This window comes from Tauraco erythrolophus, chromosome 4 (assembly GCF_009769465.1).
Source record: "Tauraco erythrolophus isolate bTauEry1 chromosome 4, bTauEry1.pri, whole genome shotgun sequence".
Taxonomy (NCBI): Eukaryota; Metazoa; Chordata; class Aves; order Musophagiformes; family Musophagidae; genus Tauraco; species Tauraco erythrolophus.
This window is the reverse complement of record NC_141468.1, coordinates 64322701-64611058: the sequence shown is the minus strand read 5'-3', so window position 1 is coordinate 64611058 and position 288358 is coordinate 64322701. Positions and strand designations below refer to the sequence as shown.

Here is a 288358-nt window from a genome sequence, read left to right as displayed (position 1 = left end):
GAACCAGCAACCTACATATAAATTTAACTCAGTGAAACAAAGAGAAATAAATAATTGCTCCTTTATTGATTTTCTATATCATGTTCAAGTCTGAGAAACCTGAAAAGAAAAACATATAGGAAAAGTGATAGGAAGCATCTAGTATACTTCTAACCTAAAATATGTTATGTTGATATTTCCCATGGAATAAGAATTACAAAATTGAGTTGCAGAGATTCATATAATAATAGATTTTGTTTTGACATTATCAAAGGTTTCACAGCACTATTTCATCCTGCCAATTTTTCTATCTTGTATCATAATATTAATTATAAAATAATGATGAATAAGAAAAACTGGAACAAATTAATTTGAACTTATAAGAAAAAATCACTTTGTAATCTTTGGTTAAAATAGTAATAAAATCAGTATGATTCTGGGATAAATACTGTTTTTCAAAAATCAATATTTTACAAAAAGAAAATATATGAAAAAAGGAAATTTTCAATCATCCTAAATAAAAAGTGCAAAGTCATTCAGAATAATTTTAGAAATCATCTAACTCCTACATAAAATATTTCTGTAGGATTCAGAGTAGTGAGGAGACTTTACTTGGCCTCTGCGCATCATTTCTTTCAGTTCATCCTTAAATTCTTATATGAGGAAAACCATCACAAATGAAAAATCTTAATGATTGATCATCATCATTGTGATGGAGAGAAGAGATCGGAGGCAATCAATTCTCAGCATTTTCTTCCCTACATTGGCATTATAAGTCAATGCGTAGATGAACTTTTTTATAGCTATGGAACATAAGATTGTAGTTATTTATTGTAGCTGTTAATCTATACATTCAATTTGATTAAATATTTCAAATACAAGAAATAAAAACTGCAGAGTACAATATCTGAGACTAACCTTACCTAGAAAAAGGATTACATTTTGACTAGCATGTTTGTATGCAAGGCTAGAATGACATCTGAACAGTTTCACCGTATCTGAGCAGCATCAAATCAGTACTGAACTGAGATGATTGATAAGAGAATTTTATGCTGACCTACATAATAATGAAGATGAAAAATTATAGGTCCATTGTTTTGTTTGAATCTAGTGACATAGAAGTGTACTTTGTTGGTAAAAAGCTCTACAAAATCTAGTGGGTTTAGATTCATAATTTTTTGTGCCTTTTAACAGAGATTTTATTATCACTAGTAATTTTGTAGCATGGCAATATACTTTGAAACATAGTAGAAACTTGAATATGTAAATGTGGACTTAGAAACTTAATTTTAAGGTTTTGTTGCTTGACTGTAAATCTTGGTGAAGAATGCACTCATAAAGTGTTATAGCCTCTGGTTGTGAGTAGGAGTCAGCAGGAAAACATACCTAAAAGTTATGACTCTGTCTTGTCAGATGAGTCATTTTGTGTCGGGACAAAGAGGAACCTGTGTGTGGATGACATTCTCCAGGTTCATTAAAGGCCTTTTATGACTCACTAAATTTGGATGTTCAAGCTGCCATCTCAGTAATAGGAACTAAGAACGCAAAAATATATGAAACAGTCACATTAGGTTAAAGTTTGTATTCGAACAAAAATACATTCAAGTAATGGTATTCAAAGTTTCATAAAGCAAAAAACACCAAAGGTTTTGGCCAGAAAGTAGTTGTCAGTAACCACACTGATGCTGCTGCCTCTTGCTTAACTCAGTGCTCTAGACCTGGTCTGACAAATTGCTCCTATACATAGAAAGATTCAGCAGTAGTACGTTTCCTGCCCTATGGGCCTGGGATGGTTCCTGAACACCAACCAGGGAAAAAGGCAAATTTTCTTATGTTCTTTGTCTCTAAGAAACCCTGCACCAATCTAGTATTATTTTGCCAGGCAGGTAAAACAGCTCCTGTGAGAAAGGATGTGCCCAGTATGACTTTCTGGTTAATGGTGTGACCTAAATTTTGCCAAATAGGTGGAAAGATTCTCAGTTGATTTTAATCGGCTTTTCATCAGTGGATTCCTTACAGATTGTTCCACACTCACTACTATGGCAAAAGGAAATGCTATCAGGTGGCAGGAGCACTCGGGAGTCCGACTGATTACCTGAGAGCAGGCACAGCTCTTCTCAACAGTGGGAACACACGGCTTGGCCTCAACCAGCCTTGGAGTGAGACTTGTTCGTACCGCATTTGCTCACAGGATTAACATGGGAATTAGTCAGCTCCCATATGAGCAGCATTACGTTATCCAATTTGCATAGTCTCTCCATGCTCGCAACACGATACCAGTCCTGACAGTAGGAGCTATGTGTTTGGAGCAGAAGGTACAGCGCTCTATCTCCAGTGACAACCATGACGTCTATATGGCAAGGGCAAGCAGAACACTTGACAACCATGAAGTTTGTATAGCCTGTGAATTGTTACAGTGGGTATATTTTGAGACATCAGCAGCCTGTGAGAACTCTTTGCATATTTTCCTACTGGACCTGATCAAAAGAGCAACCAACTTCATTTTGTTGATGAGAACCCTATAGAAATTTCAGATACCGATCAGGTAATAAATAACCATCTCACTGATGACTATAACAAGGACTCTGCCGTGCTTACACTGGACTCCTGTGAAAAAGGCGTGGGTTCCCCTTCAACCTATTCAGCTATGCAACGTCCTCAAATAGTGAAAAGGAAACCATAAAACTGGATGTGATGCACATCATCCCAAGAAATTCTTGCTTTGTGAGTCCCTTGGAAAAATTCTCCCAGCTTCAGAAATACTCCACTTTGCAAAAGAGCCTAAAGCAATCAAACATCGGTTCCATTCAGTTCTTCCCTGAACAATGTCAGGCCTTAAGATGGGAACTTTCCGTGACACATACCAATTAGAGATGGTATCAGAAAATACGCCTCTTATTAAGACCATCTAACAATCTTCATAAGAACTTGTTCTCAGCTGCCTACAACACATAACTACAAAAATCTGTTTTGAAATTTCCAGTGTTGCAAATATATTTTCTACTGTTGTGACATATAGTTTCAACCAGTTGTCAGTCAATACATGAATAAATCTGCAGCCAGAGACTAGTGGTTACAGGTGAGCATAGAACATAGATGGCAAAAATACTGTGTTTTCAGCTCAGAAGAATAGCTACTAAAATGGAGAAATTATTGTCTTGTTTGCATGACTGACTGACAAAAGCAAGAGTTACAATAGAAACAGGAATTATTTGAAAAAGAGTAACTGAAGAGACAGAAAATTCCAGTGATTCCAAAGAAGCAGTTTTACAACCAAGTACAACAATTATTGGGACCCTTCTATGGCAGCAGACTGCATTTCAAACAATGCTTTATCCATGTATTTCAGATCCATTGATCTCACATACTGAAGTACTCCTGTAGAACACTTTGCAGCACCGAGACATCTACTAGTAAAGAAACAAAAATAGCCATTTTTGTATCCATTTTGGATACTCTGAAGTATCATAAACACCAGATAAAAGCTTTTCATAAATGTTATCATTTTAGAAGTCTTTTTTTTTTTTTGATGCAAGATTACTCACTATACCCTGATAATACATACAATATTTAAATTGCGTTGTAGGTTAAAAGGCTAGAGTAAGATATTCTAAAGCATTCCTCAGAGTGGAACAGATGTCTATGAAAAACATAGAAGTTGATGGGTTCTTTCCATTTTTGGAAATCAGGCAATCAGGTCGCCCAACTACGGTTTACAGTGACTTAGCTGCTAGCCCCTGATTTTTAAAAATCTTGGGACAAATATTTTAAACATCTATGCCATAAGCTATTAAATCAAACTCTCAGATGTTCTGGAAAGATTCACAAAGCAAAGCTTTCAAAGTCACCTCTCTCTGTTACAGTAAATTACGTTGTCCATTCCCCTGTTTGATTGGCAGCCTTTAAATCTCTCTTTCCCATTGAGTTTATGCCATGTGAAGCAACTGCGAAAGAAGATCTTGTTTTCAATTTTTCAGGGTCAGGTTGTCTTTCAGTAACACAAATGTCATTCATGACACAATGAATTCGAGACATACCCAGGCAACCAAAAGCAGGGATGTTAACTAAAAGAAAATAAAAAGAAAACATCAAAGGTAGTAGTAGGAAAGTCTACTTAAGCCCAAAACAGGGAGAAGCAGGGTCTGACATAGAAAGACAATATCAGGCACAGATCCCAACATCTTCTCTGCATGATCAGTTTAACAGTGCTACTATTTACAATACAATAATTCATGGCAGGACTGAAAACCCACAGCACTGACACTGCAAAAACATTGACCGTGAACGTAGAACACACTGCACACACTCTGAATATATGAAGCTACCTGACTGAGAAACACTTCCTGTATTTAAGAGTGTTCAGAAAGAAATAAAACACCCTTACTAGGAGTAAGTTAAAATTAAGTTTTAAAACTTTCACTTGGAGTTCTTCTTTTCCTCTCAAACAAGTTTTGATTAAGTAATGGGACTGCAGTTTGTTTTCACCTAGGCCGATCTGTAGGTCAGTAAAGCTAAATCTTTCCTGCGCTGAAGTAACGGCCCTGAAACTTATCTTTTTTATACAAGCATAGTTGATTGCAGCAGAGATGAGATTATAATATGATTTTATTTGAGGTCATGCTTTTGTGTGTCTTTGCCAGCTCTTTCTCTGTTACCATTATAATTTCCTGAGTTATAACCGTCAGTTATCACGATCAAAAGGTTGAGGAGAGAGGTTTAAGTCATGGTCACTCCGCCTTCCCATCTGGGTTAGCTACATATATGCAAAGAGCTATTAAGAAAGTGAGAGAGGGAGAGAGAAAAGGAGGATGGAAGGCTTCACCACACTAAATGAAAAGCAAACAATATGCATATCAGCATCCTAAGGAGACGTACCACTCTGCTGGGAAAAACCAAGACAAAAGAATTATCTGACACAACAGTTCAAAGCATATTGCACCTGTCAAAACGTCTGTCATCTTCTATAGAAATGTGCCATTCTAAAAGAAAAAAGGGAAACTCTAGCAAAGTCACTCAGAAACAACAGACCACTTTGTTTCCTTCCTTCCAGCCAACTCCTCCATCTGAAAGCCATTTAACTCAATGCTAAAGATTGCCTGGAAGGACCAGACAATAGGAAGGTCTCTTTCATTGTCAAGGACAGTTACACTTTGAAGATGATGCTCAAAAGGGGTTAAAATGGGTCAACAAGCAATTGTTGGGTCTATCCAAGGAAACGTGAACAGAACATTGTTAAAGTCACACAAAAAAATCTAAAAGACCACATCTTTAAGCTGGGGAAGTATGGGGGGAGCAACAGAAAATACTGATGTAATCTCACGGTGAAATGGAGATAAAAAACCTAGCAGCATAAGAGGACAAATGGCGAATTTCAGTCTAGATATGGCAGTTCATAGCAACATACATCCAAAGCACAGAAAAGACAAGAGAGATACTAGATGACTAACGGAAAAACAACAGCGGCCCTGACAAAAATAGATGTAATTGGCCCATAACTTTTTCATTTGTCTGCTTCCAACTTTCACAACATTCCCCGGGAATGACTGTGTGTTGCACAGCTAGATAGAATGGCTATATCTTGGGTACTGAAATGGATTTACTCATTTGTTAGTACCAACTGCATTAAAGGAAATAAATGGGAAACTGCAAAAATATTTTTGCTTACGTGCAAATTGTCTAAGTCAATACTTACACAGCCTACTGAAACCTCTTTGTGTGTGCACATTCTCTTCATGCTTACGTGAAAGGTAGATTTACCTTTTAAAAAAGTTTCTAGACTTAATTTACATAAATTTAATTCCTAAAGTAAATCTTCTGTGAAATAAAAATTTATCTAAAGCCATTTATTTATCTAAAACCAATTCTTATTTTTGTTATTGGAAGTCTAATTTCACTATTCATCAAATTTTGGCTTGGTTTTGATTCTTAAACAGAGCATTGGATAGGAATATAGGCACCAAGCCTGAAAAAGCCTCAGTTCAGCAGAACTAGTCATGAAGTGTATTCATTTGCATCTGTATTTGCAGCAAAGAGACATTCCATTACAAGTGACTTCAGACAGGAAAAATGCCTTTGAGAAAAATTTCCACTCTGCTGAAGTCAATGGCAAAACTTCCAGTAACATCACTGGGGGCAAGAAGTCAACTCTGTTATCACACACTTGTACTTCTGAACTAGGTCAGTGATAGTCTTGCATATTTGTTTATCAGACAATTTCTCCCTTTTCATTGTTTCAAACAGGCAGGACAACAATAAGAACAGCAAATTGTCTTTGAAAATGTATAACCAAACTGAATGGGTCCTCGAATTTTGGAAAATTCTTGAATCTGGGGCTGAAATTTCTTACATCTTCCTATATCTGTTAAGATGCAGAACTGGCCTCTGATATAGTGTAACTCTATCTCCCCAAAGTCAATGGACCAATGTTCAGCTACTAAGAATATGGTCCAGGGTGTTCTTTTAGTCACCAATGGTGTTGGACACCAAATGCACAAAGGCCATGAAAAATGAAATTATTTGAGACTTGAGGAAGTTCAAATTCAGGTCTAATTTCAAAATCAAGTTTGGTATTGGTAATCTCTTTTCTACAGGAGTAAGAAATAATGAATGTAACAAACACTATTTACCATTATCTTCTCTCCCATTAAAAAAGGAACTTCAGTCACTGAAAACTGCTATAAAGTTTCCTTTTTTCCCTCTTTGTGTATTTTTCAAATTAAAGAGAGTTATTCCTAAAGTATTAATCGAAACTCAACATTTTCAAGAGTTTGCAAAGACATTTTTCAGATATAAAATATTTTTCAACCATCTTTTTGGCAAACTATTTCATCTCAGTGCCAGAAAATTGTCTTGTAGCAAGCCCTCATCAGTTATTATAGATATGAAAAAATTCTTCTTTCATCTGCTCGGTTTCTTTACTTCACACTTGCACATTAAATTCCAACAAAAAATTAAACACTCAAAAATGTTGAGTCTCGGAGTTTATCTGGCACCAAATATTTCTATGGATGTAAGTTGAATTGAAAGCCCTGTAGACTAATCCTTGCTACTGCACATCCTTTGCCTCTGGATTCAGAAACAGGTTTTTCATGAGCTTTTCACAACCGTATGTGAGTGATTACCCAGTACTAAAAAGTAATGGGAGCAACAGTAGTATTATCAGTGCCTCTTTCAGAATTCACTTTTTTACAATAGGCATTTGTGATTTTTAGGCTTGCTGCAAAGGCAGTCCCTAGACCATTCAGAACAGTGATCAAAATGATCATTACACAATTGCTGGCCTCCTGTGCAATGGAATCATATGTGACTAACCTAGCTTCACAAGAAATGCCTTGACAGAGGTCAAAATACAAAAGTCACCCCCCACTCCCCCCAGCAGTGTGAGGCTCTCAGCCGATGTCATTACTGTGTTTTTTCTCCTCCATCCTCCATTCCCTCTCACATTCTTTCCCCATCACCCACAACACCGTGTTCCACACCCTCTACATTTCCTTCAGGCAACTTTTTCCCCTCCATGGCTCATGAGTTTCAGCAGACGGGAGTCCAGAGAATAAGGGAACCATTGTCCCCTTGTTGGGTTCTGATGTTGAGGATGAGAGCAGACTGCTGCAGCCAGAGGCAAAAGAGGACAAAAGCTACGTTTGGCCTCAGAGATGATGAAATAGGGATACTACACATCTAGTTGTCTTCTGAGGTTACATGAAACCTGTGCATGCTCAGGGCCAGTGGCATCTCAGGAGAACAGAGATGCCAAACTTGTAACACAGCTACAGTGAACATGTGCAAATCCCTGTTTTCAGGATCTAAGAATGAATCTAAATTCACGTTCTGTATAAGATGCCATGTCTTCCTCCTCACTATATTCTGGCTAGAAAATACAGACACAAATATTTTTCTTTTGTTCTGTTTGCTATCATGGTCATGTACTTTTTCTTTTCACTGTAAGAAAAACAGTATCTTGTCTACATCTATTTCTATGGTCCAAAATTGATAAATAATATCTGCTGAAATTTTCACAAAAGAAATTTATCCTAGCATTGACAACTGGTAGAATAATTTCAGCTTTCATATTACTTTGGCAAAGTAGCATGCATGAGAAAAGTGTTTGTGATGATAAATGTGTGTAGACATCACTAACAGCATCATAAACTGAATAAACTGAAAATGTAGTATCAAGTACGAAGACTTTCCATGACCAATGCAGGTTTGATTTTGTTGGAGTTTTTTCTAACTAGAGTATAATTAGGATTTAAATTTCCCTGTGATTGATAGGGCTCTGCAGATAACACAAAAATGCTGGGTCAAATTTTCTGCTCGTATGTCTCCGTGAAAGGCGGAGTTGCACAAGCAGCGATTTTTTCCATTTTTTTCCTTTTTTTTTTTTTTTAAACTTGGCCACAGTCATGTGCTTTTCATATAGGTCTATACACTGTTAAGGCAGAGAAATTCTCCAGAATCCTCTGTTCTCCTATATTCATGTATGAACATGTGCCCAAGAACAATCTTTAATCACAGCTCATTACTCTTCTTTTTAGAAAGACTCAGTCCTCAAGTCAGAGGAAGGAGACAATCACACGTGACTTAAAAAGGCAATTATACTCCATGAATATCAACTAGTTGTGGATCAGAAGGAACAGTTCACATAAAACATAGGTGGAAGTTTTCTGAAACAAACTTAGAATTGTTTCAGGTAGTAAATAACTTCAAAAATTCAGTGCCTTTTAATCAATGACTAAAGGACAAAAGTGCTAAATCCACCTAATTGATAATATATTTGCAATGAAACATTTAGCAAGCTAGTACATTTATGCATTTCAGATACACTTCTGAGGATAACAAGTGGGGAAAAAAAAATAATTAAAATATCACCTTCCGATAGCTGTTTCCAGTGCTTTCATAAGATATCAGGGGTTTTCCTCATAAAAAAGCCTTTTTCCTCTGATCTCAGGAGTGTACACCTGACTGGCACAACACAGTTCACTTCTGTCATTAGTAGAACAAATATAGCTTTGTCCTCTTTCATGTGTCACCATCAAATTGATTAGCTACATTTGTATCTCGAGATTTTTTAGGAGAAGATGAAATTCTAACAGCAAAAAGACTGTGCCTTGATTTCCAAATTTCCATTGAATGCAATACTGGTGGTGATTAGGAAAACATTTTTTTTTTTTTAAATATTTGAACTATGCTGTGAGGATCCCAACTCCTGTAACATTTCATGGGTAAGCTTTGTCCTGTATAGGATTGGTTGCCCTTTATGAGAAATGTGAGTCCAAGAAAACTAGATTTGAAGGTTCTCACTTATCTTTGCCTCTATTATAAAAGTTGTGGTTGAGGGTGCTCTGAGGTATTCACTTAAACATGAAACAGCTGAGTGAACACCATCTCAAGGAGTAGAAAGAAACTCCTGCTCTTTTTTAAGGCTCCAAGAAGCCCGTAATCTTTGATATTTGACCTGAAGCTGGATTCCTTCTTGGAAAAGCCTGGTGACGGACAGGAGGAGGCTCCAGGTGGAAAGGCTCTGTGGCTAAAACACATCCTTTTGGAGAATCCCGGTTATTTTATTCAATCTTCTACCAAAACCTTCAATTTACTAGAGAATTTCCCCCACTATCCTCACGAGAAATTAATTTCTGTCCAATAATAAGAACAAGGAATCACAGACAGTCTCCGCCTGGTCTCTCCAAATAAATCCCCTCACAAGCAAGGTCCAAAAGGCAGGAGGGCCAGTTACACACTGCAAAGTTTTGCCAGTCGAGCCACAGCAGCAGGGGTATGAAAAGCGCGCAGCCAAGAGCTGACGCATAACACCAGCCGAACTCCTGGCTGAGTTTCATGCGGCTCCCATCCCGCTGTCAGAGAAGACCTCTGGCCGCCTGCCCGGCCGACCCAAGACGAGTGAGCCACGTCACGGGAGCCTCAGCCACATCGGCTGTGCCTCCTCGGGGCTCTGCTGGCAAGGGATGCTAACAGCCGTCACAGCACGGCAAAGGCTCTCGGAAACAGAACAACTGACGAGGTCACTGGTAAGGCAGCACGAGCAGGGAAGACAGCAGCTGTAAACAACAGATGACTGTCACGTTGCTTAACACCACATTCGAAGGTCTCCCTTCACTCATTCACAAGAGTGAAGGGAGAAGCAAGGCAAGGTGAGACAAGAAAAGCTGAATTCTTGATTTCTTCTGAGAAGTTCCGCAGCCTCCAGGAAAAAAAATACAAACTGCAGGAATAGGCATAGCAAAAGAAACGGCAAAGCGAAAGAAATGGCAAATGTTGATCACAAAGAACTCCCATCTCCAAAAATCTTTATCTTTAGATTGTCTCTCACATTCAATTTAATATTAAGGTTTTCATCTTCCTTTCATCGTCAAAAATTGCAATTTTTTTTTTTTCCTCTGGATTTTATGCACTAATTAAATATAGTCTGAAAGAAAATATATCTCACCAGAACCAATGAAGATTCCTCACAGGAATTATATGTCATATAAAGGAAATCTATTGTGAAATGTATGATCTTGCCCTTGGAAACAGAGTATCATGTTTGCATCTGAAAGACAGTGTGTCTCAGTTCGAATCGAATTTCTATAGTTTCAAACTGTGCACACACAGAGACATATCGATATGGTCCTCATGGGGGGACTTCAACCACCCTGGCGTCTGTTGGAGAGACAATACGGCAGGGCACAGGCAGTCTAGAAGGTTCCCGGAATGCATGGATGACAACTTCCTCCTGCAGGTGATAGAGGAGCCAACAAGGAGGGGTGCCATGCTCGACCTTGTGCTCACCAACAGGGAGGGACTGGTGGGCAATGCGAAACTTAAGGATAGCCTTGGCTGCAGTGACCACGACACGGTGGAGTTCAAGATCCACGGGGCAGTAAGGCAACTATACAGCAAGCTCTGTGCCCTAGACTTCAAGAAGGCGGACTTCGGCCTCTTCAAGGACCTGATGGGCAAAGTGCCGTGGGAGGCAGCCCTGGAGGGACGAGGGGCCCAAGAAAGTTGGTCCACATTCAAGGAGCACCTCCTTCAAGCTCAGCAGAGGTGCATCCTGATGAAGAACAAGTCGGGCAAAAAGACCAGGAAGCCCGCGTGGATGAGCAAGGAGCTCCTGGACCAACTGAAAATGAAGAGGATAACCTATAGAGGGTGGAAGCGGAGACAGATAGCCTGGGAGGAATACAGAGAAGCTGTACGAGTGACCAGGGATCAGGTGAGGAAGGCTAAAGCCCTGAAGGAATTGAATTTGGCAAGGGATATAAAAAGCAATAAGAAATGCTTCTATAGGTATGTAGGGGACAAAAGGAAGTCCAAGGAGAACGTAGGCCCCCTCCGGAAGGATACTGGTGCTCTGGTTACCCGGGACATAGAGAAGGCTGAGTTACTCAATGACTTTTTTGCCTCTGTTTTCACTGATAAAGCCTCTTGTCTTACCGCCCAAGCTGTGGAAAGAACTAGCAGGGACTGTGAGGATGAACCACCGCCCACTGTACTTGAAGAGCAGGTTCGAGAACATCTGAGGAACTTGAAGGTGCACAAGTCCATGGGACCTTATGAGATCCATCCGCGGGTCCTGAAGGAACTGGCGGATGAAGTTGCCAAGCCACTGGCCATTGTATTCGAGAAGTCGTGGTGGTCTGGCAAGGTCCCCGATGACTGGAAGAGAGGGAACATGACCCCCATATTTAAAAAGGGGAACAAGGAGGACCCAGGCAACTAGAGGCTGGTCAGCCTCACCTCTGTGCCTGGCAAGGTCATGGAGCAGATTCTCCTGGGAACCATGCTAAGGCACATGGAGAGCAAGGAGGTGGTGGGTGACAGCCAACATGGCTTCACCAAAGGCAGATCATGCCTGACCAACTTGGTGGCCTTTTATGATGGGGTGACAGCATCGGTGGACAAGGGTCGACCAACGGATGTCATCTACCTGGACTTGTGCAAAGCTTTTGACACTGTCCCGCATGACATTCTTCTCTCTAAACTAGAGAGGCATGGGTTTGATGGATGGACCACTCGGTGGACAAGGAATTGGCTCAATGGCCGCACTCAGAGAGTAGTGGTCAACGGCTCGATGTCCAAGTGGAGACCGGTCATGAGTGGCGTCCCTCAGGGGTCCGTGTTGGGCCCAGCCCTCTTCAACATCTTTGTCGGTGACGTGGACAGTGGCATGGAGTGCACCCTCAGCAAGTTCGCCGATGACACCAAGCTGTGTGGTGCCGTCGACACGCTGGAAGGGAGGGATGCCATCCAGAGGGACCTCGACAGGCTGGAGAGGTGGGCCTGTGTCAGCCTCATGAAGTTTAACCAGGCCAAATGCAAGGTCCTACATCTGGGTCGTGGCAATCCCAGGCACAAATACAGACTGGGTGGTGAATGGATCGAGAGTAGCCCTGAGGAGAAGGACTTGGGAGTACTGGTGGACGAGAAGCTCAATATGAGCCGGCAATGTGCTCTTGCGGCCCAGAAGGCCAACCGCGTCCTGGGCTGCATCAAGAGGAGCGTGGCCAGCAGGTCGAGGGAGGTGTTTCTCCCCCTCTACTCTGCCCTCGTGAGACCTCACTTGGAGTATTGCGTCCAGTTCTGGAGCCCCCAACATAAGAAGGACATGGACCAGTTGGAGAGGGTCCAGAGGAGGGCCACGAAGATGATAAGAGGGCTGGAGCACCTTTCCTATGAGGACAGGCTGAAAGAGTTGGGGCTGTTCAGCCTGGAGAAGAGGAGGCTCCGGGGTGACCTTATAGCGGTCTTCCAGTACCTCAAGGGGGCCTACAAGAAAGATGGGGAGAGGCTGCTCAGGAGGGCCTGTTGTGATAGGACAAGGGGTAATGGTTTTAAAATAGAGGGAGGTAGATTCAGGTTGGATATTAGGAAAAAATTTTTTACCATGAGAGTTGTAGAACACTGGAACAGGTTGCCCAGAGAGGTGGTGGATGCTCCATCCCTGGAGACGTTCAAGGCCAGGTTGGACGAGGCCCTGAGCAACCTGATCTAGTTGGAGATATCCCTGTTCCTTGCAGGGGGGTTGGACTAGATGACCTTTGAAAGTCCCTTCCAGCCCTAACCATTCTATGATTCTATGATAGTCACAGCTGGATTTTTGGCATATGACATTCAGGGCACTCACAGAACTGTCACTAGCCCAGCAATGCTCACGGCTACCATGTGAGCACACCTGATACTGCCACACTCATCGTGCTGGAAGTTAACCAGGTTGCTCAGATCTGTTGCGCTTTTCCACTTGTTTCCAAAGCCTGACAGCAATGAACGGATTTTTTTCCCTGCCCTCTGTGTATCCTCTCGCTTTTCCAGCTCCCCAGGTAATGTTCAAGTTTCTAATTACCGAGCTAAACCCAACTCGTAGGTCCAATCTAGGCCTCTGCCCATTGCAGAAGGACTGTTCTGCATTTTCTACCTGTGTTACAGAGGCTCTGAACATGAACAATAAAGTTAGGCATCCTGTCTGCGGTATAGAGAAGTAGAAATCTACAGATCTCTCAAGTCAAAGGAAAGATGTTTCATGGATAAGATATATACTTTGGATTTCTTCCAGCAATACGACGATTCCGTCAACCATTTGTGAAAGGAAAAAAAAAAGCTCCTATGTATTCTAGTTATCTAGGATGTCCAAGAGATCATTTTATTTCTTTAGACCATCTAAATCAAACTATTATACGGACAACTGCCCTGTATATTAAAGTACTAGAGATGCATCAGACGATCCACACCATTAAGGTCTTTGAAACCTTTCTAGGATTCTTAGATTACTTTCTCAGAAGATCACACACATTTTATTAGAGACAGTCTCAGTACAGACTATATCAACCTTCCTTTTTTTCCCCTCCAGCTGTTCCACAAAAAATCTAGATGAAACCTTGTAAAAATACCATACTGTAGAAAAAAAAAGACTGAGATTTTCTAAGAAAAAAAAAAATCCACTCAAGCTTTGAACTTCTTGGCTACCTCTTACAGTAACTAAATATGAACTTAGAAAACAATAGTTGTTACCAATGTAACTGAGCAAATAGGCAGCAGAGACTTAAGATACCTTAGGGATTAATGACTGTGCATATAGACGCACTCACGTTAGAGTCAAGCTAGCCACTTCGGATACCAGTGAAACACCAGCTTCAGCATAGACTATCTGCCCAAAACACTTACTAGGGCCCATTTTGCGTCAGTGATGGTGCATTTCTGAAGCTAACTACATTAAAGCAAGCTCATACTCACCATTCTCTTCACCTCCAGGTGAATTGCAGTTAAATGTCTTCCTCTCCTTGACAGCAGAGACCGCAGCAGGCCGCAGCTCCTGCGTGCCATGCAGGAAGGCAGAGATGCTGGGTCAGGTCAGTTTGACATTCAGATGCTGGGGTCACCCCTTTCCTCTTGCCCAAGGCACTGGGAAGAGCAATGGCCAGAAAGTGTCTCAGCCTTGCATGGCTACAAGTAGTCTGTTTGAGGAAAAAAAAGACAAGGTCGTTAGATGATTATTATCATTATTATTCAATTTTTCAATAACTGGAGCACACCTCGGCACTAGGTAGGACAAGAGCCCCACTGCCTTAGTACTATTTAAATAGTGTAGAGTCTTGCATTTGGATAAGAACAACCCCATGTACCAGTACAAGTTGGGGACTGAACTCTTGGGGAGCAGCACAGGGGAAAGGGACCTGGGGGTCCTGGTGGACAGCAGGATGACCATGAGCCAGCAATGTGCCCTTGTGGCCAAGAAGGCCAATGGCATCCTGGGGTGTATTAGAAGGGGTGTGGTTAGTAGGTCGAGAGAGGTTCTCCTCCCCTTCTACTCTGCCCTGGTGAGGCCGCATCTGGAATATTGTGTCCAGTTCTGGGCCTCTCAGTTCAAGAAGGACAAGGAACTGCTTGAGAGAGTCCAGCTCAGGGCCACAACGATGATTAAGGGAGTGGAGCATCTCTCTTATGAGGAAAGGCTGAGGGAGCTGGGTCTCTTTAGCTTGGAGAAGAGGAGACTGAGGGGGGACCTCATTAATCTTTATAAATATGTAAAGGGTAACTGTCATGAGGATGGAGCCAGGCTCTTCTCACTGGCATCCAATGATAGCACAAGGGGAAATGGATATAAGCTGTAACATAGGAGGTTCCGCTTAAACATGAGGAAGAACTTCTTCCCAGTAAGGGTAACAGAACACTGGAACAGGCTGCCCAGAGAGGTTGTGGAGTCTCCTTCTCTGGAGATGTTCAAAACCTGCCTGGACACGTTCTTGTGTGATCTAATCTAGGTGGTCCTGCTCCGGCAGGGGGATTGGACTAGATGATCCTTTGAGGTCCCTTCCAATCTCTAACATTCTGTGATTCTGTGAAATGATAGGAGTTTTCTGGTCTACTCCAGAGCACCATCACCAGCACCACCAGCAGGAGGATGGGGAAGACCTCCCAAAGCAACTTCGAACATCACCATCCAGGTCCGTGCCAGCCTGCTCCTTGGAGACACAGCTGGCCATCCCCATGCCCAGCCAGCAACTGACTCACTGCATCACCCGCTTTCGGTGACAGAGAAGCCACCACCCTCCAATGCCTCTAAAATGGCTACTTTCCCAGGGCTGTCCTGGGGAAGGACAAGAAATGAAGTCCTTAAGAAAAAAAAAAGACAAGATGAGCAGAAAATTTCACTCTCAGAAGACAGAAGTCTTCTGTATTTTAAAGAACAGTGGCTTTGTGCTCTGCTTCAGTGGTTAATAACTGATGTATTTTAAGAAGTTGACTGTTCCATTATTTTTGTGTTATTGATAGGTCTATCTGATTGCAGACAGATAGACCTATCTAGTATATAGAAGTGTTGAGAATGGTGGTGTTGATGGCCTCTTTTATTTGGCTGTAGTGTTTTTTTCCCACTCATTTATAACAAAGTTTTTTTTCCACTTTATTACAGTACACCCATGGCAGCATTTGTACTGTGGTTCTGGGGACTTGGTCGGTCATGCCTTGCAGCCGTTTCAGTGTTGTTCAACCTAATATACAACGAAAACTTGAAGGTATTAGAATTATTGTTTTAGTGAAACACAGATTAGTTCTAAGCTAATCCTAACCCCACTCTAAAACTTGTATTCACCTAAGCTTACAAGAAAAGTAGAACATCTCTCAAGAAAGAGAGATTTCTGCTATTTAAAATTCAATTGACTTTTCAAATATTAGGAAAAAGTTCAACATAATTTTTTCTTGTGCTGTAACATAAAAGAAAAACATAACTGTAGTAAAAAACTATTATTGTACCTATCCTATCCAATAGGTCTGTTTTATTCAGTATTCCTTTTCATAATTTCAATAGTAAAACTAAATTCTTAATAATTCTTTTTCAACTTTCACACAGCTTTTAAGGTGTGGGTTTTTTTCTTTTCCTGCAGACACTTTGATAATACTGTTATTCAAATTCTGACAGCAGACCATTATTACTGGCTAAAACCTTCTCCAGAAAGATCTTTTATTTTGATGTGAGATTATAAGTTAATTTTGGAAGACAGTAGTTAAAAAAAAAAATGTACAGAAATTCTATTACTAAGATTTCTGTTAAAATTGATTGTTTCCTGCCTAGGTAACATGTATCTCTCTTTTCAGAGGGGCTTCTTCAGGTGTTTTTTCCGCACTTCAAATTCACTCCCTTTTCCTACATCAACAGATTAAGTGAAGATATTTCAGGATTTATTGGCACTTTAAAAATTCACTGATAGTGCTCATTTTTATCCCACTCAGCAGGGATATCATGTGCTGTCCTGCACCCAGTGTTCCATCATCTGGGGCCAGTGGCATACCCTGTCTCCTGGGGAAGGCATGACAGCCGACAGTCCCATCTCCTAACTCCTGCTGCCGCACCATGCACCATTGCCATGGCTGGAGGGCCAAGAATGCTACATCTTATGCAAGGACATTTCTTTTTTGTTTTTTTTTTTAAAGTATCAACTGTGAAAGAAACCAAACACAGATGTAAGTCCACTGAACTATCATCAAAAGTATAAAGAAAGATTTATCAAGCCCCAAATAGAGTTTCATTCTTCACTACAATTGCAGTGAGCCGAAATTTGTTTTAGACTCCCCCATGTAACACCACAATAAGCAGTTCCTACTGTAGGTCTTCTAATATTTATTTCTACTGTAGTCAGAAAACAAGCTAGAATGTCTCTTTTAGCACTAAGCTGAGATGAGATGGCTAAAACAAAAAAACCCCACAGTATAAACAGTTGTTTAATCCAGATAGCATCCAACGGCTTTGGTGCCACAGAGAATATGAATGCACAGAAATGTGATGTTTGACATTTTTCCCCAGAGACCAATTAAAATAAGCAAAGTAAAATGTGCAGAAATAAAATATGTCTAGCAAATATGTTTCATCCTAGCTTGATTTGCCTCACACTATTACACAACAGAAATGGGAATATTATCCACAAATTAAACTACAGATTAAGGACAGCTCAAGTTTATCATTAATAGGTACTACATAAGATATAATGAATTGCAGTGAGTCTCCAATTAGAGTTTTTTCCAGAATAAATAGTCATTAAGGCCTAGACAAATACATATTACAGCCAGAGGGGCTACTGTCATCGTCTTCGACCATTGTTATCATTGTCTTTCAGTGCATAAAGCAATTGCTAAAACCTTACTTTAGACTTAATTTAATTATGAGTTACGCAACAAAACACAAAGGAGGTTCACTGAAATAGCATATAATTAAGTTCAGCGATTTGTTTTCCTTCCCTTCATTCCATCATTATTAAGATTTGATTCTCCTGTAGTTTGTGAAATTTAGTAGCATTTACAACACCAAAGTTCCGAGTGATATGGTTATTCCAGAACAACTAACATTTATGTAAAGACATGGGAATGCCTGCCCCGAAAAGAAGGGTCCGCATCTCAAAATAAATAAATAATTAAATGGAATGGCGAAGCGGCACGCGATATACCAGATTCCTATTGTGAGGCACAAATTCTTCACAACACTGGGAGACATCACAGAACAAAAATACTATTAGAACTGTTTCAAAAGGAACATTTTTGGCTAGGATAGAGACTTTTGACATTATTTATTAGGTTCAAAAATGCTTAACAAAGGCCTAACAATAGTCCTGTGGAAACCACTACATCTGAGGCACTTTCTGTTGTTATGTGCAGGCATTGATTTGAAGATGGCCAGCATTAGTAGAACAATTCCCTCACAGCAGTCAATGCAAGTGAGCATTCATACACACACAAGCAAAAGCCTGTGAACAAACCATATGGAAACAGGAAAAAAAGTAAACATTTATTAACCTCTTTGTGGGGAGATGGGTGGAAGAACAGGCCAGTGGCGAAGGAGACGGTCATGCCAAATTTCTGCAAAAGAAGGTGTTTGCCCTGAGCATTTTTTTCATGGAATATGAAGAAGTCTGGAGAATGTCTCCAGTGCCATGGTAACTGGGGCTGCTGGGGCTGCCAGCACTGTCGCCACCCTCCGTCACCCAGAAACAGTCTGTATGCGGCACAGGTTGCAGGTTTGGATGCTGTTCCTGCCCGCTTCCGTGCCCGTGGCTGAGGGGACCCTGGCAGACGCAGAAAAGAGTGAGTGAATTTCTGGGAAAAAAACTGTGAGGATTTTGCTCAGCAACTGAGCTGACATATAGACGTACACACAAAAAAACCCAGAAAGACCCATACATTATTCTCACTGCATGCATACAGAGATACATAAAACCTGTGTAACGGGTGGAGACAGAAAGTTTGTGAATGATAGAGGAGGATGAAGCGGTGCCTGCAGATCACTTGACACATGGGCTGATTGTCTTCCTACCATAGCAGGGCCAGAGAGTTATCTCCGTCCTCATCAGAGGATGGCTGAGACAGTGACCAAACATCATTTGACTCATAAGGTCAAGGTCTCAAACATGTTACATCGTTGAACAGTCAGGGTAACATCTCACAACTAGATTGCTCAGGTTTACAGCTCAGTTTCTCTTCTTTTGCGTTAACCTCAACATAAGCTTTCTTATGATAGAGATTTCCATTTTCCAGTGCAATCAGTGTAAAAGTTGGTCTTGGAAGAAAGGGAAAGAAACTCCAACCTATGGAAAATACACTTGAAAGATAGGTTTTTCATTTGTGTTTAAAACGTGGTGAATCAGGTAACTGGTTTCTGAAATATGCTACAGAATATTGGCTGATATAAAGTAATCTCAGAAGGGCTTGGTTTGGTGCTGCTGAAGACGAGACTGAAAGTAAAACAGAGCAAGTGAGTCCATAGAGGGAAGGAGGAGGTAGAATGGTGGTAATACCTACCTGGCTGTCACGTTTTGAGGTCAAAACGACCAGTCTATCAGCTCCCAAGTCAGGCGAGACCCTTGGGTCCGACTCCCCCTGCCCTCTCTTGGCAGCTCAGCAGGTCAGAGGGTGATTCGTCTGACTTATTGTGGGATCCGTCACTAATAGACAAACAGGAGGTGATTTGGCCAGTACACCAGCTCCCAAGTTAGACGAGACCCTTGGGCCCGACTCCCCCTGCCCTCTCTTGGCAGCTCAGTGAGTCGGAGGGTGATTCGTCCACTTATTAAGGGATCGTCACTAGTAATACTATGGGCCAGCTCCTTATAATAATTCAAAAGTTTCCGGAAACATGCATATATATTTTATTTGTGACAGAATACAGGTTCGAGGATAGCCGGTGATAGTGACTGACTACAAAAACAACTTTAATTGAAATACTGCAGTGATAATATAAAACGATTACTGATCAGTGATAATATTAAATAGCTAGCAAGATGTTAGTAAGTAATTAAGTAAGTGCACATAACACAGAGTTCTTACCCAATAGGCGTCCCTATGGGGGGGGAGAAGAGAGGTTCAGCCCGTCGACTGATCCCAGGCGTTCCGATGGGGGGGCTTCTCCCTAACATCCCCTTTGTTTGCCGCTATTTTATACTTTTTTCGTATCTTTTAGGTGGAGCTCGAGTGACTCTAGTCATACATAACTTTTATTAGGATTGGTGTAAATTTCTCTCGTGAGGGGTGTTCACGAATTAGGATTGGTGTAAATTGCTCGTTTGAGGGGTGGTCGCAGCACGGAGGCGGGTGGAGGTGTGACTTAGTAGCTGAAGGACACAATTTCGCCATCACTGCTGAGGCAGCGGTTGTGATTCACTTCCCTCAATGGCATTTTTATGGTTATCTTTACCAGGCGCCTCTCATCCCTGATAACAGGGATGAGCCGTGATACCTCCGTACCACTCTACTCCCCATTTCAAGGATATTGAGGCCTTGTTTGTTCCTGAGAGCAGCAGCTGTGCTTCATGTCAGAGCTGCTCTAATATTAGCTGAATGTTCTCCCATTCCCCTCCAATTTCAGTCATTTTCCCACACTGGCCCATCCACTGCTGTCTCACAGCTGAATGGTGCCTGATTAACTTGAGCATTGCCCTTCCGCAGCACCAGAGAGGATCTCACCTCTGCTCCCCTCAACGAGCTGCAGCCTCCTGAAGCTTTGCTAGCACACCCAATACAGCAGTGTCTTTATCCGACGCCTGTGTTGGCCCGCAGGATCTGTGGAGGTTTGGGTCCTTTCTTGACCTCAGCCTGGTAGGGAAACCCCCCTGGGTGGGGGTGACTTGGAAACACTGTGATGGCACAACTCGTTTGTCCTCTCCTCTAAAACGAACTGAAACAGATGGAGAAAAAAGTTAAAACACTATACGGCAGAGCAGCAACCACCAAGCTAAAGTTATTATCATCACCTCTCTTTCTCTTTTACATGAAAACACCGCCTTTCCGGTCTTTGTAAAACAAAATCAAAGATCCTGAGTTTCTACATGCCAAGTGAAGAGGTGGTTCAGTTCATGATTTCTGAGTGCTGGGAGACAGAAATGCTGTCTGCTTAGATCTAGCAGCTCAGCGCCTTCAACATTAGCCCGTAGATCCACAGAGCTACCCTTGAGTCATAATCAGGTTGCGCACACAAAACCCTGAAGATCTACATACCTTGGATTGCTTTTAACTTGACATGAGTTCAACGTTTCTAGCCTAATCAAAACAGCATTTTGTATGGCTTATTTCCATTCATTTCTGCAAACTGGAAGATTTCTAGCACTGGACACTCCTGTTTCCTGTGCAACAGACCTTGACAAGCAACGGCTGAACATTTTCCCACACAACTTCAAGCCTGGTTGGGAGGGACATGCTTCTATAGGGACTGTTCCTTGTATTAAATATGCATACATGAGGTTACTAGGGGGGTAGGCTAAAATCAGTGCTTTAAAAAAAAAGAGTATCAAATATGCAGTTCATATTAATTAGTATGTGCACTTAGAACTGCAAAAAAGTTCCTAGGTGCATTCAACAGTTCTGTATTTTATGGGCATATCTCACTGCATTGCCTTCAAATACAACAAAGCATGTGCTTAAGGATGCCCATTCCTATAGTAAGCTCTAAATTGGGAAAGCCTTGCCTCTGAGGGCAGTTCACGCACACGCTTTTAACCCTGACTGTTCATTTAAAGTCTCAGAAGTGATTTGAAATACAGTTTCTTCTGAATGATAGCTTACTTTAGAAGACCACTTCAACGTATTAGAGTGACTATGATACATATATACATATAGAAATAATAATTGGTATTAAAATATTATAAGTCATTGGTATAAAACTATTAAAACGTGTTTCAGTGATTTTAATTATAAAAAGAGACAATATTTTACAGCTTTCGCTGTACATTATAGCTTGAGGTGAATTTTAAAGTTTTTAACATTTTCATAAATTGTTTACTGCCTGTGCAAATCAGTTTCACGCCTTAAAAAACATGATGATAGCTTCTAAAAGTAATTTTAAAAGTCAAGTTGTTTACTTTCAGTAGTCCAGAAGGTTTTGACCACAAGGTGCACATCAAAAATTTTGAAACCAGTAAACGTGTATTGTAATAACAGAAATCTAAATGAAGAGAAAAAAGAATTTGGAAAGTAGGATGTGGATTTAAACAATCTAAGTTTTGGAAAGAGATTGAAGTCCTCGGTTTATGTGCAATTCAAGAGGAACTAATGACATGAGTATGTCCCAAGAGCTTCTATAGATAAGATTGTAGTAGAAGTGGTAGGGAAAAAAAAATAGTAATAACAGGTCTTATACTGAACTTTTTGTCTGCACATCTCGAGACGTACATATACAATCGATTTGACATTAAAATTATGCCATTAGCTGCTCCATCACTCATTAAGTTCATGTCAGGTTTAAAATACCATTCTGGAGGAGCTGTCAAATTTCTTCCTAGCAATACTTAAATATAAAAAGAACTAAACCAAAAAGAAAATGAAGTGTCATAGCCCAAGACATGCACAAACAGAAAGATGGAAACACACAGGAAGTTTTGAAGCACATTAAGGGTTAGGAGAAGGCCAGGAGCCCTCTTAAAGCTGTTATTTGAGGATTGCCATGGAAATGTACGTTCAAATCCTGTTTTTGCCAGCAAGCACCTGGGAAGTGGTCAGCAAAATAAATGTGACAGCCCTATTCTTGTCCCAAAATGATGCAGTATGTAAAGAGTGAAAATAACCATCTATGCTTGATTAATTAGGTTTGTAAGTATTGTTCAAGAACTAAACAATATTTCTAAGGATTTCAATAGTTCAAAGATTGCCCTATGGCCGCCTGGCCAATACATCTTCCAGCACACACAGTTTACAAGCATTTTTCTTCCCAATATGTTGTCTTCGTTTGGTGCGACATTGTTTGAGCGCAGGTCTATTTGGGTCAGCGTGGTTTTCTTCCCGTCACAGCGGTGGTGCTGAAGACGGCACTCGGACCATACATCTTCCATGTCATTTCAGTCAAAGGCACATGATGCTTCCCAGTGCCCAATCAGGAAGAGTCCGGCGCTGAAACAGGGGGGCATATTGGCAACCTCAGCTTTCTTAATGACAGCCATTGTTCCAGACAAACAAAAGCACGGTTCTGAATATTAGCATGCGGCCTTGTGTAAAGGTCATCTTTATGGCACATTCATCATCGCCCCAAAACAGGGGGGGCAAAACGCTTTAAAAATTCTGTCAAAACCTGTTATTGTCAGAATACGTCTGGAAAGTTGGCAACTGCTGCAAACACAGCGACCGCTTTGAACGGTCCTCCTCCTCCTCAGCGGCGATTCTGCGAGAGGCTGAATGCACAGTGGCAGTGGAGAAAGAGAATGCAAGATAATAGATATATTCTTCCTAACTGCTAGTAGGGGGGCTACTTTAATTAGGCGACTCAATTAAAAAATTAATCTAATAATCTGTAATAATTAGGCTGAACAGCAGTTCTTCCCATAAGGTAGAGCTCCCACAATGGCTCTTGCATTGGCTAACTAGTAATGGGCAGTCAGCAATGATGCTCTGGTTTTGAAGCTCGATAATACACTGTTCACTTGTAAGAGCATTTGAAAATTGAAATAAAAAGGATATAGTACAGGGGGCTAAAATTTTTGACCAACCCTTCAGTAGTCATGAAAATAATGCCATCGAGGTTACACCAATTAAATGACAGTTGTATTACTTATATCAGCAACTGCTTCTCAATATATGACATTCACAGTCTGGCCCTTAGATGGCATGGAAGGGACGAAACCGTTACAATCCTTCTAGAGGTCTCTTTAGTAAAATTAATAGATGACAGGAAAATTCCATTATCAGTGTTCATTCATTTAGTTAAATTAAATAGTTTGACTCCTTTGTTCACTGAACAAATACTGGCTTCCCAATCATTTTCTGCCCCACTAAAGAGAGGCCAGAAAGATAATATTATTTATTGGTCACTTTGGTTCTAACAGCTGTTCAAGGTACAGCAGAATTGTACAGATGCGTATTTAAAATGAAAACCTGAATACAACACATTTCTGTAAAATTTCCTTTTTTTTTTTTTTCTTAAATTTGGGAAAACTGATTACTTGACAGCTGAGCTGTGAAGAGGAAGAACATTCTGCTTCTAGATCAGTTTTACAGCCTTACACCAAGCAGCCCAGGAGGGATTCCTGGGCAGGCACCGAGAACAACACGGACAGGTTTCCACCAGCCTCAAACCTAGCAAAGCACACGGCTGTGCTACTCATTGCTCAACGGAGAGGCTGAAGGCTGGGTGGAAACTGCTTCTCTCCTCACCATGGTGAAGATTCAGCCTGAGCTTGTGGCTTCCCAGGCACCAGAGGACCCACACTTTTGATCAAAGCTCCTTCCTAGCGGCTCCCCTCTGCTCTAATAAATACTTTAACACGTGCTCTGTGGGAGGTGTGCTCCCAAAAAAGGCAAACTGCAGCCCTAAGGAAAATGTGACAAACATGAGATTCAAATTCACTGGAAGCCAAGCTGAATTAATCCTTATGTTCAGAGATCAATACTTTATTAAGGCTGTTATACCTCTATCCTTCCAACTGAAATATAGTCTATTCTATTCTAATTTTGCATTTCAGCACTGAAGAGCAATATATCCAATCCAGTCTTAATCACCATTTAAAAAGAAACAAACCATAACTGGTCAATACAAACTTACTTAAAAGTTCTGCTATGATGCCTGTTTCGCATAGATAACTTTGGGGCAAAACCAGGAACCTCCAGAAGCAGTAGTTCAAAGCAAAGCAGGAGGTGAGGTTAGCAGACCCTGTGCTTTGCTCTCCAGGCAGGTTCTGCTCCCGACCTCACAAGGATTTCGTCGGAGCGTAGCTGAAGCCTGTTCACACCCTGAGCCCCTCCAACAAGAAGACTGCTGCAGGGTACGTGGGCCCAGCCAGCATACCCCTCCCAGAGTGCTCCCCCAGTAGCCTTAGCACAGTCCTGCTGTGCAGAAGTGCCTACCACCTTATGTCAAAGTGCCTGGATGCACAGCTGAGCTCCCTGCACCCAGAAATGCTTCCCAGGGCCTTTTCTTATGGCTTCCTGCTCCCAAGAGCTCTCTCCCAAGCCTAAAACCTTTCAGAAGACATGATGTTCTTGATTGTTGCTGTTCTTGTCTCCCTGGGTGCCTGCCAGGAGCAAAGGACAAGTTTGGTCACTAAACTCTCTATTCACTATTGGCAATAGCTTGTCCCATGCTCCGAGGCTGTGAGCAGCTGTCAGCAGGCACCAGCATTGTCCTGCTGGAGGGGGTCAGAAGAAGGGCTGGTGCATGGGAAGCAATCCCGTTGCCACGGCTGTGCCAACATGTGTCACTGATACCGCCACGGAGTGGGAAGGGACCCTTGCTGTGGACCTCCCACTAACCCGCAAGCATTTCAGCCCTGAAGACCAATGTCACCTTACAAGCAGGTGGCCCCTGAGAGGTGCTCCCTGCTCTGGACATGCATCCCTGCATCCAGGGGACATCAGGTGGGGACAACCTGCCGGCAAGTGGTCAGTCCCCGCCACCCCTACCAAGGCTGCACACACCACCCACTTGCATTCCAGGCGGACACCCGCCTGCCAGTCAAAGTACACCCACACAGCCGCGTACGCAAGGATTTGGCTTTCACTCAGGTCATACTAATGAAAACCCAGACGCAAAATTAAACATCCCACGCAACAAATATTTTTGTTATTATTAGAATGACGAGGTCAGCTTCTGCATTGACTGCAAAACTGCACTTGTTCAAAGACCAAGGGAGCAGCCAAATAGACAAATGTGCATGGACATTACATTGAGGCATAGGGTACTTTCCTATTTGAACCACAGAACCAACTGTGTGTTCACAGCTGGAATTTGCTTTGGCAGTAGGTGCTTATTTGCTGAATTAGTGAATGCCTGAGTTTGAGTAACTATCTCAGAACAAAAATTAGATAGCTACAGAAAAGAGCGACCACATCAACACAGCCCAGCTGTCAATACCCATATCTCCTTTTTATAATTTTTTCGGAGACATCAATTTCTTCCTGTCCCCAAAAGTCCTGTCTTTCAAAAAAAAAAAAAAACCAAAACCAATCAAAAACATGGGCTTAGTAAAGTTTTCATTATTAGAATGGGGAAAAAACATTTCCTCCCTCCAAACTCATTGTTTGTCTTTAAGCCTCTGCGTTTTTTCCCCACGATACAGTTCATGAGGATTTCCTTAGCAGATGGTAGGTGCCAGAAACAACTTTTGAGTTATGGAAAACTGTCATCTGCACTAAGCAACCAGAGAAAATAAGAGTCCTGTCTTGCAGCTACAGCCATATCACACAGCTATATCAATAAGCTCAGACTTTACTGAGTCTAATAGCATCTATATGCTTACTTGTGACCATACATACATGTTCACAGGACTGTTACAAAATTGCATGAGACCAAAGCTACATGGAGAAACAAATACACTTTTTGGCTAAACTGTGACGGTCCGAAACTGAGTCTTTTTATACGCAAAATTAGCAGACCACAAATACCTGTGTTCTCATTCTTCTGTGCCATAAGGGTATCACTATCACTTAAGCTGCTAGGAAACCATCACCCCTTCATACACCCCTGGTTTTGTCATCGCTGTCACTTTGGTCATTTCTGTCAATCACAGTGTCTCCCACGTCATGTGTTTGGCAGCTTTACCAACACAATAAATAAAATCAACCTAGTACAAACATTTATTCTATTTAATTGTGGGGATATGTATAGACTTAGACTCCCACAGTATGTGCAAGTGTTTGACATCTTTTCTGACATCCCTTATTCTTATCATAAAGCAATCTGCTCACCAGTCACTTTGCTTGTGTTTTTGCCAACTTTCAGCAGCATTGAAGCACATCGCCAAAAAGAGTCATACAGCGTAAGCTGGTCTCATATCCATAGATAATTCATCGTAAATTCTTTGTAAAATGCAGAGAACATTATAAATGGAACAACATTACATGCTCTCTGGCAAATAGAAGAAAACCACAAGACCTGTTTACCATCGGTCTTTTTCAGGTACACTTGACAGGCGATACAAAAAGCTGACACTGACAAGACATCAAATGGAATACGTTTAAAGGTGGCCAGATCAAATAACAAGCAAGGCATTTTATGGCATTAGGATAAGCACAGGTTTATGAGGCCACAGAAGTATTGACAGCACAGTAACGGGATTAACCTTATTTGTGTCAAAAATCCCATCCCTACATGCCAAGCCATTTGCAGCTAATTGGAAGCAACCTGCTTTAAACTCCAACCACCAGACACAACCCAAAAGCCTTCCAGGGCTCCCAGTTAAATTGTTTTCGAGTGCTGCAGCAAATGCATGAAACCTAGACCCGTGTAAGAAAAGTAAGTGCATCTGAGATGTTGCCTGAGGAGGTTGCAGAGACCCCCGCCTTTGGAGGCCTTCACAAGCCCATGAGACGAATTAGTCAGGAGCAGTACAACTATGGCTGATCTTTTCTTCATTTGGGGCTTCCAGACATCCGGAGGTTCCCTTCAAAAAACAAGCTCAGTGGCTAATGCTGATTTTGTGATAAATTTTCTTTGGAGAAAAATTATAACTCACAGCATAGAGGTTTGCTCTCCACCCTAACCTAATTAAAATCAAATTCAGGTTGAATAGCTTCCTGGGAAATGGACACTAAAGCTTTGGCTGAGATTCCCCCAGAAAAGGGGTTGTACAGTCCCTGCTTAATCTCCCATTTAAACCATCTGCTTGAACTCAACTGCTTGAGAATGAAAACATAAAGTGTAAATAAAACACAGGGCAATACAGAAAAAAATATCCAAATTCTCTTTCTCTGTTTCCTTTTTTCATTGTTTATGGCCCTGAAACTGCTAATGTGTAACAGTAGAATGATGGTGGAGTATTTCCCAAACTATATTGAGTTAATGGCCCATTTCAGCATAGTGAAGATGGTAGCAAAACCAAAACATCCATTTGTGATGATTCAGCAAATAAAGCTGACAAAGATGAAAAAAAGCTAATTCAAGAAGTATTTAAGATGTTCTTCTTGGAAAAATCCCTATACTCTGATTGGAGATTTTTTATTACTCTCTATGTGAATGGACTTAGAAAAAAATAAACACAGTAATGTTTTGAATACCCAACCTAACACTTAGAGGCACATATAATCACCACACATCTCCCACTTAATCTCTCATTTAAACCAATTTGGTTCATATAATCTACATAAGACGTGTATTAAACAAGGATGAGAGCAACACAATTCAGCTGTTCCTAAAGTAAGACGCATTTTAGCCTAGCAACAAAATAAACAGCATAACCTATCCAAATGGATGAGTCCATCAGCTCAGCAAAGGACTGTGCTATGATTTAAGAGGATTGGATAAAGTAACCAGCTCAGGTCTTAGCCAGAAATGGCTGCATATCTCTGTACCCATAATTTATGGCAATTTATAGAGATTTTTTGCTAGGCAAGCATTCATCGGTTCCCTAGATGAAGGTCATGGCAGATCTTGTGCCTCAACACAAAAAGAAAGCTTTTTGTTATATCTAGGCTTCAAAGCTCTTCTCTTGCTGGTGGTATCAAGGAGGGGTTAAGCTAAACTTAAAACCTACGCTTCAATGTCTGAATGTCTGGAGTTCAGTTCAATGAAAAAACCCACCCTTTTCCTACAACATAACTTCTTTCCTAAAAAAAATGTTATGCTCGTCTATAGTCTCTTTTAAAAGTCTGGACACTTTGATAAGGTTCTTGTGAAGCAAATTTTAAAAATAAAACTCTTCAGTGAGCAGCAGAAGTACCAAAGCACAGCAACAGATTAATTTTCAAATAAGGAATCGTTGTACAACCCATCCCTATCTCCAGTTCAAGAAACAGTAAATTCTGATTCGAAGAACATTTCTGCCAAATTTCAGTCTTCCAGAGCACTTCAGGCAAAACAGTCAATATAGTAAATCCTATGTTTCCCACGATGTATGGTGTTCCAGCTGATTACAAAAGAAAAACTGTATCATTTGAAGATTCATTAGCTATTAACACAGAGATGAAATAATTTATGTTTTATGCAGCTGGAACAAAAGATGGGATATTGACCCCGACATAGATTCTTGGACTGTTCACCTCCTTCATACCGAACTGTTTTTCAGATTTTAAAGTCTAAAGATCACCCTGTATGTTTAATGTATTCCACACACACAGTAGGAACAGAAATTACAATTGCCTAATTGCACTGTAAAAAAAAGAACACACATACTTTTAGTAAAATACTCAAATAAGAGTCAAAGAGATGAGCAGTTGTGTATGGTGAAATCACTACAAAAATCATCTTTTGGATTAGAAGTACTTTATGAAGAAACTGATTTGCAATGTTTTTCCATCACTGTCTTAGGGTAACATCTGGTGTTCTAAAAAAAAGGACTGCTCTTAACGTTCAGGTATTTTTGGCTTTGTTCTTTGTGACCTAGTATTGTTAATATGCCTCTTTTATTTTTAAAATAAATTATTTTGCTATTAAGCATATGCTTTTATACATATATGTGCACGTCTGGAAAATGGCATAGAAGTGTGTGTGTATGTATGTATGTATATTGCATGTTTATGTGTCCTGGTTTTAGCTGGGACAGGGTTAGCTCTTCTTTTTAGCAGCTAGAAGAGCTCCGTGTTTTGGTTTTACTCAGAGGCTCGCTCTGAGAAGAACGCTGATAGCAAGTTGATGTTTGTGGTTGGACGTGAGACTCCAAGGACATTTCAGTGTGCCGGAGTGCAGAAACACGGCGGGATAAGGGGGGAGCATAGCTGGGACAAGGGGGCCACGATTCCCCTTGTGATTTGTGGTGGAACTTAAGATGGAGGGCCAAACTGGCCAATTAGTATTCCATATCATGCAGCGTCATGCCCAGTATAAAAGTGAGGGTCAGTCAGACAGAAGGGCTTTTGCGCTTTGGCTCTTTCGCCGCTTTTGCTCTTTTGCCATTGCTGCGCTTTTGCTCTATGGCCTTTTTTTTTTCTTTCTCTCTCTCCCAGCACTCCCACTCTCGGAGTACTCTCTCTCTCTCTCTCTCTGCCCCTCTCTATTTCGGGGCCTCGCGTTCGTCCAGGATTGCAGTTTCGGGACGAGACGGGCTTCGCATACGAGGGGGTGGTGAGCATCTACACTGTGTATTTAATCATCTGTATTAAATTGTTCTTATCTCAACCCACAGGTTTCCCATTTTCTCCTTTAATTCTCTCCCTCATTCCTGGGGGCGGGGGAGGGTGAGTGACCGGCTGTGTGTGGGATTTGGCCTAACCCACGACAATGTGTAAATGTGAAAATGGACATACTTTCATGCCATCTTCTCCTCCCTTCAAATTTGCAAAATGCCTTTACACCTCACCTAAGGCTTTAGGAATTCTGTTGAGTTTTCCTAATAAATATTTATCCTCTTCTGGATTTTTCTGATGAGAAAAGAGACTATTACCCATCACATTTGGCAAGCACTCAATTTTATAAATTGCAACAATAAAAATTCCTTGCAAATCCTTATGAAATATCTGAGGGACTTTTTCCAGTCAGATGAGCAGAGAGTTCTGCAGGTTCAGGTGAGCAGGTGGAGCACACTCAGACAAATATCCGATTAGGTGCTGGTGGTTTGGAGTTACCTCCAGAAGCTAAAGAGATGCAGTGATCTGAAAATCCAGCCCTCTAGCAGTCTAACCCTAGCAGCGCACTGAGACATGGACAATTTCTCCAGCAACCGCCAGAGGATAACGGTCCTAATTATCTGCTGGACCCATATCTTTCTGAAAACAGGAATATCTCTCCCTTTAACATGGATCGGGAAATCACTGAGGGAAGATAGGGCAAGCACTGGCTGAGCAAAAGAGCCATCAAAGACCGAGGAGATCACAAGAGCCCAGAAATGCAGGTGATGCACGGCAGGGCTAAGGGGAATATAGCATATCCCCCCCATTGCACTTAATCAGATCAATGCAAGGAGAAATAAGCAGATAAGGAAGATCACCAAATAAAATGTGCTGGTTTACTCCTTCCTCAAAAGAAATACTCAGTGCCAGCGGCACTGAGGGTTAGTGAACTTCTTTCTCATAGAAGAGATAGAGCCGGTAAAAATGTGTTCCCCTGATCACCTATGGGAAAGTATCATGCTCTAATGAAAACTAGTGCTATTTACCCCTGGCCTATCATAAATAGCGACAGGAGAAAAATGGAACATGGGATTTGCATGAGGGCTGACGTGAGGACCCCGAAAGCCACGTGGCATTCACCTAGCAGCTTCATCGGTGTTGCTGTGCCGTCTCGGTGGCCCTCAGCTACAGAAATTACAGTGTTGCTTGTGAACAGCCAACAGTGTAAAGCCACAAGGATAAGCCACACGTGCCCGTTTGCTTATAAAGAGGAATCTCAAAAACAATGAATTGTAAAGTATTGCTTGAAGTTCACTATGTAAGAGGTTTTCATTTCTTTTTGCTTTTTTTTTAGTGGAGGGAGGAGGTCCTGTACATGTTCAGATAAAATCCAACAGTAAGAGACATCTACACAATGAGAATCCTGAATCAAGACCTCACATACCACATTTTGCATAAGAAACTTGGTCTTTTCTTCCTGACAAGACAGACCCAAATCCCAAATGACTGTGATTGATTCACCTGCAAATTTTCCCTCATGCGGGTCAACTCTGCATGCAGTCCTGCTTTCACCTTGCCTTTCCTCTCCAACCCCACGTCTGCTGCAATCAGTCTGACCACCACCTATCTGGGCAGACTGCACAGCTTCAGAAGGGACCTGGCAATACCTTTGCTGCTCATCAACTTTTTCTCCCAACTCTTGTTAAAGGACACGTGAGAAAATTCTCAACTGCCACAATTTGCCATAATCAATTAAATTTTAATTTGCAGATAGTTCAAACTCACCCAACTTAATTTTGAATGGCACTAAAGCTCAGCAAACCTCTGCTTGGAAACTTTCAGTGCCTTTGCCATTCAGGCACTGTTGGGACAATATGAAATCCAGAAAGCATACAAGTTGCAAAGGCAGCATTGCTCAAATTAATCTTACCCTCCCTTACTAAGCTCCTCTGGAAAAAACACTAACTCATTTCAGGTTTGAGTATTCTGAATCTAAAACAGCTCTTATCTTAACTTGCCTATGTGAGATTTACAAATGAGAAAAGAACAAATAAGAAGTAATTTAAATTTTAATTTAAAACCCCTCCATTTTCTTATCCCTTATCAAACTGCCAGCATTTTTCCTGCTAACAATGAGCCGAGTGTCATGGGCACAGCACAGCCCCCTACCACAAACCAAGTAATCTCTTTCATCTAAAACCCTGATCCCTTTAATAAACAAAATACGAAAAGGCAGTCAAAATTACGCTCTGGCTTTATGAAAGAAGCAGGGAAATCCTCAGAGCACAATCCCCTACTTGTTATTTTCACAGCCCACATGACCCAAAGTCATTCTGAAGGATAAAAAGAGAGAGGCTGCCACCAGATCTCTGCCATGATTTTTCCACAGTTCCCAGCCTTAGCCCATCTGTTATGCAGCGGCCACATGAATGGCATGTGTCAAGAGAGTCATCACTGTGCAAACTGCCCAAAGAAATCAACCAGCCAACTTCCTTTTGCTTCCATGGCTTCAGCAATTGTTGCTGAGTCGGCCACCATATGGTGAATAATTAGTTTTTCGACCCCACTCTAGAAAAATGTTCGCTCCATTGCCAGGCATTAGCAATATGTGTGTTAATGAACAGCAGATGATGAATGCCTATACATTAACAAAAGTTAAGATTTTCCGGCAGCAAGCTGCGCTCACCGCAAGAATCCCGACGACTCTTAAGGCACCGAGTGATGGACAGCGGCAAGTCGTGGCTGAAAAGTACAGTACAACCAAATTTCTCCATTTCTCAAACACAAAGAAACTTTGCCACAAACCATCCTGCTCCTCTCATCTTGCCGCTCCCTTTCTTAAAATGATGAATTCAATCCATGTAAAGGACTGGCAATGTAGAGCTCTCAAACAGACATCTTCTGTTCTCGGGCAATCGAGGTACATTGTGTAAATAGCCAGGACTCAGGTTCCTCCACATTTCTCTTTGTCTGAGTGCTTGATGCATACGAATTTATACTGAATACCTGCAGTGTGCAAGCCCCTTGAAGAGTCAGTCCCAGACCTCTGAGTAAACACTCACCTCCAAGGACTGAGGCTGGTAAATATGTCTGATGGTTCCATCAAATGGACTTAAAAGCTCAGCTAAGACCACTAAGCACATTTCACTCCCTGAAGTGACTTTTTTTTCTAGCCCTCTAATTAAAAAGAGATCTTGCCTACATTCCTGTATAGGATGAAATAGCCTCATATTGTGCAGACATCATGAACTGATGATCACATTCAGGAGAGCTCATGATTCTGGCTATTGTCTGTCATTAATAAAGTCCCAAATGCACCCCAAAGCCATTTTAAAACAAAAGCAACTATTTACAAACAGACCTGTAAGTAATTAACTACTGCTGTTTGGAACGACTGCAACTCTGGCATATACATTGTGTGTAGTACAAAAATGCACGTTTTAAGATGAGTCACAATTATAACATATTAGTTAAAAGCTACTCCTCAGAACACAGGGGATAGTACAGGCAGTTGACACCTCAGTTTCCTTCACGTAGGTTCAGTGGTGGAAGGCACAGAGTAAACCCAGGTGTGCAGCTTGGTGTCAGTTGAGATCCTGTCACTGTCAAACCTTGGGCAAGTCATTCAACCTTTCCACATCACAGGGTCAAGCTGTGCCATGGTACAGATGGTGCCCAACTCCCTCCCCAAAACATCTTCTTGGCCATACAACTAAAGCAAACAGAAGTCAATTGGACCACAAAGGCTAGCTGTGCGCAGGTCTGAACTCACTTTCTGGGTCTGAATATCAGGCAGGTCTTGAAATCTGTATCTGGACTTGTTATTTCATCATGTGTTAAGCCTCTCCATTAGGCAGGCAGCTTTTTCCCCAAGACTATCCCTGATTTTGGACACAGCTGACATGCGTGGGCAGTGCCGATGGTTTTGGTTTCTCTTACATCTTTATGAACAGAAAGCAGTTGCAGATTTAGCTCCTTTTCATGCAGTCCCAGGCACTGATTGCTCTATTTAATTTGTGTGTGAGTATCAAATGGAGAAATTATCATTTGACAGCTGAATGCTCCACTAAATCTTGTTGATAACCATTGTTAGCACAAGCAAGAGTTCATTCATCCTGTTTAGTTCAAACAGTGGTATTGCCTATGGAAAAGTGGATTTCATCTGTACCTGTTCCTTTCCTATTATTCTTTTTATTCTCTTTTTTCACTACCTGCAGGAATTTAAAGCTTGCAAGAGAGCAGGACCACAGAATTATAAAGGTGATTTAACTGATGGCAGAAGTTCCTTGGTAGCACCTCCCTATAGCAAACACTCACATATTTTGGATGCAACCAGCTTCTTTCAGTGGACTTTTCTGAGTGGTTTGGACCTTCTAAGGACAGTATTTTAATTTTGATTAACAGGTAGCAATGACATACAAAGAACACAGAGTAGAATTATCTCCAAGCAGCAAGAGGTGGAGTGTCAGTTCTCAGGTATGAAAGCTCTGGTCCAGTTTCCAGGCCAAGTTTGACATCAAGGTTGGCAACTCCAAGATACAGTTCCGTAACTCACAAACTTGCAGACAAAGCTGCTTTAAGACATTCCTGTCGTCTATGCTTATCTGTGCTACTGCCTTCAAACTGCTTCCACCATACTATCAGCTGTCCGTGATTAGGGAAATGTTCTGTGTTAAAAAAATAAATCATTAAAAACACAAAAAATACCTTGGAACTCCACCTCAATTGGTAACTAGCTGAGGCATGAGTTGCATTATGGAAATTGCCAGCATTCAGAATAACAGTGAGCTGTGCCAATAGGTATGCCTAACAACATATTTGGTCAAAGCATTAGGCAGTTATTCAAGTCTTTACATTAGTAAGATTTTTATGTATGCAAAATACATAGAGAAAATACATCAACTGTTGTCTTTCAGTTTTCCAAGGTCTGAGAACATTTGCATTTTATTTAAATGACATTCTGATCCTTTGTGATCAAATTGATACCATTTCTACCCAAGCCACTGCCTAATTCCCTGTAAAATTACTTGCCTGGTAAACAAATATCTATTTTAAAATATAGATTATGATTAATAGAAAGTGAATCTTCAAGAAGTTTATGATCCATCAGCTTTGATTGTGTTTGAGACAGTATTTCAAATCAAATTCCTCCCTTCTTCAGGCAAAAGTATGCTCCCCAAGTTACAAGATTTTAAATAACACAGGGAAAGTTTTTAGCCTTTTTTAAACCATTTAAGGAGAGATATCCAACGCCTTGTGGATGTCACATCCCCTGGTCATGACTGGTCACAATGGATATTTCAGTGTCCCTAACAAGGTGGTATGTTTATCTCTTCACTTTGTGACATAGCCAATTTTCCAGCACCAACAAAACAGTAGTCTATATTATCTGCCTACTGTCATAGAAATGTTTCTAAAAACCTAATCATCTAAAGTATCCGGCCAGGAGACCAGCTACAGCAGCTACAAAAGCTAACCATATTTTACTGAACAATATAGCATGTTTTCCTGTATTACTCTCAAATCTCCAATCCATTCCTGAAGAATGAATATGTATATAATTTTTTTATCACCCTGGAAAATCACGAGGCAGACCAGGTTCCTTCAACCCTCCGTGCAGAGAGGACTCTCCATGGCTGACCAGGTACTGTGTGAAATTACAGGCCACAGAAAAGCTCTTAAATAGGAACTGAAATGATTGGCATGGCTTATCTTAGAGAGGAGATAACAGTATATATGATATAAGTGCACACAACAATAGACCGCCTAAAAACTGGGAGCTTTTATGAACATCGGCTCAATAGCTACAGAAACAAGGGGACAGTCTGTTGCAAAGTGCCTCCAGTTGCTATAGTGCAAATACAGTGACATTTTTCTAAATACCAGCCTTGGAAAACACTTTAGATGCAACATCAGCCTGGGATCTTATCATCTTACGTGTCAACAGTAATCAGAAAGAGAAAAGTCAGTCATTTCAATGGCAAGCAGTGTCTTGAGATGGTGGTTTTACTAACACTCGTGGAATTCTGTTGGGCTTTAGAGAGTTTGTAGACATGAAGATATCAGGTAAAAACAACATGTTTGCACAAATAGAACTACAGTTCAAAGGTTCTCCTGCAGGATTTTTACTTCTATTGATCATAAGCCATACAGGACAAACACATATTGGTTCTAAGATGCCAAGAAACTATATGGCAGCGAAATCTGGAAAAGATAAATCTTGTTTGCTAACTAATTAAATTCAAAATCAGTGTGACACCTTGAACATGGAATCTTTCACGCTATTTTATCATCACTGTTCAGGTAGAATTAGAATTTAAACAATGGGTGCATGAGAAATCTATGAATGTGATCCTTGTGAAGAGAGTAGAAGAAGGAAGAATTAAGTACCTTTATTATCTTTACAGGAAAAAAAAAATAAATTGGACTTTTAAAAAGAGTGACATATCCCCAGAATAAAGTGAAAAACAGCTAGAGTTTGTATAATGATGTAAAAGTAAAAAATATTCTCAGAATAATTGTATGGACCACAAAATCATTGTGCAGTTTAGAAAGTTTAACTGTTTTCCGAAAATTAGAGAAATGGAATTAAGATATCTTTAAAACCTGCTATGAAAATCTGTGGCATATCTTTTTCACATGGGCTGTGAAAAAAAAGTCCTTCAATTTCAAAAATAATATCTTTCAAAGTCATTATGTAGTTGAGTGATCTTAAAAGGCCATATAGAGGCAGCCAAAGAAAATTCCTGACATGCATTTTAATGGCACTGGTGTAGTGGCATTTATAGTAATGTTCGAGATAAGCAAGAAGAAGGTATAGCTTTATTTTAATTATCTTTGGTTTCTTTATCTATTTTTAGGACTATTCTAGTAGTTAAAGAATACATCCATCTAAAAGATACAAATTTTCCCAAGCATTTAAAATGCTGAAATATTTGCCTAAATAAAGGCCTTTGAAGCAAAAGGGCTAATACCTTCGTCCAGATGAATCCAAATTTTGCCAAAGAGGGCTATGCTGGCAACCTGCCAGGAGCTTTAAGGCTGAAGCTAATTTGCATGAAATGGAGGAAATTGCAGCTGCCCTCAGAATTAATATGGAGACACAGACAGCTCCAATTGAGATAGAGCATTGCATAACGGGATTTGTGAATACAAACATGCCACACTTCCTTATTTAAGATGAAAGTAGCTATAGGCAACAAAGTCTCAATGAAAGCTACTTAAATACCTTTACCTCCACCTTTCGGGTCCAATGACCTCATTTCAAAGCCAGGTGGAGGCTGTCACTAGACCACAAATGGAAATGAAAGTTGATTCCAGAAGACAACTACTTTCAGAAAAAGTGCTTGAGCATAGGATTAAATCCCATTCAAATACTCTCCTGGAAAAGAATACAACTCAACACGTCCTTAAAAGCACTTTAAAATTCCTTAATCAGGGCCTCAAAAAACTCCTCCTACTCAGCCCTTGTTTTCACCACCAACACGTGGTGATATGGCTCAGGACCATGTGAATCACTGAAGCTGGATACAAGATGCTCACACGTCTGCTCTGAACAGCTCTTGAAAAATTGCATCAGGTTATTATTATTTTCATCATACTGACAGTATTTCATGGTCTTCATATAAAGTCTCTTAATGTTATTTTTACGTTTTCTGCAAGATGTCTAACTGCTGTGTTTGCTTAATTTCTCAATTTAATAACTTAAGTACTATTGCTATGACTTGCAATGGAGAAAAGACATACTGCATTAGGTTTCCCTCATACTCCTCATCCTATACAATGTTGGGTTGACTCTCAGAAATATGAAAACCTGTTTACTGACTGATGTGCACAGACAAGTACATCACAAGAGGTTAAATGCACAAAGACAGTCTCAAATGCTGAACAGAAGGACACTGGCTGCAATTCTCAGTAACCAGAACTGCCGTTATCAGTCAATTACTACTTATTGTCAGTTTGATCTTGCTACATCCCTTCAAGAGGATGGGTTGGTTCCTCACTCCTGTAATGCATATTGTCTCAGAACAAGGTCCCAATGAAATTGCACTCTTCCCTTTCTTTCCTGGCTCTAGCAATTAGCTTCTCCAATATTCAGTATTTCACTGAATACAATCATTGCTCCAGCAAGAAAGGCCATTTACAGTACGGTCAATTGTTCACTTTTTGGCACTTACTACAGAGGGTGCGAGGTCTCTCCTTTATTAAAGGAACACTCGTCTTACCTGTGTCTTAGATTAAGGCTCTTCCCTCCCCTCTCCCTTCTCTTTTTCCCTATTCCAGTCTGCAATAGCTTTAATCCAGCCCTAACCAGATACCCAAATTTTGCTTTACTTTGCAAGAGATTCATTGCTATCTTTCTGTAATTTTGGGCAGCCACATAGGGTCACTGGTCAGTGACAAGTACTCCTGTTTCTAAGGTAGATATCTAAAGCAGAGAGCAGGGAACACCTGAGAAGGTGCTTATATTTCTCGCCAGTCTACAGAAAGATAGCCAAAGTCCGGTAGAAAAAGTAACACATCAATCTAGAAAAATTAATGGAACAAGACTGAGCAACTACTGATTTCTGCTATCCTATTTTCTTGTGGGACTCCTCTCTCTCCACAAGTCCACATATTTTTCTGATAAACCTGCAGCCTCAGTTGATGAAATGAGGAGGGCTACCATGTTCGTGTGCTTTACACAGAATACAGGATTCCCATGTTCTCAGACAAAGAGGATATATCTGGGCAAGGGACATACACTAGCACTTCTAGGAACAGGCACGTACTCACACAGGTATCCTGCAGCTGTTGGATGTATCTCTACAGATATGCAGTTTCTAGGTTTTTTATCCCCTTGCTGGACTGGCATTTCTGGTGTCTCTTCTGCTGAGTGTAGCTGCATAGCAGGACTGCTGCAGCATACATGGGGGCTCTTCCTCTGCTGGCACACCAAGTTTCTCGTGGTCTGGTGCAACTCCCTCTCCTGTGAAATGCTGCACAAATCCTCTACAGACCATCACTCTAACCAGATTTTTCTCTATCCTTTCCTTACTTACCTTTCCTGTCGCTTTGGCATTCTTTATTCCACCATGAAGATCTCCTTAGGGGGGGTTTGCTGAAGCCTTTGTTTCATAATGAGGACACCTGGGATATCTCCAGAACCACAACATGGTCAGTGGTCTACCTGTCACCCTATTCTCTCCTTCCTGCTTGTAGAATAGAGATTTATGCTTCACCCCAAATCTTACCTGATTAGCTGAAGACGTGGGACCCATAAGTCCTTCCAGAAACTTCAGTTGGCAGATTCAAAATAATCACGTATCAGACCTTTGGTTGGATGATGGGAACAGCCTTGTAAGTTGCATCTGCTCCTCTCCTCCTCCCATCTCAGCTCTTTTTCCTGAGTCCAGCAGGTATGCAGCCTTTAAATCATGATTTTATCCATCCCATATACTGGAAACCATGTGTTATGCCCCCAAGGATTTATGAGGAAGGCTAAAAGCAACTGACATGAAACAAATAGTCCTAATAAGAAGTTGGGGGCTGTTTTCCTTTTTGAGCTTTCGATTTGCATTTGGACTGCATATTCAAATTTAGTTCTGCTAGGAAAACATTTCTGCTAGGAAAACATTTCCTAGCAGAAGTTTTCTAAAGGTTAATTATTTTTAAAACTTGCATTTATAAAACGAAAGCTGTGTTTCTTCTATCACGTGCTTCCAAATATCGTCAGAAATTTGTCCATAGTTCTTTCAAACACAGTGAAAAACATGTATTATTTTATCCTTTCATTTACAAGCAATCAGCATAGCCAGAGCAAACGTTGATTCTGTTACCTACAAAAATCTGTGGACTGTACAGCATATGCACACTAAAACCACACAAATAACCCTTGGGTTAAATGCCCTGAACCAGTAGAAAAAAGCCTTGCAGTACAGAAAAAAAGCAAATCTAAAATTCAGAAGGTAATAAGTCTGAGATCAAGGAAATAATTTGGAAGTCTGTGGAACCAGCTTAAATTAACTGTCCTTTCAATTCTGGGAGATGTCACTGACCTAATACCAGCTTATGTTGTTCCTTCTGTGCTAGAGCACATCAACATTCAATTTCAGGCAACAAGAATAAAGAAAAACACTATAAGAATGCACGAGGGCAATGATTTTGCTATTGTCCCTTTCAGCTACAGTGATACATCAAATTAGATTGAAAAAATTTTTCTCACCACTCCTCTGCCAGTCCACCTAGAAATGTCTTTGACATGTTAGAATAAAACCTTTATGGCTTCTCTATATGAACTGACTCACTAACTGGTAAACACTTGGCAGTTGTGAAACATGTCTCTAGTGAGATGCTGAAATATGGATTTAGAACTTAACCCCAGGCAGTCAGTTAAGAAAATAACTTTATTTAGACCCTAAGTCCTAAAAGAAGCCCTAGTTATCCAAAATATTAAACCTTGGGTTTATGAGGCTTTGCCTGATGAGAGGCAGAATGCCTACTCTGTTACTAGTGGGAAACGTGACGACAGTATTGAGAGAAACACTTTTAAATGCATCTGTACAGGATCAACGGAGGTCAGATGTCCTTTATTTCATTCCCTGCTCCAAGGCAGGATCAGCTTTACCTGTCCTAGTCCTGACAGGTGCAATGATGAGTACTCAAAGTATATATCCTTGCTGTTAAAAAAAAAAAAAATCTCCCTCCTTCTTTGCAACAGCCTTCCATATCCTTGAAGACTCTTCTCTGGTTTGCCAAGACTCTTATAATTCCTTCTGCTCCAAAGTGAATACCACATCTTTCCTGCAGTCTACTTCCCAAGTCAACAAAACACTCCATTGACCAGGGCTGAGAATAAACAGGCTCTGTCCTGTGTCTGCCGGGGTACATCACATTTCTTAAGTCATCATCTCAGCTACTGTAAATTGTAGCTGTTCCCCTGGCTGAATAGCTATGTAGTCAGTTTTGCACCGCATCTGTTCTAGAGTAACCTAGAGTATAATTCTCTAGTTGCTTAGGAGAGTGTCATATCAGATGCTGTGTAAAGCCTTAGTAAGCTCAAAACACATGAAGTCCAGCACTTCTCATCCAGCTACAGAAAGGGATATACACATTTGGTTTATCATGTAAACACTTGTAAAAGGAAGTGTTTTCTTTCATCTTTGGATGAAGGAAACACCTTTGGACAAGAAAACATTACAGGAAAATGGATAAGTGTTTGCAGCGCCTTGCAGTCATTGCTCCCACTTCAGTCAACAGTAATTCTAAAGTTGTTGCTCTTGTTGGCAGTAATAGAATCATAGAATCATAGAATGGTTAGGGTTGGAAGGGACCTCAAAGATCATCTAGTTCCAATAGTAATACACATTCAGACATCATCTGTGATTCCCTTGCAAAATACCACATATGTCAGTAGCCTTACCATATTAGCAGAGACATTGCTTCTACTTTCCACCACAGGACTTTGGTCAGCACCTAAGAGATGAAAGGAAGGTGTAAGAAGATTTATCGTGGAAACTTATATGACACCAGTTGCAGGGGAAAATGTTTCTACACTCACATTAATGAATGGCACTTACCACAGGGTGAAAAAGCTTAAAAAAACCTTATGTTTAAAATTCTGTTTATTGAGCAACTCTTCCCAATAGTAGTAGTAGCTATTCTTGTTTTGGAATTACTATGGAAAATTATGCTGCACAATCCTGGATTCACTTATTGCCAATAGGTAATAATCCCAAACAATATTTTAACAACATTGGCTACAAAATACAATAGCAGAAGGTGGTGCTTGTCACAACTAAACTGCAGAACAAAGCATTACAATGTCTGCAATACGTGGTGGAAAAATGAATAATATGTAGTAAGAAACAATTGTACAACATGATTTATAAGAGAATTTCTGAAACTCAAAGAATAAAGCAGGCTACAGAAAAGAGAATCCTAGGCAAGGCAGATAGGCTATGAAAGTAAAGGAGGAGCTCACTGAAGGACATCCTGGTGCTTGATCTCATCCCGGATGAGTGAGAGGCCCAAAAAGAGCCAGAGGTAGAACTCTGAGTCTGAGAAAGTCCCCCCAGAAGAGAGAATCATTCCAACTTCCTGGTAAACCCTCATCTACATATTGGGCATGACATTGCATGATATAGAATATTCCATTGGCCAATTTGGCCCTAGATCCTAAGTCTAAGTTCAAATTATAAGGGCACTTGTGGGCCCTTTGTCTCAGCTGTGTTCCTCCCTAGCCTGTTGTGCTCCTGTACACTGGCAAAACATGGGAAGCTGAAAGGTCCTTGAGGTCTCAGCACCAACTATAAATGTTAGTGCACTATCAGCATTCTTCTAATAACAAATCCCAGACTAAATCCAAAACACACAGCTCTTGGAGCTGCTAAAAAGACAAGCTAACTCTGCCCCAGCAGAAACCAGGACACAGATGATGTAAAAAATACAGAGAGCTGGAATCAGTGAACAGAAAGGGAGTTGAACAGTCAGGTGCTGGACACTGGCAGCTTATCACATGGCTTCACAAAGGCTAACATTAGCACATTTACTTTCATGTGTGAGTATATATTAATGAAAAGTACAAGTCTGTATGTCCCGAGTCGCTGGTGCGTAGGAAAGTTGCTCGAGCTCAGGGTTTCTCTGAAGCTGGCCCCTTCGCACCCGCTCCGCTCTCCAGGCAGTGATTGCAGCGACACACAAAAGTGTTTGCTCCACAAAGGCAGCGAGATGAGAGTGTTCCACATGCGCTGCCTGCCACACTCTTTGCAGAACTAAATAAAAACAAGTCCAAAGGAAAAAGCACAGATTTGCGCAGGTTTTAAACTCAGTGTATTTCAGGCAGATAGGAACACCAGCACAGGGCTCAGTGTGCACAGACAAATCCGCAGTGCATGATCCATGGGGAAAAATTCAAGAAGCATACCTTACAGAGGGAGAGGTTTATAGAATTCCCAGTGCCCATGGTACTCTTATAAATGCTCCGTCTTTTGTTCCTGCAGGGCTCCAAAGAATAATAAAAGAAAATACAAAGCGGAGGAGGCACCACTGAGTGAGTGCAACAGTGTTTTATTAATCCGTGTGATTAATCCAGCATGCTGAGGAAGATTCTTTACAGAATCAAAACGTTTGTGTTTTTGATCCACATGGATTAAGGGAACACTGTGGCATTCGCTCAGTGGTGCCGCCTCTGCTTTGTGTTTTGGTTTTATTCTTTGGAGTCCAGCAGCAACAAAAGAGGGAGCATTTATATGAGTACAGGAGCATGGGGACTTGGACAACCTCCCCTCCCTTCCTGAAGGATGCTGCGTGAATGTTTCTGAGGGCTACCTCTCTTGTTTGTGTCTACAGTCTGCCCTCCAAAAACCAAACCACTACCAAATAATAGAAGGCTGTTTCTGCCAAATCCTGAATGACAGTCACGCTGCTGACCGAGCTTTCTTTAAATCAGGCACACACCTGTGTAAAGCAACCAGACAATAATTAGAAGCACTGGCTACTTTCAAATCTCATGTTAGAAGGGAGTTGAAAAAAACACAATTCAGCAGGTTTCTTTTTGGCAAAGGACTCGGACATCATACACGGGACCTGACAAAATACTTAAGTCTACCCTTAGAGTTAAAGCAAACCCAGACTTAACTGTTTTGCATTTAACTTTTTAAGTGCTCAAATGCTTTCTGTACAGAGCCTGAATTTCCCTTTGTCTGAACTGAGAGTGATCGCAACAGCAAGTTTCCCTGTAACTAAACCAGACTTAAAAGTCAGAGGAAAACCTTTCAGACTGTCTGACAAAAAATTCAGGATCTGATTTCCAGTGAGCAGTCCCACTCGTAGGACCACTAATTTGCTAAGCATTGCAGCAGGAGCATGCAAGAGTTCATAAACTCTATCCAGTACTGTGACAGATTATTTCCTATGCCAGTGTCTAAATTTTGCCTTACCATGCTCAAAAGCCATCAGTAGTCTCTACCTCTATGTTTGAATTTTGCCTACAGGCTTCCTTATACCCTCTTCTCTCTTTTGTGACTTGCTTCTTTCAAACCTCTTGGGTCTAGCTTCTCCCTACTACTCCCTAATCTTACTGGTTTTATTCAAGACAAACTTTTTCTTGGGAAATTAGCTGACTTTCACCCTTCCTATGCTCAGAACAAGAAAACAAACACATGCTATCAAATACAAAGGCTAACTTCACCAGTCCAAACAGAGAGGAGCCATTCTGTTAATTGAGCTCTAAATAACAATAATGCATAAATGTCAGGCACTTGTGATGTCAAGAACTGCTGTGCCTTTGGGTGATTTGTAACAAAAGGGAGGAAGACAGCTTAGACAGGGAGTGACCAGGTCTCAGCTGGTGGAGTGGAGCAGCAACTGATCTGAAGCTCTGTAACTTCCAATGTTCCCTCTGTGGTTGTGCAGCATCTTCAGCCTCCTCTGAGCTTCACAGCTTTACTGAGAGACTGCCTGAACACTTCCCCGGTCTCTGGGCTGCCAGCCCCACACCACTGCAGCTCTTCCCAGGCAGGCAGCCCCAGGGAAGGAGGTTCAGAGGGATGCAAGGGCACAGCACAGACAACGGGAAAGGAGGGAGCTCTGAGGGTCTGTGGACTTTTCCAAGACTTTAGTTGCCTAATCGTTCTCTAAGCACACAATTTTTATTTTTTTTTATTATTATTATACACTTGGCAAAGTTCAGCGCTCTGTAAAAAGGCAAATCCTGGATAGAGGCATAAATCTTGCTTGAGATCAAGTCCCTGCTCCCAGGGAGCATCACAGTTTCTCAAGGAAACAGCCTAAATCTTTCCACATCAGCGAAGTAAAGTTGTTTTCCTTGACACTCTTCTCAGAAGCAGCATCATTGTTGCAGCTGAAACTGCCAAAAAGAAAAGATTCTGCTTGAGCCTGACAGCGAATTCAGAAAAATGAAACCTGAACTGTTAGAATTTGGCAATATGTCCTCATTGTCATCAGTCACTGATAACAGCATCAAGAACATGATGTCCATACTATATAATAATAAATAAAGATTCAAAATTGCAGCAGCAATATCTGATAATCAATATATTAATAAAATATTTTCCTCTTATTCTAGGAACTACAACTTATTTACACACTCACACAGGGTGAAGTTAGTTCATGTAAAAATTTGAAAAACACTTAGAATGCCCCAACTTGTCTGTTTTCCCAATATTCTTTTTGATGCCCATGAATCAACAATTTTTCATACCTATTTATATCAGTCTTCTCTATGTCAAACATTTCACTTGCAACCTACACACAGATACAGTCTGAGAACACTTAAAAACACTATGAATTAATGCCAAACAATCTTGCAACCTAACATAAAGAACATATTTTGATTTTGCCCCATACATTGCTGGAAATTATATGCCTAGGTCACGCTTGCTCTGTCAATTTCAAAATACATGTCAGAAAATTGTCACATCTTTAAGTTTAGAAGAGAAAAATCCAGATAAATTCCCCCCTTTCTATTCTCAATATATCTTTCCAAACACCTATTTCTAAGGATTTGAGGCAGTTCCTAAATCTGAGCTTCTTATCAAGACTCCCCATAAAGAATCTCTGCCCTCTCGGTGCAATAATTTGGGATAAACTGTAGCCCTTAGTCTATTGGGAGAAATTTCCAAAGCACTTGGCATTTGGCCTCACACCCGTTCTCCTTTGAAGCTGGAGACTATACAGAAAATGTCTTGCTCCCCACTGAGCAAACATTTGACCCTAGACTACTGGGAAGGAACAAACTGGACCTTCTGCTTTTCAGGGTAAGCTAAAAGGTTACACAGTCCCTCCTGCTGAGTCCTAACAACTCAAGGCAATATTCTTAAGTAGGTTCTGCATGCCAAGGTCTCGTCATGGCTCTTTCCAAGACATAGAATATGGTATTCATGAAAATCAGTATGACATGTTTCTGGTGCACTTCCAGTCCATCCTGAAAAAAAGTGGAATTTTGTGTCAGAGTCATACAGAAACACAGAAAAGAGAAACCACATTGAAAACTTTCTCATCTACAGACTGCAACGTGGCAGGAGAGAAAGGCCAAAATCCCTACCTGCAAATATTATCTCGAAGGTGGATCAACAAAGGCACAGTATTATCCAAAAATGCAAAGGCAGATGTAAAAAAGTATAAGGTGCTGACAATGACATAGCTGTTGGGACAGATGGCCTGGGGGGAATAGAGCAGTCTCCTCACTCTTGAGAACTCTTTAAAGAGAGATTGGATGGTCATGCAGCAAGTGATCTGTTCTGGACTATGGGCAAGATTAAATGAGATAATTGAAATATTTCTTCTTAGCAGGAAAAAATGCATTGGTATGCTTTGGCAAATTACAACCATCATTGTTGAAAAGGAGAAAGGTAGCAAGAAAATGATGCTATAAGCAATGCATGATGCCTTTACGCTGCTGATAATAAGCAAGAAAGAGGAATTTTGTCGTGGGTTAGGCCGCTCTGGCAACCAAACCCCACACAGTCTCTCACTCCCCCACCTCCAGGGATGAGGGAGAGAATCAAAGAAGAAAAAGAAAGGAGACCTGTGGATTGAGATAAGAACAACTAACGCTACCAGTATATATATATATATGTACAGATATGTACAAGGATAAATACATACAAACGAGTGACATATGGCGTAGTTGCTCACCACCCCTTGATCGAGGCCCATCTCGTCCCGAAGCTGCAATCCCAAAACAGATAAAACCCAATACTGCAATCCCAGATAAACGGGAGGCCTCGAGGCAGAGAGCGAGAAAGAGAGAAAGCACTCAGAGAGTCCAAAAGTGAGAGTCCCAGAAGAGCAAAAGCCCTTCTTTCCGACTGACCCTCACTTTTTTATTGGGCATGACGCTGCACGATATGGAATACTAATTTGTTGCGGACTACTGGTGTCTCAATCTTCGGGGATCACAACCCAGAAGGTTGTTGTGATCTTCCTCGTATATCAGAAGGCTTTGTCACACTCACTCCAAAGGTCCTTGTCACAACTAAAGGCTTCCAACAGAGAGCTTCAAGATGCTGCTCTCCAGGGGCTCCTATCACTCCAGTCTCCAGGAGGGAACTGCCCCCCTCCCTCTTGGGAGTGCCCCACCTTTATTCATCCATGAGTCACGTGGTTTCCGGCTGACCAACGTGACTCACAGCACCTGTCCTAACGAGGCACAGGTGCTTTCTATTGTAGTAGCCAGGAACTCCCCCAACAATTCCCCCTTTCTTTTTTTGAAAAAATACCTAATAGCATTTAGGGCTTTCTAATGTTCCAGTTCCATTTTTCATTGCCATTTGTCAGGTGCCTTGGAACAAAACCGTGGGGGAGTCGTTCTTATGTTTTCCTGTCATACCACGTCGGTGGTGGATATATCCACTGTTCTGATGAGGTTGAATACATCCACCCTGGTTGTTCTGGCTGCTTAATCTGCGGCTGCCGCAACATTCCTTCAGGGGTCTTTTCCGGATTAGTTTGCGGTTGTTGCAGTGTTCCCGCAAAGGGCTTGCCTGGAGTATAAGACATCTGTGCATACTTTCTCTTTCTGCTGCTCCTCGGCCGGCCATTGGATTTGCAGTTTTTTGCGAGATGACCTATTCTCCCGCACTTATAACACTTCAGTTTCTTATTATCTGAGGCCATCAAGGTGGTGGCTAGCGCGGTCATTTCATGTTCCACGGACCCGACCTTAGCACATGCAATGACCATCTCCTCTAGGGAGGGGTCCCCTGGGAGTACTTCAATAGCTCTTCGGCAGTCAGCGTTGGCGTTATCCCTTGCGAGTTGTTTTGTCAACAGGGCCCGTAGATTGCCGTCATAAACTTGTTTTTCTATAGCCCCTTGCAATCTTTCTACAAATTGTAAGAAAGGCTCCTTGATTCCTTGTTTAATTGTGGAATACCTCGCTTGGGGTTTCGCCATTTCTGTGGTCCGCATGAGGGCCTGCATTCCTATTTGTTTGATCTGCCCAAGAATTTGGGGATGCCATTGGGCCTGTACCACCGGATTACTAAATACCTGACCCGTTCCCATCAGGACATCTGCACCTACAGCATAACATGGGTCACCTTGGGGTAACTGTATATTTTGTAGTGCCTGACGGTCAGCCAACTGCCTCCATGTGCTCATAAAAATGGAGCGTTGTACCGGTTGGAACATAATCTGAGCTAGATGTTGAAAGTCATACGGCACCAATATTTCCAAGTTTAGTAATCGTAATAATTGTGTTACTGCTGGGGAGTTTGGCCCATACTGTGCTACCGCTTTTTGTATGTCTCGTACGACTTTCCATGACCAGCCCAGGTATTGATTGGGCTGGTTAGAACCCGGGAGGGTCAATTCCACAGGGAATACATTTGGCCTTTCCCCTATTTCCATCATGGATAATTTTTCATTATTGACTGGCAGCCCCAAGACTTGAGCCAAGTCCCAATCCCCAGCCTCTATTGCTTTCATTTTTATTTCGTTCCAAAAACGGACCGGGTCACGGCGTTGAACTGTCACTGTAGGGGTTCCCAAGGGGTTTGGATTTAATAAACAGACAGATTCTAGTGACTTTTCCCTCGGTGGTAACTCCTCAGCTGGGCTGTCACTTGTTTTGGAGATTTCTTTTGCTACAAGGGGGGTCATAGCCTGATGCAGTATCTCCACTACAGCTGCTAGCTGCTGAGATACTCCTTGGAGCATTGTCACGGCCTGGCGCACTAGTGCTGGCTGCGCCAAATGTACCTGGGCCGGATAACCAGATACCGCGGGATATGAAGTTGCCAAGGGTGGGGCCAATTGCTCAAATGGCGGAGCCGTAGGCATAACGCATCCTGAGGAGGAAGGGGGGGTTGCTGGGGCAAAGGGTGGGGGACGCTCCACTATTTCCTGCAGGGTGGGGTAGAGTCCCTGCATAGTCCCCGCAACTTTATTGATCTCTGTGAACAGCGAGGATACGTCTAACTCGCTGTCCACGCTGTCTGGGGTTAGTCTTCCTTCAGATAGTTCGTTGTTCCCTTCATACCCCTCGCTTGCAGATACATAATCTGTTGATTCCTCTTCCTCCTCTTCTGCTGACCCCTTTTGAATTATATTATCTAGGGCCTCCCATGTACGCAGCAGGTCGGTCCGGCCCTTTTGCTTAACCACAGCTTCATAGAGTAACTTATCCCCCAACCTTTTCCAAAGTTCTAGGTTAAAGGTAAAGGTGAGGTTGACTAGATCTTCATGTCCCGCTGCCCAGTTGAGTAGGTAATATAAATCCTCATTACTTATACTGAGCCCCGCAGCCATTTCTGCAGATGTGAGAAAGGTGAAGGTCTGGCTTTCCTTTACAAAATTCTGACCCATGTTCACTCCCAGTGGCTCACCTTGTTCCAGGTGTCTAAGTCAGAACTGGTCAGTCCGCAGCTCCTGCCGCTCTCAAGCTTCGTTCTGCAGTCCCAGTGGTTCCTGTTCCGACGAATCACGTCGGGGTCACCAATTGTTGCGGACTACTGGTGTCTCAATCTTCGGGGATCACAACCCAGAAGGTTGTTGTGATCTTCCTCGTATATCAGAAGGCTTTGTCACACTCACTCCAAAGGTCCTTGTCACAACTAAAGGCTTCCAACAGAGAGCTTCAAGATGCTACTCTCCAGGGGCTCCTATCACTCCAGTCTCCAGGAGGGAACTGCCCCCCTCCCTCTTGGGAGTGCCCCACCTTTATTCATCCATGAGTCACGTGGTTTCCGGCTGACCAACGTGACTCACAGCACCTGTCCTAACGAGGCACAGGTGCTTTCTATTGTAGTAGCCAGGAACTCCCCCAACACTAATTGGCCAGTTTGGCCCTCAATCCTAAATTCAAGTACAAATCGTAAGGAGAGTCGTGGACCCCTTGTCCTGGCCATGCTCCCCCTTTATCCCGTTGTGCTTCTGCACACTGGCAAGAACACGGCAGCTGGAAAGTCCTTGAGACCTCAGTGCCAGCTACAAACATCAGTGTGCTATCAACATTCTTCTCAGAGCGAGCCTCTGAGTGAAACCAAAACACGGAGCTCTTCTAGCTGCTTAAAATGAAGAGCTAACTCTGTCCCAGCTAAAACCAGAACAAATTTATTGCCTTATGATACTTTTATCCATTCACAATTGTTGAAATTTTTTAATTTACCATGAAGAGGGCATGGGGTCTGATTCTACTGGAGGTTTATGTCACAAGACGATGCGACCACACACAATGCAAGAGTAAATTTATTGTACAAGTTTAGTGATAGCAAATAACTCCTCTCCACTTTGAGTCCTATTAGACACTAAACACTAAACGCTTTTGTGCACAATATGCATTTTGTCCCCACATTACCAGCATACATCTGAACTTCTCTTTGAACTTCAAACAGCAAAGTTCCACAATTATAACACTGACAAATCCAATATCCTAAGCCTCCCTTGCTTGAAAACACAAATTTATTACCTGGATTTTCACATAAGGAGGCTCTCCCCCAGGTCTGATTCCCCTGTTTAGCTGGAAGGCCCTGGATCTTGATGCTGAGCCCAGGACCACACAACATCCTAAAGCTCCCACAAGTCTGGGGCCAGGCAGTGAAGGTTCCTTTTCCATGATCACTGTGTCAAGTGAAACACGAGAGAGATTTAATGCATCTATGTGCATGTTGCATGAGACACCATCCTGCTACCCTAGAGCAACAGCACTGAAGTGGAGCTGTAGGAAGTGTTTTCCAGCATAGTCTGTCTCTTTTAAATTCCAGGCATATGAAGATGAAGAGTTTATAAACAGAAGGAAGAAATATATACATTGCTTTGATGCAGTTTGAAATTTAGACAGCTTCTTCCGTTCATCTTCACTTCTTGGTTTCTCACATTCGTTTTCAAACAGTGACTTCATTTTCATTTTTAAGGTGGGCTTTTTAAGGTTAAGCAGCAGAAGCTGGGCAAGATAAGGTCCACAGACTTGCAGTAACTATGCAGAGAGCCATTAAACACCACAGCATGATGACTACTGGAGAATCTGTTTTGGTTTATGCAGAACTAATGTTTATCAGATGCACAGTAACTGCACATTTAACTCAGCATGTCAGCCTTCCTGTGTCTGCCACAGCTCTCACCGAGTCCTTCCCCCACAGCTTTGGGACCTGGGTGAGCACTGGTGAGGTCCGCCAGTCCCCCATGCACACCACCCTGACCCTCCATCTCCCCTCGCATCCCTCAGTGCTGCTCAACCCACCAGCTGTCAAAAGAGGCGTCAATGACTGAGATAAATTTCTTGCCTGTATTACACATGGCAGCTCTACAGTATTCACCCTGGGCGTTTAATCCCAGTGTCCTGGATAAGTCAGCAAACCCTGTGAAAAGTCAAGGGAGGAGGTTTTGACAGCATCAGAGGGAAAGGCTCACAGGCAGTTGGTAGAAAGAAGTAGCTCAGTGGGAAACAGCCCTCCACCAGCCCCCAAAGCCAAGCCCCGGGATTGGCTCAGGACTTGGGATAACGCAACTCCTGAGCTCCTGGGAGACTGAACACGCTCCTTTAGCACCCTTCTCCACAGGCTCTCATCCTCTGTACATAACATGTTCAAAAATATCTCCACTTTTTCTTTGCATACTGACTCTCTCTTCCCCTCTGGATTCCCAAATCCTTCGATCCTGGCAAAGATGACAGAAGAAAAGTGAGTGCAGTGAAAAGCAGCAAGAGGGTTTGACAGGAACTCTTACTACTCTCCACCACTCCATTTTTTCATTGAACTATAAGCAGTGCTTATAGTTTCTGACACATTTGAGAGCCTTCCACAGGATCGAGAGTTTTACTAAGTAGAGGTTTATGCTCCTGCATAACCGAAGCCCATAAACAGAAGCTAAAGTGTGGCAACATAAACAGCATCTGCTTAATAAACCATGGAAGAAGAGAGAGAAAAGCTAAGCTGAGCATTGAAATGAACATTAATTTCCATTCCATGAGTAAGTACCTTTCTATTTCACCAAATTGGCCCACAAACTTCATAGATTCCCTATAGCCATCTCTAGCATCTCTTTTCCTTGTCTATACTCCTCCACTATGAATTAAAAAATTACGGATGAAAGGCTCAGTGCAGAAAAAGGTAGCATGAGAATTTATCACAACAGATTAAACTCACTTTTCATAATGTAGAATGAAAAGAGGGAGAGGAAAAAAAAAATCAATGCAAAACAGAGATCTGAGTCTTTCCAGTAAAAAGTAATCTCGAAAAGTAAACCATTATTACTGGGAAACTGTTTCTGATATTTCTTAATTGTATTATTCATTACAAATGTTTCCTTGAGGGCAAAAGGTTATTTCCCCAAGCAGTGCATAGATCTGTGTTTCAGCACTTCTCCATACAGTGGTTTCGATGCAGCATCTGCTGGCCCTTGCTGCAATCACTGCCAGAAGAACTGCGCTCTCGCAAACCATGACAAGGCAGCGGTCCGGGGGTCTCCACTGGTGGTTTGGGACTCACCTTTCCTACTGGTGAACAAGTACCATTTTTACCACTGTTGTTACACATATTTATTATGTCTTAACGAATACTTTTAAAGAAGAGAATGACTGCAAGCATCTCTCGGATTGAACCATTCAGCTGGTTTCAGTTTGATATTTTTTGCATAATAAACGAACAGACCAGGACTATAGGACATGGAGGGTTAAGTGTGACTCATTGTAGAGAACGTGCCCTTTTCAATAATATCCCTCTTTTGATTAACTAAAAGCAAGGCCTTATATATTATACACAGTCCTCTTTTTAAACAAGGCAAACTCCCACATCACAAAGATACTAGAACAGTAAATATTTATTTTCTTGGCTGATGGTACACCTCATGCCACACAGCCCACTCAAGCATCTGCTTGTTACCACAAGCTATTCCCTTTGTCAAGAAAGAAAGAAAAGTGGCGTTATGTGCTATCGGTTGTGGATTGCAAATATTTAAAAGAAATAAATTTCTCAGAATGAAAGGTACCTTCTTTTGATTAAAAAAACCCCACAACATAACTATTTACTTTAGGCCTATACGCAGTCCTAGCACCTGTACTTTTCAATTGTTGGCTTGCCAAGAACACTGTGGTTTTCTTCCCGGCTTTTCTCTTAAATATCTATTTATTATGCACAAAATATCTACTGAAGATGTACAGCATTTTACTAGGAAAGGAAGATAGCTTGAAAACACTGCAGAAAACTCCAGCTACTGATACAAGGTTTTTATGCTTGCTCGTACATTAAGAAGTGCTGTGTATATATGCTATGAAACAAAAAGCATGCACTAAGAAAAAGCCAGATTTAACTTTTATCTCTTGCTATTGTTGACATACTGTTACTCTTCCGGTTTTGTGGTAGATTTAAAGTTACGTTTTGCTAAAGTCAGTTTTACTACAGTCTTGTTTTACTACAACAGTAACTATGGAAGCAGATTTGCAATTATATTGGAGTGGAGGAAGAGAGATCAGGTAGCATAAAATATCCCTCTTAGTGTTTTACAAAGAATAAAAGTTATCACTACAAATGAAAAGGTTGTAGTGTAAAGAGAAAGGGGGTTCCAGTCCTCTAGAAAAGAAAAAGAACAGAATGCAATGATATCCCCAGCTGTATATATTGAAAAAAAAAAAATGTTGATACTGTGTCAAGTGTTCAGAAATAAGGAGCCAACAAATATAAAGGATTAGGAAAAAAGACAAATCAAAATCTCAAACGTGTGGAAAGACAGAAACAAGCATTCGCCAAATGCATCTTAAGAAGAAGTCTTACATACAAAGAGCAATGCTAGAGAACAATGTGTCATTGCTCTCCTAAACTATGGTATAGGGCTTCCTATGGGTCTCCTTTTCTGCTTTATTAATTGGATAAAAGAATCATAATTCAATTACTTAAAGATTTATTACAAAATACTTTGCCCACGCAAGATTTTTCAGCATGTAAACACCACACTATTAGACTATCTACCATTACAGGCCTAGCATTTCAGATTTCATTAGTAAATAAAGCCAGGTTTATTTGTAATAAAGTTAAGCCCTTCCAACCATTGACCATGGAAACCAGATTTTGAAATAATTCAGATTTGTGTTTCTGTTCTTTCTAATTAAGGGTAATATCGGGAAGGACAGACAGTGGGTAGCATTGTTCAAGCACCATAGATTTAAGCAAGAAAATCTGATTATCAGCTCATGTCAGAAGCCAAGCGATAATGCAGCTTAGCATTCGTTTGGGCTTTTTCTTTAGCCAAAAGATAATTACTGTTCGTTAAGTCTTACGTAAGTGTATCTAATATCTATGGTCCTAAAAATTATGAATAGTAAACGCACACAACAGGCAAAGAAGAGTTATTGTATTTGTCATTTACTTGGGCTGTTCCATCATGATAATTTCATTAGCCAGGAAAGTTAATGTCAAACTATAATTCCTTAAAGGCCAAAAAGTTAAACATCAACTCTCATGCAACTGACACCAGAAGTTACATTTTTTTCCAAAGACACAAAAGCCATATTAACACGACATTGAGCCCACCGCTGCAGGATCTGCTCTTCGGGCTGAGTGTTCACACAGGGTGCCCAAAGCCCTTCCCTCCTCCTGAAGTCCGTCCCGTCAACTTTGAAGTGTCAGAGTCCTCTGAGAAAACAGTACTATTTCATCACAAAAGCCGGTTCCTTTCTGGATATCGCATCACTGACACAATATTTTTTCAAACGAGCTCTGCGCCCCGATGACTTCTAATTGTACAAAGTAGCTGATGCTGTCTAAAGGAAGGAGCTGAACTCCTCTGGCAGAGGATTTGGAGCAGGGTCCAGATTTTTGCAATCAAAATTGCAGCAGCTGCTCCCTCGAAACACCACTCTGCTGAAGCAGCTCCTGGGCACGAGCCCTGCAAGCTTCAGAGGTGATCTCTGCACCCGCGTGGCAGCAAGGCCCTACCTACCCTGCTGGGAAATAACAGGTCAGCTACCAATGCTGAGGTCTGCAGGCATACGCTTTTAAGTTTTCAAATTGCCACAAGAAATAGAAAGTAATTCAGCAAAACGTTAGCATAGATCTTCCAAGCCCCACACACCAGCCACCTGGCAAGCCAGGGGGTAGGTCCCTTTGACAAAGTCGTTGCTGACCGCCTGTATTTATCCCCAAACCCCTTCCTTAACACAAATACAGCCTTTAAAGGAGTTGGCATTTACACAGCCACCTCTGTATGCAAATTCTGCATAGTGCTTTAGGGTAACTGAAAGGCATGGTTAGGCACGATGCACGCTAGAGGTGAAAAGTGAGCCAACCGCGTGCACAGAACAAAGAAGCTGGCTGATCAAAACATTTGACACCCTTGTTGAGCAGGGAAAGTCCTTAGCAGCTAGAGAACATTTATAAAACACAGATAGCCTACACTGTTAAATTTGCTTCCTCTTACTTTCACAGTGGCGGACCAAGGGGAGACCCTATCCCAAAGGAAAATACAGCCTCCTGGCCTCATCCTTAGGAGATTTGCGGTGAACTCATCAAAAGCAGAAAGGACTGATTGCCGAGCAGAATAACACCTTGCTCAGGTTGTCTCTCATGCTAAATGGTAGAAGAGATGCGTCTCCAAGACAAACGACAAGAGCTGACACAGGGTCTCTGAACTGGCTCTGCCCAGGGCCTGATTCCATATATACAGTTGCACCTGCTCAAAGTTGAATTTTGACTCACCGTAAGCATTACGCTTCAAATAATAAATAAATTTGTCTAATGAAAGCAAAGCACAAGCAGGATGAAAGATTTCTATACCTATCAAGCATGCTGAGAACTAATTTGAACAAGGTGATCAATGAGAAAGGAAAGAAAAAAAGTCAGCTTATTTGGCCCAGCAGGTGCAATAATTCTAGCCTCCCTGTTAATGGCATGTAACAGCAATTAGGAGACAAAGTAAATAGAGGAAAAGAAGTACTAAGACTGCCCATAAAGTAAGTCACTTTATAAAGACACCATTTTCATGAACAACAGAATGTTGCGCAGGGAGAACAAAATTATCAGGCAAAGAGAAATACAGGTGTAATCATGAAATACCATCTTATGTTTATTTTTTATGCATGCATTTTATGGCTGACAGGGATCATTAGGATTGCTTACAATGACTTTCACCATAAGGCAGGGCATAGATTTGGCACTTTTAAAGCAAGTCACGATGGCAGTGGCACAACTGCTAATGCAAAAATCCTTTTGCCTCTCAGAAGAGCAATTATAGGGTTTGTAACCATCGGTTTCTTTCACACAGAGCATGGTTCTTTGGAGACAGAGCAAGTGAAGCACCATAGGACCAGCTGAATATTAGTTGGAGAGTGATCAAAACTAGATATGAAGTCATCAGAGTAGCAACAGGACTGGGAGACATGGCTGAACAGCCCTCTCTCTGGAGGTACGTACCTGCCTCTCCTCCATCAACAGGTGGGAAAGTCTCCCCTAGAAGAACTGTCAGGCTGCAGCATCAACACCATACCCACCGACCCTGACTCAGACTGTTGAAATTGGTCTTCCACAACAAAACAGAGCAAAAATCTAAATCTAGGTGAACTGAATCACCTCGTAAGACTTCAGCCTGTCAGCCACAGACAAAGAAGAAACAGCCAGGTGTGCTACGTTGCTGTTCAAAGGAAGCTCAGAGCTGGCATTGCTGCATTACAGAACTGTTTCCAACAGCCTACTTTGGCTATGCAGTCCCTGCTAGACCTCTATCCAAAATCTGCTGCTTCAGAAGACAAAATAGTTCATTTTGGCTTATTTTGGACACTAGAGAAAAATCTGTGGAGAAAGAAAAAAAGCACATCTTTTCAACCCAAATAAAGACTATTTTTAAAGGCTCTATTAACCTATCTTACACAAAACTTGGTAGCTAAATAATAATAATTATGAAAAGGCAAACTGCGATAACCAAGGAGACCACTGCTACTGGTAAGCATAGCCATGCAGGTTGTCAAGCACCACTTCCCAGAAAGCATTATCTGGAGGTAAGTGGGAGTTTTTTCATCCAAGGAGACGGTTGTGTAGAAGTTCACAGTACTCTTTGGTCCTAAACATCCCAACTTCTGACACATAAAGCTCTGGAGAGGTGGATCTTTCTCCCTGAAGTTCTCCAGAAGGGGTGCTTACCCCCTTGGAGGTAATGGACATAGCTAAGCCCAGCGTGGGGTAGGCAGGGTGGGCATCACCCGTGGGGCCACACTAGCTCTGCTCATAGCCTTGGTAGCCACCTCCTGGAAGTGGCACCCTCCTGTGTGTGGACTTCAAAAATTATACTTGGCTTTCAAGACCAAGCTGTGCTTTTCTTTACCCTAATACCCAGAAAGATTTTATGAGTCTAAAGCCCATCTGAGGATATCAATTTCTCACTATCTAAAATTGTAACACACCTCATTACCTTCACCATCTTCATATAATGTTATATTACCATTAAAAAGCTCACTTGTATTAATTAAAAAATACTTTCTCCAAAAATTGACTAAACATCTTTTTCTTTCTCTTGCAAACACTCATGACTATATAGTGCCTTATTGTTTTCCCTCCTTGAATAGATATCTTTAAAAAGTGCAAATAAAGAGAATTAAATGCTGTGTCAAACTACTGGTACCGCATGTTTAAACACCTGCTTCCCTTCATCAGTCCTTCATAACATTGTTAAATGATAATTATACATACTGATGAGTAACGAATCAAAATACTGTAATCTATCTTGAAAGGGATTTTGCTAATATTACACGTAAGGCGTTAATGGGATATTTAGACTGTTCTCATGAGAGAAAACATACCTTTGTATACAGAGAAAGAAAAACACCAGGAGAACTTACTGCATTTTTCTCTCTACAGCTGGCATCATACAAAACATGGTTCACTACTTTAGGATTTTATATACAAAAGGGGAAATTTGGGGCTATTTTTGTGCCTTGGTCTGAATCATATATTGCAGTTAGTTTCCCAACTTTTGCTACAGTGACTGTCGTGTGATAAGCTCTGCTTTCCCTGTGTCTTTGCCTCCTGGCACTGCCCTCCCACACTTGGTCCTGCACCGTGAGCTCCCCGAGGCAGTGGCCATGGTCCAGCCCCAGTATCTTTCCAGAGCAAGGTGGGGAGACTGGAGTGATATGTGGCCCGCAGGAGAGGGACACTCTCACATTTCCACTCATCCGTTTAGCTCATAGCCACAACTGCTCTGTCCAAAGACAAAGAGATTCAGGGCAAACAACATAGTTGCTCCAGTAAAAGTTGAATTGCCCTTCCTCTTCTGCTCACCATTGCATTTTCTAGCAGCTTTTTTTAAAAAAAAAACGTCACTGCATGTTAATTTTTTCATGCTTTGTCTGAGCTTGACAAGTTGTATAGTTCTGGGGGAAAAAGGAGTCCCTTTCAAAATAGTAAAGGAAAAATAGGCAAATGTTTTACTGTCATTTGCCAATGTCATTTCATTTCAAGAATCTGGGCTTTGTTCTATAGTTCTTTAAAAATAACAGTGCAAAGCCAAACTCCAGAAATCTGCGATGAAAATGTGTGAACTGTTAGCAGGCTGGCACCTTGCAGGCTGGCTGTCTTTCAGATCACAGCCAAAGTAATTACCTCCAGAGCACAAACTGCGAGTAGGAGTGCCTCAGAGGACCTGCCTGGTAGGTGAAGTTGCTTATACCTGGAGGGAAGATTACGCAGTTCTGCCGCTGCGCATCTTCTTCCCCACCGTCTGTCCTCATGCCGTATAATATATAATAGCCTCACACAATCTTAAACTGCAATTTCATATCATTTTATCTTTAGAGGTGTGACTTCCCTTCAAGAGAAGCTTTCCACGGAGAGTAAAGAAGCCATCCATGAGCTCGTCACTCCAGCGCTGCTCCGACAACGTGCTGTTGTGTCATACAGCAGCGTGTCTTAATCAATACGTCTTAACCCAACATAGCTGCTTTGCTGTTCAGAAAATAACCTTGGCTCCTGGCTTTGCGTTGCATTCACACAAATTTAAGATACCGTACCTAGTGTGCCAACACACTTATGCATTAGTCATGTTGGTTTCAGCAATGACACACCGCTGATGGGATTTTCAAAACTTCCACTTAATTTCAAAGGAAGCAGCGTTAAGCCAACACCAAGTATTTTTTTTTTTACACATCACTCACCCAATCTTGATTAAAAGGAAGCAATTTAAAAAGGAATTTAAGCAGGCAACACCACAGGCCTAATTAAGGTTGCCATTTACAGAACTGTAAATCTAGAGTCATTCCTCAGAGGTCAGCAAAACTATACCAGGTCCCAGCTGAATCCTGCATACTTTCACCCTGGAAAGCAAACTTCTGGACCACTGAACTATCTTAGGGTGTGGACAACCAGGTTGTATTTTATATCCTTTCCAGTTGTGAGCAAAACAAAATGGTACAAGCAGAAGTAAAGGTTGGTCTTGGCATACAAAAACCCATCCAAAATCCAAAGTCATGGAAGCTTTTCTCACTTAACTGGGTAATCAAATCAAAAGGCTAATTACAGTAGAAGTATTGATACATCAACTATTGATACTAAAGGATCAGCATTGGTCTTTTCCTACTATTTTTGATTCATCAATTCCTATAGCAGTTTGATTTCTGTTTTTAAAAGAAATAACATTATTGATGAGATATTTTATATTAAAATTCTTCCTTATCTGCAATACCGATAAAAATATTGTAAAATAATATTGAAATTATGTCTATGGTATTACTAAATAAACAATTTCTCACATAGCTTTTGTGAGTGAAAGGTAACTTGTAAAATTGCTCAAGAAGCAAATTAGCATAAATCTCCAACATATTTTCTTCCTCCAACATAACATATTCCAATTTGAAGTGAAAACCTTTACTTATGGGATAAATTATTCAGGGCAGAGACTAGAGATTTTTTTGTTCTTTACTGGGGCTCCTCCACAGCATCGATACTATCTCATAACAAGAGAGAGACATTACAGAAAAGCAACACGTCTTAGTTCAGTTCCTACAAAAATCAATGTGGTTTATAACAGAAGTAGAAGACATGCCAGACTAATAATTACTGACAAATATCCAATCATCCCAGTATAACATTTATATAAATCTTGACAAAACACCATGTAACTTTCCACACAGTGGTGTTCACTTATTTACTTATTTATTCATCTGAATTCCCATATTTCTCTTTCTGTTTCACCAGCAGAAATTTCAGTGTTCCCATGGAGTTTGCAGAGAAGCGGAGGAGTAATAGCAGTGAGAAATAGCACACAACAAATTCTCACCTCTGCTACCTGCAGTCATCAGGAAAATACAAGTGAAAAAAAAAAAAAAGTGCTAAGTCTCTCTCTTGTATAGTTATGCAATACAGAATGTAAATTACCTGATTAGAAATACAGTGCTTTAGCCCCAAGTAAACGTGTAATGCTAAGAACGATGGAACAAAAGCTCGGTCTGCACCGCCCAGCTCTGCCTAACAGGGGCTAGGGGTCTCAGAGATAAATCGCGTTCTCTAACTAAGTGCAAATGTAAAATATTTCCTATACACGCACCTACAGCAGCCAGACAGCTATTTGATATAGCTGTCCTGAAGCTGCTCAAGCTGGCGTTTAAATTTGCTGGCACACTCCCTTATTTTGAGGGCAGACCTCCGCGTCTCCACTAGAGGGTATTGCCGGTATATCGGGATTGCCATCGGCACGCCAGCACCGCCTGCCTCCCCTCTTCCCCTTGCAGGGTCAGAATTTGCACCAAAAACTGCAGGTCTTGCCCATCGGGGACCAGCAGCCTCCCTGCAGCTCTGCAGTCAGTCAGAGCAGCGTTAGGAGCTGCGTTACGGAGAAACACACTGAGAGCCTGCAAGCTCCAGCATACCTTGGCCAGCGAGAAATTATTTTGTTCCAGGTGCTGCTAAGACAGCCAGGACTTAAATTTTCAGGGTAGCCCTGCAGACTTCTGCACACATCTGCTGCTGACTCTTCTAGCAGCATCTTGCACACCTCAAGGCTGTAAGACTTTACTTTTGCATGCCCTCACAGCTGGAAGAGGAGAGGAAAACGACGTGTCTTCCTTTAAGAAGCATTTGTAGTAGAGGAAAATGGAACATGAAGAAGCTGCTGCAAACACTTGGATTATTTGTACTGCAAAAGAAAGACAAACACAGTGACAGACAGGCAGATGGAGAATCTTCCATATGTTGGCCAAATAAAAGTATGAGCCCACTGGAAGGGTGATTTAGATTCATATGGGCAAATGTTGACTAGATAATTCCTCTAGGCTAACGTTCATCAGTCCGTCTCCTTTCCTCTCCCTTCCAGACAGATTGCCATCTTTGTGGCTATGATTTTTACAAGCACACAGATTGAGGGACAAGAAGACCAAGATCTACCATGCGCAACGCTGCATGGAAAACAAGTGACAGATCCTGCCCCAAAACCCTCACAGCCTAAACAGACAGTACAGGCAAGGATAAAACTCTGTGGCCGAGCTGAAGGAACACCAAAGCCAAGAGGCCAGGAACAACTACTGCCTCAGTATCATCACAAGTAACATTAACAGTGACATTTGCAAAAGATAGTGGAACAGCATCTTATGTGATGTTTCATCAGCTGCTCCATCAGCTTTATTTCTTGACTGCCTCTGCCCTAAAAACCTCATGGTTGAAGAAATACAGAAGGCAACTAGAGTTTGAGACTGTCCTGAGAAAAGAGGAAGGACATGGTGTAAGTGTAGCCTTAATCCTGCCTCTTCCTTCTACAGTGTTGGGACACTTCATTGGACCACTTTCTGTGGACGACCTGAGTCTTTTGGGTTACATGCAACCTTAAAAAGGTTGGATGTTGCCACTGAGTGAGCTGCATCTTACCACTAGAAAAAAGAAAGGAGAAAGAGATTGGGTCCCACTTTCCAGTTCACATAGACTTGAATAAATAAAAGCTCACCAACAAATTGGCTTTTATTATTAGGACTGTTATTAATTATATCATTATGTATAATCAGTGGATAAGAATTATCAACCTTATCTTGGCACCATTACTAAATATTGCTTCCAAGCGTAACAACCTTAAACATCTCCAGCTAGAATAAAGTCGCATTACTCATCCTCAGGGTAAAATACTGTTCTCAAATTTAGAAACAAACTGGATTCATCTACATTAAAGTAAACACACCCTCTTGATGAGTAAAAAAGTATTTTAAAGTAACAGCAAACTGGATGTACCTCACTCAAAGTCACCTTAAATTTTCTTCATTTAGTAGGGTAAAAGGGACTTTGTAGGGTGAAAAGTACTTCAGCTGCAATGAGAACAAGGGTCCAGCAGCTCTTCTGGTGCACAATAATTCTCTGTTCACGCAGGAGAAGGTCTGTAGAAGGAGACAGGAAGCACTTCTGCACAAGTATAGCTGACATGAGAGAAAACATGCAGAGATAACACAGATCCTCTGGTGCAGGTGGAGTTCAGACCAGCAGCGATGTACCACAAACCTGATTCCCCAGACCTTTGCAGAATTTCACGCATTTTAAAGTCTTTCACCGTGGACCCCACAGGAAGGCCATACTCAGGGACACGTTCAGACACAGAAAATTTATTACTGTCTGTACAAGGCCAGACACCCACTGACGTTTTGCCACCACAACTGTCCCACACAGGCATGACAGCAGCGGCTGCAGCAGAGGCTGGTACCCACCGCTGTGCTCAGAGCAGGTCGCTGGCCTTCACACACTGCAACCTGTGCTCAGCATAAGCCTCATCTCAACACAAACAGCAATGGAAAATATTAAAGAGTGTATTTCTCTACTTAAAACCTCTGGTGAATTCAAGCAAGTGCTACAGCGACCAAATCAGATAGCATGGAGGAATCAAGCCCTATTTTCTAAAACTAATGCTCAAAACGCTGAGCAATATTCTATAAGTGATGTAAGTATCTAAGGCACAGCACAGGCAGACTGAGACAGGTTAAATCCTTTCCATGCCAGAGTAGCACAGGGAAAGAAAGATGGACAGAGTGTGCAGCCTGAGTTTGAAGAGTGTAGTGGTCACCACTGAAGGCTTACTCCCCTAATCATTCATTGTAAATAGGAAAGAAATTAGGACAATTACAACAGTTAAAATGTAAATGACAAATAGCTGAAACCCCTTTTTTTTTCCCCAGTTCCTACTTGTTTAAACAAAGCCCTAACAAGCTACAATCAGAGAGGTCTGCAATGGATCCATGGCAACGAAAAGCCCTGGCCTATGGCTACCATCTTCCCCAGAACACTGACATTAATTTACCAGATATACATGTACACATTGCAGGAAAAATCACCAGGCTCAAGCTTCATTCACTGAAAAAGGGGATCATTAGCAAATGAAAGAAAAAATGTAACAGGTCAGCAATTTCCTTGATGAACTCATCTATTTATTTTTATTTGAAAGAGAAAGATGAAATTATTCTTGCAATTTTTGTGCTTTGTATCTCCAGTGAAGAGAAAATTGCACCTATAAAGCTGATTTCGATTCTTACACAGCAGATGAATAATAAAATCAATGCTTCAATATCTATGTATTCCTAAAATACTCTTCACAGAGTCGTCTGAATAACACATTAAATGCAGAAGGTGATCATACTAGAAATAGTACTAAAGATTACGCCAAGCGAGGTTTTATTTGTTGTTGTTTTGTGTTGCTTTATAATCCTTGTGTGTGGAAAAGGGGTTATTTAATCAGTCAGAAGATCAAGAGCTATCCAACAGCATGAGGATACTAGCTCCAAGCCTCATCAAAACAGGAATTCCTAAAAACTGCATGAGAAATGAAGTATACACAAAAAATAAGCCAAAACATCTCCCACAGTTATGATGGGAATTTTGGATATGCTGTATACTACTGATGTGGCAATAGAACTTATTAAAAAGAGTTAAAAATTGGTTAACTTTGTGGGTGGAAAAGGTGTTTCCTGTTGGATGTTTGCTTGCTGTCAGCTTGTTGATCTGGCCCATCTGACAGAGATGAGCTGTGCTATGCCTTGAGTTCCCCATGCTACGTACCAAGCTCTGTCCTTCAGTCCAGGACTTCTAGGTGCCTGGTATCTCACCCTTACCTGCCCTCATCAACCCTTTCTCAGCTGCCAGAAGTGATATCGAGTTACCAAACATGTCCAATGTCTATGGTCTACAGGTTACACTTTTTTGCTACTGGAGCATTTTCTCTCGCTTGCAGGAGAATGACAGGGTCAAAATCACGTCACCCCTATTCACATGCAAGACGGTCATCAGTGAAGAACACTGATGAGCCAAACAACCCTCCATGAACGAAGGACTGGTGCCAGGAGAACAGAGCACACAAAACACCACCAAATGCAGCACAGAAGTAAACATCTCCAACCTGTGATACTCCACTCACACAGGATGTGTAATGAGGGATAGCCTGTAATGTACTTAAAAAGTAGTTGAGGTTTTATTTATTCAGTTTTTGCAGGCTGAGTACATTGCTTCTAGAAGAGATTTCAAAAAGAGACTTCAAAGGAAGGAAAAAAAAAGGAGAAAAGGAGACTCTCAGGTGGCGCAATAGAAATTTTAGCTCATATTTGAGTCTTGCCTCATGCAGGTTTTTAGTATGTCAGGGTGATCAGTCATAATCAGATTTCCTCAGTCAGCTTCTCAGCTCTGTACATGTCACACTAGTAAACATTTTCTGAAATCAAATACTCAGTTGATAATTTACTAGAAATTAAATCATCTAGGGCTAGACACCATTAGCAACCAGGCTGCTTGAACAGCAATTTCCACTCTCTAAGTCCAACGGAAAATCAAAGCATGAGGTATCTCCATCATATATTGGTTGACACTCGTGACTTGCTCAAAATAACCATAAAGAAGTAAACTCAGATACCTGGAACTTAACTCACTATTATTCTCATGATAGGTTAAAGCCTTCTATCAACATTAATTGGTCACCTTTCCAGGCCAGACCCAAGAACCCATCATATGCATGTTCTAGAGCTATCCACAAAAGACTTGCCCTTAGCTACCACAACGGTCTTCTGTATTGCATCTAGCATCCATTTCAGTCATCTTTGCCTAATGAGCAACTCCAGCACATGGCTATGTTTTGGGACATTCATTAAAGTTCAGTCGTGCAAAGTGTTGAGCAGACAGAGAGGACGCGATCAAACCTGAGATGTCTGTTTAAATGATTCAGAAAAACCCCAGAGCACATATTTGACTTCCAACATATGAGATATACCCTTGGGAATCGTTCTGACCATAAGAACTGTTTAGTGCTGCTGCCAGAGACCAAACAACATACGTAACACACACCTAGCTGTTACACCGATATAGGACCCTGATCCTGACCGTGGTAACTACCAAACTATCAACATTAACTGGGAGCAGATAATGTCCTCTGAACCAGCACTGCCACTTAAACACTTTCATTAAGTAATTAATACAATTTACAGTGTTCCATTGCATAAATTCTCTCATCTTATTTCACATTGTAATTTGTTTGACAAGAACGTTATAAAGAGTCAATTACATTTTAACTGTACTGTGTTTCTTTTTTTCAAAAATTATCTGCAATGTCTGACAAGCAGTAGTCTGCACAGTCACTCTGGGGACTCTTTTTTTACATCATTTATAATTAGGGCAAACGTGTTCTTTCAAGGTTTAGTTACCAATAAGGAGTAATTTCTTTATAACTGTAGAGAGCCATTGTGCTTCAGGTGTCCAGCAGGACCATGTTCATCACCATTATTGTTCAATATGTCTGTGAAGTCCCTTAAAGGTCTAATAAGGCAAAACAGGAAGGCTGTTGATGGATATCAACGCAAACAACACAAGGTATTTTGTTTCCTGAGCCCTCAGAAGAGCTATAGCTCCAGCTGAAATGTTCTTAGGATCTCCAGGCCTTCATGTTACCATGGCAGAAGTGATAGCAAACAAAGATGAGCCAATGCTTTATAAAACAAAATATGAAATATAGCCTAGTTATTACAGACTTATAACTTCAAATAGCCAAATCTTTTTGGCAAGCAGAGCCTTATAAAGCAAGAAGAGATATATTATTCAATGTTACTTATCTCTAAATGTCTGTGAAAAGACTCTATGCATGCATGCATATACACAAATTTGTATTTAAATAATCTGACATGATCAGGATTACTGACCTCTTCTGAGTCAAAACATGACATTTTAAAAATATTTCACCATAGTTGACATCTAAGAATTGCAGCCACAAATGGGGCAGGAGATACCAACCATGCTAATGAATTAACATAACATACAACAGTTATAGAGATCAGAAGTTAAAATGCGCTACCTCTGGTAGAGGTAAAAAGATGTAGTTAGCTGGAAAGCAATTTGGTCAGGGCAGAATCTCATATCTGCTCTGGAGTAAGTTCAAGTGAAATTTGAACTACAGAAAAAGTCAGGGCCCAGTTTTGCCTGTGATTCAAAGAAGGTTTTTCCCAAAACATACTTTCTGAAGGTCTCAGGTTCTATCCAACATGCATTGAGGAACTGTATCTCCATGCCAAAACTACCCTAAAGCAGATCGCTTCCTAGAAAACCTCTACATAGCATCAGCTGTCGGAGCAGTGGTTTTAGCCATACAGATATATTCTTCCAATGCTGCTTTAGAAGCTCATAGGGACAGATCATTCTTATGGGATGAAACAATATACAGCAGGTGGAGATCTAAATTATGTATGACCAGCTCATTCTCATCAATCTGTAACAGCACATGGATATATAGAAGCATGTGAAATAGTACTATCTTGTCAAAGTTTAGATAGTATAAAACATCACTGCTTTCAGTTTGAGTGCTCACCTATCCTGAAACTTAGTGGCTTGCAAAACTGGATGGCAAGCATTAGAGTTTGCACCACACACTCCCACAATGAGAAATATGCTATTCATTAGAATTACTGTGTGTCTCAGTATGTAACAGCTACAGATATTAATCCTGCATAACCAAATCTCTTACAGCTGTAGAAAGTCATCTAGAAATTATCTTCTTCACCTTGACTAACCTAAAATGGTTTTAAGAACATGAGTAGTCCCTCTAAGTAGATTAATCACAAACTGAGGATAAACTAGCGGTTACAGGTTGTCTGTCTTTGTCAAATATCTTTAGCATTCCACCTAAAGAGAAAGCACCTGCAATATGGGAATGGTTGTGGGCTTTTGCAAAGGTTTGACCTCATCATGTTTCAGTTGGTCTAACACACAGGTATGATTTCTTCGTAGATTAAAGAAGTATTGTAATCAACAAGGAAAAAAAAAACATACTTGAAAGTAACAAGTAGCTCAGATATTCATTACTAGCCATTAACCTGATTTTCTAATGAATACGACATTAGGCATTCATTAACAATCATTTGTGTTTATGTGGAACAGTGGCTGTATAATGAAGGTTGATAAATGAATAGAAATGAAATGAGGGAATTTTGGACACTTGTAAAGCAATTAACTTGTTTGGCATTAATTACATATTGAAAAGCTAAATCAAGTACATTTGGAAAGCCACTAGGACAGAGACACAGACCAAGGGTAGATATAAAGACTAGGTATAAAAGAAAACCTTTATTTCTTTAAATAAAGAAATGCAGCCACAAGTATGGTATTAATGACAAACAAAGTCCATTTCTAGCAAAAAGAAATGGGATTGCAGCCTGCATGTTAAAGAAAAAAGTTAATGAAAAGTGAAACAATGAAGCCAATAAAATAACCCCTCACAGTTGACAATGAAGTGCAAACAGGTGGTGTACTAGAGGGTTAATGTTTTTGTTTCTTAAAGAAAGAGCCATACAAGTGCCCACACACTTCAATGTATGCTAATAAACGAAACCACCTAGCAAATTAGAAGCTAGAAATGAGGGAATATGGAAGCTCATTTTACAGTTACCAGGATGCATTCCCTCTAATGAGTTGGTAACTTGATCTTTCCAGGCAGTTTTGACTGCATCGCTGCTGCTCGCTGTAGCCCCAGCCCCGAAAACAGATGCTTTCCATTCCCTTTGCCTGCATTGACTCCGAGGAAGGCAATGCCACCTCAGCAAAAGTTGTCCACAGGTCTCTTTTGCAAGATTAAGACATCCAGTATCAAAGATCAGGGGCAAAAGGAGGAAAGAAAAGACTGAACAGCACATAATGGGAAAATTCTTGCTTAGCTGGGATTTGCTAAGGTGGGTCAGTCTTTAGCAAAGGAGAAGGGATATCCCATGGTATATTTTAATCCTTTCTCCAGTTTCTTCCCACATCCCATCCCACCACTCTCAATGAAGCAGGACCACTTCACCTCCCATGGCAACACCCAGGACATCCAGGTGCAGGAGCTGCTCCTCTGCTCCTGTCTGCCCTGAGAGCTCACAGGGAGCTCCTGTCCTTCCAAGAAAGCACCTCCAGCAGAGCAGGACCTCAGCAGAGCAGAGAGGCTGCATGGTCCGACCTGGAAAAAAAGTGAGACATTGTAAACTGAGAACTCCATATGCTATGGCAGCAGGTAGCAGCTGATGATAGCTGCCCCTTCGTTGGGATATCACTCTTCCTGTCAGAGAGCTGGACCTTTTTCCCTGCCCAAACCAGGGATCTAGGTGCTGACAACTCCCAGCCCGTGCCACTGCGAGGAGGAAAGGGCTTTCCTCTGCCTGTTGCTAGTGCAGTAAATTTTAGTTTTGTCTCCTTCAAAGACTCATACAGATGCCCACACATCCTCAATTATACCGAGACCTGTCAGTAATGCTTCCTGTCTCAAAGATTCAGCAAACACCAAGTACAGAACCCAGCTCCAATTCCAAGAGTCATTAACAGCCTTTCTCTCTAGTCACATCTGCCACTCATTCCACACAGAAAATGTCCATATGATTGAACCAAAAAGAGCACACAGAAGATGAATTATATCCAGATATTTCTGCAATTAAAAGAGCTTTACTCAAGACAGCACACACTTCGCCTGGCAGATGCTGTCAAAATTCACTGTGTTCTGGATTTACATCCTATACCATAAAAGCTACATATTCTCTTCTGCACGTTTCCACCACAGAACTACTAAATAAATCTTATTTTGCTGCAATTAATCTTGTTGGGACTCAGAGTCAAGCTTTGGTGGATCCATGTTCCCTACTGAATGGTTCATATCAAAGACATGGACTGCCACAGATATATCACCAATTCTATAGGGAGAATATAGTTTTATTTACCTTAGACCAAACTACACATAGCCTTCAGTAAGTTAGAGAAGCCTCATTTAAAATGTGTTTTAAACTTGCTTGATGCGCTTTTCCTCCGCTGCTGTGGTGCTCCAGTGCTAGCTGAGAACCCCGGTGAATCTTTAGAAAGACCCAGCACCACTATAGGAAACCACAAATCCTTAACTAACATATGCTAACTTTTCTCCTCGGAACAAAAGCAGCATCTCTGTTGTCCCCTCAGCAGAAAACACCAATCAAAGAGGACTCTTTTCAGGAACAAATGTTAGCCGGGAACTTCAGTTGTGTTTAATTAAGTTCTTCCGAAAGAAACTGCATGCTGTGGCACTGAAAAGGTTATCAGAGGTCAGCTGCCTGCCATGACTTTGTGACCCCCAAAAGGCAAAATAAAAGATAGTGGTATCCCTGCTGGTAAGATTGGCTTCCGCATTTGTTTCCCTCCCTTTCTGCTTTAATTTAATAGCAATCAGCACAATATGGCTGCTTTTCTTTGAACAATAGGATGGGCAGAAGTTAGATTTACAGCACTGCAAGGGGGAAAGAAGGATAGAGGAAGCACACTGTGGCTCTTGATCTACAATAGGAACATCACTTTGATACCCATAAATAACTTGCAAACCTACTTAAGATTCATTGCTGTCAAGAGCTGACAGATGTGCGCTTTTTTAAAATTTAGTATTACCTTATGGAGCCTCTCAAACACACCACTATGAAGTCAAACAACTGTCTTTAAAAACGGGTAACAGATCAGGGTACAGATCCATGTTGAATATATAACATATTCTCAATATTTCTCTGAACCATTATAGAAGAGCTATCATCATAGATGTACAAATCCACATTTAAACCACCAACACAGCAAGCAAAACTACTGAGGAGGCTGAAGACAACAGTGTCAGGATCCTCCTTCAGGTGACTTTGGTCACAGCAAGCATGTGCTACAGTCACTGTGATTATCAAAATACACAGAATAGAAAGGATTTGACCTGAAGCATCCAAGGGAAAAGTCTGCGTACCTCTAAAGATTTCAGAACTTCTATTATTACACTGCCACACTCATAATGTGTTTAAAGAACTCCCACTGATATTAATGGGATTGCCTCCCAAATTCAGTTATTCTTTTAGTGATGATAAGGTAAAATGGAGTTCTTCAACCTTCAGATTTTGTTTAATTGTTTTACACTGCAAGAACTTTAGATATTAGGAGCCAACTTTTCTGTTATTGTCTGAGAAGATGCAAGCTGAGTGGTGGGTTGGGTTGTTTTTAAACTATTTCCAACCTCTTCAGCTGTGGTCCCTCTTGACTTTGAGAATTCCTGCCCAGCAAATTGCCTTCTGTGGACATTTCCATCATAGGAAACTTGTCAGCGTCTTTCTTTAGATCCAGCATGGGATGGCACCCATGGCCTTGCTGACAGATTCCCCTCATCACACAAAATCCTCGCCCTATCTGAGTCCATGGCAAAACTCTCATTGACTTTGGTGGAGTCAGGACTGCTCCCAGCTCTTTGCACAAAATCAAGCTCATTGTCCCTCCTTCTTCAATCCCACCAGTCTAGTTTCTAAAGTGTGAAAGACTCGAGTCTGCTACCAAAGCCAGGGCAGAGGTGGAGAGGCTTGGAGCAGGGGCATTCTCAGCCCAGAGAGGGAGCCTGAGACCACAGTCACCATAAACACTGTCCTAACTGCTAAATCCTGTCTGTTCTCAGCAGCTGAGCCATTCATCAAAATAAAGAGAGATGATTCTACTGCCTTTTAGGTCACGTTCATTTCAGCTTGAGGAGAGGTCAGGCGATGGGAGGATAATACACTGTGATACTGCAAAATCTCCCACTGAAATCAGTACGATTCTAGGTACATTAAAAATACAATGTATTCATACTGTGAATATTATCTTCATTTCTAACCTCATTAAATACAGAAAATACTTTTCATATTTTCTAAATGTCTGTAGTATTGAATCTCAGGTTGTTATTATGCTAAACAGCACAGAGCAGAAAGTTAGACACGTTATGGCAGGGCCCTGTTTTTTTTTCTCAGTGGTGCCTTTAGCAGCAAAATATCGGTGCTTTTGTTTGCCAGGGTGATTTACTCTCTAGAAAATGCAGCTGGTCTTCCAAGAAGGCATATCTCTGTATTATACTGATAAACTAAATTATTGTCAATAACTGTATAAATTCCAGCAGCAAACAGAGCTTTTCAGTTCACAAGTATACATTTCAAAGTGAATCACAATTAGAAAATCAGTTCCAAGATTAAAGTTATCAGAGACAAAAAGACACAAACTACTCCTAGTTTTCTGTAGCAGGAATCAATTCTGTTCTTCCTCCTGCTTGTGTTTTCACCTCTGTTGAAAGACTGTAGCCATGAGGCTTTAATCAATACACAAAGCAATTACTTTCTAAAGTAAAACAATCTTAGGTCAACTAAAGATAATGGAAATCATACAGGCAGTTATTCATGTCTAAATGCCAAGCTTCTGATTTCACTTCCAGACAAATCCAAATGACAAGGAGTACAATATTTGTTTTCCCTAGTAACGTGCTGGGATACCACAGCATATACTTTAACTGAGTACAGTCTCCTATGTTTGTCCTCAGCTTGTTCTACATAGTTCAGTAAAATATACAAACGAGTGCCACATCTGGATTTGTTACCTAGGCAGCAAATAAACCTCATCTGAAATCTCATAGCAAAACACGCAGTTTGAAATTTCAACTGGTGTGGTGAGCGCCTCATTTATCAAACCTGCAAGGAGAAAAACAAAATACAAGTGATCAACAGTATCTCAGTTAAAATGAAGTTGCACTGGGAATTTTCAACTTTAATTACTTTAATTTTCTAGGTCGTACTTTTATAAAACAACTGAATGTTGAAGAGAGCACTGATATCTATAACACACCAACGTGACAACAGACTCCTGGCCCTATTTGCAGAACAAGCTAAAACCATCCTCACGACAGCAATTACATTACGTTAACAGCACAAAATGCAAATGGAAGTACTTGTGGTTCTACCTACTGGATCAGGTGGTTTTCATAAACAACACATTTTGGAAAAAATAAGTAAACAAACACAGTTCATCTAAGTCAGAAAAAGATACCTAAGAGAAAGACTGATCTGTCCTCCACAACTCTGTGCAGTTCAGTGCAGAGGTCAAGAAAACACTTCTCATGTTTTCATGACACTGGATTCGAGGCTATTTTAAAGAGGTTTACAAACATCTTGGCCTTCGGGGATTTAGAGTCAGTAAGTGACTAACATCTCAAGCTCACATTCTCCTTGTTTAAAGTAGAGTTCTTCAATACAAATTGCTTCAACGTATTTTTCCGAAACAAGTGACCGAGCTGCCATATTGAGCCTCTGGTCAGCTTAAGATTCGTCTTGTCCCTCTGAAAATAATGCGTCTTTCATCTTCCCTGTAATAGGAAGTCATTTATACCTCCTGTAGGCAGATTACTTGGTCTGATTTCTTTGAGAAAGCAAAACAGGTGTCTTTGCTGGTACTTCAAAGGATTTCCTAAGTGTACCTTAGCCTTCTGCACTGCAACTCAAGACGTAATGTTCAAAATCTTCAGAGAGAGGCATAGTACAGTGGGAAAAATAAATAAATACTTTCACGAATATTATCCACACAGTACCAATGGCAGCCAAGTGGTTTTTCTCAGGTATTTTCATCAAGGGTATGAGCTCGTCTTGTAAATGATAAACTAAAAGAGGAACGTACACTCTTGAGGTCTGATGAAAGCCAATAAATGTGATTACAGGCATAAAGGCTGGTTGTTTAAAGGATAAATAACAACAAGAAGGAACTAACATTTTGTGGAAGAACAGATCAACATCGTCCAGTATATGAAAGTTCAAGATATCACTACTGGCTTTGGTTAATAAAGAAAGAGCAACACTTGGAAAATAGATTGTGTACTGGCATTAGTCAGAGGTGCCGGCAGTAAATCGTATTTTCTTACCACTCTCAGGCCTTTACACTATCTTTCCAAGAAGAGTAAATCAACCAGATCTCATTGCTGAGATTATCTAGGATAAACTCAGTCGTCCTCGCAGCAGAATTCCAGAGGGTAGGGGGGGAAAGAAAGGATTGTGTCTTATTAGTAAAGCAGCTTGCATCATCTCAGGTTGTTTTGCCAAGTGGCAAACTTGACTGTGTAAGGAAGAGTTGCAATTATAGACCCATCAGCTTTGGTTCTGAACCTGCAAAGGATATGTGCACCCCATCTGTAACAAGAGTGGTCCCATTGTCCAACCAAGCCCAGGTTAAGCCCATGCATAAAATCTGGGTATATGCGGGACTCCAACCATTGCAGCCAGGTTTACTGCAGAAAATAATATTGATGAGGGCACCAGCTGTATTGATATATTGATATATCCTCAGAGGCCAGGAGAAGACACAGCAGGAGGAATTTTCCTTCCTTTCCCACCTCAGCCACACCTTCCCTTTCCTGTTTTTATCCCAACATCTTCCCTGCAGGCTCAAAGCCAAATCCAGAGCCCTCCATAAGGGCATGGGTGAGACAGATCAGTATCGCATAGATCCCAAAATGCCATTTCCCCGTGTGGAAGGAGAAGGCAGAAGAACCAGTGTCTGCCTTTGGAGAGCTGGCAGGTTTGCAATGCTGCCTTCTGCCAGGTAAACTGAGTGTGAGGGAAAGACCAGGAACTCAAACATCCAAATTCCTCAACTCCATAAGTCACCAAAACGATGCAAGTCCAGGCAACCTCACACCTTATCAGCTACACTGCTTGTCACCCACAACAACAGCATTCACAATCTAGCACCCACCAAGGTATTTTTTCACTGAGTTTTACCCAAATGGCAGGCTCTTTTTTCAAACTCTGTTGCTTCAGTGTGCTCAACCCTGAAAACCCTGCCTCAGCAGAAGTCTTCCCCCTCCACCAAGCCCAGGGTTAGACAAAACTGACTACATTACCTACAACGGCATTTAAAAGTCAAGTGCACTGGAGCTATATATTTCAGAATAAAATATTTGAAAAAAATACCTGAATAATATAAAAATAAGTCAAAATTTATGTCTCAGTGTGTCATGAAAAGAAGATTATAAGATCCCACAAAGTATTTATCTCTCATAATTACAATATAGTGATACTTTATGTTCAGTACCTAATAAACAAATACACAACTTTTTGATTATCAACCCTTGAAACATATATTTTGAAGTCCTGGGATGTGAGACCATTGTTACCTGCAGAAGAAGAAACAATAATGACTGATTTAAATCAGCACATCTCGATCAACCTCAGCAGGGCCATGCTTCTGTGAGAATCTGGTAGAAAGCTTTCATTTGAATACTAACATAAGCGAATCTTGGGGAGAGTGCAGCCCCTGGGCTGTTGCAACAATGCCGTACAATTTGCTAGCTGCGGTCTGTACTGTGGGCTTCAAATCCCTCCTCCATCAAAGAGGAGCTTCAACTGCACTGCCCCAGTTCCCTGCACGAGAGTCTCTTCTTCCTGAAGGAAGAAAGGTGAGTTTTGTATGCTTTTTACTTACTGTATTTCAAAATGTAATCACATTTAATTATGATATTAAATAATGTGAAGTTAAAGTATTGTCTACTAAAAAGAAAATCTTACAAACACCATATCTACATTCTTTTCCAGCATGCTCGTATAACAATTTTCATTCAAACTAGGGCTTTCTTTTGTCATCTTTTGTCATAAGCTTTTAATCAGAAATCACTAAAATTTTGGAACTGCTATTCTTACACCAAATAAAACTCACAAGGTTTGTTCAAGATGACTCACGCAGAACAAAACAAAATATGAGCACCAACTGAGCAAGATGGCATGGAAACTACAAGTGGACACTTACAACAACTCAACTACACTTGCAATTGCTGATCACAGGCCATTGCAGGTGGAGTTTTCTGAAATGCTCTTCGTTGGCCCAATTCCAGTAAGACTAGCTGGGATCAGTCCAGACCTGCCATGGATGGTTAATTAGAAGAAAGATGCCCCTCTTGTCATTCCTTCTTACAACTCCCTCTGTCCCATTTGCCATGATGGTTTGGGATAAGTTTAAGATCAGTTTTGCTATTGAGGATTCTGATCTTCTCATCCTAGCCATAAACGGCGGCAAAAATCTTGAATTTTCTTTTACTGAAATATTTTTATCTGGTTTTCTCTTGATTATTGATCAGCTTTTTGAACCACCAGGCCCTCCCTGATAACCTGTAGCTGCCTTCCTTGCCTTTCCTCAGAGTTTCTGTAGGGGTTGGACACTGGGAGCAGGACAAGAGGACTCTAACCCAAAAAGATGGGCGAGAACTGCGCACCCTGCATAGAGGCCATGAAGCGCTGGCTGTGCCTTGCCCTCCCAGGTAGGACTGCAGTCTGTCGATGGGAACAAGGAGCCTCCCTGCGGAAACACGTGTTTCACTGAAACCTACAGCCACAAGGCTTATCAAGTCTCAGGTGATATCTGTGCTAAAAAACAAGGGAGTCTAAAGCTAAAATAGGTTTTAAGCCTGAAGCTAAAATACACCTCATGGTGGGAGCAATAGCCGAGTATAAATCACATTCAAATTCTATCTCTGAAGCCAACTGAGCAGGATTCAACCTTGTATTACACAGATTCCAACATGGCTATCCTAATTAGGGGCACCCACTCTTCCAGGGTTGTTCTCAATTTATTTTTTTTTTAGGAACTTCTGAATTTTAACCTGATAAGGGATTAAAAATTGATCCTCTTTATAGCATCAGTTGTTCAGTCCTCCTTTTGTCTTTCTCTTCCAAATAGTTTTATATAGCAGCCATTCCTGGGCAGTATTTGTGCAGCTTTTATTCACTGCCTGAAAGTGGAGAGGATGCTTTGGGCTTCTGGTTTTGCTCATAATTTCACATTGGCAAAGTTTGTTCGAATCCCTTTAAAACCTCTAAACCTATCTGCAAGCCAAAAAGGTACGGCTTCAGAAGGCAAAAGAAATAAATCTCTTTGAAATGCTAATGGAGTGGAACATTTTCTGCTATTTCAAGAAATAATCTAGCCTTTTGGAAAATTTGTAAAGGATTTGCTCTAATGAAGATGTTTTAATTTATGACATGCAATTATAGCTCAGTGAAAACAATACGGCACTGTCACAGCCTCGTTTCTTGTGCTGTGAAAATAGAAACACCATTATGAGAGAGAAACTGCTGCTTTTAGGAACGCACAATGTTTCACTAGCTTTGTTGAAGATGAACAAAGCACTGAGCTCTGCGTAGATATCTGAAAGGTACAGTTTTCTTTTTACAGTGACACTTCAGTTACTTTTCTTTAAGTGTTGTTAAGGGGAAAAAAAGTGTCTAGCATAAGCTTGTCGGGAGCCTCAAGGAACTCGAATAAAAAAACATACAGACAGTACAACGCTGAGTATTGTACCAGCCGCCACGCGTGTGATGAAAAGCCTACCTAGGGCACCAGGCTAGGTCCAGTAACAGAGAAAAGACACGACACCCAAATATTGCTCGTCGAACTAAATTATGGATCTAGGAACATGAAAAAAGAAAAATAAAAAAGGCTTCAAAAGAGAAATAAAACAATGCTCCTAAAATAGGCCTGATTATGTGGGTCACTAAGTACTGTGTATTTCCCCTGTAGCATTTCATAGTCGTTACTGTTGCCAGGGGAAGCTTGATCCTCTCATTATGTATGTTTGTCTTTCACATCAGAGCTCCTCTCTTTCTTTCCATGCCCCGGCACTGTAACAGAAATAAAAATAAGGAATGAACCCCCATTATTACCCAAATACCTACAAAGCAGAGGGAGTGACCCCGGCAGGTCGGCGGGTCAGCCCCCTCATCATTGATGCACTTGCTCCAGCGGACCCCTGCCTTTTGTCGCGGGGTCAAAGCCAAGACCTCTGCTGAGTGTCCTCAGTGAAGAATTAACAAGTGTGACAATTTGCAGTCCCTCCCCCCCCGGCCCCCGGTCCTGCCTGTGTGAATGCTGTAAATAGAGACATCTGGATGGAGGCCTTTCACTGCAGTAATTGAAAATGAACATGGATCAAGTTCTGGCCTGTTGTATTCATAAATCTTCAGGCTTAATTACATTAAAGGGAAATCTAGGGCCCGACTCTATGGAAACGGCAGATCCTATCAGGCTCTCAGATCATGAATCTTTAAGATAAGTGTTTTTCCTCTCTCCAGGACTGTTGGATAAGAAATTTTGATCGGGTCTTTCCAGCATCAGAAACTGAGCAAAGATCTATAATCGTTCTTTGTGTTTTCCTTTTCCTTCATACGTGACACATTTCCTCCAGCCAGGAGCTAGAGGACTTGAACGTGTGAGGCATCAGGCCGCCGTCGTACCGGGCGTTTGGGCAATTGATCCCAGAGGGCCACGCACACCCTCTGTGGGGATATTTAGGAGAGAGGAAAATAAAATGTGTCATGGTCTTCACATGCACAGAGTTCTTGGTCCTGCTTCCCAGCAAGAGCTGGGGCATGATAAGCAGATGAAGCCTGCAGTTCTGCTTGCTCGTTTCAAAAAGACAACTGATTTTGAGTTCAGTGGAGGCTCTATTCACGTCTGTCTTCTAAAAATTTAGGTTTTCTGGAAGGAAAAAAAATGATATCCTGAAAAATCAATAAACAAACAAACCAGTGGCAGAAGGGTAAAAATTCTGGATTTTGAATGAAACTGTCTGGTTCTTAAGAGCTGGTTGTTTTGCAAAAACATCAGCACTTTCAGCAGCATTTTCTGTCTCTGTAATGAGCTCTCATCACAATTACAGACTCCATAACAAGCTTGTAGTAACACAGGTTTTCAGTGCAGCAGAAGTTTTGATGAAAAGAACACCCCAAATGGAGTAAAGATACACAAGAGCCAAGATGTTTTCATGTGAGGGAAAGGTTTTTCTAAATCCTATCCAGAAAAAGTGCTGGTGTAGACAGGCCCCTATAATTAAATTCTGTAGGGACTAATTTGATAGCATATAAGTTGACTACTGTCTCCACCGCCATCAGACAATGCCAGTGAGCCACAGTGTGGTCAAGTAAATCTCAATCCTCCTGTTTATTGCAAGACCATTGGAAGAATATGGTACAGCAAATAAGGAAATCTTTTATCTTGGCCTTTATATGCATTCTAAATGGTGCTCTGTGGTGGTTTTTTATAATTTTATTTGTGAGCATTTTAAAGCTAAAGAAATATTAAAACGCACCAGAAAAAATATCTTAACCAGCTCAAAACCAGCACGAAACCTCAAGACTTTTTGAAAAAAAAAGGAAAAAGAAAACACCAAAGATAATGACTTCTCAATTTCAACTTTGCTTCCATGAAATTTCAGCCTGAATGAGCTTCAATATGGTGACTACAAAATTTCAATTAATAATAGCAGGGTGAGTTCCATGCAGAAACCAGAATTCAGTCCTCAGTCCCCGCAGCTACAGTTTCCCCTTAAGCATGCAGGTTTCTCCAGTCAATTTCTTGCAGACCAGGGAAGCTGTGCAGCAGAAAGCAGCAGTAGCTAGCAAGCAGGTCCTCCAAAACAACAGTCTGTCCTGCCCCTCAGCTTAAGGGCATATCGCAAGAAATAAAAGCTCCTGAAGAATACCTCCTGAACTGGAAACGAGAGTAACCCACCCTCTTTAACAAATCTTGATTTTGTTCCAGGACTTGCACAAACTGCTGTGGCAGAAAACTATCCATAACATTTGCTCTGTGGGAGAAGAGAGGTCACTTTTAGCCTTCAAAGAACCAATACTTCAGTAACAAGTGGTTTTGCTGTCAGCATTTACCGTCATATTGGCAGAAAAGGCTGGGTAATGACTCCAGGATTATTTATATGAAACCCAGAGCTAGTGGCACTGTAAGTTATGGAAAGAGGACAAGCTCATAAAGCAGCGGCCGTGTATCCGAATGAGAAGGGACACGCTTTCTGTCAGCAGGGCTTAGGGGCTGCACAGGAGATCCAGAACTACAGGCTTGCACCTGAGCTCATACACACAATTCCCAACAAGGCAGAAGGGTGACAACGCTGCCAAATAATTCATGTTGCAGTGAGGTCAGTCCTCCTCTCTGCAAGGCCTTCTTCTCTGAACAGGTTTACTCATGTACCTTTTGTTATTTCTCCAGCCGTTCTGGTCTGGGATTCTAAATTTCATCTTTATCTTAATTGTAGGTTTAGTTGTTGAACCATTTAGGTGTAGTCCGTTTTATAGAGGACTTTCTGTCATAATTTGAAGGGAATTTCAGATCCCAGGCCCCCTTTCTGCTGCTTTTACTGCCATGGAAGAGGTACTACTCTGGCATCAAAATTAGCAAAGGTGACAGAACTGAGTCCTGGGAGTTTTAACCACTTGCATTGTTAACAGCATTTGGGAGACGTAAAAGTTTTTTCAAATGTGATATGTCTTTCCCAATTCTGAAACTTTCAAACCGTGTTGGTGATCAGGGGCTAATTCCTACTACACAGGCTTATTCCTTTTCCTATTCCCCTCCTTCCTCTCTCTCTCACCAGTACCCAGGCTCATACTCCACCCTGCACCCCCTTTCTCACTGAGCAGGTCAGAATTCAGCCCCCACAGTGCACAGCAATTCCTCTGATACAGGCTCAGGCATACCATACTTCGTGGTACTGAAGTATGCTGTGGGATGCCCCAATACTGCAAATGTTCTGAAAGGAAAGTAAATAAGCAAATTTACATTCCTCTCCTTCCTGACAAGGAGTATGTAAAAAATAGCAAATCAGTAAAAAAAAAATTAATTAATTAAATTAACATTATGGATTTAGTCCTGCTCATAACTAATGAGTGTCTATCCAGTGTCTTCCAGAGCTAGTCAGCCTCTACCAGGGTATTTTATTGACCTTAACTTATTAAACACACAATAGAAAGCAGCCATTGTGTGTGTTTGTACTGCAACATGCTGTACTCTGCCTTGCTGCCCGCATAGATGCTGGCTGTGTGTTCATTAAAGAAGGTAAATTGATGCCTCTGCTTATTTTTTTTCATTATACTATGTGACAATATACTTATATGAACCAGGAGACATCCTTTCGGCACAATTTTATTTCATTTCTGTGGGGACTGGGAGCCTAACTCCCAGTGATATCTTTGACAGTACCAGTTTGTGTTATCTGTTTCTGCAAACACAAAAACAATGCCTCAAATACATAAAATAGGGTGGATTCTCCAGAAATAACCGATGACAATATTTTATAAAACCCATTAAAACCAGGTAACTTTACAACAGGCAACCTGTAAAGCAAATCCAATTAGAACAGTAAAATTTGATACAACTTTTGTTTACTTCCATTTTTTACCAATCCTAAACGTACAGCTGTTAATGAATCCCACCATGCACAATTCAGGTGAAGATCCATCATGAATATGATGGATATTAATGAAAAGCATCTGTTCAATCATGTTGTACAGATCCAGCCAGTCCCAGATCACCCCGGGAAGTGAGGATGTGATCTCTCCAAGGACCTCAATTTCCCTACGCTCTCAGACCTCCCATATATTTGCTCACATCCCAGTTGCCGCATCTATCTTGTCTCTCCTAACCACATAGGCAACTACTTCGAAAGAAGCAATTATTAGAGCTCGAAGGTCTCATCAGTGATTCCTTTGCTCAAGCTTAAGCCAAGGCTTTGCCCAGAGCAGTTTCTGTACAACTTTTTCATGCAGGAACTGTATCATTTGAGACACTAAAATATTTGGGATGAAAATGCCACCCCTTATGCGGTGGGCCAGCACCAAGCCCTACTAGAAAAAGTCTTCATAGGGAACATGAAACCAGACCCTAATTTTATGAGGACCCTCTGTAAAGGCCTGTGTGAATACTGACACATAGAACCATATAACATAAAAGATAGTTACTGGGGCATTTTCCTTTCCCAAGTTAAGATGTCTACCTGAGCTAGTTACTCCAGCAATGCCTGAAGCCATTTGTGTCCTCTTGCATTGACCCAGGAGTTGATGCCATTCCAGGGACACCTGAGCCTGCTCAATGGAAGGGAGACATCGGGGAAGAGGATATTGCAATAGCTTCTGAGAGACAGGCGGGGTGGGGTCACCATTTTGAACAAAGGAAAATAAAAAAGCCTCCGAACACCGTAAAACTCACACAGTTTTCAGTATTTGCCAGCTGTATGTGTTAGGAAGTGATTACAGGCATCTTTATATCTGACACAGTTTATCATGTATGTTTCTTGTCATACTGACTCTACAGGCTTCACAGTCTGGCATAACAGGCACAAAAGTTCTTTATGATGCAGTTGTGTTGTGCCTTTACCATCAAACAAGTTGACCATATCTGTTGCAGGCCCAGAAACCTTGGATGACAAAGTTTAGGGAAGCAGCACATTTAATTTCACCATGGCTGCACTGCCTGAATTTTTATGTACGTGTAAATTATGAGAGAGAATCCAAGTACGTTTGACGTTTCAGTAAAACGTACTATGCCACAAAACCAGAGCCCTCTTCCATTGCATGGAGGCCTCACAGAGTCTCTGCATGTGCTGAAAAGATCCAGTGACAGCTGGTGAGGTCATTGTAAATGAGGGAAAAAGAGAGTCTTGTCTCCATTACTAAACGGCAGCAACTAATCACTGTCACATCATGATGTGGTTCTGGACTGTCCACAGGTTTATTGTGGCCATTAACCTATTCAAATATTCTACTTGAGGAGAAAAATAAAGTCTGGGTACCAGGCTGGATCCTTAGGTCTTCTGCGTCATTTTAACCATTACAAAGTTACGGTAAAATATCACCAAATGAGATCACGCCTATACAAAACCAATACAGTGAGGCAAAATTAGAGCTTGAATATAGAGTGTATTACTGTCTACAGCCCTCATGCACGATCTTTTGCCCTGCAAGCAAAGCAAAGTATCTTTTGCAGCTTGCGCTTGGAAGTCAAGCCCGCTGGTATTTACTGGGTGGTCAGGGGACCTCTCCAGCAAGCAACAGAGGCTTTGCAAGCTTCCACATCACTTCACCCCACAGCAACCTGTTCATGCCACCCCACTTTCAGGATGATGGTACTTTACCGTCACCTTCCTATAGTGCAAATAATTACGCTGGAGCAGAGAAAGGGTAAAAGAAACTGCAGGAAGGAGGGACAGGAATCGCCCTTTTCCTCCCATTTTGGAATTAATGCTCTTTGTCATGTATTTACATTATCTTAACAATAGAAGGTTGATTCCCACACTGATTTTCTTATGGGCTGTCAACATTGTTGAGAATTATACATAAGCAATGAACAGTTTCTCTAGCCACCACAGGTTATTTTAAGTGAGTGTCATGAGTTCAAAAACATGTTAACTTAGAGTCATCCCTTCTTTTTGGCTGTTTGGTTTTGTTTTGTGGTTGTTTTTTTTTTGCCTCAAGGAAATGAGCCGCATGAATGTGAGACAAAACAATATTATATTGGGCATATGCTTACACTGCATGAGGCTGATGCTTCACACACTGCAAGCAGCCACTACCATACCTAGAATAAAATCATATCTAGCAACCAAACAGACAGCAGGACATCTCATGAGTGAACATTACACAACCCTTTATACACAGAAAAGCTCCTCACACTCTGTGGTGGTCAGACACAGTGGGAAGTCCCTGCATCTTTGCAGATCATGGCAAAACCCGGTTTATCCTCAAGGATAACTCAGGAAAGTAGAGACGTTATGACACTAGACTGAGTTTCAGAAACTGTGGCTTAAAATTGCTGGGGGTGAGGCACTCTGTCTGACCTTAGGAGGCGACATCAGGTTTGCCCAATAACATGGCTGTAGTCTGTGCGGATGGATGCCCAGGTTAGCACCAACCACCGAGCTCAAGCACTCTGAGGAGGGCAGGAGGGGCAGCCTGGAAATCAACACATGGTAACCTCCTAAGTGGGTTTTTTCAGCACTCTGTACTGCCGAAGCAACACTAGCAGTATCTAAACTACCTAATGTACATCCAGGCGAAATACGTTCACATAACCTTCACAAGGACTTTCATCTCTTGGAGATGCACCAAGATCATCTACTCAAGGAACCTAACCTGAGTGCCTCAAGTTTGCCCTCCCAGCAACTCCACAGCTGAAGAAGCCATACTCTACACTTGAGACCTCAGACCTGTATCTGACCTGTCTAAAACTGGCTTTTTGATGTACCTCCCACTGGAAACTAGGAAAAAAAAAAACCACACTACTTTAGGTGCCTGTCTAGTTTATAACCACCTTAGAAGCTCAGTGTCACTGTGTGTTTTTATGGTTCCTAGTGCCGTAAAGATGTGGTCTCAGATGAGCTTCCTAGATCATGCTCTAGCAATTGTTAATATCATGATCTTTTGTAATAACCACAGTCGTTATCTCATGGACATATGCAGCCCCTTGTGCTGTTCTTAAATTGATGTCATAGAAAAGCATTCAGCATAGAAGAAACTGCCAGGAAAATATCAATGAAAATCTGAGTAATACTTTTTTTTTCTCCTAAACTGAGCAAGTCAAAGAAACAGATGATGAAAACAATTTATCTGTGCATGAACCCAAACTCTCATGCGTGGTATGCTGTGTATTGCGGACACTTAATGCATCTGCCACTCTATAGCTGCATTTTATTTAGCGCTTTGGAAGTACAAATGCTTCCCCACTAGTGGAACCACATAGTTTCCAAAAGCTGTCTTCCATTGAGAGGACAATTGTTTTCTATAGAGATGAGAAACAAATACCCATGACCCACGTCACCTTGCCCCAGCAGGCTTTTGCTGCGGCTTCCTCTGTGCAAATACAACAAAGTCTGGCAGCAGTCAATCCTGCCAGCCCACATTGAGCCACCACAGAGTGCGTAGCTATTTACCCTTCCTATTAATCTGTCAGTGTTCTAGTCAAACACGTAAAACAATATGGTGTGTGCATATCTTGCCTGGTCATTGCTAAGTTACTGAGGAGCAACATGAATGAGTGGAAAACCATGCAACAAACTATAACACTAGATTTTTAAGGTATGGAATATTGGAGTTTTCAATTGTCAGCTCAGAGGAAGCAGCCATGGTGTTCGTAGCTCGGTGACAATAATGCGAAAGCCAGAAACTATAGCCAGTCTGCCTCTTTCAGCGTACAATAAATGGGTCCTGTTTGTTTTGCTCAGATGCAGATTTAATCCCAACTCTTTTATAGGCTCTCTGCTCTGTGCAGTCAGGAAACAATTAGGAAACTTGGGATCCCATCCCTCAGTTTACTTCACACAACCAGACTGCTGCCACAGTGCAGAAACCAATGACTGCAGTTACCAGGGATATGGCAGGGCTATATTTTGGAGCATTTGGAAGCTGAAAAACTGTTTACTTACAAACCCTGTCAGAGACACCCAGTTGAATCCAAAAGCCATGCAGTGGACAACCTCGTAGCATCCACTCCAGCACTCCTCACTCAGATAAATTCAGCTCAGTGGTAGCAATTCTTGCCCAGGAGAGCACCTTTAAGTACAAGTCAGTGCGTGCTATCAGGCTGCTGAGTCAAGCACACTGCTTGCCCTTCTCAAAGTAATAATCGCATTTGATGATGCTTCAAGGCTCTGTCGGAGCTGAAAATTCACACTGCCTGCTATCTCTTTAATCCGCTTCCTTGCCATGAACAAAAGGAAGAGTGTGCATATGAGAAAGCAGAAATAGAGGATATAGGTCAAAGGGTATATTCTGAGTGTCAAGAAGACTTTATCTCAAACAGAATAGTCTTTCCGCAGTCAGCAAACTCCCCAGAGCCAACGAGAACTGCAAAAAAGCATGACTATAGACATTACAAACCTAGATGACAAAGTACAAGTAACAGTATTGAGTCATTTTCAAAAACCTTGACTCATTCTTTGCTTTATGGTCAAGAAAGTTCTGCTTTGGCACTGCTGGAAGAGAATATAAATTCTGCTTACGTGCATAAGCACATATATAAATATACATGTCCGAAGGCATTTGTATAGATATACCAAATTATTCCAAGCTATTCATAACGAACAAAGGCGAATTAGAGATTCACTGCTGCAACTGCTTCCATGCATAGCTTTATGCTTTTAACTAGCCCCATCAACTTCAGTAATACTATTTATATACAAAAGTATACAGACAGATAATCCCGAAAGGTTTTGGCCTCATGATCTCGCACTTGATCGGTATTAACAGAACTATACAAGGCTGTAAAGAATTTCTGGATGAGGCTGCAAACTAGTGATTTACGAAGTGATAAATTGCAATAATTAATTATGTTGTAATTGTCCTAGCCAATATCCACTTGAATATGAGGTTCATTGTCTGATCAACTTCAAGTTGACCAAAATAGGCCATAGTATACATCTCTTCGGACTTCTAAAAGATGAATGGTCCAAGGATGTCCAAAAAAGTGTCTGGAACAGATCCAAAGGCAAAGAAAATATCTTAATCTCAGCCCATGCTCAAGCGACAACTAGCAAAGCATACAGAAAGCAGACCTACCCCACTCAATCGAGCTATCGGTCTCAAGCACTTACAGGCAAAACATCACCCTTCTAGTACATCACTGCTGGTCATGTTGAACTTGTTTAACTTCATTATCACAAAGGACAGGTAGGCATACCAGCATTTCAAGAGGAATCGGAGAACGACAGTTTCACTGGTAACATAATTATGGTGCTAAAATCCCTGACTGCACATGGCCCTGCATTTTCTTTAAACTTGCAAGGAAACGCCATTTATTCACAACCCTGCTGGTAAAGCCCACATAGGCTGGGAACAGCAATAGCTCCCCTGCCCCATTTGATGCCACGTGCTAAGGTCTAGGAGTGATGGTGTTATTACCCAGTCAGAATCAAGTTTGCACAAAATATCCCAAAGCCAGTCCCAAGCAAAAAAATTTTGGTTATGCTTTAGCCAAAGATAACAGATTGCTGTTTAACTCAGGGTAATTAATGCAGTTGTCAATTCTAAGATAAGCATATCTGACTTGTAACGGGATAGGAACACAGGCATATACATTTGATTTGAAATTCCTAGACGCGATACACTTACTGTGGCAATGAGACTTGCTGAAAGGAGTAAAATCTCACAGAATCAGAGCAGTGTGACCCTGCGCAGCAATTTCACTGACGGTTTAAGTGAGCCAAAGCCCACCAAGGTCAACAGAAAGATTCATTATACTTTGCTTCAACTCTATAGATAAAGTCTATCTAAAAAGTTAAAAAACCCATTTATTCCAGACATCTCAATACAGGAGATAACTACTAGAAAAGCAAGAATTTTGCACCACTAAGAACCAATGTTTTGAACTATAGTGCTTTGAACCATTGGTTTAACAGGACAAGCCAGACCCCTACAAGGTTAAATTGCAGCAGTAGAATTTTCATACTAAATTCTTCTCATGTAAGTATCTTCAGAGTGCTTAGATAAAACTGAAAAACTTCAGCCCATGAAGGACGGATGGACGGAAGGAAGGAAGGAAGGAAGGAAGGAAGGAAGGAAGGAAGGAAGGAAGGAAGGAAGGAAGGGAAAATAGCTCCCTTTTTAATGAAACGTTCAAATTTTGGGGGAAACAGAGAAGATTATTTCATTTATTAAGAACAAAGTAGATCATATTGTTCAGTTCCTCCTTTATATTAGCAGCTCCCAACTCATTCCAATTTACAAGGAAGTTGTACAGAGGAGCTGCAGATCTCAGGCTAGTGATCTGAAATTACCAAGCATTAGTTTACTTTTGTGCATCCTTCAGAAATGCAACTCTCAAGTAATCTGAAAGCCTGCTTGCTTTATTTATTCACGTACCAGTTAAAAAAGTCATCCTTGAGTCCAGAGACTCCCAAATGAATAAAGGCACAATAGTTCCAAGCGCTGAGGAGGGTCATACAAGAGATGGGTGACCACACTCTGATTTCCCCATCTTTGGTTAATGCCCTAGCCATAGCATCAGATCTCTTTCCAAATGAAGCATGCAGCAATCTTCTCTGGTTCAAATATACCATATTTCAAAAAAATCAACAAAGTTACATGCATAGTTATATTGATAATTGAAAAAAGGTATGTTGAAGTTTGGATGCAATTGAGGAATTTTTTTTGGTTTTGGGTTTTTTTTAAACAAAGTTGTTAGCAACAAAACTAATCAACATGAAGAATGTTGGGTTTTTTATAATTTACCAAAGTAAACCAGGTTTTGATAAATTTAAGACTGCAGAGTTACAAAAAAAAAAAAACCCACACCATATAGAGAGAAATGTGAAGTCTTAAGGAATTGCATCTAAAAGGAAAAACTGAGAACAGAAAAGAGGAATGGCCTAAGGATCTAGAAAATCAAAATAAGTTATATTAATTTTTTTCAAATGCCAAGAAAGTCTGTTTCATACAACGTTTTAATTTTATGAAATAATTAACAACTTTGGCTGTTCTGGGGGGAGAAGAGGTTTCTCTCCAGGCAGAGCTCTCCTGGATTCACCTTTGTTACAGGTTTTGAAAGAAAATAGCTGTCTATTCTGAAATGAATGGGACTGTTTATCCTAGGAAGATTTTGGGACTTGACTCACAAAACACTTACTGGAATGAGAAATCCTGGGGTGCAGAGACATCTGCGTCACCAACCTGAAGTCCGTGAAGCCGAGGACCATTTTTATACGTTCTCTTAATAATATTTTGTTACTTTATTCTAACATTAAAGAGGAAGATAAGTGTTTTTTTTAACAGTTTGATCATATTTAACTACTTCCTAGTATCTAGGCAAGGAAGTCTAGACTGTCATACTGACTAGGCGCCCTTGGGCTGGGTGGTATATGCAAGGATGCTCCTTTGACTTCAGCGCCGGCCTTTGCTTCGCAGAGCGTGGGGACTTGATGGTCGTTTCAGAGACACGCTTCAGAAGGAATGATAGAGTCTTAGCTCCTGCCACATTGTCGCAGAGCAGTACTGATACCCTGCCGGATTACTAGGCTGATCTTTCCATTTCTCTTTTCATCTCATTTCTCTGTCTCCCAAGCTCAGCATCCTCTAAATGCTGGCATTTGTATTCAGTAATATTTCTGAGGCTTTTCTAAACCCTATAGTCTCAGATGAGTTAAAAAAAAAACACCATTGTGCGCAATTGTGACATGCAGTGTAACTTGAAAACAATGTCTCGCCCCTCTATTTATATATATTTTTGTGTGTGTCCTTTACAGCTCCCTCTTTGCAAACCACAGGTGTTTGTGGGCATAATGCTCCCAATGCTGTAGAAAAGGGTTTATTGTGAGGAGCCTTTTCTTTGCCACTTGTCCTAAACCTGTTCGCAAAGTGCTACATGCGTTCTACCGATCACCATAAAAATCAAGGAACAAGAAGTCCTCTGTAAGCCTGCCCAGCAGCGCCACTATGACATTGGTTGAGACAGCTTTGTGACCCTGCATTGTTTTCCATTCATTCACAAGCCTTTATCTTTGCTTTTCTCTCTCCCCCGCCCCGGCTCCCTCAGAAAAAAAAAAGGGAGGAGTGAAGCCTTTATAGGCATTTTTATCTACTGTAAAAAAAAAAAAAAAAAGCGTGTGCTGGGGTAATAGATTTAAAAAAACAAAAACAAACAACAAACCAACAATGTGACAGCTACTTCAGAGAACACAGCGTGGAGTTACAGTAGTTATAGTTTCAAAAACCACCTGCAAACAAGTGCAGATACCATAGCAAACTGCCCTTAGGATTTCTTTTTTCTTTTTCCTTACATGCTCCTTCTTTTTCTGTTTTTCAAGTTCTCTCTTGCCATTCTAAGTCTGGAGTCGGTAATGAATTTACGTGACAGCTATGAAGCTAGTATTAAAGTTGTGAATAGCAGCTAGCAGCGCCCAGCCCCCGGTGTTAGCATCTTCCCGCAGCGTGAGCAGGACGGGAGTGAGGGGGGCAGGCAGGCCCATGGCCTGCATCTTCTGCCTCCTGTATCCCTACACCAGGGTCTGATATCAGGGAGCGGGGGGACACACGATGGAAACCGCAAAACGCCCACACCAGGGCTCCTCCTTGTGCTTCTGCCAGCACATGCTTAGGGAGAAGGGGCAAGAAAGGAGGACGCGGGGGAGATTGGGGACATTTTTGGATGCTTGTCTTTCAGAGCGCAGACAGGAGGGGAAAAAACAGAGAGGGAAAGGCATCAGCTTTTGCTTTCATCTAAACTGAATGAAGGAGCTGTGGCCACGGGCAGGTATAGGAGAAGACAGGACAGGATAGCAAATGGAGAGGGGGTCCCTGAAGCTCTCTCCCCTGGGCAGGTGAGAGGAAATTTGTCATCCCTTCAGTCCATTTTCTCCACGCACACAAACCGGGGTAAGGGAGAAGGCCAACGAGGCAGGAAGAGGTGCATGACCATGGCGGGGGGGGGTGGTTGCAGCTAGAGAAGGGAAATCATAGGCACCCTTTGGTTTTCTCTTCTTGCAGAGGGCTTTTCGGCAGGAGAGGAAACAGAGCTGGAGCTGGGTGGGCAGGGTGAAGTGCTGACGGGCTGCAATGGCTGGGGGTGGGGGGCGAGCGGGGGGAAGATGTTATTAGCGGCGCAACCTCAAGACTGAAGTTGAAGCCGAGGAAGAGAAAAGGAGCAATATGATCAATATGGTTTCATTGTTGAGCCCCCGCTTACCTCGGCAGGAGACCATCTGCTCCCTGTCAATGCATCACCTGCTTGTCTGGCCTGTTGGCTGGGCAACGCGTGGGCGGGGGGATTAAGGGGGCGGGGGGGATGAAGCAGGGGGCCCGGCCGGAGGCTGTCCCCCCCCGCCGCAGGGGCAGGGGGAGGCTCGCCCAGGCTAGGTGGGAAGCTGGACGGGCTCCTCGGGGCTGGGTTATTTCCAGAGGAAGGCATAAAACAGACACGGTGTTTCTCGCCAGCAGGGCAGTTTCAGGAAAGCCCTTCCCACCCCTGGAAATCAGCGTTTTGCTGCACGCGCTGGATTTAGGGACGGATGAGTGACCACAATGCCACAATGGACACCCGGGGAAGAAAGGGCAGCAGAGGGGTCCCTGCGAAGCCAAGCGCATCGCTGCCGGAGTCACCGAAGGAAAACGAGGCACGGTGCTCTCGCGCCCTCCCAGCAAGAGAATTCGGTGTGGGAGAAGGCAGTGATGGAGTGCTCATGTTTCCAAGTCATTTTAATGCCACCACAAAATCAGTGCGTTTCTGTAGGCTGAATGCGAGGGGAAAAAAGGCAGAAACCCTCAGATGTTGTATAGCAGTGAATGCAAATAAGGTGCTGAGTCTGCGTGTGTGATCCAAAATTATTTGATTTTTGGATAATTTTGAACACATTTGATATTAAATACCGTCAGCTTAATAAGCAGATAAATTACAGCTCCCTGGATCCCAGACAAGGCAGTACTAAAGTGCTTAACTAATTCCTCAGAAATCGTTAGAGGAGACAAAATGTTGCCGGTGTGGAGTACTCCAGGTTTTGGCACATGCACAAGGACAGAGCTACCTCCTGCTGCTCCCTGTAGCTGGGTGCACCCCTGCACCAGCTGCATGAGCACATTGTGCTGTGCAAGATACGATTTCACTGATTTGGGGAAGGAGATTATATATCCATACATGTTTTATGTACATGTGCATGTTTGCACATACACACTCCTATACACATCACCCTCTCAAGAGACCTTGCATCTGCCCTATCCCACCTCACCGTTACTGAAGCAGGGCCTGCTGTTCTCTGTGTGTTACAGCAGCAGTATGGCCAGCCCGAATGCTCAACAGCCATCACATTTGGGCATTTGGTTATAAACATCACCTGTGAAGCAGATTCTCTCAAAAGAAGGCTGAGGTTCTTCACCCTTTGGAGTCAATGAGGGTCTATATGGAGTTACACTTCTAAACCAACACTGTGAGGAGCTTGGGACAACGTCACACCCTCCTGCCTAATAAACAAATGAACAAAACCTCTTGGCAAATCTTGCTGGTCTGTTGAGTTTCTCATTAGCAAATTTTTTGAACTCTTCTAACCCCAAATAGAAGTTCCAAGCAAAGATGAGGGATGTATAAACAGGACTGCATGAGAAGCCAAGTCTCACCCTTGCAGAGTTTTCCTCTTTACACATCACTCATCAGGGAGCAGATTCCTTGGATGAAAAGCTATCATCAGCAACATTCATTGCAAACAACTGTATTTGGATTTTGTTATGCATTGCAAAGCTATAACTGAGCAGCCCCAAGCAACTATTTCCAGTTTTAGAAATATCTCCTGTTACACAGAGGAAGCGTAGTCCGGTGGCGTAAGCACAGAGAGGCTGCGAGTTCACGGCTGACATGACCTTCAGCAAATCTCATGTTACCACTGTTCCGTTACAACCACAAGTCGAACAGGGTAGCACGTAACTCATCCTGCTAAAGTGAAATAAGGGTTACTAACCTAATGCTTGTGAAGCTCTAAAGCTATGAGATGTTTTCGTTAAATAATCTGTGTGAAAATGGCACCTTACTGTGCCTACAAATGGAGCTTGTTAAAGCACCATCAAAATTTTTTCCAAGCAGTTCGGTCAAAACATCCAGCAGATACAACGCATCAGGATGAAGAAAGGTGCTTTCTTGTTAGTTTGTAATCACTGCTGAAACACTTTTTCACATGATGCCACACTCATACCTCAGAAATGTTAATGGAGTTTTCTACTGACATGCTGAACACAAGTAGTACATGCTTTCAGGTGTCACAGCTAATATTCCTTACTGCTTGAATGAATCAATAAGAAGAAACGAGATTCTTAAAGATGAGCATTTTTTTTCCCAAAATATTATTATTCTTTCATCTACCATTTAGTCCAGAGCCATCCACAGAGAAGGAATATGAAATATGGGAATTCTGGATTTACCCTGCATTTTAAAAAGTATATTTCTAAGCCAATAAAATGTTATTGCATCAATTATAAAGCAAATGTGGAAGAAATTGCAAGAATCACTTCTAGGAAAAGTAAAATCAATAGGTGGATAACTAATACTGAGGAACAAAGGTAAAGCACATGTCTCATGATATGTGAAGTACAACTTCTGCAATCTCCAACTTGTTGAGGAAGTGCTTTGTATCTCCAATACTAGCTTGTTTTCCTGTTTTTTCCAGAAAGAGTATTTCAATGAATTCATTGCCTACAATTCAAGATGCAAAGCATCAGGACAAGAAAGCTAAAGAAGCATCCTGGTTTATACAAACAAAGGGCTTCTGTTATTTCTTCACTCCCTTATGCAGAGATTCATGAAGGTGTTTAGAAGACTCCATCCACTAGGACGTGATATCCTCAATGCCTTTTCCAGTCTGAACCTTGGAAGTCTAAACATCAAGACCTACCCTGCACAAGGAGAGCACAGTCAACATTTCTGTACACTTGAGAAAATATGCCGTTCAGGTCAATGAATATCGCTATACGATATGTTGTTAGCTCGAGTTTCTCACACCATTTTTAGCGCACAGGCAGTGTTGATACAGTGCAATGGAGTTTATACAAGACATCTAACTTAGCAAACCACAGCACCTTGAGGAAAACCAACATTGTACCAAATGAACATGACACACATTAGATAACATAAACACTGATTCGTGGGCTCATTTCTCAAACCATAGTTGTTAGTGATGAGATGCTTTGTCAAAGCAATGAAAGATAGGCTTCCTGAGGGTACTGGGCAATTTGGAAATGTTTCAATGGATCATGAAAGGCCTGAGCACAGGAGACAGGACTGGGAATTTTCTTTCCAGTCAGAGGCTGCGTACAAGTGCTGAGTTTCTTGCACGGGTAAAGCTTGGGAAGAGTTATGTATTTTGACCAACACGAGTACTCCATCCTACTTAAGAATTTCTATATATTATTGATTTTCTTTAGCCATTCAGCCACCTCTTATCTGGACTGTTATTTCCGTTTGGAAACAAAGGGGAACACTACCAGCATCTAGCCAGCTAGTCCCTGCAAGACTCCCAGAAATCCACTGCAAAATTATGTCATTATTCCTACCTAAATAAACCTAAGGAAAATAACATCAGCCTGACTGACCACACTTCTATATTTATGTGAATTAACTATGAGGTGGAAAACTACAGAACAAGGGCAATGGATACTGAAAAATGTTCTTGGAAATCATGTTCTTGATAACAGCAGTGAAGATTAAAGATCCGCTCAGGCCTGTATTGCACATTAAACCATTCAAGCATGGGAACAGGGAGGGCTGTAAAATGGCTCTGTAGACTCCAGTCTCCTGTGTGCAGCCTGGAGATGCTAAGCCTCAAAAGGGCAAGTAGAAGAGAGCATCTACATCAAGCTCTGCTATAGGATAATACAAAATAAGAGCATATCTTCCCACATTACCTAGAGCAGTAGCCTAAGGACACTAATCTCCAGTACTAACAGAATTAAAGCATACCCAAAGTATTTTAAAAAGTCCATGACATTATGGCTCCCAGACAGCCATATACCGCAGCAAATATACTGAATAAGATCCATACTAATGCTGGCAAGTGACTGGTGTTGAAAAACTTTTAAAACTTTTAATGCATTAGACAAGGAATTCTGATACTACATTCAAATATTTTTGACACAATATGCTATACTCTTTAAGCCTCTCTGCTTAGTGAATGTATCTTGTACTTCAGTCTTCTTTTCCTCTCAGCCAGTACTGTTTCTGGCAGTAACAGCAAAATTTCTAGGCGCTCTGGACCAAACTGGAAACGCAGGCAGCTTCCTGTAAGTCATATAAGACTCTGTGTCCTAGTTTCACTGTGATAGAATCATAGAACCAAATTTCTGTTCAGAAAAGCTACATTTCTAAAGTAAGTTGCATTTTGAAGAAGACTGCAGCACCTGATTCGGTAAGAACGATGTTGATAAGACACCTTGGTTTAGTTTGTAGTCAGCCATGGTGTGCAGGTATCCATAGTGATCAAGGAATTTTCAACTTGTTTTTGTTAACGACCCAGAGGTCCAAGAACCTGGAGAGTGTGTGGCCAAGGCAATTGACACCTGAACTGGCAAAAGAGTGTTCCATACCGTGTAACATCATGCTCACTGTAAATTGGAAAGTTTATTGAGGACAGTCTCTCTTTCTCAATGATTACTGTCCCTGAAGGGTCTTGCCCATCATTCTGCTCCCAAGGCCTACTCTCTCTCTTCCAGGATTGCAGTTCTGGGATGTTTCCCTGGCTCTAGGATTACTAGCCAGAAACTGGCTGAATATTGGTCAAGGGGTGGTGAAAAATTGCACCATACATCACTTGTCTGTATATATTATTATTATTATCATTATTATTTTCCATTTTATTTAATTTCAATTATTAAATAGTTCTTATTTCAACCCATGGCTCTTCCTTCCTTTTCCCGATTCCCCTCCTAGAGTGGGGAGGGATCATTGGGTAATAGAACAGCTGGCTATTTTTTAACCCCAGATACAAGCTAAACGTAGACACTCTAACTGTGCCAAAACACATCTGAAGCATCAGTACCACTTTCACCCTAAGAATGACCCATGCAAATGTAGTTGAAGTTTTGTCTGCCTTTTGAAGCAAGAATTAGACTCGCTCCACCATGTAGTAGCTAGAAAATAACAAGTGATATTTAAAACAAAAGTCTAGTAACATAGTTGGATGTCAAAAAGGCGTTCAGTCTTGTGGTTTCAAAATCTGCTTCCTTGCGCAGCTGAGATGTTAATGACAACTGTTGGTCTCATAATCAATTTTCTAATTGACTGCTTCAAGCATAAGCCATAACAAAATTCTTTAATCAAATCTGGAACGGACCTTTTGAGATTACCTGGTCCAACCATTGCTCGAGCAGGGTCCACGGGAGCAGGTTGCCCATGATTGTGTCCCATCAGCTTTTGGGTATCTCCACAGAAAGAGACTCCACAGCCGCTCTGGGCAGCCTCCACAACAATAAAAAGTGCTTTCTTGTGTTCAGATGGAATTTCACAGGTTCCAGTTTGTAACCCTTGCCTCTTGTCCTGTCACCAGCATCAGCAGGACATCCTGCTGATAGCACCAGCTATCAAACAGGAATTATCCGCTATTTTTTTTCCGGAAATGTATAGACCTGCTCACATTATCAGTTTTACTATTTATACTAAATTAGTACTCAGGACCCCTTTTAACACCCAGTCTCTCCTAGGTACTATTATTAGACAACCTCTGAAAAGAAGGACAACATCCAGTCCAAAGAAGTTTGTATTACTTAAGCCAGTATACCTTTAAAAAAAAACAAACACATTAAAAAAAAACCAAAACAACACAAACAAAAAAAACCACACAAATACTGAAAGGATAAATAGAAACAGATGCAGACAACATCAGTAAGATTTCTTAGTTGCACAGGCCAATTGTATGCAGCCTGTCATGCATATGAATTATTTTAATGACCATTTGCTCTCAGCTAGCATTTCAACAACGAAAAGGTGAGAGGCAGACCTGGAAAGAGAAGCAGCAGCAGAAAAAGTAGAGCTGGGGACAGACAAATCATTTGTCATAGCCAGCGTCACTGAATAAAATGAAGGGGACAGAGGATGTTTTTTAAAAGGAGCCCAGATACAGGAAATAGGGATGTTGCAGAGGACAAGGCGAAAAGAAGTAGAAAAATCAGGATATTGAAATACGGGGAAATTCAGAGAAATGACTCTAAGATGATGGTGATATTCTCCATGTGATGCAAAAGGCAGACCTAGGCAGGTACACTGGATGGGGCAGTTATTCAGGAATCTACAGAAGTTAAATTAATCTGTAGGTGAGGGCCTGGGTGAAAGTTTCTGCAGCACAGACTGGAAAGAGCAGCCTGTCTTCATGAGATGTAACAGAGGAGCACCAGTTGGATTTAGATGCAGCACTAAGGTGAAGGATAAATGAAAAATAAGTTAAAGCCTGAAGAAAGGTTTTTGGCAGGATATTTTGTTAAACCACTCTAGTCATGGTGAGTAAGACTATTCCTCACAAGGTGTGCCTAGCTCTGGGTCTGAGCAGAAGCCATCTGACTGTGATAAAACCACGTGCAGGGTAGCAAGTTTCCCTTGAAATTTGGCAAATCATGTAGGTTTGCAGGAAGCTCTTTCAGTTGGGATTCACTGACCTATCAATATCGCCATTTTTTATACTATCTTCGTTTTTTTTCTGACCCACATCATCCAAAAGCCATATTCTAAGCATGTCATGCAAGGTAGCAAATTTTATTGAGGTCCCTACAGATAATCAGGGAGTAGTATCGGTACGTCCTTCATTCCTTTATTAATTGGAGCCTGGATGAGCAGAGACTTCAAAAAATCCATCTGAGAATACATTAGGATGAAAAAAACCACTTTATACCATGTTGTGCTGACTGGTCTCCAGAGAGAAGAAACTTTCTCCTATACATCTTCAATGCTTTCCAGTCTTCTGCTACCCGAGATACTATTTAGAGTTCCCAAGCAAACCCAATGAACAACACATTTCAGAAATATATTTGGCCATTTTACATTTTCACCTGTTTCCAACCGATATCCATGATGTGTAGGTAGGCCCTTGCTTGGTCAACTGTTGAATTGACTCGAATAGGTCCACTATGTTCACATGTAGATGAAAATCAAGCAACGCTCAAAAGCCAAAATACACCACTACTGTACCGTCAGCAGTTCTGAAACTACAGGTCACAATAATAAATGTGATTATTTTTTTTAAGCCCTGCGATCATGGTATAGTCCTCTGAAACTCTGTATGGAATAGGCTATCCTTATTCTCAAAACTGTTTCCATCTCTTCCACTATTACTTCTTGGAAGTTTAGCATTCGTAAGTTGCAAAAAATACCTATAAAATCAGTAATAAATCCATGAAATGCAAAAAAATTTCATGTTACCCAACTACCACAACACACAAACATGGTGTTATATTGTCATTTGCACTCAAAGGATCCATTTGTAAGTAATAGATGAAGCACATAATACCAAAGGCCTTCTTTTAACAGTTTAATTTCTAAAAATTAAGCACTGGAAAGATAACATCTTGTCCATTTAGAAGCTAACTTACAGTTCCCTGCAATAGATCTGTGCTGTCACCCTCTTACCAACTTTACTCTGTGACCTAGGATTCACTATAATTAATTTTCAGGGGAAAAAAAAAAAGATTATTAATTTTATGTATGTGATGGTTCAAATGTCACAGGGATGTGGAAAAGGGAGCCCAGAATTTACTCCCTTTTTTTGCAAAATTACCTATGGATGGCAAGCAGAAAGCAGAGCTCTCTGGCATCCCTAAATAATGCACATCTAATACCACAATGCAGCCTCTGCTCAGACTGGAGCCACACGTGTGCACAGAGGGGATGACGTGAAACTCTTTCAAATATGAAAATCTGTCAGAACAGGTAAATAAAAATATTTGGACCAAGTGTAGTGATGAGGAAAAACAACTCTGAAAGACATTGAGCCAGATAATTAGGTGGTAATGAATGCGGAGCTGCTCTTGGTATTCCACTCCAGCACACTGGGGGCGAGTGCAGGCAGGATGTGGAGCTGGGTCTCCATCCCTCCTGCCACGCATCACTGAGGCCAGATGCAGCGTGGCCTCAAGTTGATTATTGCTGCTTTCCAAGAGGTTGTCAAAACATGTAGACTGCCAGCAGGAGACACACTTGTAATAAAACTGCCTAGTCTCCAGCAAAATTTTTCAGTTATGAAAACAGCATCCTTTCATAGAACATGTGCATGTGAGCAAGAGATCATGTAAAACACTGCAGTAGCCTTCTGGAGAACAGGGTTTTCATTAAAAGGAGGCAAATGGGATGTTTATGTAGACTAACGTTCTCCGTACTCTCTGTTACAGGACGATGAGATGATTTACTGTGAACCGACAAATAGACTGAGTAACCCGAAGTTTCATACTGTCAGTCCCTCGATTTTTTCAATTCATGTGTCTTAGACTCATCTTTTTGGATGAGAACAGACAAGCCCAGTCCAGTATTGCTTGTTTGTGCGTGTATGACCACGCGCATGTGTGTGAGAATGGATGAGGACTGCAAGACTAAGGTTTTAGGTGCGTCAAAACACCCTTAGCCCTCAGTATATCGCATAACTCTGGATTCATTCGATAGTGTCTCGTCTTTCTCTGAGAGAAGAGAGGTGGACGTGGAGATGGAGCCCAGCTGGGCCACAATGCCTGCAAAAGTAATCTCTGGAGATGTAGGGGTATAACTGATACAAGCATGTCTTGTATGCCTCGTGTCCCATTTTAAACCAAATCAAATATTTAACAAACAAAAATTTCAGTAGTTTCTCTGACATTTAGGACCCTACATTTCTAAGCTACTTTAAAAATCTTACCTACTGAGAGGGGGAGGGGCACAAGAACTAAAGAGATGTTATGGATCCAATGGACGTGAGAAGATGATGAGGGCTGCCGCCTCCTAAGCAAACATTAAGTACCATCAGCCCTCCATCTGCAGAGAATGAATATAAATGCAGGTGAGCACACAGGTAAAATTACAGTTAGAGGTCTAAATTTCCATAAAATAGAATAGAATCATAGAATCATTTAGGACGGAAAAGACCTTTAAGATCATCAAGTCCAATCCTTAACCTAGCACTGCCAAGTCCACCACTAAACCATGTCCCCCTAAGCACCACATCTACACGTCTTTTAAATACCTCTAGTGATCATGACTGAACTGCTTCCCTGGGCAGCTTCTTCCAATGCTTGACAACCCTTTCAGTGAAGAAGTTTTTCCTAATATTCAATTTAAACCTCCCCTGGTGCAACTTGAGGCCATTTCCTCTTGTCCTATTGCTTGTTGCTTGGGAGAAGAGACCGACACCCACGTGACTATAACCTCCTTTCAGGTGGTTGTAGAGCATAATAAGGTCTCCCCTCAGCCTCCTTTTCTCCAGGCTAAACAACCCCAGTTCCCTCAGCCGCTCCTTGTAAGACTTTTTCTCCAGACCCTTCATCAGCTTCATTGCCTTACTTTGGACATGCTCCAGCACCTCAATGCCTTTCTTGTAGTGAGGGGCCCAAAACTGAACACAGTATTCGAGGTGCAGTCTCACCAGTGCCAAGTACAGTGGGACAATCACTTCCCTGGTCCTGCTGGCCACACTATTTCTGACAAAAGCCAGGGTGCAATTGGCCTTCTTGACCACCCACACATACTGCCGGCTCGTATTCAGCCGGCTGTTGACCAACACCCCCAGGTCCATTTATGCCAGGCAGCTTTCCAGCCACTCTTCCCCAAGCCTGTAGCATTGCATGGGGTTGTTGTGACCCAAGTGTAGGACCTGACACTTGGCCTTGTTGAATGTCAAACAATTGGCCTCAGCCCATTGATCCAGCCTGTCTAGATCCCTCTGTAGAGCCTTCCTATCTTCAAGCAGATCAACACTCCCACCCAACTTGATGTCATCTGCAATTTTTAACACAAGTTCTGAAGGGCTGAACGGGCATGGCTGTGAGGGAAACTTCAGTTCAAGAGCTTGGCACGGGGAGTGAGGGTTGTAGTGATGTAGTGCGTACACTCATTTCATCATGGGGGAAGAGCAAAACCAAGATGGCAAAAAAACACTGACCTTTACCAATAAACAACTTTTTTCCCCTTTATGACACATTTTGTTAAAAACATCTTCTAGACACAGGTGTCTAAATACATAGGTGTTATCTTGTTACTGCAATCTATTAGCATGGTTTTTTTTATTTTTCCTCCTGCCTCCCACAGTCAGAGACTCGATAACAGTTCCAATGTTTCATTAACTAACCTTCATTTTTTTCAATTCTCTAATAAGTGATCTTATTTGAAAACAGGCTTTCCATTGCATTTATCAATACTAGCGGGAAAAGTAACAGTAATCTTTTCAAGAAAGACAAAGTAAAAATGGAAAACATGACTCCATGCAGTGCATCTTTCACAAATACAAGTCAACTAATATATTTGCATTTGCAGGATTTGTCTTTTGGCCTAATTTATCTAGGGTTTAATTTCAGACAGAGGCTTTGCCTCTTTCATTAACTTGTTTTTCCTACCACTTTATTTTTCCTTTGTACATCATTCTTCTTTGAAGTTTATTCTACCTTTCCTTTGTCTGCTTATTGTATAGGCCTTTTTTCTTCCCTGCCTTGTTACAAATGCTATAGAACTAGCAAAAGCCTATTTAATTTTTCTTTGCTATAGGAGAGATTTAAAATCATGTAGAAAAATAAGTTCAAAGCAAGAGAACGCTTTAGTTAAAGGGGAAGGCTTCCTCTAAAGTAGCAATGCAAAAAAAAGGAAGATAAAAAAAAAAATGGTCATATTTTTCTATGCCTCCTCTTCTGTTAGTACCAAAAATAACCTTTCTCAATCTCTGTTGCCAAAGAGGGCAAAGACTAGTTTCTCTTTCCATTTCAGAATCAAAGATCAAAATTAAGCTGGCAATAGATGTCCCTACACTAGTATTTATCTTCATAAACAGTTGTTTTGTATTTAAATCCATAATTTTCTAAGCATCATAAGCTTATTTTGCTTTTTTTTTTGCCCACAACAATGCCTTGAGCAACTTTCTGTCAGGGTGCCCCATGATTTATAACCCATCACAAGCAGACTAAGATAAGTACTGTGCTTGATTCCTCTGCTGATGGAAATGTTTGTAAACATGGCAGAGAAAAAAAAAATCACATTGTATTGTCATGAGTAGTTAGAGAGTGGGCAAGTTGAACGCAGAAACACCCAGGAGCCAGGCAAGCACCCATAGCAATGGTTTTCCCTCTTTGCTCTACCAGTTGACAGCAGGAAAAAAAAGACTCAAGCTATTTTTCAGTGCTTTCCTTCATGGAGAAACATGAATGTTAAGCAGCAAGCTGATAGACAAATCAATAGACAATGTCTATCAGAGCCCTAATTAGCATACATAACCCAGTAATTCTCTCTTCATAAGAGACGCTGCTTACTACATTGTTTTGGGAATCATGCAGCAAGGAGACTCCAGAGGTATTTTCAATCTTCTTACAATCAGAAGGGGCTCTGATTTAACCTCTACCTTTTCTAATGGCTTTAGGTTTATCAACCAGAGTACTACCTCTGACAACACACTGGTTTTGCACCAAGGTCCTCCTGCTCACCAGTGGTACCTGCAGTGGGCATGTGCACCTGCCACACCTCTCCTGGCTGCGGGATTCTGCTTCTCACAAGCTGAACCCCTCTACCTCAACTTTCATACCTTTCCACTTGTGTTGGACCCTGTCTTGTTTTTTGCTTCCTGTGACAACTGCACAGGTTTTATCCTCTTTGGGCTCTGATACCGAGACCTCTCTTTCTGTCTCAGCCTTTCTTTTCTTCTTGATGTCCTGACTGCAAATCCAACACAACCATGTTTCAGGGAAGAGCTGACCCTTTTATATAAAATTCATCCTGGAGTGGGTAATTTCTGTGGATTGGCAAAGTGTAGCTGTGCTGTTTGAGATTGTTTCTGATCCGTTCAACGATCTGAGGTGTTCAAGTCTGGTCTGCAGTCAGGACCTGAACCCTCAGAAAATTAGTCGCCTCCTACAAAGATTTAACCTCAGCTCACTCAAAAATGCTTCATTTTTCATTTTGGTTTATGTTATAGATTTAGCATGACACTCCTCAGGGCAATTTCACACCTAGCCCACTCTGCCAGATTTAACAGAAACTAAGACACACCAGAATAAGGAGCTAACTACTGCCTACAGACATAATAAGACCTTTTCTACAGTCCTTTTTGATAGGCATGCGCTGCTTGCAAGCACAAAAAGGTGCACCGTTTAAGGCTTCCCATATTTCTGGAGAATTTCAACACTGACAGAGCGTTTAACTGCTGTTTTCTTAATCGTTTTTATTCCGGGTATACTGTGGTGTTTGGGGAAGTCACTGTGCCTATAGGAGCTCTGGTTTAGTCAGTCTACCTCCTAATGTTCAGGCACACGATCTTTGTTACACCTACTTTTTTTTCAAGAAACTGCATGCTAAAAGGACTCCGAAATAGCAGAACATCCATATGGCATTCTCTATGACCATTGTGGACACTCTGAGGCCATCCTTACCTACATACAATTCTTAAACTAGAGAGGGGATCATCTCTAGGACATCAACACCCAATTCAAGTTCGCTGATTAACAGTGAGGTTGTCTCTGCCCTTCAGTCCATGGTTGCAGGTGACCATGGAGTTTGCTGCTAACTCCCTACTTCAGACACTAAAAACACCCGGTCTTCAGCAGCACAGAATGCAATGTAAGCTCCAAAGTTCACACAGAAGCTGGATAAATAATCATTTCTTCTCTCATGCTGAGGCCTCACTGCTACAGCTAGGTGCTTGCTACAGCTACATGGCAGTAGCAACCACTGCTGTAAGCCAAAAGGTAGCTCAGCTGTGTGTCCGGAGGAGCATTCATACCATTTCATCACATTAAACACATACATCCACACACCATATATGCAAGGCTTCTAGTCCACCTGTTTATTAAATCTCTACCTCTAGTCTTTTAGGGAAGAAAAAAAAAAAAATCTTAAAAGAGTTTTTAAAAAGCTTTTTTAAATACCCTGTTCATTTTTCAATGAGAGTCTATTGCAAAACTGAGTGTCACTCTTCAATTAAAAGCTGTATAACAACATATATACTGCAGGAGATGGCTGAAGGTGATTCAGTTTCAGTGTTTATTCAGTTTCAGTGTTTCTTGACTCTTACACATTTTTTCACAATGTTAATGTTCTCAGCATAATTTGATGTGGCGTTTTAAAACAGCTTACACAAAATTAGGAACGGAAGTAAAAATCCCAGAGGCATAATGATCTGAGGAGCTATATCTTTGAGACAGTATCATGCACAATTTCTCCAAAAAAAACTTTATGGGTGAAATGCTGAATGTGAGATAGCAGAAAGCAGAAAGTTTCCTTTCCTCACTGTCTCACATCAGCTTGAGAGCAGCACTCCGCAAAGCTTTTTTCACAGGGACCATATCAAGAGCTGGAGGTCACGACATCTAGCCCTAAGCCAATATATACAGTTCATCTTCCCCATTTCCCTCCTTCTGTCTCTCCAGTCCTTCCATCTTCCCCAACTGGTCTCCCGCCCTGTCTCTACCCACCTCTCTGTGTCCCTGGGGCTGAGGACAAGTACCAGACTGGCCTGACCCAGCATCACAGCACCTTTGAAAGAGACCTTGCAGAAACATCACTTAGCAGGAGACATAGAGGCAGTGAGAAAGTAAAAGAGGCAACTTCTGGTCTGGAAGCTCTCGGCTCTGATTTACTCTCACTAAAGTTAGTCAAGGTGAAACCAGAGGACATTGGTGGCTACCAAATCAGGCTCCAGCATGGTCAGTTAGCAGAAATAATTTCATGATATGGAAAAACATTTATCTAACCCCATTTGCCTTTTAAACAGGACTGTTCTCTGCTGACTTCATGCCAGTCTTCATGTTCCAACATGTTATTGACATGCTACCAACACTGTTTGACTTTCCTTGGGTTCTTCATGTTAGCCAGTGCCACACACATCTAAGTGTTCTCAGTTCCCTGTTGCTGCTACACCTGGTTTCATCAGCTCAGTTTATGAATACAAATGTGATATACACTATTCATATTGCTTTCTACTTTGAAGCCATGTTAGACTTTACACTAAGGACCATATTCTACACTCTGCAGGCTCTACCCAGTGCCAGTGTCCATACCATGATATGCAAGTGAGTATAGAAATGAAGACATAACTTTTCCCTAACCACATTTAAACTCCAAAGTTCAGCCAAGCTAAGTCAGCCTTATTTTACATTCAGCTTGCAAGCAATAAATTATTCCCTTTTCAAAAAGTTGCTCTTCACAAGAATAAGCATAGTCAAGTGGGCTTTAGTAATAGTGTAATCTTCTGGTAAGTTAGGTGCACATGAAAAGGCACATAGCACTTTTTAAATCATTTTTGAGGGAATTGGGTCCAACTTATCAAAAGTATAATCACAGAGTTTGCAGCCAATAAGATTCATAGTTCACTTACAAAATTCATCTTTTCATGTATGTTAATTACTGAAACACTGAAACTAGAAATATGTCTAACAATACTTTGCTAATGATCTAGAGCTATGTTTTTTTTTCTTTAATGTTTCAACCTTTAATTCTAAATTTCTACATGAAATGGTGATGCAAATGGTTCTATACACCTTTTTTTTAAAAAAAAAAAAAAGATATTTGAAATAACTTACTTCTAGACAACTTCTCTGGATGGGAGTATGGAAAAGAAACATGTTTCTTCTAAACAATGGACTACCACACTTATATCTAATCCCGCTCTTGTCTGTGCTAACATAAATCAGGACAATAACTAAAGCCAATAGGATGACATGGGGTCAAACCAGTTTGAAATCTGAATGAAGACCACACACTTTTCATCCTTTAGAAACACTCATACCATTTTGCTGTCGCTTCTCCTAACTAGGCTTCGCTTTCTGGTTTTTACGTGCCAGCATAAGACTAACACACAGTCGTTCATGGATTTGAATTGAAATGGAGCAAAAATAAATTCAATTAAATGCTTCTCTCCAAGGGTAAGTCAGACAAGTTATAAGCTTTCTGATGCCATTTCCTTTAATGATATACAGGATTATTAAAATAGTAGTTTAGATATAGTTTTCAAACTGAAAATTGCTATTATAAAAATTCCTGATGTGGTTATTTTTCACTGCATGGTGAGCCTAGAGAGCTTTTTCAGCTTCACCAAGGCATCAGGGGAACAGTTCTTTCATTATCTGACAGCCAAACAAGATAGTCATTGGCTCAATAGAAGAGACATCGTCCAAAAGCTCACTAAACTCAAGTAACCAATGGTGGTTTGGACCTGGGGTGGGTGAAAATGGAAAAGAGTGATTGCAGTAATAGTTCATTGTCCAGAAAGGCAACAAACTCACGAGAGGCAGGGAAAGCAGTTCTCCATTCTGCACTCATTGACGTCTGAGAATCACTGGATAATACTGCATATTCAGGTCACAGGGCAATGTATTAAATACTACATAATTAAATGTATTTCATACGTTTTAACATACATTTTGCTGCAGTGGCATTTTCTTCCCTTTTTTTTTTTTTTCTGTTTTCTTTTCCCTTTGACATTTAAATTCAGGTGAAAGATGCTAATGAAAAACATTCAGTCATGGTGCAACGTGTTTCCTTGTTTCATTCGAACTGCCATGGAGAACTTTATTTTGATTTTTTTCCTTGTTACATTTTCTGAGTTGTTTCTAATTAGCTTTATGTTTTGTTTCAATTTTTTTCACTTTTGTTTTAAATATTGATGCTCATATCTCACTGTTTGTGGCACACAGTTTCCTTTTGCCACCTCAGATGGGAGTTTATCACACCTTTCAACTGTTAATAGTTATTTCAAACAGGAGCTTTGCCCTCTTCAGTTTGAGATAAAAATCCTTAAAAATCAAAGGCTACTAGTTAGAAGAGCATACATTTGAAGTGCCTTGAAGTCTTCGGTTTTCCTTTCATTTCTGTGGGCCTTGGATCAGCCTGTACAGTCCTCTTTGTTCATTTATAACCACAAAGAAGAGATTCTCTTTCATTTATCAGAACTGTAGCTGCTCGGATAAAAAAGAAATTTTTTTTATAAGTGATGTGACGGAGTTACAGTTATTTAATGATCTTATAAGCTGAAGGCTCATTACGCACCTCTCTTTAGACCTCTGCTAAGGACCTGAGCAGGACTAGTCTAGGCACAGAGATCAGGCTGGTCTAACTAAGCTGAACCTGTGTCTGCAGAAGACCCAGACTTGTCGGAGTGTGTCCTTAGAGTGAAGCCAAGCACGAGCCCAAGATGGCTTGCCAAAGCCGGTGGGGTAAATGGGGAGCCGGTCTAGGCCCCACGCGCCTGTGCTGGAATCCGAGCTGTCACCGCCACATGGAGCCAGGATTGACTTATTAAGAGTTTGATGAGAGGCACTTGGTATTCTGCGAGGAAGGCGGCCTTTGCGTGTGTGTTGGGAACGAAGGAGTTATGGCGTTTCTATGGGTCCTGCGAGCCTTTTATTTCATTCAGATCTCTGCTGCTGCACAGCGTGAACTGACTGAGCCCCAGAAGAGGTTAACGAGCACAACAGCCATCATTTGTGAGGAGTGGGAAAGAGCCATGTGCTGCACCAGCTTCTTTTCAAAGCTCCTGATTTTTTTTTGTCTTCACACTGGCACAAGGGCAAGCACCCAGCATAGCTTGTCTTGAGGAGCTTGGCAGCTCTCTCCTCTCCTGGCAAACCTGACGAAGCCAAATAAACTAATCTGTGCATTGTCTGTTCCTTCGCTTGGGTGACTTTTAAGTTGGGGGAAAAAGGAGCAGGGGGAGATAAGACTTTTGGATTTGGGGCCCCGTTACCATTCATACCATAAGCATCTCGCTTGGGGCAAGCTAACTGAAATTCTCTATTGAAATCCCACCTATTAAGCAGAAATTATTTTTTGAGGCAGCTCCCTCTCCCCCATCCTCCTCCCCTCTTTTCTGAAGCCATCATTGCATAGATTTATTCTATTCAGCCCTCACATTAGCAGATGTGAATGAGGGAATCTGACTGAGCCTGTCAAGGCAAAGAAAGCCATGAAAGAAGAGAGAGAAGAAACATTACACAACTATAATGGCAGCCACAATGGAAATATGCTGGCGTGAAAACAATTAATGCAATCGGTGCTCTAAGTTCATGGCTTACCCTGAAACCAAGCAGCCCCTGGAAGCACGAAGCTCATCGCAACGTAAGGACAAACCCCGAGCCACTGAGGAAAGCACGAGTAAAAAGGCTTTGCTGTGCATACAAAGCAGCTCCAAGAAGTGACTTCTCTGCCGCCTGCTGCTACGGCAGCTGCCACATGCCGGAGCCCTGCTCGGGGACCAGAGGCGACCAAGGTAACATACTGCAAGGCTTCACCTCACTGATGTGTGTGACCCATTGCAACCACACCACTGAGTGTGAGAGCTGGCCTGAACAGCCTTCCTCTCCTCTGCCCGACCCAGGATCCAAAGTCTCCCCCTTCCCAATGGAACAAAAAGCCAAAATCCTGAAATGTTTGGAAATCTATAGCCCAAAGGAGACAAGGAAGGGGAAGGTCAGCTGAAATGTTTTCTTTTGATAATCTTGAGTGCTTCAAACCAGAAAAATAAAAGTTTTCATCTAGAAAATATAGAAATGGGCAGTTTCAAGAATTTGTCCTTTCCTGAAAACAAGCTTTTTTGTAACTAAATATCACCTCACAGGAAGCAAGAAAAACATTTTCTGAAGGTATCTAACTAGCTCTGTTACAAGTACATCCGTCTACAACCAACTTCAGATGTCCCTCAACAGCACTTACGAGTCACACAGGACTAGTAGCACAGTACAACATTTGTACAGCAGAAGTGCCGGTTTCCCACAGCTCAAGTCACTAATGACCTATGGTAGCAGAAGTAATAATTGGACAAAAAAATGTGAAGTATTACAGAGCATGTGACTCCTTACTGGCCTACATGGCAGCAGGTCTAAAACAGGATTAAAATTCATAAGTTAATGTGGATATTTTTGCCTTCCAGGATTAATACAAACAAGACAAAGGAAGACAAGGGAGAGAAGTGGATGTTTTCCTCTCTGAGGTGTTAACAACGTAGGAAGAGATACAAAGAGAGACCTTCTGCTGATGTCAGTGATCTGACGCGTGACCATCTAAATCACTCACCATCTCCTGGGCCTCGAGGGCAGAGATCAGGCATGCCGGGGAAGGAGTTGCTAAGGCTCCCTCTGAGCACTACCAAAGATTTCGCCCACCCATCTCCTCCATTTCCAGGAGCACCCTGAGAGGGCAATGAATTTTACCCTTTGAGGCAACCTGATTTAGTGTCTTCTCCACAGCCCCAAAATTTAGAGGCTTTCTTCAACCTGCTGCACAGTTACAGCAGTACTTTGACACAATTGTCACTAGATCTCCCATCTGGTATGGACATGTGTATAATTGCTCAAGAGAGCATCCAATGAACTTAGCTAGTCCCTGTTCCCTTTGCTCATGTCAGGATTTACTTTTAGAAGAATTTAGCAATCTGAATTACACGCTGAATAGATTAAAAATATATTTTTTTTAATTTTCTTCTTTTGTTGTTTACAAAGGAACTTTTTTTTCTAAATTTATATTTGCATATATTATGCAACAGGTTTCTAGCTGTCTCCCCACATTGTACCATCTCATTTGCATCTAGTTTCCTGTAAATGCAGCAATAAAAGAATGGTATACATATTGTGGTTCTATTTATAACTTATCTCCTTGTGTAAGTAGAAATGATCCCTCAAAATGCAAAGAAGACTTATCAGAGTCTTTTTCCTTTCTTCCTTTCTTTTTAAAATCACCTCTTTCCTTTATAGTTAGAAATAAGGCTTCTTTTCTTTCCTTTTGTGAAGTCTAGGGTAAGCTATCAGTCACTGCAGTAGGTCATAAACTTGTTACACACTACAGTGATAAATCACTGTCAGGAGGCAGCTACTGTATAGTTAAACAGGGCTCTGTCCCACATTAATGCAGTGACACATACAAGTGGACCTGCTGTATCCCACTTCATCCGAAAACCCTCAAACGCACAGTTATTTTCCAGAAGAGTCCCTGGCTGGTCCTTTCTCCTTTCCATTTTCCAGGGGAGTTGCACGTTTCCACTGAGCTCTGTCGGAGCCTGGGTGCCCCAGGGCAGCTACTGTCAGAGCACTGAGCTGGGAGATCTGGGGGGACTTTGCTGCTTTGTCATTCCAGGTCTGGCCCAAGAAATGATCAATGAACCAGAGGGAAAGGGGGGGAGGAAGCAGGAGACGGTAGGTGACAAAGAAAATCTGGCCCTAAAGAAAAAGAGCTGAACAAGAATTTCACTGTTACAAAAAATAAATGAGTTTACAGTCAGTGCAAACATACGACGCCATTAAAAATCTCAACTTGTTAGGAGGTGGTTTGCTGAACGCCCAGAAATAAACCAGGTATCAAGCATCATACATCAGCTTTCATGGAATTAGTTCACGTCAAATTTTAATTTCAAAATGACAAAAATATATATATATACACACACACATCAGCCAGTTACCTTATTGCTCCACTTCATATGCAGTCCCTAAGGCAGTACTTAAGCTATCCAAAAGAGCATATTTTCTGTGCTCCTTTTTGTTCAAAATAGAGTAGACAACATAAACAAGATGTTATCAGCCCACTATGCTAATTAGATTATTATTAGAACGCGCAACTTCTAACTATTTGACAAAAAAGCAAGGAAAATGGGGAGAGCAGCAGCAAGCGGCAGTGTTTGCCAGCTCCCTATTATGACAGGGTGTAAATAGGGGTTAGGCTCATGCCTCCGTCTGCGAGGAGGTCACATCAAACTGCTTTCACCCCACAGGCAAGGTGAAAACAAGACCACACAGACAAAGAGGAATTGAGCTTCAGCTGGCATGACTGGAACCAATGCCAGTCAAAGAGTTCATTGAACAGTTCAATCATTTATCTTGACAGGATATGATTCTTTTCAGGCTCCTTCTAGCACTCAGGCACAGCCAGCTCCTTAAATACTGACACAGTATTTAATAGCTCTAATGATCCAAATGAATATTTAGTCTAGAAAATTAACTTTTGATAACAGTGGCTGATAGACCCTCTTATGGCATATAGTGTTTATCAAATGTTACGGTAATTTATCACTGGGGAAAACAGAAAATTAGCTTTTATGGACAGACTCCAGTACTTCTTTTTAAATGAAAGTTTAGAGAGGGATTTACACTGGTCCATACCACACAGGTTGCCAGAGTACGAATTTGACATCCTTAATGTCAAAACACATACCTCTGTCACTCAAGAGGAAGCAATAGTGCCACTGGACTTCACATTCAGCAGAGTATAAATCATGATTTATACATTCATCCTGCTCAGTCTGACTTCCAAACCTGTAATTATCAGAGAATTTTCACGTTCTCATGAATTACATTATTGATACGTTTGAATATCTCCACACAGGAAAAACAGGATTTTAATAAAGAAGATTTAGCCAAGGCTGAAATTAGACAGTAGCAGGTCCCAGTTTTCTTGTAGCTTTGGTCTGGCTGAGAAACTTCCAGGTTTCACAAGAGTCTTGTTGTAAGAGGGGCCATATGCAATAAAATCATATCAGTTTGCAATAGGATTTCTTCCAATCCATCCGATGTTGCATCACAGCACTGTGCAGCTTTCTGAGTTTTACCATCAATTTCAAGGGCAATGGATCCAACTCTTACTATTTTTGTGGTCCCACCTATGACATCTCTAGGCCAACTGAACACACAGCCAACAGCTTATTCTCCCGTTTTAATCAATTTTGGCTAAATCTCTCCTTTTCTTACAACTACCTGGCTGTTTTTGTGGCTGCTCTTGAATGGATTTTGGAAATAACTCCTTAAGTCACAGTTTTTCTCCCTTTGTTCTGAAAATATTTTGATTATGTTCAGGGGCAAATTTTCTACTCTCTGCTGTCCCGAAACCACATTTTGGGCTGCAAATAATACAGTATTCAACCTACCTGATAAGTTCAGCTTTAGTATCGCTAACATCTCTCTGATAACAACCCAAAATCAGATGATTTAAGTGAAATGTGTCATCTTGCCCAGTCATGCTTCAAATATGCACCTAAGCCCAAATCTGCAAAAGGGCTAAAGTCCTAAAAAGTGCAACTTGAGCAGAAGTTAAGGACCAGTCCTCACAATCCACCCTAAACTCTCCTGCTCACCACTAAATCCCACTCATACCTACTAGTACAACTACAGCACCTGCTTTTAAAAGATACCTAAAACCTGCATTCAGTATTTGGATAATCCAGCCCACCCCAATAGGTGGTTATCCGGACTAATTGCCTCAACTACAAAAAATATATGTTACTTTCCTCTTCCGAAATTTTCTAGCTTACTTTACTCCTACATAACTGCCTTTATTCTAGAGCTACTAGCTAGTGTTTTTGCCATTAGTTACCTCTTGGCTTTGTGTAATTAAACAGGCTTAACCTCATTAACATCTTACAGAAATATAGATTTTCCAAGAGCTTCATTTTAATATGAACACATTGACATTAGTGCATTGTGGCAATTAATTATTAATAACAATAAGAGTTAAACTTATTTTATTGTCTATGTGTTCATGTCAGAATTCATAATTGCCAGTGTTCATAACAGAAACAGGCAAAACATTTGAATGGATATTTTTGGACTAATGGCATAAATATGAAAATTTTTCTGAAAAATCTTAATTATGCTTTATATTCCTTAAATTAAAAAAAAAAATCATTAAAAATGTTCTGTTTCCCGTAAATTTTATGTGGGGTTTAGAAAAAGAAGTACTTTCCACCAACAATTACAGAGACAGCCTTTTAGGGACACAGTTTGTCGGCACAGAACCATGACCTGTCTGAGGGCTGGTGACAAGTTTGGAGCAAAGAAACAATAGAAAAATAATCAAAAAGAGATCAAATGCCCCGTTTCCTGAATGACAGGAATGTTACTGGTACATTCCTGGTGTTACAGGAATGTACCAGTAACACCTCTGGCACTTGCAAATGAAAACGTATATGGCATCCATGAACCATGTGCATCCCGAAGTTGGCGCAGACCACACTACCCATGCTGCTTTGCACTACAGGTGGGGAAGAGATGTTGTACTCTTTGGTGACAGGCAAGGACTATATTATCATTAGCATCACAAATAAATGACAACACATACACTAATACAGACCTGGCAAGCATTTATGAAGGACAGAGATCTGCTCATCTCTCCATCAAGTTATTTAATGCAGTTAAGTGCAACCACTTCATAAAAGGATGTTTCACCCCTTTTCAGGCTTTGCTCTGCTCCTGGCAGACTGGCAGCATTATCAAGCACCTTGGCTCCAAGATGAAGAGAGCGAGGGGCTCCCCAGGCCTTGGGACTAAATGTGGGTGCATGCAGGAACAGAGGTGGCCAGGCATGCGTGGTGCTTCTGGGGCTCTCATCTCTTCTACCAGATGAAGAGAGCAGGGTGAAGAGATGCACAAATGCTTTGTGATCCTGGGCATCCATGTCTTCAAGTCACACTCACTTGAATTTTTAATTGACATGGCCATACATCGGAGTATTTCCTAAGCACTAACTCGATAAAGAGAACAAACCCCAAGCCCTTTCTGAAGACAGCAATAAGCAGAATGAGAGAGATTTCTGAATACTTCTGTAAAGGACTCTGCGTGACCAAGAGTCTAAGAGACAAAACATCTCAGTGCACCTATCACATGGAAGGCAATTACAGAAAAGCAATCTGTAGCACTTGCTGACAAATAATAATTTAGGAAATAGAGAATAAAATACACTCTACCTGGTATCATAAACTGTAGTTTCTCCAAGGGATTTTCATCGTGTTATTAAGTTTGAGAGACAAGCTCAAGTGGTTTAAATAATAGAAAGAAGAAAATAAAACTTCCACAACGTTATGTCTCAAAGCACGCTTCCTTGTATGTAATATATAGGACAGCCACACTCCAAACACATTTGAGATTTTCTATTTCATGTTCTGCAGATGATGTTTGCAGCTCTGTGCAGGTATCTAATTTCCAACCAATCTAAGACATTACACTGGGGGCAGCATGAGGTTATAGCAACAAGTCAGTCAAAAACCAAATTATTCAAAGACTGCTCAAAATAATATTGTTATTCTATCTATTGTGCAACCTTTGCTTTCAAAGAACAGTGCAATATGCTGCTCACTGGACTTTTTGTAAAAACAACAAAATATAGTTTAGATAGTCTTACCAAACTTTAAGCAAAAATAATATTTTTTTCACTTTATGATACTGCTACCATATATTTTTAGTTCTGCATGAGTCCCAAATGACCGAACACTTTTAATTTCTCTGCCTCAAAGTGCAAAAATAAGTGGGATTGTAAGTCTGCATCAACATCTTGCTTTTGGATAAAGAAATGATAGATGAAATACAGTTTTTATGGCAAGACGATGACACATCTGAGGCACCTTGGCCAAGAAAGTGAGATAATAGTTTTCTATGCAGCGCTTTCAAGAATAGGAATAGCTGATTAAGTATTTGTGAACTCTTTAAGACAGACAGTTTGCTCTTCCAAGGAACATAGATTTTCACCTCCATTGGAGCTATACCCATTTATATGATCCAGTCATACAGGCTGCAGAGTAAAATAGCCATTTACAAAAGCCTCTGAAAGAAATCAAGTGTATATGGAATAAAGTTCCTCCAGTGGATTATTAACTGACTGAAACAAAGGAAATAAAGGAAAGGAATAGATTTCCAATTTTTCACATTAGAGAGAAAATATTGACAAGGAAGTGAGATGCATGACTATGCTGAAAGCATAGGTGAAAATGGAGTTAATAACGAGGCAACAAAACATATCACGTTACAAAAATATTTGTGGAGGTCAATTGTAATGCCAACTGAGTGAAGGATACAAAATCCTTACAAAAGGATTTCACAGCAAGTCAGCGGGACAAGCAGCAAATGAAATCCTGTGTTAATACACACACACGGAAAAAATAACCATGACCCAAGGATGGTCTTCAAATCAGTATTTATATGAATCAGTTATATGAAACATCAGCTCAATGTTCAAGAGTAGGCAGAAAAGCATATAGAATGCTAAGAATTTTAAGGAGAATTGAGAACGAAACAGAAAACATACTGTTATATAGCAATGAAAATCTATGAGGCACTGTCATGGTTTGACCCGAGCCAGCAGCTAAACCCCACACAGCCACTCGCTCACTCTCCCTCCTCCAGTGGGATGGAGGAGGCAATAGGAAGAGTAAAAGTGAGAAAACTCACAGGTTGAGATAAAAAACATTTTAGTAAGTAAAGCAAAAGCCACACAAGCAAGCAAAGCCAAACAAGGAATTCATTCACTCCTTTCCATTGGCAGACAGGTGTTCAGCCATCTCCAGGAAAGCAGTGCTCCATCACGCGTAACAGTGACTTGGGAAGATAAACACCACCACTCCAAACGTCCCTCCCTTCCTCCTTCTTCCCCCAGCTTTATAAGCTGAGCATGATGTCATATGGTATGGAATATCCCTTTGGTCAGTTAGGGTCAGGTGTCCCAGCTGTCTCCTCTCCCAACTTCTGTGCACTCCCAGACTACTTGCTGATGGGGTAGTGTGAGGAGCAGAAAAGACCTTGACTTTGTGTAAGCACGGCTTAGCAATAATAAAAAAAAAAAAAATCCCTGTGTTATCAACATTGTTTTCAGCACAAATTCAAAACATAGCTCCATAGCAGCTACTATGAAGAAAATTAGGTCCATCCCAGCCAAAACCAGCACAGCCACAAACATCTTGAACGCTCTAGGCAGCTTGTTCCATCCCATTTCCAAAGCAAGAGGTGAACTAGAAAAAGTTTTAGCTCAGAGAAGGGCAAAACTCAGGTCAGAGATACAGAAAGACTCCCGCATGAGGAGAAACTGTATAAACTATAACCTTGTACCTGGAAAAGAAATAACGGGGGCAGAGGTTGGAGGGACGTGATACAACTCCACAAAGTCAAAAAGAGAATATTAGCTATTTCTCACACCCCAGCACGCAAGGACACTCAGCCACAGTATCCGACAGGAGGTTTGAAATAAAAGAGACGGCCTTTTTCCCGCACCGTGCAACTGTATTGTGGCAGTCATTGGCACAAGATGCTATGGAAGCAAAAAAAAAAAAAAAGAATATAAACCAGATAAAAATGCCTGGTTACAGGTGGAATCCTGGAGAAGTACTGTTAAAAACATTATTCTACTTTTGGCCTGTTTCTTATACTCTTTTTCTTGTCATTCAGTACTGGGCACTGTCAGAAAGAGGATACCAGACTACAGGGGCCTTCGATTTTACATGATGGTGTTGCTATGCTCTTGCATTTTCATTTACACTAAGGGTTAAATTCAGAATAATGTCTTCTCAGGAGTTTAGCCAAGAATACGAATTTGGGCATTTTGCCTCTTAAGCACTGTGACAGAAATCAGTTAAATCTGACTTTGTAAGGGACGCAGTGCTTAAAACCTTCACTGCTGTCCTCAGTTCTGCTGCCCTTGGGTGCAAGATTGTCATCAGCACAGTCTCTTTTCCCCTTAGTCTTTGGTCTTGAGGTATAAGACTAACTGAAGAATTCACCTCACTCTTGTAGCATATGTGCTTTTATAACTTATCAGCAGATCTGGAAACTTTGCTCAATAATAGCATTCAAGGTTTAACGTGACAGATTCATCAACAGAAAAAGGCTGAATTGCATTAATCCTGAATTAACAGTAGTACACCCAAGTGGAACCTATAGCTGCTCTACTATTCTATTTTTGTGGAAATTGTGTTTAAAACAGCTCAAATGCCGAGAACACATAAAGGAAAGTCACATTCAGGGAACATGAAAATTTAAGCTTGATAATATACCTCACTTTGTGGTAAGAATTTCCAGAAAGAGTCAGCTTCTACAAACAGACTCAGACGCTATTTACTCACCTAAATGATTATTAGGAGGTTTTCAAAGGAGCTCAGCGCTCAGTGTGCTGAAATCTTTTGAAAACCTGGTCATAATAGTCACAATGGGAACTGAGCTCTTTTGAAAAACTAGCCACAGCTGAGAGTGCCAAGCCAGCGAGAGCTGGATCTCAGACAGAAAACTTGCATCATAACATCTCCTGAAATACTCCGCAGTGGCTGACAGAAACAGATGAATGTCTACTCCACCCTCTGATTGCAGCCTGTATCAGAAGAACAACCAGTTGTGATTTTTCCATTATATTGATTTCCCAACAGGAAATCTGGGTTCCAAAAAACCTTTTCTGAGAGAAGATATTGATTTTGAGGCATCAGTTTGATTTTTCCTCAGAACATCTCTCCCACCCTCTGCACCTCCTCAGGACCTCTTGGCAGCCTGTGCTTCCCAACTTGTGGATCTACAAAAGCCAAACTGACAAGCAAGAAGGAAATACATGTCTTTAAAATCGTAATTCTGTAGGATTTTGCCTAAAGGGAACTTGGAAAGGAGACATCTGCGGTAGTCCTAGGCCCAGCTCTCGGCAGTCCCATAAACTCTGCAGCTCTTCATGATTTCAGATTTCTAGTTCTTTATGCCCATAGGGTGTGCTTTAGTTGCCTAGGGGTGTTTCAGATGCCTCATGGTATCCCACATGGCTGCCAGGTGCTACTACAGAAGGCCACAGCACTCACTAGTCCTGAGCATCCAAAGGCATCTAAAGGGACACTAGGTGCCTGCGTTTAGGCACCTGAATTGCTCCAAGCCATTCTGCTCCTCGGCAGAGTTTGAGACAAGCTACTCCACTACTCTCTGAGGAGTCCAGTGTGCCGGGTAGATGGTTTACCCAGCAGGCAAGGTAGAAAAAGGTGAACATTTTCAGTTTTTTACAGTAAAATTTCTTCAACTCAACCTGTGGATACTTACATTCTGAGCTGGAACAAAACAAAGTTTTTCAAAATCAAAATATTTTCTACTAGAAAGGAGAGTTTGCATCTTACAAATTCTAGCTAAATGTTGCATAGAAAGTCTGTGAAACAGTTTTCTGCCTGATTCCTCTTGGCAGCAAACTTCTAAGAGATAGGAAGGCTTCCCTGCCTACAATTAGACAATGAGAAAATAAGAAGTTGCATTAGCAGAAAAGATGAAAAGTTTTTTAACCTCTAATTTACAAAGAAATAACTTTGGGTGGTTTTTTGTTTGTTTGTTTGTTTTTTAAAGGTAATTCTTTCAAACATTCTCTTATTGTAGAATTGGAACAGGCTTCCCAGGGAAGCAGTTGAGCCACAATCCGTGGAGGTACAGAAAAGATATGTAGATGTAATGCCTAGGGACATAGTTTAGTGGTGGGCATGGCAGTGTTAGGTTAACAGTTGGACTTGATGATCTTAAAGGTCTTTTCCAACCTAAATAATACTGTGAATTACAATAAAAGAAAATGTAAGAATTTCCCATTTACCTTCTCTACACTCTTTATAATATCTCTTTTCAGTCTTCTATCTGCTCCACACAGACATTTGTCACTTCCTGTTTTCCTAATTGTTGAAATTTTCATTCTCCAGATCCCTCCAAATCCTTTCATATCCTTCATGGGATGGGATGATCAGAACTGGACACTACAGCCAGAGAAGGCTGAAGAGAATTTCTGTCATTAAAATATTCAAGCCATGTCTTTAATTATCTATTTGGTCTTCTCCTAGGAAGCAGAGGTCTTTTCCCCCAGGAGGACAAACCAGAAGCTAACATTTAGTTCACTTTAGCACATTAATGCTATTGAACAAGGTGAGTTTCATGAGGTTATGCCACAGTGTTCTTCTGTGGTAATGTTATTTCCACAACCAATACCTGAAATTTCTAGTAATTTCACATCTACAGATCAAAATTTAAAAAGAAAGAAACAAAAGCTGAAGTTTGAATTGCATTGTCCTACAGTGCTATTCCTTATCCCTAAATAACTACGGACAGCCAGTCAGCATTTGTCCTGTATCTACACTCGCATGGTACAGCCCATCGAGGCTGCAGGGACTTTCAGACTCTGGCTGGTCTAACGTCATTGATGATGCACAAGAAGAGGATGGATGCTAAAGAGGGTGTGAATGTGGAAAAGTCTGTCTTTACACTGCTAGAACATCGCTCATGCTAAATGATATCAAAATACATTCTGCAACCACAGAGGTAGAGATACAGTGCTGGGTGAGAGTCTTGGAAGACTATCTGGCAGAGTCAGGAAAAGATACATCTGCAAAAGACGAGATTAGTGGGGCTGAAGAGCTAATGTTGTTCCTGCTTAAGAGTTTCACATCATCAGACCTTGTTTCTGTTGCTTAACCTCAATGAATCTAAAAAATATATATATATTGAAGCTCTAGTTTACAGGTGGGTTTAGTCTTTTTTTTTTTTTTTTGTAAGTTAGGTGATTACATCGCCAAAAGCTTAAAAAATATATATCAATTTTTAATATTTGAGAACAAGCTAAGCACTCAAAAAGTAGAGAGTTTCTAATTTATAACCCCTACATAACCTGTTTTTTCTCTCTTTAGGTGAACACTTCACGTTACTGTCTCTAATTGCTGAACTGAACAACCCTCTGGGGGAGGGCATTTAATTTTGGACTCTTCATACTTTTAAATACTCGACTTCTCTATCAAAACTCTCAAAAATACAGCTTTCTTTTTTTTGTGTGTTGGACGTACCCAAAACATATCTATGTTTGTGGATGAGGACTTCGCACGGTTCTTCACAAGTGCCTTCTTATTTCTGTACAGAGCCTTGCTACGCATACGTGACCCCTTGGAAAGGTTTTTCTGCATACGTGTGCTCAGCCTAATCTCATTGCCAGTTACACTAACTTTACAATTTTATGCTTATTTAGACTTTCCAGTGTGTTTAACACAAAGTATAGTCTTTTGACCATATCTTTTGTATAATTGGAAAGAATTTTGCATGTTTATTTCATCACAGTAAGAAAACAGTAAACTTTCTAATGACATTTAGTCTTCAACTTACAAGGTACAAAGCAGGTTCTTTTAGATGAAACTTTTTTAGTAGATGCTTCCTTATATTTGAAATCACTCCGATTTTTTTCTTCGTAGTGTGTATACAGCACTTATGTACTTGGTGGAAGTCAGGGGAGAGGGAGTACTTCCCCAGGTGTCCAGTTTTTGAGATGCAGCGTATGTTTGTGCAGGTATCTGGATGCACTCTTTCACCTCTACTTCATGTCCTATGTACTCTCTGCAACTAGATGAACGCTTCCAAACTTCTCCATCATGTAAAAACCATGCACCATTTCAATCTTGCTATAATCACATTCTCTGTATTTTTTAATATTTATTTCTACTTTTATATATGTATTTTATGCTTTTTATATATTCATATTGACTTTATATGTTTATTTATATATTATATTTAATGTATTTATAAATTTTTATATATTAAAATATGTATTTCTACTTCTGGTGGCAGATGCCCCTGGCTGTGGCAGGAGAGTTGGAAATGGATATTTAAGGTCCCTTTCAATCCAAACCATTCTATGATTCTATGATTACATAATTATTTTATATATTTACATATTATCTATTTTATATATTTATTTTCTATAATTTTTATTTATTTTCTATGTTTATGTGTATATTATATTTTATATATTTATTTTCCCTATTTATTTTTCTATCTATATCTACACGCTCTCAGACTATTTTTCAGGAAATCAGCACACCTCAATCACATAAACAGGTTCACACTTCCACACCTCGGCGTGTAACTCCTCTGCATTACAGCGGGGTTACCCACGCAGGGACCCTCCTCCCGCGCGGCTCTCGCAGAGAGGGTCCTGGGCACCGAGGAACCCCTTTCTCGGTGCTGCTGCCTGCGGGTTTTGGAGGGGATCGGGATGCATGGTAACCGTGGCTTGGGCTCTGCTGCCCTCCGGTGGTCCCGCGGGGAGGATCCGGGACTCGGTGGCCGGGGGTAGGCGGGTGTCCAGGGAGGGAGCGTACGTCCCTCCAGGGACACCCGCCTGCCCCCCGCCTCCAAACCCGCTACAAAACAGCCCCAAGACAGGGAGATCCAGGCCCTGGAGAAGTCACATAGAAAGCCCACCCTTGTGTCTCCCCTCCCTAGCAGGCTGCAGCAGGAAATATTGAAGAAAAACTAAAAATACATGCACTGAAATAAAGAAGGATGAAGGACGCGGGTGGAGAAATTGCAGTTTTTTCTTGTACTGGAGCCATTCTCGCCAAAGGGTGTCACTTTTGGAAGGGCTGACACACTCCCGTAGTGGAAGACAAAGTATAGAAAGGCAGAACGAAGATGTAGCCGAGGCAGAAGGGAGAGACTTGTTTGCATCTTTAAGCGACGGAGCCAAAAACGCAGCCTGAGCTTCCTTAGCTCTAGTCCAGCTCTATTTCTCAGGGTTTGCAACCTTTGCTGGTCTGCAGCCAGCTAACACACACCAGGCAGCACCGCGCTTGGCTCTTCCCAGCAATATCCGATGTCCCTGTGGGTAACTTGCTGCTCCCAGGTCATGGTTTAGGGATTACCGTGCTGCACACCCATGCTGTGTTACCCAGCTAGCACAGCATGCAACAGACCCTTGTAGCCTGATGTAAACCACAGCATCCTTCTATATCGGAAGGATGAAGATAAAGAAAGATAACCTTGTGTTATTCTATTTGTGGAAATTACTCCAGCTTGTCTTCTGCACGATTTTCTTACTCAAACAAATTTTGAGATGGCTTTTCCTAGACAAGATAATTCACTGAAATCAATTCACTGTAGCCGTAAACACGCACATTTGAATAATGTTATAAAGGTTGCATTTAAAGAATAAAAAAAAAAAAAAACACCTGAGCAAAGGTTGATTGCTCCACATCATTACCTGCAATTCAGTTCTATTACTAGTAAATTAACTATGTTAAGCTAACTTTAAGTCTGACTAGTCAAAACAAAGGCATCAGCATAAAAGCATGTAAGCTCTACGTAGGCCAAAATTACAGCAAAGTCTCTGTATCATCTAGAGCAATGAAGGAAGTCAGCAGGTAATAACACTGCAGTACTAACACAGCCTCTGCTGCTTCCCCCGACTCCATGAGCTCCCTAACCTTACAGTGCCTGGGGTTTCCAGACATCCTCAGTTCTACCCCGGCCAACTGCTAAGATCTGAAATGTGTGTGCCGCATTCTGTCCTGCTTCTCTACCACAGGGCTGGAGAAACCAGTCAAATTTAGAGCACCAGAAATCCATACTCCACATCCTCTGTCCATCCCAAATACTGGAATCTCAGGATTTTCCTGGTATTTTGGCCTTACATTCTGCAGAAGCACAAGACACACATACAAACAACCCCAGTCTCCTCCCTTTATAGATGTTTATAAATTGCAAAATAGACCTGAGAATTGCCATCAAGATCACTTTCAGCCACCTTCTCATCTCGTCTAAGCCCATTATTCGTTCCTAGTTTCCCATATCCTTTGATTGCATCTTAAAGCTGAAGCTTCTTATGTGTTGACATTACACAAACAGGCAGATGTTAATTCAAACTACAAGTTTATTTTGGTGTATTTATCCAGCAGCTCATAACTGTGAGTCATTTTATTACAAATCTCTGCAAGGAATCTTTGGGCAACCTGGTGTAGCGGAGGGTTTCCCTGCCCATGGCAGGGAGGTTGGAACTAGATGATCTTTGACGTCCCTTCCGACCCTAACCATTCTATGAGTCTATATTTATACTCCATTAAATATCAGATGTAAGGATTCTGAAGCATGTTATATTGCCAGGAAGAGTCACAGTGTTCAAAAAAGTCAACATTTTGTACCAGGGCAGTACCTTTTGCGTTTACCATGCTGTTAGCTGACAGCAATATGGGACCGGAATCTGTGCACAGTCGATCAAGAACTGCAATGCAGGAGATGCAGAGCAGACACAGGAACACAAAAATGGCTTAAATATTCCTCTACACCACCAACACTTCCAAGTCCAAGTTACTAAGTCCTTCCCTTCACCCCCCTGGTATTGCTAAGCAGCAACTCCTTAGCTTCGTCTCCCTGTACATCTTGGCCTGAATGTCACACAACTTAACATGGGAAATACTTCCCACAAGTCAGGGACTTATTTAGAAGTCCTGTATGCTGCTGGACCTATAGGGCATAAGACCTTACCTATGGCTAGAAGTTTACTTTCATTTTTTTAAGCACCATGTTATTATAGTACGAAAGGGTAGCAGTGGTTCCCGTGAGCAGACTCTGATTCTGTGGTCATCACCTTCAGAGCGTGGTGCTGATTATAAGCTCAGTCTTACAGCTCACCCACCTAACACCCCCTTAAAATTCATAGTAAATAACATTGTCCAAGTTAGCGCCGCATACGCTACTCTCCTCATGTCTCCCTAGAAAAGCCCTCTCTGCCACAGCCTCAGCTAGAATGCCTTTTGTTTACAATTTCACCAGCTGAAAGACTCTTTTGAGAACAAAACAAAAAAAAAAAAAAGAAGAGGGGAAAGAAAGAAAGCTGAAGAGGCCACTATGAGGATCTAATCTATGGCTAAGACCACCCCTTGACTAGCAGTCTGCATTGCCATCAGCTGTATGCATCATGAACGCATTCGGGTTTAGATCAGCTGTCTGTGCCTTCTCCCTCATTAACATTGATAAAAGCGATGGCCTCTGCCGGGCGCGCAGCATTCCTCAGCATACCAGCTGCAGCTCTATCTTAATGCATCCTATGGGCTTGGAGAATTAATTAGTTCTGATAGTCACCATGTTTCAAAATGATGGCTGTCATAACCCCGCAGATAAAATTACACACCCCTAAAATTTTCCACATTGCCCATTCATACGCTCCGTAGGCCACCGTTGGCTTCCTCAGATGTATGGCACTGGAAAGATTTAACTTGCCAAACCTTTTTTTTTAATCTCTTTGTTACGTTCCAATTAAGTCTGTGTTAATCAAAGGCAGTATTTCCCAAATATTCCCCCCCTCCCTTTCCTCAAGCCTCCTCCTAGGCAACTGGATGGTTTGTGACCCCCTTCCTTCCACCTACAATTAGCATTCAGACGTTTCTCTTGGCAGAGCCAAAGCCTCCCTCCCCCTAGGAAGCCTTCTTCTTCTGAGCACATTTTATCTTTTCCTACCCCTCTGCAAGGTGCTTTAGCCAGTTTCCAAACAAAGAGCAAAGTGACTTTCCTCAGACATGTGGAGCCTCAAACTGTATTCAAACACCCCTGGGATAGTTTTCCTGCTGTGACCGGCTCTAACACAGAAGCCACATACAGTAAAAAGCAGTAACTCATTTATTTTCTGCTGCTTACTTTCAAATTACTAAGTAAGACTTAAATTTAGCTCAAGACTGCCCTCACCCTCAATGTTCTCAAAGACCTCACTAACGAGGCTGCTCCCCTGGGAGAGGAGCTGAGCTGCAAGTAGGGTGGGATGCACCAGAAAAGTAGTACCAGCTTTTATTACTCAGAGCTCATGATTGTTCAGGCTGCAATGAGTGCTGTGCTTCAAAATGGTCATATTTCTTTTTTATTTCTCCCTCTAACATGGTGCTTTTGTCATATGATTGTTTCTGAAACGGCTGAGCTTTGTGTGAGTCTCTGAGAGCTCATCATATGCTGTTCAGCCATCTCTGGTTAAGAGGGCTTCACATTCAGAAAGTTCAGGGGAGCAATGTACAATGCGAGTCACGTAGTCAATAATAATAAAAAAAATTAAAAAAGCAAAAATTTATGTGTTTATCAAAACTGTGTTGAGGAAGGCGAGTGCTGCAACTCATCATGTCTGAATGTCCACCGGTTTTTATTCACTTTTAAACTGATCTCATGCGCCAGATGCCTGGCTCTGAGAAAGAACAACTACCTTGTTACACTGAAATAAGTTGCCACACAAACCGTTGTTTTCAAAAACATCTACATAAACAAATTATCACGTTTTCACTGATTGGTTGACATTTTCAACACAGAAATAGGAGTAACTTGGAGAGAGGCAGTAGGTGGATGAGAAAACTAAAAGGGCAACCAGCTCACATCTACTTAAAGCAGGAGCATACAGCCCAGGAACGCAATAGGAGAGCAGAGGAAGGCTGTGACATACACGAGCGTACGCCACAGCACGTGCTATTCACGGTATTACAGCACACACAATGACTCTTACTAATCTTTTTCACTGGGCTGCTTGCAACTTGGAAGTTTGCAGAGGTACAAGGTTAACAGGGAGCATCTGAGTGGTCAGAATATCCCCAGAGAGGCTTGGCTGGGCTCTTCGATGTCAAACTGATCCGAGCTTTTAGGTGCATTTGTGCCCACAGCCACTATCACTCCTTGCTCTCACTTCCCTCGCCTGTATTAACACTATTTGAAAAAAAAAAAACCAAAACACAACACATCCAAGGGGACCGACTCCACAGACACGTTTGTATTTTGATATTTGTCCTCTAAGGCTTTCAAAATTTCCGCCTTCTTGTAGGAACCAAAGAGAACCAAGACCTCTCAGGCACTCCGGCTGGACACAGAAAGAGGCACAGCACAAAGCTAAATTAAGATATCCTGCTAAAGCCAGGGAAAAGTAAGCATAGGATATGCAAGAGCACAAAGGCCTCAGCTGAGCTGTATGAAGGGTGGGATAAGGAGAAGGTGACCGCTTGCCAGCACGGCCCCTGGGGAGGACAGCCCCAGAAACACGGGGCTGGGCGGCCAGGGCAGGACACAAACATGCCACGGGCAGGAGGCGAAGGAGTGCCAAGACAAAAGTCGGTGCAGGCGCAGTAGCCCAGGCACCGGCAGGGGAGGGAGAGGAAGGACATGGGACCCAGCCTGCGGACACCCCCACCATCGCGTTCCTAAAAGCAGAGGGTGAAACCCGGCAGACAGGGCTTCCCGCCCACGCCTGCAGCCCGTCAGCGCCCGACACCGGCACAGACAGCGGCGTCGGAGCCAGCGGCTGCCCAGTGCCTCAGGCACTGTCCAGGCCACCAAGGTGGTCTCCTCCCGAGCCAGGCAGCATGCCAGTTCCCCAGCTGGCTGGCGCATACACTGCCACACCGCACGGGTTGCTTCCAGAGCCATGTGCCGTCTTCCCATCCGCAAAGTCCCCGGGAACCCCGTCCTGTGTGCCAGGGGACACATCAGCCAGTATTTCTGCCCAGAGTGGGGCAGGCAGAGTTCCAGTTAGAGCCTGGCACAGTCTGTACGTAACCCCCGCCAACCAGGAAAATCCCTGTTGCCACCATGAGGAACGGGCGGCCATTCACTCTGGAGCAGGGAAAGCAGTCATCACAGCGGTTAGCGGGGAGGCCATGGTCTGACACGGAGGGAGAGGAAGGAAAGGGAAAAAGGGTTTACTTCACACAAATGCCTATACGGGAGGTACGAGCAGATAACGAGAGCTGATGCGTGTTGCTTTTTATCTCGATCCACAGGACAGGAAAGGGACGTGCTTGATTTACAGCTCCTTTCATCACTGTGCTGTCTGAAGCGGCAACAGGCAAGAAACCCAGCTGACCTCAAGCTGCTGCAGAAGCTGCCAGCTCCTGCCATCACACATGCAGAGACCAGGCAAACATATTTTACCCAGGTAGTGCAGACCCTGCCTGTGCTCCAACAACGCACAGCTGCAGAAGAGGGAGGATAAGTTTTGCTCCCAAACATCCCATAGAGGATGGAAGATGCAACCAAGGGCTAACATCCCACAGGAGAGAAGATCCTCTAGGATTCTACTCTTTTTGAAGAAAAACCCAAGCCCTTTCTTCTGCCAGGCTAGATTGTATATTGCATGCAAAACCAAAGTAACATGAAAGGTCTTGACCTCAGAAAAAAGAAACAGCACTTCTCAGGGCTATACATACCATCAGCACGTACATTGCAACCCCTGGCTTCTATCTTGTCTGCGTAAACAAGAAATTATTTACTTTTCTCTTCATATAGCAGAAAGGAACAGGATCTGATGAGTGCACAGGAAACATCTTGCCCTGCCATCTCCTATTGGCAATTTTGCCAAATTCAGTTAGAGCATATAACAAAAGTAGATTAATTTTTGTATTATATGTGTATCAGCACTGACTTCTTTGGGAAAACAATACAGAGTTCAAGATACTAAGTTACGACTGCATCAAATATTACATTTGTAGTCTAAAGGTGACTGCAGCATCTAGCCATGACTACAAATAGGAATTTGAGAGAAAGGACCATGTTTACAGCCACTGTGGGGGTCTTCAAAAACTTAACCTAGTTTAAGCGTAACATTGTATTAAGGCACCCTTATGGAGTGCCTTCAAACGACTGAAAAATGATAATGCCAGGGGCACAAAGCAAAGCTGGCAAACTAGTGGCAGCCAAATTATTAGGTATTTAAGACACGAGAGAGGCTGCCCTTACAAGACTGACCAGAGCAGTAGCAAAGAGCAGCACTAAAAAAGAACTGAACAACTCTGAGAAGAAAGAGAAACAATCTTGCTTTTGGCAGATCAAAACATCTGTCTACTCATCCCTCCTAATCATACGCAAGTAACATAGCTGAATTAAATTTCCTCTGCTTAGCTCTAGGAAATCAGTCAAAATGATTTAACAAAAATAACAAAAAGAAAAAAAAATAAAATCTCCCTTTTTATCTGGCTAACCAAAGCTGGAAGATGTTCTTTTGGCCTCCTAAGATAAAGTCGGTAGTATTTCTCCCAGAACCACATTCGGAGGACCCACCCTTACATTATTAGGGCTGATAAGCCAACTTCCAGAGATCCTTTACTCTGCCTTAGATCAGTTTAATACAGCAGTTATTCCCATCCCCTGTCTGTGCCCACCTAAAAGAAGAAAACATCTTCTGTCATAACAGTTCAGTGTCCTCGATTTTGTACTCTCAACAGCTTCAGAGAGAGGGATAAATGAAGAGAGCCCTGTCAGGATATCCTGTCATTCAGTTAGGCAGGATTTATTCAGCTTTGCAGTGAAAACTTTCAGCAAAGACCCTGCATTTTGGAATTCTTCCTGCCTGCAGGCAAGCTTCGCATACCATATCCTTCACTCATTTTCCTTCAGAAAGACAAGAGTCCTCTTAAACTATTTGTCTAAGATGCACAAGAAATAGCAACTCTAAGAAATGATCCTTTTACATTAGAATTTTAGTTCTCATGTCTAGAGGATTCTGAAGGAAAAAAAAAATCAAATTCTTCACAATGGAAAAAAATCCAGTTTTATTCTTTTTGACTTTTTTGGCTGCAGCAGAACTGTGTTTGACATCACAAGTCCCAAATGAGGTAAGAAGCAGCTTTTTTATTTAAGTAATGAATTGTTATATGTCTGCATGACACTATAGGGGTGGGAGTTGTTTCACTGTTATCGAGAGAATAGTTATCAAACACCGTACTTTATAGGAGAATAACCCATTTTAACTGCCAGTATATGACTCTGAATTATAAACTAAGAGCTCTGTCATTCAGTCCTCTGAAATAACAGAAATGCATCTGTTTATTCCACATAAGAATTTGGCTCAAAGGATATGCCATAAGTACACTGAAAAAGTCTCTAAAAAACGGCAAACTTGGCAAAAGAACTATAGCCAACACTTTCATCAAGAGCAACAAAAGAAAACCATTAGAATTTCTGATAAGTCAGAAAATCAAAGCCACTAACCACAAGGAGGAAAAGCTATTTCAGATAGGAGGGAAAAAATCTAGGGAACTGAGCTATTGGAAATGATTGTATGAAGTTATAAGTTGAAGGAGATTTGTAGACTTTTGGGGAAGTGGTGCATTTGTCACATACAAATCCCATGGGTATGTGGAATTTCACAAAATCTGTTTTCACCACCCTTGTAGAGAGGCAGAAAGCATTGGGTTACGAATCTGAATCAGGAGTGCAACAGTGAGACTTTCGCTCATTTCAACTGTCTCAGAACATGAGGCTTTAAATTACTGTGTTCTGGAGAAAAAACACTTGTAGAAGAGGAAACAAAAGGACCAGGACAAATTGGGGATCGGGGGGAAGTCACTCAGGGCTGGGTTTTGTCTTTTTTTTTGGTTGTTTGCTTGTTGTTTTTTTTTCAATGAAAAAAATACTTTGAAAAGTACAATGACAAACTGGGAAATGTTTTAAACTTGTTCTGTCTCTAAAAACACAGCCGCTAACAACTCACCTTTCTTTCATTTCCCCTAACAGCAAAAGGGGAAAATGAGGAAATGGGAGAAAGTAGAAATAACCCCACCATTCTAAAACAAATAGGGTTTTTTATAGCTGCTAGTAGGGAAAGGACGTAACCTATTTTTGTTTAAGATTTCACCTTTTCAAAATCTCTTTGAATTTTCTTATTCTAAAAATGAAATTTTGTGAAGTGCCTTTTTGATGACAACTGCTGCAGTGAGACAATTTCAGCTACTCCTACCAACAACTTTTTCACTTCTGAGCCTTAATATCCCACAAGCCCAACAGTTTATCTAGACTCTTAATGGCTTACCCTGAGCACCTGCAAGGAGCAAGGCTTCAGTAGCATACTTGGTTAAAAACTCAGAAAAATCAGCCAATGCTCTGAGTTTATGATTCTTCAACATTAACCGTACTGGCTTGACTCAGTGGAAACACTCAGAGGAGTTAAGGTGCCCGGACTGTTGATTTGTGCTGTGTTGGTTCTTGCTCAGCTGTGAGTCATCTCTCATTAAGGATGGGCCATTCAAGTGGCTGCACTGGTGCTGAACACTAGGGTTTGGGAAATCTTGAAGCTTTTAAAAGCTCCCTTGTGTTGGTGCCTCGTAAGGTGGTTTTGGATGGGAAGCGAGGTGCAGAGATGCTCTGGTTTGAGTTTGTGGAAGCCACCTTAGACCTGAAGTCACCTTAGACCTGAAGAATAAGAATTCTTAGACCTGAAGAATAAGAATTAGAATTAGACCTGAAGAATTAAGAATTCTTAAGCCACCTTAGACCTGAAGAATAAGAATTCTTAGACCTGAAGCCCAAAGAACTGGGTCAGGCCAGTGCCCCTCCAGTGCCAGGCTCTGACAAGAGGACAGGGAGGCTGCTCTGCCCTCCCCAGCATGGCACTGCTCACTGCTGCTTTGCTAAGTGTCTGATCAAGCTACATTCGCACTATACCCACATCTGGAAAAAGGTCTCATTTTTATTTCAAAGACAACTGAAACACATCTATGCTACAGTAAGAGATTTCACTACTTAATACTTGAATGTTACTCAAATCAGTACATTCAACAGTACATTTATAAAGACATTTTTATTTGTTAATGTCTTTATAAGATATATTTTGTTTATTAATAAAATTTATTAATTTATAAGACATATATATCTTATTTATTAATGTCTTTATAAGCAACAAATCTCATGTGTTTGTTTCTCCACAACTGACTATTTCCAAATCAAATGAATGCTTTCTAAAAGATCTTCTTATTCAAACTAAATTTCACACAAGAGCTTCCATTATCCTGTATTATGCTCCTCTCTGATATAATTGTTTTTCTGGCTTTATAACCTGGGAAACTGCTTAAAACATCCATAGAGAACTATTGACATATTTAAATATTTTCAAATGGGTGATTCTGCTAGAAATGGCCCCTACATACATACACGCATGCACACACACATATGCAGGGGGCAGGTACAGTTTTTCAAGACAAACATTAAGCATTTCCTCACACTGGCTTGGCAATGATTCAGACATTGCCTTAATTGACTACTCGACTGCTTAATCGAAAACCCATTCAGAGAATTCACTTCAATTCTACTGTGCCAGACAGGAAGCCTGTTGTGGTCAATACTGCTTGAGAGAGTTAAGACCAACTAAATGGGTCCGTATTTAAAGAACAGTGGATAAATGGTTATCCTGAAATAGAAAATGGAGCACTTCACAGTACTTCCTCTCCAAGAATGATTTCATTTATTACTTTTTGTTGGTTTTTAAAGATCATATTTTGCATTAGATCATTTCTCATAATTTGTGAATTATGAACTTACTTGTACAAATACTCACCAAGAAGAAAGAAGATGAAGCCAACATTAGATGGAGTTCAGCAAAGACTTTTTACTTTAAAATACGGCAATTGTTTTAGTAGTAGGAAAGAGACACTAATTTTGGTATATAGATATTTTCAAATCTATGATTTCTACAGCCACAAAATACAGTGCTACCACTGTGAAAACACCCTAAGCCTTTTCTCCTTTTTGCCACCTTCTCAAGTCTTTTGTCAGATTTGCATTCTTGAAACCGGAACCTCCACAGCAAGCGGCATGACCCTTGGCATGCAGGCTAGAGGACTAGGGCCAGGTTTCCCAAGCTGGGCTGGTTCCTTCTGCAGCTTTCTCTAGCTAAAAAAAAAAGAGGTGGCTGCACTTCTCAGTGTGCTCCGGTGGAGTCAGTCCCAGATTTCAATGTAAAGCTAGATGTCATTCTTTCACGTCAATTTGAAAGCACCAGCCATAGTCCTTTAGTCCGGTACGGTGGTGCTAATAACACAAAGCCCAGCCTTTTGATATGAGCAAAGGCTTGTGCTGTGCTTCGTGTGCAGAGAGCCACAAGCAACTTCCTCCATGCCTTATGTTCGGTTACACCATTAAATGGAGAAGACACTTGCCAGCACTTGTCTTTCTCCATCTTGCTTTGGGTTTGTGAGGCAACTTGAGAACTAACACTCTGTAAGCTGATGTTGTCTTGGTAATGTGACTTTTAAGTCTGCTGCAATTAGCATTTGTTGATAAAGCATTCTTAGGAGAAATATGTCACTTAGAAGGGTTTATCCTGCAGTGGTTGGACCTGTTTTGTGCAGATAAGACTACTGCAAAGCCCGAAGGTGTGGTCTATTACCTAGCTTCGTTCCAGAGCAAGGAGCTCCTGCTGAACAGGATAGAGCTTGTGGCGGTGGCTGAGAACAAAGCTGAGTTAAATTTGTCATTTTTCAGCAATGTCACTGGGGGTAGAGTTAAACCAACTCAGAGAACTTTTTCCTTCTTTTTAATTAATCTTCTCCTATTACAGATAAAGAAGCAATGTGATCAAAAGCTGCTTATTCAAGTGAAAACTAAATGTGTACCTTGCTCTCTAAACCTTGAAACCCAGTGTCTTGCTGGTTACACCAAAATTACCAACGGGACTGGGATACCAGACTGCAGGTATCTCTTCTCTCAGAGCTTTTTTTCTTGAATATTATTCTCCATGGATTACAAAATGTTAATTCATATTACAAATGCTTTATTCTACGCAATTTTCTTAAGGAATATTTACCATTGGCTTCACCAACTCCAGAATTCAAGCTTCACTCAGAGTACTTCAAACCTAAAGCTAATCGGCAAATGTTGTAAGAGGAAAATAAACATTGCTGTTGATGGCCTATCAGATTTTCTTTTGAATGATATCATACAGTCACTTTCTTGTTTATTCTGCATACTTGATACAAACAATATATAAGTATCATATGTTAAATACACATTATCATATAAATGATATTTATATGTCATTCATATAATATGTTATCATATAAATAACAGATTTTTCAAACTGCCGGACTGGGGAGGTGTGGGAGGTGACGGGAAGGAAGAAATGTTGCAAGACAAATTTGAAATCTTGTCTTTCAGGTTAAAAAAAAAAACAAAAACAAAACCAACCTGCAGTATTTTAGGGGAAATGTAACTATTTTGAGCTTACTTAGCATTTAAAGAACCTTGACATTAAATAATTTTTAAAACATCATTTCAAATCAAAAGTTACAAAAAAATGCTGTGTTATATTGAAGAAATTAAAAAATAAATATAAATATACTATGCAAAAGAAACAGCTCCAAGGATCTTTTTAGACCTTGATGTGCAATGTATGTTTTAATGAAGAAAAAAAGGCAGATCAATACAACTAAGCTTAAAGTGCTCTTGTCTGACACTAAAAGAAGAGGAGGTTAAGAATTTCATTTTTCCCCACAGGAGGCTTTTAAGTACTTTAAACAGCTACAACTTCTTTTCCTCAGGTATTATCTAGAAATTAAAACACACATAATTTCTTTTCTGGGATGTCGGCATCATTGTTTGAAGGAATTTGAACAACCTGAGTGCTGCAAGGGACACTGGGGCCCAGACTGCATGGGTAAGATCTTTTATCTTTTTTTTTATAGAATCTAAGTAGAAGTAAAGCAATTATTTTTCTTCTTTTCAGAAACTGTTGCCATGAGAAGCTTGCTCCTCACAGCTTATTATAGGAGTAGAAATAAACAGCAGTTTTCAACCTAAACTTACAGGATTTGGAGAAAAACATATATTCAAAGCTTCATTTAAAAAGGAAAATTCAAGGAAAAAAAAAAAAACAACCTCAGGGAACTCCCTTGGTTTTGAAATTCTCAAAACAAATCATTTCAGCCAATTCCTGCAAAATGGCTTCTTATTTGGGAGGATTCCCACAAAAGATTTTAAAAATTAAAATTTTCAAACTGCAAGCTTAAACGTTTCATTTTAGGGTAAAAATACCCTTATCTGAGTCTGAAGTATTTCCAAATCTCTTTAATTCTTTACTTTTTGATGCAAGGAGCACCTTTCTTTTCAGTTCACCTTGAAACAGTCTTTCCCTCCAAAGTTTTTGAACCACCAGTGAATGTTGAAGGCCATTACTGAAACAGAGGTAATCAGGAGTGCCTCTCCTTCCACTGCCCCTTCCCCAGAAAAATCGTTTCAGTATCTCCACAAGTGCATCAAACCTCAGGCTACTGAGGTGGGCATCAAGACCCACAGAGGAAGCTTCCGTGACCAGACAAAGTGTTTCCTCCTTTAGCTAACATGGCCAAGATCTGGTTCGATGTCTGTGTAGTCCTTTTGTTCACAAAATAGATATAATATTATTTTAGCATAGCCTAAGCTATGATTTAAATACCAGTCATTTATCTACCAAAGTAAAATAGTCAAACCCCATCTTACAGCTACTTCTATAGAAAAGACAGATGAGTAGCTGAGTACATAGCTTCTGAAGATAACCACTTGTGTGGTGGTTTTCCAATTTTCCACCAAATTCAGCCTAGTAGGAGGAAGGCAATGCCACACACAATTGTCACCCCATACTTCAGGGTGCTCTGGGAGGCCACGTGAGGGGCATTGGTATTTCTAGAGAGGGGAAGAGCTCGCTGCCCCTGAGCCGGAGACCTGCTTGCAGCACTGCGGGCAGGAGGCTGCAGAGGGGAGGAAGCCCTCTCTTCCTTCGAACAAATTTCCTGGCCCCCAAAAGCAAAGAATCAAGGTCTCAGCATTGTTTCTGCTGTCATTTGAAGGAAGAAAACAGCTCTTTGCCTTATCTCAATGTCTCTAAGATCATTAGCGCGCCCTGAAATGTTTGGAGGAAAGCCGGTCCTTCCTGAGGCCAGAGAAAAATCCCTGACATGGGGTTTACTTCACATTTAACATCTGATAGCAGTGACAAAATTAGGTCTTAAATAACACTCTGACTTCCTTAAACGATAGCACACACTGAAACACACAGTGTGAATGAAGATGGTTTGTCCCCTTCCCTCCCCAAGAAGTGCCGCAAGCCAACGAGCCACACACCCATCCCTCTGTAAAAAGATGTGGAGGAAAAAGGGGAAACTATGGGGGCAAAAGGATCCAAGGGCAAAAGAGCACAGAACACAGCTTTTTAACACTGATAATATCATCCAACCACAGATGTGAAAGCTGGCAGAGCTCAGATGCCCCACATGTGTAACTGATGGGCTTCAGTGGGAGCTACTCCCTCCGCCAGCACAGGTTTCCGCTCTGGGCAAACATTTGCATGGCTCCAAAGAAAAGCCTGAGTACCAGCTGAAAGGTGAGCAGTATGAGCAACTCAGTAGAAAGCATCGTAAGAATTAAAGTGAAAAGGAATAAAAGAAAGGCCAAGAGGAAAAGTAATAAACCTAATCCTATCAAATTATATGGTCCAAAATACATCTTCACAAGTTCTACCCACTGCTTCAGCCTGCAGGGAGTCAAGTGAAGATAAGTAATCCAAGAGACTGCATTTGAAAACACTTGGGAAGTGTTGAATTAAACCCTATGAGGCAAAAAAAAAGCTCATATGTTGAAGCTCTTTTGGTCTAGGTATAAAGATTTGGCCTTCGGTCTCTGACAGTTGTAAAAACTAAGCAGAAAGATCTCTTTCTTACTACTTTTCAAAACACATCCTCAACAAAAGCAAAGGTCTGGCTTCTCCCAAGCACTGGAGTGGTGGCAGGTGGCTGCACCAGCATCGCTCCAGTGCTGCCTCCTGTGGCCTCACTGGCAGAGGAAAACGCTTTAGCTGCCTGACCAAACTCATACAGCAATATGGTAAACTGATAAAGCTGTCCCTTGGTGGTGGTATCAAAACAAGAGATGAGGTAGTGAAGACAAGGGGAAGTGTAATGAATATCAACTGCAAAAACCCTGTTTTGTCAGCTATTTTAAAGTATCCTTTCCCGGAATTTATACCATAAACTGAGTTTTCTCATGATTTTTCTGTCTTTGCACATTCAATAAAAGCATTGGTGCAGGTAAAATCGTTTCCATTCAGAGCAAATATTAAAGAGTTTGCATCTGTGTCGGTCCTAAAGATGAGATTTAGCTATCACATGGTAGCCAGAAAATAAGATTCAGTAGAAGTTACTTTAAAGATTAAAGTGTATGTATTTTACTTTACCTTATTTCTGGTTATTTCACCCTCAATTCTTAATAAATCTTTTTATTTCAGCACATATGAGACAAACTGCACTAAAATTTTGTCTTCACATTTATTGTTTTTTCATGAGAAGTTTACTCAGATCCAACAGACCTCACGGACCCATCATTAAGGAATAATTAAGAAATATGAACAGACCAATCTGTTATAAATTTTAACAGATTTACCAATTTGTTATAAAGCAAAAGATTTCACTAAAATTAGGTGTATACATATAAACATCTACTTATTCACTCATCACTCCGTCCAAATCAAATTAATTTTCATGAAAACTTCCACATCACTTAAACACTCTAAATCAATATTAAATTACTCAGTGGGAGCATAAATCCAGTGCTGCCCATCTCCACCCACACAGAACAAACTGAGACTATAAGCAATAAATCTACCAGTAATGTACAGCAGAGAACTTGTGAGGGCAGTAGGAGTTTGATACATTCAGATACCACCTGCATTAGGATTATGGTACCTAATGGGAACTCCAATTACAGGAAGAAAGGGCTTATGGAAGGGAGTTAATAAATCATTTCCACAGCGAGGCTGCACCACTATAAAAAATAAAGATATCCCTGCAGGGGGAAAAACCTGCCAGAACAAACCGACTAAAAATTACTGTAATACGCACTTCCTATAGGCAATCTTTCAGTAAAAATTTGAATATTGAAAAATTTCAGCCAAAAATTACACTATTTTGATTTGAAAATACAGTCATTGTTTCTAATCCTCTCCTGCTGGCTGGAGTTTTTTGTCAGACTCTGTCTCACCTGGTATACCACTGCCTGTAATCATGGTTTTAGTGCCAGAGGGTCTGAAGAGTTTAGCATATCTTTGGCACACAAGTTTTACTAGTAACCACAGCACATTGGACAGAAATGTGTTACGAGATATCCAAATTTCAATTTCCAAGATCATCTGAATCAAATACCACAGTCTTATGGGAGGTAGCAGAAAAGGGAACAACTTTCCACATAAAGCAAACGAAATTTGTGGAGAAAAGAAAAAGGCTTATTTGAACTCTAACTTAGCATCAAGTATAATTCTGACAGCAAGTTTTCAATCAGAGTTGTATTAACATACAGAAGAAGCGGTCAGGCAAGCTCCACTTGTATCAAAAAAGCTGAGAGTTTAGTGTCTGCAGATAGAGGTGGATCAGCAAGGACAAAATTAATAAGAATTAGAATTAGTACTAGTACTTTAGAATAAGAAAACTATTTTTTGAGCAATCCTTTGACTACATTCACTAGCTGAAGCTCCCAGACTAGAGGGTGATGGTCTCTGCTGAAGCCGAGATTCTAGTGAAGAGATTTGGGCAGCTGCAAAATAGCAGCAGTCACTCCAGGTCCCCGTCGTGCAAGGGGAGCATAGGGTCAGAGTGAGTTGACTGATGGCTTCAACGTTATCATTTCTAGCCTGTCCAGGAGGGTCTGAGTCACCATGCAACGGGAGAGGACACTGTTCGCAGGGTATAAATGGGAATGGAACATGCACTTGTCAGGTACGTCCTTTCTTTAAACAACAACAACAAAAATTTAAATAACATGTAAGCTCTGCTAAGAAAGAATGCATATTACATTTTATAATTACATTAAAGGAAAGTATTTCAGAAACAGTAGAGACTATCTGTTTGGAGTTCATTTTTTGTGTAGTTTGCACTAATCTTCATACTATTATTTCTACAGACTTGAGCGTGTTCAGATGAAATTATTAAAGAGTTCTTCCATCTTGTCTTCTGAAACAGGTGGCTTAAGGTCCTCTGTTTTTAAAGTGGGCTATTACTTTTGACTTTTTGCCCTAATTAGAAAGGACTTATACCTGGGACTATACTCTCAGCACAACGTCCTTGCTGAGAGTGCAATATACAATGCGTTATAACTTCAGCCATAAAGGTTTCTTGAAAAAACAACTCAAATGAATCTTTTCTACCTCCCCCTCTACTGGTTAATCTTTCCATTACATCAAAGCACATCTGGGGACAAGCAAAAAAGAGACACAGTGAGAACAGTCAGAAAATACAACATAACGATTGTAAAAATTCTTTGGATGTTAGGTTTCATTACTGTTCTTTATTGTTAACTTGATATTCAGAACATTGATTTGAAGTGCAAGAGCTAAAAATTTAAAATAAAAATAAAAAGAGAGAGGAAAAATCATTCAAAGACAACGTTTTCTAGATTTCAGTAGTGCTCTCTGATCTGCTGATTGAACCCTTCATGTTATTTTCTTCTGGCAGCTAAAGATCCTATTTTCATGTTGCTAAGCATGCATGTATATATCGAGAGACAGATGAGAAACTTAATTCATTCTGTAATTCACAGAAAGGATTTGGTGGGATAGCCTGTGAAAAATGTGTTGAAGATAATTTATTTGGTCCTCACTGCACATCAGGTAAGTTTGACCTATCGTTATTGAAATGCGGAAAAGATGATGGTTGAAAGCTGTTTTCAGACACTAAGAAAAACACACTGGAATTTGTAGAGGGTCTAAGAGTTTCCCATCAAGAGCTGCTGCCTGTTTCAGGGAACACAACAGGCAAAGAAAATAGGCAGCTACTCAATTCCTCATTCACAGTGGGGCTGGATTTAGCTCAGGACTGTACGGGCGAGACTTAGCGTAGCACTACAAATTATCGTAATCTTATGTTGAGTATCTTTCTTATGGCCACCAGTCAAATAAATTAGGGATTAGAATAATCTGTGTGTTCCCGCAGGTGTGCCTCCTAGTTAGCCAGTTATCATGTTATCTGCTTTTCGCCCTAAATTATGGATTTGCATTTATTTGATATAAATATAGGAGGCTGTTGTGGTACTTAAAACATTAGGTGGGAACATATCAAATGCATAATTTATAGTGGCTTACAGTGTTTTTGTATGTTTTTAAAATACATCTACAAGGTGGAGCATCTGTATTAAGGCATGAAATATTCATATAGTACTGAAATTAGTATATCTGACTCAAAAAAGGCCATTTTAGATCAGGCCAAAAGTCCTTCTAGCTTAGTATCCCATATTGTAGGGCAATAGTTGATATCTGGGGAAAGAGTACAAGCAGCCAGAGATTGCAATCAAATTGGAGTTTTCAAAGGCTCCTGCTGGATCCATCCCCCATAAATCATCTACCTTGCTTCCAAGTCCAATTCCGCTTTTGCTCTCCACAATATTCTGTACCAAGGAGCTCCATAATTTAGTCAAAAGTGTGAAAAAGGATGAATTTGGTTTAGCTTTATGTTTTGGCTGGTAGATAATTGTATTGGTTGGCCGTACTTCTATAAGGAAAAGGAGGACATTGAGGGAGGGATCAAAGCTATGTGCACTATTTAAAATATAAATGTGTCACCAGTCTATATATTTCTATAATATTTTTCTGTTTTGCCTGTTTCTTAATGATTTCTAGTATTTTATTTACCTTCCTGACCCCTACTGAGCATTAAACAGACACATCAGAAAACTGCCTGAAAAAAAAAAAATACTGAGAAACACCTCTTTCTTAAGTGGTAATAGTTGTCCATTTCTAACTAAAACTTTTTTTGTTTCCTAAAGATCTACGTGAAGTTACTTCTAAAAAGAGTCACGAATGGCCTCACTTTAAATGATCTGTGTTGGCCTTTCTACGTTAATCCTGAAAGCGTTGCTGACTCAAAGGCCCTTTTTCCACCAGCTGTCCACTGGATGCCAGTGTTGATACACAGAAATGTAACTGAGCCAACATTTTCATGAAAATAGGGTACTTGAATGAATTCAATAGCTTAAAAGTAATTATCTTCCAAGAAGCTACTGGAGGATTCAACTGCATATTAATTTAAGCAACATTTTACACTTCACCTTTCAGATATTTGAGCTTCTCCAAGTTTTCTAAGCACCTATAAAAGCTGTGCATTTATGACTGTTTTTCAGCAGTATCTTAGACATTCCTGGGTTTTCCATTAGGACTACTAACATAGGTAGAATATTACTAATTAATTAGTGCAAGTGATTTGCATGAACACAGGATATGTTTGTAAAGGATAGAGGATACTCTACATCACTGCAGCTTAAACATGAAATCATCAATACAACTCTACATCTTAGAGGCTATTCCAAGTCTAACTGTAAGAGGCCTCTTTAAAAAACATCATTACCATAATTGAAACAGTTATAACTATAAAGCTTTTTAAGTATGCTTAAGGCTTCAAAAACCACTTATAAAAGGGTCTTGTAGTTGCCTGGACTTGTGCGCATATTGTCACAAGGTTTATAACCAGAAATGAAAGAATATAGGAACAGGATCAGAAAAAAGCCTGAGACCTACACAGTGATTAATTATCCTTTTAACTACATAAATTCTGTTTAAGGAGAAAAAGAAGTCACAGAACTCATCTCTTCTGGAGGTGCTTGAGAGAGGCAAACAGAACTGAATGAAAAATGACCAATTTTTTAACAGTTATAAAAACAGTCTCTGTTACCCATTATATTCAATTTTGGCTCAAGACTGTCAAATTTTACAAGTTTTATGGTACTAGCAACTAGTCAGTTTGATGTTTATAGCATGAGTCTTGAAGATTTTCGGGCCTCAGGCTATTAACAGCCTGCAAAAATCAGTATGTTATTTACTGATGTATGCAACTGTAAGCATTGATCTTATTAACGGAAGCCTATAAATTCAGGAACTCAGGTCAAAGCTTGTTTTGGCCAAAGTTGTTGGCCAGGACGTTATTTGCTAGGGTAACCACTAATATCATCTTTCTGAACACCATTGCTATTCAGTAAAGCCAACCCATCTCTCCGTATAGTTTGCAACTGTGTTCATGGAGTATGCACAGTGGAATTACAGGAGATGGAAGATGCACTTGCTTGTCTGGATACAAAGGGCTCAGCTGTGGATCAGCGTAAGTGGATTGTTTTCTACATAAGATACATTCAACAGCTCTCATACAATTAGAATTGGTGAGGAGGAATGTAAAATTATTCTCAGGTTAATCACTCTAGAGCAACCAAACATACACTGAACCTCGAATCCCATGTGTGAGCTCCCATGATCATCACCCCCACTTCAATCACCAGAAAGCGTGACAACAGCAATGGCATCAATGGTCCCTAGATCAAGCATACTTTGAACTGGGATACTGTAGAACGCGATGCCTCCTGGCACAGTGCACAGACACAGCTTAACCTATCACACTCTGTCCCTCAGCAATAGCTAATGCGAGGCCTTGCGGTGCCCTGCAAACTCTAGATGCACTGCCTCAGGCGAGGATGGAAGACAACTGCATTGCACGTGTCTGCCCAACTACCAGGGGGACGGTACACAATGTGAACGTGAGTAATTTCATGTCCACTGAGTTCTTTGTATACAACATCGTTGGTATTATAGTTCAGATACTGAGTGCGCTTTGAACAAAATCTCACCATCTAATTGTTCTTGGGTTCATATCTCAAAGCAGCCTCATGGGACAAACTAGATTCCTTCAGGATGAAGCTGAACTTACCTAAAATGTGCTTCAGAAGCACATCAGTCCAATTGCTAACGAGCTTCAGTCCATGCATCAGATTAAAGCTAAACTCCCTTGAAATATATAGCGTGGATACAGGTCATCAGTGCTTACAAATCCATTCCTATCATGTCCTTGAACTTGCTGAAGTTCAACTTCATAGTTTGATTCCATAAAAACAAACAACAGCAACTAAGGGCTTATATTTAGTGAATATCCATTATGTGACAGCTCAGCTTCATCACTAAGTGTAAACTCTACAGACAAGTAAAGCTCATTTTAGCTTTCCTATTTTCATGAAACAAAGCTAATAGTATCTCAGCTGGAGGTAAAAGTCTGCCTTAAAGTTGTCTTTGTAGACTCCTCAACTTGCCATTGAATGCTCAAATTAGCTATATTACAAGAGTCTAGATCTTTCCTCTACTTAACATTATGTCTTACAACACCAGCTCTTCCTTCTAGATCAATTGCAATGAAGAAAACAGTTACGCTGGAAGCACTATTTAGTAAAAGTTGGCTTGGATCAGACCACAAATACAATACTTCTTATCCTATCTGGGAATATTTACATTCAATTGTCCTAACGATGGTGTCATCGTCTCAGAATAAGCTTGAACATAATTCCAGAGCAAGACATCAGAAAGTCACACCTCAGGGAATGCGACATTTTTCTAGTAGGTAGCACAGACAAGCGAGACAAAGATATTGCAGCAACCAGCGGAGGAGAACGCTAGTATCCCTACCTCTCTCGGGTTTTGTATTGATGCAGTCTGTGCAGATGTTGCTCCTCTGTCCCAGTGGCCTTTAGACAGTGGGGTCATCTGTGGCTTAAGCCAGCATGTTTAACATTTGACTGGCTGGGAAGCAGACAATAAGCAACTCTAGCACAGCTAAGTATGTAAGTGAGGATAGCAGTGGCTGCCTCAGATTCTGCTTGGAGGTGGCACTTCTTACAGTCAATTGTGAATGTGTGAATACCTGTGTAGTGCGTGAATTCACACTGGTACAGAAGAGAAGGCTTGAAGGAGTGAAGCTGAGCATTGCTGACTCTCTCAGTCTCAGCTGAGGGGGAAGAAAGGAGGAGGAGAGGGAAAGACAGTGGGGTAGCACCACCTTTGGGTGAGTCCAGGGCCTGCCACCTTCCAGCTGCAATGCGTGCTGACCATATCCTAAACTGGACACAAAGGTGTGAGAACATGTTCTCCAAGGATTGCTGGACTATGATCAAGGACAAACAGTGCCATTGCCTTGGGAAAAAGGGCTCATGGAAATAACTAGTGAGCTTTCCAGTCCAGTCCTGAAACTGCAGCACTGTGGAAGACTGAACTAAAGCACTTGCTGGCCAGTTTTCCATATAGCTGAACGCATGACATTATATTGTTTAATTACCGGAAAGAAAACAGAGAAGGCCTATTCTCTTGAGAAATATTTTCCAGCTGATCTAACACGCGCTTAATGCTTGTACAGACCTCATATCACCTACCTGACCTTCTCTGGTTAAAATCCACCAGAGAATAGTTGTGATATTTTAATGAGCACATTACATGTTTTAATCTGTTTGTAACTCAATTTGCCAAGTTCAGAGACCATTTCTGTTCAAAAGCAAACAGTTGGTTGCTACGTTAGTATAAACACATTCCTCCTTTCTGTCTTCATGCTGCCACGATACTTCAGACTTGGCTGTTACGAGAAGTTTAGTCTACCCAGGCTTTGTTTGGCATGGAGGTGCTCGGACAATCATCTTCAAGTTCAGAACTATGGCAATAATTCATTTACTTGCTCTTTTTTCACAAGCTATCAATCCATGCTCCGAAAAGATCTGTGATCCTAATGCTGACTGCATTACCTTGGGCCGAAACAGCACAAATGTACCTGTCGAGAAGGTTACAGAGGAGATGGTCAAGTCTGCTTACCCATAGACCCCTGCCAAGTAACATATGGGAGTGCCCTGCACGGTCTACTGTTTGTGTGTATGACGGTCCAGGAAAGGTTAGTGTTGAACGGGTGCCCCAGACATTCCGATGTTGACTGCCTAGGAAGGAATAATGCTTTTTCTCCAAAAAGAAGTCATAAGGGTACAGGAACAGGCCTCAGGGAGGCCAGGCTCTACTCCTAGCTTGACATATGTCCTGCTGGTGACCAGAAGCAAGTCCCTTTACTTCCCGCTCTATGCATCTATGTGGTGCTTTCTCCTCTGTGAATGGCAATAGTGTTCTTTTTCCTAGAATATTTTGGTTTCAGATTTGCCTCCCCCGAATGAAGGCACTGAACCAAAGCTCCTCCCAGTTAAATTTTCTCTCTCTGACCACAGGGGCTCATAGGACCCATAGGCTCCCTACACAGGTACCACAGATAAATGCCTACAGTGAATGTGTTTAGGAAAGAAGCGGTTTGGGTCTTTGAGGACTACCAGTGAAAAGCACCATATAAAGGTTGCATAATTTTCACACTGTCGGGAATCGGCTCAGGTACCCATGTGTAAAACTACTACCACTGGGAAAGTGAAACCTCAGAAGACTATGCCTGTTTTGCCTGGACACCCTGAAAAGCCAAAAAGGGAGTCAGGCATCCAGGGCTGTCCTGCAGTTCACATCCATATAAGTGCTGATACTCCTCGCTCATTAATAGTATGCGTTGGCACTCGTTTTGAGATGCAAAGGTCTGTGGGAACAGAAGTGAGAAATCCGACCTACCCCACTAATTTAAATGTTCTCTCATCACAGAAGTGAATCTAAAGGGCTTTATCTGAAGGAAATTTACCTGAAAGTCAGTTGTTTTCTGGAGTGGATAAAACCTAGAAAGGAGTTGTATAAATATGGATAAGCTTTATACCTGCATCTGAACTCTCCAGGTGATGAATTAAGGCTTTGAAAGCTCACTGTGTTTAGACTCCAGTTTCACTCCAGAAAATGTGCTGAAATACACACTTTGTGCATGCCTGATTTGTCTCTCCTCTCTCCCTCCTTCCGATTTAGTCTCACTGTGAATGCAAGGAGCATTACACAAACTTTGTACCTGGGAAAGGATGCAGCATGATGGACATCTGTGAACAAACAACACCTGCCATAAAAAAGCTAAATGCTCAATGGTTGCACCAGGAGAGATTACGTGAGTCTTTTTGCTTATTAAAGCTTTCACTGAGTTTCTGCCTCCTCCCCCTAGTAAACAGGCTGCTTTAAACAAATCCAGTGGATTAACACCTCTTGAAGTCATCATTGAGGGTTTATTATCAAGGACAAATTACAAGATTTAATGGGGTTAGGGTCAACCAATTAGCATAGTGTTTGATTTCATCAGTCCAATTGTTAATACCTACTAATTTTATTTTTATAGCACTCAGAGGTCGTTTCTACACTAGTAATAAAAAAGACCAAGACCTCTTTTCTGTTCCTCAGGGCAAGCAGCATGGTCTGGCTCACAGCTAAAGTCTCCTCTTCTTCCAAACAGAATAACTGCCTCCTGGCAGAGGTCCCTGGAACACGCTATCCCTTCAAACTATGCCTGGGAAAAAACTACTTGGTATGAGCCAGAAACATGCCAGGCAGCATGCTAAAATTAATCAGCATTAATTATCACGGGGCAGCACTGGAGCCTTGGCTCTTTTTAGTATACTAATACTGGGGAATCTGACCCCCATGCTGTGAAAGCAACATCAACCTCGGCAGATTCTTCAAAGCCTCGAGACAAGCACATGGGAACACCGCAAAACCTCTGGCAGAGTTTCTTATCCTATGCAGAAATTTGCTATAAAAACATTAGGAGGAAAGTCAGTTTTACCACTAAACTTAATGAAGCTATCTTACACCAAACAATTTGGATTACAAGTTTCTGTAGTCCAGTGATGGCTAGTACTGGGTTTAAAGAGGTGTCCCTGAAATATTAGCTTTCAGGAGCTGAGAGTTGGAACGTGAAAGAAAAGACAGGCCATTAGTTCCGAGTTGGGAACAAATCATCTGTCATATAGATCTATACAGACCTATACAGAAAGTGTTCACTCGGGACAGTATTCCTATTGTCAGTTCTTGCTTCATCATGCAGCTTTCTCTTATAGTGTAATATTAACATCACTTTGTGCAAGCTACTATGAATTTCAAACAAGTCTATCTAGAATATCCCCTAGTTCATTTCTAGAGCATACAGTGCTACTCAACGGCACTTAGTATATACTTGTACTATACTTAGTATAGAATACGACTATACTGCACGTGAGTTGAAAATTAAAACTAAATTCCACATCACGTAGGTCAGGATTTTTCTTTCCTAGTTTGTCACTGTTTCACTCCTGCAACTCAATTTTCAACAGCTGAGGAAGTTTTGAGAATTTTAGAGTGGGAAAATTAAAAATTTATGATGGGGGAAAAACAAGCAATTCAAATGCTTTTCACATCGTTCATTCAGTGACTTTGATGACCTTTTGCCTTTGATGGCAAAAACAAATACAAAAGAAAGCAGTGGCATTCAAATCAAACTAAAGCTATCTATTTGGCAAAAAATTAAAACTATACTGAATAGTTTCCAACTAAGGAAAAATCCATTTGTGAAAGAGGAGTTTTGCAGAGAAAAACATTGATTGGTAAATGTGGGCACAGTAAATTGTTTCTGAGAAGTGACAGACACCGTATTTTGGCTGCATCCCAGATTTTAAATGTATTTGGGAGGGCTTGTTTTGGTGGGGTTTTTCTACTTTTTCTAAAACACAAATCTGTAACAGAGGTCACAAACCTGTATTCCTTCCTTTTTTTTTTTTTTTGGCTGTTGGTTTTGTTTTTATTAAAGACACAGTTGTGCTGTAGCTTCCCACATATAGAGTCTCTTCTACATTCTCCAGAATCAAATGATTTGTACAGGAATCAATCTCTTGCACAAAAATGTAGGAAAGACAAACATTTCATTTGTGAACATAATCAACTCCTGGAAATTTGAGATGTCTTTGTTTTCTGTTCCCCTATAGATCTTTCTTGAGTGATTGCTGACACTTTCTGTGGCATTGCTTCAGCACAGTAATTATGTTCAGCCTTGCCCAGAAACTACAAAGCTTCAACTGGTGCAGAATTACAACTGCATATTAGACCATAACCTCTCTAGTTTCCGAGCAGAACTAGCTTTTCCCTCAGCTAACTCAATTATTTTTTTTTAATCTCACTCATATTTTGCTCTGACTTGTCTTCAGTGTAGAAATTAGTAGCTTCATAACCAAAACTCTAGTATCCAGTTTCAGGTAAAATAGAAAGTGAGTTCCCCTTTCTAGAAAGATACAATCTCTCCCCGCTCCTGGATAAGCTGAAGTAGTGACAGTTCCCATCTTTTCACTCCTGCCTATACAGTCCATGCAGCATATCATGAAAACATCAAAAAACTAAGATTAAATAGTCCAGCAGGGTTTGTTGTAAAGCTGTTCCTCTTTAGAAGCACCCAGCCCTTACAGTACACAGCGCATTCGAAGCAAAACCTATACAGCCATATGCAGTATGTGTTGCAAACCAGGCCCTCCAGACAAAGGTAAAAAAAAAGCTGATCCATTCAGTCACCCACGGTTGGTCCTTCCCCAGCCCGGCCGCACAGAGTAATTTGTCCATCAGAAGGGGTGAGGAGACAGAGAGGTTGAAGGGTCCAATCACATTCAATAGGTGCTAATCTGTTAAATGTTTCCTTTGGCAGTCAATCCAAACCGTTACTGGATGCCCACTCAGTTATAAGCAACATTGTCCTCAAAAAGAAATTTCAAACTGTGTAGGTATTTCTGTGCCCCTGTGCCCCTGGAAACAGTAGCCAAAAAAATCACTATGTGTAACCACCTGCTGCTTTTATGACCATTTGCTGAAAAAGAGAGGTTTATTTTGAAGCCTTGATCTCATTTGTGCAATATCTCAAGCGTGGGGTTTGTGGGGTTTTTTTCCTACTAAACTGTTGTTCCTTGGTTCTTTTGAAGCCTCAGGTTGTTTCCTTCTCTGCTCAGAAGTGAAGGGGGCTATGTACATCAACACAGTGACATTTAAAAAGAGAAAGGTATTTAAAGAGAAGAAAGGTTTCAGCCTCCAAGGAAGAGCTGCTCCTCCCTCCAAGCCCCAAACCCTTCATCCAGGCTCCACAGTCACACCCTTTGCCCAAGAGATCCCCTTAAAAAGAATAGAGCTCATCATCAGAACCACATCCTAAAAATTTAAGATGCTTTTAGACTTCTATTTTTACCCAGGAACCAGAAGGAATCAAAGCTTGAGCCTTGTGGCCAAAATCCCAGAACCCCTCTGAGTCTATATGCAGCCCCCTAGACTGCAGGGACTGTGGGGATTTTCCAGTAAGATTGCTATCATCAGGGAAACAGCCATGGAAGAGACCATGCATGGGAAACAGGAGATGATTTGGCATCAGGTTGATACTACTGTGAGGTGTGAGTGGCAGATATGTGTTTGTAACAACCAGTACATACAAATAATTAGGTCATTAGTTATATAAAGAACATCACCTGCTTGCGTGGAGTAATGTTCCTTCTCTAATGATGGCTTTAGAAAAAATATCCAGCGAGATGAATCACTATCAATAGGGCTTATATGAATACTGAACATGCTGAAGACTTAATTAGAAAGGCACTATTAAAAACCAAAGTCTGGCAACACATACCATGTAGTTGTTTAGCCTCCTAAATATAGTTAGGGTTTCTTTCTGTGCGCGCTACATGTTGACAAATGCCTGCTTTAATTTTAGCATTGAAGATGAGTAAATGACTGAACTAACACCACCAGCCAGTCTCCCAGGAGCAGCCATGTAGGGACTGATTTTCTGAAGACCGCGACAGAAAGAGCTGAGATTGGCAAAACCAGTAGGCATCAATGGCCCCTCGTGTTGAAGCAGGCTTAAACAGTCCAGGTTTTTTAGAAAGTACTAACCACCTCTTCCAGTGAATAGTCAGGCTGACACAAAGTAAGACACATGCAATTCCTAGTTGCTCTTTGAATGTCACAACCATTTGTACCTGTCAGCACCTAATAGCAAACACCTGTCCATCACGTTGACAACCAACAATTTCTTCCCCAATTCTCTTGTGAGGCGGAGGTCTTTCACGGTCATAAGATTGGTTTCATGAGGTGTATTACCTCCCTCATAGGACAGAAAATGTCAGAATGACACTTGGGGTTGTTCTTCCATAAATTTCCTTTAGATTTTGCTTTGACTGCAACATGCTATTTCAAATTCAGCCCACTCCAAGGCAGTGAGGACACCGAGCCCATTTCAAGGTATTGCCTCTTATTCGTGGACACCATGACCTGACCCTGCTTTGGATATACATGGACTGGGTCAATCATACATCACTGACACCTCTCACAGGCTGGAGTCCTCAGGGGACAGCTAGGGTGTTACAGATGAGATGTGATTTCCAGTGCAGAGACAGCAGCGGCATACAGCATGCATCTGAAAAAGCATGGGATTTCATGCTTCAGCAGCTTTGAAAAAAGGTTATGCTAAAGTACAAGTACCATTGCTGAAAATGGTTGTGTTACTTAAGAGCAGGGTAACAACCAACCACTTTGCTTTGTTGAAAAGACTGACCACCCCTTCCTGCCTTTTCCTACCAGTCCTAGACAGCTGTCACAAGGATAGATGAGCTGCCAGCACCCCCTTCAAACATAACTACAATTAATCCTGCCGAGTCCCACGGAAGAGGGGGCTTCACACAACCACCTCCCGCCACAAGGTGGCACCCCACACTTTATGGCCATAGCCTCTCCTTGCCCCCAGGCAGGAAGTCTCAGTGGCTTTCTGGGCTCCAGCAACCACATCATTTGGGGACGAGAGGCTGCACCACAGCCAGGGTGGTCACATAGCCCCCATTCAAAGAAGCCCTGCAAGACAGACACTGCTGCCTCGTAGCCCAGCTGACAGAGGGCATCACGTCAGGCAAGCAGCCACCAGCCTGCCCTATACACTGACATACTTTACAACATACAGCAGCAAAGGTTAACCTAAAATGCATCAGTGCTTCTTGAACCCACCTTCAGAGAAGTAATTAAGTAAATCCTGGAGCAGGTTTAGCTAGAGCCTCACTGACACCACAAGGCATCAGCCCACAGCTAAAATGATGATCCCTTCACAGGTGTACGTGCCAGGGAGGCTCTGTGGGGAACGGGTTTGTGTGCTATGGAAACATCATGGAGCGCCTTCAGGACCTGAACTCCGAAGTAGGAGGACGGTGGCAAGGCAAGTTGACATCTGCCTTATCGCTCATGGGTAAGTGACGACAGGCAAGCAGAGTCAGCTCCTGCTGGGTGGGTGATCTTGCCCTGTCTTCCCCCAATGCTCCCTGCTGCAGAAAGATGCCACTAATGGCATGACACAGCACACATGGTACTCACCACAGATTCCCTCTGACCGCCTAAAGCTGCCCTTGCTCACCATGCCATGCAATCTGCAAGAATTTCCAAGCAGAAGTGCTAAACACGTTCCTACAACCCCTCACACATCACTTAGTATCACCAGTGAGTTTTGCCCCATAGTGGAATAAGTGGGATCATCCTATTTCCTCTCCCTCCCTACCCCCATTGGTTTGGATAATTGAGATTTGATCTAGAACAACACATAGAAGTCCACCAAAAACATCAGGATTCCCAGCTGGGTCCCTTCTTCCCCGTTTCCCAGCCATCAGCAGTGGCATTGCTTTTACCACGAAAGAGGAGAGGAGAAGGGAAGAGACTGATCCCATCCATGGTCTCCATCACTCTCAGAACTCGTCACCAGAGCAGCTCAGCCACAGCTGGAGGGTCTTCAAATTTCAAAATTGTCTGCAGGGATGAGGCAGAGACCCTGTCAGGGCTTACAGCTTCCAACCTTTCACAGTTACTGAAGCCACCTCACGAACAGCGTAACTGCCTTCATCATCTTGTTACATGTCCACAAATGTGAACTGTGAACAAACACTGCTAGAGTTGAGGCGGATCTTCAAGTTAAACTTGTAAATCTGAAAAATTTCTTCCTGTTTAATGTAATTTGCTTGGTCCTTTTCACTGAGCCCAGCAATTAAAATAAAGATCCCGAATTCCTGACCAGAATGGACTAACAATCCCCCATAGCTGGCCAAAGACAAAGCCTGGCAGTGACCTTCACATTCAATGCTGAAGACTGAAATCCACTGCCTCAGCACTGGGACCTCAGTTGCGGTTTCTCTGTGTGTTTCTCTTCACTTGTCTGAAAAGTGCCTGACATGCTGGGCACCACCATTTGTTAACAACAATCCAGATTTTTATGCTGTTTGGTTAAGCTTTGGACGTAAATGTGCCATTTGATTTACTAGCCAGAAGCTACAAAGACACATTAACCACATGGGTTATTTTACAATAAATTCACTCCACATTAATGTCTTTCAAAACCTAAGAATATACGGCAGAATAATCCACATTGTTTTGTAAGACAGCATTATTAATTTTGAGGTATATTCACTTGTATGACATACCTATGACAAATGTAAAGATAGTTTTAATTCTGATTTTAAACCTCTGGGAAAAGAGTTGAATATCAGAAATATTTAATGCTTTCAGCTACAGAATAAGTGGTCTCATACTGCAGTCTTGTAAACAGAAATACCATCTGGGTAGCAAATAAACTTTAACTTTCAGTCCATCAGCTTTTACTATCAGCTGTGCATTTGCTGATATTTGCACTACCAGCAGGTTATCAGCAGCACATCCCTCACCCCATGAAGACGAGTTGATTTAAAGCCGGAGGCTGTCTCCTGTAAAGACACATCTCCAAAGAAACACTTTCACACCCTCGTTTGCGTGTCATTGACCTAGGATGCCAGAAGCATCCTGAACATTGTGCCTCATCCTGTGTCAAATATGCAGCAGTACTTGGATTTCACATCCCATCTGCGTCTCATCTTTCAACAACTTGGATTTTAGAATCTGAAATTAACATTTAATAATCACAGATAGTGTTCTTTCTTATTCTGCCCTTGCATACCTGGCACAGATTACAGTCCCTTTCTCCAATAAGCTTTTCAATAAACATTAAACTTTTTTTTTTTCTCCCTCCCTATAAGAAACGTCTATGAATGGCCACTGAGTACTCTGGGACCGTTTACTGTGCTTGTACCAACAAACAAGGGGCTCAAAAGTACAAATGTAAGTAACCGGAGAGGGTTTTAAATTGCTGGGGGGATTCAGCTCCTTCAGAAATCTCATCTGTGTTAAAAGTGTTTGATGCAACAGATTCAGAAGTACTTTTTTGCTCTAGTACACTTCCAGATACATTTAAATCTAAGAACCAGAGATTGTCTTTTTCATACTTGAAAGAAAAACAAAAGAGTTTGTCGAGTCAGGGTAGAATGCAGTCATGCTTCAAACAAGTTTGGATTGTCTTATATGGCTATGCTCAAAGTTTTTTAACTTGGTTGAGAGAGGATCTGAATTAAGATCTGAATTTTCAGGAAAGAGGCCTACAGGTCACCTTTTATGTAAGGGTGATTAAAAAAATAATGTTTTTAGGGGTTTTTTGGGGAAAAAAAAGTCGCCTGATAAGCAAGTTGGCAGCATCCAGCACCTTCCCCTGAAGTCAGGACAGTTCTGGAGGCACTCAATTGCTCATGCAGGGACATAAGGGTGTGATCTGACCTGAACTGAACTGAAACCAAGACAAATCTCCACTTGGTTCATATCCTACCACCTCACTTCAGAACAAACATATTGTTTCAGAATGTAACAGCTGGAGGAAAAAAAGCACTCAGAATGAGATTTATTTTAGATGGAGCCTGTGTTGAAATAAAACTCTATTCTTCTCCTCTTCTAGATAAAGAATCTTCTGAATGATAAACAGAAAGCACAGTACTTCGTGAAACTCCATGTAATTGCTGGTCAGCTGAATACCAGTAGCTTGAATAATACTAATGTAATATATACTTTGACTGGCAAGTCAGGAGAGATATCAAAGGGAGAAAAGGTAAGTGGCTTTCCAGCCTAGCTCAGCAAGAATACTATTCTCTGTTCATTCAACAAGTAGTATGAAAGGTCTGCTCACATTGAGACGTCAGGCTGCGGATAGCTGCTGGATTACAAAATATGGCAGCTGTGGCACGCATTACAGGGAATTCAAGTGAAACTTGAAACCTCACCAGCATCAACATCCCACTAAAATCAAGTGAAAACAAAGTTACCTTTAGAGTTTCAACACCACTGAGTGACAGATCGCTTTAAAAATTTTGCTAAAATTAAATCATCTTGCATCTCTAGGCATGACCAGAGAACTGGCAGGGGGGCATTAAGAGAGCCTAGGTGAAGTAAAAGGAGGCATGGGGAGGGAAAAGGCCAGAGCTTATGCTGGAAACCTGTGCCTACAGCTCACACCAGCAAGCAAGCACTGCAGATCCCACCTCCCACTGACCACCAGCCTGGGCGTCCTTTCAATGATGCAGCACGTAGAAATCAACACAAATAAAACGCACATGGCAATCTATCCTGAAAAACATGGAGTAAAGTTTAATCAGTAACCCAGCTTATTGATGTCAGAAAACATCAGGGCACTCTGATCTCATAGTTTAAAAGAACTGTTCTCTAGAGCTGATATACTAGATTTTATGATTTAGAATTATTCCTCTTGGTCCATTAAAAGTCTGTTAATGACTTGAGCCTATGTGAAAGCTGAAATCTAGTACTTCTCATGATTTTTAGTACACCAATGGCATCTGAGAAGAGAGATCTATTGTATTTCTTTAACAAGTACATAGACCATTTATAACAGGAAAACATCATTGCTGTCTGAGGCCTGTTAGTTTCCTGCAGGCTTCAGTACACTGCAGAATCAGCAAGGTTTGGTTTTTAATATACATATAATATAAGGAAATGGGCTGTAGTCCCTTAAGATTACAGGAGTTGACCCTTTCAGTACAATCACATTTTAAATCATTTCCTGGTAGACTTTTATTACTAGCAGTCACCAGAGCCTGTTTAAGTACGCTGCTCTCTCCACAACGACTGTCCCTGCTTCTCTTTTGAACTTTGCTGTCCTGGAGCAAAATAACATGGTCCTGATCCAAAGTCAGAGGAATTTTTTCCATTTCCTTGACAGGCATTGGAAGGAATGTCCAGGAACCTTTAGCCTCCCAGATTTAAACAGCCCAGGTGTTGGCAATGGAAGTGGGTGTTAGACATTATTCAGCATGCATACTGTTCTGTTCTAATTCCGTCATAAAGACCTCACTATCCATTGGCTGGCTTCTTCCAGGATAATCAATTAAGAATTAGAATCAAGGAGGAAGGAGAAAAGGAAAACTTCTGCAGGGAAATATATTGCTTCCAATGGGATTTTGCACATTATCGACAAAGCCCATGGACAACATTGAGCCAACGTTTGAAAGCAGCAAGAGGTGAGCCATAAGCCTATACATGCAACATCTGGCTTTCTTTTAAAATAGTTTCACAATAATTGAATGCAAAGGAGGATGACTGACAGCATCTAGACAACTCTACTGGGCCATTCCGTGTCGACTCAGAGAAGGCAACATTCAAAGTGAAAGGTAATGATGCAGATGCCATGGCAAACAACATTAGTTCTTCTGCCAGCTGGTCCATGGAGGATTTGGTTGTACTTACTGCATTTAAGTTACTCCTTGAAAGCTGGCAATCAAGATCAGTGCATTTCACTGAATTCCAGAACAACGTACTAAAAGAAGGGAGGTCTGGACAGGTATCAGGCAAAACTTACAGTCATAGAATCATTTAGGTAGGAAAAGACCTTTAAGATCATCAAGTCCAGCCACTAACCTAACACTGTCAAGTCTGCCACTAAACAATGGCCCCTATTCTACATGCCTTTTATATACCTCCAGGGATGGTGACTCCAGCACTTCCCTGGGCAGCCTGTTCCTGCTTGACAACACTTTTGGTGAAGAAATTTTTCCTAATATCCAATCTAAACCTCCCCTGGTGCAACTTGAGGCCATTTCCACTTGTCCTATCACTTGTTACTTGGGAGAAGAGACTGGCACCCACCTCGCTACAACCTCCTTTCAGGTAGTTGTAGAGCGCGATAAGGTCTCCTCTGAGCCTCCTTTTCTCTAGATTTAAACCAACTCCAGTTCCATCAGCTGCTCCTCACAAGACTTGTGCTCTAGACCCTTCACCAGCTTCATTGCTCTTTGGACACGCACCACACCTCAATGTATTTCTTGTAGTGAGAGGTCCAAAACTGAACACAGTATTCAAGATGTGGCCTCGCCAGTGCTGAGTACAGGAGGACAATTGCTTCCCTAATCTGCTGGCCACACTATTTCTGGTCAAATATTGTCAGCATTCAAACCAGCAACACCCCCCTCAACAGGCTAATATTGTAAAAACTGATAATTTTGGATGCTTTGGGTTTTTGGTGTCCTGCTTAGCATGCTTCCTTGAGAGGCCACTTCTTATATGGTGTTTTTGCAAATATTTTAGTCTCTCTGCCCTTTCTCATTGGAAATATAGAGATGATAACACTGCCCCACACACACTGTTTGTATGTTTCTGTGACTACACAATATTCAGGACAATGAAAAACTGACTATAAGCCAGTAATAGCACCAGGACAAGACTGCTACCATCTCAGCCGTTTCCAGACACCACAGTCACACAAACATAAGGAAATTGGGATTGGGGCTTTTCAGCTTGGAGAAGAGAAGGTTCCCAGGAGACCTTCTAGCAGCCTTCCAGTATCTAAAAGGGGCCTACGAGAAAGCTGGAGGGGGACTTTTTACAAGGGCATGTAGTGATAAGATGAAGGGCAATGGCTCTAAACTGAAAGAGGGCAGATTTAAATTAGATCTAAGGAAGAAATTTTTTACAACAAGGGTGATGAAACACTGGAAGAAGTTACCCAGAGAAGTTGTGGATGCCCCATCCCTGGGAGTGTTCAAGGCCGGGTTGGATGAGGCTTTGAGCAACCCGTGGAAGGCGGAAGGTTGCTTCCTCATCCAGTGGAAGGTGTGCCTGCCCATGGCAGGGGGGGTGGAACTTATTTAAGATCCCTTCCAGTCTAAGCCATTCTAAGATTCTATGAAATTCAATGTATTAAGATCCATAATAACTGAGGCTCATACAGTAATTCAGAAAGTGTTTTATAAGAATTATTATTCATTCTATGTTCCCGCCTAAACTAAAACTTAATTTTATCTTATTTCAGAAAACCATAATGTCAATACTTCAAGATAATGGAAGATACAGCCAATTTACATCTTTGATAGAGGTAAGGATCCAGAAAAGCAATTCTATAATGCTACTTTCAGATGTTCTTCAATATTAACATGTAATTTCGCTTTTATTTTTAAACCGAAACAGAAAACTGGCCTGGGAATGGATTTACAGCAGGAAAACATGCCTTACACAGTCTTTGCACCAAGTAATGAAGCTTTGAGTAATATGAAAGCTGAGACTCTGGATTACCTGCTTTCTGCAGAGGTACAGCTTTTCTATAATGCAAATCTTTCTTACACAGTAGAAATATATGTACATATATAGCAGATGCATACATACATGGTCTAATATGCATCTAAGCTAAGCTACTATGTTCAAGGCTTTAAGCACCTGTAACAATTAAAGATCATGATGGCACCTAGAGAAGAACAGGATTGAGATCTCCCATCTTACAAATGATACATACACACCAGGTCCCTACTTCCCTGATCTTGCCTGGACTGCACAGCCTGGACAGCCACATGGCAAAGCTCCAAACCCTCTCCTGAAAGGTGTCACCCTTGGTGGGAACAGTGAAGGAGACCAGATGCCACAAGGGCCCCCATTGGCTGGGAGACACTGCTGGTGAGGTCCCCTGGACACCTCTTGTCTCCCCCCAAAACACACACACAAGTTGTGAAAGATTCTTGCTGAAATAAAAGGTGATGTAGGGGTGAGGCAGGGTGCATGCCACAAGCTGAGCACCACCACTGACCAAGAGGTTTCTGGGTGCACCAGCTGGTGACATCGTTCTCATCCCTGTGTCTTCTCGCAGGCCAGGTTGGGTTTCTGTGACTCATTCTGGGCTAAAAGCGCTTCTTTTCTGCTTTGGCAGGGTTCATGGAAGTTGCTGGAGGTTGTCCGATACCACATTGTCTCCAATACTGAGGTGAGCACAACTGCCTTACTGACCTGGAGCATAAGAGTGTTTTCAAACCCTTTGCTACTCTGAGGCAGAGGTTTTGAAGAAAAACCTCTACTCAGTGCTGCACAGCAAAGCTGTAAAGAACAGCCATGCCTCTGCTTTTACTAAGGGTAGTCACAGACAGGTCACTAACAGAGAACACAAACATTTCATTTCAGTGTCATTAATCAAAATAAAACCTGCTAGGAAGCACGGGGTAGTCCTTGAATCATGGCCAATTAAAACTGTGTTGTGTCACTCTAGTGTGTTACATGCAAATAACTATTTCCACTTTAAAATACACCTTTAGGTGATGGAGACTTAACCCAAGTGAGAAAAAAATAATTTTTTATATATACACGTATATATCTTTTTTTTCATCCTGAACCTGAGACCTGCTACCTTGGCTTGCTACGGAGCAAGAACTGCTGTCAGAATACTGTCAGCTTGGCAGGGCTGCAAGAATGAGTAGCAGAAAAAGTACTTGTTGATATCAAAATTGCACTCTTTGTGAACCTATTCTGCTAAGATTAGCCTTCTGTTTATCAGAGATACGGTTTTGTCATCTTTTCAGTAAGTCCCCTGTTTTTTCCGTCCTTTTTCTACTGAAACAAAGAGCAGAATACAGCATCATCAGTGACTAAGGCTAGAGGAGACTGAAGTTCATCCCACACAATCCCTTGCTGTGGGCAAGGAAGGATGTGCCCGTATCCTTAGCGAAAGGACCCACTTGCAGTGTCCAAGGCGCAGGTCACTCCTGGCCCAGAGTGGGATTGCAGGGAGCAGAAGCATGAGATCCTCATGTACCTTCATGGGATATCAGCACTGCCATTTCTGCAATGGTCTAAGGGTGCAAACTGGGCTGTTTTTAGGGAGAGGTGATAATTTTACTTAGTTTGGTTGCTATAACTGGGAGAAAAATTAATATCCTTTTGGGCAACAAGCTCTTCACATGCAACAACCAGCACGCTCAGTCAAAATTTATTCACTCTAACTTTGTTACACAAGCAGAATAGTTGATGCAAGGCTGCTCATGTAGCTAATAGGGTTATTTCTCACCCTAAACAGAAAGGTGGTCTTTCTTGTGGAGTCTATCTGGATTTGAAAAGAATAATGATATTAAGTTTCTTTCAATCAATTTATATTCACTTCAGCTAGAGGTTGCCAGCCTTGTCTCAATAGAGCACATCAGAAGCATGGCGAAGCAGTTCATTTACTTTAACACGACCAGCACGGTAAGTCAAAGGCAGCTTTCACCTGTGAGCAGCTCTTTCTGATCTAAGCAACTGTTTGCATGCAGAGGGAATTAAAAAGAGAGGAGGAGAGACATTAGCTGAGGAATTTCTTGCTATAATGAGGCTGAAAGTTTCAATTTGCCATTCCCTCCTACTGTTAGAAATTAGTATTATAAAGGATGCAGAGCAAATGACTGGTATATAAGGATAGCCTGCAGTTTCTTTTTTCTTATGATTAGCGCCAGTCCAGGCACGATCCTTATTTATGCTCTGCCTGGTTGGAAAAAAAAAAATCTTTTAAAATAATTTCTGTTACATGTTTTGGTTATTTTAAACACTTTTCAGTGCGCAAATAGATATTCTTTCATTCCCTTTAATGCTATAGTCTCTGAACCTGATGAACCTAGTGAACTCTTTTTTTAAAGCTGTTAATTTGTCAGTACTTTTGCTAAGCCAAACATTTGATATGTTGAACTCTCTTCTATTCTTTGCATATTTTAGCCAAACATGAACATTCTAGGGAAGAGATTCACCTGGGAAAATTCTTGTAAAGGCAAAGCAGTTGCATTAGTAAATGCAGAAATACTTTTTTTTTTTCCTCTCTCCTGTGAATTTGGTTAGACCACAGATTCTCTCTCGCTTTTCCCTCCCTCTTTGTCTGAGAGGACCAATGCATGCTTGTGCCCACTGAAATCAGTGCCTGAAGTCATCAGGAGTCTTCTCATTTTGGCCAGTCTTTTAGTCACTAGTTCCACAGGCTAACAGTGCAGATTAAGAGGAAAACTTAAGGTACCACTGTTGTAGACTAATATCCAAGAAAATTATTAACATACATATGTTTCTTGCATAAGACAGAATATAGCAACTAAAAAGAAGTTTGACTAGAAATTCTTTAAAATAAATCATCAGAGATTGAGAAGCTATGAAAATTTTATTATTATTAATAATAAATTAATTATAATCTATTTTTCATAGGGTCAAGTCTTGGTCAGTGGAGAAGAAATGGACGAAACAGATATTGTTGCAAAAAATGGTCGCATTTATACTCTTGCAGGAGTCCTTATCCCACCCACAATTGTTCCAATTCTACCACATCGGTGTGACGAGACAAGAAGTCAAGTCACAATGGTAAGAGAATCACAATGAATCAATCTCTCTTAACTGCTCCGTGTAATGCGCTCCATCTTCCTGTTTACTGCTTTCTCTGATATCGTCCATAAAAAGGGGGATATTTTTGGAAATTAATATATCAACAACATACAGCCACCTGGCTAGCAGTACTGCACAGACACAAATAATTTGCAAACAGGGAACTCATACGAGCACATCCTGTACCATTTCAACACATCTAGTTCTTGAACTAGCCTTTTTAAATATGTTGTCTCTCCAGTTAAACTTTTTCCTCCAGTGTCTGAAACCCACCTGTGCATACAAGTACATGGTAAGCAGTGTCAAGTTCACAAGGAAACTACTTCAGAGTGCTATTTTCATTCCTACTAAATATGCAGTGAAAGAAGCTAGCAAGTTAAAATATTAGCATAATAATTACTTTTATATTAATATATTAGAAATGCATTCTTTTCAGAAGCCACCATTTCGCCTAGCCCTTCCTTCTTCCAGTTTTCTTCAAATTAGGAACTACAAAACTGTTTCATATTTTGAAGGGTAGATTACAACATACCTTGTTCAGTTTGGTAACATAGTACAGGCCTTTACACTCTGTAACATTCAGATACTATTTCTGGTAAGAAGACTGAGTATCAGATCAAGCTTTTAGTTTGCAGTAAGTGTGGCTCCAGTGAGCTGTTACTGGACTATGTTCAAGCACATATCTGGGCCAGTAACAGTTCCGGTACAGTAATGCAAAACATTTACTGTCTTAACTTACAACAGTCCAGAACCACAGTCTTGAAAGAGATTCCCAGCAGAGCTGGACAGCATCAAAATTTAGTGAAGAAAAACACAAGAGCTGGCACTAAAGAACCATTACCTCTGGCAGTAACTACAAAGTGCCATATGTGCAATATAATCATAAACCAGGCAGAGCACCAAGCCACAATCTCCAACACAAAAAAAGCAATCAACACATTACAAATTCAAATTACATTCCAGTGATTTGAATTCCCGACCAGGAACCTACCTACAAACAATATCTGACATCAATCGATTCTAAAGCAACACTACGAAAAATTATTTAAAAACGAAACTGGTAGCATCTCTCACAAAAATTATTCCCCAAACTGAAGTCAGGAACTTTTGTCAGCTTGGAAATCTTCACGCATAGTTTGAAATATAGTTTAATATCCAAGACTTTAATCAGAGCACTGCTACCAAGGAGAATACCAGAGGGAGCAGTGGTTTTGCTGTTCTTACCTGCCATCATGCATCTTCATCACTCTTGGAAATCAAGAGCAATGCCACCTTGTAAATACTACTTGCGGTACCAGTGAAAAGTAACAAACTTTGTAGGAACTGGCAGTTGTACACACTGACAAGAACCGTACATGCCTAAAGATGCTAACACATATGTACCCATATAACTATACCTGAATGCTGGTAATAAGCACAGGACTCAATTTCTTGCTCCACCTCCTCCCAGAGGTCATCACTCCCACACCAGACTTGGTGGAAGGGAACACAAATCTGCTCTTCAGACACTTTGGCACAAAGACAGTATCTTAATCAACTACTGAAAATGAGGAGATTGGACCTTGCATGGAAGTGCAGACACATGTCCCTGTTCCCCCTCTCTGGTGTGGAAGAGGGAAGAGACAGGACTCCCATCCTCGGGAAAAGGAGAGAGCAGGAACGCGTCAACGGCCAAGACCATGCCGGGTGGAGAAAGTGAGCAAATAGATAACGCTGAGTGGTACTGAGCAGCATGGAGAGCAAGGCCAACAGCAGGAAGTTCTTTACACAGCAATCAGCCAGGTTTTCAAGTTCTAAAGGAGCAGAGAGGCACTTGCCAGGATTTTCAGAAACGCAAAGAAAGCTAAGAGCCTAAATCAACTTCCGCCATGACTGCACAGCTTATGAAAGAGCTTTTATAACGCCCAACTGTATTTGCCAAAATCATCTGACTCACAGACCTTTAAAACATAGTACTAGCATTGGTATCTCCACTATTTGATGCTTTTATAAGTCTCGTCGTTTATTCTTTTAAGTGCTGTACAACATGAGGGACTACTAAATCTAAACCAGTACCTGATTCTTTCCCCGCAGCTCCAGTGATAAATCTGTGGGAAAAATGCCATAATTCAGGCTCACGGTCACTTGTCCAATAACTATGAAACACAGTGAAGTAACACATCAGATGCCAGCCCTAGCATTTATTCAAACGCGGTTGAAACACAAGACGTTAGCAGTCATGAGCAAAGCAGCTTTGACAAACTCCATATCCACACACTGAAAGGCTCAACCCTCACTGAAGTTATTGTATGTTGAGCTTGTCAGAGGACTCAGCTTTAAAACTGCCACTGGAGTTTATACCTCCTCAGTGCTGTAATTGCCAGTCCCTGTCACCACCACATGGTGATAAATTAACTAGTGGGGAAGGGCAACCAAAAGGTGAAGACACAAAAACATCCATATACCACTGGATCATAGTGGAGTACAGGATCTACGACATAAAGAGAAAAACATTCATTACTTTCATCTCCTATACATAAGACAAATTTCTGTTCACACTGTCTATATACCAGACTCAACTAAGAAGAGATAAAAATTTCTCATAGAATTCTCACAGAAGGTAAGTGTGCAGGCTGCACCAGACCCTTGGAAATATTAGTTAATATATTATGTTGGGTTGAGCAAAGGATGCCAGTGCATTCATGCCCCTGTTTATGTTCTGTTTGGGAAGCTTGCAGTTCTTTAAAAGAAGGGAGTGTGACAAAGACACAAAGATAAAAAGGGGAAGGTGGAAATAAGCAACCACTCAGCAAAAATCAGAGCCAGCAGATATGCTCACGGTGCTGCTGTTCAGTTCCAAATCCATGCTGTAACAGTTAAAGTCATAGAACAGAGGTACTTACAATTTACAGGGTATATCATCCATAAGTATGCATTTCAGTAGCTGATATACTGTCTTTTCAAATTACTATCCTTATTGTTTCCATCGAGGGTGCCTGTACAAGTTGTTCATCACAAGCATTGGCTCCCTGTCCTCAGGATTCAAAGCCTGTGGTAAGTGACATTTCCTGACAGTCCTCAGCTGTACAAAATGCATAGAGGGAAGGAGTCCCCATATATCCATTACTTCTCTCCCAATATAGTGAGCAAAAGAGACTGCATAAAAATAAAAATATAGACGATATTTGAGTCTCCTTTTGGCAATGATTGAAGCATCAGGTAATTTCAGTATTATTTTGTTCGCTGTTGCAAGATCACTCATAGACTTCGTAGAAGCTCTGACTCTTCTCAGATAAAGTAAGATCTATTTCAGATAGATTTTGGTGGAAGAGAAAGGTGAAGAATGAGAATTGCTATGGTTATGTTTTGAGAGTTAGTAAACGAAAAATAGAGGAGGGATACGTTTAAATACACCTAATGTGTGTTAAAAATTTCCTTTTGATTAAATATCCTCCCAGAAGTAACTGTGTGCAGAAGCAGCTTCAGAAAGGACTGAAAATCTTCCATCTGCTTCACATCTAAGAGATGTGAATCTGGATATATGTTTCTCTACATACAAAACTGAAGTCTAGCTGCCACAAGAATTTTATTCCCTTTGATGTAAAAATTCACTGGTAGTTAGTCTTATATGCCATGTTCAGTAATAACCCATACGCCATTATTCAGTAATAATGAAAAGAACATTCATATTATAAAAAAATACAAAAATTAAATATTTTTTAAATGCAACGCTATAGCAAGGTGCTTTCTGTTCTCCAGTTAAATTATGTTGTGATATTATAACTGTATCACAGACTGTGCTTACAAATACTAATGCTTCTGCTTTGTGCATGTTCCAGCCCTTCTCAAAACGGAGATGCATTATTGAAGGCCCAACCTTTCAGAAAACTGGCTGTGCTAGAGCCTGCAATATAACAGTAAAGGTATAGAGTTACAGTTCCTCAATGTGATATGTATAGCAAAGTTCTCCAAAATACTGTCTTTTGCATCGTGAACTTTCCTTTTGAAGTTGAGAGGTGTTTAGAGATATCTGTGTAGCTTCCATACCCTTCTACAGGGGGCTGAGGAGCTACTGTAAATCTTGGAGCAAAATACCAGGGAAATGCCAGTGAGGTGTTTTAGCTGCTATATGTTATTGACAAAAATGCTCTTGCACTCTTTAACTTGGAAGTTTTCACAGAAGACTCCAAGCCCAAATGTTGCTATTGCCTCATACAACTTCACCCACAAAGAACAGGACAGCTTGGTCCCCCCTGGTCCCAGACCTTCACACAATATTGGGTAACAATGAACGGGAAATGCTCCAAAAAAACATGCTCTGCTTGCTCTGCTTGGCAAGTCCAGTCCTTGCAGAAGTCATTAGCCTCTGAGAAGTACTTACACCTTCCTGGCTCCTGGGGCTCCTAAATAGGCTTCTGCATTTCATGACCACCATTAAGTAATAAGCAGAGGAGTCTACAAATCTATAAGCTTTAAGAGCCTTTTCTTGCTAATTCCCATTTCTTTTGAATCACTCATGTAAATGAGGGGTTTTTTTTCTAATAAAATGCTCTTGATAAATAAACGGATCAAGCAGCCAATTCATGAATGAAACAAAAGATGCAGCAGAGAAAAACATTTAGGGCTGTGTAGAGGCTAAATCCCACACTGGTTCAGAGGGGAAGGAGGAAGATCAAAGCAGCATGTCTAGCTTTCACAATGTCCCCCTGGGGTAAAACATACCTTCGAGTTCCTGATCTCAGATGCAAAGGAGACTGCCTGCCTCTGAATTGCACTGCACTCCCACTGCCAAACGTGAGAGTGCACACAACATGAGCAGACAGACATGGGCACCTTCGTAACTGGTGACAGGGCAGGATTTCTAACACCGCTGAGTCTGATAAGAACAAGAGAAGGATCTGGCAGTCTGTGCATCCCCTTCTTGGCCTGCCAACATCCCTCCTGGTTTTAACAAGGCCATTGCAGAGATGGTTCTGATTCAACACGAGCCTTTGAAGAGCCAGCTGCCTCTACAGGCCTTTGTCAGAGGGACAAAACACAACAGAGAGTTGTCTTTTGTGCACTACCCGCACACTAAGGCGCTGGAAAAGAGAATATTTGCTTTATTTCACAGGAACCAAAGTGTTGCAAAGGCTTCTTTTGGCCCTGACTGCAGTCCATGTCCAGGAGGTTTTTCCAAACCCTGCTCAGGAAACGGACAGGTAAGCAGAGCATCCAGCATCATCCTGCACTCCCGTGGTGGGGAAGGACAGGCTGTGTCCCAAAAGTCCCTGAAGCACTTCTGTATGACAGGAATGTGAGGCTCCACGAGAGCTGCATCCTTCATTTATGTCCAGTGATGGCCGTGGATTTCAGGTTCAGTTACACAGAGGAGGGGAAAATGAATCAGTCTCCTCTCAGATATCCAAATTGCAGATTTTTGTGGTTCCAGCATACAGCACATAGGCAAGGCTGGGGCTGGGTGACCCACTCTGATGCTTTTACTTTGCACAGCACAGGGTAATGACTCAGCTCAGCACAGCTTAAAATTGCAAAGGAAGGTAGAATACACTGCAGCAAAGTACGAGGGAAGCTTTTGCTTTGAAACACTATTTTCATCAAAGCTGAGGTTCTTCCTGGTACTCTATTGCAGTCATAGTATCAACAGGCATATAGTCTCTTCTTTCAGTGTAGGATAAAGATTTATTTCAATTTATACGTAGAAATCTCTCTTCCATATCACAGTGCATGGATGGCCTGGATGGAAACGGCACCTGCGTTTGTGCCAAGGCATTTCAAGGCTCTCGTTGTCAGTTCTGCTCAGACCCTGGCAAATATGGACCTCAGTGTGACAAAGGTAAGTACAGTTGTAATTCCTCAGCACAAAAGCACAGGCTGTTTCGTTTGGACCCTAGTAACATTAAGGTAGGAGTTAACTGCTTGCTAAACAGTGCCTATGGCAGATGAGCAAGATGTCTCTGGGGTACTTTCATTTCTTGTTTCAAAGAAATATATCATAAGCCCAGTGTCAGTGAAAATCTTCACACTGATTTAATTGAGATCTCCGCAGGGGCTACAGTTTGCTTTATATTTATTTATCGTTCTTTTCATTTCTCTCTCACTCACATAGGTAATTGGAAAGAAAATCTTTGCTATTCCATTCCCATCTGGTATTGCCCACAACAGAACAGATTCTGCCTGCAATGACAAACATATGTAATCTAAGAACAACTAGATCTATAAACAGACTGCGTTTAGGGCCACTTAATAACCATCCTTACTTAATAATTTCTGATCTATTGAATAGCTTATAGCTCTAGCAGTCATCTTCTATATACTGACAGATTTAAACCTGCTATGTCAAACCATACTATGTTTGAGAGTCTACAGAATATACCATATCAAATACAGATACATTCCCCATCTACAAAATAATTTTCAGTCTTTTTTGCTATGAAGCCGCCTGTCGTTCATGAAGCACAGCTCACTCAAAGGTTCAGAGGTACATGGACAAAGGCTGGGAGGCAAATTCCATAAGAAAAGGTGGTATTGCCTAAGCTCCAGTTCCGCCAAAGCAGTACACGTTGGCTTAACTAGTCACCGCTGGCATGTCTTGAAATTGCAGAAGGCTTTCCTACTATGTCCTTTGGGCACATTTCGGTGCCTCCCAGCAGCACTAATAAGCCCAGCCCCAGCAAAGCACTGGTAGGTCTGTGCTACTGCTCTATGTACTAGTCCCACACTGTGCAATTTGTAGGATTGCGGACTCAGTATTAAAAGGCTTCTCATATCACTAAAAGTGTGCCAAAAGTTGTTTGATGAAATAACCTGAACCTTAATAGCCTAGAACATAGTATTTTGCTCCTACTTCTCTGAAGTACTTTGATAGATAAGTGCACTGTAAAGACACAATAGATTTTAAATAGTTATCCCTAAAACATACCTGAAAAGACATGGATATAATAAACAAAGAGCAAGTTCCCCAACTTTCAAAATATAAAATTTTAGATTCTAGGAAAAAAAGGAGGACCTAATTCATAAGAAATGCTGTGCAAGGATAGATGCCTTTTACCACTATGGAATTGTACACTGTAATTTATCTCTGGCAGACTGCCTCTGCATTTATGGGAAGTGTGATAACCGAATAGACAGCAACGGGATCTGTCTTCCTGGATCATGCAGAAGTGGATACACGGGCAAACTCTGTGATAAGCAGATTGTTCCCTGCGAGCCTTCCCTATGGCTGTGCCACGCACACGCAGACTGCCAGCTTAGCGATGGTTCAATCAGGTGAGTCAGTAACTTGCATCTAATTAACTATGCTGCAGCTCTTTCCCATTTGCTTGATCAGAACAGCACCTTGTAGCAGTACATGAACATCAGCCACTGAAATACTGCTGTGCAGCAAACAAGCATAAACATGCACCGCGCTGACCTTGAGTTGCAAGATAGTAATTAAGAGTTCCCAATACTCTATGCTGTACCTTATATTTAACGTGGATAAAACACATGCATACGGATCTCACTCTTCTTCAGAAGCCTGCCTTCCTACCAACATCTACTAAGGCTTTTAGGAACCTCTTATGTCTAATCTTCCCTTAGCGAATTAGGAGCTTGAGCCTTGCTGAAAAGCAGTGAAACTCTCAAGCATTTTGGGGATAGATAGCTCAATCCGGTCAGCTCAGGTAAGATTTGCATGCCACACCGAGGACTTCAACACGGACTCTGCAGTCCTAAGAGGACTGCTCACGAAACTCTGTTACTGCTACAGCTGCCTTGTGCTTGCCTCACACTCGCTTTCACCGTCACATGCAGTGAGTTTGCCTCTTGCCACAGTGTATTCATAATGAGTCATCACAGAAAGCAGAACGTGGAATGCTGCACAATTCGAGTGCTCAAGAAATTCTCTCCAATATGACTTAATCTTCAGGGGGAACAACTCAGGGAAACAGAGGGACTCCTCGTCTTGCATGCCTTTCAGGGAGTGATCTTCTGCCGCTGAAAGAAAGAGTAACCCTAGCTCATAATTAATTTAGAGCTATTAGCTTACCTTTGCAAAGATCATATCAGCACAGAATTAACTTCACTCCCAACTCATACACAGATAATGGATCCCTGATTTGACTTAATTAACCCAGTCAATACTTTGGGGAAAAAACCCAACATAATGTATGCACTTAAGCTATTTGCATCATGAATCCAAGGTTATAAATTTCAAGCTGCCTGTTAATAGCATGTTACAGTGGACAACAATCACTTCACTTTACAGCTGTCTTATCACGTTTAATGCCTCCCTCCTCTTGTCTCTTTAGCTGTGTTTGTAAACCTGGCTACGAGGGAGATGGCATGAGCTGCAGCAAAGTTGATCCTTGTGCTGCTTTAAACCCAGGTGGCTGTCACGTCAATGTAAGTATGTGTTTTCCCAGAGCCTGACACCATAGAAAAGTAGGCAGTAAGGACGGTTTGGCCAGAAACTTTGGCAAAAGGAGGAGTCACAAGTTTCACTGCAGTTTCAAGCTCCTTCCCCCGACAGCAGCACTGCTTTTGCTTAGAGAAACCTTACACCTAAAGCCAGATGCCACCTAACCATCCTGAACAGATGCCTCTGCATCCCCCCTCCAGGCTGAGTGCATTCAGACAGGCCCAGAAGAGCATGCATGCGCTTGCCAGGCAGGATGGACAGGCAATGGAAGGGACTGCTCAGCCATCAACAACTGCCTGCTGCCAACGGCAGCAGGATGCCACGAAAATGCCACCTGCATATATGTCGGGCCGGGTCAGGTAAGCCCTCTCACAGTCATCACCACCTTGACACTAGTCTTCACCCAGTTTGCTCTGCTGATGCTTCCCACACTGTTTCTTCCCCAAATTCTCCTCTCCGTTCCAGCCACAAGGCTATTTCCACATGGTACTCCCTACCCAAAGCAGCCTCCTTCAGTTCCTATCCCAGTGCTCCTTCCCTCCTACATGGTGGTGTTCAGGCAGCAAATACGTTTTAGTAAGTATATTAGTAGATGTCAGGTATAAAGGTCTTCTGGAGATATTAATCAGTGTTGTTCCACCAAAGTCAATGGACCTACGCAGAAACACAGAGAGACTAATCCGCCACATCTAGAATATGCATACTGCTTTAATCATTTTAATGACATGCTGTGTTTTATTGAAACGACAGAATGACTGCAAGTGTAAGGATGGATTTCAGGGGAATGGAATTGAATGTACACCCATAAACTCATGCCTGGAACAAAACGGAAAATGCCATCATCTGGTGAGTAATTAATCATTCCCTGAACAAAGTGTTCAGATACATATCACACCTCGCCTCCTGCGCACACCGTAGAATTTCCTTGTCATTTCAAGCCTGCAGTTGATGATTGAGTTGGTACAAAGCTTTTCAAGCAGTGCTATAATCACCAAAAACGCTATGTGAACCACGTCATTATGGTATGTGCTCTGAAGACAGAGTGTAAGGGCTGCTCCAAGTTCTGCCTGTACAGAAGGGTTATCTCAAGCCTGGCATAAATAAATTCTGCATCTCTACCAGCAATTACAATGTGGATACAATAGTTTGTTGACATGTGTGCCCAAGTCACACATCTCTACATGGGCATCAATCAGCTTTATCAGTAGCTGCATGCGTTCAGCAGACCTGCAGGCTCTACTGTGCTCTGTAGTGCCCACAAGAACCACATCAGCCTCAGGCAGGGCACAGGGACAAAGATAAAGGGAAGAGCACAGAGGAGCAGAGGATGGATCTGCTATAGTCGGGTGAAGAGACAAGACCCAGCTTATCTAGGGAGGAAGTAAGAAAGGGTAGAGTGAGGGTTCAGAATCCTATAGACTTAGTGCATGGTGGAAAGGTGAGCGAGTTAGTGACCTCAGCTGGTGGAGTTTGTCCTATAGGAGGGTGAGGAGGTCCATGGAAGATGGTACGAAGATCCTTTGTTAAGTCGTATACAAACGTGCATCAGTAAGAGGGTTTACAAATCATCTTTGCTCTTGAGTGGTCTCCTGAATATTTGACAATTTTTCTCTCTTTCTGTTCCAAAGGCAACTTGTCAGTTTGAGTCTTTTCATGGCTGGGAGTGCGTGTGCCCAAAGGGCTACGAAGGAGATGGTAGAATATGCTATGGAAGTGCTGCAGATGTAAGTAATAGGGTCATCTTCTCTGAGCACGGGATCTACTGCACAGTTCTCACTCTGGATCTTAACCAAAGAAATGGCAAAGCTAGTAGAAACAGTTAGAAAAATACGATGCCCACCAGTGCTATCTGCAGGCAGCGTTCCTGCTGGAGACTCTTGCCTGATACAGAAATGATCTGTTGTGTTTTAAAAACGTAGTTTAGAAAGGGGCCTAAAGGATCCGAGCATATTTCTTTGAGACAAATTGAAAATGCCAGCCCCGGAGGCCTGAAGTGCAGAAGTGCTAAGCACTTGCCTCCCAGCTGGGAGCAGTGAGCACCTAGCTCTTCTGAAGTTCTGCCTTGAGGTCTATCTCAGCAGAAACGGTCTATTTATCATGTTAAAACAAATCATGCTGACCCACAGGGAAACAAACAAGTAAATTGGTGAAATACATATGCGTTTAGCAGCATAGGAAAAATTGAAGTGTCAGCTGTCCCACCCATTGGCAATAATCCTACATGGCTTTTAGCACTATCTGCCATCCCTGCTCACACCATCATCTGTCTCTGAAGTACTGTGGCGGATAAAGGCTCTCCACGTGCAGGATGATATGTAAGATGATGTACAAATACCAACCAAAACAACATATCTTCTTTTAATTAATTTTGCATGGAGTTAAGAAAATATTTAGGTTTACATTCCCAGAAAATTAACACTTAGCCTGAGGTCAGTAGACATTATGTACAAAGGTCAGGTACACCTAATACACCTAAGCAACAGATGGCCTGATTTTCAAAAGAGTTGGTAAACTCACTGTTACCATTACCAGAAAGTATCAGTACTACAAAAACACAAATGTCCTCCCTTTTCACATATACTGAAAACCTCCTCCTTCATGTCACATCAGCCAGGCCAGACACAGCAGGTTACACCACAGGCTACAGCAAGAGTACTTTGGTACAGCTAATTATAGCTTGCATACTCATTGTTCTCTCTTTCTCTTTCTAATCAGGAGCTATCTACTCTGTCAGAAGCAGCAGCATTTAACCAATGGATTAAGGTAAGTACCCTTCATGGTTGATTTTTTTTAGCATGCTCAAGTTTGCAGAAATACATGAGCCTTTTAGCCTTTAGAAATATTCCCATCACACAGCAGAAGCCCAAGTTCTGGAGAAGCATTGGAGTGCCTCTCTCACCAGTCACGGCAGGGCTGATCCCTATTTCTGCTTGAAAAACAAATTCTGATTCCAAATTCAGGCAAGTGAGGAAGCTCCACAAGCAGAACAAGTTACGAGCCCATTCTCTGAGGCAGGGGGCTATATAAAGCCATGACTCACTCTGTGCATGAATCTCTGCAGTCCAGATGACCAGCAGCAGGGTACAAGCAGAGTCTGAATATGCACCCAACGGGCTCCTTCCAACTTCCCTCATGCAATAAAACTATAAGTAAGAGGACAGGAAAGGCAATTGCTTTACCCTCCCTATTTTCACTGAGCTCCCGCCAGGAAAACGCAACCGTATGGCTGGTCAGTGTGGAGGCAAAAAAAAAAACCAACAATCTGAGATGCAAGACATGAAGGAAGAGATTAGCTTGTCTGGCTCCAGGTTAGGAAAGAAACACTAATTTAGATTTTAAAAAACCTGAAGTTCTAGACAGATTGATTGTCACAATCCACTTTTTATTTTCACATCACAGCATAAATTACTAGGGCAGCAGTAACATTAGAGGTCTTAGCCCACTGTGGTTGGCATTGTTTGAATAAAGATCAAAAGAGTTTCTCCCACAAAGAGCTTAACACCTAGATATAAGGAATGTATAGCAAATACATGGCAAACAGAACGCAACAGCGATATGTTAATAAATAGCATCAGAAGCAGAAGTCACCACATATCAGCTGCTTTCACGCTTTTTAAAGTTAGACAGCTCGGGGATCATTAAAGCACACAATTGCAACAGGGACCTCAGGGAGCTACTTAAAAGAGAGGCCAATGTGGCTAATTTAAACCAGCTATCTGCCTGGCCCTGGGCTCAGATGGCAGCACTGGACACTGCATAGAGAAACTAACAAAGTTAAAGAAATGAGCACGATAGGAAAGGCTGTTCACCTGCTACTGTGCTCTTTAGATAATGAAACGGGGCGGGGGGGGGAACCAGGCACAGATTCTGTATAATCTATTGAAACAGGGATGTGGAAATTTCTGCTACGCTTTAGAGAAATGATATCCCTTAAATTAAATAATGGTAGCTACAAACATGAGCAAAATAGGGAGGTATATCCATCTGTGTGGTTTTTAACTTCATACTTGAGCAGGAATGTTATGTTTACCACTTTTCATAACCAAATATTTTTCTTGTTGGTGAGGAAGGATGAGAAAAGGATGTCTGTTGCTATTTCTATATTTAAATATTTGGAAGGTGAGAGTGATGATGGCTAGAAAGAAAGATGATCTTAACAGAGACAAAATTGCCAGCTATTTAAGGGAGCCAATTCCCTGTCTGACCTAAAACCCAGTATGGATACTGAAGGACTGCCCAAAACAAGCCAGCTTCCAGACAGCATACAAGCTTCAAAAAAGTTAAACTCAAGCTTGTATTGCTCTCTCAAGTTTTGCAGTATCAAAAAATGGCAAGTTGTGGAGCCTGTGAAGAGCTTGGAGAAACACATCCTTAGCAAAATCACATTCAAATCTTTAGCTCTCCTTTTTCCTACCCACAAAAAAGAATCCACACAACTGGAAAAATCCTCTCTGGTGGACGCTTTCTCCATCCTTAAGGCAGATACAGACATATGGAAAGTGAATCAGTCCATGCCCACTACAGAGCCCACATCCTCCATCTAAAATTAGAGCCATCAGCAGCCCCACTGCAGTGCTGGTGGGCACAGATATCCCTTGGACATCCTGAAAAATCCCAACCATGTTAAATAGTCTTATTCCAAATGGGAACATTGTGTCATGTGCATTTCTTACTTCATGGTTCATAATCCTTCTATCTATTAAATAGCATGGAGTGTTCTGTAAAAGCAAGTAACCTGAAGTTAATCAGCAACCAGTAGTATTTATCACCATGATTTTTTGTATTTTTTTTTTTAACGTTCAAGTGCGTAAAACAGAATCCATGAGACAGACTAACTTTTGTGGGAGGCAACTTATGTGTTTCTAAATAAAAACCAATTCTGACCTAAACATTGCTTCTGCCCTTTAAATGCTGGCAATCTATTCTGTAAAAAATAGACACTCATTTACCATTTTTGTACAGCTCTAAGTACTTTCATTCAAGTCATTGCTCAGTATAATAGTTTTTCCTCTCCAGGCCGGTCACAAAGCACGTCACACACTCCACCTTGTTAAAAAGTCACCGACTGCTATTTATGGATCATCCTCAGGATGAATTATTTTACGCTCTTTACTTTCATGCAGGAGGCTGAGATAAACTCGGTGTTGTCCACCACCTCAAACCTAACTGTCCTCGTGCCTTCTCTTCAAGCAACTGAAAACATGGATGAAGATGAGAAAGCTTTTTGGATGTCAAAGAGTAACATCCCAACTCTACTGAAGTATGTTAATGATTTGGGGTTTGAGGGTTTTTTAATTAATTGTTTTTCCACTCCAAACAAGACTTTAATTTGAAGCCTCTAAAGCAAGACAGCTCTTACATTTTTAAGAGAGGGTCATAGGATTCCTCTTCTAGTTACAGTGGTATAAATCTCTGTAGCAACTCCACTGAAAACAAAGATACTTCTATTATGTCAGAAACGTTTTCAGGCCAAGCTAAGATCAAAACCTAGTTGAACCAGGTATTGTACAAACAATTTCTGCTTTAAACCACAGTTTTAGACACATTAAAAAAAAAAATTTGGAAAAAAAAAAGAGAAAATAAAAAACCTTCAAATCTAGTTAATTTTCTTTAGGTATCATGTATTGACAGAAGCTTACAGCTTTGCCGATTTCCAGAATTTATCGTCCTCTGACATGCTGCCAACATCTCTACAGAGCAACTTCCTACGCTTGTCCAAAGAAAATGGGGTGAGATGACCTGCAAACCATTGTGGTATCATACACCAAACCCTCAACATCACTGCCACCAGCTTTCTTGTATTACAAAACCACAGACATTAGCTACCTTTATTTAAAAAAAGACTATGTCAAAAAATTAGAGGAATAGGTCAATTATATTGGGCCCTCTGGCAGAAACATTAATTTGATTTTCTCCACCACTTTACCTAGCTGAAATTTGTCCACAATATTATTTATTCCGAATGTCCCAGCAGCTGCTGCAAATGATGGACAGTCTTGTTGCCAAGTGGAAGCACAGTCCCTGTGTCAACTAATTTAAAACAAAGAGCATCGAGGAATACCAATAACTTATTTTAGGGAACAGGGAAGGTAGGAGGAAGCAGTGACACTGCACACATGTCTACATGTGCAACTTGATAGTCACAAACCACCCAAAGGTATTTTTAATGGTAAATAACTACAACTGGCAGCCCTTACCCCTCAGCCTTTTTATTTAGCACTCCATATTCTGAGGAGGATTTTCTGGAAATACATATGGCACATTAAAGCACTTAATCTCCATTAAGGGAGGGAAAAGGGAGAAATCATGAACAGGGTCCTTCAAAGCTACACAGACATGGGAGGACATGAACTGGCACAGGAGCTCATCCTGCCCTGGGGTGGGGGTGACAGCATCTACCCCGAGTAACCACCACAGTGCTAGTGACCCCATGACTTTGCTGGTTTGCATGTGGGGAGCAGCACCAAATCCCAAATTCACCTCTCCTGTGCACGGTTTCCTGAGGGCAGGTGCACGCTGGTATAAGCAGAGCTGTAGTGGAACCCCAGGCAAGTATTTGGGAAGGTGTGGAAATCGATAGCACAGACCACTGGGAATACACTGCCACTGAGATAAAAAAGCAAACCCTTTCTCCTCTCTCTCTTTCAGAGCCTCACTCTCGAGGGTGCCCACATCGTGGCTGGTGACATCATATCCACAAACGGGATCATACATGTTATTGATAAGGTACACAACCGCATAGGGAGGATTTCCTCCTCTGCACCACAACAGCTCTTGGAAAAAAGTATTTGCACGGAACAGCCTTTTGACCTGCATCTGATCCTTGCAGCTGCGATCACAGCATGTGCACACGCGCTGACGTGGGATATCTGCTCCCTTTCCAGGTTCTGACCCCCCTCCGCAGCACCGTCATGCCGAGGCTGCTGGCCCGCCTGGAGCAAATGCCCGATTACTCCATTTTCAGGGGCTACATTATTGTAAGCTTTCACATCCTTTTAAGAATAGAAGCAGCTCTCTGCATTGTTTGCCTTTGGACTGGTATTAGACTATCAGTGGTCATTCTGATTTGGTTTTATGTGTTTCACAACAGCAATACAGCCTGGCAAATGAAATAGAAGCTGCAGACACATACACAGTCTTTGCCCCAAATAATGATGCCATAGAAAACTACTTAAGGGATAAAAAGTCTGCTATTCTGGTACGTATTATTCACAAGACTTGTCTTAACAACCCAGTATCTCATCTCAGTTTGAAGTGGACAGATTAAGAGGACACAGAAATAGGAATAGGGATTTGTTTTCCAGAAATCCAGTTAAGTTTGATTTTGTTTTTAACGCCAGAGAAGATAAGGAGGGATGGATCCACCTGTATTTTCCTGCCTTGCTGGAAGAGTCTAGCTATTTGTCCTGGGTTTTGTCCTTCTCTAGATTAAAACCATGCTGATAACACGCAAGGCATTTCATTAGCAGACTTTATTGCTGTGGTTTGTTTTGGTGGTTTTTTTTGCCAAGATCAGTACAGGAATGACCAGAAACAACACTGAAATTAGTTTCTTAGATGAACAAGTCTAGTCCCCTGTCATCACTGGCAGCCCCATCATTAATAGTGCCACAAAACATTCAGACTCTCTTAAAGCTATCCAGGTTGCTGGCCCCATCACTCCTGCAAGAATGCTATTGCCCAGCCACTTTCTGCAGACCATTTCTAATCCCAGTTTAAAAGCACCATTGGCCAGTCCCAGGATTTAGAAAAATTTCTGAAATTTTCCTGAATAGACAAATTTCCTCAGAAAAAAACCCATTGGTACTGCCCACTCCCAGGAGCCCCACACCAGGCTCATGCCTGATGTAGCCACCAGATCCTCCCACCGGCACAGACATTTCCATTCCACCTCCCCTGCTAATCTCAGTCCTTGTGCCCAGAGCTAGTTTATGTTATTTTGACAGCACAACTCCGGCCAGTTTATATCCCTTTATTCTTATGCCAGGAACATGCTTTAGCTGAAACAACTTTCTGTCTCTGACATTTGTGCCCTGACATATTTACAGGGCCAAATGTCTTTTTCAATCCTGTTGGTCTCCTCCCAAGATAAGCTACCAGTTTTCTCCATCACCCCAGTGCCTTTCTTCACATTTGCTCCAGTTTGAAATAGCTTTATCTAACGCACGTATTGAGACTCACACCTTTCAGAGGAAGCTTCACCTATAACTTGCTCAATGACATTAATACTTCCCTGCCTCTTCCATAAATACTTACCCTGCTGCACTCTGTCCCTACTTTCATGGTCTCCATTTACAGTCAGGAAGCTGAAGACCACGGGGTTCAAATGACTCGTGCCAAAACATTTACCACCAACCAGCAGACCCATGGCAAAAGCCCCGCTTCCTATCTCACCGGAACAACTCACAGGTCATCAAGCTACGTCTGCTCAAATGACTTTTGAATGCTATTTTAGTTGTTTTGTGACACAACATCATCATTTCCACATCACTGTAAGAAGCATTTTTAACGAACTTTGAATAACTGCATAGGACATCGATCCCAATGGATTTGAGTTACTCACACACAGAAATCTTTTTCATTTTCACTACTGACCAATGTTTCTTCTGTCTTTCTTCCATCCTCCTAATCTTGTCTGGTGTGGCAATCTAACAAAGCAAATCAGGAAACAACTGTAAGGTTAAGCCTGCTTAAGCCTTATCCTGATCTTCATGAAACACCTTGGTAGAGCTCTGCTGCAGAGGGAAGAGCTCAGCACAGGGAAGAGACCTCATTTCTTGTCCTTGATGAAGCAAGATTTTGTTCTCACTCTGCTGGTGATAAAAGACAGAAATGAAGATCAAATCTCTCACAAACACATCCTACTTCTGCTTCCACCTCCAAGTCAGGGAGAGCTCTGAGAGTCCCCTGCTTTGGAACAAGATGCAGAAGCCTTGGGAAGCACTCACAAAATTTTGATGTACAGAGAATAATTTGAAAAATGAATACACTCTAGCAACGAGGCACAGAAAAACTTTCCAATTAGCAGGTGTGGCTCTAACAATTTATTGACTGAAGATGACCATAAAGACTTTTAAAAATCCACACAAACAAACAAAGAAAAACCACCTATAATTACTGTAAACATTCATCTATAGGTGATTCAGGGATTCCCAAAGGAAGAAGGAGTGGGTGTGGGGAAGATTATAAAAGCACTCATGAATATGCAACTTTTGATGTCAAACGAAATCATGAAGTTCAGAGTACTAAAAAGCCACCTGACTAACTTTTCCCTGAATCTATCACCCAGCCCTATAAACAGAAAGAGACACTATCAGCCTCAAGTGAACCTTGATCCCAACAGTTTGATAGCTTTTCATCCCATACGGTCAATAAAAGTTTCATCATGACAGGAATACAGGCTCTCTGCAGTAGGAAATATGAAATAACCTGCCGTCTGGAGAAGCTGCTCTTTATATTCAGGCAATCTATGTTCAGCTTGTACCCTTTGGGGAAAGCTATCCCTAATAACTTGCCATGATTTGTTATGTAACTCCAAATTTAATTGTGTGTTTGCAGGATGAAGGCCAAATCCGCTATCACATTGTGCTGGATGAGAAGCTCCTGAAGAACAACCTGCACAATGGCATGCACAGGGAGACCATGCTAGGGTTCTCCTACCAGGTTGGGTTCTTCCTCCACAACGGCCAGGTACTGCTGTCTGCACCTGCTTGGAGAAACAGGTTTCCTGCTTTTTATGAATCCAGCTTCAACTTAAAACTAACCTGCAGTCAAAAGGAGTTATGCACCCCCATTAGCTTCTGGGATGTAACAGCACAAAAGTTGTCACTCAAATGCAATGCCTCTCATACTTACTTAATTCAAAGCCACCCTTGAAGGGATCTTTGATTGAATTTTATATCAATTGTGCTGTTCACATTTAGCATTGCATTTCAGAAACCACCACGGTAGACGTCCATCTCTATCAGCAGTAAGTCTGCATTGCAAAGTAGTCATTAATCTGACTTCCAAGAGCTATTAGAAACCTGCCTTCCATTAGAAAACATTAATTCTACTTTCTGTGGATTTATTCCACTTTCAATTCTACAAGCTCGAAGCACTAGGTAAGAAGTATGAATTGTCTTTCGACACCACTCGGGAAAATCAGGCACAGCAAGGTTAAGCAACACACCCAGTTCTGTGGCACAGCTGGGAAAGGAACTTAGACTCCTTCTCTGTTGCAGAGCACCCTCTGGGCATAGGCAAAGCTTCTTGCCAAAGCAGTTTGAGCCCTGTTGTTTGCTCTGCCCACAGCAGAGCCTTGGTAAAGCATCTGATTATGGACTATTGCTGGTGAGGGTAAGACAGGAGTGTGGGGTAGCAATGAGACGATGAAAGTATTTCTTGAAGGAGCAGCCACTGAGAGGGCTTCCCTGAAGCCTCTCATTCCCCACAGAGAGCAAACCCAGCTCTTGGCTTGCTTTAGGCTCCTTCTTCAAACTCTTTACCTTTACACTCCACAGAGAAAAAAGCTGATCTGCTAAATCCTGTTGATAAGAAACTTCAACAGGCTGAAAGTCCTCTCGTGTCCTCCAGTCCAGTGAAGCTCTTAAGTAAAGCAACTGGGATGTGAGCAAGTGCTTGAAGTTAACTACATTTGTCAGTTTTCCTGAAGTGAGACTTGTACATTGCTCTTTCCCCTGCTACTGCTCTAGTTACCCTATAGCTACCAAAGAGCTCTGCTCTTTCTAACTAATTGTATTTCTTTTGCAGCTATTCATAAATGACGCACCTATAAGCTACACGAATGTTGCAACAGATAAAGGAATTATTCATGGATTGGGAAAAGTCCTGGAAATCCAGAAGAACCGATGTGATATTAATGATACCGTGATCACCGTAAGTGGTTCTGTTCATACAGATTTTTAAAGGCCCATCTCATCAGAGAGATCTGTAGCCAAACACAGCTGAAATATACAGGATATATGACACTGTATTTCCCAATAAGGAATACATGCGTTTTCCACAAAGGATATTCCTACCATCTATTAAGACTGCTTTGATCCTGCAATCAGTGTACTGACAGCCTGAATAAAATGTAATTAGAGTGGCACAGGAATTACCAATTTCTGAGCCATAGTTTTCAGAAAATAATAGCAATGCACTATTCTAATACATCATCTTAGCCAAACCACTTGTTTATGAAGCAAACAAGTGGAAAAAACATGGAAAAGAAACTATTTTTAGTAAGGAAAAAATATTTCTTTTCATTCCAGGTGTAGATTACCGCTGCCCATACACATGAACTCCTCATGCCCTCTGAGTAAAGCATTCTTCCTCTTTTGTTCCTTTCACATATGAAATACAAATGGGTTTACGTTCCTTTAAATAATAGGATGTGGTTTCCTCAAACTGGCAGAGAAACGTTCCCTTTGTCTTTTCTCCTGAGTGAGTGAGTCAGTCAAACAGGACTGCAAACAGGCAGGCATCTCTCTTTTTACTAAGCATGCAATGAACTAGACAAGGAAGACAGAGCAAGACTTGTGCTTCACCTAAAGCAAATTTAACAGGCATGAACGTTCGTAGCTTAATTCTTTTCCTGGGATACAGTCCCATATTTGAGTATATTTCACTCAAGGCTTTTCCCCAGCTTTGCTCATTCAGATCCTTTGCACACTGTCCTTTGTTTTCCCACAGAAAAGTAGTTTCCTTGCTGTGTTCAAATGCAGTAACATACTTAAACATTCATTTATGCCTTGCAAAAAGTGAGGACATAGTTAGCTAGACAGGAATACTATTAAACATCATGCACTAGGTACAACATGTATCTAAGCATTTTGCAGAAACTGACCATAAATGTGCAAACGATTCACGCACACACACACATAGCATAGGACACACACACAGTATGAATTTTCTATTTCCAAGCTGCCCTTGCACCACAGGAAAACTGTGTCCAAGCTCAAGATTTGTCTCTTATTGTGCTTTCAATAGAGAGGCCTTTGAGAAGCACTGCTTTAGAAGACCAAAGAGAAACATCCAAAAGAGCTTTCCTTCTCCTGCCCCTTGGGAGAAGGCTTCCCATGGGGCATCTCTACAGATCTGCTGGTGGGGATATTCTTCCTTGCTGAGCAGTCCTGCTACCCTCACCACCTTTACCAAAGGGGTTATCCCGATTATGCACCCTGAGGGCTAGGTTTGGAAATATAGCTGGAAATTATGCATTTTCTATTAAACGATCTGTCTGCAGCTCTGTATAGTCAGTTAACTCCCTCCCATTTGTCTTGCTCAAGGACAAGTGCAGAATTTGTTCACAGTCATCAAGTTGTCCCCCAGGAACCAAAGAAATAGTAAGTATTTTATCATTAATGCTTTTTTTTTTTTTTTAAATCAAAATAGCAGAGATGCATTCAATCCTGGTTTTAATGTAATTGCCTCAGTTTCAACAAAAGTTATATTTACATCAGCCTGCTGCACACATTACTTTCATTCAACAGACTCAATTCACCCTGGAAGCAAGGGAGCAGAATCAAGGGCAGCTTAAAGACAGTTTTATCATGAAAGACCAGTTTCTAGTATGCACTGGGACAACTGAAGCCTCCTCGAACTGCAAAAGTTACCTCTACTGTGCAAAACTGAGGGAGTTGAGCATGGTCTGGAGTATGTTTGCTACAGGAGGAATTACAGAAGCAGCTTTCAGCCCTTGAAATCAGAGATGTACAGAAGAGCAAACTCAACCTGTACCCAACAATACACAAAGAGACTTGGACACTATAGAGACTTTGGGTACCCAGGTCCAACACATGAGAACTGAAGATATTTAGCAGGTGCCCATCAACCACAATAAGACCTAGATTTTCTTGACATATACATTTCTCTGGGAAAGCCCCCTCTGTTTTGATTATATAAGCATATTTTAGTTTATAATTTTTTAATTAATTATGCCAGTAATAAAATTCCAAAGCAGATGAAGTCCCATCCACCCTATTAAAGTAATTGGCTGAAGTGCTCGTGAGTTAAACTCAAAAACATTAACATTTCCTTTACAATGAGTAGCTGGATGGATGCTTATCTCAATCTAACAAGTATACAATGAGACCAGCAAGTCTTCTGCAAGTAAACTTTCCCAACTGTGTCCAGACCTGAAAGATAACATTTAAACAACTGTTTTTGCAGAACTTTGGCTCTCAGTTTTCCAAGAAGAATTAGGAAGAACAGGAAATGTGTCAGAAAAAAAAAGAAATATTTGTCCAACTTCAGAAGAAATTCAGAAGAAAATCCTGTTCAATTCTGAGCAAAGGCAGTATTAGACATCTTTAAAATGCCACAGGGCACAAAGTTAAATTGATCGTATGTTCACTAGCAAAAATATTTTAGCTAATGCATTTTTGTTTCTAAAAGTGTTTCCTTCATTTTCATTCTGAATGTGAGAGTCAGTGCACAGCATGCATAAAGTTAATATCCTAGTTTTTAAACATTTGAAAGTAGTTGATCAATATTACTCAGAAGTGGAGCCATTTCTCCAATTTGTGTTCAGGCAGGGGAGAAGAAATATTGTGTCCTCTCGGAAAACAACATGGGAAAGTACACCATCCAGATCGGGTGCCAGTCAAAGTGTGCAAAAATCATCATTGTGAGTACCCCGTTTCTGTCACAGTAAAAGCCAGGAACCCTCATCCCTGAACTTCACCCTCCTTGTAATCCCCTCTAAATGCACACAGCACGTCAGGGTGGTCTCTGACAATGTGTTTGTAGGCCTTTTATTCTGGATGCAGCAAAGATTGGATAGTTAAAGGCTGCTGATGGCTGCAACATAGGAAGGGCTCTGAGCCAATGTGGTGCAGAGGAAGAGCAGGTTTGGAATGGGTAACACCATGCTTGTCTGTAGCAATCCTGTCCACCTTTCCCTGGGGTGATGGAGGGCACCTGGTTCCTGCCAAGGACTTGGGGTGGCAGCCTGAGCCCCAGCACAGTGAGAAGCATGGTCAGAGACCAGCAGAGCTGAAGCACTGCTAAAAATATCGAGATCTATAGTTCACCTCCAACACAGCAGCTGTCCCAAGAGATGATACCCAGTGGCCACATGCTTGCTGCCATGCTTGCTACCCTGACCCTCAGCGCGGCATTTCTGGGTTTCTAGACGAGGGAATGCTGTGCAGGTTTCTTCGGACAGCAGTGCCAGCCCTGTCCAGGGAAAGCAGGGAACGCTTGCTTCGGAAACGGCATCTGCCTGGACGGCATCAACGGCACAGGCACCTGCGAGTGTGGAGAGGGCTTTGTCGGTACAGCCTGCGAAAGCTGCATCGAAGGCAAATACGGCCGCAACTGCGATCAAGGTACTGAGCACCCCCGAACCACACAGGCACCTTCACTAGTCAGATGTCAAAACCTTCCCCTCGGATCTTCTATGTCCATTCTAGATCCCGGAAAGGTGGATCACTTTCAGGGTAATAGGGCCATTTTAAAAACATCATTAACTCCTTTTCTTTCCCCTTTATGGTATTTTCTCTCTACTCCTTTGTTTGGAGATGGTGGCTCCTATCTTGGCACGCTACAGGCTTAGAACAGCCACTAGCAAGAATAATCCTCTTTAGCACTGCTTTTGAATTGAAATACAGTTTCAGTCCCTGAATTTGGGAATAGGGGAAAGATAAGCACATTTTGAATTTAGATTTATTGTGTAGAAAGAAGCCAATAAGCAAAAGCCAAAGCATTTCTTGAAATAGCCTAGAGCAGAAGGTGCCATCGGCAGAAGACACCTGGGCCATCCCTCCTGCCCTTCTGCTCACACTGATACCCTGACCAGGAACAGTGGTTTCTTCCCATCTCTCCCCACAGTGTGCACTTGCGTCCATGGAAAATGCAGCACTGGTATCGACGGGGACGGCTCCTGTGAATGTGACGTTGGCTGGAGAGGAGTGACGTGTGAGACTGGTGAGTGTCCCCTCCTTTCTTTTCTGGGCAGAGAAGTGAGCATTTCAAGAAATGCTAGAAGTACAGCTGTGGTTAGATCCCAGTGCAGGAGATCCAAGTGCACTACCAGATACTCAGGAGGTTCCCACATGCAATGAAATACAAGTGACATTTGTGGGCTATGGCAATTAATTACCATGTTAATAGAGAGCCATCTGAGATACTGCTCCTGAAATTTAAATGCCTTACTTTGCTAATTCACTAACTATATGAACTTGTATCTGTCCCAAAAGAGTATTCCATTTGTTAAGGCTATATATTTGCAGAGTTACCCAATAAGTTTTGACCCTCTGATCAAAAGCCTCTCAAGGGCTTCAATAAGTTGATTTACCTATATAACACTAGATATTAAATTATTTTCTTGCTAATACAATAAAAATTGATTGGCAAATAAATTTGTGTTGGTTTAATACAACTCCTATGTCAAATAAAATCATAATTTAGTTAGACGTAATTAATATGTATTAAATAACTATTTCAGAAATCTACATACAATAGTATAAAATAAAAAGCGTGTAAGTACATTAATAAAAGCATTCAGTACCTGTTTTAAGTTTGCTTAGGGAAAAAATAATAATGAAATTAACTTTATAGTTCATATAATAGAGTAAATTTCAGTTCCTTTGAAAAACCTACACTTACAGAATTAAACTAATAACATACAAAACTCACCAGAGTAAATACAGATAAACGACAACAGGTGAAATGTTTTCCTGGCAATATGTTGACGTGCCTCTTCTTCGCAACTGAATTTAAGTGGTACCCACTGATCTATAGCGAAGATGAAGATAGAAGACTTCCATACGAAGTCTCTATACAGACCAAGAGCACGGCTGTCTGGTGCGGAACTCATACCAGACTCCAGCTCTGCATGGTGGGAGCAAAAGACAGAGAAACTAGAAGGATGTTGACCCAAAAGGTTCTGATCCCTGTTGCTTTTTTTTTTTTCCCCACTCTTGCAGAAATCAAAGACGATGCATGTAATGCCTCATGCCATACCAGCGCTAAGTATGTATGAAATCCACTTATTTGGACCGGGGCAGGGGGAGAGGGGGTGGAGGTGGGGCAGGGGTGAGAGGATTTGGGGGACAACAAAAACAGGAAACAGGGATCTCTTGCAAGCAAAAAGCATAGCCCATCTTGCTCTGTATGAAAACTTCTCAGCAGCATGGACATTTCGCCACAGAGATAAGGGGTGATGCTAACGTAACAGATTCAGTGATTAGGCCAATAAGTTCAAAATGTACACGTTAAAAGGGGAAACAAATGAGATTTTGCGAGGAGGGGGAAAAAAAAAACACCCATGAGACATCCTGCCATATAGTATACAAAGAAACGGAGCCTGCAGCACTAAAGAGAACAAAAGGGCAGGGCAAGGCCTGATCATAAACGTGGCTTTCTGAGGTGAGTTTTATCTGTCCTTTCTATTTCCCCCATCTGCCGCCACACACATAACTGAGAAATGCCATTGCTGCTAGGGACTTCACCAAAGACAGCTGCATTTGACAAGAAACAGCTCTCTTCTTTGCACCAAAACATAAAAAAAACATTCTTGGTGGTCCAGCACCAGTAACCAGTTTTCAAAGGAGCAAGTCCACCTCCATTGAGCCATTTACTGAAGTGAACCCACCCCCTATCATTGACCAGACAGCAAGATTTACATTACCCAAGACATTTGAAAAACAAGGAAAGATGGTCTGGAAAGACTCCTCATTTTCAGCCACAGCTCTTCTATAGGAGCAGAGAAATCAGAGGGACAAACCTCCTTTTTCCCAGACGGACATCATTTTCTCCCTTGCATGTTTGTGAACTGCAGTTCACAGCAGTGATATTTTACCAGGCTTTTTGGCCTCTCAAATTTGTTCAGGAGGATCCCACACATGCTGGCATCAAGACTGTGTTTCTGATAGGAGAAGCAGACTGTTCTTTTCTCTTGAACCTTATTCATCCACTGCCATACCCCTGGTAGGTACCATGATAGGTGCGCAGGCATGGTAGGAGTTGGGGTGAAGGACAGGATTGTGATGACTGCGTTGTGACATTGTCCCTGGGTGCCACCGGGGAGCAATCCCTGTATTATATAGAGTTCATGAGGCAGTAAACCCACACTTGCATACAGAAGGCCAAACTGTGCAAAAAAAACCCCAAACTTGAACACAGAAGACTCAGATGCCTGGCTCCCACCCCTGCCCATCAGTTCTGCCATGTCCCTCAATAAATTGTGTGCACACAAACAAAAATTTATGCATAGTTTTTGGGTGAGCAGGCATGAAATTTTTGGAGTTCGGCCTGAGAAAATAGAACACTTGATGACCAAAGCGTGCATTTTTAATACTTTAAATAGTACATCCAAAATGCATTTGGAAAGCTTGGTCCGACTAGGTTCATTTTAGTTTTATTTATTTATTTAGATGGTTGTAACTACATCATACTGGATGGTTAAATGTCATGTTCTTTCTACACAACATTACCTTCAGAACAATGCGCAAAAACAAGGGTTGTACAGAAGACCTGACTAGTGTTTTCTTTTTTTTTTTTTTTTTAATGTCGTCTCCCTTCTTTTACTTCTTTAGCTGCCTTCTCCTATCAAATGGCACTGCCTATTGCAAGTGTGCAGCTGGGTTTGAGGGGAACGGGACACTCTGCACAGGCAAGTGGACTTTGTTTCTTTCCTTTTGAAAAAAAAAAAAAGCCACCACACCCTTGAAACATTCCGGTCTCAGCAGAGCTGGTGAGACATGAGCACTTTCCTATGCACCAGTTAAAAAACAGGAATTGCTGCCAGTTTGCTCAAAGCGAATAAGAGCCCAACAGGTGCAGATTCATAGCAAACAAAGGGCTCAAAATCTCCAAGTTACACAGCATTGTGCCACAGGACACCAGAGAAAAGGGAACATGCCGTGCACAACCCAGACCCCATTGTTTGCAGAGTAATGAAACCTGGATTGTGACTTTTACTCCTTTTCCCAACAAAGCTCAGCAAAGAGAGGCCAATTCAAGGTACAATAGCACTTCCAGCTATTGGAAGCTGCATAGTCCTACCATTTCCTCAGCTTTCCGAGCTTGCACAGGTTTCTGGGGTGGTAAAATCAACTTCTTTAGACGTGAGAGATTCTCAGAAAAGGACAATAGCAGCTTATCCTAGGTGTCTCTCCAAGAGTCTGGGATATCCAGACTTACAAAATAGGCTGCTTCTGACTACAGTGATTGTAATTAATTTTATGATTGTTTTACTTAATCTTTAAAACTAAGTTTTTAAATGATTAAAATATTAATTCTCTTGGGAACAGAAGCATATTTGTCTACTTACACTGGCAGGCAGGTTCCTAATCCAAAATTTTAGCACTCTGTCTGCTTTCATTTTCTCTTCTGGCATAAATCAACTAAATCCATTTTAATCTGCTGGGGGGAAATTCTCCATGTGCAGGAAGAGCTGGGTGGCACCGGTCACCCATAGCAGCTCTGCGCTCACCCTTATTCGCCTGTATAGGACTCCCAAGCAAAAACATTTACAGGACGAGCCATCTCCATAGTCTGGCTGTTACAGCTGCTGAAACAGCAATTTGAGGTCATTTGAGGCAAAAACTAAAGCAATGTTTGAGCGGATTTGATTCACACTGAAGATCAGAAAAGGCTCCCTCTCTGCTCTTGGGGTAACCCAAGCAAGCTCAATTTGCCAGCCTCTGACCCATCCAGAGTTCAAGAACGGCACAAGTATCTATCTGAATAACAACCAGGACTTTTTGTCACAGGAGAAGGCTGGGTGGTATTACACTCTAGACCTCCTGCAAGAGAAGACCATTTGATCTGTGTGAAGAAAGAGGCAAGCTAAGGGAAAACTTCAAATAGTTATTTAACCTAGGGAATAACATGAAGGTCCTTTTTTTGGTGCTTGGATGGAATGGACAGAATCAGAAGATAAGTTACTGAAACTGAAGTTTTTACTGAAGTCCTGGACGAATTATCTTCCAGATTGGAAGCATCTTGTCAGCTTTCCCTCTTGCAATCAAACAGATGTATTAAATTTCGCTCTAATAAAGTCTATAGCCTCTTAAATCAGAAAATTTCTCTGTTCAGAACATGTTAGAAAATTCCTTTGAAAGAAAGAGACAGCTTAACATGAAAAGTGAAAAGCCATTTAAGCAAATTGGTTTAATCTGGGCTGTTGCCACTTTTCAGCTATTGATGCTTGCAAGACCAGCAATGGTGGCTGCTCTGCCAAAGCAGAGTGCAGAAGAACAACGCCTGGCAATAGAGTGTGCGTCTGCAATTCTGGGTACACTGGAGACGGCATAGTCTGCATCGGTAAGCATATCCAATTTCTCGTATGTCACAAGGAGGGAAGCTACAGGAGCAAGTTTTCCTGTAGATGGAAGATCTTTCTTCCACTATGACCCAGAAGCGCAGTTTCCTGATCCTGTGGACCCTGATGTCAAAGGCATCTCTACCTGCTGTGTGGCTGACACTACTTGGCAAACCATGCAACTACAGCAGCAAGGTGTAACACCAAATCTTATGAAAAAAAAACTACGTCTCAACAAGGATAGCTCATCTTCAGCAGCATGATACACTCGTGCTCCCCTGACCAATGCAAACAAAGATTTTTAAACACTGTTGTACCATACCTCCCCAGCTATGGTTTTAGAAATGCTGACATTAGGGTTTTGGCCTTCACCAAGATAACTGCAAGACAGACTGAGGTGTTAAGTAGCTAAGGGAATGAGTTTCATTGATTCACAGTTGTCAAATCTGCATTCCTAGTATGCTTTACTTCGAACTCTCCCTTCTTGGGTTTTCAGAAGTCACTCTTTTTTTTTTATTATACTGTTTCTGTTTTGTAAAGAAACCAACCCTTGTCTGGAGAACAATGGTGGATGCGATAGAAATGCAGAATGCACGCAGACTGGACCCAATCAAGTGAGTATTGTGTCAGTGCAGAAAAATAAGACCAGCCAACAGTTTACATTTGGGTAAAGAAAGATTTCCCCATCTCAACTTTGTTTTTAAATGGCAAAGTGGATTTCATAACAAAAATTCTGAAAAGTATATGTTTCCCTCAAAAAGGTATGTAAGAGGGAGTGTTAGCAAACACACAAAAAAAAATTATTTCAGTAAAAGAAATCCGAAAATGCAGGAGAAAGCAGTGTTTTGCTGTTTCAGTCGTTTGTTTTTCTCTTTTGGGAGGTTTTGATGTGAAAACCTGTCAGTTTTGAAAGTATTGCCAGATAATGTTTCTTTTATTGTTGTAGAAACTGTCCATGGGAAAAAAAAAATCCATTTCAGACTAGCCCTTCTCCCAGCATAGCTCAAATGTATTCACAGGGAAACAAAACTGGCTGAATCACAGTTCTCTTATAGGGGTTACATCATACCGGCATACACTCACTCCTCTGCTGTTTTGCATCTCCCATGCAGAAGTACCACATATTCTCCAAAGAAAAAGAAATATAAAAGGACAAAGCAGGAAAGGAGAAACAAATTGGCCCAGGCAATCAAGTGACACAGATTAGTGTTTCTATTTTTATAACAGTTTCAGAAGCTGAACACTAACTGCAGCACTTCTTATCATCCCCCTGTAGTTTCATATATTAGCTATTGGAAGGACTGTAAAAATCCAGCAAGCACTGCACAACAGTGAGCAACGCAGGAAAGAGTGACCAGGAGTCAGAGGCCTTCCAGTTTCCCAGGGACAGGAGGGGCAAAAAACCCCTCAGCCTTTTTTGCCAGCACCAATCGACTAACCCTTTGCCTTGACTGTCATTTGCAGGTCAATACATTTCTGGTAGAAGCACAGAGCCACTTAACTCCTTCCCCATCCCTCTAGTCAAGACAGGTGATGGCTGTTTTCTTCCATACACCCTCACTGGGGGTAGAAGTAGTAGCTACAACATGAGGAGCTGCAACATGGTTATTTATACTTCCTTTTTTAAGAGAATATAGTTAACATTGGAGCAGTAACAACTTCCACTACAAAATCCCAGCACTGCAGAGCCAAACTTATAGGACAGAAATGCGTTTCCTTTCTGTAGGGCTTTCAGTCATCCAGCTACATAAAATGTTGCTGTTACACTGCCTAGCAGTTCTATTTCTGCTGCAGAAATCTTGAATTTTCAGTCTCCTACATATTAAATGTGAATTCTAAACTGAGAACCAGTGAAGTGGAGAGGAAGATAAGTCATTTCGTTGCATACATGTTAATTTTTCATCTTTGTGATAACTGCAAGCACAAAACAGTAATCATGACGTGTCAAATGCATTAGTGCTGCACAGGAAGCTGACAGCAACATCAGGACACAGTTTCAAGTGTGTTTTGAAGATACATTTCATCACTTAAAAAAAAAACGGGAAAGGAAGAGAACAGAGGGGAATACCAACATATGCAAATAAAATGAGGAAAATAAATTCGGAGTTTAGCCTGTTTTGTCAGCAAGATGACCATGTGCGGATGTCAAAGGGGTCACTTCAAATGACCAAGATAGCAGAGGAGAGACAAGAGATGGATAGGCAGGGAAAGGGCAGACAGAGCCTCTTGGAAATTGTTAATCCCCAGTCTCAGTCTGTGGTTGCTCACGCTGGCTAAGAAACTTCTGCAGGAGAGATGATGTACTTTTAGCTTAATAAATTGTACAACATATCACTACGAAATAATATGGAAAAAAAAAGTAAATTAAATGTAAGTGTACTTAAAAAAAAAAATCTTTCCACATACACATATTTTCTGTTTTCGTTTTGTAGGCAGTTTGTAATTGCTTGAAAGGATACTCTGGAGATGGTAAAAGATGCACATATATCAATCTGTGTTCACAAGTAAGTATCTAAGAAGAATATTTAAAGTCTTGTTGTGATCATTACACTTTTGGGTTTTGAATGCATACAAAACCAAGTCAGATATGCCCAGAATCAACTTGTGTTAGCTTAGCTAATTTTTAAATGTGCTTAGTTCAGTACATGCTTTAGTGTTGTCGCTATTTTAGAAACTAAGTATGCAGTAAGGGCTTTTCGTGGACCACAGCCTGGACGTAACACAAGTGGGGCCTGGACTCATCACTGAGTCTTAGAAAGCATTTCAGATCAAATCTAGAGAAACAGACCCTAGTCTGTAGTAGTAAAACATAAGTCATATCTTCTCAGCAAATTTATCGTTGCTAGAATTCATATAAAAATCTGTATCTAAATTTGTCTTTGGGACACAGAGGGCTTACCAACATTTCAATTACTATTTAAAAAAAAAAGCATTTTCTAGGCAAGACGATTAAAGAGCTTGGTCCAAATTATAAGAAAGAGAAGTGTGATCTACTACATGTTATCTGTCATTACAAAAAAAAAAAGAGCCTACAGTTCAGGTTGTTGATGCGCAGGGGCCAGTTCTAGCTACTCCAGAAGCCAGGTGATCAGGAACCAAGGGGAATAGCCTACGGTAGATCAAAAGACCTATTTATTTTTAATATTCCTCTGTCATTAAGTCCTCTGGTCTGATTTGGGAACGTACCTGTGCAGCCTGAACAGGAGAAATGATCAAGCATCAGCATATTCATCTCCTTCTCAGTTTGAAATTTTTCTAGCCTACTCAGAATATCAAGTCCTCATATTACTGGGTCATTACCAGTGAAACCCATGTTGGGGCAAAGAGTTGCTCAGGAGCCTGGGCATGTCTGGCTTCCCTGAAGTAGATGTTCCCAGCAGAGGTTCCAGCCTGCAGGCTCAGGTAGGGCAGAGCTCCCACCCAGCAGCCAGAGCAGCGCCTCACAGCCCCTACGGCCATGCGTGGGCTGCATCCCAAACACATCTCTGCAGATGCATCATACAGGGCAGCAACACTGTAATCTGCAGCAGAGGCAGGTTAGTGAAGAGTGAAACAGAGGAGATAGGTTTTCACCTTCCCACTCCCCACCTTTTCTTGACTGGTAGGTTAAAAAAAACACACACACCCCACCCAAACAAACCACCCAACTCGTTCTTCCTGCAAACCATTTCCCTCCACAACACACAACCCAGGACTTCCTGTGGCATTCCTCGTTCTGTCCCTCACTTATCACTGCAGGCTGAGAATTAGTCACGTTCATTTCACATGACCTGCCTCACACACTGCAAGCCACATATTTGCAAGCAGCGTGGTTCTCTGCACCAGCCATATTACTCTGCTTCTTGGCAAGCTGCAGCGGGGACATATCCACTCGCCTGTGCACATTAATCCCTTGGTGCTCCAAGCGCAGCGACAATAATTTTCACCCTCCCAGCCTGCCCTGTCAGCAGACTTTCTCCAACCTTGAAAGAGATGAAAGAGCAAGGGCAAAAACAGAAGCTGGAGGAGGAAGGGGAGCTTGAAGTTATGAGCCACTGCTTCCTATGATTTTGTATGTTTTTGCTTTTTCCTATACCTTGTTCCAGCAACTCTGCTTCCACTTGACTAATTATGCCAGGCTAATTATATATTTTAAAAAAGATAGTCTTGAGAAATGTCAATGTCAGACCAGAGGCTAATCTGGCTTCACTGTGCCCAAACCTCTGTGCAGCAAAGCTTCACAGGAAGCTATGGTAAACCCAAGATTGCCAACAGCCACCCCTAAGGCTAACCAAATAAATAGCAAGTGCACCCCAAACCCACTACTTACAGCCAGGGCTCACTGTGGCCATCAAGTCAGGTCCCACTGCTAGCTCCCAAAGGAGATTCTGCTCCCACTTATGGCCCGTGGGAAAGGATCCCTGAGATGACTGTCAACAGAAAGGACACTACAAAACAAGAATGAGGAAAGGAAACAAGATGGCTTCTCAGTTTTTCCTGATTTGCTCTCAAGTGCAGGAGGGACCTTATTTGCAAACTGAGGTGCTAACTGGAGAGCACCTACTTGTGAGTGGGCAGAGCTCTGAAACCCCAGCACGCTGCTTCTCAATGAGGAGCATCTCCCCTTAGCACAGGTTGCTACCTGGAGGCAGGCAGCTGGGTGAGGTGCATCTGCTGCTCCAAGCCTAAAATTATGCTGGTGGTGGACCCAGGGGCAGACAGGAAATGTTTTAGAGGAGAGCACATGTGGCAGTCCTCCATTCCAGCTGGCCTGGGCCATCAGACAGACAAAGAACAATAGACAGTCCTGTGCCAATGCTCCTCTAGAAATCCAAGCTCCTGGCACTATGAAAACGATTTACAGCTGTAAACAGTTCCCTTCAGCGTAAGTCAATGCTGCTTCAGCAGAGCAGCTAAGACTCATCCCTAAGGTCCAGAGTAAAACTTGCACAAAAATCTTTTGGATCCTTATAGCACCATGAACTGAAGATATAAGGAGGGAATCAAAACTACATTCTCTGTGCAAAAGGAGAATGAAACTTAAATGCTCTTTATTGTTTGCAAGAAAGTATATACCATCAAAAGTTTTGTAAGATCTGGTTTCAAAAAGCTGTTGGGATTAAGTTTGTCTAAACTCAATATATGGGGAAAAAAAAAAGTGGTGAAAAAGAATTGTTTTGCACACCTGGCAATGAAGGAACTAAATATTTTAAATTTTGATCTTACAAGAATAATGGAGGCTGCAGTGAATTTGCCATCTGTAATGACACTGAGCTGGCAGAAAGAACTTGCACCTGCAAGCATAACTACGTTGGGGATGGATTCAAATGCCGAGGCAATATCTTCCAGGTAAAGTGCTGCATGTGTTTGCTGTCCTTTATTTTTCTTCAGGAAGTTATGTAATACAACGGTTGTCTCTTGAAACATGATGATTTTTTTTTCTTGGACAAATTGGTAATTCTACCCCAGAATTTGAAATAATCTCAATCCAAGAAACCAAGAATAGAAACAGGATGCTGCAAGATAACCTTACCTGCCAAAAAAAAACCCACAACTAAAGCATTCCCCTCCACCAAAAAAAAAAAAACCCCACACAAAAAAACCACCCCCACACCAACCAACCCCACAACTGATGGGCAATCGTTATAACTGCAGTACTACAGAGTCAATACTGGTATTTTTAGGTTTCAAAGAAGCCTGTTCTTTGGTAGAGCAAGGTAAGAACAGAACAGGAGCAATGCAGATGGACAGTATTTATTCCAAACCAGAAATTCCCTTTCTGTCTGAGTGCTGTATTCATTTGCACTCCACAGATACTGCCTCACATTTGCGGTGCTATTACAAAGTCTTCTTCTTGATTGCAGGAACTTCTCAGGGACTCCAATACATCTAGGTTTTATTTCTACTTAGAGGTAAGAAAACGTTGTGTGGGGGTTTTTTGGCACGAGTTTCTCCTCTTTATTTTTTTTTTTTCCCCCCTCAAGGATGTAGGGAGTTATGAAGCAGGCAAGAATCTGGCATGTACCAACATCCTTCAACTTAATTGGGACTGGATTTGGATCACCAGTCACTAATATTGGAGATGCTCTAATTTAAACTATTAACTGCCATTACAACCTCCAGAGTGTTGATGATCAAGATCTCAGGGAAATGTAGGGCCTCCAGACCAGGCGTAAAACTGAAGCTTTCACTCATTCACAGTCAAGACCTTCCAGCACGTCTCTCCTGAAGCCTGATGTGAGCAAATACCACTCTCCTCCTACCCCTGCCACATTTCCACACTGCAATGCTGTTTTCAGCTGCCTCTCTGAAACATTGCAGGTTGCTGTGTGTTGCTAGACAGCCAGTGTGTACTGCCAGTTCTCATTGCTTTTTGGAGACTGGCAGTAGTAATTCTCTGGTTTACCCTGAGCCTCAGGTCAGCACAAATCTGTACATTGGCCTGCTAGTTTAAAGATTCATATTCTAGCTTCGGTTCTGCTACCATGGTAGACAGGTGGCTTCCTCTCACTTTAGCAGAGCTCTCTTCTTACTTTACTCTATCAGTGGTCATTGCAAAGTGCCTGCAATACCCCAGGTCCCTTTGTACCTTTAATATTAATTAATCTACTCCTAGGTAGCAGCAACCATGTATCAGCTAAATGCTTGTACAAATACATGCTTATTATCCAACTCTTGCCTTTCTCAAAATGAAAGGGTTTACTCATCCCTCCTTGCCCAGGAGGCAATAGCCCTCTCCACCCTCCCTACGTTTAGTGTTTGTTGCTAGCCTTCCCTCTTCTTTTCCTGTTTGTTATTGCAGAGGAAACAGAGAGTTGGCTATAAGCTGAAAGAGCAGAGAGAAGAATCTACCATTTCATACCTGTGGGCAGAGGTGACAGGGCTGGGAAGGAAAGTCCACACCATATAAAAGAGTTTCTCTCACCTTCATTGCAGGGAAAGGAACCCAATGCACAGCAGCAATGGGGCTGCAGGGACCACCTCCCACTCAGCAGGGCTGTCCCCATCACTGCATGACATTATGCACATTAATGACTCATTACTGCTTTGTCCTCTTAAATTTGGCAGAACTTGTCTATCAGAGATATTTCAGGCCCTGGCCCTTTCACTCTGTTTGTACCTCGCACGGACATACTAAACAGCGACCCACGAGTAAGTAAGACCACCAGACATTTTTGGTGAGCTAGCCATGAGTTTTTGGATTCAGATGCCTTGCTCAGCTGCTTCCCAACTCCTCCACTTTCTGCTGCAGGTCAGGGACTGGATTAACAAAGGTGTGATGGCTCAAGTCGTCCGATACCATATTGTGGGTTGTGCCAATCTGTTGTACAATGACCTGGCAACAATCACCAACATCACCTCTCTCCAAGGGGACCCAATACATATCAGCTACTCTCAGGTAACAGAGCATGAGGCAGGGGACAGACTGATAAAACAGTTCGCTTTCATTCAGCTTTTTTTAAAAACCTGAATGGTTCCCTTTCCTCCTCTGATGTACAAAAATAAATAAATAGCATTACAAGAAGATTGCCCACTCAGCTGAAGTGTTCAGCACTTATCTGCTACGCAAAGAGTGGAGTTGTACAACCCTTGCTTTGACAAAAGTTATTTTATCCTCAGATTCCGGCTTTATGAGCACAATGAGAGTTTGAAAAATGCAATTTATTAAAGCTGAAGCTGCTATTTCCTGCAAAGAAAGGATGGGCTGGGCTCACCTTATCAAAAAAAAAAAATGACATCAGCCTCATCCTCCCAGAAGTTTCCACAGAAAATACATTTTTGTTGCCTTTCCAGAACTCGCTGGTTTTGAACAACAAAGCTGAAATTATACTCAGTGATGCTGTTGGCACAAATGGCGTGATCCATGTCATAAACCAAATTCTGGTCCCATCACATATGCAGGATTTCCCCGTTAAGAAGGTATGTGCAGCTCATTGCCATTCTAAATCCAGGGGCTTTTCCACAGTTACTATTAGATATATAAATCACGTAAGTCAGGAAGAAAAAAGTGATACTAAAAAGACCTTATACAAACATCATTTGACACTGCTGAATAAATTGTTACGTTTAAAATTCATTCGGGAATTAGGTATAGTAAGAACAGTGTAAGAGGACTTCTGCACAGGGCTTTTACAGTGGCTTTGATTTCATAACAAGAAGTGACTTACAGGGCAAAGCAAGCTAATATCTGCTTTTTAAATACCTATATAATGTATTTATTACATAAATTACTGAAATTCCTTTCTTTGTAGGAAAGCCTTAAAATGGTTGCAGCCAAACATGGATACATCCTGTTCAGCAGTTTGCTAGAGGTAAGAACACAAGAGACAGCAGCCATTGGGCAAACGCTTTTTTTTAAAGATCAAAGCATAGACATGGCACACGGCGTCACTGGCAGGATGGTGTTCAGTGGAGCCAAAGGCCTCACAACACAGTACATGACAACTCTGGTCACCACACAGTCCCTCACCCACAGAGGTGGAGGGATGTTAAGCAGATCCACAGCCACCTTTCTCCTCCCCACTCAGCTCTGTCCTACCGCATGTCAAATTACGTGGCCAGGGTTTCATCCAAGTATGACTTTTTGAGCCCAAAGCTGGGCCATCTGCCTGTTTTTCAGTGGGCAGCCTTGGGTGATGAAGCACTTCTGAGAATTCAGTCATGTAACTCAACCTGGGCAGCTCCACTCAGGCATGTGGTTTTTAGAGTCATGGTGTTTCCAGGCAGCCCACAGGACACTGCATCCCATTTATAGCCCCATAGGCTCAGTGCCATTTAAGATGGAGCATTAATCCCCTGCCTCAATTTTTGGTATGTTGCAGAAAAACAACCTTCTTGAGCTGATCAACGATCCTATTCACAAACCCGTCACGCTCTTCTGGCCCACGGACGCAGCTATCCGTGGGCTGCCACAGGAGCAGCAGGACTTCCTCTTCAAGAAGTCCAACACCGACAAACTGGTGCAGTACCTCAAATTCCACATCGTTCGTGATGCTGCGGTAAGCCCTTGCTTTTTAGAAGCATCACCAAGGCCAAGACGCGCAAGCCCAGACACATACATCTTCCCTGTTTCCTTCCCAGGTGTTGGCCTACCAGCTTCTCCACTCCACCTCATTGAAGACCCTGCAGGGTTCCAACCTCAGCATTAGCTGTGGGGATAACAGGGACATTGTAAGTGTTCACTCTGCCGGCACACTTGCCCCTTGCCTGTGCTGCAGGATCCACTCACGCAGACCCCACTGTGCCTGTGCAAAGCCCCCAGAGTCAGTGGCAGTGAAACTCAATTGTTCTTTGCCAGTCCATGCCAACAGCTGCAAAACTGGGGCAGCCACCCCAACAGATTCAGCAAACTAGGTAGTTTGCAGGACTCTTTGGAGCTGTCTTTTTCTCTGTCAGTTACCTCAAAACTGAAATACCAGCATGTGTTAACTTCTCCTACATAGAAATACAAAATGGAAAACCATTAAGATGATCCTGGCTTGGACAGAAGCCCCACAAATGCAACATCTGCATGCAAACTCCGGTTTGTAAGAATGTACAAGCTAAGATTGTAGACATGCACACAGCCTGTTCAGCCAGAGCACTGGCACATTTTTCTTTGCAAATGTATTAGATCATATCTGCCAAGCGTCCCCCTCTGAAAATTTGACTAAGCCTAACCTGTGGACATAGGGCTGGCATACTCTGTCCCCTTCAAGAAGAAAAAGATCTGCCCATCTGTGAGGTTACAGCATACAGCTATAGGAAGCGAGATCCCCAAATTGGTTTCTAGCCCCTACAGCCACCAATGTTACCTACAGGATAGCTTAAAGCACTGTCTTGCATGAAAAGCATTCCTATAGAGAAAGGATTATCCCCAGCTCTCATTCAGGCCCTGGATTCAGCCTGGCCTCAAGGAAGACTGGCTCATGACCCCTCCACCCTATCCCATCTCTCAGGGTGCCCTTTTCCTGAACAACGGACAGTGCAAGATAGTGCAGCGGCAGCTGGAGTTTGACGGGGGCATCGCCTACGGTATCGACTGCCTGCTGACAGATCCCAGCCTGGGGGGACGCTGTGACAGCTTCTTCACTATGGATTTCATGGTCAGTCCCCTTTTTTCATCCTCCACCCTGGGACAGACACAGCCCAAGGGCCAAACCCTGTCCTCACAGAGGCTGAGGCAATGCCCACAGCAGCTTTGGCACTGCTCACATGAAGTCCCACCACTTCAGGCTGGCTTCATCTGCTGCACTGGTTAGAGCTAAAGTTAAGAAGCACAGCATAACACCCAGAAGATACGTAGCAGAAATCCTGCCTCCACACTAAGCAACACACTGGACAAGTGGTTTCAGTTAAGACCAGCATAGCAAGCCCTGCCCTGTTTTCACTAAGAACAGTACCTTACAAATGCAAGCTTAAATTTGAGCAAGGACAGATCTTTCTGTCCTGCTTTTGAATTAATACAAATTCACGCTATGAATTTAGTCATACAGACCGCATTTTAAAAGTTCCCAATCACAAAGGAACAGCGTTGCTGTCCCAACTGCGCAGAGCATTGAGGGCACAAGATAGAGAACTGCCTAGGCTGTTAGCCAGGCTCTCCATCTCTCACATTTCTTGCTTTCACAGAGTTATCCTTTAATACACCTGAACAGGCATTGTTAGCATAGAGGAAGATTCCCCCATGAACTTTGATGGATCCCACAAACAGGACATTTTGAAACCCATTTTGAAATGGTTGAGACCAAATTTACTTCAGTTTAATTTGAATACATGAAAAAATTACCTACAAGTAAAAAAACTTTTATGTAGTCAGTCTTAAAAAAATCTTATCGGAATTTATATTTCAATTACAAAACCAACACTTGTGTGTATCCCATCTTCCGAAGTTACCTCTTCTTTCATGATTTTGTGACATGAAATTAAATAGATATCATTTCCTCAGATCTGGTCAGCGCTTCCCAAGAAATAGCCATTTACCTCTACTCCAAATTAGACATCCAGATCTGATGCAATCCACATCAATATTTGTTTGAAGAATATTCACCATCTCTTCTCTGCTCATTTAAATCCAGAGCAAAGTTTCTTCTTCCAGAATTTACGTTTTGGTATCAAAACTATTTTCTTGCATTTCATGGCACTAAATTAATGCAACTATTTTGTTGTCATTCTCCTCTCTTCTTTCTCTAGATTTTTTATAATCTGTTTCACGTGTAGTAAGCCTACATTCTTCTCTGTTCCTATTTGCTGCTCTCATAAAACAGACTTTTCATCTGTGTCAAATAGCCTTTTGTTGCCACTATTTTAATATACTTTTTTTTTTTCCTTTTCCATTTTGTACAACAGGGGCATTGCGTTAGGTGTTTCAGTAATCCTAAATGCCCACCAGGGACAAAACCAAAGGTAATATATTAAAATTTTGCATTCAAGTGGTCTAACCTGCTCTTCTCTGTACTTCACATAAACACACTAGGGTAAGTTGCTTTGAAAAAACCAGAAGCGAACCCTCAACAGTGAAACCACACTGTTGAGTGATGCTGCAAAGCCTCAGGGACAAAGCTGTCCCTGTGCAAACACCCAGGCCCTAGTGGGGGGACACACTTGCTGGTCTCACACAGCATCCGCTGTAGCAAGTGCTTCAGTTGACTTTGGAGCAGCCCCTCCATCCCCATTAATGGCTCTTAGCAAGTCGGGAATCAGAGAAGGTGGGGACCTCACACCTGCACTCTTCACACATCACATTCTGATTCAATGCACATCAGAAACTATGATTTCAAGAGGAAAAAACCCAAACCTCCACATAGCACTCATCTTCCTATGTTCCCCCCCACCTCTGTGCTGACACATGTGATGCGCAGGAAGGGATCGACTGGTGCACGTACGAGTTCTATGGGCTGCGGAGGGATGGCTGCCGCAGGAACTGCTCCATGGTCATCCACACAGCCAAGTGCTGCAAGGGCTACTTCGGGCCAGACTGCCAAGGTAGGACCCCCCACTCCCCATCGCTGACGCACAGCCTCCCCTAAGAGAGCTGTTTAGCACCCAGCAGGCTGAACTGGGAGAGCGGGCATGAGAAGAGACCAGCTATAAGATGGGGGAACGGACATCAGGGTTGTGACAGAGACACCAGGACGCACCAGAGACACAGTGCGAGATTCCTCAACCACCTGCAAGCACACATACCACTGGTGTAAGCTCAGAAACTGTAGCTTTGAACAGGTGTGAGAGTTTGGAAGGCTTTATCTCCAGCTGTTTATTAGTAGATACTTGACGGGTCTGAATGAGCAAGCAGCCAAGTAACAGCAGCCAGACCCAGGGCTGGAAGGGTCCACAACACCTTTCTGACAGGAGTTGTGAAAGTACATCGAGGAATTCAGAGCAGGAGTCTTGCAGTCGCAAGCGTCACAGCTGCTTTTACACGCCCCAAGAGAGATGCATTTACAGGCCTTTCCCCGTTCAACAATTTTTATAGAACAATAAATAATGAATAGTGGCAATGAATAAACATGCACTTGAGCTAAATAGATGCTTTTTTCTTTTCGTTTTTTTTCCTTTTTTTCCTTTCAGCTTGCCCAGGGGGCCCAGAGACCCCATGCAACAACCACGGCTCCTGCGACGACGGGTACAGCGGGACAGGAGAGTGCCGCTGTAACAGCGGCTTCAACGGGACGTCGTGTGAGCTGTGCTTGCCAGGTCGATACGGCTACAACTGCAGGCGTATGTTTAAGTCTCCTTTCTATGCTGTTGCCCGTGTCACACCTAAACTATTTTGTCAGTGATGGGTTAAGTAAAACAAGAAACGCTTCCCCCTTTCAACGCCAATATTTTTCCCCAAGTGCATCTTCACAGGTCTCAGAAGGGAGGAAGAGAAGTGGAGGGCAGAGACTTATTTAGTTTTCTCTGCAAGGCTTCTCCTATTCTTATATGGTACATAAGTAACAGGGAATGGAGACAGACCCTCCATCAACAAGCACTTTCAACTATAGCACAGCTTCCTCCCCCATCCCCACAAAGGACAAGACACCATTTTAGCAATGCGGTTCCTCAAGGATTGCAGGAGATCAAAACCACACACTACTTTTGTAGAAGAGAAAAAAAAAAAAAAAAGACACTGAGTTGAAGACAGTTTGCAAAGAGGGACAGCAGCCATGAAACTGTTCACATAATTAATTTCACTGTGGGTTTAAATGTAAACTAGTTAGAACCAGGATCAATATCACACTTCAAATTTAAATGTTTTGCCAACATAAAGCCTTCAGATGGGAAGCTATAACATTAACCCTTCCATCCTAACCATGTGTACCTGTAGTGCTCATGATATACATAAGGTGGGGTTTATAAGCTAGACACCCTTGGGGCAGAGACAAGACATTAGGCTTGGATATCAATACTCAAGAGTACGCTTACCTGCAATTTATCAATTTTATAGCACAACACAGCATAAACTGTGCGAGCTGGTACTCTAACCCAAATTGCAGCATCTAACAGAAAAGAAGTTTATAGCCTCTTCTGCCCCTCTGCTCTCGTGAGACTCCACCTGCAGTACTACATACAGCTCTGGGACCCCCAACATAAGAAGGACATGGAGCTGTTGGAGCAGGTCCAGAGAAGGGCCACAAAGACAATCCGAGGGCTGGAGCACCTCTCCTCTGAAGAAGGCTGAAAGAGTTGGAGTTGTTCAGCCTGGAGAGGACATCTGATAGCGGCCTTCCAGTACCTAAAGGGGACCTACAGGAAAGCTGAAGAGGGACTTTTTACAAGGGCATGTAGTGATAGGACAAGGGGCAATGGATTTAAACTGAAAGAATGCAGACTTCTATTAGATATAAGGAAGAAATTTTTTACATTGAAGGTGGTGAGGCACTGGAACAGGTTGCCCAGAGAAGTTGTAGATGCCCCATCCCTGGCAGAGTTCAAGGCCAGGCTGGATGAGGCTTTGAACAACCTGGTGTAGTGCAAGGTGTCCCTGCCCATAGCAGAGGGGTTGGAACTAAATGATCTTTAAGGTCCCCTCGAACACAAACCATTTTATGATTCTTTTTAACCTGCATTTATGTCAGTCAAAAACTAGATAACTAGAGAACGGAACTCCTTTTTAGCAGTACCAGCTCTTCACAGAATCAGTTTCCCCAGTCCCATATAATTTTCCTCTTTAAACAACAATATTTCAGAAAGAAGGATAAAGCAAGAAAGGATGCTACTTCATTACATTATAAAACAGAGAGCTACCAATAATTCCTTATGGACTCAGCATATAAGTTATTGCAGGGCCCAAAAAGCGGAGAAAAAGCCATCCCCTATAGATTAAATCAGTCCCTCATGCTTCAGTTTGCAGAGCACAAGAGGTAACACCTCATGTACCAAAAGAACAAAAGGAATTCAGAAGCTTTTAGTCATAAAAATATCTAAAACCTAAAAAAAAAAAAAATAATAACAGCTAATTTAGCCATGTTTTACAGCAAAGGTCACTCACCTTATATTTAGTTTCCCGGCTCAGTCAGACCTTCTCCCAAGCAGCAACCAAACACTTTCCCTGTCTCTGGCTAAAAGGCTTCCCTACAACCAGCAGCTGTTGCACATTAGGACAGGATCAGGCTGGGTCTTCAGTTCAGTCATTAACTCCTTCCTGCCACAGTTCTTTGTGAAGTTTGTTGCTCTACTACAATGCAGATCAATACTCATTTTTATTTTCAGAGGCACATTGAATGAATGCCAGTTTTAAAATCATAGGAACACAGGACAATACAGGTTGGAAGGGACCTCAGGAGGTCTCTAGTCCAACTCCCTGCTCGAAGCAGGGTCAGCTCTGAGCTAAACCAGGTTGTTCAGGGGCTGTTCTGTCTGGACTTGCAAACCTCCAAGGATGGAAACTGCCCAACCCCTCTGGACAGTCTGGCATACTGCTTGACTGGCCTCATGGTGAAAATCCATGAAGTTAAACTTATCTAAATAATTGCTAATTAATACCATACCTAAACTGATAGTCTAGGTGATGTTTCTCTAGCAGCTCTGTAAGTGATTTCTCTGCATTTGTTTTGCAGCCTGTGAATGCAAGACCAACGGGCAATGTGACGATGGATATTCAGGAACAGGACGATGTTTCTGTGAAACAGGATGGACTGGCCGGCTGTGTGAAACCAAGCTAGGTCTCTGCTTCCATTCACCAGACTCGGTTGCACAAAGCCATGGGTTGATAGCACTTGCAGTTCAATAGAGGTTTTGCATAGAGAAGAGAGAGAAAGGGTTAATAACATCAGAAGCCCTCACTGGAGGCTAAGAGACTCTGCTCTGGACTCTGAACGTATCCCTTCACCTCCCTGTCTCCTCCTTTGTGAAGTGGGAATATAAGTACTCACCTCCACTGTGGAGGGGCTTTGGGCTATGTAAGGGAAGGTATCCCCGAGAGCTCAGCAGGCAAAAAAAAATTTCTTACAGGTTTTTCCAGTTAGCAAGGCTGGTGTGAGGGCTTTTCTTTCTGCATGAAACAAGGGCATTGCAACATAAATAGCATCTTCATCCCAGCCGTTCTGCCTTCCCCGCAGCTCTGCAGCCAGTATGTTCCCCGAGCTGCTCTGCCAACGCCGTCTGCATGGAGAACAACACATGCCAGTGCAAGCCGTTTTACGACGGGGATGGGATCACGTGCACAGGTGAGCTCCCTCTTGCACAGCCTGCTACAGGAAAGCAGATCGTCCCCTCTTGCACATGCACTTGCATGCAGCTACTGTCTGGTGTGAAATGTTGGCTATCAAACCTAACAACTTCCACAATGCAGCGAGTGAAACAGATTTAGGATATATACAGATCAGTATTTTTCTGAAGTAAGCAGTTGGCTTCACCAGGCTTTACTGAGAAAGTATGAGCAAGAAGCGCTCTTCAGTCAGGTTTTGGAGACAGATGGGTTTTCAGCAGTGTTTCACTTACAGCATTTTCTTTGATGAACTTAGGCAAGGCAGTTCCCCAGTAACATCACAGCAGAAACAGTAATTTTTTCTGAGCCAGGTGTCCCACATCCTCTGAAATCACCCTGGCCAGAGCAGAGTCCCCAGATAAGCAGTTCTCATGGGCCATCAAAAGGTGAAGCAGAATTTCTTGGGGGTGGTGCCACATCTTTTAAATCAAGGTTATCCCGACAAGGGCTTCAGAGCCCTTGTTCTTTCGCACAAGTTCAGGAATGCCTTAGGGAACCCAAACACTTTTTTTTCCCCAAACAAGTATTGTAGTACTTTTAATGTGCCTTAAAAATCTGGAGGTTGTTTGTCTTTGTGAAGAACATCCTCTTTAAAAGCAGCCTTTACTCACCTGTGTTTTTTCCCCATCCGTGCAGCTGCAGACTTTTGCAAACAAAACAACGGTGGGTGCCACAAGGCAGCCGAATGCACGCAACTCGGGGTGAAAGTCTTCTGTAGCTGCCAGAAAGGATACAAGGGAGATGGCTTTACATGCCTGCCAATAAATCCTTGTGCTGATGGGTTCAACGGAGGGTGCCATGAGCATGCTGTTTGCACTGTCATAGGACCTGTAAGTTGAATGATTTTAGTCACCATCAGGGAAGTCTGAGGCATTTCTTCCTGGTCTTTTCTCTGTCTGGATCACATTCTGTACCTCTTGAAGTCCCTGTTTGCCAAAACAACCTTTGCATAGCTCCAGCCAACTTTCCACATCAGTTTGGTAGCCTTTCAGCTGAGGAGTGAGAAACAGTTTGACAACTTTGCTCTAGGGAAGGGGATACTACAGCAGATGGGATATTTTGCATGTGTAATTTTTCTGTCCCCTTCGTAGCTCTCCCTAACTGGATATCCCTGTTTGCAGTAGGAGTTTGTTGAACTGAAACTGAATATATTTTGGTAGCTAAACCTAGGGACGGTAGGGAGAATAGTGTCACTTGTTGGTTGGCCAGACTCAGCTTAAAAAGCTCTGCAGCCACACGGTACAAATTCCTTGGCCCGCATGGTCAAAGTTGTTGAGGAAAATTTGTGCCAGTGACTTGATCCAGTGTTTGTCCTGGTGCTTTCAGGACCAGCTGTCCATTCCATTTCGGTGGCTTGCCTGATGTGTCTTCCAGGAGCTATCTAGAATAGCCTTGCTGCTAATCTGTTCCAGCTGCCAACCATCACAATCCCTGCATGTCACAGACTCCTGCTTGGTTTATAGTCCTCAACTTACTACTATCAGCGGACTGCTAAATGCCTTTTGTGTTCTTATGCCCAGTCATTTAAATATCATTTTGATTGGTTTGCCACCCATTTTTGTTAATTTTGTGTCACAGAATTCTCTGATGCATGTTATTGGCTTTGTAGATGGAGTTATGCTTTGCTATTAATTCAGCAGAGCACCCAAGCGCACACATAAATGTTTTGCTTAGGAGAATAAATGTCAGCGTCAGAGTTTGTGATCTGTTGAATCACAGTCGTTAGTAGCAACTTTCCTGTTTGTCCATTCCTGGCTATATAAAGTGCAATTTTTTCAGCGGTTCAGAATGTTGCTTGAAATACCACTTTTATGTCAGTTAAGTACTTGGCTTTGCCTTTTTCACTCTCTCTCTGTCCAGGACAAACGCAAGTGTGAATGTAAAAATAACTACATTGGTGATGGGCTGAACTGCTCAGTGATGCAGCTTCCTCTCGACCGCTGCTTGCAAGATAACGGGCAGTGCCACCCTGATGCTGACTGCACTGATCTCCACTTCCAAGGTGAGGATGGCAAACCGTGCATGCTATGGGACAAGGACATCCTAGTCCCTGTGCCACTGCACTGAAGCCGGTGGGCAGAGTCCTTGTGTCTGTAAGCTCATTCAGTCCTCTACCTGTGTTCGCTTGAAACAAAGAGAAGATTAAAGTTAGAATGTGTGCTTACATACTTTGCAATCAGATTTATAAAGCAACAGACAAAGAGATTCCAGGTAGGAATGTTACCCCTAAGGGATCAATCTGTCTTAACTACATTTCACAAAATTCACGGGTATTTGTGTGGCACAGTTGACTCTGCATCCAGACATAGAAACCGCCTCAGGAAGAGCTGGTTCTTTTCTCTCTCTGCAGATACGACGATTGGAGTTTTCCACTTACAGTCCCCACAAGGGCAGTACAAAATGACTTACGAGAAGGCAAAGGAGGCCTGTGCCAATGAGTCAGCCACCGTCGCTACGTATAACCAGCTGCTGTACGCGCAGAAGGTGAGGTAGCCTCCCTGCGGAGGAGATCCCTGGAGCTGACCTAGCCGCAGCCTAAATGGGGAGAAGGAACAAAGAGGTTGCTCTGGGCTAATAAGCTTCATTTTTCCTCCTTTCCTTTCCCCGTGCCTCAGGGTATGTTTGGCTGGGAGCAATTTTCAGACTGTTTATTAGTTTCACGCCGGCTCATACAGCGCTGACACCAGCTGCCAAGTTCTTTTTTCCAGTGATACTGGGGTGAAACGGTACAGTCAGACTTACAGAGTGTTTCCATGGGGATTTTAGTTATTAGCACTTCTTAAAGAAATGTACACTTCAGAATTATGCTTAGACTAATTCTTTTTAATGTAAGACTTCATAAATATTTTCCCCAAATGCTGTTAAGTTAGCAGATCTATTTCCATATTCTTTTCCTTGAGTGTGTCGTACACAATGCATGGCTGATGTCAGTGGAATGAGAATCACACATTGGGTTTGTAAAACTTGTTTTAGAAAAGTGTATCAGACTGACTATGCCTTTCTGGCTCCTTCCCATCTGTCAAAGGAAAAAGACGCTCACCATTTAGAGACACCTAAATGGCATGAGCTTTAATAAGGCCAAGTGCAGAGTCCTTCACTTGGGGTATAAAAACCCCAAGCATCGCTATAGGCTCGGGGAAGAGTGGCTGGAGAGCTGCCTGGCGGAGAAGGACCTGGGGGTGTTGGTTGACTACCGGCTTGATACGAGCCAGCAGTGTGCCCAGGTGGCCAAAAAGGCCAATGGGATACTGGCGTGTATCAAGAATAGTGTAACCAGCAGGAATAGGGAAGTGATCCTGCCCCTGTACTCGGCACTGGTGAGGCCGCACCTGGAATATTGTGTCCAGTTTTGGGCCCCTCGCTTTAAGAGAGATATTGAGCTCCTGGAGCGAGTCCAGAGAAGGGCGACTAAACTGGTCAAGGGGCTGGAAAATAAAACTTATGGGGAGCGGCTAAGGGAGTTGGGGCTGTTTAGCCTGGAGAAGAGGAGGCTGAGGGGAGACCTGATTACAGCCTACAAACACTTGAGAAGGGATGGTGGGGAGGTGGGGGAAGGGCTCTTTACATTAGTGATGGGTGATAGAACAAGAGGAAATGGGTATAAGCTTAGTCAGGGGAGACTCAGGTTGGATGTTAGGAAGTATTTCTTCTCTGAAAGGGTTGTCAGCCACTGGAATAGGCTGCCCAGGGAGGTGGTTGAGTCCCCATCCCTGGATGTCTTTAAGAATAGGGTGGATGATCTACTTGGGGATATGGTTTAATGGGGATTAGGGATGGTTGGACTCACGATCTCTAAGGTCTCTTCCAACCTAGAATTCTATGAATCTATGAACCTTTTGCAAAATGTGAGGCCGGACTACAGCCAGCGTGTAAACCTTCTGCTGCTCAAGGAGGCTCAGACTGCAGACAGAGCTGCATGTCCCCTGTGCCCTGTACTCTAAATATTTCCTCTGAAGTAGCGAAATCTACAACGGGGCTGGCTCCAGTGCTCCTGGGGACTTACTTTCTGCGTTGAGCTGGTTTGTCAGCCCTTCCCATGCTGACAGAAGGTGGGCTGGCACACAATGGGATTGCACATCCACCTCTGATCCTGTCCAGCTTTGGGAAGCTTTTCCCAGGAAAGTCTCCCTTGGCCCGTATGGAGAGCCACTGACTTTTAGAGGGTCCCCATCTCTGCAGCCCCTTGGCACAGAGCTCAGCACAGGGCAGGCTGCAGGACGGGCAGATGGACAGAGCCTCCACTGAAAGAGGGCTGGCAGGGTGGGTGCTGCCTGAGCACCCCAGAGGGATTGTCTGTTTCATCTGCAGTGCCACAGCCTCACCATCCAGCTCTTGCTGTGTTTTTTCCTTTACGATTATGCCGGCTGCAGGCAAGGTACCACCTGTGTGCTGCCGGCTGGCTAGATGGTGAAAGAGTGGGCTATCCAACCACCTTCTCCTCCCCAAACTGCGGCTCTGGGCATGTCGGCATCGTAGACTATGGGAAAAGAGCCAACCTGAGTGAAACCTGGGACGTCTTCTGCTTCAGAGAAAAAGGTAAAAGGGTCCTCCACTGCATGCCTCTGCACAAATGGAAGCAGCAGCCCAGATTTCAGTTCCTTTGGTTGGCCACAGGCTGCTAGATAGCACTGAAAGAGATTCTGCCTCTTTTTACATTTAAAAAATAACAATAATCTATTGCCTGCAAGTTTTTTTTCAGGCACAAAGCAGCCTAAAGCTTTCTCGAAAAGGGTGTTTGCCCACGCGGCTGTCTCTGTTTGTACCTTCCAGAGGTGAACTGCACCTGCAAGCCAGGCTACGTGGGCGACGGCTTGTCCTGCAGCGGGAACTTGCTGCAAGTGCTGACGTCCTTCCCGACGCTGACAAACTTCTTGTCGGTAGGGCCCACAGCTGGCACAGCTGCCATGGGGTTGTATCTCAGTGTTTGCTTTACCAGCAGGTAACACCACCAGACCAGCAAAGCAAGGTGGAGCGGTCTAAAGCTAGCACCATCAAAATCAGAATTTAGTAGCTTTTTTTTTAAATCACTTGCTCCAAAGAGGTTTGTTTTTTAAAAAAAAAAAAAAAAACTCATGGAAATTAAATGCTACTTCAGCTCTAGTTTAAAGGGGATTCCATGCACAACTGCTCCTGGATTTCTAGGCATCACAAGGAGTGTAGTGCTTCTTTGTAATTGTATCGAGTTGCTGTTGGGGAAACACAAAGCATTAAAAAGGTCCTTTCTTGCCACTTCTCAAATACACATAAGGAGCTTCACAGGCAACAAGGGGCCAGCTCCCTGCAAGTTTAAGATGTACTTGCTGAATGAGCAGCTCAGACTGTGTTTTAATACAAACTTCTTCCATAATGTCTCTCTAGACCTGCTTTGTGGCTAACAACAGAAAGCTGTTTTGTCATTATTTATATGGTCTCATCTTTTCAGCTCCCCACACAGGACCTCCCACTTGCTTTTCAGTAACGCTGGATTTTGTTTCTGCCTAGGACATCATGGCTTACTCCAACAGCTCTAGGAAGGGGAGAGAGTTCCTGTGGTACCTCACAGACCTGTCAGTGCACGCCACTCTTTTTGCTCCAAATGATAGCGGGTTAAGGGAAAATGAGGTCAGGGTTTTTTTTCTTTTTTTCCTTTCTTGTTTTAATAATGCTTTTTAAAAAGTCATTATGGGTTTCTGAATCCTGGTGAAATTTAGATTTTAAAAAAACTAATAAAACCTAGTATGACGTGACTTCTGTGTAATCCCACGCAATTTAAACCGTGTTTTGAAAGAGGCAAGTTCATCGTTTCCATTTCTGTTCCACAGTTAGGAGTGCAAGGGTATCGAGCATTCGAGTCACTACAGAGAATTTTCCATCAGGGATTTTAGTTACCCAGCTATAATGGGTTCTGCCTGAGATGAAGTCTGCTTTGGCTTATTAACATCAAGCACAGTTATTTGAAGAAAGAAGTGCACAGCTTTGGTATTTCCCACAAATACGTTAAAGGCATTTGTTCCTAGCTTCATTTCTATGCTCCTTCCTTCCCTCCTTCCTTCCTTCTTTCCAATTCACATGGGTTTATGCCCTGGCTTGCATCTTCAAGCTGTTTGGAATAGCTCTGAGACTCATCACTTCAGGTCATCATACAACAGAGTAGAAAACTTTGTCCCTCCAGAATCAAGGTACTGCCTGCTGCAGGCAGCTGTCAGAGGCCGGCAGAAACAGAAGATCCCACTGTTCACATCCAAATTTCCCAATTGGGAAATACTCTACCCCGTATTGCACTTGCTGCAGCATTAATAGCAAAGAGGGGAAAAAGTTAACAGGCACTTAGTCTAGGGGTAAATCCAGTGGATTAATGAGGTCAGTTTATGTTCCTTGTATCTTCCTCTCATTTTCAGACTCTTTCTGGGCGAGACATTGAGCATCATTTATCTAATGACAGCATAATGTTTTATGAAGACTTGACCAATGGAACCACTCTTTTAACTCGCTTAGGGGAAAAACTCCTGATTACAAACACCAAGGGCCAGGAACATCAAGCTCCCTCCGGTCAACAGGTACCTTTCTAATAAATTTCCCATCTTCATGCTTTTTCCCTCCTCTTATGCTATACCCTGTAATCAGGTGACACACTGGTCTAGAGAGCAATTTGGTAAAGTTATAGGGTGCAGCAATGAGAAGCAAACTTCAGAAGGCTCTTTCCTGCCTGGAAACTGCAGGATAGCAGCTGGCAAAGTGCAAATTTGCAAGTTCACAAATGGCCAAGCTCTGACCCACAAAACTCAAAAGAAGCTGTTCATGTGGTCTGTGGGAATGGCAGAATGAGGATACAGGCTTGATTCAACCCTTTTCTCAGACTGGCAGGATTATGGGAGACAGCAGTGTGATAGGAGGAGAGATGAGAACACCAGCTTATCCTTAAAGAAAGGTGTTGGCATTTATAAAGTTTCTTGGTAACTTTCTGGGAGAGGCAGGAGACACCAGTACAGCCTTACTCAGAGCAAAAGCAGGTTAGCCTTTAGCAAATGTAGGTTTGCATTTTTAATTACTATTTTTGTGGGTTTTAAATGCAAAAATTGATATCTCTTTTGCAAATGGAAAGAATTCTTTGACATTTTAGTCAAAACACACCCAACTTCTCATTTTTTATTAAGAAAATACTCACTGCCCAAGCAAAATGACCCCCGTGACAGCAGCCCGTTAAGGCTGAGGTTGGGACTCTGCTGTGGGTGATGCGGTATAGCTGAACGTGAAAATAACAAACCCTGTGTCTTTGGGCTTGCAGTTAAAACATGGTCTAGGGGATGGCGCTGGACCCAAGGGAAGTTGAGTGCCCGATATGCCAGCTGTGGTGAGGAATTTTCACAAGCACCAACAAGAAGGAAACAGGTGCTGCAGGAAGAGGCACACAAATGACTCATCTGTTGCCTCTGCTCCCTTCCTTCTTCCCCTTTCAGGAGAAACTCCTTTTGCATAATAATTACCACGCACTTGATTTGTACTTTTAAAATCATCCTATACTGCAAATCTGGTAGTCACGCTAATAAAGTACACCCTCATGAGGGATTAGGTGCACCAGTACGGGGCTTACCTATATCACTCATTAGCATGCCAGGAGCTCTTTCGGTTCACTTTGGTATGATATTTGGGTTAGAAGAGATTCTCCTTAAAAAAATCCTTCTTTCTTCAGAAGCTGCCAGAAGGAGGCTCCGAGTCCATTAACATAAATCTTGCTTCTGCCCTTCCGAGCTGGCTGGAAATTTGTAGCTTTTCTTCCTCCCTGGAGGACCTGAGCAAGCCCCCCGGCTGCTGCAATGCTCAGCCAAGTGCTGGGGTGGGAAGGAGAGGTGGCAGCCGCTTTCCACACATGCTCCAGGCAGCCAAGCATCTCCCTGTCCCAGCACACCAGGTCGGAGCCCATGAGCTTTCCCCAGGACCCTGGCAGGGCAGTGCAGGGGTGAGGGAGGAGGACACGGGGAATCTCCCACATGGCTCTGCAGTGCCACCATGGCTGAGCCTCTTCCTCCCTGGGCACAGAAAGTCACTGTGTGCTCCAACAGCAGCGTACCACCTCGTGCCAGGGGCAGTGCATGCAGCAGCTCCCTGTTCCACTCACCAAGAAGAAACCGTTTTGCTGGGATGTAATTTAAAGCAGAGTTTGCAACAGTGCAGAACCCCATGAATCCATCCTCCCAAAACATTGAAGAGACTCAGGATCCACTCAAAGCAGTAAAGGACTCTCCTATCAGCAGAATCTAGAGCAGTGTTGGGGTAGAAATGACTGATCCCATCCCTCTCCCTTCTCACATCCCGATGAGCTGCCAAATGGGACCACCTTCCAGCTCTCTGATGCTAGGCCACCAAACAAACTGCAGGCAGCAGCTCCCAGTCAGTGCTGTCCCAGCTCTCTCAAGCCAGCAAACTCAGCGCAAGCAGCACCCTCAGCACAGAAAGCAGCTGTGATGGAGACAAGTTGCAGGCTGCCTGGCACTCAGGAGTAACAGCACTCCTAGGTAGAGCTTGGCACTTGTGCAAACATCACAAAACCATTTTTAAATAACTAAATAAAAGGACAAAGAAATGCCTGAAGGCAACATGCAGGTAAGGATGATGGCTACTTCATGCACAGGAGAGCCATAACAAGCCCAAGCCCATCCCAGGCTGATGTCTAGGAAGGCAGCAGTGGTATGTCCCCATGTGATTTTTCTCTGTTTGTCAGTAACTGATGGGGAAATATTTTCAAGGTTTATTTCAGTCCCAAAGGGAAGAGGGTCAAAGCTCAGCTCTCTGTTCCTCTTTCTCCTGGCAGAGTGAGATCAGATATGTAGACAGAAGTGCTATTGTTGAGTGGGATATAATTGCTTCCAATGGGATAATCCACATCATTTCCAAGCCTTTGAAGGCTCCACCAGCACCTGTAAGTACATCATGATTTTTTGGGGGCAGTGGGAGGTGGCTGTGGCTTATATCACCCCAAATTCATCGCTGATGTTCATATATTACTATTTTCCCTCCCATTTATACTGTTTTGTTTTAAAAGGTTTCTCTGAAAGAAAATTAGAAGTTGAGAACAAGGTGCTAGTGAAACTTATTCAAAATGTTTCTGTCTGAACATGTTCTTTCCACATTGAATTTACAGAAGTAAAAGCTCCATTTTATAATGGAGCTTATCTTTGCAACAAAGGTTTTATAAAGCTCCATTTCAGTTCTTCCAAAAAGATCTTTCGAGCTTCTCAGGAAATTTTTTTACTCTTGGCTTTGCATTCATTTCTATCCAAAACAACAAGGTGCTTTGAAAATTAAGTTATTTTTTGCCTGCATGAATTCCTGCATTAGTCCCAGTTATTCAATTATCTCTCCCATTAGAAAGACCAAAGCAAACCGTGCATGGCAAAATAGCACTGTTCAGAAAGGGGTGCCATCCTTTTCGTGGAAGCAAGTTAAGTTAGCAGCTGCACTGCTTCAAACTGGGATCAAAATGGTACAGGGCCCAGCAGCAGGGAGGCAGGAACATTGTTCTATTTATTTCCCACCAGCAAAGTTTACTGCTTCGTATGACAGGGAGGAAAGCATTCCTTCCACCTGCTCTGCAACCGGGATGTTTCACAAAAGTGATCCTGCCACTTGTAGGAGAGGTGTGCAGTGAGCTCCTGCAGCTCCATTTTTCACCTCAAAACGTTTTCTTTAACAAAGTGCTCAGACACACAGTGTTACTGCTCCCCAGCTCGGTTCCGCATAGGGAGCTCAGTGACAGCTCAACACAGGCTCAAGCCAACCTTGCAAGAAGATCCATTGCTTAGTTAATCTGAAGAACTTCCCTTCTGTCAGGGTAAACTCATTCCGATCCTTCTCTCTATGTGCTGGAGGGGCTTCACTCATGTTTACAGCCCATCCATCCCAGCTCTGATTTTGGAAGTGGCTAACTAGCTGCCTCCTCAGTCCACAAGATTAATCTGATCAATAGCCTATTTCTCACCTTCATTTTGTTCTGAGCAACCCTTTCTCCTTTACAAGACAGCCTTCTTGTTCCTAGAAGCTCAGTAATATGCCTGCACAACCTCGGTTCACAAAATCCCTCGCAGCCTCCTCAGAAGCAGGAAATGACACACTTGGGTAAAAGTGTAAATTACTGCCTGAAATGATTCAAAATAATAGGCAATTTCTCTCAGTCTACAGTAGCATGATATCACGGTCTTTATAATACCTTTCACATGCTAGAGGGCAACTAACTGTTTTCTAATATTTAGCTGTCCAGCTGCCCCATGCAAATTACGTTTTCTAAAAAGAAATAAATGAAGAAGACATATCTGTTAAGACAACAATATGATTATTTTTGCCAGGGTGAGTTTAATAATTAGTTTTCTAGGCAGGAGGCCACAGAGCTAAGGCATCACATGGAAAAGCAAGAGTAACAGCATACAAACCTTTTACTTAGTTCCAGATCCCTCCTCACCTCCCAGATTGCCAGCAGAGAGCACAGTGCTTTGGGGAGACTGCAGCCTGAGTGGCTGCATGCCCTGGGATCCCTCAAACTTATCATCACCCCAAAACTGCCGGTCACCTTCATGACACCCATCTATCAGGCCACAGAGTTGCAGAAGGCAAACCAAAACCAGAGTCTGGAGGCATTTCTCCTCTTTAGATGAAATCCAGATCATGCACGAATTTCTTTCAGTCCTTTACCTACACATTCATTAAAATATTTACAAAATGTTTTATAAAGCTACTTGGATTGGCACTTTACCTGCTTGACTGAAGAATGGTTTCAGGCAAAAGCATGGCATGTTTTGGGGCAAAATGACCTAAAGAAGGCAGGTGTTGGGCCACTGGCGGAGCCCAGCCCTGCACATCCTCCTCACAGTCCTTCTAACCAGCAACGAGACGGGTCTTGTCTCAGATGGAGTTTGGTTTGAGCCCTGGTAAGCAGGGCTAAGAGGACGGTATGGCTGCTGAGAGCTGACAATAACCAACACCTCCCCAGGGCACAAAGCACTGGGGAATAAGCTTGAACCCACCCAGAGCTCTCTAGGGTTTGTAGCACAGGTTTCCAAAGCTGCTCAAGGGCATTTGGTACCCACTTCACCTCCTCAGGCCAGTGAGGTTTCAGCCTCATCATAGCCTCTATAGCCACTCTGAAAAACCTGACCAGAAAAGATCACTTAGGCATACTCTGTAACTTCAAAAACGTAAACAAGATGAAGCTATGCTAGAGCTGGTGTCCAGTACCCTCAAAACAAAACCAAACCAAAACAACTAGCTTGTAATCACTATCAGAGGGCCATACTTAACTGTCTCTAGGGAACATGTACCAGGAAACTCGCGCACAAAAGCAGTTCAGGACTAGGGCACACCTCAGAGGGACACTGCGTGTGCTCAGGTGCTGGAAGGTGACCAATGCCCACCCATAGCTCACTCACCTTCTCTCTTGCTTCCAGGCTCCTCTCCATGCCACTACCGGGACAGGAATATTCTTCGGCATCTGCCTGGTTACTGGAATTGTGGCTTTTATCGGATATTCTTACCTCAGGTTCAGGAAGAGAAATACAGGCTTCCAGCACTTCAAGGTAGGTGGCAGACAGGAACACAAAGCAGGGGGGCAGTGTTACCGAAAATCCGGAATAAGAAACTTATCAACACCAATGGGATGTAGATAAGCAGACACTTCTTTATTGCGGCGCCGGGTGCACGGGGGATATCTCCTCCTAGCGTGCGCACCTTGCACCAAAATTAAACTTCTTATATAGAGCTTACACATGCATAAACAAATTATTTCCCGAAAATCATTAGCATATTCTTCTCCTATTTCCGATTCTGCGCAATAAAATTTAGAATCATCTGGAAATGAGTCTGGGGTATAATATGGGTAGGTGGTCTATGAGTCGGTGGTCGCGATCTCCCCCTGCCGGAATTACATTTTGCTTAAGTTCACAGTTTCTGGTAATTACCTCATGGTTTCTTGGCAAGTACCCATAACTCGTTAAGGCTGGCCTTCTTCATTCTCATTAACCCAAACCTTGATAGCTACATGCATTCTTCTAGTTCTATGTAAGTATCATAAATCAATTGGTAGGTCAACTTGTACTCGTTATCTACTTTCTACATGATTCTAACTTATCCCTTTGGTCTTGGTACAGGATTATGCAAAGGCTTTCATAGCAGCATCTGGTTACTGTACGAGCATACTTTTCATTGAAATATTTCTTATAGCTTTATATTATTAAAATCAATTGCAACCTATATTAATCACAAACTATTGATTAAATTCTAATTACTAAAATTCTAGGTATCAGTAACATTTCCCCCCTTTGAAAGTGTTGAAAACTATTTCAATACTTTCACCACTTTTATCTTTACTGCTTAGCACTTATTCATTATCATTTTCAAAGCTAAGATTCGTTTCAGCATAATTTGGTGGTAAACTTTAGTCTGGTGGAATAGTAGGTAACTCTCTCATGATTCTGCGACCGATTGCAATTCTGTTAGCAAACTGTTTCTTCAAACAAGTATATAACAGCATGATCATCAGGAAGACAATTAGCAACAGAAACAGAGTTTTAATCAAAGATTGGATCCAAGAGCTTAGATTCCAGCCCAGCCCTTTGAAAATTTTTCCTATCCAGTCTTCCGACATGTCTTCTCGGATTGATTCTGTTTCTTTTTCAATTTTTCCTAGCAAATCCAAGTCATGCTCTACATCCTGAGTAACGTTTGGAATGTGTATACAGCAGTGGTCTAATTTATCCTTGAGATATCCACATACTCCATGTTCTTTGAGTAGAAGCATGTCTAAAGCCATTCTATTTTGAAGTGTCATTCTAGATGTTGCCTGCAATTGAATGTTCAATTCTTTGAACCCTTTCTTTGTAACATTTGCTAACTTTTCTACTTGACTTGTCAAATGATACAGCCATTCTCTGTTTCTATATGAGGCTATAGGATTTAGAAGAGACTCAAGGGCCCAGCTGATTTTTAGTCCTGTTGATGGTTCGTTCCAAGTGTCATCTGTTTCAGACCTTTTAGTTCGTTTTAGATTTAGCTTTTCTAGGGGTCCTTTAAATGGTGATTTTTTCCAAATTGGACACAATGTTGGCATGCCTAAGGTAATTTGTTTAACTTTACCATCTAATGGTAAGTGAGTTGTCCAGGTCCCATCATTTAATGCCCAAACCAAGTGTCCAGGACTTTGGATCGTACTATTTTTACAACTTAGGAATGTTCCCTTTTTAATCTGATAATCTGCAGTCAATTGAAGATCGTTTTTGAGTCCTCGACAGAAACACCCATACCTCACTGCAGCTGCTAAAGGGGGAATTTCTTGTATTGCTTTACTTACGGTACTACAATTGTAAACTTTTTCACATTTCCACCAAGATACTGAACTCCCTTTTTCTCGTGACGTAGTTCCTCTATCTGTCACTGTTGGCCAAACTGAATAAACTGACCCTACCCATGTAAAACACCAAGGGGTTTTTGCCATGTATTGAAATTGGGAGAATATAGCCATGGACCAAATTGATTCCCAAGTAAGTTGTTCCTTTTGTGAAGTTTGAGTATTTTCTTCACATTCCCATTTCAGTATTATGCGGCTTGTATTTTTCCTTATTGGTTCATCATAAAAACACCATCCGTAACCATATCCTGAATCTAGTCCTGTCCAACCACCACTAGTGTCTACAAAGTTTGAATTCAATAATTTTCTACACTCAGCCCTACTTCCTGGGAACTTCCATTGTTTTCTAATATATCTCACTTGTTCATACCATTGAGTCACTGGCTTTTGTTCACAGTGAGTGGTCTCATTTTTATGTTCTGGATCAGTCAAATTCATGGTTAAGATTCCCCATGGAATAGATTCACCTGCTGCCCTTGGTATTGGCAAGCAAGCAGTAATCTGTGTAACATTCTGTAAATTGGCAAATCCTTTAATTAATCCTAATATCAAATTTTCCTCAGGTGATTGTTTGGGAATTTCAATCACTTGTTCTGTTTCTAATTGTCTTTTGTTCCTACTCACCAAGTCAGCCCACGGTTTCACCAGTACTACCTTCCAGCATAAGATCCAAAGAACAATTGAAAACGGATATGAGAATTTAGACATGTTTCAAAGTCAGTTTCAAAGTCTCTGGGTCATGATTCACAATTTTCCAGGGTGTTGGTGCTTTCTTCACTCGAGTGTAATGTATCCAAGCTGTAGATTCTGCAATCTTGACTGCTGTAAAGGTTGTCAACAATATTTGGAAAGGTCCTTTCCAGCGCTCCTGCAGAGGTTCAGAAGTCCACGTTTTTACGTAGACATAATCTCCTGGTTGGAAATCATGCACTGGAGTGTCTAAAGATAAAGGTCGATTCCAAATCACAGCACTCCGAATTGCAGCCAAGGTTTTCCCTAGAGAAAGCAAATAGTTATATACATCTTGTTTTCCTTTTACATGCATATCTGGATTTGGTTCCGGGGATTCATAAGGTTTTCCGTACAACAATTCATAAGGACTGATAGAGGTTCCACTCTTTGGCTGTACTCTGACTCGAAGTAATGCCAAAGGTAATGCTTGAGGCCATTTTAAATTTGTTTCTTGACAAATTTTACTTATTTGTCTCTTTAGAGTCTGATTCATTCTTTCTACCTTTCCACTGGATTGTGGCCTCCAGGATGCATGTAAGTCCCAGGCAATGCCCAGTACTTTGCTAACGCTTTGGACTACTTCAGCAACAAAGTGTGGACCTCTGTCAGATGAAATTCCAATTGGAACTCCAAATCTTGGAATTATTTCTTGTAGTAACCATTTTACTACTTCTTTTGCTTGTGTGGTACGACAGGGAAGGGCTTCAGGCCATCCTGTAAAAGTATCAACCCCCACCAGGACGTACCGGTACCCATTCTGTCTAGGTAATTCTGAGAAATCTACTTGCCAGTAATCTCCAGGTTCTGTACCAGATTTTAACTTACCCATGTGGGCTCTTTTCTTGATTACTGGATTATTTTTCAAACATATTTCACATTTTGCAGTTATCAATTTAGCTAATCCTAGCATTTTAACTGATACTACCTGTTTCTGTAAAGAAGTTACCAAAGCTTCTACTCCCCAGTGACATTCTTGATGCTTTGTTTGAATTATTTCTCTCATCAAAATAGGTGGAATTACTACTTGTCGACTAGGGGTTACCCACCATCCAGCTAAGTTTTTCTTAGCGTTTAATAATTGGCCTAACTTATCATCTTCCTCTGAATATTTTGGCTTTTCCCTAGGAAGGGCTACTGTTTTGGAGGGAATTAATGCCATTTGGAATGCTTGTTTCTTTGCTACTTTCTTTGCTGTTCTGTCAGCTAAATTATTTCCAACAATTTCTTTTGTATTTCCAATTTGGTGTGCTTTACAGTGCGTGATTGCTACTTGTTCTGGTTTCTGAACTGCTTGCAGTAATTGTAAAATTTCATTCTGATGCTTAATGTTTGATCCTTGAGAGGACAATAATCCTCCTTCTTTCCACAGAACTCCATGGACATGCACTACTCCAAAGGCATACTTGGAGTCAGTCCAAATGTTCACTTTCTTCCTTTCACTTAATTCTAGGGCTCGAATCAGAGCAATAAGTTCTGCTTTTTGGGCGGATGTGGTGCTGGTCAATGCTCTGGCTTCTATAACTGTGGTGTCTGTTGTTACCGCATATCCAGCGTATCGGACTCCTTGTTCCATAAAGCTGCTGCCATCTGTATACAATTCCCAGTCTGGTCGCTCCAGTGGTACATCCTTCAAATCTTCACGACTGGAATAAACATACTCGATAGTAGCCAAACAATCATGTTCCAGTTGTCCTTCTTCCTGTGTGGAGTTTAAAAACACTGCAGGATTTACCAGGTTAGTTGTTCTTAGAATCACATCATCCTGTTCGGTTAGTACCACTTGGTATTTTATCATCCGGCTTGGGGATAACCAATGACCCCCCTTTTGTTCTAAAACAGTTATCACCATGTGTGGGACATAGACCGTTATTGTCCTTCCCAAAGTCAATTTGCGAGCTTCCTGTATCAGCAGCACTGTTGCTGCCACCGCTCGCAGGCAACTTGGCCATCCTTTACTCACTGTGTCCAGTTGTTTGGAGAAGTATCCAACAGGTCGTTTCCAACTGCCCATCTTCTGGGTCAGCACTCCCAATGCAAGGTGTTGCCTTTCATGGACAAACAACTGAAAGTCCTTAGTCAAGTCTGGAAGTCCTAAAGCAGGTGCTGACATCAAAGCACGTTTTAATTCGATAAAAGCTTTTTGTTGATCTGGTCCCCACACAAAAGGAGAAATCTTTTGGGCTTCGTACAGAGGTTTAGCAATCAGCCCGTAATTCATGATCCAAAGGCGACACCACCCAGCCATTCCCAAGAATGCTCTGAGTTCATGAATATTTTCTGGTTCAGGTATATTGCAAATAGCTTCTTTTCGACTTTTTCCCAATTGTCGCTGTCCTTTAGAAATTTCAAAGCCCAGATATATTACAGTCTGGCAAGCTATTTGGGCCTTTTTCCTGGATACCTTGTACCCATTTAGTCCCAGAAAGTTCAAAAGATCTATTGTTACCTGGATACAAGTTGACTTCTCCTCTGTAGCAATCAGTATATCATCCACATATTGTAGCAGTAGATGTCCAGGCCTTGGTTTCTCTTGTTTCCATATCTCAAGTTCTCTGGCCAGCTGATTCCCAAAGATTGTCGGACTGTTTTTAAATCCTTGGGGTAGCCTTGTCCATGTTAACTGCATCTTTCGTCCAGTCTGTGGATTCTCCCACTCAAAAGCAAACAGTTTTCTATTTTCTTTTTCCAAGGGTATACAAAAGAAAGCATCTTTTAGATCAAGCACTGTAAACCACTGATAGGTCTCTTTTAACGAGGTTAGTAATGTATATGGGTTTGCTACTACTGGGTAAATATCTTTGACTATTTGATTCACTGCTCTTAAATCCTGTACCAGCCGGTATTCTCCGGACGGTTTTCTGACTGGTAAGATAGGAGTATTGTATTCAGATTCACATTCCTCTAAAATCTTATACTTCAAGAACTTGTCAATTAATTTCTTCAATTCTTGTCTGATTTCTGGTTTAATTGGATATTGTTTCAATTTAACTGGTTTTGCCCCTTCTTTTAATTCTACTTTAACAGGCTCTGCCAGTTTTGATTTGCCAGGGATATCTGTTTCCCATACTGTGGGAATCACAGCAAAATCTACATCCGAAGGTATTTCTTGTACTTCGGTTGTTTCCTGAATCATCAGAATTTCACCTGTTTTTGATTCCGGTATTTTTAAGAGAATCTCTCCTTCTTCAAAACTAATCTGAGCATTTAATTTAGACAATAAATCTCTTCCTAATAAGGGTACTGGACATTCAGGTACATACAAAAATTCATGGGTAATTATCTTTTTCCCAAATTTTAAATCCAGGGGTTTCAGGAACGGTCTGCTTTCCTCTTTCCCTGTGGCCCCTATAATATTTGCTGTTTTTGTTCCAATTTTTCCTTTACAGGTGTTTAATACTGAAAATGTTGCTCCAGTATCCACTAAAAATTTAACTTCTTTTTCTCCCAGCTTAATTACAACCAGAGGCTCAGCTGGGTTCCCCTCCGGTCCCCTTCAGTCATCTAGCATCATGATTTTAGCCATTTCTTGCTGAGCATTTCCCTTTCTAGGGCAGTCTCTTTTCCAATGTCCCTCTTCCTTGCACAAAGCACACTGATTCATTCCTAGGGGAGTGTTAAAATTCCTGCCACCACCGTTCACAAATCCTCCTCTTCCACCGAATCCTGAACCTCTTCCTCTGCCTTGTCCTCTATTCACTGTTCCTGTCATGACTGCTAGCAGCCTGTTTTCCCGAGACTTTCTTTCCTCCTGTTCTCTATTGTTATACACCTTCCAGGCTGCTTCCATCATCTTATTCAAACTCCTAGAGTCTTCTCCCTCTAATTTCTGAAGTTTCTTTCTTATGTCTGGTGCTGATTGTCCCATAAAAATCAAAGCCAATTGTATTTGTGCTGCCTCAGTTTCCACCTTTAAATCAGTATATTTCCTGGCAGCTTCCTTCAATCTCTCCAGAAACACTGAGGGAGATTCATTTTTATCCTGCCTTACTTCATATAATTTAGACCAATTCAAAGATTTAGGCATAGCATGTTTAATTCCGTATAAAATCCATTTCTGATACCGACTCAGTCTCTGTCTCTGCTCCGCATTATTTGGATCCCACTGCGGATCCCCAGATGGAAAATTCTGTTCTAAAGTTCCAGTCATATTTTCATTCAGAACTGCCGCTTCAGCCTGTGCTCTACCTGCTTTCAACACCATTTGCTTTTCTGTATCATCCAATAAATTATCTAAAACCACCTGCAAATCACTCCAGTCTGGGTCCTGCGTTCTAATTATAGTATCCACCACTCTTCCTACCCTTTCCGGATCCTCTCTATAAAGTCCGGCTGCCTGTTTCCAAGCCATCAAATCGGTAACTGAAAAAGGCACCTTTACATACACCGGCCCATTGCTACCAACTCCCTGCCGCAGGGGAGCTATTGTGTGTGTCTGCTGCCGAGTTCTCCGAGAAACAGGAGTATGAATTACAACCTCAGAGGGACCCTCCTCAGCATCCTCAATACCACTGCTTTCTGGTTCTTGCATCTGTTCCCGATATTCTCGACCCCGATTTCTTTCTCTCCTAGGAGGAGATATATCTAATTCTGGTCCCTCATCAGCTTCAGGAATAATCCTCTTTTTCAAACAATCCTTTCCAATATCACATGTTGTACAACACTTTTTCCCCTTTTTATTCCCTGTAGCAACAGCCAATATCAGACCATTTCCATCAATCAGTCTGCACTCCTTCTGCCAATCTTTTCTTTGCCTTAAATAGAAAAACAAATCTACATAAGGTATTTCATCCCATTTCTCTTCCCTTCTACAAAACAGCATTAACTGAAAAATAGTGTTATAATTCAAAGTACCATTCACAGGCCATACTTCTTGATCTTCTAACGTGTACAACGGCCACCAATGATTACAATATTGAATCATTTTGTTCTTTCGCAAATCATCTCCTATATCTCCCCAATGTGCTAACAAACATCCTAATGGAGAAGTTTTCGGGATTTTGTCATTTGTAGCCAAATTACTCGCACTTTTACTTTTAAACAAACGAGTTAACTTAGATGCCATGATATAATTGTTTTACAGTACAATATACAATCACTCAAATCTGTCGCTTTGTTCTTCTCCGACTGCACCCCTCGCGGAATAGCAGGACCACGGATCCGAACTCTGCACTCGCTTCGTGTTCAGTTGCACGTCTCTTTCTCACAGTCACACTCACACAGTTCTGCAATTATTACTTTGAATACAAGTATGTAACACAATAAACACAAAACTCAGCGCCTCAGTACCCAGTCAAGACAAACAATTCCACAATATAGCACACAAGAAAACTTCTAACTTACGTTAGAGGCACAACTTATAGAACACTATAGCTAGCATATAGGTTCCAAGTCTCCGCTATGTCCAACCCTGCAATAGCTTTCGCTTATGGCTTACGGGCAGACGCCCAGGCTTCCACTCCACGAGGATCCTCTGCCCAACCCTGCGCAGCTTTCACCGCGACTGACAGGCAGGCTACAGCGAGGGGACTCGAACCCACTCGCAGTGGGACTCGAACCCACTTTCCAGAGGCGGGACTCGAACCCCCTCTATGTGGTGGGACTCGAACCCACTCACAACGGTGGGACTCGAACCCACTCGTTTAAAACAAAAGAAGTGTCTTACCCAAAATCCAGGGGACGTCGCGAAGAACCTTACGGATCGGGGATCGATGGGTGTCCCCGAGAAATCCTCGGTGCCGGCTGGAACCGATCAGGTCCCCGACTCCTCTGGTCTCCTTCAGCGAGGTCCCATCTGGGTCGCCAAAACTGTTACCGAAAATCCGGAATAAGAAACTTATCAACACCAATGGGATGTAGATAAGCAGACACTTCTTTATTGCGGCGCCGGGTGCACGGGGGATATCTCCTCCTAGCGTGCGCACCTTGCACCAAAATTAAACTTCTTATATAGAGCTTACACATGCATAAACAAATTATTTCCCGAAAATCATTAGCATATTCTTCTCCTATTTCCGATTCTGCGCAATAAAATTTAGAATCATCTGGAAATGAGTCTGGGGTATAATATGGGTAGGTGGTCTATGAGTCGGTGGTCGCGATCTCCCCCTGCCGGAATTACATTTTGCTTAAGTTCACAGTTTCTGGTAATTACCTCATGGTTTCTTGGCAAGTACCCATAACTCGTTAAGGCTGGCCTTCTTCATTCTCATTAACCCAAACCTTGATAGCTACATGCATTCTTCTAGTTCTATGTAAGTATCATAAATCAATTGGTAGGTCAACTTGTACTCGTTATCTACTTTCTACATGATTCTAACTTATCCCTTTGGTCTTGGTACAGGATTATGCAAAGGCTTTCATAGCAGCATCTGGTTACTGTACGAGCATACTTTTCATTGAAATATTTCTTATAGCTTTATATTATTAAAATCAATTGCAACCTATATTAATCACAAACTATTGATTAAATTCTAATTACTAAAATTCTAGGTATCAGTAACAGCAGCACTACCCCAGACGCAACACACCTCCTAAACTCGCAGCCTCCAATTTCTTCTTGCACTTTGTTAAGCTAGAAATGTTCCCCATTGCTTCCCACTTGAACTATGCAGACTAAGACACGGAGAAAGTGGGGAAGGCTCACACGCCTGTCTTGGGCACGAGCTTACATTTGCTTACGGCTCTCCCAGACTGCTCCCTCCAGGGTGCCCGACGGGCTCCTGCTCTCACAGACACTTCCAACACCAAGCACTGGCCAAAAGCTTATTTAACTGCACAGCACCAGGGCAGAAGTCTTTGCCTCACCAGAAAGCTCACCCTTAGGGAAGGGGGTAATTGCAACCACTGAAAGGGCACCGGTTCTCTTCCCCCTCCTCCGTGGCATCGCTAATAATTTTGCTGCTCTGGAGGTTGAAACGTTTGATAGGAAAAAGGCCAGATTCAAAAGACAAGCACGTTGAAATGATTGTCAGGATTGAAAAGTGCAAATTTTTATACTGATGTGCTCTCCTTCTTGCTTGCTTTCTCTTAGCTAACCTTTCTAGCCTCATGTAGTACCATGAGGATGCAAAAACAGCTAGTAAAAGCCAAGCTACGCAGAGATGAGGAATGACAAAAAAAACCATTACAAGAGAATCAATCCAAAAGAAAGTCTACCTGGAAGTAGCCAGAAATCCCTTCCTAGCCTAGCCCTGCATTAACACGAATCATCTTTTGGAAACAAAAAACAGGAGCCATGAGCCAGGGGAAACACTTGTATTTATATATAGTTGCAATGAGAGCGCTCAGGACCAACAGGTGCCTTATACCCCAGACACAACATCAGGGCAACATTTCCTCTCCTGCTATTTGCTGAGGCTTAAAAATAATAAAGGAGAGGAAAAAAAAGAAAAGATACCAGTGTTAACTGATGAGAGATAATACAACCCAGAACAGAGTTCATGCCCAGAGATGCTGATTTAGATGATAACGCCCGTTCAGTCACAATATTGCACCAGTTGGTAGGGAAGCTTAAGTGCCCCACTTGATGCTCTGTAGGAGGATGGATTTTAAGCAGGTTTGTGTGATTTTATGTAGTCAAAAGATGACACTGACGTAACATCGCTGGACAAGTCACAACCTTCAAATATCACCAACCCCTCATATGAAAGTTCTTCTGCACTGACTCCACCAGAACCTACCTACGACCTTTTCTCAGTAAGTGTTCATTTTTATTTGAGATTGAGACACAAGTAAAATAATGGCAAGAGGGAATGACTTTATGAAAGGAAAATGTCTAGTTATTAAAAAAAAGGAAAAACACCATTTAATTTCCTGTCTTTCCTGTCTCACCACTGCTAGAAATTGGATAGTCTCACTTGTAGCAAAATTGAGGCTGTGGTCTACAGTCGTATCTCAAGTCTACCTTCAAAGAGAATTGAATTAAATTGGACTTCAAATGCTACTGGATGCTAATAGCCCATCTATACAAACTTAAAAAGCCTTGAAGCTAGTAGCCCATCTATACAAACTTAAAATTTTGTCTTGCCTTCTTGTTGCAAACGTAGCTGAGCGACATGCCAGAACTCCAAAGAATCTGAAACGCAACAGGAAGGGAGCTGGGAATCAAGGGAGGGGAAGACTGAGTAAAGCCAGAGTATCTGAATAGCTTCCAGTAAAAAACTTGTTTGATGCAAAAATGTCAGCTGCAAACTCTGCCATCTGTATGGACAAATTTGCCAAAAAGTTACTTGCATTTCTTAAAGCAATGTTGAAGTCTGATTTTCTTTTTCTTCTATTTTATAGGATTCGGATGACCAGCAGCTTGTGATGAGTGGCCCTCATGATCAGAATTAAAGATTGAATTTGGCATTAGTCAATTATAAAACACATTTCTATTTACACTTATTGCGAAAAAACAGCACCTATGTGTTTCAGGGAATAAAATCTCATTATGAATTAAAAACCAAAAGAGCACAGCTTTGTTTAAGATGTAGTCTATAGAGTTCACAGTTACCAACCTCAGAAACGTTGGCTGTGTCTGAGCAATACCAACTATGAGTGTCAAATGCAAAACTGAGTCCCAACTAACCTACCCAGAAGCAAACAGACACCTCTCTGTGAGAAGCAGACGACTTTCACTAGCCTGCTATTCAACTGCTTTTATTCTTCTTCACAGACTTCAAAATGGACTCAAACACACAGGGCTGCCAGCTTGGCAAATATCCTAAATTTAATAGTAGTGCAGCTCTAAGCTTGCATCTTGTCTCCACTACAACTGGCAAGCGTGAAACAGAACATGTGTTAAATTTGTATTTCTAAACTTCAGGGATTTTTTGCTGGTATACTTACTTGTAAGAACTCCAGCAGTGGGAAACACAACCATCCTGTATGCTCTGTTTGCCTCCTCTAGCTTTTCTTTCCTCCTACTTGACCATGTTTTGTTCACATCTCACCTCACTGTACAAAGGGAAACAATAATTGTAGCAGCTTTAGCAAGAAATACAGGGGATATGAGAACATTCGAATAGTAATCAATTTTTACTTCTAGAGTCGTAGAATGGTTTGTGTTGGAAGGGACCTCAAAGATTATCTAGTTCCAACCCCTCTGCCATGGGCAGGGACACCCTCCACTACACCAGGTTGCTCAAAGCCTCATCCAGCCTGGCCTTGAACACTTCCAGGGATGGGACAGCCACAACTTCTCTGGGAAACCTGTTCCAGTACCTCACTACCCTTACAGTGAAGAATTGCTTCCTTGGATCTAATCCAAATCTACATTATTTCAGTTTAAAGCCATTGCCCCTTGTCCTATCACTACAAGCCCTTGTAAAAAGTCCCTCTCCAGCTTTCTTGTAGGCCTCCTTTAGGTGCTGGAAGACTGCTATAAGATGTCCCCGGAGCCTTCTCATCTCCAGGCTGAACAGCCCCAACTCTTTCAGCCTGTTCTTCATAGGACAGGTGGTCCAGCCCTCTGATGATCTTCACGGCCCTCCTCTGGACCCGCTCCAACAGGTCTATGTCCTTCTTTTGTTGGGGGCCCCAGAGCTGAACACAGTATGCCAGGTGGGGTCTCACCTCTCTTGACCTGCTCGCCACGCTTCTTTGGATGCAGACCAGGATACAGTTGGCTTTCCAGGCTGCAAGTGCACACCGCTGTCTCACGTTGAGTTTCTCATCGACCAACATCTCCAAGTCCTTCTCCTCCAGGCTACTCTCAAACCATTCTCTTGCCCAGTCTGTACTTGTGCTTGGGATTGCTCCGACCCATGTGCAAGACTTTGCACTTGGCCTTGCTAAACTTCATGAGGTTCTCACAGGCTCACTTCTCAAGCCTGTCGAGATCTCTCTGGATGGCATCCCTTCCCTCCAGTGTGTCCACCACACCATACAGCTTGGTGTCATCAGCAAACTTGCTGAGGGTGCACTTGATCCCACTGTCCATGTTGCTGACAAAGATGTTAAACAGCACTAGCCCAAATACCAACCCCTGAGGAACACCACTCATCACTGGCCTCCACTTGGACATCGAGCTGTTGACTGCAACTCTTTGAGTGTGACCATCCAACCAATTCCATATCCACTGAGTGGTCCATCCGTCAAATTCATGTCTCCACAATTTAAAGACAAGGATGTCACGTGGCACAGTGTCAAATGCTCTGCACAAGCCCAGGTAGATGATGTCAGTTGCCCTTCCCTTATCCACCAACACTGTAACCCCGTCGTAGAAGGCCATCAAATTGGTCAGACGTGATTTGCCCTTAGTGAAGCCATGTTGGCTATCACCAATCATCTCTTTTATTTTCCATGTGCCTTAGCACAGTTTCCATCAGCATCTCCTCCACCATCTTGCCAGGCACAGAGGTGAGACTGACTGGCCTGTAGTTTCCTGGGTCTTCCTTTTTTCCCTTTTTAAAAATGGGGGTTATGTTTCCCTTTTTCCAGTCGGTAGGAACTTCACCAGACTGCCACGACTTCATCTGCCAGTTCCCTCAGGATGCATCTCATCAGGTCCCATGGACTTGTGCACTTCCAGGTTCCTTAGATGGTCTTGAATCTGATCTCCTACAATGGGCTTCTATGCTGTGTTGTCCCTCCAACAGATATCGGGGTGGCTGAAGTCCCCCATAAGGACCAAGGCTCACGAATGTGAGGCTGCCCCTACCTGTCTATAGAGGGCCTCATCTGCTTGGTCTTCCTAGTCTGGTGGCCTGTAACAGGCCCCCACTATGTCACCTGTCCCTATCCTCCGTTCAATCCTGAACCATAAGCTATTGGTCAGCTCCTCGTCCATCCCCATACTTCAGCCATTTTTGTGAAAAACAGACAATGAAAATGAACGTACCCTTGCCATGTCATGTCCACGTTCAGTTTTTTAGGTCTGAAAGGAGCAGAAGCTACCCACTTGTTCGCATATCATATTCTTTACCAAGCACGTTAACATTGCCTTTCAACCGATGCACACCAATAACAACTGCGATTTTCACCATACCATAAACTCAAGTTTGATCCACTTTTGTTTCCTTCCCTCAAAACATTATTATCATAGCAAACTGTGAGAACACTATAGAAACCACAAAACAGCAGGAAAAGCAAGATTTTCTTGCTGGCAGCAGTAATGCTCCCCTACAATATGCTTCCTGGTGTCTACCACGTGTGGGGGGACAGGAGGGAAGGTGTCCCTGCAGGAAAGCGTTAGTTATCGCTGAGAGCAACCCCAGGATGCCTCCCACCACAACAAGGTATGCAGGCAAATCCAGGGTCATTGAACGCAGCAATCATGCACAACCAAGGGGATCTAACGTGTAAATATGCCTGGATGAAAGAGCCAGACTGAAGTGATTTCCTCAACTCCTTCCCTTGCCCCCCTGGACATGCCTGCTTGTTTTTACCTGCAAGATAATAAAAAATTTAGCACACACACACTTGAACGCACGCACATACACATTTAGGGGAGTTTTCCCCAGAGAGCTCTGCAATGAATACAACTCACGTTCTTTCCTTCTCCCCAGTAAACCAAAATATTAAAGCTCATAGGGACCAGAGATAAAGTCCAAGCATTTATTTTTTAATAATCATTATATATTTTTATCACAAAAAGTTCCACCGTTCATTAAACTCTTCTTTTAGTAACAGACTATTCTCTTCCAAGTTTTTGACAGAACAGAATGAAAATTTCTTCTTGCTTTGGTGTTCAAATGAACTATACTCCCAAAATGAATATAAAGAGACACTGCCCTTTAAACATGCCCAAAAACATCTTTGAAGTCAGTAACATAACAAGGTTAAAATAAGTAATGCAGAGAGCGCCAAGGTGAAATCATTACAAAAACGTAAGACATTTTTAAAAGTTAAAGAAGAGCATTCTAGCACTGAAAAATAAATAATACATTTAAAAATTCTCACTTAAATTCATATTAGATATAGTTGGGTCATATTAAAGGAACATAACCCTCCTATAATTTTCTTTTCATGCAATGTTGTTTATTTCAAGAAGTCATGCAATATAAACAAGATTCTACTTCAGCTGGCTGTTGTAACATAGCTTTGTACAGAAGCTGATTAGTAAGTTAAAAGAAAGGAAGGAGGAGAGGAGAAAATAATCTTGAAACAAAATATGTATTCTGTGGACAACATCATCCAACCCAAGTAAACTGTTCCTGCTTAACTCAGGAAAATTCGGCAAACAAACTGACTCCTAGCCAGCTTTAAAAGAAGAAGCATCAGAGTTATAACCAACAAAACATTAACAAATTCAATAACGCAGAACCGAATAACACAGTATTGTTATTTGCTGGGAGTAAGATGGAGAAAGTACAGTGGTTCGGGGTTGGGTTGTGTTGTTTTGTTTTTAAACAGCGCATTGAAATCTCTGGAGCATGAGAGGTGCTACACACATGTAACACCAAGTTCGGTTCTAGCCGAGCATTAGGATAAAGAACTGAAGGCAAATCGGGGATATTTCCATCCTCATATTTCATTAAGTTATGCTGAACAGTTCTCGCACAGCCTCACCAAGTCTCCTGATAAAGCCAAACTAACTTCCTGCAAAACTTTATCTTTTTCTTCCAGCTAAACTGTCTGATGAACTTACTCATTTCAAGTATATCCATCTATCTAAATACACACACTTCAGAAGTGTTGTACGTCAAGTTTGAAACCCAAGCACAAGAAAACCATGAGCTTAAAATCTCTAACCACCTCTGAGGACTTCAGACTGATTTCAAGCATACAGGAAAACTACTCAGGAAATTGTGCGGGCTAGATTAGGATACATTCTTTACTTCACAAAGATGCTTTTAAAAATATCATAGATACTGCATCTGAAATTCAGTCTAGGTACTAACGCAGACAGGTTTAAAAACAACAACAAAAAAGAAACAAAACAAAACACCCCAAGCAATAACAAAAACAAGAAAACTTTTGGTCACCAAAAGTTTGTTTACCTGACAATCATGGTAGGGAGCAAGTGATATCCCAAAATGAAGTGAAGAATATCAAATCCTATATATTGTGTTTATTATATGCTTTTAAAAATGGAGCCTTTAATAACTAAAATTTGAAAAATATTAATCATATTATGCCTTCTAAAATGGCTGGGGGTGGGAAGCACCAGTTCAAAACAAAAGTTTCATTTGGATGCAGAGAAAGGAAAGCATCCTTATTTAAAAACAACTATCTAGTAGTTCTATAAAGTGCCTGTTTGAGGAAACACATCAACAGATGTTCTCCTTGTGCAAAATAGACATTTTTCAGCTCAAATCTTTGGAACATATATGCTACCCAGAGTTTGTGTTCATGTATTACTGGCAATTTCAGTAATCCAATTAAACTTCTAACCTGCACGATCAAAATTATTTTGCTTGATGCAAACTGTCCACCACCCCAAATTCAGCTTTTAGGGCTTGAGCTAAAAAAAGTAATCAGAAAACTCTGGGTTTTGTTTTCTCATTTCCTAATTTTTCTTTTAACTCACTTGCCCATTGTGCGTGTTTACGTTTGACTGTAAGAGTCCATTACTGAAGGCTATACGAAATACATTCTCTCCTAGGGAACGGCAAAACCACATTGCATGTCACTGTAAGACACTTAAAATTTTAAAAAGCAGCATTTAGGATCAATCTAAAGCCTGGCAGAGATCTGTCTCCACTTTGAAATGCAAAATGCAAGACCTCTTGAAATGGCTTTATTATTAAAGAGTGGATAGTTAAAGTGTTTTGAAACTTAAAAAGAAAGGTGCCTAAAAGTTAACAAAGAGGAAGCTGAAGCAGACCAAGTTACTGTCACTTTCAGTTTCAGGCTCAGGTCCACCTACAGCCAGGCACCGACGTTGCAAGAACAGAAACTGCGCAGACAGGAGGAAAAGCCCATCGGCCTGAGCCCACCAGTACCGCAACTGCTGCTTCGGCCACACCAACACTGCAGCGGTTCGCTCCGTCAGAGCAAGGCTCTGGCCACGGCAGCAAGGAAAGCTACAACGCCTACATCATCTCTCTCGGTCGCACCGTGAACTGGCTACTAACTGTCTATCACTGAACTAATACTGAATTTAAGCTTTTTAGTGACAAGATCCATCACAGGCTCCAGCTGGAGTGCTGAACAGAGCCAGAACACAGAGTACAGGTACTTCTTTGTAAACCACAAGGCTGCAGATCGAAATTTCCAATAAGCAAGCAATAACAACCACCCCAGAACACCACCAGTCCTTCCTCTCAAACATGCCCTCCCTCCCAGCCCACTACTATTTTGGAAATCCATCATCTCTTCTGTGTGTAAAAGGACTTTCCACGTCTCCGGGCAGGAGACGAGAAAATAGGTACAATGCTTATGAGAATAAGTATGAATTACATCTAAATCAAGATAACAGATTTAAGTGACTTAAATAAAATACATGTACATAAAAAAAAAAAAAAAAAGATATATTTGCTCATTTTAGAGAGAAGCTGCCAAGTGTTTACTTGATCTGAACTGTCTCTTGTAGGAAAGGTATTCTGAATGTACCAGTGCACAGCTGGTCTGACCAGCCAGGAAGTTCATGCTGCAAAGGAGTCCGTCTCGGATAAAACGTGTAATCAGGCTCATAGTTCAAGAGACAACTCAATGATGCCATGTAGATATCCGCAAATCTAGAGAGACGTCTGAGGAAGTAAGTTGGATTCTCATCAGTTCTGAATATGCTTCCAAACTGTGCGTTGAAGAAATTCCTGTTCATCTCCCTGTCCCCCAAAAAAAGAAAACAAAGAGAATGAACATACCTGCACACATCTCTCTACCAGCTACATCCAGAACCTGAAGCAAGCAGTTCCTATAATGTGTTCTATGCATTATTCTCCTACCATTGTGCTTCAAAAGACTTAAATACATCACATGAGAAATTTTTGCACATATGTAGCCCAGATCTAGCAACCACAGGAGTGAAGAGGTTCACACTTCTCCCACTAAAACCAGTGATAAGTTGCTTCTGACTTCAGAAACATGACATTTCAAGCTTTGCTTTCTAGAGATTATAAAAGACAACTTTTGCCTTCATCTAAATCCTGATGACATCCACTTGTCCCAAAGATAAAAGACTTTAAATAAAAAAAAACCAAAACAAACCACACACAAACATTTAGCTTAATGTACACAAAAAGCTTAAAGACATCCTGGAATTAACTTCTGTTATTAGTCACTGCCAAGTACCATCCCCATTTTCTTTACTTCCATGTTTCTAGGGAAGGCTGCTGGTGGTACAGCTGCTGGCCTTGCCAACTGTGCATTTCATACACTCTGCGTTTAGGGACGGCTCTTTCACAATAGTAGAGTTTTAGCTCTATTACCTATTTTTGTGACGAGTTCACTGCTAAATCCAGTCTATGGAACCAGAGCCCAGTTTCTGCATATTCTAAAATGTATTGTATGTAATCTTAAGAAATCATCTAAAAAAACTGAAGAGGTGACCTTGATACAGAAAGAAATTTTTAAATCATTCAGAAGTAAAGCTGTGTAATCAATAGCAACAGCTGAACACAGAGAGACATAAGAACTGAGATGAAAAGGATGAGTATTTTACATGATGTCACCCTTTCATACAGAAAACTAACATCTATTCCAAAGAAGGGGAACAGGGAAAAGGGGTTCCTATGCACAAAGGGTCAGAGGGGAGAAGAGCTGCACAAGAGACAGGTAGAATATTACTTTACACAGATAACTTTAGAAGGTCTATAACTACCAGGGAATATAAATCAGGGATGGAGAGAAATTCTGAAGAAACCTGTGGAAGACATCACATAGAACACTCAGCTACCATGAAACACATTGCAAATTCTTCATCTCCCATGTCATACCTCATTTCCTTTCTTTCCTTCTTCCATTCTTCCAAAATCATTTGTGAATCAGGATCACGGTGAACCTGGAATGTAATGTATGGACAACAGATAACTAAGGATGCCCTCGTAAATGAGCCTTTCCACTAATAAACAGCTAACAGGACAAGATCAATGCTTCACAGATCAGTGTACAGAAGTTATCCACATGCATTTTAAACAACCGAAAGCAGGAATCACTCCAGGCTGACCAGTGGAGGATGGGGACAAGATTTTGAGAAAACCCTTATTAACTAGCCACACAAACAATTGCATTTATTTATCTACAGTCAAAATTATGAACTTTAATGAGACAGAAAGCACTTGCAACGTCCATGTCCAGCATTCAGAAACCTGTCTGGATCCCTTCTGCTGTACGAAGCCGATTACACACACACAGAACAAACCTGCATGTGTTCCAGTAATCCTGTCAAGGTTTGCAGCCAGGTCATGGTTTGAATGTACTTCTCTGTGTTCATGATTTTAATCTCCGATCGTAACTCTGGAATAATAGCACCAGTGCGCCAGCCATGCTTCAGGGTCAAATCCTATTTACCAAGAATTACAAGTATTAGTCTTAAAAAGAACTGCTTAAAAGAACTGAAGAATTTGACCATTGTTTATCCCAAAGGGGCACTAATTTAATTGCTTCTTATGTATAAGCAGAAATATTAAACGGCGGGACTTAACTCTGCCAATAGGCAACAGAATTTAATTTCAGAGTAAGCATCAAATGCCACATTTTTAAAGAGAGAGAGAAATAAAGGACACACAAGCACCTACAAATAAGCACTAATTCATTAGATTTAAAACAAACAGTAGGAAATTCCTCTTGTAGATGAGACCTCTGCTGTTGTCAGAAGGATCTGGAGGAAACCATATTTTGAGTTTGTGTTATTTACTCGTACATTCAGCTCACAGAAGGGTCCTATTGGTACCCCCTGCTATCCAAGGCCCTCCTGACAAGTACAGGACACACAGCTGCCACCTGTGCTCCCTCTTCCATTGTGCCAGAAAAGAACAGCTGCGTCTTCCTTCCTTTGTCACTCAGCCTTCTGAAGCACCCAAACTCACTTTTCTTTTTAAAAGCAAATTGGGGCAAAAATGTTAATACTTGCTGCTGCTGAAACATCTTACCACAGCTTGGCAGTGGAAAGTCATACCCAGGCACTCACACACGATCAATTACAAAAGAGTTACGTGGTGGTCACTTACTCTAACAGTTAACAGTACGTCTGTTAGTAAGGTAGTAAGAAAACGTCTGAATAGTGGGGCTACAAACGAAGTAAGATCTCGGGAAGAAAGTAAGTTTACCATTAGTGACAGGAAGATTGCCTCCTGCATTCAAAACAAAAGTTCATTCAGCTCTTATTACACTTGGTAGAAAAGGTCATCCAAATCAGCCACATCCTGAACGTTTGGTTGTCTGTGTTTACTTGACACAATCAGCATCTGGATCAGGAATACAAACTCACACATTCCTGAGCGCAGTTTGTAAACAAGTTAAATGCAAAAAGTGAGATAAAAAATATGGTTGGCCTTTTAAGGCACCAATTTTCTTTACTGCAAGAAAAGCAGTATGGCTTAACTACCAACTCAAATTTTGTTGTATATAGAAATCTCAAATGAATGTCTGTTATATTGAATAACTGGGGAGAAAAAGCAGAAAACTAACAAAAAGCCTCATCTTTTATTCTGTTTTGTGAAAGCAAACTACTTACTGCCAAGTCACTGTAAATGTGATCACCAAAGTAGAGAACCTTAGAGCCCCTCCAGCCAGTTAGCTTCAGAAATTCATACAAGTTACCCTGCGGAAACAACAACAGGTACCTTGTAGCTGCATGCAACTTGCACCTTCACAGGCATGAAAAAGGAATTTAGCACATCCCTAAAAATATTTTCATATCAAGAATCTTGTTCTCAGTTCACATATTATGAATACCAAATCTTACAGGCAATTTCAGAAATACTATCACTTCAAGAGGCAAGTAAACTGCAGACATACAACACCAACAATTAATTTGTACCACTTCGATCATTAAAATAACTGCCTTAAAAAAAAAAAAAAATGTATCTACTCTTTGGAAGCTTTGGATTCTAGGAAATAGGTATTTCAGTTCAAAGAACTGAAAGAGTTTATTGAAAGCATACCTGTTTGTAAATCTGACCTTTCTGCAGCTTGTGAATTTTGTCCCAAAGCAACACTCCTCGTTCATTCACCTTCCGAAACGGTCTAAAATAGAATTATATATAATTGTTACATTGCTGGAGAAATTTTGTCACTTTTTAGGAGGAGATCAAAATTTTAATATGAAAAATATTTGTCTTTCAAAAGGAAAACATGCTCTCTAGTATCTAAACATTTTGTAACAGATAGAAAAAACAAAGCTCCAAAACTTCAGCCTCAGCCAGCGAAATGCAATGTATCTATCCAGTATATCTATGATGTTGGTAACGGAATTTGAGAACAACTGTTAAGAACTAAGGCAGGGATCCCCAACGGAGGGGAAGAAACAGCATGAATTGTCTGCCATTAAAGAGGAGAGATGAGAACACAAAAGAAGTGAACAGGTGTAACAATCTTGTCAGTACCTCATTTTGTACAACTGAACAACTCAAGATGAAGGGGGCAGAGGACCAGGGGCAAGACGTATAGCAAAGTTCTTCTTAAAATTAAATGAAAAAAAGTAAAGTGAAAAAAAATCCCACCATCCAAATTAAAACACTTCATAACACATTCTATAGCCTTATATGGAATAAGCTGCTTGAATCATTTTTTACTGACTAAATACCCACCTTCGCTTATCATTGAAAAAATTTGGCTTTTCAGCCTGTACAATGACCACATCAAAGAGATCCCTCCAGTCCTTGCCGACTATGAACTTCATGCCTTTGTCCCTAAAAACGACAGAGGGGATATTAACAGTGGAGCATAACAGAAATGCAGTTATCTGTGCAATATAATGAACCACATTCAAGAACCCCATCCTCCCCATCCTTTAAAGACATATGGTTGAACAGCAAACAGTTGTTCACTTACACAAAGCTACTGGGACTGTTTGTGATGAGAAACATCTTCTTGCCATGATCAGCCAGCTTTGCTAACACGGCACGAGTTTGTTCGGCATAGCAGATGTATTTCTCTATGAGGATTGAGGAAAATATTAATTAAAAATGTTTTTCACAAGCATTTTCTCTGCATTCAACCAAGAGTTCAGAACATGAGGTTATATTAACAAAAGCACCTTAGGTAAGTGGAAATACCTCTTTCAAGCTTTAAAATTTAGAATATGTAATCTTAAATAAGGAAGCCAGAAAGATCATTATACTATGAGTGAAAAAAGCTTTGATAGGTGACCTCATTAGTACTTACCGATATCTGCTTCAATTGCTCTGTACATTATTCCTTTGATGTGGACGTCCCTGATCGAATCCTGTCAGGAAAGCAAGAGAGCACTAAAGAACTGAAAGATCTTTTCAAGTATAAAAACCATGCTCACTGCATAGCAGTAGTAATTTGTTTTTAAAACAATTCCTTTCTCTGAACTACGCTTTCAGCTTTACAGAAATGCCATGTGATGTTTATGGTACATTTGTCACCACTAGATAAAGAGTAAAACATACTTCAAACTTTTGGAAAGTACAAAACTGTGTAGCACAGGGCCTGTTTTTACGTAACAACTGTGAGAGGGTGCTCAGAAAGGTGAAGTGGGGTGAAAGCCCTCTGCAGAAGCAGAGTCATCGCAGATTTCCAATGACCTTTGGAGCAGAACACATTCCTTTCCCCTTGCAAAAAAAACCCAAAAGCTTTAAGTCAGACAGATTTTAGATTACGATCACTCACAAATGCCCTGGTTATTTAAAAAATAAATTTATGAACACATGAAAGAAGCTAAATGTTTAAGCAAAGTCCTCATAAGACACTGAAGGCATTTGGCAGCTCTCCTGAGCCAGCTCTGCACCAGAAAGCTTTGTTTAGGACAGCGGTACTGCCATTTTGGTACTTACATGGGGTATGTCCTAAAAATCCTCAAAAAACACCGCTATACGGCTTCCAAAAATGTTGGTAATGCTAAGCAGTATGGAAGTTTCTACAAACATTTCAGCAGAAATCACAAGAACTAGCCTTCTGACTCTGTGTAACCATAGGCATAAGGAAAAACCACTCTGGAGGTCAGAAGTTTCTTAAAACCTATCTGATCTACTTGAGAAAGTGGGAAATTCAACATTCTGATACATCACATACATTGAAAAACTACACAAGTTTGATACATGTCAACAAGGAGCCAGAAAAAGGTTTTGGGTGGAAAGTCTGTGCAGAAAAATACCATCAGCTTGGCCATGACCTCTTCTGTTCTTAAATAACCATGACACAAAATTATCTTCTCTGCAGAATACATCCTGAGGAATCGAGAGAGTCAAATTACTCTAGACATTATTACTAGACTTTTTTGGAGGATGAAGAGAGGAAAATAGGCAAAACAGATATGCCAAAAGCAAGAGCCAGCAAATGATCATACATAAGCAAAGATACAGAGGCAGTACAACTGAAAGCTCCAAACTGGAATTCCCTATAGCCTCTTAAAATTTCTGCTAGTGAGAAAAGTGTATGTTTAATAATAATCAAAAGAAGCTTTATCAATATACAAGAGCTTCTTCACTTTCCTCCTATTCACCCCTCAAACCCACAAAAAGAGCAATAGCCCTAGAATGTCACATTTAAAACAAATACCAAATTATTCTGTACTTCTTTTCCAAGTATGTTTTTATGGTTGTATAGAAATAATTACTCTATAAAAAATTCTAAAGTTGAGACATTTCACTGGAGCTGAAACAACAGGTTGAAGCTTCCTGAAGTGCTCAGAGAGAAGACGCACAAATGTAGAGGTTTACCTAAATCTTCAAAGCAAGTACCTTGACATCTTTGTACAGATGAACAGGCTCATAGTCTATGTTGTTTTTCAGAAAATATTCATTCACACAAGAAAGGAGTGTCATTTCTGGCAAGGAAAATATATCCATGAATTGTTTCATTGTGTTTCCTTGTGAGCTCTACAGGGGTGGGAAGAAAAAAGAAAGAAAGAAAAAAAAAAGGTCAGGCATTTCTCAGATTAGAACACTGTCATTCATTCAGTGTAAATACTTCAGCTTAGTTGCAGATATTCAGCTTTTGCCATCGCTGCTCACATTGCTTTAGATTCTTTTTGAACTAACAGACTTTCAATACCGTAACTCCAAAAAAAGTGTTGGCTTTATTTTAAGAATTAATCATGACTCATTACTCTTAAGAGCAGTATTTCAGTTTATAAACACATAAAAGACAGTGCTCAGCTAAAAGTCAAGAGAAGAACTTAGAGACCTTCACTGGAAGTCTGCACTTCTATAAATAAGAGTCACTGGGTATTGCGATGGAGGGTAGAGGTTTTGTTATTTGTTTTGTTGGGTTTGGTTCAGTTTGGGTTTTTTTTAATAAGTGGAAAACTGATTAGGACTGCAAAACAATTTACCTCCTTGAAAAGAGAGAATAAAAAGTTGTAAGAATCTTCAATAGCTAAAGCAGCAACAGAGGAAAGATGTGTAGTCTGCAAAAGCTGTAAGTATATTTAAGTTTCACAAAAGTAGAGAATTTTATTATACAGGAGCAAACACAAACCAAGTACTTCAAGAAGAGTGCCAGTGCTTGGTCACCCTCACAGTAAAGGAAGCATTTCCTGATTTTCAGAGGAAATCTCCTGTGTTTCAGTTTGTGCCCACAGCCTCTTCTCCTGTCACTATCCTTTCCAAGATAAAAGAAAGCATAGAGCTGCAGAGACCAAGGCATCCCACAGGGAATGCCAGGGCGATATTCAGAACTGCTGCAGAAACCAGATTTGGGAGTTCTAAGTTCAGCTCCTTAAAATAAGAACAAGTGCGAGAACAACAAAATGTTCCACAGCACAAAGAAGGGCCTTTCACATCAACATGGTATTAACATCCATAATTAAAAGGAGTAAAATGCACTTGTTTTTTACCAAAAAGACAGCACTGTTCTTTGTTCGGGAAGGAGGACGGAACCTACCAGCAAGATCAACTTTCCCCACAAAGTCAAATTCTAAACTTAAAAGCTTTATCTTTTATCATTCATTTACTGTCACTCTGCCAGCTTGTATGCGAGAGATGCCTCCGTACGTTCACTTGCTGCTCCATCAGCTAAGCCGTCAGACCACCACGAAGGAGTGCATAGCTGGGGTAAGGCACCAGATATGGTTCATTTCACAGCCTTTATCAGATTTGCTGTGCAACACTGAGCAAGTCACCTGATTTTTCTATGTTCCCCTTCTCTGTATGTCCGACTGGGCAAGGAAACAGTGAAAGAAGAAACTACAGCGAGCAGGAGAATGAAAAGATATTTGCCGCTTCGGAGGGCAAACCTCACATCTAGCACTGTAAGTCAATCATGTATTGAGAAAAATATAACTGCTATTAGGAACAAGAATAAAATGCAAACACCACTATCTCCTTCCAAAAAAAAAAAATTAAAAAATAAAATCATTTTTAAAGAGCAGTTTGTGGTTTTATGGTTTTACCTTTCCATAGAAGTCACTCATTTGTTCTAAAGGGACATGGGAACCATCATACATTGCAATGACTTCTTCATCTGGGACAACACTGAGGCCTCTGGAAAACAACATCAGCTTTAGTTCAAAAGCCAGATTAAAATTTTCAAGTAACTACCAAATGAAAGTCTGACAGATTAACACTTAGATCTGAAGCTTATTAAAATACGGATAATGTCACAGGAACACTTTAGTCTGCAAGTTAAAACAGCATCTTTCCTTACCAAACAAGTAACATTTTAACAGGCTGAGGCACACTGAACACATTCCAATTTTAAGTCCTTTTTACTTTCTTACAGGAAAAGAGCTAATTAGTCTCCATTGAAACTATGCCTCAAGGGCTTGTAAGAAGTAGTTAGAGCTTCCAGTTTCTTAACACAAAGTAATTCCTCACTCTACCTTTGTTTCATACAGCACTGATGATGTGATAGTGTTTAAACCAGATTATTCTGCAGCATGACCTTGAAGATTCAAGTGAAAGAAAAACATACACAACCTTTAACTAAATAAGAATTTCTTTTAAACCATATCAACAGTTCAGCATCCAAAAATTTAAGATTACTTGAAAGATTGTTGACAAGTAATCAAAATATAAAAATATAACAAAAAATGGGGAAGGAGGAGACATCATCTCTCCCCAGAGTTTCTTGTATCAACTATTAAGAGATTAAAGGCTTTGTTTTGGTTTGGAATGTTTAGAGTATTAAGCATCTTGCACTACAGCATCTAAAACACTGCAGGCATGCAAACATCCTCACCAGAGGACACAGAAGTGCGGAGGCTTTGCTTAGGATTAAAGAACACAAATGAAAACGAGATCAGCTGGCCCTTTTCTTCTAAACCCACTTACGGCATTTTGCAGCCTTGTAAAACAGACAATTATTTCAGTGCCTCCCTTTTTTGGTCTTACCCAGAAGCACTGCAAGGCATTTAAAAATTAATTAATAAGCCTAGTAATTTCAGTGTTTAGTATCCAGACCAGCTTTGCAGTGGAAGGGCATGATACATGAACTTCCTCAGGACTGCTATGGCAGCAGAGTCCCATGTTCACTAGCTCCTTTACTGCACTTCTCCATGCTACATTGACTTGTACATAGCTCCGTGCTACTACTGGTAGGACTCCTCCGTTTGAGTTAGCACTGTGCACAAACAAGCTGGACAATAATTTGGTTTTGTAGTGTATAGAGTTCAGTATCACCTACTCCACAGCAGTAAACACAAAGAAATGCAACCAAAATGTTAAATGTCTACCAAGTAATACAATCAGAATTGAGAAGGACAGACTCATCTTCTAGTCTGCAGACAGCTATACCAAGTGGCATCTGAATACGCTCAAGCAAGCGCTTGTGGATCAGGAGCTACTTAAGGACAAATCAGAAGAGGACAATAGACATACATGAAATACACAGAGAAGCGATGACCGTGTAGGCAAAGCTGTAGAATAGTTTTACCAGAAGACCCATAGTCTTGACACAGCTCACGATCCAGCTGTATAAATACAAAGATTATTTTATTCCACTAACGTCACTGAAAGCGTCACAGTTCATCTACAGCAGTGCTCCCACTGCTGCTCCTGGAGACGTGTGTCGTTAGAGGGATACCGGAATTGCTTACACCTCTCAGTGCAAACGAGGCCGTATGTTTGGGCAAGCCCTGCTACTTTCAGTGGTATAAGTGACCTACATACATACAGACCACACAGAAGGTTAAAACTAAAATCTACAGATAGGCAGCAACTGACAGCAAAGCTCAGTGTTTGTATAGAAGAGAAAGGTTTTCTTCATTTTGTTTGAAGTAAGATTGAGTGAAATGGTAGCTTTCACTCTCTCTCACACACACTCATAAGCACCAAGACGTGTGGCCTAGCAGTCTGTTCACAATCACTTTGGGTGATGTGGCGAACAAGGGACACCAGCTCTTCAATAAATCTCAACACCTTTCTAGAGTTTTCTTGTTCTGACTTTGGATGTGCCTTTTGTATCAGGAATTGACAGCAACAGTGATCTTCTGCCTTTTCATTCTGTCCCACTCTGAACGATAAGGCAACACTGCTGATGGACTCACTACCTGTTTACCTCCTCATCTAGGTCACTATATAGTTCCAGTCATACCATTCTTCTTCCTGACATCACCTCTCAAAGCCTTCAGTCTCTTTTTTGCTCCGCCCATCCAGGTGTTTGGAGAAATAACATGCAGATGTGATGCTATCTTGATTACCAACTGATTAGGGCACCATCAACACATGCCATCCTCTTGTCCCTTCTATCAACCTTCCTTCTGGTGCTCTCACACATACATGTTTCCATTCATACCAATCTTAACATTTCTACTACGTACCTCTACAGATAAACATAGCTTTGATTATTCCACCCAACCTTTCATCTAGCAAACTTGCATTTTTCACAGTGAAAAATGTAAAAACATGACAGTTTTTTTTAAATTAATCTTACAATCAGTTATCTTCACAATCTTACAATCAGTGATCTTCACACCGAGTTCTCTGGTTGCCTCCTACCCCTGCATAAATGATTCTTTCGAAAACCACGGGAACAGGTTTTGTCAGTTGAAACACACAATAATTACATCAGCACGTATAAAACATACAAATAAATGGTATAAAGTTTCAGTCAGACTCTGATGATATACACAGAGCACATTGCTTTGGCAACTTTAGATAGCTACTACGTTGACAGCATGAGCCTAAAGCTGGACCATGCCATCTTATTTCCTCTTTCCTTCCGTTCCTCTCCACTCTCCCAAAGGGCATCTCGGACTAAGTCATAAAAGAACAAATCAACGACTACGGCTGAATCATCTATCTATCTGCCCGACTGGCAAACAAAAAGAAGTAACAAGCACGGTATTGTAATTTCATGCTACCATATACAGTTCCCCATAGTAAATCACTTGAAGGTTGCATTATCTTTTGGCCCTGGAAGAAGTTTTTGTCCAATGACATCAAGAAAGGTGCTCGGGCTTCCTGTTTAATTTAAAACCTGGTTTCAAGCACGGTGTTCATGTTAGTCAAAGGCGTACTGCTTCTCTACGGCAAACTGAGTCACACTAAGAACTCTCCTGTCAAAGATCACATACAGTATGTCTATATCACGTTAACGAGGCACAGCACAATTTTACATCAGTTCAGTAAACTCAGAAAGCGTCATGCTGTGCAGACACAAAGCAGTTCTGCCCCATTCTGCAAGTATGATGTGATTGATGTGCCCAAATTTAAAAGCTCTGTGCAAACACAGCAAGACCTCTCAAGTGTCTCCACAACCACACCAAAGTCATGCTAACAGGCACTCTGTGCCAATTATTTACACAGAAAGCAACAGCAGAGAAGTCATCAGGGTATTTTTAGACATCTTTCAGCACAATTTAACAGCCGGAAACAAGGCGAGTCAGCACTATGTGACCAGTCAGCTTGCCAACTTCACCAGCTCTGAACTGGGGAATCAGCTATAGTATATCAGCCACTACACGTGTGCGCGTCTGTGTGTACACAGAGCTGCAAAGGAACCCCCTTCCAGTGAGACTGCAACGTTCATTCACGTCTGGGCTTTTCAGGGCACTGTTCCTGATACGAACCTAGACATATACTAGTGAACGCAACTAAGAGGTTCAAAAAATAAGAGTATACATTTTTATTATAAATAGGAAATAACTTCACCCACCTGTAAACTGTTCCCAGCTGAATATAATGAAAAGCATCAATCTTCATTAACAATGCCTTGCAGGGGAAAAAAAAAAAATTACCAGTTTTTATCACGTTAACAATTTGACATGAAATTATAAAAATCAAAACAATTTTACCTATAATCTTTCTGTCTCAAGAACACCTGAGCACCTTCACTTCCATTTCCTTCAAAGATTCCAAAATACTTTTATCAACAGCTTTTACCTAGGGCTTGCTAAATCACCAAGGAAACACTGCCCGGTGACCTAAGCTAAGTCACGAAGAAATAACTTTTCCTACTAGCAGATGACTGCTTAGGTTTATTCTGTTGCACTCTTAAGTTGTCTTCCCTCACTCGCATCCACCATGAGAACAAAACACCCAAAATATCTTCTACTTAAGAGCTATTTTAAAAAATAATAATTAAAACAAATCAAGCTTGCTATGAAAGGGAAAAGTATGAAATAAAATCCTTACACATCAACGCAGAGTAAAAAGTTGGAAAACTTAAAAGGACTATTTATTTTCTTTGGCCAGGTTCTCAGCACTACATAACTCATCGCAAAGTTATTTATACATACCCGGTGTACATCATAATGAAGTCCTCTGATTGCAAAATTTGGATCATAATCATATTTTCTTATCTCTGCAGGATACTAAGAAAAAGAGAACAATGATTTTATTTTAAATCTGTAACAAAAACAAATAAAAAATTGTTTCTGAAGAATTTTAAAAGCCTATGTTTTCTATGCTTCTCATTTTCACTAGTCATCAAAAGGTTTTTTGATAAGTTGGTGAGATTTGCAAGAACGTATGTACGGTGCAAGACAAGTCAAACATTTTTCCGAAATCTAAGGTCAATGTTTTAAATCTAAGTCAAGCACAGTACCTAAAGCGGACATCCAGGTACTCTGTAGTGATCAACTTTGAACATTAGCCTCTTGTTCAAAAGGTTATTTTAATATATGAACCTTTGAAAACAAACTAAATTTTTTTAACTTCCTAAAATTTAATAGCTGCATTAACTTGCATTGTGAAGTCTCCCCATGAAGCAGCACAGAGTTCCCAACACAACCTTCTAGCTAGAAACCCAAGAACGTGCCCTAATTTACAAAGATACCTGAACTTTACTGCTCACTTCTATTGAAAGAAAAAGCAATACATCATCAATATTAACAGGAGAAAAAAAAAAAAAAAAAAAATTGGCATTTTCAAGAAACAAAAGCAGCACAGCTATCTGTTTGATCCCCTCAGTGTGAATCATACTCCTGAAACGCAGCCCCCAGAGGTGTTTAAAGATACGGTGCACTGCAAATAAACACAGATGGGGACAAATGAAGAAGAAAATTCACAACGGCTAATGTTACCAGGAGAAGCCAGGCTTCCCTAATGGGGACTTTCCTCAAGGTACAGTGTGTCACAATGATCAGATCCCAAAAGCAAGTCAGGCATTAAATGCCGTCAGGGCGAGTCACTTCAGGAGAACACCACAGTGGCCCACTTGTATTTACCCCATACAGCACTTGTAACACCGCGTTTTTCAGTGATGCACTTGAATATCTGTGTCATATTATCTTTCCTCAGGTTCTCTATAGATAGCACGGGCAGCTCACACCACCCATTAGAGAGTTTTCTAACCTTTTTCAGGACAAGCCCATTTTCGGTCAATTGTCATTTTGTCCTGCTTTAAGCACAGGTTAGCCATGAAAAAAAAATGTTAGGTGTGTGCCTTGGGCTAAAAGTTCTGTTCATTTCTTTTTAAAAGGTAAAAGGCTTCAGTCATTTCTGACAAGGCCTGAGAAAACTATGAGTTCTTTGATTAACCAACTGAAAAGTAATCCTTCATTTCCCTCCCACAGGCTACAGCAGTCTTAGAACTCGACAAATGTTTCTCAGGCACATTTTCCACCTTCTCTACAACAGTCTCCATATATATATGGCTAATTTACAAGCCTTCAGGGAAAAAAAAAAAAGATTATATGGCTTCAACAGAGGCTCTAGCTACTTTTACAAAAAAATAAATAAATAGCAATTTCTCCACAAAGTTATTTACGCTGAAGAGGACTTGCTCTGCAACTGCTGTAGATTGTGCTTGTACTGAGCAGAGACATGGACAGTTAAAGAAAGTAGTCCTTTCTCCTAACTTCTGAACTATCATCCCTAATACCACTTTCAGCAAACAAAGGGGAGGCTACTGATGTGAATAAAGAACAGCATCAATAGCCTACAGACAGGGAAGATGTGTAGATTTGGCCAGAGAACATGAAGCAGAAGAGACAAGGGTAAACATCAGGGGAAGATAAAGAAAGTGATCAATTAAAACTACCATGTACTGCACATGCCCCAAAGCAGTCACATAAAGCACAAACAAGGAAATTTGTTTCTGAGTTTTTCAAATTTCTGCACACTTAACTTTTCTACTTTAATTTATTCTACTAGAAGGCTGTGTTTTTGTATGCATGCCAGCACATATGAGAAAAAGACTGAGCCTACCTTGGCACACAAATCGAAGCTTCCTTACAGGCAAAAAAAAAAAAAAAAAAAAAAATATTGCACTGTTTGCTTACCCTACTCTTGGTAGGGATACACGTATCTGGACTGAAACAGTAATCCAGATAAGATGGCACGAGGCCTGTACATTAGGATAGAAAAAAAAACGAGCAAGAGTTTACATTCAACACCTCCTGCCACTTCTGAGATTAGCATTAAATTGATGTTTATTCTCTTGGACACACTTCAAAATTCCTTACTTCCTACACTGCATTTTGCAATTTCTGATTACTTACCTCACGCTGTCATAATCAAAATTGGCCATCTTTTTGGGTTGACTGTGACAGTCATAATGGACATTGCTATCTAGAAATTTTTTCTAATGTTAAAAGCAAGAAAAACATCAACAGTATAAGCAGCTACAGAGACAGAATTAATAAAAACTGCTGTCCCTCAATAAATTCCAACAGGAGATGACATATTTCAATAAGTGGTCTCAAAAAGTAATTAAAGCTTCATTTACTAGAACTCAAGAGATTTTGATAGAGACAAACTGGAAAGTTTTAACTACCTGAATTCATTTGTAAATACAGAGCCCCATTTGAATTTTTATCTACAAGAATTAATCTTGACTTCTATAGTAACACTGTTTTTTGCAAGAACCATGTAGCTTTAGTAAAGTGTATTTACACATCCTACAGAAATTGCTACCAAGACATGCCAAAATCTTAGGGGGATCAAGTTGTGTACGCTTGTAGTGCCCATGAAATTTTGTTTGTTCTTCCAAGGATATTTATAGATGTTTATATATAGCTCCTAACCTTTAGATTCAAATACGAAAGTAGAATAACATCACCCATTCAGATTTAGGTTGTCTAAAATACACAAGCTGTTTTATTAATCAAGTTACTGTGTGGATTCTTTGTCTTTTATTTTCCTGCAAGTCCTACAGTTCAATAAACTTGCCTCTTTCAGTCCACGTCTTCTTTGACCTTCTTCCCTGCAATACCCGCAGTTTGCCAAGTCACCCATCCACCTCCTGCTTCCTGACACACAGTAACTTCTCCCATCCCCAAACTATGCCAACGACCAGCTCCCAGGCTGCTTGGATGTCAACTGGTCACCAATGCAAACACGCTACGTGGTGAGACAACAGGGCAGTGCTCCCTTTTAGGAGACCACTGAGCTGAACACCTACTTGGGTGTCTCTTGCATCCAGCCTCCGATTACAGCGTCACTGCCCCTTCAGCTAACTCAGCTGAAACGCCGGGCGCATACAGAGCACCCCGCGAGCACACAGTGCAGTCAAAGACCTCCTACGAGGTCAGGCTAAAAATATTTCATATGGAAATTAATCACTGCACTCACGGCAACGCATAAAACAGAGTGACGGTAACTTTGAAGTTTCCTATTTATTAGGACTCCAATAATGGACAATCAGGAAAAAACAAAAACAACCCACACCCCTACCACCACATCAAAAAAATAAAACAAATAAAACTATTCCTTAACAGTGAAAAAACAAAAAAAAACCCACACCACCACATCAAAAAACAAAACAAATAAAACTCTATTCCTTAACAGTGGAAAAACCACACCACCACATAAAAAAACCCTCTATTCCTTAACAGTTGTCAGACTGCACTCTGCTCAAAACTGCAGCTGAGAACAAACCAAGGCTGCTGTGGTTCATATGTAGCTGTTGTACAAAATGTACTATAAGGGAGCCAAGCTAGGACTGAGGCGTGAAAAGGTGAGTTATGCCTCTCTCAGATATTATTTAATATACTCTTTATTCATAAGTTTATCGTTATTCCATTAATTTTACTTACCCGATGCTCATTAATAAGAAGATCTCGAGCAGCATTGAAGATCAGCGTGTGCAGATGTTTAGAATAAAAGACCAATGTGTAGTCGTAATCAAAACCATAAATTTCAATGTCTGACAGGCTCATTTCATTGTTTGAAAAAATAGCATCCGGATTCAGCATGTTACTCATAATCGAAGGAACCAACTCTGGGAACAAGGGAGAGGGGAAAAAAAAAAGTTATACCAGCCTTGTAGTTTTATTTAAATAAATAGATAGAAATCCATTAGCAATTCCTAAATACAGATAAATGATGATGGAAACTATCAAACTAATTCACAGTAACCAGCTAATCCTTAACAATATGATGCTATTGAAAATGCTGTCCCTAACTTGTCTTGGTGACCCATAGTTTTTATGTGAAGCACATTCTTCTCTGTACAGTTCAAGTAGGACAGAGGCAGCATTTTGGCATCTTGCTCATCAGAGAACTCCAGACTCAATATATACAACTTTTTGCTAACTGCTACACATTCTTTACTGCTTTTGAAAATGAACTTTGGAGTTGCAAGAGGATAGTAGTAGTAGTAGTAATATTATTATATGATAATAATATTATTCTTCTCCTCCCTTTAACTTGGTCTAGCTTCGGTCCCAGAAGCTGAACTGACATTGCTTTAATTTCTCTTGCTTCATCATTTCAAGGTTACCCGATTACTCAATTTCAGCTCAAATAAGTAAACTTCATGTGATTGCCATACTGTCCAAACAACAGTTACATATATATTGCTATGCTTATTAATCTTCTAGCAAATCAGGAAACCAAAAATATTCCGCTTATTCTGTATACACACATACCTAGGGTGTGTAAATCGCTTCCGTTTTTAAGGGTATGTGTCTCTTGATGTTTGTTTTAAAAGTATACTGAGAAGTTAAGACCGCTTATATAGAGCCATAATATATGAAGCAACTTCAGGGCCAACACCAGCATGAGTATTAAGGACCTCTGAATTTCTTGTTTAGAAAACTTGAAAGAGCAACATTAGGAGGCTAAATGCTACCCTCCTGGAAACATAAAACATGAGCATGTTTTCCTTCCTTTCCTTCCCATATACTATCTTTACAATCCAGCCTCCCCTAATAGTGGGGGGAAAAAAAAAAAAAAAAGGGAACTCATCTTAAATCTGTACTTGGAAGGGTGAGTTTAAAGGAAACGTGCTTTGTTTGGTTACTTTCTACATATAAGTCTAGAAGGACTTGGTCAAGCTTATCTCAACACCTTCAGCTCTGAGGACAGATACAGTACGTGCTCCACCATGGGAGGAAGCCATCTCAACAAGGCAGGCAGTCCAGATCTGTTAGAAAAATAGCACCCCTTTTGAAAACTCTGGCCAACTCATAGAAAGGGAAAAGACATTTCTTTTGTAAAAGCAACGCCTTACACTGCTGCACAGTTGACAGGTAGATACAACAAGAAAGTAACACGGATGCCCGGTAACAGATGGTAATCTGAAACCATTCAACTTTTATCAGATGCAGATACCCAAGTCTTTTAATTTTTGAGAGACAGAAAAGCAGTACCACTGAGTTTAATTCCAAGTTTAAAATAAAGTCCCGCACCTCTTTCACCAAAAAAGATCCCAGGAGTTCTCCATGCTTAAGCTGACATGAAAAGCTGTATCTTTCACTTCAGGGGATTTAACGAAATAAGCCTCAATCAAAACATTAGCTCCTATCTCCAGTCACTGCTTATAGTAATACAGGAGATAAATGTAATGCTCAGTTGAGGTAACAAAATAATCAAATGCAATTTGACATGCTGCTATTAAGGTAAACACTCTTAATCTATAAAAAGGGTCATGAATCATTTAATTAACTTGAAGTCATAACCATAGCTTTGAGTGAACTTCCAAAATCACATCATAACATCCTTTTCTGTAGTATAGTTAAAGGATTTTTTTCAAATGGCAATTGTGCAGCCTGGTGAGTCAACATTTGTTTTAAAACTAAAAATATTTATGTATCTTTATATAGATATAGAGATAAAGATATTTCAGATTTAAAAAAGCTTGACTAGCACCTGTCTGAAAACAGACAGTACAAACACTTTGTAGCTATCAGACATTCCGGCTGGCAGACAGCATCCCAAGTGCTATGAACCTTGGGTCAAAAATCAGGACAGCTTTGTCATTTTAACACTGCAAAGAACTGAAACATCACATACTTGAAGCCACTGGGTGACTTGGGCTGTAATAAAATACTCAATTATTCTAGAAGCGCTTGCTTCGTCTTTCGCCAACCCACACCCACTGACTGACTTATTTTCTCTAACATTACTCTACTCTGTAACCTCAGCTCTGAAATATTATTTGGGTGTGGTTTAGAACAAGAAAAAGTTAATTCCAGAAACAGGAAGAGAAAAAGAGATTCAAAATAAAAGGCATTTACTCTCTTCTTCCTACCCCTTATCCTACCCTTCAAAGTCCATAGCGTTCTTCTGAGACCTCTAACACGGCTCCTTATCTCACCAGTGAAACGCTGTCACTATTTTATGTTTGCAAATGCCATGTTTGCACCCAGGACAGCGAAGTCACAGTTCATGCTCAAGACTCTTAAGTGCAGGATAATACAGTAATTTCCTTTTTCATTATTATTTTTTAAGGGCAAAACATGCAAGACTAAAGCATTATCCATTGCCGCTACAGGACAAGCTTTCCCACTCGATGCTGCGGAACACACGCTGCCTGTTCCTCTTTCAGCTCTCTGAAAAGACCACGTATTCAAGCACCTTGGCAATCATCTCCCCACCACAGCGAGGGCAGAAGGAAGCAAGCTTCAAGCAAGTACTCAGCCCTCGACTTCTTGCCGGGCTGAAGAACGGCGCTTCCCAGAGCCATGCCCGTACCATCACCATTTTACCCTGGCTTCGATGCTCCACAGTATTTAAATGGAACCATAAGCAAAACGAAAAGTGTCATCCAAAACTTCACAGCGTTTTATCTTTTCGGAAGAGCAGCCCATTACCGAAAGCCCCTCAAACAGGCGACCCGCTTCCTGATTTTCTTTTTACATTCGCTCTTCTCCACGCAACACACCCCCAACGCCGGCCGCTGTCCCAAAGGCTTCCTGCCCAAGGCACTCCCCGGCGGGTCAGGCGGGCGGCGGTCTGCCGGGCTCGCCGCTTCTCCGCAGCCGCGGAAGACAAAGGGGCAGCCGCCCCCAGCAGCGCGTGTCCGCCGGGTGTCCGGCCCTCAGCACCCACCGAGGGGACGGTCCCGCCCGCGCTCCCAGTCTGGCACCGGAGACCACCGGAAGGGACAGCGCGTTGACACCGGAGCCGCGCTGACTCCGGGAGCGCACGGCGGCTTCGCCGGGCGCTGCGGGACGGACCGACGGCCGCTCGCCACGGCGACCCGTGAGGAGAAACCCACCCCGGGCGGAGAGGCGCACGGCCCCCTCCACCCGCGCCTCGCCCCTCGAACCCTTCATGCCGCCGCATCGGCTCCCGCGGGGTTCGCCATTCCCCCCCCTCCGAACAAACATCACGCACCGATCCGCTCTAAGACCGGCGGCTCTCCGACCTGCGGCAGGGGGAGGAGTGGCCCGGCGGGCGAGCCGCGCCGCTGCCGCCCGGGGGCCCCGCGCCCCGACCCGCCGCTCACCCTTGGTGACTCTCTTGGCCTCCTTGTAGCGCGACCACAGGTAGCTCTTCATGTCGGGCGGCGGCGGCTGCCGCCGCTGCTGCGGGGCCACGGTGCAGTAGGCAGCGGCCCCCGCGGCGGGCAAGGCCGGGCACCGCCGCCCGCCCGCCCGCCCCGCCGCCAGCACGGACCGCGCCGCCGCCGCTGCCATGCTCCGCTCCGCCGCTCAGCCCCACACCGTGCCGCTCCGCCGTCGCCGCCGCCGGCTGAAGTCACTTCCTCGGGCCCCGCCCCGGGGCCGCGCCGAGGCGGGAGGCGGGACTCGGCCCGGCGGCGGCAGGTAGCGCCGTCCCGCCGCGCACTGGCGGGCTGAGAGCTGGGGCGGGACCGGACCAGACCTACCGGCGGGCGGCGGCGGGTAGTGGCCGCCCGTACACTGGCCGCTCTCTTGCCTCGCCTCCACCGCGCCGGGGGCACAGGGAGGCTGGAGGCTTTGCTTCACCGGGAAGCGGCTTTGGAAGGGCCGACCGCAGCAGGCGTGCCCCGCGGGGTGTACCCCGGGGCGGCTGGGGCCCGGCCCTTCGGTCCGCCATCCCCAGCAGGGAAAGCAACTTCCCGCCGGTCTGTAACCTCCGGCGGCGTTTTGTAGCAGCTGCTGAACGCTTATCGCTCCGTTCAAGGTCAAGTGCAGCCCTGAGGGGAACGTCCCCTGACTTCATGCCTCCGCTGCTCCTCGGGTCTCTCGCTGTGCTAGGAACTGCCTGGGATTCTTCCACGACAAACACATCCACAGCAAATACTTACTTTTCCAGACAATGTGCAGGTTTGAGTAGTATATACACCTGCTTACATCTGTGAAGAAAATAAGCTCAAAACATAAACTGGATATAAAATGCATAATATAAAGAATACCATGAAATCCTACGGCTGTTTTGAGGCCTCCATCTCCTTGTGAAATACTTCCTACTGATAGCTGTAGGGACCCTGGCAGTCTGAGAACTTTAGCCATACCTATTAATAATTGTAAAAAAAAAAAAAAAAAAAAAATACTAGATGATGCGTAGCTGAAGAAGAACAAAGACGAGACCACTTCCACAGCAGAAAGGTTACAGCTCCACACGCAGAATTCCTGATGTGCTCAGAAGCTTTGTTTACAGTAAAAGGAATACAATCTTTTTCCAATACAGTAAACATCAAGCATAGCTTGTTCTTATACCAAGCAGATCCTCATCCATTGTCACTGAGGGCTAGATGTTATTCAACCATTCCTCCCCATACATCTCTAAAGTAGCAATCCTTAAAAATCTCAAGAATTTCAGACTAAATACTACTCTGAGCATTCTCTTTTTTAAAAAGAATGACACCCACCTTATTTTTACAGGCAAAACCACAACAAACTGAAAGAAAAACAATCAACCTTGGATTTCAAAGTGTCTGTCCGTGGGTAGCTACGTGCTCTATCCTTCCCACCTAGGCTGAGTTCTTGATGGATACTACAATTGTGATGGCTGAAAGTCCGGTATCCTACAGGCTTCCCAGACTTGGTTACTCGTGGAGACCAGATACAGCTTCCGTCAAAGTTCCTACATTATAATTTACATTACGTTGTCATTTTGTTATTGCAGTATGTGATTCTGGTATACATTACTACAAATCTGTGATGATAAATTCTGGGAGCAAGGGCAGAACAAGATGGTCAATGTTTAGAAAACAGACAAGGTGAGAGGAAAAACAACTTCATAGAGAATTTCTAATCTGGTACTTGCTTTTTCTGATCTTTCTAGTCAGGCGATTTTTTACAGAACTCTTTTGACATAGCACCCTAGGGCAGAGAAAATGAAAACTCCCATTTACCTTTAGCATCAGACTTTCCATGTACAACGGGAAAAAAAATATTAAGTCATCTATGAAATTAGCAGACTTGGTTAAAGTCACCCTGAATTCACAGCATAGTTCTAGAGTATTGTAGGTTTTCTTGTCACTGCAACTCCTAATCAATCACCTTCGACAAAACGAAAATGCGTTAGTACTGGACAGCTTTTTTACTCCAGCCTGTGGGCTCATTAATCCCACGTGCAATTCAACTGAAATTCATAGAAAAAGGCACATTGTTCTTCTCCTGAACACAGCCTAGCCTGGTCGACAAGTCCCAGAATATAAATATTGTGAATAATAACCACATTGGTAAGTGAGGCATTCTCAAGGAAGAGTTACAAGAACTGCTCCGAATAATATAAGAAGGAGCAGTAATGGAGAAGCCGTTGCCAGCAGTCAACGGAGGTGTTGCTGTTCTGGCATAAGAAGTAAGAGAATACTGCAGAGCCAGAGATTTATGTTCCCTTACTAAGACACCAGCATTAAGGTTAGAAAACTTAGCTCTAATAGAAGTCTGGAAAAAGACAATGCAGAGCTCTATAGCACTGGCACTCACCCCTTGAAACCTGAAGGCTTTGCACTTCACATTCATTTATTTTTTATACTACCAGACTAGAATGCTAGTACTTCTGTTTCTTCTGCAAGCATGTGCAAGACAGAGCCTTGAACGTGAAAACCACTGTTGTGGGTAGAAACCCCTGTTTCTGCTGCAGACAGTCTGTGGTTAGCTCCCCAGATGGCCAGGACTAACCTATAAAAAGTGATGTGTGCTTGAGTGCCTAGTCCCAATGCGTTCAATGATCATTCTCCCCGTGTTTCAGACAACGTGCTTTTGTTATGCTAGCATATGCTTGATGTATGCGACGCAAATAAAAAGAAAAGATGTTTCCTTTATGTAATTCTGTTACCTAGAGCAACTTTCACAAGGTGTTTGCTTCTGTATGGAGACCTGTTAGGCCAGTGGGTTATTCACACAAATCAAAGTAATCCCAGGTGTTAGCAGTGAGACTAGAGACAGAACTAAAACATGAGGTAGTGGTGTTTAAAAATAAGTTGTTAAACAACTCAACTTCAGACAACTCTGTCCTTTCCCTTGTCTGCTGCTCTCTGAGTAATGACTCAAATACTGGAAAATATGTGGTAATGTAAACTGGCATGAAGGAGCACACATGGAAATTAATTTGCCTTTATCTGGGGCCCGTGGAAGACAGCTGAAGATACATTCCTTCTTCCAAAAGTTGTATCAGTTTTTATTTAAACAGAATGGGGTATATGGAAGTAGAGGGAAGTCAATCTACAACATTTTTTCTAAACTTGCACTTAACATGAAATATAATCCTACAGGCTAATGTAACTTTAAACGTCCTTTCTTAATCAGATCAGTCCAAGCAATCCTAGCTGCAAGATGACTAAAAAAAAAAGATGTATCCAATACTTTACACAATTCACAAAAGAACTCGGACTTCCCTCATGTTATTGTTAGAATTGACCACATCTATGACACTTACGTGGTGCAAACCAAAACTGAAAAGTGTTTAGGTATGGCTGGCAATTTTTTAAGATAAAAGACACCCAACATGAAGAACATCTCGGAAGAGTTATCCTTCAAGGAAAAATCTCAGAGGGCTGTCTTACTGCATGGATAGAGCAAGAGATAGCAGGGCCTTAAAGCCAAAAAGGCATGTGGTTATGTTAAATACATACCACATACCTCAGTTTATATCCAGCATCCTACAACTATTCAGGGCCTGTGGGATTAACTAGGGTCTCAGGGAGAATAATATGCACCATTTCTGTCAAGATAAACAGAACGCTTGTGAACTAAGTGTTCTACTTTTGGCTGAATTTTTTGACCAGGAATGATTCAGAGAGGCTACCTACTATCCTCAGTTCACAAACACCAGCTCTATGTCCTGAACTTTCAATGGTATTAATAAACACCACGTGATCTCCATCTGTGCATACGTATAACACCTTTGAGAACCCGTTAAGTGTTTGACATATAGTAGGTATGACAAATTAGACCTATAATTACACCACTATGTAATTTTTTACTTTTCATAGTTTTGTTCACACAGGGGAAACATGCGAATCTCCCTGCAGCCTGCTCAGCCCTGTCAGCTCCTTCTCACATCTGTGATTACTGAGAGCACTCAACACCTCAGAAACCACTTGGCTAACAAAGACACTTCGGCACTTAAGTGACTGCGCGGTGGATTTCTAATCAGCTAGTACAGTCTTCAAGTAAAGCCTAAGATTGGGCTAACAGATACTACAATTCATTATGTCCCATTGATTGAGATTAAAATGCAACGCGATGAAAGCTGACAAGGTCTTACTGCAGCTTCCTGCGGTACGATGTTCCAAATGGAACCGCTTTGTAAGCAATAAAACCATCTGACAGATTGTATCGGACAGTTGTTTATTACAGAGGTGAACGACCTCGGACTGACAGAGAATGGGCAAAACCAGTACAGTAACAGCCTCTTGTGAAAAAAAAAAAATCAGGAGTCTTTCTTACTGCCTTGAAAGATTCTAAGAAATGTTATTTGCTTCGCCTTTAATATATTGCCTGCTTACATAAATCTTCCTAAATATGTTCATAAAAATTATTTTGCTTTAAAGATCACAGAACCATCAGATGCTGGTAGCAGTTTTCAGCCATTATTGACCTGAGTCCTTTTTGAAACCGTACCGTTATGGTCCCTTTAGCCAGCCAGTATCTCTCCCATCAACAAACGTCTTCATATGGAAAATCCTTACATACATTAAATTCTTATGCATTTTTCATTTTGGTATTGGTATTTAAAAATAAGTGGAACTGTGCTTATATGCAGCTCTTTGGGAAAAGCATCTTCAACTATTTCAAGAAAACTATTTTTTCAAAGCTACTTATTTCCTTCCTTTGCTTCTGTTGCAGTAATACTAACAGCATTTGAAATGAATTTGCCACATCCAACGTGGAAAAGCAAGAATATAAGCACACACTACCTATGTATATGAATATATGCCTAAAATGAGAGTAGAAGAAGAAAGCAATTGAAATCAGAAACATTAGTCTCTGTACTGTTCCTCACAAATGCCAATATAAACCAGAGCTGAACACTTTGAATGTTACATGCTGTAGTGGAACTGGGTAGAGAAGATTCTGACTATTTAGTTCTGCCTGGTGAGCATTTGTTAGCATTCCCTCCTCCCAAATGAAACTGTTTAATCCAAACAAGTTATGAGATTTCCTGGTAACCCAAGTGGCACAATTTTACCATCTAGGCACCTTGCCATGTGAATTCTGGTACATTATACCAGCCATTACATCAGACATCCTAAAAACTTGCCAAAACTCTAAACATGTTTTAATACAAATTGAAATGGCACAGGAAATCTGGGCTTATGGGTACAGCCTTAAAAAACAAACAAACAAACCCAAAGAAACAAAAAACTCACCACAACAAAACCAAGCAAACAAACAAACAAAAACCCCAAACAGATACAGTAACATCAACTTAAAAACCTAAATAGTGATGCAAGTTTTGTAACTGCTTTTGCCCAACTTCCTAGGCTTTGCAGCCTAATCCTGTATTAAGGAGAAGATTAAATGGCAAGAAAAAGAAAAAGAACCTTGCTTTTTACATTAAATACATTTTGAACTATATATCCACTTAGGAGCAAACTTACCAGAGGATTAGAAGCTCATCATTCTTCTCTGTTAATGCCATCCAGTATAGTGCATGCTACCTGTTACGTGACAAGTGAGCACTTAACCAGCATCTGGTCCAACGGGAAGTCTGATTCTGCAAGGTAAAAAATAAGCAACCTTGAATTATTTTATACCAGATCTCAACATAATAATGCTGGCAAAGCAGACACAGCCAAGTGTATCTCTACTTAAATTCACAGTGGACAGAAAATGCAAAGAAACGCAGTATAGAGACAGTCAAACTGCCTGGAAGGAAGATGGGTCGCATTCTAGACATCTCTGTCTGGCACTGTGCTCAACCACTCCCACTAGCTCTTGCACAAGCCTTCTTAACTCTTGTAACCAGAAGTAAGACAAGTCCACTGGGCTGTGTTCTGTTCTACCCCAGGAAATTACATCTAATTAAACTTTGCATTATAAACATGTCATAAACACCTGGCAAAGAAGCGTAGATATACCTTCGATTTGGCTAGGACCACCCCAAAATGCAGGTATCACTCCTGTAAGATTCAGGACATTACTTCATCGTGCCTTACACTAGGACAGAGGATTTTCTATCATTACTTTTAGTACGGGTCTGACAATTCATCCCCAACATGGTAGAAGGAGGAAAAAAAAAATCCACCCTATTGAATGTAGCACTTGCACCACATCGCAACTTAATGTGGGCATTTTTCCCCATCCAGCAGGAGCTGCTGGAGGGACATCTTTCTGGCTCTGTCACATAATAACTCCAGGGAGCAAGCTCTGGTCAAATGATACTTCACAAGAAGCAGGGCGCACATATATCTAGCAAAAAAAAAAATTGGTTACCCTGGTCTCTAGTGCATGGACTGCTTCCAAGTCATCTGAAAACTAATCCAGCTGCAGCAGCCCAGAATTTCCACGGGATAATTTATTCCACTCCTAGCTAATAATTCAAAATATCTGCCTTCTGGGCAGAGTAACCTGGTGCTGTCACACCCAACTGCTACTGGTCCTGGCAGAACTACTGGAAAGGTAGCTTGGACATCGCTCTATTATACCGATCTGAATTAGAATAGCTGAAAGCAAAGAATAGTTCTGGACTGCATAGACAAGCAGGCATGGGCCAGAGCATCCTCCAAGTTACACCAGTTGATGCTGCCCTTTCTATCTCAAGAAGTTACCACCAAGGAGTTCCAAGTGCAGGAGCTAGGAAATTCATTCCCCTGGGCATACCTCACCTCAGGGCTGCAAAAAGAGAAAATAGGATAGCATTTGCTGTCTTGGCTCTCCTTCACTAGAACCCACTCCTCTACATGACTGACTTGATTACCAGCATAATATGTCACATCATGTCATGACACTAACCAGAACTCGTTTGGTTTTTCCCCACTACACCCAATCAGAGCCCAGTAAACACTCATCCTATGATCTTATTTTCAATGAGTTTATGAGCAGGCAAGAAACAAGAGGCTGTAAGCCCTGAGCTAATAAGATTCCTCCACAGGATTCCCTGGGGAACTGGGTTGTTCTCACTCGCCCAGCTAGGCAGAGATAACACTTGACAATTAATTTGAAGAGCCTGGGGAATATGGTGAACAGCTGTCAATCTTTAAGGACACTAATGAAACTTGAATAAGATTTCAAATTCTTAACATATCATAAAACTTTATTTCCTTTACAGTCAAATTTAGGTGATGTAATCATACAATTACATGACACTTATCGCTCAGCACTTTATATATAGCCCTGACTTTTTACTATTCCTGAGATGACTTGAAAACTCTGCCAGCTGTCCTTGGCCTCCAACTAAGAGATTAATCTTGCCATGCAGTGTAACTTGCATAGAAGCAAAAAGGAAAATATCCTTCACCCCCAAAAAATCTCAAGCCAATAAAACTTGTAATGAAAAAAAACACACACCAAAAGAAGTGAATTATTAAAAACTTTTTTTCCTAAACATAAGCAAGCAAAAGGAAATTTTGATTTTAAACAAAAGGATTATTTTTGATGGACGCTTTGTTTGCCTGAATAAACTTAACTAATCAATGAAATTACATTGAAACATGATATGAATACAAGCTTTGTATGAATGTCATACCGTAGCCCACTGGGCTCGCTGTGGCTTCGCACAGTGGCACCACCAGGGAGGTTTAGCCAAGTCCCTGTTGAGCACATGCAAACTGCAATTCTGCAGACTTGCAACTTAGCCACAGTCAAGAAGATTTTCAGAGGAACAATTGTAGCACATAGGACACAGCCTCCAATTTCCAGTCCCTGTTCTAAACTAGAATAGTTTAATTAACCATTTATACTTTTTCCTAGACAATCCCTACTTGAAATTTCAAAACACAGAAAAAAATGCCTGTTGTAACAACAGTCAAGTCCACATACTGAAACTTTGCCAAAGTCAAAACCAACTGAAAACAGTCATATTAAGATTGTGTGATGTTTCCTGCTAATAGAGGCAGGGCCTATAATTCAAAAAAGCTTTTAAGAAGAGGTGGATTTACCTGTCTCCTTTTAAAGAACAACAACCTCTCAAAGCCAAGAAACAATGTAAGGGTGTACAGTATTGCTTCAAACTGAACATATCACACATATATTGTAAAAATGCAACCTCTCTTCATACAGGTTTCTTTGAAAACACATACTTTATTCAGAGAAAAGAAATAGTAAAACTTACTTTCTAATGCCAGACCTATTGGATTTGTCTCCAACCATGCATCCTATTACTTTGTCTGGTCTCGTGCATCTCCAAAGTTCTGATTCATATCAGAAAAGGCTGGTCAATGTTTCTGTCTCCATTGCCCTTTCAAGAATGGAAGGAAGCAAGCAAAACAGACCTAAGCACCTTTTAACATTATTTTACCACAAATTAAGTTGGAAGCCTCAGACCTGCAACCAGACCACATGGTGACTCCTTCTCTCCCCATGAAGCATCACTAACATGAGTTGTGATTTATGCTGGTAACGGAGTCTGTTCACCGAGCACAAGGCCGTGGCAGACCCAGACACCCACGTCATCGTTTAACTGTCAAGTTTGTAGCAGAAATAAATATTCCTGACCCGCATCCATCTCTGAGTTAATACATGCTCCTTCCCAGTAAAACTAATGAGTTCAGCCACAGCACACTGATTGGTGTATGTCTGTTTTGAAGAGATAGGTACTGAAGAGAGAGAAATATGATATGTACATATTGTATCAAGCATATAGAAATATTTTCTTCTGGAGTCTTTGGAAAACTATGATATAGATTTCTTCTTGCTTCTGAGGCTTTGGAAAACTGTGCTATAGATCACTAACATTTTTTTTGCCTCCAGTTTCTGGCAGCTTCCTCCAGCATCCACTGGAAGGAAAGTATGTTTTAATGTTATTAGCATAAACAACATTTAAATAATAAAAAATAAAGAGGAAAATATCTGCAAGGATAACCAAGAATGTCTTATGCCATTGGATTAGAATAAATGGGCTTTAAAGTAAGCATAAATAGTACTTCATGCATTTCAACTTACACTCTGTTAGAGAAACATACAGGTGATCTCAGGCCTCATTCACTTGGAAAAATTTCACTGGTTCAACTTCATCCAGTTTTCAGATGCTGTAACTAAGGCCGTGTAAAATTATGTTGATTGAAGAATGTTTTATTGCAACTCACCCTGTATCAAGAGAATATCTTTTCTGTCCTAAAGCAAAACATGAATTCATATCAAAAGAAGTGTCCACGTTGCTTAGTTACACTTGCACAACCTTTTCATAGCCTTAGAACAAATGCAGATGAGAATGCACTCATCATACTGGCGACTCTTCTCTGATCCTTATAACACACACCTCATTTGATTACAGTAACTAGATTTTGTTCTATCCAAATCAAATTAGCTGTTTGTAATATCTTCTGCACAGAAAATTTTTGCCTTAACTTTATTCCAATTTGACTGTGTCTGAAACAAACAACCCTTCACACAGTCAGCCTGCTTCCACAAACAGGCATTTAAAAAAAACCAACATCAACAACAAAAGAAAAACAAACCCAGCTCAGTGCTTTACACTTGATAGTGTGGTATGGCTGCATTCATTTTAAAGTTGCTTTCAGTTTGATTTAGTAACATGACAGTAAGTTGTTTTGGGGTTTTTTTTAAACATGGTCTACTACTTTTTCCCCAAATCAAATCATTAACAAGTAATGGCAGCTGTGTCAACACATACTACTTTAAAAATACAGCCTAAGATCAAACTTTCCATTTTAATTAAATTTGCTTAAAGCCTCATGTATTTTGGCATAAAATCCTATGTTGCTACAAATGAAAAACATTGCTGTACCAATTTTAGAAAAAAACAACAACAAACCCCAAATGAAACCTATTCCTCAATACTCAGAAGGCTGTACTACAATTATGATCCCACCATTAAAATACGCAAGTTTTGGGATACGTCTTCAGCTCTGTAAATATTATTTTGGCTGTAAGCATGATGCACGCTCACTGAAGCCGACAGAAGTCAAGAGCAGCCACATCTGTTCTGCATCCTGTGAAGATCTTCAAAGAATTGAATCAAACCAGTCTGACCTCCACATCTTAGCTACATGAGACTAGATTCTAAGAGTTAGCCAATCAATTAATCATATTTTTTCTTAAACGTAGCACATGAATATTTCATTTAGTCTATATTTTCCAGAGAACAATCAAGTATATGTGAATATTTAATTTATCTTCCTCCTAAAAAAAAATCAGAATCACTTTCCTTCAGCACACTACTTACTTATCTTTCTGGAGATTCTACTGATCTCCTGCAGTCCTTCAAGGAATCCCTCTTCACAATATTTTACAGCACTAACACTTGACAGAATCAGGATGCTAGCATTCACTGGTTGAAAGACAATTTTTTTTTTTTCTCTTTTGGGCCTAGATTTGAGATTACGTGCACAGAATTAAACTTTTTAGTTAATTTCCATTATCATTTTCTGTTGATAAACAGATACTTTTGATAATGTTACCACCTATAATCATAAGAATATGCGAGCACAAATATTAAGTGAGGTGAAGGCGATGATAGATGCACCATACTCTTAATGTTCCTTAAATGTGATTATTATCTGTCTCCCTCTGGATGGCTCTCACCTTTATGGGACAAGCCTGCGCTTCCTCTCCACAAAATCCATTACATTACTGCAGTTATACTGCACTTTTAACTAACTTTAGCATAACTACACTGTGTCTGGAACCTGTGCAGATTTATAGATACACTTGACTTACCAGTCTCCTTGAAGTTTTAACTACTCCTTGCACCAAGTTGTTGACTGAGATAAGTCTTCATAGGCACAAATTCAAGGAACACAGGATGCAGGAACTGTGTCTTGCCAGGGCATAACATTAAAATAGCCATATGCAAGTAGTGAATGAATCATAGAATCGTAAAATGGTTTGGGTTGGAAGGGACCTCAAAGATCATCTAGTTCCAACCTCCCTGCCATGGGCAGGAACACTCTTCCACGACACCAGGTTGCCCAAGGCCTCATCCAACCTGGCCTTGAACACTTCCAGGGATGGGGCATCTACAACTTCTCTGGGCAACCTGTTCCAGTACCTCACCACCCTCAGACTGAAAAATTTCTTCCTTATATCCAATATAAATCTACCCTCTTTCAGTTTAAATCCATTTCCCCTTGTCCTATCACTACACACCCTTGTAAAAAGTCCCTCTCCAGCTTTCCTGTAGGCCACCTTTAAGTACTGGAAGGCTGCTATAAGATGTCCCCGGAGCCTTCTCTTCTCCAGGCTGAACAGTCCCAACTCTCTCAGCCTGTCTTCATAGGAGAGGTGTTCCAGCCCTCGAATCGCCTTCGCGGCCCTCCTCTGTACTCACTCCAGCAGCTCCATGTCCTTCATGTGCTGGGGACTCCAGAGCTGAAAACAGTATTCCAGGTGGGGTCTCACAAGAGCAGAGTAGAGGGGCAGAATCACCTCCCTCAACCTGCTGGACACGCTCCTTTTGATGCAGCCCAGGATACGGTTGGCTTTCTGGGCTGCAAGCGCACATTGCTGGCTCATGTTGAGCTTCTCATCCACCAGCACTCCCAAGTCCTTTTCCTCAGGGCTGCTCTCAATCCATTCTCTGCCCAGCCTGTACGTGTGCTTGGGATTGCCCCGACCCACGTGCAGGACCTTGCACTTGGCCTTGTTGAACTTCATGAGGTTCTCACAGGCCCACCTCTCCAGCCTGTTGAGATCCCTCTGGATGGTATCCCATCCCTCTGGATGGCATCCCATCCCTCTGGATGGCATCCCTTCTCTCCAGCATGTCCACAACACCACACAGCTTGGTGTCATCTGCAAACTTGCTGAGAGTGCACTCGATCCCACTGTCCATGTCGCCAACAAAGACGTTAAATGAATGACTTTCAAACAGAGAAGTCAGGGAAAGTATATATATGTTAAAAAGTATGACTCCTTCCTCATATCTTTGTCCGTAACGTTACTAAGCAACATGAATTTGCAGGCGCTCCATTGCTGCAATTACAGTGATCTTGCAGATAAAATTGGTACAGCTTCAATCTGCAATCTAAGTAATTTCTAAACCCTATAATCAGTTTTATTGGAAGAAGGGCTCAGACTATTTCATTTCACAAAGAGTAAATAGACAGTTAATTTATAGTGTCTTTCATATTCTCTGCATTTTCTAATAAGAAATTAAATATATGTTTGCCTTTGTCCTCTGTTTTCTGATATATTAAGCAGCAGATGCCCAGCCAAGAAATCTCAATATCCTAAAGAACTGAATCATATGTTATAGAACTCACTGCACAATTGCTAGGTTAATGACAACAGTCTCACAGAAACACAGCAGAAATACCATCAGTGATGGCAATTGCTGGCAGGCCATTCTATAGTCAGGGAGAATGTGGACTTGGCAGACAGTATGATGTCCAAATACATCTGCTGTCCAAACATGGCAAAGTGAGTTATATACTGTAATCAGCATAAAGCAAGAGCACCATAAAGCCAATTGGCTTGTTTATTCTGGGAACTTCTTACTAATAAGAATTGTACACAATTGTACAGAAGAAATATGGCATTACAGCCATCCAGCATGTCACTGTGCCATCTGGCAAGCTCATGGTGTATATCTTGCATGAATTAAACACTACAAACACATTTCTTGACAAGCCTGCCAGGAAACACCATCACTCTTTGAATCAATAATAATTCACTCCACCTGAAAGACCTTGCTTTCCAGTCTACCCTTAGTTTCTAGTGTGTACAGTTCAAGAATTTCTCATGGAAATCCATTTTTGGCAAGTAACTGAAGGTATCATGTCTGCTCTAGATCAACCTTACAGAAACTGGAAGATATGCAAAACCTCTTCTGCACCTCAGAGTTCAGGAAAATTCAGTATCGACATCATAACACTTACAGAATAGCACATTAAACCATGACAGATCTCTGTCATTGAACTGTAACATACATACATGAGTGACAAAATTATGAAAAAAGACCTTAGAGGCTTGATCATGAACAACTGAAATCAACAGAAGTTTTGCCTCTATTTCAGTGGGAATGAGCCAAGAGTTAACTACTAGAGGCAATGTTTCCAGAACTGTCAAATGCTTAGCTGCTCTCAGCTAATAACAACAATAATAAGGAATTTCTGGGTGCAGACTGAATTTGCCTCTCATGTCCTATTGAGCACAGATACCTTTTGAAAATCTAGATACCTATTGATAGATCTAAATTCAGATAATTTGAAATTCTACTTTTAAATTCTACTCCAAGATATACACTAAAATTTATTACAGCCTATTAACACACCATTCTTGAAACACAATTTACTCAGAAAAATCCAAAGCCATAGACAGATACAATCGCTCTTAAAAATCTACTGCCGATCTCGTAAAGGGTTCATTAGTTTCATAAGATTGATAATTTCAGCACATCACCCACTGCATTCTGCTGCTTCTTTAAAACAATGGTAAGTTTAGCGTTGCTATTAAAAACTCACAGCAAGAAGCATTTGCTTCCTTAAAAGTGTAGCTTTTAAAGTTTCCAGTCTTGTAGCTGGAAAACTTCTGAATCATTTGGTACAAAATTATTACAAGAGATTTCAGCATGTCTTTTTTGACTGTTCCTTTCTTTTAGGAGAATGCAGAAGATTCACTCCCCCTTCTCTCCCCTGTAGCTTTAATGAGTCTAACTCAGGCATGACAGCATTTTATCTTATATAGCATCTTGTCAGATCCAAAGTCTATTTTTCTATCCTAAATTTTATTACAGTTCCTACTATTCCTCCAGGTGTTTTCACAATCTGTGACCTGTTGAATGCAAGCAGAATGAAAAGATAGATTAAAAAAAAAAAATCCTTGTTACATAAAGTTCTTAAAATGACTTCTTTATATTCAACCCTCCAAATCCATATCATAGCTCTGGATAAATAACAGAGAGGTATAATGGCTTTATTGTAGCATCCATCAGTATCAGATTGCTGAGAACTACCTGTGACTCCAAGAAAAACTGCACAGTTTTTCCATCTGTCATAGTAGCTCTCATACACTTTAAACATTGTTTTGCTTTCAGAATTACTGAGAGTTACAACCACTTGCTGACTTGCTACCCTTCTGAAGAGCTGAGTAAAAGACAGCTTACGAAAACAACACCCTCATAAACCTTTTTTACAGCTTTTATTCAACGCATAGCTATAGTCTAAGCACCATTGTATCCTATGGCTAGGTTTCTGCATCTAACTCATCACCTAACTAGGATACTCTCATCCTACCAACACCATTTATCTTAGGAGATGCACCCTTTCTCCTATTAAATATCCCCCCCATACTTCACACAGAATATTCAAGAGAGAGACAATCCTGGATTAGATCTGCAGAAGGACTCGTGCTGGCAAGGAAACAATTTTCAACAGCCTTGCCACCAAATGAAACACACATTTTTCATAAAGGCTGAAAAAAAAGCTCCTAATACATAAGGCCAGTGAGGCAGCTATGGATGAAACATAGAGATGGAACAGAGAGCTAAATGAGTTAGCACCTACAGTGATTGAGAAACGCCAGGCTAAAAGCATATCAGAAAAGTAGCTGGACATGTAATCCTGAGTATTCAGACAATAGATATTCTCACTCACCCCTGTTAAAGCTCTTCCACTTCACATGGAATAATTAAATCATTTGTCCCAGAAACAGAAAGTATGGTCTAACATCATAGAAAAAACCTGAGAAGACGTTTTGTGACTAGAAACTAGGCTCAGTGTAAAAGAGGAACACACCCTAGAGAAAAGAGCTTTGTCCTGATTGATACTTCATTTCTTTTTCATTATATTATCTTGTAGCTCACTTACCAAGCTGCCTATGCTATCACTTTTACAGTGATAAAAGTACAAGGAGTCACTGGAGTTTCCTGAATTCACACTATAGTAGCAGCAAGAAGAGAAAGATTTCATACTTGTCTACACAGCTAGAACATCTAAAAGCCAGAGTGTCTCACTACCCGCTAGCTCAAAGCAGGAAATACCGTTTCAGAGTCAAAACCCTAGGCACACAAAGGGATTCTAGCTACCTTGACCAGCCTGCAACCTTTCTTCTCTACAAAAATCTTTGTTATCGTTGTGGTTCATCCACCTCCCACAGACTTCAGCTGCCAGTTCGATGTTCTGATATGGTACAGCTGTGTAACCTGGACTAACGGCCTGTGAGAAGCCTCTTCTGTGTCTCCACCCACCCACCTCACACCCTTTAGCTCCCAAGCTGCATTTAAACTCAGTCCTGTGCCTTAGTCCTCACATGGCCAGTGCTCTAGATACACCTGGCTTGGCCAAGGTGATTACCTGGCTAGACTCAGATCCACCTGGTCAATATAGACTGTCATCATTCAAAGTCTAGTAAGGAAAAATTTGTGGTCTTATCCTTAAAATACATTTCACAGTCCCAATATAAGGTTCTTCCTTATTTTTAAATATATTTGGACATACAATCAGTACATAGGTTTTACATTGACATAAACCTGGATTTGACAAAATTAATTACAAAATAAAATATTTTGCCTTACCCTGAGAAGGTGCAAAGATTTTTTTCTAATTGACATTGTTTTAATATCTGTTTTCCAGGTATGTTAGGTTTGACCTAACATACAAGAAACAAAAGCCAGAGATAACAAATAAATTACACCTCCAGCTATTCACTGAGATCCTGGCACTCATTGCTAGACAGTCAACAAGTCTAGAGCTCACAGGCCACTGCAGTTTACTTATGATGCTTCTCACTGGAGGAATAAGGACTGTTTATCCCAATACAAACAAATGTTGCTGAAAGGTTGTCTGTTAACCTTTGCTGGCAGTACTGCAAAGAGCCTCTTTTGGGGACACACGAAGAGAGACGTCATGGCACATTTGCAAAGAGGTGGCAATTCGTATAACCACAAAAAAAAATATTTCCCCTATTAAAAAGTTAACTCTTATAGAAAAATAAGAGAAATGCTTATTTAAAATACATGCATACACACACGTGTGTGCAAAGAATAGTTGAAATATTTGGGAAATTGCTCTTTCCAGACTTAACGTCTCTTTATGGGGATGAACATATAAAGGCAATGCAAAAAGAAGAATACGATAGTAAAATATTTCTTAAGAGTAGCAGGAACAACAAATGCAACCCAGACGTTGGTGTAAAGACCTGGCAGGGGTGAACCTCTTGAAAGCACAAGCTGCTACAAGCCACCAGGGCGAGCTCTCGCCCCGCAAATCCAGCCTCAGCGCCTGAAGCTGCTCTGCCTCCTGCCCTCCTCCCGCGTGTACAGGCAGGGGAAAAGGAAAACAAAACAAAACAAAACAAAACAAAACAAAACAAAACAAAACCCACCACGTTATTTAAAGCTTAATGCCATCTCTTCAAAGCTTTTTGTATCTTTGTACCTTCTTGCTTCGGCTCTTCAGCAAAGCATGAGTGCCAGTGCACAGAAACAGCATTTCCCGAGGATATGTTCAGACCTAGACTGTCAACTTTGTGGACACGGCTCTACTCCGAAAACTTTTAACATCCCCTTGAGTGACGAAAAAACTGGCTAAGCTCGCATGGACAAGCTGGAAGCTATACCGACACGTCTGGGTGACGCTGTGCAAACAGTGACGCCTGCCAGCAGCTCCTCAGCTGCTCTGCACCACCGCAGCTGCTCTGCGCTCCCCGAGTCCAGCTAAGCCCTGGTGACCTGCACCAGCTGAAGGTCTGACACCTCCTCACCAACAGTGCTTCTGCTGCTGGGGGACCCCAGCTGCCATCCTCAGGGGAAGCAGAAGTGATACTCTTTACACCACGGGTTTGCTGGGCTCATTTCACTGCGGGTTTCGAGAAGCTCCTCTTCACTTAACAGAGACATGCCCTCTTCCACAATTAGAGTATTTGACCATTTTAGCTTTTCTCTCCTTTTCTGTACTAACACTTCATCCCAGCATAGCATGAGAGCACGTGCTTAACTTCAAAAATGTGAACAGTTCCCTTAATTTTTCATTGAAACGCATGCTCTGCCAGAGTTGACCTCCTAAATCCAATCATGCACCACAGGGTAGAAGCTGCTGTGGAACCAAAGGGAGATTGTAGCTGATGCCACCCCTTGTGTACTCACTGTGGCCAGCTGTTTCAAGCTAAGACTTTCTTCGGCTGTGAAGAGTAGCAATTACAGATCAGAATAAGTCTTAACTATTTTGAGAAGAGTGATATTCCCTGTGATATGTATTTTATTCTTAGCCACAGAAATATGTTGCCACAGGTGCAGATTTCCAGTGAAACTGAAACTTACAGAGGTTTTAGTACTTGAAGAGTCAGGGAGTTTTTTTATCATGATCAAAACATGGTTATTTTATCTGTAGGAAGATTCTTCTAGTTACAATTGTTCACCTTAACAGATTCTACCCGTTATGCTAGGCTCCTTAAAACCCATTCCTTCCCCCCTGTCAATCCCTCTATTATGAGAACACAGAGCATTAAACTTCAAGGGACACCTTGCAGACTTCAAAAAATTTGATGGGGGAGGAAACCCTACAGATTACTGACTTTTTACTAATAGTGTCAGCTGCAGTGCGATCATCAGTCTCAGGAGGAATGGGATAAAGCCAACTAAAGGCCAAATAATACCTGAAGAACATACACCTTCTTCCAGACTTAGAGCAGAGCAGAAATAAAAATTAAAAATACTGGAAGTACAACACTGATGTTTAAGTCAGGATTTAACATTTTTTAAATAAGTTAATATTACAAATATAAAATGGCAAAAGATATAGACGAAGGGTTTTTCCTAATGTGATTTTGATGGTGTTGTGAGCAACAGTCTTAATTAATGTTGAAAGAAACATTTATACCAAAAGTGCTTGCTGAAGGAGCAGCTTAGACTCCAGTCCTTTAGATGTTTAAACACCAGCTCTGACCATGTGTGTAGCGTGCCTTCTGTCAGTCAATCTTTCATCAGACTCCTAGGACTTGCATATCGTTATGAGTACTATGGCTCCAGCAAGTGTAGCGTCTGAAGAGTTAGGCATTTCAGACCAAGAGCCTACAAGATGCTTTGGACCTCCTGGAAATTCCTGAACCTGAAATTCACAGAAAGTTATAACTCACCTTTAGTTCCCTCTTCAGACATATGGGTCCAAAATCTCTGTCTCCAAACGTTTCTCCAGCAGTTACCTAGCCTTGAAACCTCAGCATCTCAGTTTTCATTCTGAAGTTCCCCAGGCATTGAAAGTCTCTTTTCTGGTACTGCAAATGCTTATTGTGTCAAGTAGTGATGAACCTAGCTCATTCCTGACCTTGACAAAACAAATTTCCCTCTGTCTTTTGTGCCAGAGTGATTTTGGTCCAGAAAGGAAGCCCAGAGGATGCTTAGTAGATCAGGTTTCGAAAAAAAGTGAGGGCTGCTGCCTTTCTTCAAAAACCAGCTGGTATTCATAGCATTTACTCTGCTTTTATCCAGTGACTCGGTGATTAAAATATTAATCGAAGCTGAGAGAAACTTCTGTTCAATTCATTCTCTACTTTAGGGTGTTCACCATCATATCTCTCACCACCCTGAACGGTGATTTAACAACGGTGAGGAAAAGGAAGAAAAGTTTGAAACATACAAGTAACTTGCAACATGTTTCAGTGCACTTTTTGTGATTAATGATGAAGGATTGATTTGACTGACCATTATAGTGCCCAAGGCTCCCTGCAGATCTGGTTCTGACTTGTGTTCTACCCCCACCACATTCAGGCCCCTAGGCACTCCAATTGTTCAAGCTGATGAAACTCATATAAAACATATGTAATTCCTAAGAATGGCCATCTCAGATCAGCCCATTATCTTGTCTCCAGCAGTAGCCAACTGTGGATGCCCTGGCAAGAACAGAGGACAAGAAGAGAACAAATCAATAAAAGCCCAGACTCTTCCTGCTCACTTACTTAGCTCACTCTTCACCTACTGATTTAATTGACTTTTTCATAAGTAAACAAAGAGAATTTGTCTCAATCTGAATATTGAGACGAAAAGAATTTTTAAAATGTAAAATAAAACAAAAGGTTTCTCAAGCCTTTAAATAAAATGAATGATGCTGTGTCATACTAGAAATCCTCAGGATCTGGTCTGTGAGGGTACCAATGCTGTTTCATATGCATTGTTATTTTTTCTCGCTATTATTTCTCAGGAAACAAGAAGTAAAACAGGTAAAGCGAGAGCACTGACATCACTCTAACAGTTAAAAATCAACATTCCAGTTCAGTGTTATTGTTAAGAGTGATCTGTGCATTGATAAGCAAGTTTTGGTAGTTGCAGAATATTTTGTCGTGCTCAGAGGTTACCAAAGTATGGAGGGAGGTGGATGTATATATATGAATGACACCTAATAACATGCCACATTACAGACACCATGTCATAATCGTTACAGTTGCACCAAAGCACGTTGTTTCTGCCTGAAGGATTTCACCCAGCTAGAGATCAGAGGTAAATTCCCACTACCATAATCCCCGGATAGTAATAGGATAAACTTGCCTGTTGCTCCAATCTTTAATCTAAAAATTAACGCAATAAGGAATCCATCTCAGCAGGAAGCACCTGTTCCTCTGCAAGCGGATATTTTCATAGTCCCTCTTACCCTGTAATCAGTCCTGTTGTACCTCGTAAAATCTTTCCTTCCGCTCCACATCTAACTGTGCCATCTTCAAAGGCATCTGTCATATCTATTGCCTGTTTTAGTTTAGGTCAAAAAGTCCAGGAGGGATCTAGAGGAGGGGGAGCTGGAAAGCAGACTCACACCTAACCGGATCCAGGACTCCTACACCTTGCTGCAGCCCAGCAAGCAGCTCTTTAGACAACAGCCCACCATCATCGTCCGTTGCGAGAGTTCAAGGAAGATGTTTCTTCTCTCAAAACTGTCCCTGATGCCAATGATGGGGTCACGAATACATACAGTAGCAGCTTCCTAGAGTAAGGAAGGTGCTCACTACAGCTCGCGGTCTGTTGGCCCATGACCAAATATGTTTCATATTATTCTCTGATGCGTATTACTCTCTGGGAAAAGGGTTTACACATTTGCTCACATCTTCACATCAAAAAATGACACATCTGAGCCTGGACATCTAGCATCGTCCATACTACTCATACACTGTGCGAAGGGTCAGATTCACAGATCCATAGTAAGATTAGCTCTATGGATTGTCAGAAGCTTTTTGGTGAGATTCACCGATATTCGGCTGCACAAACTGCCAAGTTTCAGAAACCCAGGAAAACAGGAGCAAAGCAGGAGGTGAAACTACTGTTACTGATAGAAATCTGCTAAACAGCTGTATCAGGGAAGCTGATGGGCCTACATTTATTGCAAAAAAAAAGGGTGAAGAAGTCGTCTATCTGAGCATCGGTCAGACACAAACACTCTGGGCTTACTGTTTTCATACATGTATAATTCCAAGTACCTCAAGTCTGAAATTCCACTTTGGCTACCTTTCTCACATAGCACTCTGCGGAGTGCTGGAAACACTGAATGTAGCTCTACCTAGCAAGTTAAATTAATTATAACTGGGAAAAAAAAAAATCATAAAACAAACCATGCTATAGTTTCTTTGCAAAGAATAAAAGATTCAAAGAAACAGGTCTAAAGATGTTTGTACATGAAGCTGTAGAATATTTGGCTGCATCTCCTTTCACAGTACAGGAATGAAAAAGTTAACCTTTTTGTTAGGATTCTCAACTCTGAAAACTAGAGTAGAGCTGGAATCCTTCTTGGTGGAGATTAAGAGTTCTGAAACTAAGTAGGTAGGTAGTGGATACAGGATGTATTTCTCCTAACTGAAAGAAGTTTGAAGTCAAAACATGGTATTTTGGTCAATAGACACTCTTGATAAAAAGAGAGCAGGTAAGAATAATTCATAGCATGGGCATTTAGTAAAGCTGTCACTGTTTACAAACAACAGTATTTTAATCTTGCTTGTATGTAGTTACTGTCAAAATTTTCCAATATTTGGATAATCAGCTTGAAAAGCTAGCTAATGGCAGCATTTTTTTTTGTTTCATATTCACCCTCGATCCCAAATATTGTAGAGCATCTTAAATAAGTGGATATGTCTCCAGTTTGTGCTGTACGTACAATATTTAGTCCCTGGAGCAGACATTGCGGAGGAAGGGAATATTAATTCTCAATGTGTTGTTTCATTAAGATATTAACAAAGCTCAAATTATAGAGAATGCAGATAAGTAGTTCTTCATCTTTCCAATGCATTGTCACAAAAGAAGGATAGGACTCAATTTGGTGGTACAAACTTCAGACTGCATTAATTATTCTCAGATAAAATCACTTATGCTTCTTTATCAAAAACAGTATGACAGTAAACGACTAGTTAGCTAGTGACACAAATTACAGCATTTTTATTATCCGTGAAGAAAAACGGAACTTGCATTAGTTACAGATTTCAATTTAACTGTGTATTAAAAGTGATATTCTGACAATGCCAACTCATTGTTTAGTTTTACGGCTTCCTTACATTTACACCTATGTACAATGTCTTTGTCCTACATAATTTACATCCCAGGCTCGGCCCACCACCATCACCTTCTCCTGGCCATGAACTCCTGCTGTTTACCATGCGCTGGACCTGATATAAGTTAATTTAACTACTGAGTATTTTGCTGGGATGGAGAGTTAAACCAGCTCAGGAAAGAGTCTGACATACGCCAAAGCTCGTACAGTGAAAGGAGGACTGTCTCTCTCTCATAGATGGAGCCTAGGCAGATTAGCTGGCTAATGTAGCTGGTTAAGTCAAATACCCACAGTCAGGTCGTATGAACTCTCAGTTTATCTCTACAGCTATTCCTGGCAAGGTAATACTTCTTCCTAGTTACAACTTACAGTTGGAGTCATGTGGCATGTGTCAGTGAGCCGACTTCCCCATGGATACATTGATGAGCTGATGAAGTTGCATTCAGAGGGCTTGGAGAGGGGCTTGCTCTACTCTTTACATGGAAGAAGATGCTACCTGTATTCTGTTTCTCTTATCACTATATGCCCCTGCATTTTTAGTTAACAGAGCAAATAGAGCACTTAAATACACTATTTCAATCATCATGCGCACAATCATCCAAGTGTATCTAATTGCTTTACAGAAGTCTTTAATGCAGCTGAAGAAATATTACCTCTTAACGGTTACACCTTTCCTTTGGTATTAAATCCTGAAAGGTGATATTCAGACGTCTTTTGAATGGCAGTAGCAGTCAGTGTAACTAAGATTTTAAAAACTCCCTTAGGTCTTACTAGTCTGACCTCTAAATTTAAAGCACAAAACACAGATTTATTAGGTTTCACATCTCCTTCAAAAGCAACAATCTACTTTGTATAATCATAAGAGCAAATTAACCAATAAAACTTGGGAGTCCACCAAAGCTTCATCTAAAATCTCTGTTGGTTTAGCATAGTCAGTAACAGAACTGGTTTGCATTCCTACTATTCTAGAGACCAAAATTCATGAAGATTGTCATGAAGCATTACATTTTCCCACTGCCAGGAAAATGACTGCTGAAACAGAACTGCACAAAAACCTGTTAGTGCAAGAATTCTACAAGATGGAGCTAAATTTACTCTGTGAACCTCTATGTCCCTCAAATGCCTATTGACAGTCATAGAGCAACATATCTCACTCTGGGAATCATAGAGACATAATTAGGAAATCAAATTCTGAAACTGCTTGTGGCTAAGTTTTAGAAAAAGACAAACTTTCTCTGCTTAGACTCCTGAATAACGAAATTGTATTTTCAATTAAGTAAGACTGCTCTTTGGAAAATAATTCTCTGAGTTCACACAAGTCTCCACAAAAACTTGACAGAATGTTTTTTACTTACAACACTGACCTCTCATACTTATTTTTTCAGAGTCGCTCTTAACATACATTCTTATTTCTCTTATAATTTGTGATGAGTGAAGCAGCAGCTTCTGAAGAACGGATATTGAAACTGCAAATCATACAGAAAAGCTTCAGAATAATTTTTAAATGATCGAGTCTTGGCTTCATTAAGAAGAACCCAAAGAAAACCACTACGTATTGTAATACAGAGGCTCCTTACCTATTCTGTAAACTTTAGTTATCAGTATACAACATAAAGTTTGGGGAGGGGGGAAATAAAATATCTCTAGCCCACCGTATAGCTAAAGATAAGCTTATTTTTTCCAAGAAAAAAATTTAGATGATAGACTAACTCTAGTGTTTGTGAAGTCATAAACACAGTGAGAGGTTTTTTTATCCAATTATTTAATACAATTCAATTGATTGGATTCAAAGCTATCCCGCCAATAGCTTTCAAATATATTCCTCTCTTGAGTACAGAATTCATTAAATCATTGCTTACCAGCTTTTTTTTCCTCTCAATCTAATGTAAGACAAAACCAGTGACTGGCACATGAAAGCCAGGGCAGACTTTTTCAGGAGGGCAAGCAAGAGCCATACAACATTTCAAGTAGCTCACTGACATACAAAATAGGTATATTTTATTGAATCACTTGCCAGCTTTCATGACTTAAACCTGAAGTCAGCAACAAGGCACTACAGAATTTGCGCGCAGCGTGTTTCACTGTGTGTACAAACCGCTATCCCTGAAAGGGACACTGAGAAAGGACGGGAACATGCCCTCTCCTGAGGGGGATGAGCGCTGGAAATCACAACGCGGAGCCCTGCGCAGCCCGCGGCTCGCTGTATCCGCCATCACGCCGACGGTCCCGACGGCTGAGGCCGCAGGGCAGCTCTGCTGCCAGTTCCGCAGCTGCGCGAGGCACCGGACACGCCAGCGGGGAGCAGCAAGCCAAGGCCCGGGCAACAGGGACCACGGAGGGGCCACCGCGGGCCCCGAGCAGCCGCCGGAGGGGGCGGTGTCCGTAACGGCGCCCCGCGCCGCGGCGGCAGGGGGCGCCGCGCGTGCCGCCGGTGCGGACTACAGCGCCCAGCATGCAACGGGGCGACACGGGGCATGCGCCCACCGCCGCCCTCGCACCCCCGCCCGCCGCTGCTGACGGAGGAGAATCCGGCAGCGCCGCCCCTCCTCTGCTCGAGGCTGCGGCGGCCCAAGCCTGGCGCCGCTCCCGCCGCTCGGCCGCACTGTTTATGGTCGCCCTACTCGTAACTTTTCGCTCTTCTTTGGCAGCCGGGGGTGCGGCGAGCCGCCGCGACCGGAAGCGCCCGTTGCCACAGCAACGATAAACATCCCTCGTGCCCCCGGAAGCGGTCGGAGCTGCCCTCCCACGTGGAGATGCTCCTTATCGCTCCTGGACGCGGCCGCAGCGGCTGCCGCCCACGTGGCCCCGGAGCTAAACGTTAACGACTTATTCATGAAAAAAATAACGAGACGCCCTGCCGGTTAAACCCCTCCGCGGAAACGATTGGCCGAGCACCCCTCCGCCCGGCCAATCGGCGCCGGCCACGCTCCGTCCGCAGGAAACCGCACATGGAAAGCCACGATTGGCGACGATAGCTGCAGGCCCCTCCCTCCCGGGCTTCCCATTGGCTGCATATTTGGCGTGGTACGCTCCAATTGGTCAGTCGTGGAGCGGCTCCCCCCACCCTCCAGCGCCCCGCGTTGATAAGGCGGAGGGGGAGGGCCGCGGCCGCTCCAGCGAGCTCGGCGGCGGGCGGAGGCAGCGGCCGGCGGCGGGCTCGGGAGCGTGGGGCGGGGGCGCCTGGGGCCGTTCTCTTCTGCAGCTGCGGCCCACGTCGCCATGAAGTCGGTGTGGGGGCTCGCTCTGGCGTGCGTGCTGCTCCTGGCCGGTGAGTGCCCGCAGGCTTCTGGAAGCTTCTGGCGGGTGGTGGTTGGGGGAGCGGGAGCGGGGTCGGAGTCGCGGCCAACAGCCCTCCCCGCCTTCCCCCCCTACGCCTTTTTGCTAGGGCAATCCCCCACCCCTTTTTAGGGGGCTGATGAGAAGCGAGACGGGGCCCTTGGCGTCCGGGGAGCGGGGGCACCCCGCACTCCCCCCGTCCCTGCTGTTCTCCATGCCGGCGTACCGAAGGGAGGGGGAAGCGGTGCCCGGCCTCCTGCCCTCCTCCCCCCGGGCGGCTGCCGGCGCCGCTCTCCAGGGAGCGGGGGAAAGGGGGACGGTGCGTTTAACGCGGCTCATGCGCCGTCACGAGTGGGGGCGGAGGGTGGGCGGAGGAGTCCGTCCCCTTCCCCCATGTCTGGTGTCTCTGGTTGGACTGAACTTGCCTCCGGGAGTGGGGATGGAGGGACAGAACTAAGGGAGCCGTGGGGAGGGGTTAGCGAAAAACTAAAGTCGCATGTGCTGGGGATCAGGCTCAGATTGTTCGTTTTCTTGTTCTCGCAGTATCGGTTAGAGCTGATGAAGTGGATGTGGATGGGACCGTGGAAGATGACTTGGGTAAAAGCAGAGAAGGGTCTCGAACAGATGATGAAGTTGTTCAGAGGTTAGTACCTGAGTTTCTGCATAAGTGACTCTTGAAACTTTAAGGCTTTCTCTGACTTCTGAACAGTCAGAGCATCAGTAATGCCTAAAGCCTAAGAAATAGAGGGGAACGTCATTCAAAAGAGAGATCTAGTCAGCTGGGAGAAACAAAATATTGCTGAAAAGGACTGTTTCTTTCCAAATAGAAGTGGTCCTGAGAACTTGGATTCAGAAATATTCTACTCGGTTTTATCTAATGTTGATGGTTGTATGAAACCTAATCAATTAATAGGGACTTACTCTTGCATGTAAATGGTGTCAATTGAGTGCCTATTGATGAAATAGCTCTGTGCCTGGGAACCACCTCATCTCCTGTGAGATATACCACGTGCTGAGGATTACAGTGGTTTTAACATAACTGAATTCTTCCCTAAATTTCTTTTTAGGAAAAAAGTCTTACTTGCAAGCATGGATTTTCATTCCCAAGTTTTAAATTAAGGTTATGCAGTTGGGGATAGCTACTCATGCACTTGATCTTGTAGCTTTTGGGCTGTGTCAGTGATTAAGGGTCTTAGTATTGTTCTAACTAGACTTTTGTTGTTGCTAGATGATAAAATTAGCGATACTGCTTGTGGACAAGACTACTTGACAGGTTTTCATTGTCCTAACAGAGAGGAAGAAGCTATCCAGCTAGATGGCCTAAATGCATCCCAGATCAAAGAAATCAGAGAAAAGTCTGAGAAGTTTGCATTTCAAGCAGAAGTGAACAGAATGATGAAACTTATTATCAATTCTTTGTATAAAAATAAAGAGGTTAGTGCCTTTATCAGTAGATAAACTGTTAGAACTGTTGGTGTGTTCTGGAATTCCTGACTATTGGTTTTTATTTCAGATTTTCCTGAGGGAACTTATTTCAAATGCTTCGGATGCTTTAGATAAGATACGGTTAATATCCTTGACTGATGAAAATGCCCTTGCTGGTAATGAGGAACTTACAGTCAAAATCAAGGTAAGAAGCGTTAGGTACAATCATCTGTTATGGAGGAGTGGTGGAAGGAATGTAAAAAGATAGTACATCATTAAACCTCAATTTTTGACTTAATACTGGTGCAAATACAAACTAGGACCACATGAGGACCCATGCAATTAACTTTATCAAAGACTACTACTCTTTTAGTGGTGAAAAAATACATTTCTGATTCTGTAAAGAGTAGCTGAAGTATTGAAATACTTAGAAGGTAGGTCTTCGTTTCTGTAGTTACTGCAAATTCAGTTTATTTTAGCCAGGTATGTTTGAGTTTGTGTAGCTGCTACTCACCACTTTTCCATGGCAGTACATTATGTATTAAGACTAAAAGTGAAGTCAAACTGCATCTTTCTTTTTTCCCCAGTGTGATAAAGAGAAGAACATGCTTCACGTTACGGATACGGGTATTGGCATGACAAAAGAAGAGTTAGTTAAAAACCTGGGTACCATTGCGAAGTCTGGTACAAGTGAATTCTTAAACAAGATGACCGAAATGCAGGATGATAGCCAGTCAACATCTGAGTTAATTGGCCAGTTTGGTGTTGGCTTTTATTCTGCTTTCTTAGTGGCAGACAGGGTTATTGTCACATCAAAACACAACAACGATACTCAACATATTTGGGAGTCAGATTCAAATGAATTCTCTGTGATTGATGACCCAAGAGGAAACACTTTAGGACGTGGCACAACCATAACGTAAGTATTGAGTTTCTTTGAGTTTAAAAGAAAAGAGTTGTCTAGGTCCATTTTGCTCATTGGAATATGTGGATGACTTTAGCGTTGTGACTCATACATTGTTTGATTCCTGTAATACAGTTTTTTTCAGTTTAATAGAAACATGCAAACTGTTAACTTTGCATTCAAAATAACTGTTAAATTTGCATTCAAAATAAGTGTGGAGTGATAATGTAGTTCGCTTCACATTTGATTAGGTGAACTAAGAAAACAATGAGCAACTTGACAACTGACTGTCAGCAACTAATTCCAGATGGTTCAGCTGCCTGCAAACTCATTCAGATCCTCAACACAATTGTGGCCTGTTGAAACCTATACAGGGGCTCTAGAGCTTCTTGGACACTGGCTGCTGTTCATATACCAGTGAGACTGGTCTAATGCAAATCTCAAACTAGAAGTAGTTTGACAGTCCTATTTGCATTGCTTTCATGAGCAGCTAAATTTATTTGATCTGGGTTTAGAGGCCTTCTTCCTGAAGAAGGCACTTAGTATGAAAAAAATCATTTCAGTGCTCTAGTTCCAAGTAAAGCCATTGAAGATTGCATCAAGGTCCTGATAAGTGAGAAGTATCAATATGGTTGGAAGTTTTCATTTAGACTTCTTGGTATTGCATTCTGCCCCAATTGTTGAAAACAATCACCCTTTCCTTCTCATTGGAGCAGTTCAGTAGGGATTGTATTTTTGAGATTTGCAGCTAAACTAATAAAATCTCACTTTGATAAATTTGAATTGCTATAGGTGCAGCAGTAGTAAATACATCTTTTCCTGTAAAACTACTTGAGAATATTTGTCCAGCAATTTGATTGAAGATTTTTATTTTCTTTAGCCTTGTCTTGAAGGAGGAAGCATCTGATTATCTTGAGCTGGATACTGTTAAAAATCTTGTAAAGAAATACTCACAGTTCATAAACTTCCCCATATATGTGTGGAGCAGCAAGGTAAGTATATTTAACTGAGCGTTGCACAGTATGAGCTTTGGTTGTGAAAACTGTCTGACCAGATTTTTCAGGAAGGGCCAAGGCATACTATAGAATTTCTACTTGTGCAATTTCTAAAATTCTTCTGTTCCTGACTCTCCTGGCTAGTGTTTTACTAGTTACTTGCTCTCCAAAAGTTAATGTGTTGCTGAAATCACAAACTTAGAAGGAACTTGGTTTTATTCTGACTCAACCTTGCCAAAGGAGAAAGACTGCACTAATTACTAAGAAGGATTTTCTGTCCACTGGCTTTGGTAGCTGGAAGCCTTGGAAAGCTCTCAAACAAGGCCATCCGTGGTTAAGTGTCCTTCTGAAAATAGGGTAGCATCTTAACTTTTAGGCCTGTCCTTCTGATGTTTTCTTGGTGTAGCACTAACTTAAAATCACCCAAGTCTCTGATTAGCATTGTTTGTAAAGCAATGGAAAAACTTAAGTGTATTGAAAGAAAAATGAAAAAACGTGACTAAAAAATGATAGCTACCTATAAAGAAATGCTTTTGATAGGCAAAGAACACAAGTTAAACTAGTGCTCTGAGAGATTAAGCAGTTTGAGGTAATACTATAAGATACCTGGTAGGAAGCCAAATAGTCCAAGTTCCGAACTTTCAATTGTCTCTGTAGACAGAGACTGTTGAAGAACCCATTGAAGAGGAGGAAGCAAAGGAGAAAGAAGAAACAGATGATGATGAAGCTGCAGTTGAAGAAGAGGAGGAAGAAAAGAAACCAAAAACTAAGAAGGTAAGGTTTGTCAGGCTTGGGGCTTCCTAACTTACGTCAGATCAGCAGTTTTCATAGGTAGTCTTCCAGAGGTGCACTTCAGTAGTGTGTGTGCTTTCAAACAGCAATTCTGTTTAAGCGCAGTTAGACATCTTGTCATTAAAGATTGTAAAAAAAAAAAATGGGTTTGGTTGAAATCAGGCAGATGACTGACAATAGCCTTGTGAGGCAGCGGTCCCAGAACTAATTATAAATACTTGTGTGATCTGTTTGAAATGTTAGTGGACTTCAGAAATCTGACACTGACTAGTTGAAATTGAGTATACTCTGCTGGAAAGCTTTTTTCAGAGTGGGAGTAGAACAAAAATACCGATACTTGCTGAATGCCTTAAATGAACATGGCACATACTGTAGTGCAGACTTAGGTTTTGTTTCCATGTGTTATACTAATGTGTGTACTTGAATGAGAATACCCAAGCCATGGCGTAATTTATTTTGTAGATTGGAAAGAGCATGTCTTTTTGACATGCTGTTTTGCGACTTAACCTCAGTGGATTTTCTGTAACTGACTTAACCTGAAGCAAAGAATGAGTCTTTATTATATTATGGTGTTTACATACTTAGGTTGAAAAGACCGTCTGGGATTGGGAGCTCATGAATGACATAAAACCAATCTGGCAGAGACCGTCTAAAGAAGTTGAAGAAGATGAGTACAAAGCTTTTTACAAAACCTTTTCCAAGGTAAGCTCTGAGCCTCATGATCCAAAGCAGTAAGTTTTCTGTAGTGTCTCTTGCTGCATAAAACTAAAGTCAGGATGGGCTATTTCTGAAGAATTAATTGCTGTTGGTAGATAGACTGAATTGCAGAGAGCCTAGGAGGGGTAGCATCTCAGTCAGGAACCATTCTTTTTCCAGAGAGAAGGTGCTGCCACCCAATTAATGGGTGGCCTAGGTTTGAGAAGTAATATGTTTCAGCTCATATGGAGCTTACTGATGTGTTTAAATGTTGGCAGGAAACTTCAGTTTAGTCTGAGACTGGTGGTGCTTGTGTTGTACATTGCTCGGTGGAAGAAAGAGGAAGATACAGCTTTTTAGAAACAGTATTTGTCTTTCTATGTAAATACAGTGTAAAGTGTTACTTAGGAATCTCTTACTGTGCTGTGATGATAGCTGTGTTACTATATTGGTAACTTTTTGGTGGCTGGCTTTTTTTTTTGAAAAAAAAAAACACCACACCAAAAAAAACTCCAAACAATCCTAGTAGGTCTCAAGGAGGATTACTACTTTTGTCTCCATAATCAATTCTAATAAAGCATGGTTAGGTAGCTTAATTGTAAAATAATTGTACTTACCTGACAAACTCAAGTTATTACAAGAAATGTATTAACTCACTGAAATTTTCCCCATGTCAGTTAAAAGAATTATCTTTTCACAGGAACATGATGACCCAATGGCTTACATCCACTTCACTGCTGAAGGGGAAGTAACTTTCAAATCCATCTTGTTTGTTCCTAATTCTGCTCCACGTGGCCTGTTTGATGAGTATGGATCCAAAAAAAGTGATTTCATTAAGGTAAGATAAGCAAGTTGTGTGGGTATGGTATCATGTCTAAAAAACCAAACAGAACCAAACATAACATGGCTGCTGTTTCCTTTTGTAATTCAGCTATACGTTCGAAGAGTGTTCATCACTGATGACTTCCATGACATGATGCCCAAATATCTTAACTTCGTTAAGGGTGTTGTAAGTATTATGTCTTGAATTTGATTTTTTTTTTAAATCTTCAAATACTTTTAGCTGTACTTAAGAAGTTTCTTCCTCAATTAGGTGGATTCTGATGATCTTCCTTTGAATGTATCTCGTGAAACACTTCAGCAGCATAAATTGTTAAAGGTAAGCTAATTGATCTTAAATTCCCTCATGGTAAACACATGACAGTAGCAAGATTTAGAAGAATAATAGCTTGATTAACTTTCATTTCACACTCCTTATGTAAATTTAAAGTATAGCAAATCCATGCATTTCTGTCTTCAGACTACCTTTGTTCACTTTAAATCAGGGATGATAAATGTCTTTAAAAATCCATCCTTTGCAGTGGGGTTGAATTGACAGTTCTTCCAAGTGCTTATTGTTAAAACTTGGTATTGCTGCTTTTTTAGGTGATCAGAAAGAAACTTGTTCGCAAAACTCTTGATATGATCAAGAAAATTGCAGAAGAAAAGTACAATGACACATTCTGGAAAGAGTTTGGTACTAATGTGAAGCTTGGAGTTATTGAGGATCACTCCAATCGTACACGATTGGCCAAACTTCTTCGTTTCCAGTCTTCTCATCATGAAAGTAACCTTACAAGCCTTGACCAGTATGTGGAAAGAATGAAAGAGAAGCAGGACAAAATTTATTTCATGGCAGGTTCCAGCAGAAAGGAGGTATGTGAGTGTGGAAGAAAGAGGGAAGGGGGAAAAAAATATTATGGCTTCTAGTTAAAGTAGTACCATAAACATTGTGAAGTGTATATTTGTTGTAAACGTGGAGACTCCATGCCTATGTTACTACTGCAGTTCAGTTTCCTTGCACCAACGTTTGTCAAATAGCCATGCAGGCTTCAGTAGCTGCTGGTACCAAATGAATTAAACTGGCATCTGATCTGTTTTGTCATCTTAGGCTGAGTCCTCGCCATTTGTTGAACGCCTTCTGAAAAAGGGCTATGAAGTGATCTATCTGACTGAACCTGTAGATGAATACTGTATTCAGGCTCTGCCAGAGTTTGATGGCAAGAGGTTTCAGAATGTAGCAAAAGAAGGAGTTAAGTTTGAAGAAAGTGAAAAGTCTAAGGAGAGTCGGGAAGCCTTGGAAAAGGAATTTGAGCCACTCTTAAATTGGATGAAAGATAAAGCTCTGAAAGACAAGGTAAAATGTTACGCTTTAATGATTTTTTTGTAAATGGTGGCATACTTGCTACAAGACGCCTTGCAGATTATTTGAACATAGACTTGACAGTAGCTTCTCCATCTTCCTTAGATAAACATGTTTAATACCTTTATTTCTGGAAGATAATGAGTTAGAGTATCATCTTAGAACTTTGAGAAAATTTGAAGTAACCAAGTGAAAGGCAATTTCTGGGTTATTTACTTATTCCCTGTATAAAGTATTAGCTCTATGAACTAACAAGAAGGCTTTTTTCTCTGCAGATTGAAAAAGCTGTGCTATCTCAACGTTAACCCAGTCTCCTTGTGCTCTTGTGGCTAGTCAGTATGGGTGGTCTGGTAACATGGAAAGAATCATGAAAGCTCAAGCTTACCAAACTGGGAAGGACATTTCTACAAAGTAAGCTTTCAGTTTTGTAGCAGCTGACATGAAATGCCATTGATGGCCTCCCTTGCTTAGGGTGTGCGTAGCAGCTTTCCATCTGGTTGAGATGATCCTTCATGTTTTTAGGTCACTTATAACTGATTTGCAGTCTTCATTGTAGTTTTACATTGTTACTTCAAAGCCCAGTGTGTAAAACTGCCTGCTAAGACTCATCAGTAGCATTTGCTGTCTGTCGTTTGGTTATAAGAGAACATGAAATGTCTTTAGTAACTGGGATGCTTTTTAGAGTTAAGCTAGTAGAAAAGGGGGGTGGGGGAGGGAGTACCCTTGTTACTGTGGCTGTGATCAGTGTTCATGAGTTTAAAGATGTAGCTGGGTCCTGTACTTCAAAACTTAGTGATCTAAATTCTGTTCTTTTCAGTTACTATGCTAGCCAAAAGAAGACATTTGAAATTAACCCCAGGCATCCACTGATAAAGGACATGCTGAGGCGAGTCAAGGTAAACAAACAAATAAATAACAGTAGTGAAATAGTGACTGCTTGGCTGCATGCAATCTAGTTAACAGTTCTGCTTATTTGTTGGTATTTTTTTTAATGCTCTTCCACATTAGGAAAATGAAGATGACAAAACAGTTTCAGATCTTGCAGTGGTGTTGTTTGAAACTGCAACTTTGAGATCAGGATATATGTTACCAGACACGAAGGAATATGGAGACAGAATAGAAAGGATGCTTCGTTTAAGTTTAAACATTGACCTGGATGCAAAGGTTAGTTTGCCTTCAACTTGGGACTGATAACTGACTTATTGTTGCTACATCTTAAAAAGCAGATACTTGATAGACTTGCGTAAAAGGAAACGTATCCAGCTTCCTACACTTAGATGGGCTACCAGGAGCCCAGTTCAAGTACCTGGGTGGGAAATTGACGAGTCTGTACTTAATGCTCATGGCCTTCCTTCAACTCTTCTTTCCAGTTGCTTGAGATTCTGCTCTTTCATTATGCTTCTCAAGTATTGTCCTATCCTTAACTAAGTGATGCTTCTGTGGGAGTAAATTAGGGTCCAAAGGCATGTTGTACCCATCTTGTTAATGGAGAAGTTCATTAAGTGGGTATGAATAATATGGGTTCTCAATGCTATGTGAGAACTTACACTGGGTATCTTGCCAGCAGAGGCATGATAGTGTCAATGCTAAACAGACCTTGCTTTCTCCTTCAGGTAGCTTGGGGTAAATGTTAGGAACTGATAGTGGTAGCCTGTATTTAGCTAGTCCACAACTAGTAAACATTTAAGCAAATAAAGGAAATTGCTTGTGGCCTTCCTTCAGGTGGAAGAGGAACCTGAAGAGCCTGAAGATGCAGCTGAGGAGGCAGAGCAAGATGAGGAAGAGGTGGATGCTGATGCTGAAGACAGTGAAACACAGAAGGTAAGGTCTCAAGTTTTGACTCTTCTTAACAGTATTTATGTGCAGTTTCATCTAGTGCTTCCTGGCAACAAACTTGTTCTCTTTGCCTTTTGTGACAGTAGTATTTAGTGTGAGGTTATCCAAGCTTTTCTTGGAGAGGAAAAAAACTGCAGCATGAATGATGCTTCCTTGTCAAATCTTCTATATTGTAAAAAGAAAACAATACATTCAAGGTTGGAGATAAATTAAGTTTGAGATTGTAGTAGTGCCCTATGGCAAGAAAACAGCAGCAAATCCCTTACGGTTGACTTAATGTTGGATTTCTGCAGCTTGTGGGCAGTAACATCAAGAAATGGGCAAGAGTGTAGTTTCAAACGCTTACAATGCAAACTTGCAACACTACTACAGGCAACACCACTACCTCTGAACAGTTCAACTGTTGAGTGAAGCCAGCCTTCACTCACCTAGTGTCTGCAGTTTTAATGGTGTCTTGATGGATATGCTGAACTCTCAATACTACAGTTTCTTGATAACATTAACTTTTAAATTTATCATGAGGTCCCAACTGGATTTGCTGTCTGTCTCAGGTTGCTTTTGGAAGAGTCCTGCAAGAAGAAACCATAAATACATAGTTTTTAGAGATGTACCTGCCTACTGTTAAATGTCAGTTTACCCAAGAATAAATTTGAAGAACAATGCTTTATTATACTATAGCTACTTAATTTTGTTGCTGTTACTGTTGTGCTTACACAGTAGTAATGCAGTTTACACCTGCAATGACAGTTATATATTACAAATGATCAAAGTTATGTTCTATTTGTTGGATTAGCACACTTGCAGATTAAGGTTTCTGACTACTGACTGGAAAGTAGATGTGCAGTCAAGTAGAACAGGGCTATTAACAGCACTAATGCTGTGCCTGAAAGATAATTTAGAAAGTATTGAAGATAACATGGAACACTAGATCTAATGCTAATGTTTGAGCAGACAGGAAGTACTTATTTTACTTATTAATAGCAAATGCTTAAAATGCTATCATTTGAACCTCCTTAAAAAGTTACTACTACTTTTGCTAGTGCTTTGGAAAGCATCGACAGTATTGAGGTTCAGTTCTTCTGGAACAATTCTTGTAACCTTTTTCCACTTTCAAAAAGCAAGAGTCTGATTCTCTGTTTGATGTCTCCACAGGAATCCACAGATGTGAAAGATGAACTGTAAGCTGCACTCAACTACCGTCCTGCATTGGGGGGTCAGGAGGGAATGTGAATTAGATTGTTTTGGTTTTTTCCACTGTAAAATGTTGAGGGATGGTATGGGGTTTAAGGGTAAAGGAGGATTTTTTTTAAGTTCACTTTTCTAAAAACATTCCTCATGAATGTAAATTTGTATTATTTAACTGACTTGGTGTAAAATCTTGTCATGTACAAAATAAAATGTTCCCAAACACCACTAACTCTAAATTTTACATGGGAAGCTCATCTTGTGGGCTAGCACAAAGAGAAAAAGGGATTGTCTTGTGTGTTCAGGTCCTTTGTACAACAGGCAGTTTGCAGTCCTTGTGCTTCTCCACACTGGTACAGCCACGCTTAGCTGTGTAGTGTGTGCCTGTGGTTGGGGTTTGTGTATCTGCAGAGCTGTACTGAACTTGCTAGTTGAAATAGGCATTCAAGAAGTGTTACGTATCTACTGACATCTTAAAGGTGAGATAGGGCATTTAAAAATAGCACTGGAACTGAAGTCCTACCAGCTTGTGCTGGACTATGCAACTTGACTCCACTGCACAGAGTACAAAATGGCAGCTTTTACAGCTGAGATGAGTGAAAAAAAAAAAGTTGTGAACAATAACAACCAGAAGTGGCTTACTGCCTCTGAGCTTACATTGTCCTCCATGGTATTTGATAACCCTGCCTTTAACTTGTGTAGCTGCAGCAGTCCTGCTTTCTACAATTGTGTTTTAAAGGTGGAAGCTCTTATGTGTTATTAATGCTGTTGTTCCTAGACTTTTTCTCTTGTTCTATGTCTCTTCAGTATGGCAAAGCCCTGTAAATACTCCTATCTATCTCAAGCTAAATCTGTTGACACCAAATTGTAATGTAGACAGGCTGAACTGGAGACACCACTTCTATTCATTATATTAGCTTTATTTGGTGTTTGGGGGAAGCACTACACTTTCTCACTAGTGCCTCTACTTCAAAACATCTTCACAAGGTTGGTAGAAAGTGTTTACACTGAAGTTGGGTGGGTTGGGGGTGGTTGTTTTTTCCACCTTCTGTGGAAGAAGTACATAGTACTTCTGTACAGTGACTCTGTTTAAGAACTTCTGTTTCATTAACAGAACTTTTGTGATGTTTGAGTTTTGTAATATGAAGCTAAATAAACTTTCTAATTAGGTGAGGGCACTAAACACTGATCTGAAGAACTTGCTTTCCATTGACTTTTACTAGTTTTTTTTCTATATTGCCCAAGTACTGTTTCCCTGTAATAAATACAAATGCCATGTATCAGTGTGGTTATTGAATTAGGATTTACACAGATGTTGGCTTTATTGAAGTACGCTGTTTGAGACTTCAAGGCTTGAAGTTGTTTTGAGGGAGTTTGCAGTGGTTTTGTGTTTTGCTTACTGTAGTAGTCTCTGTCAGAGCCTTTTTTTATTAGAGAAGGTTGAGTGGTTTAACCCTAGAGCATAGTTGAGCAGGGAGCAGCGTCACCTTTAATAGCAGTCCTTTGTTAGTACTAAGTTACTGAATAGGGCAGGTACACCATTTCTTTCGGCATGGTCCTCTTCCTATGGCCATGCAACTTCTGTGCTCTGTAGCACTCAACTGCTGCTGAGGTTTTGATTTAGTAATTCTTAAAATATCACTTACAGTGATAAACTTCTCAGTATATTGTCAATATGCACCCCTCTATGTCTCTGACCAGCCTGAGTAACACGTCTCAGGCCTGCTGTGTGGATAAGAGTGCTGCTGCAGCTAACAAACTAAAGAAGAGTATTGGAAGTGTAGGGCTGTTTGCTATAGCATTCTTAATTTGTTAATTACTTGTAAATGTAGGCAGCCTTTGTTCTGTTACATAGCTGAAGTTCTTGATGCCTTGATTAATTTTAGGATGACATACCTGATTCAGTTTCAGAAATAATAAAGAGCACATTAGAGTCATGCTTTGTGCTGCTTTGTCTTCCTCAGCTGAGGATATCATGTGCAACAGAGCTGTGGTCCAGCTGCTGTCTCTGCCCTGGGGTGACAAGTGTTTGCTACTAATAAGCACAAAATGCAGTTGTAAGCTTGGTTTGGGTTGGTTTTGTCAGCTCTGTGAACTATAAATAGCATCAATGCTGGAAGAAGTGTCTCCCAGTCATACTGAGGCTATTTGAGTGCTGCAGTCACGCTGATTCTGGGGGCATCACCTCTGCTGTTAAAACCTGGTATATTGTCAACTTTGCTGTTCCTAAATGGGCATTAATGAGAATGGTTCCCTCAGTGCTAGCAAAGGCTGGAGTAAAACATGCTCCCTGTTGCTCAGTTGCCATTAGCAGCAGGATAAGTTTAGAAATCAAGCCAATTTAGTAACATCCCTCTGCAGCCTTTAGATCTGAAAAGCCTTTAGAAAAGAGGGAGAAATGTCTCTTGTGGCAGAAGTCAACAACATAATAATAATCTTGACAAAGTGTAACAGGGTAAGAGTTGGTAAATCCTGGCTCTTTAAAGAGATGTAACTGAAAAACTGCTGTTCCTGCCCTAGTTAGAAGGGGAACAAAATGCTGCTGAACCATCCCATCTTGTCTCTTCAATAAACTTTATCTTATGCTGAGGTGGGAGGTTGTCAATCTCACCTTTGTTTAGGTACAGTGAAGGAAAAAGCAGTTTCACCAGAACTGGACCTAGTAAGATGTAGTCATAGATTGATAGATTGATCTCTTTGGGCTTAACATCTGATACTTACTTGAGGTCTTTTTATCAATGACTGCTGTCATTGATAAAGGTGTCTGAGATAGTGCACCTGTGATCTAGTAATGTAGCAGCCCAAACATCCATATGGGCATGTAAGAGCAGGAGAGGATCTCAGCCCACCTCAGCTGCTTTTCTACATCAGCCAATAGTTGCAAAACTGTGAGAGCAGAGGCACATACACATGCAGAGGAACTCGAAACCTTTCTTCTAGAAAAACCACTCCAACTTAGGCAAACATAAATAAAAAGCTTCACAGCTGGAACAGATGTAAAAGTAGCACTTTCAGTGATCACTTCTAGATCCCTCTGCTATTATAAGAGCTCCAGGTACTTTGCCAGTAGGAATTAGGGAGCTTTTCTGCTTCCTTAATGGGTCACCTGTCATTGCGGTTTTCTTTCCCAAGTTAAACCTGAGTGAGAATTGAGAATGAAGCCTGCGTCTTGCTCCTTTTTGTACTTGTTCCTTTCTCAAGGGAAAGCAATTCCCCACCTTCGAAAGCTCTACTGCATACCATTCAAATATGGATTGGCATACCACCTTTGTAGGATGGTGACTTTGTGAATGTTCGCAAGTTCCTAGTGTAAGAGTTCTGTGGCAATCCTATTTCAGGATGGAAAGGTAAACCTGCACTTGTTATTTCAAGAGTTCTGTATATTTATGGCTATCAGAATCAGCCACAAACAGAAGATGCCCATATGGAGTACAAATGTACACAATTTCAGTGTAAACTGTTACGTATTCACCCCATTTTAACTAATACAACCAAGCTGTAAGACCCTCTCCAGCGTTACAGTGGACCGAAGCAGATGTCCTGTCAGTAATTCGGACAGAAAGCCAATGTAACTGCTGTTACAGCAGTCGGCCAGCATTAGGAGTCCAGTGCAAGAAGTGTAAGTAAGGAATCCTTCTGACTGGCACATGCCATCACTTACCACATTAGCTTCTGGGTTACGTCCAGTAATCATAGAACAGTTTGGGTTGGAAGGGACCTCAAAGATTATCTAGTTCCAACCCCCCTGCCATGGGCAGGGAAACCTTCCTCTACACCAGGTTTCCCAAAGCCTCATCCAACCTGGCCCTGAACACTTCCAGGGATGGGGCATCTACAACTTCTCTGGGCAACCTGTTCCAATGCCTCACCACCCTCTGAGTGAAAAATTTATTTCTTATATCCAATCTAAATCTCCTCTTTTTCAGTTTAAATACTGAGTTAAAGTTTAAAAAGGGGGAAATACCACAGGTAAGCGGGGTTCTACTACAGATGAACAGGTACGCTTATTAGGGCTAATGACTGGCCACAAAAGCTTGACTTTTCAATATGCTAAACCTCCTATACTTGTTAATCAGCTTAAAAGTTTCAAATTTCATTGGATTTACCAATGTGCATTTACATCTTTTATTCTAAAGGATACTTTAGAATGGAGCAGATTCTAAAGATTCTAATCATGGAGCAGATTCTCCTGGGAACCATGCTAAGGCACATGGAGAGCAAGGAGGTGGTGGGTGACAGCCAACATGGCTTCACCAAAGGCAGATCGTGCCTGACCAACTTGGTGGCCTTTTATGATGGGGTGACAGCATTGGTGGACAAGGGTCGACCAATGGATGTCATCTACCTGGACTTGTGCAAAGCTTTTGACACTGTCCCGCACGACATTCTTCTCTCTAAATTAGAGAGTCATGGGTTTGATGGATGGACCACTCGGTGGATAAGGAATTGGCTCAATGGCCGCACTCAGAGAGTAGTGGTCAACGGCTCAATGTCCAAGTGGAGACCGGTCACGAGTGGCGTCCCTCAGGGGTCTGTGTTGGGCCCGGCCCTCTTCAACATCTTTGTCGGTGACGTGGACAGTGGCATGGAGTGCACCCTCAGCAAGTTCGCCGATGACACCAAGCTGTGTGGTGCCGTCGACACGCTGGAAGGGAGGGATGCCATCCAGAGGGATCTCGACAGGCTGGAGAGGTGGGCCCGTACCAACCTCATGAAGTTTAACCAGGCCAAATGCAAGGTCCTACATCTGGGTCGTGGCAATCCCAGGCATAAATACAGACTGGGTGGTGATTGGATCGAGAGCAGCCCTGAGGAGAAGGACTTGGGAGTACTGGTGGATGAGAAGCTCAATATGAGCCGGCAATGTGCTCTTGCGGCCCAGAAGGCCAACCGCGTCCTGGGCTGCATCAAGAGGAGCGTGGCCAGCAGGTCGAGGGAGGTGATTCTCTCCCTCTACTCTGCCCTCGTGAGACCTCACTTGGAGTACTGCGTCCAGTTCTGGAGCCCCCAACATAAGAAGGACATGGACCAGTTGGAGAGGGTCCAGAGTAGGGCCACGAAGATGATAAGAGGGCTGGAGCACCTTTCCTATGAGGACAGGCTGAAAGAGTTGGGGCTGTTCAGCCTGGAGAAGAGGAGGCTCCGGGGTGACCTTAT

The 288358-nt window shown here is 41.6% G+C and overlaps 4 protein-coding genes across 4 annotated transcripts; 3 read left to right on the top strand and 1 right to left on the bottom strand.

Moving 5' to 3' along the window:
* The first annotated feature begins 74391 nt into the window (after positions 1-74391).
* On the top strand, positions 74392-156959 carry LOC147528897 (stabilin-2-like). The gene is given in 23 exon segments (XM_086610746.1): positions 74392-74517; positions 130341-130474; positions 131320-131435; positions 135434-135519; positions 136340-136409; positions 138790-138813; positions 138816-138885; positions 139191-139315; positions 141283-141327; positions 141330-141428; positions 141431-141477; positions 142464-142533; positions 142536-142596; positions 147578-147715; positions 149519-149600; positions 150265-150414; positions 151696-151717; positions 151720-151834; positions 153621-153687; positions 153780-153899; positions 154510-154563; positions 155733-155813; positions 156789-156959. Coding segments are annotated over 23 exon segments (2073 nt in total).
* Positions 156960-160837: 3878 nt separating this feature from the next.
* On the top strand, positions 160838-222684 carry STAB2 (stabilin 2). The gene is made up of 52 exons (XM_086610745.1): positions 160838-160864; positions 162055-162142; positions 162666-162777; positions 164030-164210; positions 165233-165326; positions 165543-165701; positions 166093-166188; positions 166971-167066; positions 168058-168105; positions 170466-170602; positions 170957-171071; positions 171991-172068; positions 172227-172319; positions 172433-172540; positions 174901-175032; positions 176095-176232; positions 177621-177671; positions 178859-178954; positions 179462-179657; positions 180160-180255; positions 181257-181302; positions 182868-182944; positions 184474-184599; positions 185138-185211; positions 187030-187101; positions 189806-189925; positions 190441-190488; positions 191645-191728; positions 191829-191975; positions 192371-192496; positions 192571-192584; positions 192834-192888; positions 193399-193575; positions 193658-193747; positions 194515-194661; positions 195905-195961; positions 196417-196540; positions 197126-197275; positions 199600-199704; positions 200101-200208; positions 200886-201079; positions 202110-202251; positions 202600-202733; positions 204620-204785; positions 205020-205126; positions 205731-205850; positions 206627-206753; positions 207228-207238; positions 209038-209145; positions 211664-211792; positions 221926-222045; positions 222634-222684. Exons 3-52 carry the CDS (start codon positions 162669-162671, stop codon positions 222682-222684), a joined length of 5379 nt encoding a protein of 1792 aa, XP_086466871.1. The 5' UTR covers positions 160838-160864; positions 162055-162142; positions 162666-162668.
* A 5887-nt stretch (positions 222685-228571) lies between these two features.
* Positions 228572-248593, bottom strand: NT5DC3 (5'-nucleotidase domain containing 3). The gene is made up of 14 exons (XM_086610299.1): positions 248404-248593; positions 244766-244950; positions 241025-241099; positions 240442-240497; positions 236738-236828; positions 235086-235223; positions 233545-233605; positions 233212-233314; positions 232968-233069; positions 232323-232404; positions 231893-231979; positions 230579-230719; positions 230154-230218; positions 228572-229043 (listed from the first exon to the last, which is right to left on the bottom strand). Exons 1-14 carry the CDS (start codon positions 248591-248593, stop codon positions 228782-228784), a joined length of 1638 nt encoding a protein of 545 aa, XP_086466425.1. The 3' UTR covers positions 228572-228781.
* Positions 248594-273090: 24497 nt separating this feature from the next.
* HSP90B1 (heat shock protein 90 beta family member 1) lies at positions 273091-284212 on the top strand. Its single transcript, XM_086611150.1, is given in 19 exon segments — positions 273091-273178; positions 273730-273829; positions 274479-274620; positions 274700-274816; positions 275199-275530; positions 276396-276507; positions 277168-277284; positions 277888-278004; positions 278699-278836; positions 278930-279007; positions 279092-279157; positions 279424-279693; positions 279929-280174; positions 280456-280480; positions 280483-280591; positions 280998-281076; positions 281189-281344; positions 281903-282001; positions 283169-284212. Coding segments are annotated over 19 exon segments (2382 nt in total). The 5' UTR covers positions 273091-273129; the 3' UTR covers positions 283199-284212.
* Positions 284213-288358: the final 4146 nt, after the last annotated feature.

Excerpts from the sequence above, each read along its gene's own strand:
- NT5DC3 (XM_086610299.1), bottom strand. The coding sequence starts at position 248,593 with ATGGCAGCGGCGGCGGCGCGGTCCGTGCTGGCGGCGGGGCGGGCGGGC. Across the intron at positions 233,606-235,085 it reads ATCTGTACAAAGATGTCAAG|GATTCGATCAGGGACGTCCA; the intron begins GTACTTGCTTTG and ends CTTTCCTGACAG. Across the intron at positions 230,219-230,578 it reads GATTACTGGAACACATGCAG|GTTCACCGTGATCCTGATTC; the intron begins GTTTGTTCTGTG and ends ATTACATTCCAG.
- STAB2 (XM_086610745.1), top strand. The coding sequence starts at position 162,669 with ATGGATGGCCTGGATGGAAACGGCACCTGCGTTTGTGCCAAGGCATTT. Across the intron at positions 172,320-172,432 it reads TTTTCAGGGGCTACATTATT|CAATACAGCCTGGCAAATGA; the intron begins GTAAGCTTTCAC and ends GTTTCACAACAG. Across the intron at positions 184,600-185,137 it reads AGACGGCATAGTCTGCATCG|AAACCAACCCTTGTCTGGAG; the intron begins GTAAGCATATCC and ends TGTTTTGTAAAG.